This window comes from Harpegnathos saltator, unplaced genomic scaffold, assembly GCF_003227715.2.
Source record: "Harpegnathos saltator strain DR-91 unplaced genomic scaffold, Hsal_v8.6 scaffold15, whole genome shotgun sequence".
NCBI classification, from domain to species: domain Eukaryota; kingdom Metazoa; phylum Arthropoda; class Insecta; order Hymenoptera; family Formicidae; genus Harpegnathos; species Harpegnathos saltator.
In genome coordinates, this window is record NW_020229928.1 from 806,176 (window position 1) to 1,049,968 (window position 243,793).

The window sequence follows — 243,793 nt, forward strand, 5'->3', positions numbered from 1 at the left end:
CGGCAAAACGTCATCCACGTCCGTCGATACTATTTTTAACTACGGAGCTAAAATACACGCAGCCTACATATCTCATCGACGTGCAGCGTCACGCAGCAACGAATATACGTCGACGTGTCTCTCTCTCTCACTCTCTCACTCTCTCTCTCTCTCTCTCTCTCTCTCTCTCTCTCTCTCTCTCTCTCTCTCTCTCTCTCTCTCTCTCTCTCTCTCTCTCTCTCTCTCTCTCTCTCTCTCTCTCTCTCTCTCTCTCTGTCTGTCTGTCTGTCTGTCTCCCCCTTCTCGCTCTCTCGCGAGAGTCAAAGGGTCGGCTGAAAAGGTCTCGAGCGTGAGGCGACAAACGCAAGCGAGACGAGAAAAACGACGACGAGGACGACGATGACAACAACAACGACACAACTATAACTCATTGGCCGCACGAACGAGCGGATAGAATCATTCGGTCACGGCTGTTCGCGCAGTGACACGCAATCCCGCGTGCGGATACGCGGTCCTCCTCCGCGGTCCGCGTCAGCCATGCCCCTCTCTTCTCCGGTTCTCGGGACGTCGAGGAATTACTCTCCGGTGTGTACCGCCCGCGAGAGTCATCGAGGCCTCGCCTACGGCACGCCGCGAAGAAGCAGATAGAGCGGAAGAAGGACGGAGAAGGAAGAGAGGAGGAGGAGGAGGAGGAGGAGGAAAAGAGAGAAATTACGGAGAGCAAGTGAATAAAAGGGAGATAGCGCGCGCGCGAGCGCGATCGAATGCCACCGGGTAGACGTGTGACCAGTACTTTTCCGTGACGGCTCCGATACGGCGAGACGCGCGTCTCTCTATCTTGGAGATCGCTCGGGGAAGAACGCGGCATGCTGGAGCGAGTGAAACGGATCAGAGCCGTAAGATGAAGAGAGGAGGGCGATATGAAAGGAAAGAAGCGTAAGGAGAGAGAGAAAGAGAGAGAGAGAGAGAGGAGGGAGGGGGGAGGGGGGAGAGAGAGAGAGAGAGAGAGAGAGAGAGAGAGAGAGAGAGAGAGAGAGAGAGAGAGAGAGAGAGAGAGAGAGAGAGAGAGACGTGAGGGAAAACGCGTGTGCGCCTCTCCGTAACCGACACATCGCATCACACGTAGGCGGCCCCGGCTTAGTCACACTCAATCAGGGTCGTGCCAAGCTCGCGCGATTTGTTCGGTCGTCACTAGGAGCATAGCTTGCACATTATAACCCGCACCTTGTGTGTCTGTATAACTTGCGTCAGGCTACGTAGATGGTCTCGCTGACCGCGATCATCGTCGTCGTCATCGTCGTTTGGGTCATCGGGTTAGTCGCGGCGCTCGCGAATCGAACCGATTTCGCTACACGAGACAGTCGCGCGATTGGAAGGTCGAGGCGAAAATAATCGATACATGCTTCGGAGAAGCACGCGAGCTGCTTCTTCTTTTTTGGGATTCTTTTTTCTCTCTCGCTCGATAACTGCATCTTTTATAGTCGTTTTCTAGAAGTTGTACGTAATGCTTCGATGATCTCGATGAAATGGACAGACGGATTGTTCCCTCTTCACTTGACGAACTCCCATCCATGCCTGTTTGCCTCAATGCACGAGATAGTCCGTAGTAGATTTAATGTCGCTTCGCTTAGCAATGAAGAGCTCAGCCTTCGGTAAACGATCTAACCGTAGTAATATCAAGTGTCGCTTCGAATCCGAGCGAGGAGATGCGCGCGTAAAACGAGGCAAAATTGCGCATTAAAGGCGCAAAGTCGCGCTGACGAATACGTCAGCCGAGCGTCGTTCACAAAGACGAAAGGAATGCATTGTTTTTGAACGCGAATAAATTTTTATCTATGCGACTTAATGGAGCCACTATAACGCGGTATCGCGCGATTCCCATCAATAGAGGTGCTGCAGGAAATGCATTTCTTACGACATACACGTGTTTACGCTCGACGTCCGTATCACTGAGGTGAACGTAAAATTTTATTTTTACTCCCGCGCCGTGTGTGACTCACTCACGTCTAGGCGACGACTTCAAATGCGCGTCACGCCGTTTCCTTCTCAACTGTCAACGATATAAAATGTAATTCTGTAACATGTGTCAAGATTGAGATCTTCATCGGGAAGAGAAATGAGAAGAAGTCGATCACGATATTATTCGCTCGCGTGAAGCTCAAGCCCTGAGAAGAACCCCTTTAAGATACCCTCGAGTATGCAAATTATTTCATCTCTCCTCGTAGAGAGAGAAAGAGAGAGAGAGTGTGTGTGTGTGTGTGTTATCGCTCTCGCGTGTACACAGGGTGTCCCGAGTTGAAATACGCAAATGAACCCCCGCCTCTGAGTCGTCTAGACTGCAAAAACACGAAAGCACCGTCGTCGTCATTGTCGTCGTTGCGTATTCTAACCTGTGTATTAGAAGAAAAAATCGCGAAGGGATTGAAAGGAAAAATCACCTCATTGCGAATTATCGTCACTTTTGGCGCCAACCATATTTTACCGTTCCAATGAAAAAGTCTCATATCTCATATTATACTACAAAATGTACGTACTCATATCATAAATAATGGATAATAATGGAATGGATAATAATGGAAAATAATGGATAATATGAACTGCACACACAATATAAAGTTATTATCGACAATATTCTATTAACGCTTATCGCAAAGAGGAGGCTTTTCCCGGCGGTATAATTATTTCATCACGCAATTACATTGACAGATATCGCTCTTTCTGCCAGCATAGATTCACCCGACCGATCGACCGGTCACGTCATTTTTCTCTCCATTCATTTTATTTTTAGTAACGATTCTCACGCGAGTACTCGTGCGCCACGTCCCTGGCACGACTTCGCGTATCGCTCTGCCGGCTGCGGCTGCTGATCGGCTCTGTAGTGGCCTTGTTTCGAAAGTACGACCCCTCCAGGCACGTTGTCGTTCGTCGATATGCGCATTTATGCCTGTCGTGTGTACGCGCGCTCTCTCTCTCTCTCTCTCTCTCTCTCTCTCTCTCTCTCTCTCTCTCTCTCTCTCTCTCTCTCTCTCTCTCTCTCTTTCTCTCTCTCTCGGCCGCACGTTGGATACGTACGTGCGTGCGTGCGTGCGTGCGTGCGTGCGTGCGTGCGTGCATGCGTGCATACGTACGCATGTATGTATATGTACGTATATATGTACGTGCATATCACGTACGTGAAACTCGTCCCGATGACGTAGCCAAGAGCGCAAAGTAGCTATCTGTACGCGATCGATCGAGCGTAGTCGAGCCAGCGCGCGATGCGTGTCGGTGATGATTGCGAAACGCGATTCGTCGAGCCGCTATCAATGTATCTCCCCGTCCTTGTCTCTCGCTACTACGCTCTCCACTATCACGGCTCGTAGTAGTGTTTCCAACCGTAGCCTCTCTCTCTCTCTCTCTCTCTCTCTCTCTCTCTCTCTCTCTCTCTCTCTCTCTCTCTCTCTCTCGCCGCGACCGGTCCTTCTCTTTCGGAACCTAAAGACCCTGTGCGTTTCATGGCTCTCACGCCGCGTGAAACGAATCTCGCGGATTCGCCCGAGATTTTGCCAACCGCCATCTCTTGACAAAGCATCATCGTTTCAACGATTCTCCCGAACGCGGGAAAAAGTATCGGTCACCACGACAGATCGAATTCGTCGAATTTGCGCTCCGTTCCGTCTGCTCTGAAATAACGCTGCGACTCGGGTTAGACGTGAAAACAGCTTCCAGCTGTCCTTTAGTTGTTCTTTGAGTCAGTGCACATCACAATTCGTGTATAAAAAATCGTATAAATACTCAATAAAATAATAGTAATAATAATAATAATAATAATAATAATAATAATTCCTAGTGTAGAGAGAGCCTAATGCGACGACCGTGCGTAGCAGCGCGCAGCAGCGCGTTCGGCGTTTTATTATGAATACAAACGACATTCCCGGCAGCTCTCTCGCTCCCGCGCTCATTTCGATTCCCAGTCGCACGTAGCGTACGCGATACGTGAGCGTATTCGCGCGCGCGTTCGGCCAGTCAAACAGTCGACAGACCGTATCTGCTCTTGCCGCATGATTGATCACGGCTGACGTTGCCGCGCGCGGAAACTAACTGACGTAACGTACGTGCTTAACGTTCGCGAAACGAGATTGCTCGCAAACACACACCCGGCCGCGGATCACGTTCGGTTTAATACCGGGCATTTCGCGCAGCGTGGAGCGCACAAAGCCGACCGTTGATTCTCTCGTTCGCCGCGCGTTCGATCCGCGTTAACCGCGTGTGAAAAGTTACGTCGGACGCGCCGCGTCGACGCGGGGAACGCCGTTATCGAAGAAGATCTCGCGCTCAGCCTCCGATGAGTAATCTTCAGAGTGTGTGAGAGAGTATGTGTGCGCGTGCGCGCGAAAAATATTAATCGTTGGGACCAGCACACGTGGGCGGGGTAGTGAGGTTCGTGTTAGCCGGCTCTCCTTCGTGATATTTCGCGCCGCGACGATAGGATCGGCGATGCGAAAGCCCCTTGAATCGAGCTGTGACATTGTCAACTTCCTATCCGACGAGCTTCTGCGAGATTTTCAACAAGAACGTCCAATACACGAGATATTTATTTAGAAGAGTTCGCACACACACACACACACGCGCGCGCGCGCGTACAAACGTCGTTTCAAAGGGAAATCCGACGGTGCACGCGGTGCGCCAACGCGACTGTTCGCGTTGCACCAGTCCGAAAAACGTCATCGTTTGAGAGTTGGGCAAATAACGCTCGACGACGCGATAGCGAGTGCATAATAAATTACCCGTGCACCTCATAAATCGCAGGGAGTTACGCGAGAGGCGTGAATAGGTGTATCACAAGGTTAAACATGAAGAATTCGACTCGGGACTGTACATAATTCACGCGGAAACGCTCTCCCCCTCGTTCTCTTTGGTGAACTCGTAAAATGGGTAACACACGGTAATAATGTCGTTGGCAGCGGCTCAGATGCGAATCGAAGCGGGTGATTTTTCGGGCGAATGTGTCGTAATGTCGTGCGATACGCGACGTGGGATTAAACGGACAAGAAGAAGGATTGCGGTGCGCGTTACAGCCACCTCCATTTGCGAGATTCAGTTTCCATTAAGGAAAATGGTGCTGTCAGCGCGCCCTCGCATGCTCCCCGTTGTAAATCGAGGGAGCCTCGATGATGGACGACGGTCACGGAGTGATGCATGTGATGTTTCGTGCGGGGGCACGAAAATTCAATGCCACGCCGCGGAAAATCAGCGGACCTCGTCACGTCGGGAAAATCAAATCCTCTACGTCGTGATAATTGGCCAAACGATTGTGACGTCGAAAAAATTATCGATTAATTATCCGTATCCTCCGTCCTCCGGAATATCTTCGATTGAAATCTCGCTCGAAACGAGTGAAAACTCACTCAACGGAATAGTGAAAAATCCCACCACTCTCTCGGGACCTCGGGAGAAGAATGAATGTCTCATTCAACCTTAGAATGGATTCCGTGATGTGACTCCGTGACTCAATGAAGGTTTCAATTAATTAGAACAAATTTGCACGAGACGATTTAATTTCCAAGTGAAATTATTTACTCGATGATACAGGGAGAATTCACTCTGCACGAATGAGGACTCAAATCCGATGGTTCTTTTACTTATTCATCGAAATCTCGCTTGAAGCGATCTAACGAAGAGTTGCGCGCGAAGGTAAATTTCGAAATAACTCGCGCAAATTGCAACAACTTGGCGAGAACTCGACGGCGGTTATCTCGCTGGAGATAAACGATATTACGTACTAATATCGTAGAGCCACGTGTGGGGTCGGAAAAATCTAGCGAGCGACTAATCGCGAAAGATCCACAAATCACCAAGACGGCCCGGAATCAAAGATCAGCGTAATTTCTCCGGATCCTCCGAGCCGCTCCGCAGCTCTCACACAATCCGCGTTTATTTCCAGAGATCCCGATCTTTGCCAGCGGTGATCTATTTTTATCGAAACACTCGTACGTAGCCGTGGACACTATCTCTCCAACGGAAGCGGTAACCTCAAGGATAAAAAAAAAGTCTTAACAGGAAAAACAAGCGAATCTCGTTGATGCATCTTTTTCCCCGTTTCTTTCTCGGAGACGCGCACTACATCATCGGGCGGCACTCGCGTATTCGCGACACACGTCGATGTAACCAGAAAGCGGCGTTACGGGCTACCGTAACTAATATTTACGGAAGTCGCACGCGTGTACACGAACGATGGACCCGATACGAACAATTCTTCAAAAATACCTACATGGGATATCTCAGCTCGACACGTTTATCGTCCAAGAGATCGCGCGGCAAAAATACTACGGTGTGCAAAAGTAATGTCGCGACATCTACATGCAGACCCTTCGAAACGATTTATCTAAATGTTCATATTGATATTTCCACAAATAGTGATAATGAGTGAGTGAGTGAGCGAGTGAGCGAGCGAGCGAGAGAGAGAGAGAGAGAGAGAGAGAGAGAGAGAGAGAGAGAGAGAGAGAGAGAGAGAGAGAGAGAGAGAGAGAGAGAGAGAGAGAGAGAGAGGCCTACGATAAAATATCATAAAAAAGTACACAGGTTGACACAATAGTTTCGACATATAAAGATTTATTCTTCTAAATATTAACGTTTTTCTTATACAAAGTTCCAAGGTGCTATCAAGGCCAGTCTGTATACTTCATGTACGAAAGTATGTACAAAGAGCACATAATAAAAAGAAACACTGCTGATAATAAAGTATATTACTGAAATAATATATGTCGATATACGCTCGGAGATATTCGATATATCTAAAAAAAACCCTTTGGGAATACTGAAACCGAGAGAATGTGGAATTTGCAAGAAAATCTAACTGGGAGCAGTCTCTGAAATCGGAGAGAGAGAGAGAGAGAGTAGCCAAGAGCTGCGGCAAGACATCATAGCGATTGAACTTGTCGTGAAGAATTTCATTATAATCTGCAGAGCCATAATCGCGGTATTTCTACAAAAACGTTCTACACGCTCGCTCGAAACGTCGTACACGTCGAATAACAACGCGATAACGCGATAGTTCTCGATCATCAGGCCAACCCACGGCTGTTATCGCGCGAGAAAGAAAGAAGAGAAAAAGAAGAGAGATAAAAACGACCGACATCAGACGGCGCGACAAGATCTCGCATGCCGGCGCTCTGTATACTCAGCTGTTTGGCGTTCTACGTCACTGCACCGGGTGTCGCGAAAACAACGTACGCGCGCGCGCGCTTGTTCGCTCGCTCGCTGTCGAGCTCACGCGCATCCTCCCTTTCTCTCTCTCCCTTTCTCTCTCTCTCTCTCTCTCTCTCTCTCTCTCTCTCTCTCTCTCTCTCTCTCTCTCGACTCGATCCCAGCAAGGTTGTTGCCCTCGAAAATTTATTGCTCACGGACGCGGATCGCGAAACGTCATACTGAACACGCGTCCCCGTTTGATCTATCTCTCCTCGCCGAGCGCGTGAGGTCTTCAAGATCATCTTGAAGAATATGATTCCTGATGAAAAATTTACGGCGAAAAACGCACCGTTATTAACGCGGTAGCCGAAAAGATGCGTGAAAAGTGCTCTAATGTGAGACAGGATTTATGATTCCGCGAGCTAGAGAAGCGGCGAGAGCCCATTACAGCGTCGGGCATCGATGCACGGTTTAAAGTCCGCGCGGAGAGCAGACACGTGGGTGACACGTGCCAAGCAGTCTTCTCGCGTGTCGTTACGCTCTCTAGATTGAAGGCGCGCGCGGGGCATTTGGCCGAGAAAATTGTAAGGATATTGTTTCGGGAAGAATGCGAGGAGTCCGCGTTGGACGTCACAAAGATTGTGTCACCTTTTTTTTCCAACGAGCCCCCCTATATTGCCGTATCTAATACGGGATTTGTTCCTTCAGTAGTTTCTAGAATGGAAATGCAGCTTTTCTACAGTTAAGTACCGGACACATTCTCGAGATAAAGATACTGAGATAAAGATACTTTTTCCTCCCGTTGATGATTAAATCCGACTGAGGTTACTCACGGAACAAGAAAAGGACACAAGAGGCGTGACTACCACCGTTCAGGCACTGCGATTACGGTTCGAAGACGAGCTTGTTTTTTTTCTTTTCTTTTTTTTTTGCGAAGACCGTAGTGACCGGTCCGATAACTGTAGAAAGGCTCGGCGTGTTAAGGTCGAATCAGAAAGTGGCCCCGCAGTGTCGAAATAACGGTCGATGAGCAAGGTCACCGACTCGTAGGTTAGGCTAGGTTAGATTACGCATACACGTCGTCGCCGACGACGACAGTAATGTACCTCTCTTCGTCAATGGGACGCGTATACGGTGAAAAGCAGCGCGCGCGAAGCAAGAAAAGGGGGGCACGCTACAGTTATTCCGGCGCGCGATGTGATGCGAAATGTCACGACGCGCAACGACGGAGGGGGGAAAGGGGAGGAAAGGGGAGAGAGCTAGCGCGAGAGAGACCTCGAACCGGTTTCGTCTCACCGCGGCCTGCATCCGCCACTGATGCAAGTGCGATGCAACGCGAGATGAAGGGAGAGGATGCGCGAGCAAGAGGAGAAGGAGGAGGAGGAGGAGGAGGAGGAGGAGGAGGAGGAGGAGCAGGTGGAGCGGTGGAGGAGGACGCGAGCCAGCAGCATTTGTTACAAAGTGACGGTTACTAACGATCTTGTAAGAACCGAACAACCGTCAACAACTGAACAATCGAACGCGTTAAAATATGCATTCGCTTCGCTTCGCGCTATGATTTAACATGGCGGAGTCGCGTATCGCGATCCAACTGCGAATTACGCGGCTCGCATCATTCGCGCACAGCGTGATTCTCTCTTCTTCTTCCTTGTATCCCTGTTGATTCCGCGCGATTCACCTCCACGGTTTAATAAGTAATGCCTGCACGTGATCGATATCTCTCTTGATATTCCCATTTTCCACGAAGAATTTATTCACAGCCGGTTACCTCTAGCGCGCGCGCGGTCATCGCTAATGAATTTCCCCGAGTCGTCATGCCCTCACGTCGTGCCGCGCTTTGACGTGCAGCAGTCACGCTAGATGTTAATTAATCGCCGCTTTTTCAACGCATCGTTTGCGTACGCCTCTTAGAAAGTTCCTTTCACTGGTTACTCAATTATTTTTCTTGCCGTGCAGCAGCACATCATACACACACGGCCGGGCTATAATCGGACTCTCTTCAACACCACAATCGCGCCCCGTTTTTTTGCAAACGAGTCACTCCGAGCGCGCGTTCGCTTTCTACGATATTATCTTCCTCGTCGGAAAGAAGGCAGACTTTAACTCAATTTGCGAGAGAAAAAGAGCGAGAAGACGTCGTCGTCGTCGTCGTCGTCGTCACAGCGATATCGCCGAGTATCGGTAACATCAGTCGACTTCGACTGATAACCTGTCACCGTCACGAGCTCCTCCTCCCCGCCGAAGCTGACGAGCGGATTCACATTATACACGCGTACTCGCTAGAGCACTCTCCGCGACATGAAAAGAGGCGTCAAAGCGACGAAGCAATTATCGCCGATGTCGCACACTCGCGCGCTACCGCCGCGCCGGTTCAACGCTCGCGGCTTTCGCGACTCATTATGAGAAGCGAGCGAGCAATTATTAATCGCCGCAAGACGCGTATCGCGTGCTCCCGACGCGCGCGGGAAACGAGCGAGATATTGATAATTGTGTCATTGCGACGTGTGGCCCAATTGTTAGCCGAGGCGGGCCGGCGCCGGAGAGGAACGTGTTCTTATCGGCGACGTGCCTTGCGATCGGCGGACCTGTCAAAACTCGCGAATCCTCCCCTCGCGTTATACGCCCCGACGTAAGCGTCTGCGGCCACCAGGACGCTCGCGTGCCGCGAATTCCGCGCGCGCGGAACGGCTGCGTGCTTGTTCAGTAGATGGGCTACCTCCTCTCGCGGACACGAACAGGATTCGTTATTGAGCGGCGGCGGCGGCGGCGGCGGCGGCGGCGGCGGCGGCGGCGATAGCGACAGCGACGACGACAACGACGACGACGATCACGGGCATACAACGGTCTCATTCATCGGGTATAAATACGGCGCGGCGGCCGTGACGTCACCTGATTGGACGTTACGACATGGCAACTGAATGTATCTTTTGGTCGTCCCATCACGTGCTCGACGTACGTCTCTTTTGTACGCGTTCGGACGCCGGTCGAAGGAGAGGGACGAACGTGGACGGATGGATAGCTGGCTGGCAGGCAAGAGAGACGAGGGGAACGAAGGGGGAACGAAGCTCTTGGAGGACGTTAGCTTCCTTTTAACGCGATCTCTCCCAAACACGCGGCGTACGTACGTGTGTGTGTGTGTGTGTGTGCGTGTGTGTGTGTGTGTGTGTGTGTGTGTGTGTGTGCGCGCGTGCGTGTGTGAGTGCATGTACGCGTATGTGTGCAAGGTACCATGTTCGTATAGAGCGTCGTAGCGATACAGGCGTGTGCGCGTGGCGTTGCCTTCTCCGCGCCAGATGGCCACGAACGACGACGCGAGTCGCACACAGACCCCTCTCTTCACTATTTATAGAAGCCAACGATAAAAATGCCAGAACGCCGCCCGCGAAAAAATTACATCGACCCAGCTAGCTGCCGTCCGCCTATGCATGCGTGCGTATGTGCGCGGTCGGCGTCTCGGAACACGAGACGAGAGACGAGACAAGACAAGACAAGACGAGACAAGACAAAGACACACACACACACACACACACACACACACATATAACTGCTGTCTTAGCCGAGCGATTGTGCGCTCCGTGCGAAAAAACTGTCGCGAACGCAGCGCGAGTCGCGCGCGCACAACGTTCGTGATCGATCGCGATAACAAGAGACACGACGGCTCTCGCGAGAAGTTGACGATACACGCGCGCGACGCGCTACGACTTCCCTTTAAATCGGAGAACCGGGAGAAACAGAGAGAGAGAGAGAGAGAGAGAGAGAGAGAGAGAGAGAAACGCGGGTGGATTCTCAAAGAGCTTACGCACGTTCCTATTTGGTCATCTATACGCGCTGCGTACATTCCCGAAAATAGATTCCGTTCGGCGTTCGCTGCTCATCGGAGGTTCTTCATAAACAAAGGCAGCGCATTGCCGCCGCCGCCGCCGATTATAACTCGGATAGCTCCCTTCACCGCGGGAGATCGGCGGCGACCATACTTCGCGTTTGTGTGACTCGACAATGAACATCGGTCACACAGATCGGTATATACAACATCGATGTATATAATATATATAATGTCAGCCCTGTTGAATAAAATTCCGTATCTGTTTCCAAGTTGTACAATTTTTGAAAACATTTGTCGAGAGCCGCCCTCGCAACAGGAGTCTGGCGAGCTCACTTCCTGCTTAAGGATCGTAACTTCAGCTAACGGATTTCTAACTTGTCACAAAAGACTCACCATACCTACTGTGCTTTGTACTTTATTCCCATCGAGTCGCCGAAAAGAGAAAAAATCGCACGTCGACGAAAATTCTTTTCTCAAGCCGTGTTCTTTCTTTTCTTTCTCCGTTGACCATTCACAGTTCGCGTTAGCCGACCAAGAATGCGATTCATTGGGTGCTTTACAGGCCCCGCGATTGCCTCTCTACAGCCAGGGTTGCTAGATGGCCTTGATTTCCAGGATTGTCCCGGAATTTCCGGAAAATCAGAATTTCAAGAAAATTATAATCATAGAATTTATGTTTTTAACTTTATGGTGTACTAGAGAGAAATGTGAGAGCAATCATTGGGATTTATAAGGTCGAAGAAAAATGTGTGTCTAAACTTCTCTCCGCTGGTAGCTAATTCACACAGTTATTCATTGCAAGTAAGCAACGACATCGATCTCTTAACCGTGTCTCTTACTCTTCCATCAGTGAAATTTAATTAAAATTCTCGCGAACAACCTATTTTTCAAGCTAAAAAATGTCCCGGAAATAGTAATTTTGCATCTGGCAACCCTATCCTACGGCACACACGAGAGATCAACAACAACAACGAGACGCGAGGTCGGGACGCCTTCGAAGCGCGTCCAATGAATCGCGCAGCGTTCGCCGAGACGGGACAGACAACACACACCACCGCGCGCGGGGACAGGTTTGATGTCGCCGGTCGATCGCTGCGCGCGCGCGTGTCCGCGAATAAGCAATAGCCAGCGGACCAGAAGTGGAAAGAACAAGAAGTCACTCACCGTTGGCCTTGAAGGTGGTCGCAGTTTCGAAACTGGGCGCGCGCACCGGGTGCTTCTCCTTGTTCCTGTCCTGCACATAGCTGACCGCAAGGCTGACCGCCGGCAAGGAGTCACCGCGCGTCAACGGCGGCCTCACCGGGTGCTGCTCCTCCAGGGAGAGCCTCTTCTCGCCGTGCTCGTCCTCGTCGATCGCCGAGATGCCGCGCTTGAGCTGCGTGATGCCGCGATTGTGGCCAAGGTTCACGTGATGCGCCACCGCGGCCAGATGGGCGCTCGGCAAACGCACATTGTTGCTCCTCATGCCGTTCGCCATCTCGTGACCCTCTTCGTGCTGGCGACTGATCTGCTGCTGGCGGGCGGCCGCCGCCGCCGCCGCCGTGCCCGAGTTGAACTCGGTGATGGAGTTGCGATGGTGCAGCTGCGAGTAGCCGGCCGCGATGTTGTGGTGCCGCGAGTGGCCTTGGCCGGCGGCGGTGTTCTGGATCGGCAGCACGTCGAGATTCGCGCCGCCGTTGTGCTCGCTGTGCGCGGCCGCGGTGCGGTAAGTCTTGGAGGCGGACGGCCGCGCGTCCTGGAAGCCGTGGGCTTTCTTCAGCTGCTTCGCGGACTCGAGCACGAGGTCGATGCGATCAGCGCCTTCGTAATTCACGCAGCCGCGGCACACCGGCTCTGAAAAGTCCATTATCATCGCCCAGGGCATCCTGGGCAGGTCGCACAGGTAGCACTGCGTTCGCTTGCCCATCATCTTGCCGGTTGGTAGCAACGCGCCGCGATCTCGGGGGAGTTGTGTTGCTGCCGCCGCCGCGCGCGCTGATAGCGCGCTGTGCTTGCTGCGATGGCGATTGAGTAGTATAGTAATAGTTAGCGGTAGCGGTAGTACCAGCGGACGTCGTTCACGGTTGCCGTTCTCCGCGCCGCGACTTATCACTCACACATCCACCACCGCGTTGTTCCCGCGCGCGCGCGCGCGCGCGTGTGTGCGTCTCTGATCCCCCAGGCTCCTCTCTCTTATCTCTCCCTCGCGGATAACGATGTATCTGTATCTTCGCGCACCGCACCGTTCGCCGTCGCGTCGTCGTCGCTCGTAAACGTCTCGTCCGCCGTGCACCTTGATCTCGCTCGTTCGCGCTCACGCGCGACCTATCGCGCCGCGTATTCCTACGCCACAGAACGCGCGCACTGAAAGCCGCCGCGACGAGAGACGAGGGACCGCGCGCGCTCTTTACTACTCTCTCTCTCTCTCTCTCTCTCTCTCTCGCTCTCTCTCTCTTTCCTTCTCACTCTGTAACTCTCTCTCTTTCTTTCTTTCTCTCTCTCTCTCTTTCTCTCTTTCTATCTCTCTCCCCTGTTCAGTTCACCTCGCGCGATCACTCCGCGCGACGAAGCGAAGATCGATGCTGACCGCGCGCGCGCGCGCGAACCTCCGCGACACTGCTTGTCCGAGAAACCGCTCGAAATAACGACGACAACGAGCCGAACGACGACGACAACGTCAACTGCCTCCGACCGTCTCGCGCGCACTCAGTCTCGGCTCGCGGGCACATGAGCCGCGAGAGGACGACCGCACGACGCCCGACTCTGCGCGACTTCGCGTCGTACTACGCCGCTACGGTCACTACGCGAACGAATCGTGGAACGGTCTCACGAAAAAGAGAGAAGTAGCGTCGTCGTCGACGTCGTCGCCGTCGCCTTCGGAAGGCGACGAGAAAGTTTGCGTCACTGGCTGGGAAAAATACAGCACGCCCCGAACGAGAGACGTCGCCGTCACGATCTTCCGATGTGTACTCGTATATGGGTGTGGGTGTGTGTATGTGTATATCGCACTATCTCGCGCACGCACTGCAAACTGACAAAAGAAGCAACGACAAATGCGAGGCACCGCGCGCGCACGGACACCGCACCGCGATCGCCGGTGTGGCGTGATGACGTATTGTTTCTCTCTCTCTCTCTCTCTCTCCCTCTCTCTCTCTCGTTCTCTTTCAGCGACACACGAGACACGCGAAATTAACGGATTATGCGCACCGTATATACGCGACACGGTGAACGTACACTTCGTCCGTCTGGCTGCCGTACGAAGAGACGAGCGCTCGAGAATGCGGCGGCAAAACCCGAGCCACGACCGTCGCGTACCCCTCTCCAGCGGCAAATCTAATACCGTCTCACTCGCTCTGCTTCCCCACCCTACACGTCTCTCTCGTTCCCTCTCTCTTTCTCTCCCTATGATCTCACCCTGCCCTCTCTCCCCTCACACGCTCGCGATCTCGCGCTCGCGCTTGTCTCGCAGATGCTTTCGGCTATACTCGGCTCTGTTCGGCTCTCCTCGCTTTTCAATCCATTACTCTCTCTCTCTCTCTCTCTCTCTCTCTCGCTCTCGCTCTTCTTCTCTGTTCCTCTTTCCCTCTCCCTCATGTGCTTATCTTCCTCCTCCCGCGCCAATCCTGCCGGGTGGCATTGCCAGTCGCTCCTCGTCCCCGATCCCCTCGCGACTCAGCTACGACGACGACGACGAGGACGACGACGACGACGACGACGACAACGACGAAGCGACGACGCGCTCCGCCAATCGGGCGTTGTGGCGTCATGTGCATGACGTCATAATCATGAAGCTGCGCATGCGCGCTGCGAAATGCCCTGGGGGACACGTAGGCAGCGACCGGGATCCGGAGTGCGAAACGCGAGGGGTCACTAGAGGGGTACGAAAGGGGGGAAGGAGGCTGCATGCTGTGCGCGCGCGCGCGCGCGCTCTCTCACATCAGCTCGGCGCCCACTCTTCGCAATGAGTGGCCGGTTTTACACCCGTGAAAAATAGATATTGTCGCGATGAGAGGGAACTTTATAGGTTCCTTGTAAAAAATGTCACCTTGCTCACATTGAAAATGAAGTAGATACGATCGATGGTAAAAGGATTGCGCAATGCTCCTTTTTTCGACGAATTTCGCAACGCATTTGCACCCGATAGGAAAATTCATTTCTTCTTTGGCAATCTTCAGGAAATAATGTTTTCCAGCGGATAATCTGAATGCGCTCAAAAGTTCATCATCGAGGTATAACTTTTCTCCCACGGATTGTGCATCTTTGACACTTGATGAAAGAGATTTATGCACACAGACTACTCGGCGCTCCACGGGAGGTTGCGAAGACTACTTACATTTGAAAAAATAGCCAGTACCACAAACATTCGACCTTTGTAGACGAAGGTAGTATGTCTGTCGATGAATGGGGAAAAGGAATATCATTTGTATCTTTCTCTCTCTCTCTCTCTCTCTCTCTCTCTCTCTCTCTCTCTCTCTCAAGAAGATGCAATCTGTATGCATAAATCCATAATAAAAGAAAGAAGAAACAATCAAGCAAGATTGACAGTTGAGAAAATGCAGCTGGAGATAACAAACATTTTATATCAATGCTCCGTACTAACCACGTTGACGACATGTGTTTGTTAATTTCGTCATTAACTCTGAAGCGGACGCGTGCGAATGTGACACGTGTTAACCGACTTGTTTCTTCGATCCTTCACCCCGACGATAAGATTTGCGATTCTAACGATTGGCCAACATCGCCAATGTCATGTGTCATAGCAGAATGGAGCGCACGTGGTACATATATCTGAGAGAACACAATGGCGCACATGATGCGCCAACGCTCGTGCTCGTGCTTCGCCTCGAAGAATCGCAAATCGCAAATTGAGAAAATTCGTCAACGATACTCGAAAGCTTCGGAAAAATGCAACAACAATAAATTGAATAATATAAATTGAATGACTAAAAGATTAATAAATTGGCAAACAATTAACAAATTGAGTAATCATAAAATAAATAAATAATATCGCAAATGCCGTACTTTCCGACGAAAGCTTCGCCGATGCAACGCGGCGCGCGAACATCGGCTACCGAACGAACGAACGAACAGATGAAACGTCGAATAACTCCGGCACCTTATTGCGTTCCGCCAAAGAATCCTCGGCGAGAACGCGCACTCTCTTTGTCTCCCCCCCCCCTCTCTCTTTCTACACCTCTAATCTCCGTGACATAAACAATGATCGTTATTACCGTGGTACCCGCTGAGTCGGCACAGGCGAATGGTGCGCTATTTTATCGGGTTTTCTCAGCGATAAAACGGTCGACGATAACACTTGACAGGAACACACGGCTGGCGTAGATAACCGCACGAATGCATTATCGCCGATGCGTTACTACCTGACCTGACGAAACGACGAAAGCGCTACGCGACACGCCCGCCGTGGCTCGTTCTCATAATCGCGGCTGATAACAATCGATCATTCAGTGTAATCAAGCCGTAGAAGTAGAAAAAAGAGTCGGCTAATCAAGTCGTGCGCGTAGAAAGAAAAAATCGGTACAATCAATCCAGAGGAGAAATAACAAGCTGACTGGCTGATAATAACGCCCGCGTCAAAAAGCCGCGTATACAAATCCGCTTCGAGACGAGAACGATTCGCGACTCCACCGTTTTCTTTTTCTTTCTCTGCTCGCTTCTCTCTCGTCAATAACGCGTTCTATCTCGTCTGGACTGAAGTCTGATAACGGTTTACATAAGCACTGGCGTTCGTGAATTTCGTAATCGCGGCTATATTAAAAACACGAGAGAGAGAGAGAGAGAGAGAGGGGGGAGGGAGATCACGAACATAAGCTGAAATAAACTGCCGCGGCAGCGCGACGCCACACTTGTTTATATCTGCCGCCGATTAAACACATTAACACCGATAACGCGCAGGGATTACATCATATCTGAAATTATTACAAGTTCATTAATGACGAGAAAGCAAGAGAAACAAAAAGGGAGAGAGAGAGAGAGAGAGAGAGAGAGAGAGAGAGAAAAAGAGAGGAGAGTGCTTCGCGTGGGGACGGTTCCATTTGCTTGAGAATTGCGGCAATCGCGCGCGCGCGCGGGGCCGTGCGTGTCTATCATCGTCGTCGACTCACTGAATGCAGCAAGTGAACGCAAAAAAAGTCGACGAAAAAAACGTAACAACAAGAGGACGAGCGTAACATCGCGTGACGTCATGTGCAATTTGGCGAATACAACGTTATCTCGCGCGCCTGTGTGTGTGTGTGTGTGTGTGTACGTTTGTTTCTCTCGATGTGCAATATGCACGTCGCGTAGAAGCCGCGTCGTCGTCGTCGTGAATGACATCAGCCTGACATCATAGTGTTCAACACGAGATCGTAACGTGGACTTTTCTCAGAGAAGGGAGAGAAAGAGAGACAAAGAGACAGATAGGAAGAGGATCCTTCGTCTCGGCTGAAAGAGCGTACGTGTGTGTGCGCGCGCGCGCGTGTGTGTGTGTGTGAGCGAGTATGAGACACATTTGTAGATTAGATAATATTAATATACGCCGTACGACGAACGTGTGTAACTTGGACATCGTCGGCAATGACGACAGCGATGGAGACGACGCGCCGCGCCGTACCGGTGAGGCTATAAAAATAATGCCGACTATCACGTGGTAATTTATTTAAAGTAATCCCACACTTTGCATAAGAACAACGTCGAATTGTGCCGCGGTGCGACGCAAAAGTCTCGGAAACTCTGACACGCGCGACCATCGCGACAATGATGACGAGTAAACTTTTCGCGCACACGTGCGGTCTTAATATTATTTTCTTTCCCGGGTCGACCGATAGGGTCGACTTTGATGACACATTGCAAAACAGCTTCTGGTCGGCCGAGACGATCGGCGGAGTACAAAGAGAAGAAAAGAGGAAAAGAGGGAGAGAGAACAAGAAAAGGAAAACATCTCGCACGACATCGTCATCTCCTTCGACACGCGGTGACTGTAAATCGAAGTTGCCGTCTAGCTTCTAATTTTATTTCGCGATAGACTCCAGACGGGGAGGTGGAACCACCGATATCTTGTCGCAACGAATGGCGCCCTTTTCAGATCGTTAGTAAAATTTTGACGACAACGACGGCGAATTCGTAATTCATCTGTCGCTCGACAGACGAAGTGCATCAGCCTTCCTCCGGTGATGATTCACGAGGAACGTGGATCTCCACGCGATCGACCACCAGCCGTCTGTGCAAACTTATAATGGTTCGGTCAGACGAGCGAGGAATTCCCAAAGAGGCGACACGTTCGAAATATCACACCGTTCGAAAATACCGTGGAAACCGTCAGTGAGCGAGCGAGAGAGATGACAATAATGAATAGCGTTTATCAATCGACCTAAACTTTCTCGAAATATCCTGCAGCTTAAATATTAAACGTCCCGAAAAGCGCCGAGAGAAAGAGAGAAAGCGTTATTTATTTTGCGCTCTGGATCAGAGACCCTCAAGCGCGTTGAAAATCACTCACTGCGGAAAATAACAACCATCCACATCAATAAAGAAATCTAAAATTATAAACAAAAGGTAACAAGTATAAAATGATAAGCAAAAGATAGGATAAGGAGCAAAATAGAGTCTCGCGCGAAATGCCGGCACGTAGAAAGCGACGCGCACGTGAAACGACCGTGGAATTAATCTGTCTCGCGCCCTCGGCCTTATCAAGGCCCCGAAATGTGTTCACCGCGCACGTCAGACCGCGCGATATTCGCATGATATCGCGTTTTTGCGCTATCGCGTCTTCGCGATACGGACGTAATATACATGAGATCGATTATTCTACCTCCAGTCCACGTACGGCCACGGTATGAGCGACGCGAGAGCCCGTATCTCCATCTCAGTCTCCGCCGTTATCTTTCCGCCGGTGCTTCTCGATAACGATCTGCCGAGCCAGCGGAAGATTTCTCGCCGATAAACAGAGGATTCGTTCGCGAGTCGTGCGAGCGAGAGGCAAATCCGCGAGTCGCCGCCGCCGCCGCCGCCGCCGCCGCCGCCGCAGCTGACACGGCGCGTGTCAACCTTGTTGGCCGATCGATTCGCTCGTTCGCGAATCAGACACGCCGCGAAGAATTTCCGCCGACGAGGCGCAAGTCAAGCGTGCGAGCGGGTCGCATCGATTCCGACACCTTGAATTCGCGCGGCTGCAACCGGCGTCCGGTCGCGCGACGCGCGATCGAAAGCGACACGCGATTATTACGCAATACACTCGCTTTTACTTTACCCGCCCCTGAAATGTTAATTTCGCCTTTGCCGTGTTTTTTCCGCGATTACGTTCTGTGCCAGGACGCAGAAACGCTTGACGTTGTTCGTTAGGTCGCTGTGACAACCGCGAATATGACGTTTCCTCTCTTGAAGTCTCCGACGATCTTATCGAACTCGAGAGATGTTACGTTTTTTCGTACATTTTTAATCGAGTAATAAAGCCCGTGAAATTCTTTTTTTCTTTTCCTTTTTTTTCTTTTCTTTCTTTCGTTTCTTTTTTTCTTTCATATCAACGGCAAAGAGGGCAAAAAGAAAGAAAAGGGATAGAGAAAGGAGCAAAATATCAGGATAAAGGATAATGATAGAAGATAAAAAGGTATCCCTCTCTTCCCCTTTTCTCGTTGTCACGCTGCAATAAAAGGTGAGATACACCCGATGGCAAGCATAATCGAGTTAAGAAAACATCGACCGTTATCAGCGAATGGTGACGTAAGGCATATCTCGCGTATCGATTATTTGCGACTAAGCTCTTTAAATCGATAGCAACCGCGACGCAGCGAAATGTGAACGTGTATCGCATGACCGATAAGATTTCAGAAAAATGCTTGTTATTTACAGAGAAAGATGTCTGCTATCATCCAGCAAAATTCGCGATCGTATTCGATGAAAATTGTCATTGTTTAAGGATGCAAGAAAATACAAATGTGTTAATTTAAATACATAGTTCACAAATTAACGTGAGTCGATTGATACTATAAATATGAATTGCAGCAACGAATAAATTGTTAAAAATGACGAATAACGTTGGACTCTGTAATTAAAAATTCGCGCAGGGCGAGCGCGACGTTAATCGACCTAAAAACGATCCTATCCCTAAAATTCCTAAGATCTAACTAAAATGAGAAGGGGGAACCGCTTGTTTTTGCATCGTTCCGCACGATAATAGTACCTGAACCTCGAACTTCGTCCTCTGACAAAGAAAGGAACGCTAATGCTTCATCTTTTTTAACGATTGATAAAAACTAATCAAAATGCAACGATAACGTAAGAGAATCGTTTTCAGGGATGACGCGCTGCGATGCATTTGAAAAGAGTTTCTTTCATATTAACTCGTCGAGAAATACACCGCACTCTTGCTCAGTTCGTCCCACAACAAAGGGATCGTTGTACCTTCTCGGGTGTAAGTCAGGCTTTCGCCGGCTGCCGCCGCTTTACGTGCTCGCCCCAGAGTCGTATGTCTAGTGACGTCACCCGTCGCAGCCTGGCAACATCGCTGGAACAAACGCGACAGCCAGTGTTGCCGATGTGAGAGCCCCGAGCGAGAGCAAGAAAGAAAAGGAGAGAGAGAGAGAGAGAGAGAGAGAGAGAGAGAGAGAAGAGTACGTCGCACTCCCCTCTCTCTCTCTCTCTCTCTCTCTTTCTCTCTCTCCCCCACTCTCTTTCTCTTTCCTTCTGTCTCACTCATTTCACTCGCAGAGCGGAGTTCTTCCTCGCCGGAAATTCGGAACGTCTGCTTTCTTCTGGACCCGCCGCGTCCGTCGTGATTTCCGCTGGCATTCCTTTCGTCACGCACGCACGCATGTACGCATGCAGCACGTACATGGGGCACGCAAGCACGTACGTGGGACACGCACGATGACGAGCGTGACTCCACGCGGCGTACACGCGCGTGAGAGAGACAGAGAGGAAGAGAGAGAAAGAGAGATAAATAGAGAGAGAGAGAGAGAGAGAGAGAGAGAGAGAACTCGACAAGAGCCGCGCCGCCTACGACGACGTTGCAACGTAACGTAACGTAACGTAACGCGGAGGATTTAAGCGCGATTCAGACCACATCGCGGTTTTCCTCCACGCTCGTATTTTTGCGGAAGCGCTTGGCGGCGGCTTTCGCAAGTGTGCGTCACCTCCTGAATATGGAATCCACTACCGTCGCCGCCATTCGCGAGACAGAGAGAGAGAGAGAGAGAGAGAGAGAGAGAGAGAGACATAGATAGTTCGCACCTGATAGTTCGAGTATCATACGCTCAAATCAACTTGAACTGTATTCGTTTAAAAGCCTGCTCCTTCTTCGCCTCAGTTCGGATCCACAATGAACGTAGTAAGCCTTTTGCTCCGAGTCTAAAACTGAATTTCCGGCTAGAAATATTTTTCCGTTGCTACATCACGTTCTTAATCCTCAAGTTTCAAGCAAGCTCGCCAGAGCTCCAGCTGTGAAGCTCGCAGCGTGGCGAGTGTTTTTTTTAAATTATAGGACTTGGAGCAAGCGGCTAAAAACTCTTGCACCTACTGCAGATCGGGCCTTATCGTACTCAGCGTTAAACATTACGACATTGAACGTTGGACGATGCTCTAAATAGAAGCGACATTTAAATCCAATCTATACGGTTGCAGCCGAAAGAGTCGAAGAGGAAACCCTGCGAAAAAATCAATCATCGGTCCCCGACACACGGCCTTGCGGCATGATTGCGGCCCTCGCGCGAAGCGGGTCCAATTATAAACCGGCCGAAACGCGAGTGCGACGATCGTTGTCGATAACCGGAGCAGCGGCCACGGCGCGGTGCAAATACTCCACACAGAGCCGCATCTGATACCTCCGGCCCCGAAGAGAGAGAGAGAGAGAGAGAGCGAGAGAGAGAGAGAGAGAGAGAGAGAGAGAGAGAGAAAAAGAGAGAGGGAGGGAGAGAGAGCGGTATACAACATCAGCCCGACCGGCTGAAGAGAAGCATGAAAAGCCATAAAAAGACTCCGCCGCACTCGTCCCGTCTGAATCGGGCTTTACGCGAACGTAACCGTAAGACCGACACTAGCAGCCTCTTCCGCCGGTTGTGGAAAAGCAATGCGACGCTCTGGCGGCGACGGCGGCGGTGGAGGCGGTGGAGGCGGCGGCTAGCTGGGAGCGGATAATATCGCTCTGTCACGTCACAGAGCGAGCGAGCGAGCCAGCCGGAGAAAATCAATCCGCTCCGCACCGTCCGCTACTAACCGTCCCGTGGAAAAGCGATCGCATCGTACTAACCGGCCGGGAAACGTCGCGCGCGACTTCAAGGGTCCGTTGCGATATTGACCCGAGGTTGCGTTAGGTTATTTCTGTCGGGGGGTTCATGTACCTTTTCAGGCAGCACGCACGGATTTCCGCGGACGCGACGGTGCTCTCTCACTTTCCCGGACTCTCCTTTCCTCCTCCTTTCTCTCTCTCTCTCTCTCTCTCTCTCTCTCGCTCGCTCTCTCTCTCGCTCTCTCTCTCGCTCTCTCTCTCTCTCTCGCTCTCTCTCTCTCTCCTCCCGTGGCTAACGTGACACGCGCGAGTCTACCGACGGCATGTCATTTCGAATATTGGCCTTCGACTGTGTCCTTGGCCCCGTATCGGTCGGCGTAACGATTTCAGCGCGAAGGATATCGCGCGTACGCCATGAGAGTTCGTCCGTTCGTTCGCTCGCTCGCTCGCTCGCTCGCTCGCTCGCTCGTCTTGCGAAATCCGCGGTAGAGTATAACGGCCGCACCGAAATAGAAGGCTTTCTGCGGCCCGCTACGGTCGCATCCTTCTCACCTTCGTTCCTTTCTCGCCTTATTCTCGCGCCAATGCCCGGCCCGCTTCATGCAACCGCGCTACGGCGCGAATCAAAGATCGCACATGTGTGGTGCGTATAATTGTTTTCCCAGGCCCAAATAAGAATCGAGCGGCAGCAATCGGCGTTCCTGAAATCGAGCCGCTGCCGAATCAGTCTTGATTCCTTAATGCTAGCGTGATCGCCGGCGCCGCGATGCGCCGAGATCCGTGATTGAGAAATTTTTTAATGACTCTTCACTCTTACGGAACTGACGGACTTACGGTGACATCGACGATATGAATGAGGAAGAGAAAGAAACTCCGCCGTTCGCGAGCGCTAAGATTATCGCGTGTAACTCGAGCCGATGCAATCGACGGTGCGTTCCGTATTGCGTTTAAACAATTAAACAGTTGTACGGGAAACTTAAAGAGCTTGCTCGGACAGCCGACCAGATTATTTTCGAATGATTTGTTTTAATCGGACAGATACTATATGACACTTATCGGATGACTTTGACAAGTTTTACTACTTTATATCAGTTGATATAAAAATATGCCTATACACACGGCTTTTAAAGCGATTCCGTTTATTAAATGACCTTTCCTCGCGTAGAATGAAAACGATAATGGTGAAGAAAAAGATAGGGAGAAAGGAAAGATAGTATAGGGTTTCAATAGGGTTTGAAAACTGAAGAAAATCGGTCAGCTCTAAACACACAGGTTCAGCGAAAGACTATAATTTTAAAATGCCAAAAAAACTTTCTATGTAAGAAAATCTCACGGTCCCTTTATATATATATATTATATTATATATATATATATTAGAGTTATTTAATATTTATATAAAATATCGTATTATATATATATATATATATAATACGATATTTTATATAAATATTAAATAACTCTAATATTATACAAATAAGTGAAAAAAAATGTTTTAATCATCCCGCTCAGGAACAAAGACACGATTGCAATAATGAAAAAATCGGGAAAAAGTTGAATAAAAGATATTAATCGGCAATTCAAAGCGTCAAGTCAACTTGCTCGAAGAAAACAGAAAAATATAGGAATGCTACTGAATTTTGTTTCACCAACGACTACATATTTCGAGATACGGCCTCTCTCTTCTTCTTGTCGCCCACGCTGCGATTATAAAGAGAAGAGCAGTGGGTCGCTAACTAGGATTAATCAAGCCGCAGACTGCAACGGTGCGATTCGCCCTTTAGCTGTCACCTCGTTAATAGACACGTCGCGCGGCACAAAGGCCGCGCGAATTTGCCGAGCCGAGTCGACCGGCAATTTTCGAATTTGCCGAGCAAAAACGGCGCCGGCGGCGACGCGTATATCCGCTATTGTGATGATAATACCGGCGTGCGTTCGTGCCGATCGGCGTGACGACGTGCGACTGTTCGTCGGGCCCCTCTTCTCGGGCCGTCCTTCCTTTAAAATTTAAATCGACCCACGTTGCCCGAGAATGATGGACCGACCGGCCCCGACCGAACTTCGATGTAGTTCGTTCGTTCGTTCGTTCGTTCGTACGTTACTCGTTCGCTCGTTCGACCTAATTCGACAGCCTGCTGATAACCGTGACGTCACAGCACGCTTTGCTCGTTACTAGTCACGGACTCGTAGTACGTGACGCGCAGTGACGAGCGTGACGATAATAACACCATCGCGTACTGTGTTATGCGTTATGTTAACCCGTTCTTCTCGTGACACGCTTTTCGAACTTGCAGCGCGACACGAGAGAACAAAGAACACGAGAAATTTATACGAGGGAAAAGAGACAGAGAGAGAGAGAGAGAGAGAGAGAGAGAGAGGGGGGGGGGGACAGAGAAGGGTATCATGGCGCACGTGGTGCGCCAACGCGAGCGCTCGTGTCCTTCCTTGAAACGTCAATCATCGAGTACTTGAATTCCACCGTTCATTTGAAACAATGAGTTCTACGTTTCTCTCGTCTAATGGATGACTCACTAGTTTCCTCTTTGACGCATATTTTTTTATGAAATTGGACTGTCAGATCGATGCATCTTAATCGAGCAATCTCGAAGCGGAAGAAGTATCGCGAAATACCCCTCGGCTACCGAGAAGAATGTTTCGACTCTCCTAAACCGGACGAATTTCGCAGGATATTCATTGTCGGCCACGAAGGTGCGCGGAGACGTGAGAAAACGAAAGTACGGAGCCGGGGTCGCTCTCGCGGATCGATAGCAGCCGCGAGAGCGGTTCTCTTTCGTCGTCGTCGTCGTCGCCCTTCTTCCGGCCAACGTTGTGCGAGCTTGCGCGGTGATGTCATATATTCGGCCGAGTTTACGCGTGTTTGTAAACAGGCCGAGAGAAAGAGAGAGAGAGGGGGGGGAGAGAGAGAGAGGGGGGAGAGAGAGAGAGAGAGAGAGAGAGAGAGAGAGAGAGAGAGAGAGAGAGAGAGAGAGAGAGAGAGAGAGAGAGAGAGAGAGAGAGAGAGAGAGTGAGACACGCGGTGCAGAAAGAGGGAGAAAGGGAGAGAAAAGATCGATCCAGGAGAGGGATGCAAAACGAGAGAGGAAACACAAGGAGCAGGGGAGAGACTGAGAAGAACAAAAAGACGTGTCAGGCACCTCTTCAGGGCCGGCTCAGGCGGAGTCTCGTAGAGACCAAACCGCGCACCTGCCTGGAGACGTTAGCAACAATGGAAAATGACCAAGTAGTGATCGGCAATTGTAGCCTGACACGTTCCTTATCATCTTAAGTTTGAACTGTTTAACGAAACTTTTGCCCAGCCGACTAATCCAAAAAATAAGCTTTAGCATGCAAATACTTTGTCCACTGTGTAATGGTCAAATAGTTCGGTTCGATCTTCATTAAATCGTTTATATAATTAATACCGATAATGATTATATCGACAACAGTGATAACGATCGATATGATACCGATAATGTTTTATGGCTGAAACATTGGCGAGAGATCGTAGATAGATAACAGTGATTGTGTGCTTGATTCACGGATAATATGTTCCCATTGAGCGCAATAAAGTCAGAACCGATTGAGAAATCGGAGTCAGCCAAACTCTTTGACCGACTCAATGGATGGAATTTTCTACGCGATTTTATTACACCGACAAAGGGAGTTGCGAGAGCTACTATCGTAAACTCCGCTGAGAAATACCGCTTGCGATATATTATCGTATTATTGTGTTACAGAAAATAAGATTCGTGTACGAGTCGCCCGTTTCAAGAGTGGTACGTGTCCAATTTAGGGAGAAATCGATAATTTGATCGGCGCTCTCACACCGGCCGATGTAAAAATAATAAAGCAGATGGGGAAAGGTGAACAAAAAATCGCGACTCGTGACGCTTCGAAAAGAAGCGGCTTGCACATGTCGATAAGCGTAATCCCGACGATTGGTCGAGTGTTTCGTGTCGAAAGCGGACCCGACATGACTTCGCTGCGCTAAAGAAATATGAATCGCGGTTGGACGAGGGTGGCTTCCCACGTGTCCATCACTGGCTCCGTCGGCTCTCTGCGCAGACATCTCGCGCGCGCGTTTCTCGTATAACCCGGCCTCGTCGGGCCTCGGTTGCGTCGCTCTCTCGTTTTCTCGTACACGCCCGTGACGTCACGTTGTAAGTCGCCTCGAAAGAGAGAGGCCGAGAGGAGAGCGGTAGCTGTGCCGCGAAAGAGGGCGAGAGGAACGAGCGAAAGAGAGATAAAAGAAGAGAGAAACAGAGAGAGAGAGGGAGAGAGAGAGAGAGAGAGAGAGAGAGAGAGAGAGAGAGAGAGAGAGAGAGAGAGAGAGAGAGAGAGAGAGAGCAGAAGGTGCGTCGCGTATCGCGTCGTATACACGACTCTCGTGAATTTTCCTCACGAGACCGATTATTCTCTCGAACGAACTTCCATTTCCTGGCGGCGCGGCCGCCGAAATTCCGGGGATTATTCTTTGCGTGAACGCGTTCGCATGCAGCTGCATGTAAAGTCGCGTAAAAAGGCTTCGGCTAATCCGACGATTTCCCATGTTCTCGCGCGAACGCAAAGATTCCTCCGAAGGAAGTTCCGGAGGACTGCGCTTTGTGAAACGTGCGCTTACAACGTACGCAGCTGCGTGAACCTGCGAGCGGAGGAAGGCTCGGGCCGATCCGCTGACGTTTTTCAAGGTGCACGCGCGCATTAAGCAAGGTGCAACGATGCGGCGCGGCGGCAGGTAGATTCTCGAAAAGCGAAAGCGAGCCGAGAAAGAAAAGCCGAGCGCGCGCGCGCGCGCGCTGTCACGTTGTCGCGTTCGGACGTTGCACCGTTTTCTCCCGCCGCTCTTTTGACTTTCGTTCGAACCGGCCGATCGAGCGGCCAGTTAACCAGCCAGCTAGCGCCTCCAAAAGTGCATATTGCACCGGTCCGCCTTAATGACGGGATGGCGTGACCGCGTGCACGCACGGCGACGACGCCGACGTGGCGAATGAGCGAACGGGACGGAACGAAGCGAAGCGAAATGAAACTACGCGAACGCGATGTCGCGTGTCGCCCAGCGCGTTTCGCGGTCGCGTGTGTCGCGGATATTACACGCGATCTCTGGACCCGCCGGCTAAATGTGCCGCCGCACGAACGAATGAAGGAACGAACGAGCGAGCGAGCGAGCGAACGAACGATCACGCTCCTCGAATGCGCCTTTTTCACTTCCTCACCTCGATACTGCGAGTTTCACGACCGAGATACGTCTGATAATTTGTACTGTACTTTCGTACAAACGATCGAAATTTAATAAACAAATACAAATTTTCGAAAAATATAAGCCTGTAAAATTTTGCTCTCAAAGTCGAATACTTGGTGAGAAAGAAATGAATGAAACGCACGTCTAACACGAAACCTTGGACTAACTTGTCTCTAGAGAAACCTCGCTCATAGTTTACAATGAACGCGCGATCCTGATACACGCTAGCCAGCCTTCTCTCTCGGTATTTTGCCCCGACGATGAAATTTGCGACGCGAACGAATCTCCCGCAAGCTAACGCCGCTATGTCACGCTCGGCGAACGACACGGGAATGCAACACCTGAGAAATTTATCCAAGGAAATGTTACGGGCATCGTTACGAAGGGAACAACAACGGCGCACACGTGGTGCGCTAACTGTTTGTCTCCTTTTCAAAAAGCCTAACGTTCGAAAAATAATAGCAGAGAAATAATCGCGAATTAAATGGGAAGAGTTTCTTCTTGATGTATTTGACGTGCATCATACTATTCTGCAGAAAAATGCTAAAAATAAAATCTATTTATTGTGAAAGAGCTATTTTTGTGTACTCCTTTTGAAACTAATATTTGAAAAATTTGAGACTAATATATATTTTCTTCTTTTTAGAAAGCCGGCGGTCCTACCGATATCGTAAAATGTGCCTCGCACGAACGTCACAACACACGTAGATACGTTGACGTACAGAGCGCATTGTTAAAATTCGGTGAAAATTCGGTGCTCCCGGAAAAGCCGAGTTTCCAGTGTGCACACGCGCGCTCTGGAATAGAAACGCTATTATTATACCGCGCATAGATATTTAGAGATATAGAAAGTACAAAGGTGCGGCTACATGATGACCCGTTCGACCCGTCACAGTTCTTTCGACCGAGGAAATATGATCGCCAAGTGACTGGAATGAGCCGTCATTAAAATAATAGTGGTAGTTTCGGAGCACCTTGTATGATAGATCTTATCGCGCGCTATCCCGGAGATTTCGATCGTACAGCATTCCAGTGCGTTTAGAAGCACGAGGTCCCCCTGTCGTTCGTTTCGAGAGTCCTAAGACGCGTTGTTAAACGCTCGTACGCACTTTCCCCGGCCTTTTCCGTTTCTCTTAAAAACTCTTGCTAATGTGGGTCATGCGGGTCACACGGTAGCATTTCGGATCGCGATATGCACCCCGAAAAGTTGAAGAAAGTTGAAGGCAGAGCATCCTGACGAGAGCGACCGCAGGTTGGCAGGTAGGTAGGTAGGTTCGCATCGCGCGAGTGCGCGCTACCTTGCGCAGTCTCGCGTATCTCCCGTCGGCTGAGAACTTTGATAGCATACGTCGACGTGTTCTCTCGTTGCGTGGGAAAGTGCTGCATAATGACACGGTCATTCTTTGCACGTCGCGGTAAGCCAATAACGGCCGCAGTCGGAAAGCTCGATCGAGACCAAGGCAGGCGAACACGGCTCGCCTGTCTCGGAGATTTTCTCCTTTCCGAGTCGCGCTTTCCCGTTCGATCATCCCTCGTTCCGACTCGTTAACGACTCGTCGTAAAGTTGAAGCCGAAAAACATGTGACGTAGGCGAAAGCTAGACGAGACTGTAGACTGTCAGCGCGTACGGAAAAAAAATATATCTGTTTGTGAAATTGAATTGGGATTGGCGGAAGATTTCTGATGTGAGTCGAAAAAAGTCGAGTGACTTCCACAATCTTCGAAAGTATCCTTCTCAACATTCGGCTGCGGTGAAACACGCGGAAAGTAACCGGTAACAATAGATCGAGTAGAAATCTCCGATTTCGAAATCGGAGATTTCTACTCGGTATTTTGTTTTATTTCTACAACTGCTCTTCCGTTTGTTCCCGCGGTAACGGCAAACATACAGTCACATTAATCGAATTCTTTTCCCGCGTGGTATGTTGCTCGCTTTCTCGTGGAAATTTTCGCGAATTTAGCTCAATTTGATTCAACTCTTAATTTGCACTGCGTGATTATATTTCCGTCGAGATGACGCGATAGAGAGATTCGTAAATAATTTGATTCAACATTTTCCACCCCGGCGAGCTTTTCATTCCGTTCATGCACGTTCTCCCAAAAAATGCGCTTCATCTCTCTCTCTCTCTCTCTGTCTCTCTCCCCCCTCTCTCTCTCTTTCACTCACTCTTCAAGCATTTCCTAAATTATATTCCGCGGCATCCAACTACGGGAGAAACGGTTGACGAAATCGCGTTTCAACACGTGGACCGCGATTGCACGTGATCTGAGGTTGGATGAGGTAAGATGAAGTCTCGAGGTATCCGCGACTCGTAACCGGTAGGCTCTCTCATAACTCTCAGCGAGTATATTTCGCGGCGACGCGAAACGGCGCGCGTCGCTCGTCATTCTTTGTTTCCGAGAGCATGTTGTGCCGTTAAGCGGCTCGAAGAAACACCTGACGTCGCCAGGCGGTCGCCTGGTCAGGCTGCCAGGCGAGCAAGCGAGCAGGCAGCCAGGCAGCCAGCTAGCAGTCAGCCAGCCAGCAGCCAGCCAGCCAACCAGCCAGCCAGCCAGCCAGCCAAGTAAGCAGGCAGGCAGGCAGGCAGGCAGGCAGGCAGGCAGGCAGGCAGGCAGGCAGGCAGGCAGGCAGGCAGGCAGGAAGGCAGGCAGGCAGACAGGCAGCAGGCAGCAGACAGACAGACAGACAGACAGACAGACAGACAGACAGACAGACAGACAGGCAGACAGACAGACAGGCAGACAGGCAGGCAGGCAGGCAGCAGGCAGGCAGGCAGGCAGGCAGGCAGGCAGGCAGGCAGGCAGGCAGGCAGGCAGGCAGGCAGGCAGGCAGGCAGGCAGGCAGGCAGGCAGGCAGGCAGGCAGGCAGGCAGGCAGGCAGGCAGGCAGACAGGCAGGCAGGTAGGTAGACAGACAGGCAGCCCGCGTATACGTAAGTACATACTTGTGGCAGGGGAATCGAGTCAGGTGCTCCAACAGATGGGCGCCTTTACTCGAGAAAGCGTTATAGAAGCGGTCTATCATAAATGTGGGTTACTAGCCATGACTAACGCCCGAGTAGCAGAGCAAGCTTGCGCGCCCTGGCGCCACGTAATTCGCGAATTACTCGCGATCACCTTCCCGCGAAGAAAGAGTCCGAGTGATACGCCGACGAGGGCTCTCTGCCGCGCCTGCGACGTGTGCGAAATATAAATCCCGCCGGAGAAAAGAGAGAACACCGCGGGAGAGAGTGCGTCCGTTCGCCGGGATTTTCTTATTTTTTTCTTTTTTTTTTGCGCCGTCGTTTGTTCGGAGCGATAATTAATTGAAGCGGAGGAACGTTAAGCGGCGTTAAGAAGCCTGAATAATCTCGAGAGAGACCAATCACTAAAGAATTAATGACCGGCAACAGACTGCTAGCAGACCGGTAATAGCGCGATGACGTATTAGTAGATCACACAATAATATGACTAAGGGTTAACGGCAAATACGATCGTTAGAATATCGATTCGCAGATCTGAATCAGGTGCTTCTCGGAAGTACCGAGCAGTACCTGAGTGAATGAAGCGAGTCAGACTGAAGCACGTCACACTTTCACACTTAGCGTCGCCGCCTCGACTGTTTCATTCGCGAACAATGCGCGACTCTCGAGGGGAATCGACGAAGGGCGGCCACGTGGAGACGGTAGAAACGCGCGCATAATGAGGAGAGCGTGCCAAGATTAGAAAGATATGCAGGATTAGAAAATAAGAAAGACGTAACGTAAGTAAGTGAAACACGTAAGAGAAAATTCGAGTAAATAAATACCCACAAGATCAAACCAAAATCAGTCGACCGAACCCTTCCGACTCCCTCCCGCGAGATTCAGTTTCCTTCGATCACGGAACTTTCTGTTCACTTCGATTAGACGAAAGATCCAAAGGCCGAGAAATTACGACCGGTCATGCCGAGGTGCACAGCAGGACGCGACAAGCAGCGAAATCGAACGTCCTTCTCGACCTGTTCCCGTGAGTCGCACAGAAGGAGCGTAACGAGCGCCTTTTCCTCTGTTTCTCTTTTTTTTCTTTCCTTTTTCCTCTCTTTCACGGACACGTGGCGCGGAGCGACGCATGCATGCGTCGTCGGCATATCGCGCGTCGGTGCGACGGTGTGCGCGTGCACATATACAAGAAAAGCGGTAATGTGCGGTCACATGTAAGAATAGGATAGCGAAAACGTGACGTGATTATGCATTCTCGCAACGTCGTCATTTCTGGCATGGCGTACGTGGCAGCGAGTAGACACTCGCGCGACGTAGCGGGTCTAGTCGCTGTGTATGGTAATTTTATTATAAACGCTCCTATTTTTACACACATATATATATATATGTATATGTATAAATCGCACCAAACTAACGGCGGCGTTACTCACGTCGGACTCGCGTCAACGGATTGAGCCGCGTTTTATTAAAGCGCTCCGCTTCTAACGCGTCCGAACGATGCACCGCCGTTGGATTTCACCGTAAATCAAACGAGATCGCTCCTCAACGACATTACGTACATCGTCTATTAACTGACTAGTAGCGCAAAATTCCGCGTCGCTCGAATCGCGGAACGGACGACGAAATGATGTACTGGAGCGATTTCTTCTCGCACGCGTTTGCCGCACGCAATTCGACGAAACGAATTGTTCGAAGAATTATAAGACTCCTGGCTGATATTACGGAGATAATAATATTTCTACCGACACCATTACTTCTATTTCAGGGAACGTTTTTGCAAGAAATGAGAAAAAGAAGACAAACGGCCACGCGTAGAAAACACGGATGTCGTCGTGCGAGCGAAACGACGCAGCAGCGGCGGGCGATTGGAGGGAGCAGCTGCCGGCACTACGTCCACGTCTGATTAGACGAAAGTAAAATATGCCTCCGGACAAGAGATCTTATCGTTTCAAATCATAGCCACTTCCCGTTTCGGCCCTCGCCGAAAAGGCACAGCCGCTTCTCTGCGTATCGCGCTGCACGATCCAGCTGTTCCGCAGAGTCGGATGGACAATGGCATCGTCAGGTGGGCCTTCCACGTGCGCGTGACACGAGCGCGAGAGACCGTCGTCGTCGTCGTTCTACTTTGCGATGCGAAGGAGATCGAGATAAAGATACTTTACTTTCGCACGTACCTCAATCCCCGCGCACCGCTGCACCGCGTGCAATTTGCGGAAACCGCGATTCCCGGTAATAATGATAATCTAAAAAAAAAACTTCTGATTCTCCTCGGGTATTTCGCGTCTGAAATCTCGCCTGGCTACTCGAGGCTCTCGAGTGCCAAAAGGATCATTTCTAGAGAGATTCGATGCGACGGACGCGTGCGCGCGCGCGCGCGCGCGGAATGCGAAGTAACAATCGTAGCGGTTTGCAACATCGTATCTTTCCGCATACTTTGCAAAAAAAAAGAAAGAACAACGGCATTTGACACTGACATTGTCACCGAGCGACCTTGGCGAGTATATTGGGCTTACTTTGCATGCCATCGCAGTGACAAATTAATTGCAACGACATGATAATAAGCGCGACATTTATTAGATGCCACGTGTTCTCGCGTAACACGACTCAAACTATGGACTTTTGCGACGTTTTAACGCACGAAGGTAGCATTCTCTCTCTCTCTCTCCCTCTCTCTCTCTCTCTCTCTCTCTCTCTCTCTCTCTCCCTCTCTCTCTCTCTCTCTCTCTCTCTCTCTCTCTCTCTCTCTCCGTCGCTCGCTCATTGTGCACGCGCACTGATTCTCGTCCTCAGCGCCAACGACGAAAAGGAAGAGCCCAAGGTCAGCTTCTTCTTCTGCACCGCTGCAACTGCGGTGCACTCCTGCACCTCGCATTATGCGTCTCTCCACTACGCGCGTCGAGCCCTATCTTATTACGCATATTATTACGGTGCCCTCTTGGAAACGCGAGAGCGCATTGTTAGCAAAGAATTTAAATATTTTAACTATTTCCTGTCTCCGCGCGCTCTCCACGGGAGTCACCTTTGTGTCTGTAGCTCTGTATGAAAAATTGTCGAATAAAGTAATTACCGGAAATAACTGTCATGGAAATTTCCAAGCAAGCAGGCTCTCTCCTCTTTCTCTCTCCAACTGTCTGTCTTTCCTGCATATTTCTCTCGTATCTCTGTCTTTAGCGCAGTAAATTTCCGTCGCATTACGCGTACAACTGCAGCGCGATGCTCTCCAGGTCAAAAACGAGATGATACACGCGAGCGAATAAATCAAATATCCCACTTTGTTCGGGCGCGCGCGATTATAAGAGCGTTAATAATAACGACAAGTCGCACAGGCGAGTAGGCCTCTGCTGGAAGACGAATTTCAGCTACATAGCAACGGCTGTTATGAATAAGGATGCTCGCGGCTATAAGCGGAAAAGTTATTTGCCAATGCGGCGATATAATATCGCACGTAGTAATACACGGTATATTACGATGACACATCATTGTGCGCGGCGGTTTATCGGCGAGAAACGCCGGCTAACATTTCAGGAAAGAGAGAGAGAGAGAGAGAGAGAGAGAGAGAGAGAGAGAGAGAGAGAGAGAGAAGCACAAAGGCTATTTCGTGCGCGAAATCGCGCGAAACTCCATTATTTATCGCGCGATAAATATTTATGTCATCGCGGACAGAGAACCGATCGTATCGTTTCGCTCTTCCTCTCCTACATTCTCGTCAATATACAAAACGTTCCCCTTATGTATCATTTACGTAGCCCTACACAGAGTCACGAGATCTCCATAAAAAAAAAAACAAAAAGAAAAATAATATCCTCGGAAAAAGTGTGTTTATTATTTTAACACACCGACTGGTACTCGTTTCCGCACGCGTGTCAAAATTCAAGATGTCGGCGGGGTCAAAAGATCTCGCCTCTATGAGCGTTTAGGAGGAATACGAGTAGCAATTTCAAGGTGGAATTACAATTCGAGGCGATATGCTCCCTCGTTGCATGATCAATTGAAATAAGCTGCAAATTTCTTTGTTGGTCAGATAAAAACGCGGAATATCTCTGTATAAACAGACGGAGGATATTTTCATCCGGCTGCCGAGACTATCGAGGTAAATGAGTCGGGGTCGTATAAATTCGCAACTGCACGTTCGTTCGTTCGTCCATCCGTCCGTTCTCGTTTGCTCGCTCGCTCGCTCGCGTGCGAAAACGAACACCACACATGTGTACATGTGTGTGTATGTGCGTGCGAAATGCGTACGCGAAACTTTTCTATCGATCGCGCGGCGGGAGCCCGAGCAAGGCGACGGAGAGTCACGTTGTCCTCGCGTGTCGATACCGATAACACCTTCGCCCTCGGCCTCGCCGTCGCGCGGGCGAGCGAGCGACGCTCCGTCGTAGCCGGTGCGTTGATAAGAAGCTTATCGGCCGGCGCTGCCGAGATACGGAGTCTCGCGTAAGAATCGCCCCGACGAATAAAGACCGCGACAGAGGTCGAGCCCTGTTGCGGTCTACGCGCACGTTGCAATATCGCGCGTCCGATGACGTGTAATCAGCGCGCCACGCGGCTCAGAGCAAGCTGTCTCTGATCGGAGGATCGACGAACGTTCATGTTTGCGTCCATGTCTACCCGCCTGATAAGCGCCACTTGTAATCTCCTCCGCCTCGAGGAGAAGAGATCCTCGACCGAGACTGCGCCGGGCCCTCGAGAATTCATCTACTCGAATCCGAATGAATTTGTCGCGTAACACAACGCGTCGCGACGGTGTTACGTGTGTTACGCGCGCGATTCCTCTAATGTTCCTAAAAGGATCCGCGAGTCCAGTCCTTTGAGCGAGGACTTGGATTACGCAAAGCCCACGGAAGCAGTTCGTAGAATTTTTAAATCAAACGTTGATCAAGTCAATAGTTGTCGAGCACTTGACAAATCTTGACAAGAGCTTCAACAATGATAAATGATAATAATAAAATAGAGGTATAATAAATAATATTCTGTTTGACCGTGAGACGGTCTACCGTCAACTCGAGTACTCGCAGGATTGCACGTGTATAAAAATCTCGTGCATTAATTCTCGCGATTATATAAAATGTGTACGTATAAAATGTATATTTTTACAGGAAAAAAGATATATACATATAGATATTTATATTGCGATTGATTTTTAATAAATCGCGCTCTCCACTGCGTTCATTTTCGCGTTCAAAGTTCGAGGGACCACCCATGCCGAGCGGAAGGCGAACGAAATTGCGGCCGGCTGGCCGAGGTTCTCGTCCGTAGATAGATAGTAACATATACGCGAGCGCGCGCGTGAGCCGGTCGATCTCGTAATTGCGGAATATTTTGCAATTCGTGGATTGGAAGGCGCCTTTCTCGAAAGAGCCACCGCGACGCACCCATGCTGGTCACGTAGGCTCGTAGTTCCGAGGGTGCTCTGAGCACGCCGCGGAATACTAGAATACTGGCGGCGAAAATGCGCGGCGCATACTCGCTGCAGCGCGAATAACCGCGCGAGCGCGAGCGTGAGCGCGAAGAACACGGGAATCGGGGAAATGCGAGAGAGAGAGAGAGAGAGAGAGAGAGAGAGAGAGAGAGAGAGAGAGAGAGAGAAGAAAGGAGAGGGTGCAAGAGAGAAGAGAAGAGAAGAGAAGAGAGAGAGAGGAGAGGAGAAGAGAGAAGAGGAGAGGAGAGGAGAGGAGAGGAGAGGAGAGGAGAGCGATGCAGCGACGGATCCGGAATTTTCGGAACCCGCTGCCGCGACGATACGTACTACTAACGTGGCCGTACGTACCGTGCTCGGCCGCTTCGTGAGCGCTTAGCCGCTGCTAGTATTACAAAGTAACGTTAGCCGTTTGCATACTCAAGTGCGCGCGCGTTTAAATATATGGGGTGTCTGGAAAACCGACGCGCTTGTCGGCGGAGGAAGAAAACGCGGCCGTATGATTTCTTACTTCGAACAGTTGTCTCGCTGCCTTCTTTGGCCTTTTTGCCCAGTAATAAAGCGATCGCGACACGCTAATCAGCTGGCTCTGTATTCTCACGATACACTTTTCACGCGTATCAAAGCGTACGTACGAGGTACAGATGCGATTAACGCGTATTAGTTACACGCGCACGAGCGCGCGTTAGTCACTTTCGACCGATCAGGGCGATCACGCTTCGATGGATATTGCGACACGACCGGCAGCGAACGACGTCGCGACTTGCGACTTGCGCTCATGCTCGCGTATATACCGCGTAATATCGCTAGCGAACTCGCCGAATAGTCCGAAAGAGAGCTCCGCATAAAGCGGCGGACAATCCGACGGAATGCGTGCCGCATCGCGCGGGAGAGGTGGATTTACATTTTTCCTGCGAGATGCTCGGCTGGCTTCAGGGGAGAGCATAAATCTACCGTGCGCGATAAGTGCTAAAGGCTGTTACTCCGTATGCATATTAATGTTCGTTCAGCCGCTCGCGGGGATCTAGCAAAAAAGCGACACGTAACCGCGAGGAAATGAGAGAAAAAGAACGGTTACGTCAGGAGCGCGTATGCAAATCCCGAGCGCATATAATCCACCGAACGTTCGAACGGTTACATGCTTACCAACGACAGCGGGAATGTTTTATCTCAGAATGGTCCTTGATCTTGCAGCTGACGTGGCTCGCATAAATTCGCAAAGAGAATCTCTCTCTCTCTCTCTCTCTCTCTCTCTCTCTCTCTCTCTCGCCCTCTTTCTCTTTATCTCCCGTTGTCGTCTATCGCGAGCGAAATCGCTCGCTTTTACCTCGGTCTTACGTACGTAGCAACGAGCTACCACGGGTTTTCGCCTTCTTCGACGAACCATTACCTCGCCCACGTCGCGAACAATCGCCTAAAGTCCTCCGATCGAGTAAAACCGGTTTGGATCGAGCAGTGCTGTAACTACCTATGCGGCCGGATTTCACGATCGGAGAGTAGCTCAGCTCCCCCTTTATACGAGCCCGGCGAAAGAAGGAGGCCGCGAAAGATATTCCCTGGCGAATTGTACCACTCGAAACGCGATACGAATTCCACGATCGATTCCCCGAGTCCAAGGTGCACCGCCACCTCCGACTCGGTTCCTCCCGCCGGAGAGGGACACGTGAAGAGACCGACGCGTCTCGTGACTACCGACTGCTTAATTAATTATTAATTTATTCCCAAATATCTACCAGAGTAGGTATTTTTAATCTGGCATCCGTCAATTTGGATCATACCTTTTTTTATATCTGCGTATTATCTTTTTTATTACCAAAAAATATGCACTTTTGTCTCGGTTGGCGTCGGAGTGAAATCGTCGGAGTAACATCGGCGAAAATCGTGCAAATGATTCCTTTTTACATTTCAACGAATTTGTATTTCAATCGAATCGGGAATGCACAAACCTCACCTCGTGCCTCGTTTCACGAAAATATCATTACGAGAAGGGAGAGGGGCCTATCCCTCGTCGGACCGACAAAGAGGTCCGCAGTGCGAGAAAGGTTAAGAACCTCCCCCGCGCGGCGGAGGGTAACTCATTTTCCCGCAGCCCTCCTTTCGCACGCGCGCCTTGTCGTACGACAGCTTCTCGCGCGGGTCGACGCGTGATAGAGGAATTTTTTATTCAATAGCTGCGCGATGCACCGGCCAGCGGGTGCACGCGCGCGCTGCTGCTAGTTGTCAGTGTTATAAGATACGAGTGGCCGGTGCAAAGGGTTAACGACACTCACTCTCTCTCTACCTCTCCCCCTCTTCCTCCCCCTCCCCCTCTCTCTCTCTCTCTCTCATTCTCTTCGCGGAGAACAAGTACCGCCGTCGATGCACCGACGACAAACCGCGCGCTGTTAACCCCTAACCAGCGCACACAGAGCACTCGGTCATGCACCCTCGTTGCCTATACGTTGCTAGCCGACCGACGACGACGGCGGCGGCGGCGGCGGCGGCGGCGGCGGCGGCGGCGGCGGCGACAGCGGCAGTGGTGGTGGCGGTGGATCGATCGCCGCTACGTTTCTTCGTCTTCGTCGACGTAAAAATTAGTATTCCGCTCTCGGCCGTCGTCGAGCGGCACACGCTGTGAAAACGGACGACGGTGGGAGGACCAGGCCGCGGGGGACGGGGGGCGGAGGAAGAGGTGGAGGTGGAGACAGGAGAAACGAAAGAACGGGCGGAACGTTCAACCCCCGTCACGATCTCGCTCGTAACCCCCGAACCTACGTTACCTAGCCAGCCAGCTAGCTACCCGCGCACCCCCGACTTCCCGGTCGCTTTCTCGCTTCGCGGACGTTTTACGGAAACGGTACGACTCGGGGTAGCTGCTGAATATCGAGAACCGTGTCCCTTCCCATCCCTTTTCCTGCCTGCCCTCTCTCACCCCCCTCTCCTCTGCTACCGCACATCCCATCGGCTACGTGGGACGCATTCGCGGACACGAACGCGAATGCGGGCTGAATCCCGAATTCGCGTCCCGCGCGCGCCTCTCTCTCGGGACGATTCCTTTTAATTGCCGGCATCCATCTCTCGCGAACGAATCCCCCGTAAATCGCTCCTTTCCATCGCGAACGCGACCGTCGATTCGATACTTGGTTATTCGCCACCTCATCCTCCCCCGAAACACCCTCCGAGAGACATTGCCGACTGACGAGCTTGAATCCGGATTGGAGGGCTGTTAATGTACCAATTGATGAAACATCTTTCGCGTGAATTTGCGAACAAGTCGACTGTAATCCACCCACCGGATTCGCGTGATATTTCATATAAATTTTAATATCGTCAAAGAGAGAGAGAGAGAAAGAGAGAGAGAGAGAGAGAGAGAGAGAGAGAGAGAGAGAGAGAGAGAGAGAGAGAGAGAGAGAGAGGGAAGTGAAAAAGGGAGAGGACCATATTTTTTTCTAATATATTGAGTCTTGACATAGGAAAAAATATCTGCATACAAATAAAACTTTAGATTCTGCAATAATTATAAGAATTCCATCGAACTTGGAAACCAAAGAAGAATCTCGAGATATAATGTTGTGGAAGTTACGTATCCTACTTTAATGATACAATCGATTCGGATTATCTCAATACTCCACACGTCAATAATAAAGTCATAATATAGACATAATAATAACGTTATAATATAGACGTAAAAATCAGCACTTGCGAGATTTGCATTAGATTCTAAGACTGATATTCACAACTATGAATTATTTAGGATCTCCGAGATTGAGAACATAATCAATCATATATTCCTCTTCACGCGACCCGTTATTGGCGGTTGTATGCGGTGCGCAGTTTGATAAATGATTTGACATTCATTTGAGTTTTAGAGCTGTAGTTATTAAGCTATAATTTGTCAAACGATGATAAACTATAAAGTACCGGCCTAGATTTCGACCCGGACATTTTCTTATTTCTTATTCTCGGTAAGTTCATTAAGTGACTTTTAATATCGGAAACCTCCTTATATATGATAAATGATTTCACATACTTGCGAGTATATACGACGCATTGCTCCCAACGTGACTTCTCGTTCTAGCATCCTGACTCCTGGCTACTCTGTTATGGCACTCTGGATATTCGCACGTGGCATTAATACTCGCGTAGATACGTCACTTCAATCGGAAAAAAGTCACATTGATTAACACGAGGTCGTGATGAGAGCTCGAACCGACACTCGCAGAGCCGACGCTCGAATATCGTAATTATCCAATGAATGCAATAATTAAAGTACCGATACATGTACATTACACGCGCTCGCCGGTTCGGAACGAAATGAAAACTTGGAAAAGTGTACGACGCACACGAATATGTTTATCTATCACGAAAACCGCGAATCTACGTTTCGTTTACGTTTTATTTATTGTTTTGATCGCTCGACTCGGTTCAGATCATAGAGGTATAATAACTAGACTGCGCCGAAAGGTCGAAAAGTCGTCAAATATTAGAAAGAGAGAACATGCTTTGGGGTATCATTCTGTCTTTGTCTGATAATGTTTGAAGTGGGAATTATTTATATCATTCCACTCCCCTGTACCTTCCTTTTTCGTCCCCCACCAAAGGCTTCTTCGTCTTACCACGCGTCTTTAGAAAAAGATAGAATGATACTCGTACAGCAACTATCTCTTTCTAATTTCTGACGCGTTCTAGCAAAGGAAGACGTTGAGACCGCGTGGTCTAGATATTATACGTCTATGGTTCAGACGTCGTTTGGTTATCGACGAGCGATTGTTTGGTATTCCCGCAAATCGCGTTTTTTCTTCGTGTTCGTGTATTGCATTATGTCACAAGCTGGTGAATAACATCGGCGCGTTGGTTACAATTCTTATCGGCTGCGATTAAAATATTTTGTCGGCTTTTGAAATGTTCGATCGAGCTCTCACATCGGCATCACATTAATTAACACGCGTTTGTTCCGTTATCGGATCGTGTCTGCGTGAATGTCACGTGCTAATGTTGGAGTGTCACGGCGAAGCAGCGAAGAGAGCAAGTACTGGGTTGGGAAGTCAGAATGCGGCCAAATATTGCGGGTATTTCCATATATGTAAGATATTATTTATTGTGTGCAAAATTTTTTTTTAATTTGTACTTGTACTTTCGATACGTAGTGTTATTCGATACACTGTCATTTTTATTCTTATAATCTTCTTTTTCGTTTTTCTGAAATTTTTGCATTGTAGAAAATTGCAAGGAAATTGTAGAGAAAATGATAACTATATCATCTAGATGAAAATGTTTTAACGTATTAATCCATTGATTATATTTATCCTTTAATCTGTATTGGAATATTCGATATTGTCTTACCTCACATATTTTATTCGCAGCTAAATAATTAGGTAATTAATATATTGAATATTGTAATTAAACATACATATTAAATGCTAAAAAAGATTAAACATGCAAAGAAAAATGGCATTGAAAAAACGGCAGTAACGTTTAAAGCATGAAAAAAGAAAACAATCCTACAGAGAAGAATTTATTGATTCTTCAAGTTTGGCAAACATTGCAAAATTAATTAAAATCAGAATTTCGATTCAACCAGAATAATTTCGAAAATATTTCGAGTTTTCGAGGCAAACATTTATGTTGTTTTATTAAATTATTTTGTGCGAGGAAGCACCGTTTTTGTCGCAAATTTTACAAATTCGATGATCGAAATAAGAACAACCTAAGCATAAATGGTACATATTGGCTATTAGCGGATACTTTCTTACAAAAGGATGGGAAATGTTGAGTAAGTAAAAAAAACTTGCCTCCTGTGAGGTTTGAACTCACGACCCCTGGTTTACGAGACCAGTGCTCTGCCACTGAGCTAAAGAGGCGGATGTTTTTCGTAGTAAACCAGGAGCATATCAAGGCAGATCCTCGTCCTATTTCTAATTATACATGAATCGCGTCAAAAGTATACGAATTACGCTTGGATCAATTCCGTAAACAGCGTATCGTCCTATCAATATCGCCAGAAGCATACTCGACTCGATCGCTTAACGGAATGACAAGAATTGCGCGAATTTCTTTCCGAATCGAGAAATTCGTAACGTTCGTGTCCCGCGGTTATTTAAGAAAGACGTACGCCGCGAAACGTCGCGCCTTTAATAAAGCAGTCACAACAACGATTTTGAGGCTCGCAACGAGCGGAATATAGAACACTTCTCTCCCCCCTCAAAAATAATTCGACCTACAAAATCCCGCGTGACGCAAGGCAGATGTCAGTTGTCACTTCCCGTTTTGCGCACCCCGTACAATGGGGCGCGTTTTCGGAGATCCCTTTCGGGTGGAAGGGGAGAAAAAAGACACGTGCATGCACTACTCTCTTTCCCTACTTCGGCGCGACCAAAAAGGGCAGATGTCGGGGCCGTCTTAAGGATTTCGAAAGGGCGACCCTTTTCGGAGAACGGCGTGCTCTTTGAGACGCAATAAAGGGGGACCCAACGGAACGCACTCGTAAGACCATTGTACTATTAAGCAGATGTTATCCAATGAATGCGCAATGTATAATATGAATCGCGGACAAAGGGCTCGATTTTTTTCCAGGGTGCCTGAGAATTTTTGCATCTTCGCGCCGTACGTTACCGTCGCGCTCTTGGAAAAGAGAGATGCGTGTCTTCCTTCCATCTCTCTCTCTCTCTCTCTCTCTCTCTCTCTCTCTCTCTCTGCGCCTCTATTTCTTTCCTCATTACAACTCACGCGTATATAAAATGTTAGAAAATTGCACTCGTTTACTCGTTTAATAAACAGGCTTTTTAGGCTTATCGACTCGTGCTGTCGTCAAGCGATCGATCGTACGTAAAACATACCGTGTGCTTTGTCTTCAATAGATCAGCTTTCATTCATATCATGAACGCATTTGAAAGAGAAAGAGAGAGAGAGAGAGAGAGAGAGAATAGTATAATATTCTCCTTTTTTTTTGCCGCTTATAAAAATTCAGAGAATCCAATCGAAAGAAACGGATGCCCTTTCAACCGCAACGCGTATGACACACGGAAACGTGTGATACGTCTGCGTCTGAGAATGCGCAATTCTGGGAATCACTATTAGGTCACTTTGTTATCTACATTGTTATAATCATGACGATATATGAACAGGTGTTAAAACTTTTAGAAACGCATACTTGAGAACCAAGTATATGATGATTCAAAGATAAAACAATCATGAGATACGATCAAAACTCGGGGACAAAAATTCTTGGAAATATCAAGGAAATCCGCTCGCGTGAATCAATTCCGAGAAACATCGAAAAAATTTATAATTCAGTCTTATGTATAAATAAGAAAGCCGCGATATCGCGAGACTTAAGGAGCATACCAGAGACGATCGGTTCGATCGAGACGTATCAATATTAAAGCCACGTGACGAATTCGACGCATCTGTCTGTCATAAGAAATACATATTGATTAGAGAGCGCGAACGGGGTGCGCGCGGGGTCGTCTGTATATGCGGATCTCTTTCATTCAGCCATGCCGCTGTTTGCTCGTTTACCGTAATGGCTCGGCCACAAAAATACAAGAGGCAGAGAGAGAGAGAGAGAGAGAGAGAGAGAGAGAGAGAGAGAGAGGAGAGAGAGAGAGAGAGAGAGAGAGAGAGAGAGAGAGAAAGAGAGAGAGAAAGAGAAAGACCGAGAGCACGTTCATGCTGTGTTCCACAGCAGCCTTCGTGCAGCACGATTCTCGCAGACGCGGCAAACGCTGCGCGCGTCTTTCGAGAAGTTTCCCGTTGGATGAAAGCGGACTCGCCGTCGTCGCCGCTCACCACGGCCCGATGTAGCTTGGTCGCGGCGACGGCGACGACGACGACGACGACGACGACGACGACGACGACGAACGGCGAGACGAGCCAACCTAACCTCTGCTCCGTACCCTTGAACCTAGCAGACGCTCGCGACGTTGCCGCCTCGCGCAAGTATGCCGTGCGACGCGCCGTGAAGCAGAGCGAAGTGAGGCGCGGAGTGAAGCGCGGCGTACGACGCGATCGGCCGGCTACATCGGCCGCGTTCGGCCGTGCTCGTGCGTGCTTTCTTCGCAAGAATTCCATCGCCGCCGCCGCTTTGTCGGCGGCGGCCGCGGCTGGCGCGACTCTGAACAGGCTGACGTCACGCGTCAGCGTTACGCGTAGCGTTACGTAAAAAACGTGCGGCTGGCTGGCTGGCTGGCGAACTCTAGCCGGTGAAGCGTGTCGCCGTGTTGCGTTGCGTAGCGTAGCGTAGCGTAGCATAGCGTGGCGTGGCGTAGCGTAGCGTTGCGTTGTGTTGCGTTGCGTTGCGTTGCGTTGCGGCACGTCGCGAGGTGCACATAAACGCCGAGTGCGCTCAACACACGCACCTTGGCACCGATTCTAATTTCCTGTTTTAGAGAGACGATAGATTTTTCTTCGGGTCGTTGCTCGTCGCAGCGCGATTCTTGAATTTGCGATCGACCGAGACGCTCGGAAAGAGAGGACGCACGACTCTCTCTCTCCGTTCGCCTATCGTTTCTCTCTCGGTATTCATTCCGCGTTTTCAAGCATACCCGTCGGCGTTTTCAAGGTTGACGCGTCTCTAAGCAAGACGATCGTGCAACACACAATGTTATCGCGACAATCAGGCGGCCGTTTTTAGCGGTAAACACGAGATACGAATCCGCGCGGCGCGTTCAGGCTCGCCGGTTGTTTCTTTTTCTAGCGAACTTTGTCGAGCGCAAAAAAAAGTCTCGCAGACGAGCGTTCCGCGAGTCTTCTTGATTACGTGGTGTAGAGAGAATTGCACGTAACGTAAACACATGATGAGACGAAGACGATGTGTTCTTAACGGGGCTAAATGCATTTTGCACGACGTAACAGCCTCGATAGAACGTTAACAACCGTAGAAGTATATTCACCGCAACGTTCTCTTTCTCTCCCTCTCTCTCTCTCTCTCTTTCTCTCTCTCTCTCTCTCTCTCTCTCTCTCTCTCTCTCTCTCTCTCTCTCGCTCGCTCTCTCGCTTTTTTGTCCACGCTGCATCTTTTTGTCTTTAACGAATGGCCACGCGCGTGCGACTCCATGACGCAGTCATACTTGGTTTTGTCGATAGACTCTCTTGGATTCCTACTGGAGAAAGCATAGACAAACATAACTCACATCACAGAACGGTCGTGCGAGCGCGACGCCGGGTCAACGTACGATGAAAACCGGAAATTCGTCGTCTGCCTAGGTGAGTAGGACACTTCCCGTGTTGTCTCTAGTCTTTTTTTTTCTTTTCATCGCGTTCGTTATCTCTTTTTTTTTCATTCTTTTTCGTACAACCGACGAACGCGTATGCCGACGCTTTACGTTTTAACGCGAACCGTGTTATCCATCTTATCGGGCCGTAAACCGGGCTAACAGGACAACGCTGTTCAAGCGAAGGAGACTGTGTCGAGGGCGTTATCGGATTATGTTGCGAAGGTTTTTGTATCGATGTTCCTCCGCCTCTCACTCTAGCGGCACGAGAGAAGAATCCGGAGGACTCGTCTGAGACGATCGATCCTGTTCCCCCGCGAATGACTAACACGCATGATTACTTCCGAAAGTTCTCTCCGTCAAGTACGCGAGGAGCCAATAGAGAGATATGGCTGAGGGGAGAAGGAAACAAGTTGGAGTGTTGCAAACATAAAATAAATTCGTTCGATCTAAAGAATGTCCGAAAAGAAATGTGCTTTATCTAATTTTGTGCTAGTTACTTTATACCCGATGTAATTTTCTGCTAATACCGCGAGAATGTAATATAAGATTTTGAATAAATTGCAAAGTATCTCGCGAATAAAGCTGTGGCGAAATATGGCAAGAAAGCAACAAAATGTGGGATCTCTTTCCGTCGTAAATGCGTCTCTCGCGTGCGTCGTGATCGTCACGATAATCGCATTTGATTTACGCGGTTCACGGCCCGAAACCGCAGAAATCCAAGAAAATCCATTTACACAAAGAAACGCGGGATCGAAGTGTCTCTCTTCTCCGGCACTGTGTATCCTTCTTTACTCCCTCCATTTTTCCCCCTCTCTCTCTCTCTCTCTCTCTCTCTCTCTCTCTCTCTCTGTCCATCTCACTCCTTCACCCTCGGCTCTCGTGCTTCTACTCCGCGCGTCCGTGTCTCCCGTTCGCACGCTCGTGTGCCATTTACGAGGCAAACCGGTTTACACTTTTTGCAAACCTCGGCTTCGCGAAGAATGTTGATTTTTGCGATATATACCGCTGGGAACCTAACCTACATCATTATCCGGATGAGCTGACTGTGCCTGAAAACTCGCGCGCGACGCGCGAGTTACACGAGACGCGTCTTTGATCGTTTAACGCTGACACGAATGGAGTTACGTTAGAATTATTCTGGGAAAGGCACATCGTGCCGCTCCGCAGAAATCGCTCGTGGCGCATTTCAAATAGACATTATCTGCAAATTGAATTATTTTGCTCGGTCGTACGAAGTCAACGACGACGAATGTTTGTTGCATGCGAGATCTCGAGTTCTGTACTGAGTATTACGACAGGAAGAAAAATCGATACAAAACTTATTATATGAAATCGAACAGCTCTGAATTTCTCTCTCTCTTCCTCTCTCTCTCTCTCTCTCCCTCTCTCTCTCCCTCTCTCCCTCTTTCACCCTGAGATCCGGGAATAGAATTTTTCGATGCAAGGATCAGGAACTCAATTTCACGGAGCGAATCTCCATCGTGTGTCCTTTTAATCTTCATTCGACTCTCGACTCTATTGATCCGCGTCAATTAAATTAAATTGTTCCCTCGAAACACCCAACCGGTTATCCCATTCGCGTTATCTTCGATATTTTCAAATTCATAAGCAAAAAAAATATTCCCTATACGAAAAAAAAGTTTGATTGCATTAACGAATCAAACATATTTTGACTGTAAGAAACACTATCTTTAGTTGTTATAAATTAAAATCGTTATTCTGATTATCTAACTATGGCTTAGTTTTTATAAATGAAAAAAATACTAAGAAAGACGCATTTGGTGTCTTCATCGTCATGTAAATTTAATTAAAGTCTTGTCTCCATGTATCGATGGAGAAATGAGATTTAAGTTCACGAGAGAAATTAATCGCATTCTTGTGTCGAGGCCGTTTCCAGGCGCGATCTAATTTAGTCGCATGAAGAAGGGGCGGACGACGAGGGTTGATTCGCTCATTTCTCGCGACACGGGGTGACGATCTCGCGAGACGTGCGGCGCACCAGGTGCGTTTAATTTTCGTAAAAGCGCGCGAGCAGGATGGCGGTTGTCAGGGGTCGGAGGGATCGGAGGAGTGACAGAGGGACCTTTAACAGTGCCGTCACGAGTGAAAAATGATAATGAGGTACAGTGCTGTAGGTTAGTGAGAACAATGGCCGGTTTGCGGCTAATCGGTCGAGACGCATGCGGCACGCGTACCGCGTAGTAAAAATATTTTCGGCGCCGCGTCGTGCCTCGAATGACGAATGTGTGGATCCGCTGAATTCGTCCTCGACCGTGGAAGAAGCACGCATTCGTCGTGGTCGTCATCGTCGTTGTCACCGCCGTTGTTGTTTCCCTCACTCATCGACGCTGCATTTTAATTCCATCGCGGCCGCTCGTGCCGGCAATCATTCGCATCGTTTCGTGCACGTGTCGTCTTACAACGATCTTCGTTGTACGTGTTTTTCGCGCCGGATTTGCGAATGTAAATAATCGTGATGTTTTGTTTTTGTTTCTTCTTTTCTTTTCTTTCGACATCAGTCGACACCTCGGCTGTCGGCGCGTTTGTCACGCGATTGAGAGTACAAGCTATCTCCGAAATTATCTTCTTCGCTGTGAACATCACGATCGACGTCAACTTTTCTCGACGGAAATGTCAAGGCGCACCTGCAACTTTGGAAATATTAATTCGATTGAAAACATATACTCTTATACAGAGCTGGTGTAAACTAATCAACTTATAAGAGGGAATTAAAAGGAGGAGAAAGAAACAACTCCCTTCGTCATTCCTGCTAAGGAGAAACCGTCCTCAAATTGGTCGTAGAGGTCTGTTAGCAATTAAAAGGACGTCCGATGTAATTCCGGGACACTCTGTGAACACTCGACGATACTCACAGTGACCTATAATCGGAAATCCAATACAAACAGTCTTGTTTTGTTTAGTTCTCAGCCTTGCACGAGCGAGGAAAAAGTCCGTTTTACGTCGAACATGGCAAGTAAACAATAAAGATGTCGCGGTTTTCGCATGTCGTCAAGCGAAGTTCAGTGATCGCTGCGCGACTCGTAACAACGCGAAACTCAGCTGGATCGCGGAAGATCCAGCTTGCCGAATCGCGGAAGATACCGATCAGGGAACGATCGGCACACCGCTTCCAGTAAACGGTACGCGGTGTGCATCTCCGCGCGCGCGAGTATTATCGGCGAGTCGAACGGGTCTCGGGTCTTCGCGCGCAACCAGAAACCGGTTGGACGAAACTTTCGAAAATTCCAGGATGACGTAGCCGTGTTCTCGGCGGCGCGAACGCGTACCGGCCAAAGACATACACGGGACGCGTTTCTTTCGTATTTCTTTTTTTTTTTTATTTACAGTTACTTACGTAACGAGGCACGCACCCGTCTTTCTCTTTCTTTCTTTCTTTCTCTCTTATTTTTCTCTTCCATTCTTTGTATCTCACGACTTGTCGAGGCGTGACGATCGGTCGCGCCGAATACACGCGCGGTATTGTTGCCCACATAGCAGAGGACGCCACGTTACTGCGAAAATAGTCGCGTATCACGTGCAAGGCTGAAGTCACGTTTCGTAATGAAATAATGTTGCTCGCTCGCACTTACCTTCGAGTCGAATAGTTTTCTCAGGTTGCTTTACCGTGTCAAGCTACTTGGGACACTGACAAGAAGTCACAGTCGCACGCGTTATTGTTATTATTTGTGTAGCTGGGGAGCCGCGTCGGACAAAAAGCGCTGGCTTACTATAAATCGCGACAAGAAAATAGTCGCACTCGATGAATTGTGCTATGCGAGAGTGAAGCTGAAACGTAGCTTTAATCTCTGCAGTAAAAAGGGCATTTGCGCGAAAGAGCGCGGAAAAACGAATGGACGATCAGTCGAATAGAATGGAGTGAATTGCAGGAAAGTGAATAGTATACAAAGATTATCTGGGAGATAATAATTCTCGAAAAGATTCGTCAGCGAATCGAACAATAAACTGAATGCCTTAATTGTAAATTAAACAAGGAAAAATTAGAAATCATAAACAAGGGAAGATCAAATTATTTGCTAAGTAAATTTCAAAAGAGTTCTCTGCTGAATCTGTCTCTATCGAATAGTTGGTTAAGTCGCAAATTATATAAAAAGACGTATATAATATCTCCATTAAATAATTGCTAAAATATATTGGTAATCATACTTCGTTTGTCGTCGCAAACGTATATAATCAATTAAATGTTTAATAAAGCATATGCGATCGTCTCAGTACATGATCTAGCATAATGGCACATTCTCGTGAAATTCACGAGAATTTCATGATTCACGTAAGCGAATAAAAGAGTTCTAATGAATGCGGAAGATCTGCGCATCTGCGATAAGATATTGAGATGTACTCACGTGCGCCATGTTAATCGATTGATAATGATGGAGCTCGGTAATCTGCCAAGAACGTTTAGATCTGGATTCTTCGCGGTAACTTGCTTGTAGTCCGCTGTAAATTAAAAAAAAAAAATAGTAAACGAATTTTTCGAGAAAATAATATAAATATAAAATATTTGTATGAATTCTCTTGCGATGATACAGATATATTTATTGGTTAAAATATTCCATCTGAATTATTTTGTTAAATTTTTTTATTTGTTTTGCCACTTTTGAAACAAATAATGGAGAAATATATTGAATAGGAACAAAAGTCTTGATGGATTTCGTGATAGAAAAATATGTGTGTGTGTGTGTGTGTGTGTGTGTGTGTGAACTAAATAATTTTATTAAAAAGGATTTACTCTGTCTCTCAATCTATTGAGAATCGTTATTGTTTTCTATTGTATTTAGTATATCATACATTCATGTATTTATAAGTACTGCCATAAAACTGGATTAGTTATATCTTTGAAAACCCTTTCACGTCTTTCAAAACTTTTGCATTTATCTAATATATCAGTAGAAAGAATGTAATTAAGATTGCATCGAAAAAGTATAATGTAATTTCGTTCGTAATTAAAATTTTATAACAATTATATTATCCGGTAGCGCGCGTTATGATACATTGTTAAGACGTTATTAACACGTTAGCAATTACAGCAATTAATTATACTTTACCTCGAAGCACGTTCTTCTTTGTTCCATCTTCAGTAATGAGGTGTTCGTGTTCGGATTCGTTTAATTGTCCTGACGCTCTCCAGTCGTGTATTTCCTTCCGCAAATTGTAAATTGGATCATCGTTATCTATGCTGGCGACATCGCTGGCCCCGTCGGTGAACAAACGGCTCTTGTGTCCTGACGCATGTTCGGGTAATTTTGCGTCCTTTCTGTTTTCCTTCCGTGAAGAAAGAAGTCGTTCGCACAGACCTTGCGATCTCATCGCACGGCATTTTACGGAGTTTTCATCCTTCGAAGACCTCCTGTTGACTGTTCCGAGCTTGGCGCGTTGATCGACAGAAGTGTTCCTCGAGGACGCGTTGATGGCCGCGTTCTTTCCTCGGTATTTATTCCCCTGCAACAATGTCGAATCGTTTCGTTTATCGCGGTAACACGAAATACAGTACAGAAATAACGATAAATTAGCATATATTTATATACAACCAGAGTAATTAGTATCAGAGTAATTAGTATGTCATCAATGCGATTGGCAGATAATAGCGCGTTAATCAGTACAGTTAAATTACATTTCGCTCTGACATACTTATCGAAAATTCAAACACAGAGATAACTTGACGCGTATTATAATATGTGATACGTATATATAAAATAAATAAAGCGTAATATGAGAATAAATTGTTGCAACTTACGATCATGTTGATGCCGGTGGATGCAAACAGCAGGGTTATCCAGTACACCAGTTATCAACGTGAATAGTTTTCGCGTGCGATGCCATTCACTCGTACGACGCTTACGAAACGAGGTTATACTCGTAATAAATTGCCAGGAAAAATTTTACTCGCACCAAACCCGCGAAGCACAATTGTACAGACTGACGATTCAACGTGCACGCATTCCAAAGTTTGACAGACGCCTGTACGACCAATAGTACAGCGTGTTTCAAGTTCGTCCAGTAAGAAGCCTCGATAGTCAGCTGTCTTCTTGCTCTGCTACCGTAACGAAGACAAAAACGGAAATAGTGGTGCGTAACGAAAGCGCTACGGGAATTGCGAACGCGGCAGAATGCTGCCCGACATTGGACTTCGGAAAAAATATATATATATATTTTTTTTTTCCCGAAAAAAAAATATATATATAAATATTACAGTTGTAAATATACGAGGAAATTTATAAATATGAACCTTATAAATAAAAAATTTACTGTGCATATTCTCAACTAATATAATGATAAATTGGTACGCAATGTATAAAACTTGCAAAAAATTACAAAACTATAATCTCATTATAGATATATGATATTTGATATATATCTCTCTCTCTACTGTATTATATTATACTGTATATTTTTCTGATCGAGATAATAAATCGAGTTAGAAGTAAAATTCAATTTAAACATGGATATTATTGTTGCAACGTAAAGATAATAAAATGCTACATGATTTCACACGAGTAAAATAATGAGAATTTGAACATTACTGTACGGTCGAGTATTTTAGTATTTATATAATGCGATATAAGATAGTTATATATATATATAATACTCAAACTTTTCAGATCATTTGCAAGATTTGTGTCATTTCTGAAGAGACAAAAAATTATTTTTTGCGTAAATTAGATATAAAAAGACATGTCTCTTTTTTCGAATTATATGCGCGCACTTCGGCGTTGTTGTCGGCCATTTTATGCTCGACTTGAAATTCATGGAATATTCTGGACGGAAGACCGTTACCGGATAAATCGATATCACGATAGACGAAAATGATTGCAAAGGGATAATACTTTACTCGTCGTGCTGAAAACAAAGGCTTGTGTACGACGATCGAGGAACGTGAACCCTTCCTTCGATCCTACAACGATATGAAACATCTGCCGTTAATATCCCATCCTACGCCATAGACGTATAATATCTAGACCGCGCGGTCTCAACGTCTCCCTTTACTAGAACGCGTCAGAAATTAGAAAGAGATAGTTGCTGTACGGGTACTATTCTGTCTTTTTCTAAAGACACGTGGTAGGATGAAAAAGCCTTTGATGGGGGACGAAAAAGGAAGGTAGAGGGGAGCGGAACGATATAAATAATCCCCACTCCAAACATTATCAGACGAAGACAGAATGATACCCCAAAGCATGCTCTCTCTTTCTAATATTTGACGACTTTTCGGCTGAATGCGCGGTCTAGTTACTATACGTCTATGACCCTACACGCTTAAGGAGGCATATACACCTAGCAGAGTTCAAAAAATCGATTTTTCGTTTTTTTATATTTTCTTAAAGCTTCATATGTAGAGAATATTTTCTCCAAATTTTAAGTCAATGTTGCAACAAATGACAAAATTGTAGGCCTGAGAGTACATTGGAAATTTGCACAGGCGGACGCCACTCAGATAGCATGGCCTGACTGCCCGTCCTGTGTATTATTTTTCTTGAATTTATTGTGTTTCTCGCTGTTGCATATTTGCCTGTTTTAGCCACATATTTTGAACATAACGGCTATCTAAATACATATATTTAATTCGTTTAATGTACAAAGTTTAATTCGTCAGTAGTTTGTTTGTGCAGCTGACAATTAGAGCCGAGATCGAAATCTTCATTTCGCAGTATTCTAAATGGAAATGAAAGAAAAGAAGAATCGAGACAAGATTACATTTTTGGAAGATTCAGGAAAGATGTAAAACGAAAAAGAATGCCACCTAGAAATCAATACGTAACCGAAAGAACCGAAGCAAGTACTAGTATCAGTGCGAAAAAATTAAAAAGTGTAAACGACATTCTAATTCTAATTCCGGAAACGCCTAATACGGGATATCAAATTTTGAACTTTTGAAGTGTTTTCTGCTGTATCGGAATGTGACGCATTATTGACTATGCATAAAATAGTGACAAGAGCTTGAATAATCTAATTTGGAAAGTAGCTTCAAAAACAATGCACAGCGGAGTAATTATTGTTGAAATTGCCTGCATATACAGCTACTTGCATGTTTAATAATAGTGCAGCTTCATTATTACAAATAATGCATGCAATGAACATAATTGTCGGGTCAAACGCACATCAATATGTTGCACGGGAAAACGGCCGCCACATCGCGCAGAGGCACGCGCGTTTGAAAGTATTAAAAAAGCGCGAATACGTCATCGCTAACAAAATATTGAAGATCTGGCTATACCATCCGTCGCGGAAGATCTGCATTATGGCCCTGGCATCGATGATTCAATGTAAGTTTAACAAATTTCATGTTTTACCAACGACTAAATATTCAAACGCGTTTCTCTCAAAAAGATTTATATTATTATTATTATTATTATTATTATTTATTATTATTATTTTTATTTATATTCATGCGAGTCGCCCTCTCAGTGATCAGTCTCACGACACTTTAAAATAGTAGCCAACTGTAGAAATCAAAACGAACTGTCGGATAAATTTGGGAACGCTGCGACAAACGCGAAACATAATTCAAGCTGTTTCTGTTCCGAATGGAATAAAATGTAACATGAACATAATTTTTTAAATTAATGGTACAAGTGAAATAATGGAAATAATTTACGTGATCAAAAATAATCAGAACTCTCTTTTCTTTTAAAACTTATAAAAACACTTATTTTATTAGAGTGTAAATAGTGTCATATGGTGTAGGTAAAAAGAACAGATTGATATATTGGGGCATTCAGTACTACAACCGCTCACTGAGCGCTAAGTGAGCTCTTGCATCTGATTGGTGTATATTTTAAAATCTAAAGGAATATACCAATCAAATGTAAAAGCTCATTGAGCGATGTAGTACTGAATGCACCCATTGCGTGCACGTATGTTGATCACATCTTTCGAACTTTGAGAACATTCGACAGAATTGAATTCTAGACTATATGTTTACAAATGTAATAGAAATTAATTAAATTAAGACATTTTACAGAAAGCATTGAGTTACGAGAATGGCGATGCAACCTCCAACTGAAATGGATGCTGACCAAGTGAAAGTCGTACGTATTGTTCGTATGTTACATATTTTAAGGTTATATTTACGTATAAACATTTTACATATTTTAAGGTTATGAACAATTTCATTTTTGCGATTTATCTATATTTATATATTACAAGTGAAATAGTGTGAATAAATTACGTGGGCACATGCAATATAACATATTTTTACGAAGAGAAAAAGATTAACAGTAACTCTTTGGGAGATGTTAGTTTAGTATAACATTAAATATTTATATTTACCTTGCATTTAAATTCTTGCTTTTTCTTGTAATTTTGATAAAATTTGTTAACATTTATATGTTTAATTTCTATATATTTCAGTTTCGTGACTTCTTGGCATCCTACAATAAAGTCTCTGAAATTTGTTTTGTCGACTGTATACATGACTTTACTACACGAGATGTTGGGTCCAAAGAAGAGAAATGTGCTCTTAATTGCATGGAAAAATACCTGAAGATGAATCAGAGGGTATCTCAGCGGTTTCAAGAATTTCAAATAATGGCTAATGAGAATGCTCTGGCAGCTGCTAAAAAATTAGGTCAGATGTAATTCTACAATGTAATTCTATCAATGTAATGTAAATATAAATAAAATAATTTCCCTTATTGTAATATTAAAATTAAAAAGAACATCACTTGCTATGATATTAATTATTTAACTTAATATTTTTATACAATAGATCAATGTATTCCTATAGATGATCATTAGTTGATAAAAAGTAAAAAAACACTGAGCACATGATAAAAAATATAGTCTGTAACATGTTATGTGTATGTCACAATCAAGACTGCATACTTTTTCATGTGGATTATACCATGTTGCAAGACAAAAAAAATGAATTATGTAAGTTACAAGAACAAATTCACTTATATATATATATATATATATATATATAATGCAATATATAGGTGTAGAGAAACAAATTTGATTTATCTATCTGTGAATCTTATTTTTACTTATTCTATTTGTAATATGAATATGAAAACCAAGATCTCATCATTAGTTTATTATGTTACAATTGTTTTAAAATCTTTCTAATATTCTTACATATAAATATTAGTCCTCAATGTGTATAATATATCATACATAATTCAAATAATTGTAAATATATCTCAATTTTAAAGTTGCTATACAATTTTCATATCAGAAACTTCCTTTCTTATACAGTACGTTATTACAGATAGTAACGCATGATCAATTTTTACAAATCTATACAAACGAAGATAACTATATATATGTGTATGACACAATAGGAATATGATGGGATTAATAACACGATTAACAGAATACGAATTACCTCTTGTATCAAAAATAAGTCAAAAAATGCGCGTTATAGAACGTTTTATACGAGGTACTTAATCTTGATGAAGATCTATTACAGTAAATCATCATTTTCTTTTTTCTCTGTCGCACTACTGATCCCGTCACACTTTGCGTATAAATAATTTATTACGAAAAAAAACCGTATAACAATGAATATATCAATGCATCTAACTGGACTTGGAGTGTCCGAAGTCGAGAAACTTTGGTTTTCCGTGTATCTCGACGTCCATGCTTTCAGTTTCCCATTCGAACGATGAGAACGGCATCTGTATAGCCTGCTGTTGCACAGGCGCCGTGCTCTGCGTCTGATTCATGGTCTGAGGTTCGAAGCTTGCGCTGCCGACTTCGGGTTCCTGAGTTTCCATCGTAGAGTCTGGATTTGGCGAATTTGGTGGTGTTTTGCGTAGTCTCTTGTAGTCTGAGAATCTGTTCAATGACACCTGATCTACGCACACCGCTTGCGTAGTATGTCGCGTTTTGTACAAAATCGGGCAACCCAGGTCGCCTTTTAGGCTCAGACTGTACAGATTAGCGAGTCGACGCAGCTTCTCGCGTTCTGGTTGTCGCATGGGATGCAACTTTAACTCGCTCTGAGTAGGATCTTGCAGAAATCGCGACACCTTCTCATTAGCGGATGTTATGATGGAGTAACCGGGTTTGTTGTCGACGTGACGTCGTCCGGCGCGGATTTCTCTGCCACTGAGACCTTCGCGAATACGCTGTATTCTCTGTCTATAGTTCCTTCTAGCCTCGGCTACCGAATGCTCGTACCCGTGCAATATCACTTGAAAAGTCGAATCTGACGTGATCTTGTCGTCGCTTGTGCTCTCCCCATCCTCTCGCCAACTCGATTCTCCGATCCAATCCGACTGTTCGTCATCTCCTGTGAATTATTAATAATAACATGAGTATATCTTTTCTAATGTGTGTAAGTTAATAGTGTGTATATTAAGCTATATATTTTTGTAGCTTTTCTTCATACGAATCTCGCATACCTTCTCTATCCTCGTCATTAGTGATTAGACCTGCTTCCGAATCGCTGGACGAGATACTTGAGCTTGATATACGTGAACAATCAACAGTGTCCTCATCATGCATCTTACCTCGATTTTTTGATTTCGCATTTCTCGTCGGCTTAGATACTCTCATCTCGCAATCTATCGAACGCTCTCTACATGACCTCTTCCTCTTGCCACACCTGGGAGAATTGGAGATACACTTATATATACTGCTGTTCATCAGTAGACAAACAGATATCAAGTGCGCATGCAAGCATGATTTTACTTCTCTTACCATATGGCGCTGTATCTGTTTTTACCATCGCTTCGAAAAATACGTTTCTTTCCGCCAAACGTAGTCGACATAATAGTGACCGCCTGAGAAGTAGATGCGTTGGAGTCGGAATCAACTGACATTCTCTTGAATTTCCTCTTGCGTCTCGTGTTTGCCCTTGGCACGAAATTTTCATTCACCGAGTCGCTCTCGATGTTGCTGGCGTTATTTAAATTTGAGAAACGCGCAAAACGCTTCGTTTGATTCGTGTCGTCGCTGTCGGACTGGTATTTCGAAACATTAGCAGTTTTTGGAATGCGAATGTCACAGATGGAAGATGAGCTGTCGTCTGAATGTTTGTTCATGCTCAAGGCCGCTAAAAAGATATGTTAACGTATTCCGCAATAGGTATAATAACATGTTGCACATTATCAGCAGGTTTTCAAAGATTACATGTATGTGTCAAGATTATTAGCCAGTTTTATGATATTAGTTTTCTACAAAATAACCTTAGCAATAATTCATATTTTACCTCATAGAGATAAACTCAAGATAATATGTGAAGATTATTAAAATATGTGAAGCATTTTTATCCTAATATTCAACATGAAGCTTTATCTGCAGCAAGAATCTCTTTTTATGTTTTATCAGTTTTTATTCTCTTATATACTTACGAATATTCCCTGTGGATCGTGCTCTTCTTCTGATGCCCCATCTACGTCTGAGATTTGCACTATTGCTGCTCTCCTCTAGTGCCAAAGTCAAATCGTGCACAAGAGCCTCCATTTTTACTCTTAAATCCGCCGGTACAGCCTTCAAAACACGCTCCATTTGAAGGACGCGTTTTTTGCTGAAAGCATTATGAAAATTTTATGTAATTGACTATTTACACTTGTTGATTTTCTAACGAGCATATTATTAATATGCGATTGATTTGCACAGACGTACACGTCTCATTAATTCCTTTTACAATTATCTCATAATTAACTATTTTTAATATAGCACACCAGGGTCATTCGTGTATCGTCAACCGATATCTCAAAAATCATAAGCGTGTTGGAAAAATAAAAAAAGGATTATTTCGATTCCAAAATCTCGTAGTCTTCCTAGTTTCTTTCTCAGGAACATCATTCGAAAACAACTCGTAGTTAATCTCGTCAGCGAGTAAACGTTAGAATGAGAGAGTCGTGAATGTCGTAGCGCGCCGCCCAAGCAAATCAGCATGACGAGTCGTCGATTTCTCAATCACACCTCCAACTGCTACGTCGCTACATCCTACGCCTGGTGTGCATTTCTTACGCAGCCACAATATCGACTCGACTTTGCGCGAGAGATGCGAGCGTTCGTTTTCAATCGCATTCCCATTCGCATCCACCTGGCGGCGGTGACTTCGTCAACGGACTGTTAATTTGCGAACCATTATCGAAGATGGGATAACGCGCGCCGATGTGCGATCGTTAAGTACGTCCGAACAATAGGGGAAGGCGCATATGGTGCGACCGAAAAGACGTCGATGGCACGTCGATCGTCGAGGAGGGGGTCAAAACAAATCGCGAATGCGTCGACTTGGACTTGGGGGATAACAACGTAACATCCTGCGGCGCTTACCTCGTACGAGTTATGTCCATGAGCCTCGCCTCAGAAGCGTTTCATCTCGCTAACAATCGCTACAATCCGCCCGCCTGACGCCTTGACGACTTGACAACGGTAATATTACAGGTGTCGAGTCGTGCGTCCGTGAGAGACCGTTTGCCAAATCCAAATCAGTTTCACCGTAATGTAAAAGGCCTATATACGTCACCGCCTGTAGTATCGCGGGTCAGTCGTAATGCGAGCGCTACGCATATGGAGAATCGACTTCGCGCATTCACCTGACGCCTGGTCCTGCCGAGTGCCGTCCCACGACGTTACGCGACGTCCCGATATTCAATGGGAGAACCCGTTTCGGAGATAAGAATGTCGCTGACCGGGGCCCCTAGGAAGCGGATTCCTCTGGGACGCTTCGCGTCTCGCGTCTAGCTATTCGCGTGCATCGCGACTGTTCCTTGCCTCGATTGTTCAACTGCGTGGTCGACTTTCGTATCGTCCTGTTCGATTCTCGATCCTCCTATCGTTAAAATATAACAGCAGACAGGCAGGGCCTGCCTGCTGTTATACATAACAACAGTTTATGCCCATTCCTACCAACTGTGTTATCAAATATGGTTAATTTAACACGCTGGTTATTTCGTCGGAATTGACTGAGCGCGTTTGTCAAATTTTCTAATCAACGCGAAAAAAAATGCGATTGGTAAATTTCGTTGGAATAACAACCGGTTAAATTAATCATGGTTGGTAAAAATCAATGGCATATCATTTTAATGAATATTGTAAACCCTCTCGCTAAAATAACGGGTCAATGTTTCTTATACTTCTTATTTGAGCGAGTTTGTCCAATGTGGATCGAGTCTCGGTTAAACTTTATGAAATCGGTAAAGTCCACTACCAAAAAAGTTCAAATTAATCCACCACTATTGACGATTTTTATCGATTTTTTTTATCAGTTCATAAAAAATTTATACATTTCTCAATGGATTTTTTGGAAGCCAATTATATTTTCTTCAACATCGCCCATTCCTAGCCTCAACTATATATCCGTGTCTTTTCAGGTTCTGAGGATGTACATTTTAGTTCAAAAGAGAACAAGCCGAGCTGGTCACTCGAAAGGGACAATCGTGTTTGTTTGTCTCGATATGCCGCTTTACGTTTGGTCGTGAAGAAGATCCATTACCATAAACCGATCGCGCTCAGTGAGAGAAATTCAGCCGATTATCAGCTGACGACGTGCTGGTGCGCCCAGCCCAGCACTCCCTCGTCGCGACGCATCATCACACGGAGTCACATCGCAATCGCGCGGCGTGTTAACCCAAGTCGCGAGTGCTCCGCCTGCCGTGCTTGTGCGCGCGCGACATTCATCATCGTCGTAGTCGGGCGCCAGACGCGGTGGTCGACACTTTTCCTGAATATCTCTGATAAGGAGTGCGTGCGCGACGTCGTCCCGTCAGTGCCATATGTGCTTCGCCGACGACTTTGGTCGATATGTGGGTGAAGCCACAAGAAGTGCTGCTCGCCAACGCTTTTTGGTAAGACGTTCAGTCTCTCAGGCTCGTTTCCGCGTTTCCGCGTTGCGTCGTGTCGACTTCTTCCCTGGTGACCGAGCGCGATCCAATCGTCGCGGTCCTGTACCTTCGAAACGGCCGATCTCACCCGTAGACGCAGCCACGAGAGAGGTTGTCGGTAAATGTTTACATTGTGTCAAAGACAGCTGACGGGAAGTCACCTCCTTCTCCAGCGTAATCCGCTACGCACACCGCGGAAATTATCGCTTTCTTTTTATCACGACACCGATTCAGCAACGTACTAATTGTTTGTTGTTTATTAACGCGCACAAATATCACGTCTGCTTTGATAAGAGGTAAATGTCGGTCACATCGTCGTAACACGATGTCGTAACACGACGAAATTCCGTTTGTAATGTCGGGAGCGTTAGATAACGGCCGCGAAAATCGGTTATATATATGTTATAAATCGCACGTAGTCCGGCCAAGTGTCTGTCGTGAGTTCGATAAGCGGCAATCACGATGTCGAAATCAACGTGACGAATTCCGCGTTGAAATAATCTCCTCTCATTGATGTATTTCTAAATATAATTTAATAATGGTTGATACGTTCCCTTTTGCAATTATTACGATACTTATGACAGATTTCTTTGTCTTAATTGTAATTCTTGAGAAAAAAAGGACATCATATTTTATATTTATTTTTGAGGATTGCATTTCAATGAAACGTGCAGTTAATAATAACTTTCATTGTCATCAGTTTATATTTTGTTTTTTGATGTAGGATTACTGAGCAAGCGACTGTATACTTTGTTTTGCAACGTCGCAAGGGACATGGGAAGACAAAGGGACTCACCTCCATATTGGTGGGCACCTTGGACAGTGTTTTTGATACTAAACCACCACCATTTAGGATCCTTCATCAAACACCATCATCGGAAGTTTATTGGGGTAATATATCACAAGCAATATTTCAGTTTGTACTTTGAAATAAAATATACAAAACATTTTTTTTTCTGTAGATAACTTATCTATGTCTCTATATAATTTCAATTGTATCTACAATAAGTATAACTGTTATTAGATATCAGCTTTTGTGCATATATCCATGTTGAAAAACCACCAAGGGAAACATATATATATGTAATTATTGCCTTAATAGCACTGATAATAGCACAGTAACTGATAGTGGCGTAAGTTGGCATAAACAAATGTCAATTGTATGTAACACATGCTGAAGGAGAGCATGGAGAATTCAATGTTTTATTCTGAACTCCTTTAGAATTTAGATATTTTGATATTTATGCAGAATAAAAATCTAGATAAATTACAATATGCTCAATTTATTTATTTATTTATTTTTAGTTGGATTAGTTTACATTCGAATATCTATATCTGCAGTTGGACTCTTTTTTAGCTCTTAGTTTCTCATTGATTGATCACTTTGAACTGTTCAAGCCTCTAACACATTTATTTTATATTGAATGTTTGTAGAAGTGGCGTGCTCCTTGACTCGCGAAGAGATTCTACAAGATTGGGAATGGCTCCACTCAAATTTAATGACAACCCTCACATCATTTGATACCGAGGAGGAGATAACAGAGTTTGTCTGCTGCAAAATTCAATCCATAATAGCAAATAGCATCCCAGACTCTCAGTTTGCAGATGGTAGAATCATTAATCGTTATTTAAATTACAGGAGTGATTGGTCAACATTGATTAAATCGAGCATTAATATTATTTACAGAAGAAGATCCTGAGTCTTTTAAAACTGTGTCTTTTAAATTCCATCAGTTGTTCAGTGTACCAAAAGAAGACAAATTGGTCAATTATTATTCGTGCAGGTCTTTAAATTTTTAATATATTTGCAGTTTATTTGAGACTATCATACCGAATGTACATGTAATAAGTCATAATTATCTCTTCCAGTTACTGGAAATCTCGATTACCTAGACAAGGATGGCTTTATTTGTCAGTCAATCATATGTGTTTTTATGCTTATATACTGGCAAGAGAGACAAAGTTGACTGTAAGATGGACCGACATTACTGAATTGAACAAAACCAGTTCTCTCATAGTTCCGGACAGTATACGTGTTGTAACACGTGACAATAAAGAAGTATGCATCGACGTTTTTTTATTCTATATTGCTTTATCGATATGTATCATGATATTCATGTGATGTTCGATTAATTTTTAATGTTGAATTCTCTTTTGCAGCATTATTTTTCTATGTTTTTACATAAATCAGAAACGTATTCCTTGATGGAACAACTGACCAATATTGCTATGAAAAGGTACTTTAATATTATATTTGAAATACGCACATAAAATTTGCAGGATAATTTATATTTTTACATTTCATATTTTATTAATATCGATTTTTATTCTTTTTAAGGCTTATTGATGAGAAAAGTGGATTTAATGAGGATAGAGACTTACTGAATAAATTAAGGTAATTAAGGCACGATTTATATCATTGGATCATCGTACGTTAGATAAATCTATACATGTATATAACCCATTAATTTTTAATTTAGCAAAAATGTGCCTAAGAAGCCATCTTTCTTGAAGAGAGATCTCGATGCGAGAGCACACTCGGAAGCGTATAGACTTCAATTCAGGTTGCCGGGAGTTGAAAAGTTAGACGGCAGTGTCGATGCAACCTTATGGACACCATATAATAAAAGATATGTTTGGGGAAAGATATATTTGTCCCAGAATTATCTCTGTTTCGAAAGTAGGGTAAGTACTTGGTTGAAACCAATAAATGTTAAATATAATATGATCATACATATATATTTATATAAACTCGGTATCGCGGCAATAAAATGATTATTATTTTTTTTCTTCTTGAGTTATATAGCTCTAGCTATAGCTAGAAGTGTATAAGAAGTTTTTTTTAGTTGGAAAAGTTGTAAACACTCCAAGGTCTAAAAATGGAATATAAATTTTTCTTCAATCGTTTTAATGACTAAACCTTTAATGATTAAAATATTAGTTGATCAATTTAATTGATATAATATGTCATTTTGAAACGTTTATATAAATTCTAAAATTATTTTATAACTGGAAATTGAAGAAATCAACGTTGACATATTGCCTTTCAAAGTACAAATAAGTACTTATTATTTCTTCTAGGTCAGAAGAGTAGTCAGTCTAGTTATACCTTTGAGGGAAGTGACGCTCGTCGAATCAGCGGAGAATCAATCCAGCACAGGAGCAGATAAGTCGATATTGGTCACAACGGCGCGTTCGTCGTTTTTGTTTGCCCAAATACACGATCGGGATTTCGTGGTGCAGAAAATCTCCGAACTTCTAGCAAAGTCTAAACTTAATTATGTGTAAGTTTGCACATTACAATGATATTTCTTCATACTTAAATAGGGACTGCACGAGGTCATTTTTGTATGTATTCTGCTATATAGATCTAAAGACAGCTTATGTTCGCCGAACTCTTCGAATAGCAACATTAGCAACTGCGAGGAAGCGAAGCCTACAGAACATTGGAAACCTCAGCCGCCTCTAATGATTCTGTTTAAAACTCCGCTCACTAGCGAAGCTGCATTGAAGCAAGAGGCTAAGGAAAAACAGTGGGAGCTTCACTTCGCAGAATATGGGAGAGGTATTACAATGTACAGAACAACTGAAACAGCGAAGCTCGTTATTCAGGGAATCCCGCAGTCTTTGAGAGGAGAAGCCTGGCTCACTTTTTCTGGTATGATGCATAAACGATTCAACACGCACGATGTGCAACATATACATACGTATTTCAGCTTTCAAACACGTTTGCTACAGGTGCCTTAAACGAAAAGGCAATGAATCCAGATTTGTACAAATCGCTGGTTGAGCAATCACTTGGCAAATCATGTCAAGCGAACGAAGAGATCGAAAGGGATCTGCACAGGTCGTTACCGGAACATCCGGCTTTCCAATCTGATACTGGAATCAATGCGCTGAGAAGGGTACTGTCCGCTTATGCGTGGCGAAATCCTCAGATTGGTAAGGTCGATGTTTTTCTTTGATTGATACTCTTAGTTTTTAAATAATTGATTCTTAATCGATTATAACAGAAAAAAATTACATTATGTAATTTTGTTAAACAAATTAAATAATTTTCGCGCATGTTTTATATTTTCCCAGGTTATTGTCAGGCGATGAACATCGTAGCTTCGGTTTTGCTGATCTACTGTTCTGAGGAATCAGCTTTCTGGCAGTTGTGTAATGTCTGCGAGTCATTATTGCCTGATTACTATGATCGCAGAGTAGTTGGTGCTCTCGTTGATCAAGGTCTCTTAGAAGAACTGGCTGCTGAGCATTTGCCAATTTTGCATGCTAAATTGCAAGAGTTGGGCTTAATTAAAGTTATCTCGCTATCTTGGTTTCTAACTATATTCCTAAGTGTCATGCCAACCAGTAGCGCTGTAAACATCATGGACTGTTTCTTCTATGATGGAGCTAAAGTGATTTTTCAGGTAAGAAATTAAACGTTAATACTTAAGTGCTAAAATGACGAAAATTATTTCTTACAGAAATAACTCTCTAGTTATAAACTTGGTTGAAATTCACATTCTGTTACTATATACTTATATAGAAGATTACTTTATTACGATATTAAGATTTATTAAGATTGCTTTATTAAGATATATTCGTTTAAACAGGAATTTTGATAAATTTGTTCTATTTGAAGTTATTAATTTAGATGTCGAGATTTCGTCGGAAGATGTCAGAATAATTTTGCTATTTTATGCTGACGATTTTACGCAGAATAAAATATGTACAGAAGACATCGGAGACATGTAAACGAGTTTTTTGCTGTATTAGATAGCATTGACAGTGCTGGAATGGAATCAAGACAAGTTACTTAATTGCCGCGATGATGGGGAGGCTATGCAATTGCTAACTGACTATCTCGGTGGCGTCTACAACGACGAAGGGCCAATATTTCCCCGACCAGTCGACAGTACATCTCCTAATAAGGTAAAAAAATGGGTCTTAATTGTAGCGAATGTATGTATAATTCTTCACTTTATATATAATATACTGTATATATATATATACTTATATATAATATACTGTAATTAGCTCATTATCGAAACATGTTTTTATTACAGAGTGTATCTGTTCAGACGTTAATTTATGAAGCGTATTCGAGATATGGCTCGTTAACTATCGGCTGGATAGAAAGATTGCGACTAAAGCACAGGCTCAGGGTAGTTCAGAGTCTAGAAGATGGAATTGAAAAGAATGTAATTAGGAGCGTTATTGTTGATAAGTACATGACGATTGAAGAATTGCAGGTAATGCAGAGTAACTTCGTATGAACTAGTTGTAGAATGTAAAAGATTTACGCTACGCGCGTGTCTACAGGAATTGTTAAGTCTAGTAAGGGAGGAACTAATGAGTCAACGAAAATCTGAGCCCGATCGTTATGATCCAACTCAACCGCCGTACGAGGCATACAAAGTGGACTTTGACTTGTTCAGAATTTTATTCGGTGGTCTGTCTCCATGGGGAAAGTGCACTCAGGCTGAGTCTCTTTCCGCGCGACTGTTCCGCGTAAATTTTATTCATCAAATTCTCTTTTTTATCAAGTTGTTTTCGATTCTGTTAATGTCAACATAAATGAAATACTATGAAATTTGGAATCGCCATTATGTCTTACAAAAATTAATTCTAAGCGGTAAGATAGTAATCATTCACTTGAAAATGTATTTCTAGCTGATGGATCGTAATCGCGACGGTTTGTTGAACTTCCGAGAATTGGTGCAGGCTATAGGAATGACAGCGACAGCCGATTTGACACAGAGATTGAAGCTTCTGTATACGTTGCACCTGCCGCCACTTCTTACACCTGCCGACTTTGAGTCGCCGACGCATTCTGGTAAATGTTCATTATTATATATACGAAAATTTTGTCGATATCTAGAAAGAAAAAGGTCCACTATTTATTCCTTCAATTGTGGATGACCAATAGACATTAACTCTTTCTCTTTCAAGGTACCGAATGTATCTTCGAATGATATCTTGTAATTGACATACATATTGTCTTGTATTTTATATATATATATATCTCTTTTACACGTATTACTTGTATATGTTAATGTATATTTATTAAATTCAGCAGATGGTGCCGAGGTAGCAGCGGAAGCTACAGACTTCTTCGACAGTATGGAGCAGAGCGTAGCTTCTTTAGAGATGCCAGTCAGTGTGGCGGAGGAACCAACAGTGGGAACTTTATCGCGATCGACGAGTCTTAACAGTCAACAAGGAGATCAGTCATGGGAGATTCAAAGTATGGGTAGCTTACGCTCGATGATTGCGTCCAAGGATAGTCCATTGGATCTTAAAACTGTGCCAAAAATGTCCCAGGGGCATTTTATAGCGTTATGGAAAACTCTTTATGACATGTTTCCTGCACAACCCGAAGAACAAGAAACGTACCATTGCATCGCTTCCATAGGTGAGATATTTATCTTTTGCGGTTGTTTGCAAAATAACTTGTGTGTAGAGATCTTTTTTGTTCAGTTTGGCCCAATCTACATGTACACAAACATTATCGTTAGACATCCTGTATAAATGAAACATTCGCAGGTACCCTTCTGCTCCAATTGGGAGATGTTGGGAAGAAATTCTATGTAGAAAGAGACGAATCCGAAGATAGTTTACTTATGGCCGCTTCTGCTGCTCAGCAAGCTTCTACCTCCGTTATTGAAAGGGTATATCACTTGTTAATTGCGCTGACAATATCTATTCACGCGTAATTGCCGCTATAAACTCGTATCTATTTGATACTTTTCAGTCACCGGATCGTAACGGAAATCCATCGAGTATAGCGTCGTCCGCAGATCCCGATTGGTCGATAACTGTCGAACAGTTTTTAGCGTCTGCCTTAACCGGACAAGCGATAGTAGATTTTTTCAGCAAACGAGCCAACTTGGTGGAATCTATGACGGCATTGAAAAACCGTAGATTTAATCGTGTACATTCATTATCAGATACGCCAACTCTGAATGGATGACATACGGTGATCAACATATAAGAGAATGCTGCATAATAACCGCTTCTTATGATTTGAAAAGCTTCAACAAATTAGCGAAAACAACATAGTAAAGACTCGAATCGAGTCGAGAAATCGGAGCTGAATATATTGGTACGAATTTGATGAATTTTAATTTGGAGGGAAACGCATTTGTGCATGAATGGTGATATGTGCAATAGAACGATAGTTGTAAGCGTTATTCGAAAATTCGTAATAAGTTGACTTATTACGATACCTAAGAGCCGTGTAATATTTGCGTAAAGAATATTTTTTGATTTTGTGTTATACCTGATGATTATGTTCTTTGCCTGCTAAGTTGGATCATTTATTTTTCAATGTGGTTTACTGTGGTCTTTTATGCGATAAACACGTTTACTTGTTTCACGATATATTATACAGCAAAGAGCATAATTGCAAATACTTTTAAGATAAGATTTATTAATCAATATATCGACAATGGTAGTTATATGTCATTAATTCACGAAGATTTTTCGATGACAGAGACATATGTTTTTAATATGTTGGCCTACCTTATTAGTCGTATGTCTGGTGAATATATCGAAACCGTTAAAACACACGAATGTGTCAATAGTGAACACTCAGGGTAAAGATTGTAAAACAGTTCCATTATATTTAGATCAACTATGTTTATTATTATATGTAAGCAATGCAAGGAAATTTCCAGATAACTAATATTGACGCGATATATATAAATTCTAAGGAAAAGGAAGACGTTTGTATTTGGAAAGAAAAAAGACCAATGTATGTCTATTTTATTAGTTTATAGAAACCTGTAATTACAATAACCTTCTATTTCCTAAACATTTCAAAATCTAAAAATTCGACTAAATCGTAAATTTTATTCTTTAATTACTAAAATGTTATACATTTGGTTGTTAAATAATAGTTAAATAATAGTCTTTAGTCATTAATATGTAATTGATATGTGACATGTGTTACTTAAAAAATTTCTACAAATTCTGCAAGATTTTTTAATTGAAACTTGAAGAAAACCGATATTGGTCTTTTTTCATTACAGGAGATACAAAAATATACATAATAGAATTTGCCAGACATGTTACAAACGGTTTACCAGAGATATGAGGAATATAACGTATGCGATAATAGATATCGAATATAGTCATTTACTTTAACGTTATGTCATTTTAATTTCGTTTTATGACGAACATATAAACAGCGAAACATAGAGGATATATACATTTAAATGTAATCTTTCTTTCAACTGTAGATGTGCTATAATCTACAGCGGAAAGAGTGCGACTCGTACGACATTCGATATATTCCTCAAGTATTACTTGCATAGCCATTACATAAGAGATAAATGATGCATCATGAGTAAGGAACTGAAGATCAAAAAACTTCACCATTATCCATCTTTCTGTATATAAACAACAGATTATTGTAAGCATTACGCGTCTTTGCTTAGACGGACTTTTCTTTCTTTTTACAATTTGTTCAATCGCAACTATGCCAGAATTTATACTAATTTTTTTAAGTATAAGTCAAAAGAAAATCGTACATCTTAAAAAATTATTTCACCTATAAAGATATATACGTATAAATGTTACACAAACTAATTCGCCTGCTCAAACGAGAGCTATCATAACGTAATTTTGATATGCAGTATTATTTGACAACTAATCGTTAACTTCCACTAATACAGATCTCTGTGATTAGCTCTATGGTCCGGTTTAAAAAAAGTTCCGAAATATTGAGATTGATCATTTTTCACACAATCGCGTCCACAATGAGAAGGGTAAGAAAGAACAATGCGTGTATATAAAGGAAAATTTATCATGTAAGGAGAAAAGGACAAATAGGAAAAAGAACAAAAAGAATCAGATAACAATTTCTCTAAATATGAAATTCTTGATACAGTCGACATTTCTTCGGTCTATTCAACTTTCAAATTATATATATACAAGATAATAATATAAATTCAGTTGGCATGAAAAGCTTTAGATGGTAACATTATAAATCGATATTGCATTGTACACAACGTTGCCTAAATATATTGAGTCACCTTGGTTTCTTAAAACGTTTTTCTGATATCCGTAATCAACAAAAGGAAAAAAAGAGTAACGTTTGTTAATTTTGTCCTGTTCTAGATAAAAATGGATTTTAATATGATATACGAATTTGATCGATTGCAATTTATTAAAGACAACCAATTTCAATTGTAAATGGCACAATCTAATTATACACATATACATACACACACTTTAGTGATAATTTTTATTTTTATATAACCAAGTACTCACGAGCATAATTTTATGAACGTGATTAACAAGCGGTACTACGATATTCGAGACATGCGAGTCTTATTATATTAATGTATTATATGTGTATATAAAGATATTTCATACCTTTGTGTGTATGTATAAAATATATAATAAATATGTCATATACATTATGAAAATCATTTGCTATTTAAAATTATTATAAGGATCTCAGAAAGAATACCGAAATATATTTTTAATTTATTGAAAATATGAACTGGTTACATATATTAAAAGTTTTTAGGTAAAATGCCATCCTTCTTCGTCAGCCGTACTAAACAATCGTCAGATTCACCCTGCAATATAAATTTAATATGATTTCTTAAAGTATAAAAGATTCAATTGATACAGAATCATTTTAAAGCAGATATTTTGTTTTGTAATATTATAATGTAAAAATATGATACTAAACAAATAATCAAGCTCTATAAAATATTCACATATATAAAAGGTAATTGAAGATATACCATGCGACGGATGGCTCCACAAATTGCATACATTTTGTGGGAGTCGGTCATGCGACCAGTTTCTGGGTCAACATCTGCTAGAGTCAACTGTATGGATGCATGATCCTTGGCATGTATAATTCTGTTGCTTGCAGAACTGTGAAAGAAATATGTTTAGATTTAAATTCATTTAAATTGTATTTTTTATATTTAATAGACGTTTTAACTGTATTTTCTATACTTTTTCTTTTGATTTTTTTCATAAAATTCAGAAATATGTATTATATCTTAAATGTAGAGAATATAAAGTATGTTTAAAACAAACAGGTTTGTTTTGTGAGTTGACTCTTAACTTTTTTGCAATTCTCAATTCGGGCAATTTCTTGCTCAATTTTTTGCAATTTCTCAATAAACATTTATTATATTTTAAATGCAGATTTTAAATTCGCACATTTTATAAGAAAAAAGTTAATTTTTTTCGGAGTCATGTGTACAAATAGCTTGATTTAATATAACCTAACAATAGTCTTCCAAGTATTTATCAACCACGCCAAAATTAATTAAAAAATGTTCTGGTAAGAACATTTGTATTAAGTTACGTCTTTAGCACAAATGGTATGTCTTATCTGAATTCGTTTTAATATTTATTATAATTACTCATAACCCACGTGTACGTCTTACCATTTACGTGGAATATACAAGTCGACTAAGGTGCCTGTGTCGTTCTCCATTCTTTTACGGCTGTGATTCTAATAAAAAAAATTGACTTGATTAATATATATTCTAGGTGAGAAAACTATAGTCTTGTTGATTATTTGGTAAATCCTTCTTATTTAACATAATCAATACGCACCTCTTGCTAGCAAACCGCTCAAAAGGGAGGTTGAAAGGTTAGATCAGGAGGAAGCTCTCATTGAATAAAGAATATAGGTCTGTTCTTTTTAGCTACACTGTGCTGAACTGTGCAATAAGTTAGAATGAGAAAAAATATAGTTGTCTCACTCTAACTTATTGCGGTTATTCAGCAGTGCAGCTAAAAAGAACAGACCATTTATCGATTACTCCAAAAACTACAAAAAGCCATTAGTTATAAAATGTAAGTAAACTGATCAATCACGATCAATTAACTTACATTTTATAACTATTGGCTTTTTGTAGAAAGCCACTAAAGCAAAATCTACAAGAGAAGTCATAAAATCTTAAGTCATAAGAAAATTGCCCAATCGCAGTCGATTATTTTTCTTGTCCAAAAGTATGTCCAAAGCGATCATCGATACCTATCGAACCAAGTTTTATAAGTTTGATTCAATTTTTGAAAGATCGATCGTTCGTTCAACGTTTGAGATTCGATAATTTTATTTATTAGAAGAATCTTTATATCTAAAGCCAACGGCACACGGTGCTTGTTTTCGTGCTGGATTGCTTGCTGGATGAAAATACTGCGTTCTGATTGGTATATTTTCGAAGATGGATGGAAATGCACCAATCAGAATGCAATATTTTCATCCAGCAAGCAATCTAGCACGAAAACAATTACTTATTAAGAGGCTTTATTAAGAGCATAGATAAAAGTATATATTTAACTTGTTGTTACTGAAAAATAAAAATAATTTATGCGAAATCTTTCTGATGAATTTACTTTCTGATTTATTAAAAGAGAAAGAAGAAAATTATAAGTAAGTACAGAAGGTGCAATTAAAAAGGACATATCTCTGAAGTTTCAACAAAATGGCTGCGTTCAGCAGAAAAAGCAGCGAAATATAAAGTATGCGAAAAGTTATGTTTCTGTAAAAATAGTATTAATAATACATGCAAAATGCTTACTGGTGGGAGAATTATACTTGGTTATACAAATCTTGTAACAAAATGTAAAGTAAACGTAAGTTCAATTATCTTATAGAATAATTCTTATGCCAGTATTTTTCTTACTATTTGATATATTTACATTATTTTATTTTAACATGAAATATAAAATATCATTTATATAATTTTGCTTTTTTTAAAGAATTTTATAAAAAACCAAGTTCGAGTATTGGCAGTCTCTATACATAATTTAGTTGCAAGCAAACCACCACTTTCTTTAAAAGAAAATGTTTCACCAGTGAATAGGTATGTTGCTAGAACGCATACATGTGGTGAATTAACACTTACAAATATCGGAGAACAGGTGAAATTAAGTGGCTGGATGGAGTTTAAGAGAATGGGCAAATTTATAATATTACGAGATTCTTATGGTTCAACACAGTTACTTATACCAGAAGATGTATGTGTGAATATTTGTTACATGTTGATCTTTTGTAGATCATGTATGCACCACAGAAAACAAATTGCATTAAAAATGCTTAATAATTGCAGAGAAAGGATTTAATGGAGACTATGCGAGATATTCCTTATGAAAGTGTTTTAAGCATAACAGGCAAGGTTGCATCAAGACCTGAAGGTCTAGAGAACAAGAAAATGAAAACTGGTGATATAGAAGTACATATAGAATCTTTGGTAATTTTAAATGTAGCTTCTCGTAATCTGCCAATATTCATCAGAGATTATAATAAAGCAACAGAAGTGCAGCAAATGAAATACAGATATCTTTCATTGAGATATTCAGAATTACAAAGAAATTTGAGGATGCGTTCTCAATTTATAATGAAGATGAGAGAGTTTTTGATCAATGAATGCAATTTTGTGGATATTGAGACACCAACACTTTTCAAATATACCCCAGGGGTATGTCTTGATAGAAAAAACATTAATTTGTTAAAGATATGTAAAATTAATTTTGTTATATTTAGGGTGCTCAAGAATTTATAGTACCAACAAGACAACCAGGTAAATTCTATTCATTAGTACAGAGTCCTCAACAATTTAAACAGCTCCTTATGGTAGGTAGTTTTGATAGATACTTCCAAGTTGCTCGATGTTATAGAGATGAAACTGCTAGACACGACAGACAGCCAGAATTCACACAGGTAATTGTGTTCATATATATATATAAACAGTGTTTCATATTTTATTATCAGTTATATTGTAGCTAGATATCGAGATGTCATTTGTCGATCAAAATGGAGTGATAAATTTAGTTGAAAATTTGCTGGTATATTCGTGGCCGGAGGAATTAGGTTCTATAGAAATTCCTTTCAAGCATATAACATACAAAGATGCAATGGAATTGTATGGTACTGAACAACCAGATTTGAGAATACCATATCAGGTATAAGATATATACATATATACATGATTTTTTATCTTTTCCGACAGGATCATAATGTAATACTTGAACTTTTTTAGATACGAAATCTCACACATTTGGTTGATTCAACAATATTGCAGGAGACCATGAGACTACAGGATGTTGAACAAAAAGTGTTTGCATTAGTTTTCTCAAATAAATCGGTAAACAATTACGAAAACTCTAATAGAATCTATATACTTATGATACATTATTAATACGCTTTCTTATGTCCTAGAAATGGTTGACAAAATCCGTCAGAGACAAACTCTCGAAAATTCGTGATGACTATTTTACTACTACAAAATTAGTTGCATTAAAAATTGAAAACAATTCAGGGAGAGCTCAATTAGAAAAAATATTTTCCAAAAATATAACGGAAAATATAGTACAGTTTTGCAAATTGCAAGAAGAAGATGTAATATTATTAGCAGTTGGTCATTATGATGATGCAGTGAGTATATAAGTTTTCCTGATAATAATACATTTTATTCTCTTCATTTTATCGAGGCAATTGTTATACATTTTAGTTAAAGCTGTTAGGAAAGTTACGTGTTGAATTTACAAATTTATTAGAAGCACAGGGCGAACAAATACGTTCGTCCAAAACTAAGTTTCTGTGGGTCACGGATTTTCCGTTATTCACATTTAAGGAAAAATTAGAATCAACGCATCATCCGTTTACGCAACCTCATCTAGATGACATCGGATATCTGGCAAACGATCCTCTAAAAGTAAGGTCAAAAGTTCGAGTTTAAAATGAGTCGTTTGCACATCTCTGTATTGTAGGTTCGAGGTTTGCACTATGATTTAGTTATGAACGGATCGGAAATCGCGGGTGGTTCCATACGTATCCACGATGCAAATCTTCAACGTCAGATATTGAACTTATTGAATATCGATGAAACGAACTTGTCGCACATGCTAGAGGCTCTAACATATGGAGCTCCACCTCACGGTGGAATAGCTTTAGGTATTTATTTTCTTCGATAAACATTTACGTCCGCGAATCTCGAAATAGTATTTTCATGATTATTATGTGTATTTTTTAAGGACTGGATCGTCTAGTTTGCATGCTTTGCAATGCGAAAAATATAAAGAGCGTCATAGCTTTCCCAAAATCAATAGAAGGACAAGATCTCATGGCCGGAGCACCGGATGTTATATCGGACGATTTGAAAACATTGTATCACATACAAACTGTAGAAAAATGTGATGTTGCAAAATAACATGATTTTTATGTCATTATCAGACACAGAGCAAGTAGCATGGAGCCGAGAATGACTGTATTTCGTATTTCTGTGTATCATAAAGGTAATTCGATTTTTTTTTAATGAAATTTAACTTACGCATCACACAGTGGACGTTGGGAGGATATGATAATAAACAAAGTAAATGGAAAGACGAGGATTCGATGTACAAAAAAAGTGTTTTATTGTTTCGAGTAAACTCGTGCGTTCAATCGAAATAGTTCTACAGAAAAATAAAAATACAATTTTGCTTGCGCGTTAAGCTATCGAGATGACATCCACTTTTCAAGAAGAATCTCAAAAAAGTGTCCACCTTTTTTGTACACTCCTTGAGGATCTTTGTTAAGTGAAACCGTCAACCTAACAAATTTCTTAACAAATACGCTGATATGTTGTGACTATCAACTGTCGGCGGACGAAAATTCATTACATCGCTCTCTTTATTTATTCATACACACACACACACACACACACACGCGCACACATGCACACGTACATATATTTATCCAATTTAAAAGTCCATTGAATCAGAATGTTGTTCACATTTATCCGTCAACAAAATATGATTAATGCGTTCAAATTTGCTAGTCAAAGTAATTAAAACTCGCCAGTTATCGACAGAATAATGTAATTACAACAAGAAAAGTCTGTTCAATCGCTCTTGCGATTCTTATCACAAAAACAAATCGTGGATCGACGGTTCGCGCCAGTCTTTCGAAACGATAACAAAAGTATTCGGACAGAAGCGTCATTTTCTTCGTGCAGTCATCGTCGAATGTATAGAAATCGCGTTTTCCTTTTTCTCAAAACCGAAACAGCGCGTCCGATTGTGTTGCCAGATAATTCTGATTATTCCTGTTACCTTACAAATTAGGTATGATTCGTAGTAGATCACAAAACCCTTTAGTGACAAAACAAAAGTCACTCGATGTCCCTTTTAACTTCGCGTACACTTTCAACAGACAGAGATACACATATATTATTTCCATTATGTTATGCAGCGTGCGGATTATTCGCATTGCTCCGATTACAGCGCGATGTTTCTACACCATCGTGTGTTCCTAACAGAAATTGCGATCGATTTGATTTCAGTGAGTTCGGTGTTTTCGACGTTGCACACTTTACACGATTACGACGAGAGAAAAGACTGCAGTCACGTTCTTACGTTTTAGTTATTAACGCATATAATTTGATTATTATCGCATTTATATGCTTATACTCCAACGCAGAACTCAATGAAATCAATAACGGTGTCAATTTCTGATTTCTAGTACCCTATAGAGCGCATGCAGTTTACAGCGATCGGGATGCGAGGCCCCGACGATTCGTTACCGATCGCGTGACGAATCTTCTCAGGAATCAGAATCAACAACAACGAGCGTTCGCGTGTTTCTGTCTCTATTTGGCTATCAAAAAACGATTTGTACGAAGACTTGATGCAGGAACTTAGAAGAAAAATCACAAGAATCTGCCGTCAAAATTCGGATGTTTCTTTTCCTTTTCTTTTTTGTTTGTAGAAGGTACAACGTATTCTTCGAAAGCAAGCGATTATTAACAGCAAGACGAGTGTAGTGTTCATGAACCATCATCACATTCAAGATCTTTTCGAAATCGCATTTTACTCTCTATACGCTCTTTCTCTCTCTCTCTTTCTCTTTCAAGTTTAAGTCTCTCGTATATTCTTTTGTACCGTGTGTATATATATATATATATAGATGTATATATATATATATATATATATGTATACACACACATCTATTTTAAATTAAATTCGAATTCTAAAATCTCTAATACATTAGATGGCTTGATGAACCAACGATCTTGCGTTCAGAGGGACGTAATCGCGCCGCCACGTGATGATAATTTGAAAGATACGCTGAGATATTCTCACTTTGTTCCGAATCTCTGAAAACATTGCGATTTTTGTTTGGGAGCGATGCGTGTATTGCACGAACGTGCGCGTTTCCACGTGGTACGATTCTCGCCACGAGTCACGAATCGTCGAATATCTCTGAGATCGGTCGCGAATTTATATACGATAGAAAAGAACGACCTATCATCAGAGCACATAATGCGTGACATGCGAGAACAAGGTTGACTTCGACGTATGTACAAATCTGTCACGGATTCTTCGTGTACAAAAAGGTTTTCGTCATGACTCGTAACGCGAGATCCAAGGCGCCTTTACGTCTCTGGCCGACCCCACCGGTGTTTCCTACTTTTTTATTTCCCTTTGATACGATGAAAGAACGTTCGGGCGATCGTTCGATAAGTATAGTAATAATAATAATAATAATTATAATCGCCTATTTTCATATTTCTGTTCGCGGAAGTCCTAGTCCCGTTGGGTAGTTTTAAAACATGTACCGTCGACCGCGACTCGTCGGGATATATACAATTTTAATCATTATACGCATGTCTCTATTAACTTATCCTGGGATAAGGGAACACAGTGTTTCGTATTTTTTTCTTTTTTTTTTGTTTTCCTCGCTCGCTTTTTCGTTTGGCTGGCAGTATAACACGTGTCACAGATGTTTTAATCTAAATATCAGATCGCTCGTAGTCGCTCGAGATGGTTCGACCTCGCCCTTCGACCCTTTCGCGGCGCAACGACCACGTGAAAGAGTGTGCGAGGTGAGAAAAATAACAACGACGGCGAATGACAATAACAACGCGTCGTCGAACGACGGAACTCGTCCGGTGTAATGTTTAATGTGAGCTAAATCGATCGCCGCTCGTCGAAGCGGTCGTGCCGCAGCGAATAACAATGAGAGCCGCACAATTATACGCGCGGCGGTGAATTCTTAACTTCGACGCTCAAGGCCTCGCGCGACGAGACTCAAATCGCGTGGTTACGAAACGCACGCGCACTTCACCTTGTAAATTAAAACAGCGATTACATAATAAGCATTTGGTCACTCCGAGCTCACGCGCTCGTGCGCGCTTTCCGGAAATGAAGACGGACGAAGGTGGTCGTTCGTTACAAGGAGACATAATTTCTCGGCGCAATCACGCCACGTGAAAGAGAGAGAGATTGAAGATATTGAATTCGAGAGGCAGCACTCGTAGCCTGAACACAGTGGGGCTTGAAAGTTCCATTGGTCGGGAAGCTACACGAGCAGCCGAAAGGGTCGAGGTCCTCGGCGTGATATTCCTCTCGTATGACCGACCGATTATCCGTCGGCGTTGTCTCCTCCTGGAGCGCGCAAACACGCACTGCGAAATTCATCCCGAGCGCTCGAGTTCGAATACACATATATGTCGATTTTTCCCCCGTTTCTACGTACACTGTGTCGCCGTTATAAAAAATACTATTTTACAGCGCAGGTGAGACAAGCTCGTACAGTTCACGCTTTCACTCATTCTCTCTCTCTCTCACACATACATACACACACACACACACACGTGCGCACGTACGTGGAATAGACACATGAGATACGTGCATACAAACATACATGTTTTAACAGTCATTCGTGGAATCACACTGTCATCGCCGTTGCGCGGTGAGTCGCATATTCATTCACGCACGCACGCACGCATACCGTTCGAATAAAATATCATTGACCACGCGCGCGCTCTTACGAAATATGTTTACGGGGAGAAGTCTAGAAACTCTACAGGAAATAATAGATACTATCGTATATGTACATGCACGAAAGGATGGAGGGACAGGGAGCGAGCGTTCGAATAGACAGAGCGATGGTCGCTGTGTTAACATCACGACCGGCGGATTCGCGAGCTCCAGACCGACAGATGATGATGCCTAGTGCTTGGTGAATTGCTCTTTTTTTACGCATTTTTTTTTTCAAGTAAAACAAAATTCGAGTGACGGTGACGCTGATGACGCTCGTCTATTCGCCCGCGCCGTGGTATACTCGGCGTTTAGCGGAGAGACGGAATACTACGTCGCCGAACTAGACATAAACGTCGTCGATTAACATTACTGTACTATCGTGAGAGATACAATTATATAACACCTCTATAGAGACCGTTCTTCCTACGAACATCGAATCGTGTCTTCTCGGCCGGCCTGCCGGTTTGGTTCTACGCGTATATACTCGATAAAAACGATATCGTGTGTCTCTTTGTATCGTAGTAAAGTCATGGGAGAGTCCGTCGCCAACGATCGCAATGTGCATCGCACAATGCGAGTCGCAGCCTTGATACTCTCGACGCGGTGCGATGGAAACTAGCGCTGTCAATTTCCAGAGTACCCGAATCTTTCGGATATCGCTCGAATACACGGGTAAATGTTTTACCTCAAACGTTACAAATTATGAATTATTTTAACGGTAACAAATAACAAACGAATGCGTCAACTATTTGCTAATTTCTGGTTATGCAGGTAACCGAGTGGTATCTATGAATGTACACCTGGGTAACCGGGTACAGGAATACAGGTATGATATTGACAGCACTAGCAGAAATACGCGATATTTTCCTTACGTCGAGGGGATACGTATCTGATGAATCTTCGATGATAGCGACGGTATAGCACGATTGTCACAGTCATCTGAGTCGAGGATGTCGCGGAGAAGCACCTCTGATCTTCCTCGAGATGATCGTCGCAAGTTCTGCTGCCAGTGAAAATATCCATGCATAATCACGGCTGCTTCCTTCGAGCTTCGACCTCTTCGAGATTATATCGATGTTGGAAATTCGTTATCGGTTTACAAAACGCTTTTGGCCGGTATCTGCTATGTACACGTCGCTTTATATGTCGCGTGTATTTATGTGTATACGGGGCGTATTTAGACTGCTGACAGTCAATATGCACGACGTTGCATGACCGCATGCAGGAGCAAGGAGGGTGATCCTCGGAGGCGTTACCGAGTGCTCTTCTCCAATCTTTTACACGCGAACTGCAAAAGATTATATTTTATAATCTACATATTTGAGACTGATGGATCCTTCGTTTCGTTTTTATTTACAATGAACGTGTATCGTCTTGCGTATCACATTTGGTATCACGAGCGTAGAACGCACGGTGAGAGTAAATATCAAAGACCGGTGACTAAAGAGTTTACGATCAAATTTCTGCGTTACTTACGTCATAACGAACAAAATCACCGACGTCATAGTCAAAGGGTAATTACCGACGAATTTCAATTTCATCCTGATCCGCTTGATTCTGATTTCTTCGCGGTTCTGATCAGCTTAGGATTCTTTCCTGCATGCGGCCATGCGATACATCGGGTTAATCATAATGGTACTGTGGTCAAGTACTTAACGCTACATATTTCCAAAGGTGTTAACGAGACTCGAATCCCATAGACTATCCGAGACTCATTCGTACACGTGTGGCTTTATGTTTCGCATTTAACATCTTAATGACTTGCCCTAGACGCGCGAGACCAGCTGTAAAAAAGTATAAAGCGTTAGACGCTCCGGTCAGAACGACAACAGGTGTTCTCGCAGTCATCTCGAACTGCGGAATAGAAAAGTTACCGCGATCACATCGAGATCTGTGTATATCGATTCGTCGCGAGGACGAATCGTCGAAACGGTCAACAATCTGATTTCATCAATGCAAAAATTCGTCTTCTTACGATACAGCGCTTGACGCACGAGAGGATAAAGTAATTAGTACATGTATGCAAAGACATCGTTGCGCTATACGCTAGATCATGTCCCTTCAACCGTTTGAAAAATTGTTTTACGCTAATCTCGCGATACGTACAATTTTCTCGTATAAATACGGAGATCTCCCGGAAGGCGGCGTTATCCCCGGTATAACGTTTACCGCCGCAGTCGTAGTTTTCGGGCAACAAATCTAATACGAGAGATTCACTCTACGCGGTGAGCTTCTCGTATCCAATCGGGCGAGGTGATCTCGATTGCCCAGAACGCATGGACGATACGCGTGAAAATCTAATGGAAAGAACTGTCTGCTAGGACAGATGTGTGCTCATCCGATGTATTAGTAGTAGCAGTAGTAGTAGTAGTAATAGTAGTAGTAATAGTAATAATAGTAATAGTAGTAGTAGTGGTGGTGGTGGTGATGATAGTAATAGTAGTGTAATAATGGTAATAGTAGTAGACTTCACATTCTTCGTATCGTTAAACGCTACACACACACACACACAGGTACACAGGAATAGAACTATGTACACGAGACACACTCGAAACGACGTTTACCGATGTTTAGTATGAGACGTGGATATTTCTTTTCATTTTCTTTCAGCGAACGTTGCCCTACGTCGCTATCCTCGCGAGGTATGACAAGGTGTATCGTTAGGTACGAAGACGATGATGATACAGATGAAAAGGATATATGACATCTTCCCTACGGATCCTTCTGAAGCGTGAACGAGCGAGGAGGATCAAGTTGTTGAATTGGCCTACTCAATTTGTCCACCACCCCAAACTGATCCGTCCCGGAACCGGCGTGTCATACGACGGCTTTCATTTTTGTACATAAATGTAAATGCAATATTCGCTTGACCGAAGTAACATCATTACTTCTTCTCTCTTTCTCTTCCTGCCTCCCTCCCTCTCTTTCTCTATTTTCATCAATCAGCTGTTATTCTGCGTTTTGTCATTCCTCTTACAAGTCCCCTCCTCTCTCTATACATATATATACATATATGTATATATATATAGATATATATCTCCTGTGTGAATTATAATCCAGCAGACAATTGTTGTTTTTTAAGTTTGTTTATAAATTAGTCTTATGCACTTTCCTCAATGGTAGGCAGCCAAAAAGCCATATTGGTACATGCTGATGCCAGCATCATATATTTAGGGTTGAACTGGATACACTGCACCGGTGCTGGATGATCACCATTCAGTACGCAAACTTTGTAACCGCTTTCCGCGTTCCACACGTGTACCCTACCATCTGTAGATCCACTGAACACGAATTGCGAATCTGGACTGAAACTAGCCTCGATGGCAATGCCCTTGTTGTTCAAGTATCCCGCAAAAGTCTGTAAAGGTGTACCGTGAAAAGCGTCAATCAAACGAATTGTACTACCATTAGTAGAAATCAAGATGGTTTTGCCATCCCTGCTAAACTTGAGTCCTGTCCAATCGCATTCCTTCTCTTGCGAGACCTTGAAGGTAACAAAGGGCCCTTTGTCAAAGCTGCGCAGGTCGTAGAGTTTGATGCTCTCTGAATTGACGCCTGCTGCAAAAATCAAACCTTCGGGATCGTATGCTGCGACTGGTCGCCCTGAGACGTTCATGACCCCGTGACAATTCGGCGAACGCAAATCCCATAGTCTGAGAGACTTGTCTAAAGAACCCGAGAGAAAAGTATCTTCGATTGGGCTAATGCATAACGATACTACCTTCTTAGTGTGACCAGGAAAATATCGTATGTACTTGTTGTCATGTAGACTGAGGTATCGAATAGTGTCATCGATCTTGGTGCTGCTGTGTATCGCGGTGTTCTTCGCGTGAGTAAAGTGTATGAGGTCGACCCCGTACTTCTTCGAGTTCACCGTCCGCACCTGCGTGCCTTTCTCGCAGTCATAGATCACGATCTGATCATCCTCCGAGCACGAGATCAGAGTGTCGCCGTTCGGCGAGAAGTCGATGCTGTTTATCCGATCCGAGTTCTCGCGGAATATTTTGGCCACCTTGAAGCTCCGCACCACGTGGTCGACCAGCTTCATGGTGATGGACGGCGCGTCCTCCCGTTCGTGCCGTCCCCTTAACCTCTTCGCCTCCGCAATGTCTGCGTTAGCGTTGTGGCCGGGAGCGTACGCGGGCGCCGTGTCGCGCCTCGCAGCAGCTAGGGAAGGGCTCGCGCAGCTGAGCTGCGAGAGGCGGTCCGAGCGGTATTCGCGCGAAACGAAATCCGTCGAGGTCCTCTGGGACGCGACGTCGAGAACGTAAACGTGGACTCCTTCTCCTCCTCCTCCTCCGCAGGGAGGCTTTCTTACGTTGTTTCTTACTAAGCTGCTCGCTAAATACGACAAGGCTGTAGCCCGCTCTCGTTGACTCCACTTCTTCTCCGTCCACTATTCCAGTCTCGTCGCCAGAACGGACGCCGTCGGCGAACTTACCACACACCGCACGTACAAATTCTACCAACTGGAAATCACTCATACTCGTGAGTTGAACGTTTGCGAAACTCTTCTCGCGATAAGTTTCGGAACGGATGAGTTCGCGCGATCTTTGGATATTAAAGCCAGCGGTACACAGTGCTTGTTTTTGTGCTGGATTGCTTGCTGGATGAAAATATTGCATTCTGATTGGTGCATTTCCATCCATCTTCGGAAATGTACCAATCCGAAATGTACATTTTCGAAGATGGATAGAAATGCACCAATCAGAACGCAGTATTTTCATCCAGCAAGCAATCCAGCACGAAAACAAGCACCGTATGCCGCTCCGGCTTTAATGAATCTAGTGGATAAATACTAAACGTGAATTTCCTATAGTTTTAGGGAGCTTCACCGTGCTCTCGATTAATGTTGGTCATACTGCACCTTTACGAAATTTTCGAATATTTCAAGCGCGCTTTCGCGCCCAACATCCATTGCTGATTGCTCTCGAGAATTGAGATTTTTGCGCGATAAAACATCCTTAGCATATCCTTGGCAAGAGGATCTTTAGGAAGAGGAAAGATTCTTTGGAGAAATTGCACGATGCGAAAGATATAGGGAGAAGAAAACATGTAATATTTTATTTAACCATTCATTCTTTCGGTGGTATTAGGTGGTATTTTATAATATTTTTGTATTCAAGGAGGAACGAAAAATATGCAATAAGAGATACACACGAGAGATATGCGGCAAGAAATACAAATTATGTGTATGTCTGCGATGGAATCGTTGCTGAATCGGATTGTGATAATCGTAATGAATGGATTTTCATCATTTTATCGCACAACAACGAAGTATTACATGCAGTGATAACGAATAGCTAGAGTAAATCCTGTTTTCTTCCTTTTTATTGTATAACAGCTATAACAGCTTACACACGATCTGCTATGCAGATCATCGTTTTTGTTATCGTTTCGACAATATAACAAAGGCGTTCTGGTGAATTATTAAGATGATTTTATCGTTATTTTTATTTGGTTATTAGTATTTTATGTTAAAAATTTCATGTTGGATAATTTTACAGAAACATACATTATTCGTTTATGATGTAGTTCTCAGTCCATTGTCTCCATCATTCAACGTGTATTTGTTTCTTATGCGACACTATTCTTTTTACTTTGTTGCTATTATGACTACTTCAAATATTAAGTATTATATAACAATACATTTCATAAAAAAGTACTTATATGGCAATGAATATGATTTGCTTTAATTTTATGCCTCTTTGTTAGATTTGCTTTCTTGGTTGGTGTTTCAACTTAGATTAATTGCTAGAACAAATATAGAAACAACATGATCTGTTTGACTGATAAAAATAAAAAGTTCAAAATTACTTCTTGATCACTTCTAAAAAGATACACACATAGGTAACATATGCAAATACGTGTTGTATGAATACAAAATATGTTGCAATATGCATACAGGCTAGAAGCGATGGCTTGTCTTTTATTCTCTTTGTACTTTCAGCAGCTGCAGATGCGTTGATTGTTTCATATAATTTGTTTCTTATTATTTACATAATTGTGCTGAGATTCAACCGATATGAGCTACATGATTTGAAAACTGCTAAAAAGATACAAATAAAATGTAGCATTCTGTGAGATTATAGCAATGTTCAATCAACTCATTGAATAAGAAATATTCTAAATTCTCTCTTTTTCTTTTTTATTAGGGTAGACGCATTTTAGATTGAGGTAACGGAAAATTTTTCGACACAATAAGTGGACAAAGAAAAGTATTCGAGACGGTTTAGACCACAGTACAATACGATCATATGATTAACGAGCGCAATTATGTTTGTATGAAAATAGCGATAGTAGAGCATTTCTTGGCATTTTCTTCTTTTCCCGTTATCTTCTACATATGCGTTGTACCATACGATAACATATAAATAGATCGGATATATAAAATATTCAGAATACATATATAAATTTGCATCTATCTCTTCTTCGTTTTGTAGCAATTTGCATTTCGTATTTTTATCCCTACAAATTTAACTTAAAAATCAGATGCGTTCGCATCCACGTTAGATATTACCATCAGCACGACTGTTTAGTTAGAACTATAGGCGAATTCCTTACATCACATATATATGATTCTTTCACTCGGCGCATATTTCTAATTATTTCTTATTCTTAGAACCATTATTATGAGAGTCATATCTTAAACAAAACACTATTTGCCCGTCGTGAAATTTAAGACAGGAACAGAAGCATATCACATGTCGTACTTGCAGTTGCAATGCGTGGATAAATAAATAAGTAAATTTGACTCTTCATGTCTTTAAGGTTTCACAATAAAGTTAAACAATAATTTACTTCTCGTAAATGATAATGCAAAAGCTTTGAATTTGGTGTTACCTGACGACTTTTGTTTAAAATTTATATTCTGTCTCTAATAACAATAACAACAACAATAACAATGATTACAGTAATTACAGTTACAATAACTGCGGATTCTTACAATTATTATTTCGTTTAAAAGACGTATTATTACTGACTTGCGTGTGAGGAACTTAGATTACAGTAGCCTTGTACGAAGCATACTGAATATGCGCGATGCAGTTGAACATTCATATATTATAAATTGAGAAAGAGAAAAAAGCATTTACAGTTGTGCGAAAACATCATTGAAATTGACAGTTCGTCGTTGCATGTACGATGAATCGCGTCAGTATATTTCAATCTAAATCACATGAAGCATTTAACCAACTTACATACAGCAATAAGTCTTTTTCTTTGGTCCCTGAACCTACGACTTGTACTTGTTACGTTTAGCACCTTCTGACTTTTATTCCGATTAATTAAATTGAGATTAGTAATGCTAGTATATGCACGAAAAACGTTTTGATTGATCTCAAACATTTCGGAAGGTTCAGGGAATTTAGTTTAGCTCGTGAGAGATGCAATTGGAGCACTTGCATTAACAGGATGTTACAATTATACCCAATCGCAAAATTAAAAGAAAAATTATCTTATCCTGTTTCCTTGTATGTTTCCTTGTCAATGATTCATAATATTTTGTATAGACGACTTTATGTAAAAAATAGATCGATTCGATCCATTATTAATTTTTGAATACGTTTAGGGCACGTAATTATATATTGTATATGTTGTATATGCACGCACATATATATATATCTAAAAGTACATATATATACAAGATATATATATTTACTTATATATATATATATATATATACACACGTGTATGTATATATGCAAAAATCACATGTATACAAATATGCGTCACATGTATACAAATCTGCATTTATCGTAAAAGTTATGTTATTATTTATATTTGCGCGTTGTATTCATTTAGCTATGCATTTAATATTTTCAAAGTATCAGATTCCGGATTCTTTGTCCGAGCTTGGATATTACAATATCTTTTTTCTCAATTGGTACCGCGTATACGCGCGCGCGTTCATCGTCGCATATTAAAATGTGACTTCATATTTGTGCAATCGATGCGATGATTTGTGCGGTATACATAAAGACATCAGTTATCAACATAGCGTGTCGATAATATCATCGGGTTGTGACTTCGCAAGCGTGATCCTAGATTTACATTTGTCCCCTTATTCGTAGTATATGTATATATACATGTATTATTGCACGTACGTATTAAAAACGTGTAAACTTTAAAAGCATGTCGAATAATGCTTATCTTTATACATGCTACCTGTCTTCACAAAAGGCCTCGTAGTAAAGTTTGAGAAAGAAAGTATATAATATATGTATATATGTACGCAATCTCGCGACATCTCTCTTTTTCCTCGAAACATCATGAATCCCGCGTTACAAACCTTTTACTATTGCCCATACAAATTTTTTCACCTTAATATCTACCTCGTCGTAGTTCGTGTTCTTTTGTTTTAACATTTGGCTATATGTTAAATATTTCGATTGTACAGCAAAATGTACAACGAAAGCAAGACGATTATTAATTCTCAAGAGCGTTTTTGCGCCCATTTCAGATCGTCGGCCCTGGGTTTGCAACCGGTGATACTCTCAATGATCACTTCCATGATGTACCAGAAGTGCAGCTTCTCTAAAGGCCAATTTAACCATCCTGTAGTGATGCAGAAATAAGTCTCGTGAGGCGCGACATGATGCACTCGATGATGCTTTCTTGGCAAGATGATCCGATGCTCTTGAAGCCAAATCACCCAGGCAGGCAGTCCGAAGTACGTATGCGACCACTTGTGTATCTGTAAAGTATATCGTCCAACATTCTTCAATCACACGAGAATAGACATCGGAAAGCGGGCGATCTCGTAGATGCCTACTATTCAATTAAAGCTGGAACGTATCATCGACTTTAGAAAATAATTCTATCAGAATCGAAATATTTGCCCATGCAAGGAATAGTGAATATTTCCATAATACCTCGATTCTTCTAATTAACTTAATTTTTAATATTTACGACTTATATTTCAGACGCTCACCTGATTAGTCATTGCCACAAAGATTGCAAGTAGAAACCAATAGCATGTCCAAAGAAACTTTTGTTGCATGTCCGCTTCGGGTAATGTTAGAAAATCCCACGTGAGTTTCGATAGAACCGGTATCGTGACCATGAAATTATCGCCATTGGTCTCGATGAAATCGTGTCGCGTTATACTAGTCGGATCTATATGATGCTCGCGGAACGGTCTCAAGAAATTCTATGAAATGAAAATGACACTTTTGTACAAATGACAGTTTTAGGGGATTTGTACTAACAACTTGTCTCTGTTACCAGTACACCTCACCTTCCCGAGAATTGGCAGTTCAACCGAGCCCCAAGTGTCGGCAGCCCAATGAACCAAGCCGGAGCCAAAATCAGCAGTAATGATGCCGCACAATGCTGCCATTGCTATAGAACTCAAATTTTCCAGCCGTAACCTGATGAGCACGAAGATGGAGTTTACAGCTATAAGGGTGATGCAAATCCCCACACAGATGCACTCTTGTGTTCTCTTGCCTATAAGAGAGTGATGTATCAATGTTGTTTATCATAATCACTATTCGTTGTTGAATTAAAAACTTAGCGCAGTCTCTTTGATACATCAAGACCTTTGCAATATTGAGAGTTTTGCGTCATTTTGAAACATGTGCGCGAAAAGAATTTGAATTTACACGTCCGCTTTTTGATTGACGAACTCATCAATCGGTGAAGCGAGTAGATTTTACTAAATACTAAGTTAATCGCTCAGTCAACTAATTTTTCATTTAACTGAAATTAATTTCTTCCAGAATAGAAAGAAGTGAACGTACCAGTGCTATAGAGATTCGCAAGTTCCTGAGCACCTTTATGATTTGGGCCCCACCTAGGCACAGTCCTGTCCTCTTGAGAGGTCGATACTACCGAGTTGGCATTGGGATCGTCCTCGAGCATCGAATTTTCGTAGATTTGGCGCTCAGTCTTCACCGGTGCCAAAAAATTAGACGCCATGGAGCACGCGGCTGAAGCGGCCTGACCTAAGTTCGGCACCTTTATGTCCTCCATATTTGATCAAGGAACTGTCCGCGCGATTCTATGAGCGATGAGCAATGTTCTCACGCGTTCCTCTCTTTCAAGATTCGATTGCGCTTCGCGGGGATCGCTCGACCGTCGGCATCGAGATGGAGCAGCGTGTCGCAGTTTTCGACCGCTCGAAAGAAAACGAAGAACGCTGAATTGTGCCGAAGTAATTATCACATCACAGCATTCCTCCGCCGTGTTCCTCTCTTCTCACGTGCATGAGAAGTGGCTCGTCCCGCGCGCGACGAAAGCACGAACTGTCACTTCGTGCATTATCCTGACACGGACTTAGGATCGTTCACCATTTGTTTCGGACCTCCCGCGTTTCCGAGACGTTGGACGTTGCGACGAACACCTGCAATCGAATGATACCCGAATGTGTTAAGAGGAAGATAAATTTTTCGAAACGGCCGTGGGTCTGTCGACGCAACTAAACGCTCCGTATCCGACGCCGCGAGTCCTGAGTGAGTTTTCTGATTTCGAATTTTGAAATTGTGCACACACGCGAATGATTTGCATGATCGTCCATCAAATGGGAACCGTACAACGTGTTATCGTCGTTGCAATGCACAATATCTCGGTATCTCCTGGGCTATCGGAAATTGATATCGGCCCGTTTACACGTCATTCCCGCGTAATTATGCGCGAAATATTGCGCATCGCTCGCGGATGGGAATGCGATAGCGGATGATTTACGCGTTGCGATTGGTCGCGTAATATCATATTGAATGAAACGAGCTTGGCGCATGTAATACGCGCGCGGGACTGCGATTCCAGATTGCTTGGGCGTTGCGCGATCATATAAAGTGGGTTAATTTTGTACTTGCACGAAACTGCAAAACACATAATGTCTCCGCTTCGCGAGTATCGCGTGCGGTTCTCACAGCGCCGCGGACCGACGACATCCATGAGCGCGCTTCCCACATGTTAACGCACTCGGGAGTATTCTGCTTATTAGCGATTCGAGCGCGAAGCAAAAAAGTTTGCGAATGTTAATGTATCTGCACGCGGCGTACGCAAGGATTATTGTTTCCACCCTCTTAGAGCTGCCCGTTCGTTACTCAACAAAGTGTTTCGTGGAAGAGTCTTTCCTCAACACGTTGACTGTTGTCGCCTTCATTTCCATTATTCGTATCCAGTGGTGCGATTCTATAACTCGTTATTGGCGTTAACGACACTTTTGTTAACTCCAATAACGAGTTAAAGAATCGCACCACAGGAGCTTAACTAAAAATTGGATTACCATTATAATGGTAATTGGCCGTAAGTCCGATTTTTCAAATGCAGTTATACTTGATGTCCGTAATTATAATTTAATTTTATATTAACTTAATATGTGAGACATGATAGAATTATAGCGCCGATTGTTTCTGAGCGTTACGGCATTCAATGTGTTGCCACGATCAAAACATCCCAGAAAACAATAGGAAATTCTCGTAGATACTTATTTTATTTACTATACGTGTTCCATTGCAGACAGAACGGCGTCGTGATAGGTGAAACCGTTGGGGCGAAATGATTCACGACACAGGGAAAAAACGATTGTCGTGCAGCGCGAAAGAAGCAAAACGTATTATTACGGACTAACGGACTGAGCGATGTTCGAATTATCCATACTGGTGCGATTCTTTAACTCGTTATTAGAGTTAACGACAGTTTCGTTATCGTTGCGTAGCTTTTCTACGGTATACAAAAAGAGTATCACACCACTGGAGAGGAACTGAACATGCACCGGCCTCGGTGGAAATTGCGGCCAAATGGATTTTCGAATTAGATTGGCGCTTTTTAATGCGCCGCTCGGCAGACGATCGCGTGCCGGTAATTAAACGAAGGCGAAGGGATTAAAGGCTCTCGCACGACAACGTAACCGATCAACTCTCTACGCCACACGACGACGACGATGACGATGACGATGACGACGACGACTACAACTACAACTACAACATATCGCCCGACGTTATCACCCGCACGCGAAATTCATTGTCGCGCCGTATAAGTGCTCGTTTGCTTGCCTGCCTCGCAACTCGCTCTTTTCGCGACGCTTAGTTTATCGCTGTTGTGCTTAATCGCTCAAACGACATCGGTTTTATATGACATGCGCGTCGCACGGAAGATTCGAGAGAATTTTTACATCTAGTTTAGATAGTGTTAGACATATAGTGTTAAATTCTCCCGGTGGTAATGCGGCGGCTCGTTCATTTTCCTTTATCTATCCTTCCGTTCCTTTCACTTCCTTTTTCCTTTTTTCAGCATGACCGCATGAGTGATGATACGTCGATACGTAGCACGGGAGAAATAAAGCAAACGGTGGAAGAAAAGAAACCAAGGCGATGCAACAGTTCCAAGCGAACGATCGACATTAGAGTTTCATGCGCGGCTTATAAGAAGTAAGATCAAAGCGCATGAAGAGGAGACGAATTAGAGAGATCTTGCTCAGCACGGACTGCAATCTCCGCGGTATTGTACGCGCCACGAATACGCTCATTTTTAATTCCCGCGGTTCAAAGGCACGTGTACGTGCGTATTCGCGCATTTTTCGCCGCTCATTGATATGCGAATGGCATGCGTCTCGCGTGTAAAAAATCATTTCTCGCCGTGTGACGGCTCTCGTGCGGGACGAATGCATGATTCTCTCGTTGAGATTCAATTCAAATACGTTGTAGGCGCACGTGCGCGCGCGCATACACGTGCGTGTACGCCTTTTGCTAATACCGTTTCCTTCTAAGACGTGCGTATGTGTGTTGTGTGCGTGTACATAGCATTCATATGCACTCATCGCGAGTTGTTTATATGTATGACTCGCCCGATTCCTGAGACATCGCCGTACGTGGAAGAGACGCGTGATACCCTAGTATTTTATAATGGAGACAATGAGAATTGACATATCGATGCGAGATAATAATTGTCTCTGATAACTAATGACAATACGATCTTAAGCTCGCCAATTGGTTCGCGAAGCAGACTTTAATGAGATACACGATTACTCCCGAAAGGCGTAAAACTTTCAATCGTGTTACAGAAAATGGAGCATTTCGAAAGCTCAGAATATTCTATCGGTGCTTAAATGATGCAACAGTCACGCTATAAAAGCGGCAGCTTAATTTCATTCGCCTCTAATTCTATTTCTTCCTACAGAATTTTTTAAAAGCCTTCACCACATAGGCACGCACCTATCTACCCACGCACGCGACCAGCCACCGCTGTGAATTCGTGTTTGCGCTGTCTCACACGTGAGTGATGAGCGTATTCGGCATACAATTGAAGAGGCGTACCTGCAACGATGAGAATCTATCGCTAAGAAACGCAGTAATAACAGTATAAAGGTGGTAGTCGCATTCTCATACATGCACACAGTCTCAGTCACTGGCAGCAGTAGCAAACACACACATACACATGAAATTCGAGCGCTCACTCTCACTCATTGCAGGGTTGAAACCGTGGCGATGCAGCAGCGTTGCGACGTCGTATCTCTTTGCAGCCGGCTCCGAAGTGTCCCCGCGGCTGTCAGCACTCGACGCAGCAGCCATACGAAGGATTCCCGGTGTGCCGTAACTTCAGCCAGTGTCACCGACAGCGGCGGGGTGCGAAGTCAAAACGGAGCGGCGGCCAGCAGCGAATAGCACCGTGCCTCGTACCGGCGCGGTGTCGCGCACACACACGCACCGAAGCACCGACGCGACCGAAGCATCGCGATTACACACGCACACACATATTTGCGCGCAACACAAGACGCCGTACGTGCACGCGCGCTCGTTCTTCTCGTACGCCGGCTGCTCCCCAGGTTGGATTCCTCTGGCTATCAGCAGTAGAGCTGTCGCTTATCGCTTCGCGGAAAGCTAGGCACGCGTGTAGTCGCGACTGACAGTACGATAACCACTGCTGTCGTAGAAAGGAGGACGAAAATCTCGAGGAGAGGATGCGAATAGTCGGAGAGGAAGAAAGTGATGCGAAAACGAGAGCGAAAGAGAGAGAACGCGAAAAAGTATGAATGGCAGAGAAAGAGACGATGTAGAGGAGAGAGAACAGGGGAGAGAAACGAAATGGGGATCGACGAGAGCCGCGGAAGGAGGTGCGAGCGCGTAGGTGCTCGGGCTCGCCTTTAAAGAGAACCCCGAGGAGTCGCGAGAACGGCGGCCGAGAGTGAACGTACGCGCCGGCGACTGAAGGGGCCCGACAGAGGAGCGACTCCGACGAAGGAGGCGCTGCTGCGTTTCGTCAGTGTCGTGCTTGCTCGCTCGCGCCCACTCGTTGTCGTAACCCCGCCTTGTTTCGCCGTGACCGACCGGCGCCGCCTGACGACAGCGTCGCGACGCCGTTTCTCGTGGCGCCGTCATGCGGTACTCGCTCTTCGACGCGGTATCGCGCACGAGCTGGCTGGGGTGCACGCTGTCCGACGCCGTTGCGTGCTGACGATACGTGTTTCTCTGTGTGCGTAAGGCGCGTCGCGATGCCGCATAACTCGATATGAGCGTATGAGCACCGCGTCGAGTTTTCCGCGAAGCCCGCAATAACGATTTCTCGATCATTATTAGATTGACTTCTCTCTTTCCATCTCTCTCTTTCTCGTTGAGAAAATGTCCTTTGTTCTACCTATTTAGACACACCGTGCACGTTTTTCTCTGTGCGAGCGAAATTGCGGACGTCGGTAATCGTGTGCGCGGCTAATATTCTTTAAGAGTCTCCTTTTCATCAGTTCATATGAAACCTAATTCGTCTAATTTATCAGTTCATGTGAGCAGAGGCACTAGAACCTTTGACCTTGCGCACATGCTTTCACATACTTAGGAGAATTACAAGATTAAAGCGATATCACGAGAGTCATTAAGTGAAGCCTCTCGTGTAGTTGAAAGGACAATATGTCTCATAGGTATCGGAAATCGTTGACGATACAACATATGTCTATCAATCAATTTCACAATTAAGACTATTCTTTTTCCTTCATTAATATCAGTCTTTTCCTTAAACGAAGACGTACATTGATTGAAAAAACTGCGCTCATTTTTAATAGATTTGAAAAATTGAAAAGGATGCTCATTCTTAAAATTGCAATTAGATCCGAGTAAACATACAGATTTCTTTCTCGTTCGTTATGTGCTCCTAATGTTTCTAATTTCCTACTTCATATCATTCATAGATTCGCGTTTTAGCGGGAAATGGTATCAGATTTATTGTACACATACGTGTGTGTAAAAAGTGAAGGAGAAGGAGAGAGAGAGAGAGAGAGAGAGAGAGAGAGAAAGAAAGAGAGAGAGAGAATACGAGTATATGAGTTGGCCTTGAACCAAGGTGGCTAAATGGCTAAGGTAAAGAACCCTTCGCGAATCGGGTGCTCCACAATTGTACGTACTCGATTGTCGTGGTCGCACAACGAAGTTCTTTATAGAACTGCGACACGTGGTGGTTCGCAGAACGTTCATACTTTATGTACGATCGAATTGTGACCTCTTAGTTTTATGGTCGAGCCCGACTTGTGAGACCTCGGAAGCGATAAAGAAGTGAAATTACAAACTGTGACAACAAAGTTGATCAGAGACGCAAGGCTGTGTTGCACATAGAGCAATCCGATAATTTTCTATCGGAGCCGATCGATTTCCAATTTATATTATAGCAGTTTGCGGCAATCACACAGGGACAGATACTCGGTTCGACGATGATCCGTCAATATTTGCGAATACCAATGCGAATTAATCAGCGTGGCAATGCTTCCTGCAACGAGCGGAGATTGATTTCGCTCCACGTGCATGTCTGCGCTCGTATATATGAATCGTTAATTATTCATGTATAAGGAAGCAATGTGTCGCACTTGGAAACTACAGTTTCATCTTATGACGTGTACACATATACATTGCAAATTGGAACTGTACATTTTCAAACTATATGTATTCTCCTGTATGTATTTTCCTTAGTAATGAATAAGAGTCGCTTTGTCGTGCTTCGAAGTGGACGAGAAACTATCTATCGACTTTGCGACGCGACTTTAAGACAATACCGAGCACAGTCTGCTTCCAGGCAGTAAAAGTCGATACTTCGGGAAACGTGATGTATGTAAACTTCGACCCGAGCGAGCGAGCGAGTTTCGAATGCTTTTGTCATCGGCGAAATACCGCGCAAAGTCCATATTCGCAATTCGGCTTGCGCATGGTGAGTTGCGAGACCGTGGGTTTTGTAGCGTTCTATAAAGATTTCTCCTACTAAATTTTCGCATGCATATTTTCGCTCTTATGCTCGTCGTGTAACGTGCCTGTTATTACATCACCGATCATAATCTCATCGGCATCACGCGATACGTCTATCTCATCACTTCAATCTTCATTTGGGCTCGCGACCACATTTTTTTTTTAATTTTCTCATTATTATTAAAATTATTATTGCCATTGTTTGGTTTGGTTACAACATTTGTTGCAAGATCCTTTCGATTAAAAGAATTAGTTGCAGAACTCTTTCAGTTACAAAGTAAATTCTACAATAGCAGTGCTGACGACAGATTGGTATAAACGGTTATCGAAAATAAATTATCACTGAAATATAGAAGTTCGAGAAGATCTTTTGCTGAATCTCGCAACAACATTGCAAATAATTTATGATAATGCCTGCGATAAATAACGACCGCGAAAAATGATTTATGCTTATCAGTATGTCATATGCCACATGTATTAAATATATCACATCGGCTGATAGTACTATTTAGTCGGCGAGATAACGCTCTGCGTACATTTACGAAGGTGACATCGTTTATAAAACAATTCTTTCCTTCGTTTTCATAATATTAAAAGGCAAGCGTTAACGAATATATCGAAATTTATCCATAAATTTGTGTTCGTTTATCGCATTAAAGAGAATATACATTGATCGAATATGACTGAGACGTTTTGTTCTGATCCGTTAAGGCATACATAATTTTTTTCATAAATCAAAATAAAATTTTACATTCACTGTTCGGTGTTTATTCGCTTATAATGTTACAATCAGTTTTAAGTGCTCTTTCAGTATCGATAATATAATAACAACCGGTAATTGTAGAACATTATTTAAGCGAATATACGTTGTTGAAATCTTATTAGTAATTTCTTTTTGGTCGATTTTGTATTACTGCGATTGCAATTTATGAAGTGTCGGCGTGGTCAGAATATCGCGTATCATCGTTTATCTTTCATATTTTTTGGCGTTCCTTATATCAAATTAATATTAAATGATTTCTTTTATTGGAAATGTTGCGAATATGCAGCCTTGAACTGTTCTTGTAACATGTTTGTGCGCACATTGATGATAATATTTACCAGTTATATGAAAATAGTAATTTTTTATGACTTGTGATATGACATCTACTTCCGTTATTCATTTGCTCAGATATGCATATAAAGGGTGTCCAAAAATTCACGCAAGAAGTAATTTTGATAGAAAACACAGTTTTATAATTAAAAATTGTAAATTTTTTATTGATTCATAAAGTATACAGTATAGGGTTATGTATGGAATAGCATATCGGGTAAATGGCCTCCACGGCTTTGCTGGCACATATGCACTTTTCTGTTGAAATTTTCCATAACCGTTTTGCATAAATGTGGTTGAATTTCGTTGATACAGCGCTCAATTTCCTCCTTCAAGGCGTGGATGGTCGTGGGCTTGTTGGCATAAACCTTAGACTTCAAAAAACCCCAAAGAAAAAAGTCCAACGGCGTTAAATCGCATGATCTGGGCGGCCAAATCTTATCCCCAAAACGGGAAATTACACGACCAGAAAATGACTCATGTAGTAATTAAATTGTTTCTCGGGCTGTATGGCATGTGGCACCGTCTTGTTGAAACCACATGTCCACATCCATATCTTGCAATTTAGGCACAAAAAACTGGTTTATCATGTCGCGATAGCGAGCACCATTAACTATTATTGCCTGACCAGCTGCATTTTCTTCCGAAGAATGGTCCGATGATGCCTCCAGCCCAAAATCCGCACCAAACAGTGACATGTTGTGGATGCATTTGTTTCTCAACAATTACTCGTGGATTTTCTGAACCCCAAATGCGATTTTGTCGATTAACCAAGCCATCAAGAAATGAAAATGAGCCTCATCGCTGAAGATAATTTTGTTCGAAAAATCAGCATCCACTTGTTGCTGTTCCATAATCCATTCAACGAACTCTCTTCGCTGTGGCCGTTTACCCAATATGCTATTCCATACATAACCCTATACTGTATACTTTATGAATCAATAAAAAATTTACAATTTTTAATTATAAACCTGTATTTTCTATCAAAATTACTTCTTGCGTGAATTTTGGGACACCCTTTACAAGTAACAGTCCACAGTCACAGAAAGAATTTTGAATGAGAATTCTGTATTGAATGGGAATTTCAGTGAAATAATTATTACCATTATAATGTCATATGTATGATTTAATAGAAAAACGCAGATTTAACTCCGAATTCCGATCTGAGCATCTCATAAAATACAATCTAGATAACTTTTAAGCTTGTAGCCTTAAAGACCTAAAGATGTCTTATCCTTTGAAATGAACTTTTCAAACGTCCTTCAGATAGATTTCTTGAAAGTTTATTCTGTTTGAGAAGTTTCTCAAATGAAACGATAACAAGTACACAAGCCACATTTCTTCATTATACGAAACTTACTTGAATCTCTCATATATTTCATGGAATCACCGATCCATTCGAATCTTTATCTTCTATAAGTTTTCTCGGTTCGTTCAGTGCCTGATTATCACGACTTTATGTTTTTATGTCTTCTTCTCACTTTTATAGAGGATGCGTTACCGTTCGGCACATGGACGTGAAGATAAATTCGCACAATAAGAGACGTCAAGGCTTTTTTGTTCATACAGCTACATTGGAGTCGTCGAACACATTGGAACGTATTAGGATTCTTTCTTTAAAGTTCCGAAGCGATCGCGGTTGGTCGGTCGTGCCGACTGAGTAACTCGCGAATAAATGGCGCGGTGCTGCGCGCAACAGTGACGAGTTGTCGCGAATTGTTTTTCGTTACAATTTAGTTCACGTAGTGGATGTCCATCCCCCCACGGGCTTGCGTGCTGTAAGGAAATCCGCCGGTCATACACGATGTCCTCGCCAGTGGAAGTCTTCGTTGTCTGTTGGAGCTACGACGTACCGCTTCCGATGTAAACATTATGAGGAACAATAGGAACAATAGACGATAGGGTGACTTTGATTGCAAAATACGAATGATTGTTTTCGAAGATATCGACGAAGCACATCCCGCTCGTTTGTATCTTTCAATTTCAAGTGTGCGTCCGATATACAACTGGAAGATGTTCTTTCCCTTGCTGAAGAAACTCATGAACATCAACAAACAGCAACAACATGCCGCATAAATCGCCGATATTGCGATATCCAGAGACGAATCCACAAGCGAGATCGCGTTATTCAATCGTCGAGATCACGTCGAAGATTGAGCGATGCAACGAGTGTCGAACGGCGATACACCAATCGTGACTTCTTGAGAGATGCTTTCATTCATGAAACTGCTCTATTTGTACAACTACGAGCGGATTGAACAATTGGGGTTGCAGCTGCAACGTAATACGTTGAACTAGGAAGCCGAGCAATTTCTTCTAACCGAAATCGAAATTACTTGTGATTTATTATCGATAGTCATGCAGGTCGACCTGTAGACGGTAGATCGCTGCATAATCAATGTCGACGAATGAACAGATTTGTATTTAAATTTATGTTAATGTATTTGATATTATATTTTGAGAGAACACTTTTTTATGTGGGATTAACGTGATGGGATGATCGTTGTTGGTCTTAGAAAAACGTTGATTCATTCTCGATCTGTACTATCCGTTGACAATTAAATTGATGTAGTTAATTTAATTACAAATCTCACATTCCGTAATAAGTTTCTCACAAATACAACCATATGTCTATAATTTATTAGTGCAAAGAATGTTCAGAATCAAGCGATTAAATTAAATTTCTACCACTTTTGTGAAAAATCGAAAGTTAATAATACAGTTTCTGGACTTCATTGCGTTTAATTTTTAATATTTAGGATAAAATAAACACAACGATATTTATTATATTTAGCGAGAAGTAAAAATGTGGAAAAAAATTTAAAAGAAAGCACAGAAAATACAATTAGAAAGAATAAATCAAATGGAATATTCTACAACTTGCAAGATTTCATAATAATCCTGTAAACCCCTTATTGGCTCGTTAAAATAACAGACTAATGAATATCATAGATCCCTTATTACCCATTATTTAAATGAACTTATCCAATGTGGTTCGAATCTCGACTAAATTTATGAAGGTCGATAATTGCGGTTTGAATCTCGGTTAAAAAGCAGATTTTAGTCGAAACTCAAACCATAATTTTAAATCACCAAAAATATTTTCGAATCATAAAATTTAGTCATTACTAAACTGACGACTAGATGTTTTCCATAAACTTTTAAAATTGCATTCAATAGTACTCTTTGAGTTAGGGCTAAAATGGCACTTCCGAATTTTTCTTTTCATTGGAAATATTTAAAAAACCGCATCTTACAAATTCTCGTATCGTGATAAGTGGTCTGTTCTTTTCAGCTGCACTGCGGAACTAGTGCAATAAGTTAGAATGAGACAACTATATTTTTTCTCACTTTAACTTATTGCACCAGTTCAGTAGTGCAGCTGAAAAGAACAGACCAATCGATTGATGTGAGAATATCGAGAAATGTTTATGAGTAGAAACGAGATTTAAATTACTCCTAAACTCCCCAAGTCACATATTGAGTGAAAAAGAGAGAGAGAGAGTGAGAGAGAGAGAGTTAGAGAGTGACAGAGTGAGAGAAAGAAAGAGAAAGAGAACGAGGTTTGATAAAGTGTAAACAATGGTGAGTTTATTATTCTCATTAAAGTTCTACAAATTGTTTTTTTCGCCCATTTAATACTATTTAATATTTTAGTTACCCTTATCTTTATTAAGGACTGCGCAAAACCACCCTATGGTAAGTTCTGGATTATTCTTGTAATATCTAACCTTACTTAACCTTAATCTTAAAAATATTTGTAGTCTTCTACGTTTAATAATCAAACCAAATGTTTCATTTCATAGTTGGTGGAACTAAAAAATGGAGAAACGTACAACGGACATTTGGTTAGCTGCGATAACTGGATGAACGTCAATCTCAGAGAAGTCATATGTACTTCAAGGGTAAGATTATTAGATATTTTAAAATATAGGTTTACATTTAGATTTTTTGCTCACTGTTTGATGTTTGTATCAGGACGGTGATAAGTTCTGGAGGATGCCAGAATGTTATATAAGAGGCAGTACAATAAAATATTTGAGGATCCCTGATGAAGTAATAGATATGGTAAAGGAAGATGTACAGATGAAATCCAGAGGACGTGGTGAGATCAAAGGTAGAGGCCAGAGTCAGAGAGGACGTGGTGGTGGAAGAGGTAAGTGTCAATTTTTACTTTTATAAGCTTTTTATATAAAAAGAGTATAAAAAATTGTTATACTTTAAGATGAGTTTTTGGAGAAAAATCATTCATGATTCTATTATAGGTACTTTTGGTAGAGGTGGAAGAGGACCAGCTCCATTGGGTCGTGGAGGAGGGACACAACTGGGAAATAAATCACAAAATAAACCAAGACCAAAATAAAACAATATTGTTTATTCAATTATAGTTCAGTTTGTGAAAAACTTTTGTGCTACAAGTAATCTTATAAAATCCAACTGACAAATTACTTGTTGCTGCTCTTGTATGTGAAATAATAGCTAATGATTCATTCTTTCTCCTATATAAATTATATATTTTCATTATATATAAAAATTGTATACTTTGCTTACAAAAGTGAGTTTTTATTGTGATGGTTTACATTTACGTGCGACTGAAATTCATGATCCACATCTATGATCGTAATACTTATTTTCTAATTATGGAATAAGACAATTTACACTCTTACAGATTATTTATTGTTGAAATTGAAGATTAAGTAACTATGATTATAATACGATCATAAAAATCAGCATCTAATAGTCAATAAAAATATTTGCAAAAACGTATCTTGTAATGGATGCGTTTATAGGTTACTTTTGGTTTACACATATTTCTATAATTATCATTTCACATCAAACTTTTATATTTGAGGTGGAATTGACAGCTTTAGAAGAAACACTGCAAGTAGAAAAAAATGGTATTTGAATGTATTTTAAATAAAAAAAATCATTTTATATATAAGTTTATTAAACATACTTTATGTGCTTTAAGATCTTATTGTAAAATAAAACTGTGCAGGTTCAATTCATCGTCCTTCAACTAGAAAAAATAAAAATATTATTAATATACAAAACATATGTATATGTGATATATATATATATATATGTGTGTGTGTGTGTGTGTGTGTGTGTGTGTGTGTATCAGATATAATAAAATGCAAACGAAATTGTTACTATATGTATAAACTTACTATAAGAAGCGAGATCAATTTCGTCCGGCAATTCTGTGATATTTACGTCAAACCTTTCTTGAACGTCGTTCAATATCTTGGCATCACTCTCGTCGCTGACTAACGTGATAGCAAGGCCCTAAACAGAGAAGCATTTCTAACTAGTTATTTGTTGGATACACTTGTTATTTTGGCATATAAAAATCAATATTCATACCTTTGTGCCGAAACGACCAGCACGTGCAACTCTATGCAAGTACGTGTCGGAATCTTCCGGCATATCGTAATTAAACACGATATTGACGCGTTCTATATCCATACCACGTCCAAACAGGTTCGTTGCTACCAAAATACGCTGAAAACAAACGATTTTGTTTATAGCACACACATGTATCTTATCTGCCAGTTATCTAATTTGTACTATTCACGCATCCTCCAAGCTTTCTACACTACATCATCAACAGATGCAAATTGCATACCTTTTGAAAATCTTTGAATTGCTGATATCTGGATAATCGTTCCTCTTGCGTCATGCCTCGGTGAATTCCAATTGCAGGGAAATTCTGCTCTGTCAGAAGTTGCGCTAAAGCCATACATCTTTGTACTGACTTCACGAATATAACAACCTATGAAGCAACACCAGTAGAAATACATGCTTATCGATAAATTCATACATATCCACGAATTAAAAAAATATTTCGAAATAAATATTCAAAGTATCCTCATTGATTGTGCAATTATTCATAGAATTATTCTATGATGAGAGAATTTTTTTTTAGATGAACAAACCTGATTAAATTCGAGTACATCCAGAAGTTCAAATAACTTCTTGTTCTTCTCGTTCTCCTTCAATTTAACATAATGTTGTTGTAGACCGTTCAAGGTGAGCTTCGCCTCGTCATCGACATAGACTTCCATGGGCTGCACAAAGAATGTTATTACATCAAATGAACAAATCCACCGAGTCGATCATAGTGCCTGTATAATTTTCAAAGAAAGGCTGCGAGATCCTGTGACTCTTTGAGACCTCGTCATATACCGTCATTTCGCCATCTAAAAATCATATTCAACTTGAAACGTTGAATGTGTGATGGAAAAGAACTGTTACAAAATAAAAAAGAAAAAATATTAAATAAAAAAAAAACACGCAAAATAAAGATGTATTATTCCGTTCCAGCCGTATGTGTATGTATATGTATGCATACATATGTATGTATACACACATATATATATATATATATATATACGTACATATATGTGTATACACATATGTATATAAATATATAATACGACTGAAATTTTTACACGCACGTTTGTCAAAATAAAAGTAAAAACGCGTATGTTCGTACTTTTAAGATCGACTATTGGAATTACAATATAGAAATGACAAAGCTGAAAGTAATCTTTAAATGCACCTTGCCTTCTCAAGGCAATATTAGACATGATCGAGTTACCTATGTAGTCATAAATAAAAAATACGTCTTCGCGAATTTGCGAGAAATGCGAACATTTCGTGTTCTCGTCTCTCGTAAAATGGGAAACTGTTCGTACGAATTTCATCAAGGTTGCAATACGTGTAGTTCGACTTGTCGATCGGATTAGTCATCATACAGATTACATACGGTCCGGCGACTTCCACCTCTGGGTAGTGCTAACAACGAAAACTCGGCAGTCACCCCAACTGAACTTAAGGCGCACTCATCATCAACGTTCGGTCACATCCGCTGGCCACTCGATGCCAAACCTCTCCTCCAAAATTTCTGGCACATTGAGAAGATGGCCAGAATCGACTTGCGAATTATTGTTGGTATTTTCTCTCGCTTTTTACTTTTTTTTTTTTTTGCGAATCACTTCCGGTATCCGTTAAATCATCGCGTAACCCATTCAGAACGTCTCGCGAAAGCTCAATTGTCGCTCGTACGAAATAGGCCGTACAATAGCCGTAATTGCAAAATCGAAATCTTTACATGAAATAAGAAAGCTCTAATGTATATGGCTTTAATATGCCATTAATATAATGGCCGGATGAAAACGACCGGATAATGTTATATTTACGCTACGCTTTCCCGTTTCCTTGTATTTTTCTTTTTCCCTAACTAATCTTAATTATTTCCCTTGGGTATCCTCTTGTATCTTCTTTCTTGCATTCTTCTGTCTTGAAATTGTCTTGAGGTCTTCTTGGCCCCCCAACCCAATTGTGAATCAATCACATAGATCCAGTATTGTACCCTAATTCTATCCTATCAACCGTTGCAACGATTACCCACAAAATAGCAATTTTTCGTATGCTCTATACCCTTTCCCATCATCATTGTATTCGTTTCACTCGACTATCTCTACACTTATATACTGCGTTGCTCCACGAATGCGTAGCGATAAATGAAAAGATTGAATTTCCAGATCTAAACTAATTTGAATCTGCATCGACAGCATCGTTTTGAGCGACTGATATATCAATTTCAAACGATTACTCCTCCCTTCCGTAAGATCACAGATGACACACGTTCGAAAACAGAAACTAGATACTTGGAGGAGGTTGCGAGACATTTACGTTCGAGTGTTGGGCATGTGGCAACTGTGGCCGCTATGAAAGACACTCGAACGTTTCCGAACTTTCGTTCGTGTATCGTTTCTTCGAAGTGCCGTGTCATAATGTTGCCTAACCCGCGGATGCGCCGGACAAAGTTATTTTAGTGTGGGCTGAGCTTTGTCCTGGATATGAATACGGGGCCAACGAAGTAGTAGTAGGAGCGATTGTAGATCGCAGTGAAGAGGAAGATTGTGTAATTACATCTTGCATGAACTTTTTGCAGACAGGACGTATCTCCTTGGACAACGTAGCGCTGAACATCATAACTTGCTTGCTATGTGGCGTGCTTCTAAATATTTCCTGTACGTCCCGGCGCATGTCTAAAAACAAAAACATCGCGGATGGTTACTAGTCATTCCAAATGATATGGCAAGAATAAGAAATAAATCTTGCAGAATCACATCAGTATTGGTGAGTGGTATAGGAGTGTCATCACAATATGCTAAGAGCAATTATCACATCATGTGAAGATTCTATTCGACGATAAAAATGCAAAATATTTTGATATTACTATTGACATACCTAGTAATTCAAGCATCTTGTCACATTCATCTAATATGAAATGTTTCAGATGTTTCAGGTTCAATTTCTTATTCCGCACAAGAGCGAGGATACGTCCAGGGGTACCGACGACAATATGAGGGCATACAGTCTTCAAGACATCTTCATCTTTCTGAATAGGTAAGCCACCAAAAAATACACCAACCTGTAGTAAAACAAATTTTGTTATAATAAAAGTTACATTTCTATGACATTCGCATACAGTTCAAACAAAAAAAAATTCGAAACTTACTTTTACATGCGGCATGTATTTGCTGAATCTTTCATACTCCTTACTGATTTGGAATGCTAATTCTCGAGTATGGCACATTACCAGGACATAGACTTGATTCTCTGTCAATTCCAATTGCTGTAGAGTGGCTAATACAAATACAGCAGTTTTTCCCATACCAGATTTTGCTTGACATAATATATCCATTCCAAGTACCGCTTGAGGAATGCATTCATGTTGTACTGTAAATAGTGGACATTCCTTCTTATATATATACATATTGTATAAAAAAGACACAATCATGAATATATATTTTTTCAGATAACAATATTTCACCTAATCATAGAAATTCATTTGTCCCTATCTAATTTTTAGATTCATCATTGTATTTTTGTATAAAATGTATAAAAATTATATATTATAAAAAATAAAAAATATTAACCTTCAGATGGATGTTCAAAACCGCAATCAACAATAGCACGTAGAATCTCTGGTTTCAAAAGAAAATCTCTGAATCCACTGCTGTGGATAGAGACGTACGTGCCCTTTACTTCCTTCTTGGCAGGAACATCTCCACTTCCATCAGGCTGTTCATTCTGCTCCTCATCTTCATAATCCAGAAGATCATCATTATCTGCCATTTTACTTCAAAGTGACTTCAGTAAGATCACTAAAATATAAATGAAGATAAATAATTAACAGTTAACAATAATAATTAATGTTAGTAAAATTCTCAAAAATGTGAAAATGTATGCAGAGGTGAGATATAGTTTCCAATTATATGATAACTATGGTAAAAGCAAAATTGTACTGCATTAACGTTATATTTGCGAGTATAAGTATAAATGCGTTTATTTTCTGCGAATAACCTATTCTCAAGCGAACAAAGTTACCTGTACGAAAATATAAAGGTGCTTCTACCACGATATATATAACCGCGAAAATAACGATTTTGCCGAAAAAGCGTTCATGTAATGGCCGTCGCCACGATACTATGCTGTCGGGAAGAACGCCGTTACTCGCAAGTATAATGGTATTGTTTTGCATATGTTACGAAGGGAAATTATTTACGTAATAATAAACGATGAAGTAACAATGAAATAATTTTATCCGCGATATAATACATAATTCGATGGCCTATGATTAACCGGTGAAGAACGATGCATTGACGCGTTATAAAATTAGTTTTATAGATGCGTATATAATCGTAAGCGGAGAATTAGAGAATGTAACTGAAAGCCAATAAAATACGAAACATTATTTTATATATTTCGTGTACGGATCGCTTTCTCGTAAATAATGTAATTCGGATTATATTTCTAACTTACCGTATGATATTCGATTATTCTTTGGATGATTCCAACAACGAATGCACGCCAGCGGAGCAGTTTCGTAACTACGCTTATAACATGAAATACAAAGTACGTAGAATAGCGCATGACAGATTTAGTAGGACCAGTGGCGACACATGCCGGTTAACTGCGCAAGAAATTCCGTGATGTTTTACTTCAATATGATCGATTGGCTATCTTGAGTGAACCAATCGTTTTAAAGTTAATCTGATTTTAAATCTGAGAGATTCGGAATAATTTTATCGATTATATTTATATATAGAGCATGCACTATTTATATATTTTTCTGTTAGATATTTTGAATATTTCGAGCAATTTATAACAACTATAAAATTTAATTGAACTCTAAACGAACAATTTTTTATGTGCTGTGAAGTTGTATATAATTATAAATGCGTATAATTTTTCGAAAACGAAAACATAAACAAGACACGTGTAAAAACATTTATGTATTTTTATTAACATTTTTTACATTTTTTAATAGTTACATTATGATCTGTGCTTCGCATTTATTTTATACAAAGATAGATATAATAGGTAGACAGTAATGCGTACGACTCTTTGCGTTCAATTACGTCATGAGACGTACTTCCTTCGAAATATTTCAATTTCGTAAACGATAATTTTTTTCTTTCCCTCTCTCTCTTGTATGTCCATCGTTTAATATAATATATAAATATCGATATTTCCGTATATCACTTTAATTTCAATTGGGAATACTTTATCTAAAGGTTTTCATCGTCTTCTCTTCGTCGGACTTTGTGTTTTTTATTTTCTATCAAACTGCCGTTCACACTGACAAAATCGTACACTTGATGCAACATCAGACGACAGCTGTCTACAATACGCGATACAGCAGTTTCTTTTTTTTTAATACGTTATCACGATTTTATATAAATTATTTCACATTGAGATTACGGAAGCGAATAAATTAAAATGTTAGATGCGAGCAACAAATCTATAAATTTCTCCACTCAATCTCGTTTTTATTATACATATAACGATTTTTCCTGGATATAAAATTTTCACACAATCGAATCACAATTTTTAGTAACATAATACCGACGTAAGATGTATGATTGCGCGAGTCAATTATAATGTAAGGAATTATAATATATACATTGCTTCAAGATGTGCACTTCATCAATGTGAGATGCAGCAAACATTGATTATTTTTCAGTACACTTTTCACAGTCTCGATTTTGTCACTCTTCCTATATCACCTCTTAGTTTTATATTTTCAAGCTGCAATTGAAATCTATCTCTTTCACTGACATTAATATCAAAGGAACTGCAGCGAATTTATAACAAAATAACTAACAATCAGTTAGGCACTATTAACAAATTATACAATATCTTTATCTATACATATATTAAAATTCTGATTTTAGTAGATGTACTGTCAGTAGGCTGTGTTAGAACAGATTTTTATTTATAGATAAAAGAGATAAAGAAATTCGTCGTAAGAAATTATCTGTAACAGTAAGTTTAGTTATTTTCCTGTTGCAATATAAAGTTGTTTATTTGATTGCAACAATTGAATAAATTAAGGGATTAGATAAACTTTGACAAAATTTGTTTATTAAATTTTTGAAAAGTAGATCGCACAGTATGCAACTGAGAACACGTTTGTGCGTGTGGAAATATTTATAATCTCTTTGACATTAATGTCATATACTTTTTCTGTCTGACATGGTAGAGCATAGATGTTATATCTCTACAACATTGTAATTATTTAAATACCTATTGACATAAGCACGCAGATGAATTTCACCTGAGCCATAATTTCAGTCGTAATGCATCCACACCATTTAAGTAATACCGAAATAACCGTTTATCTCGTACGAATCCAAGATTTTCGTATAAACGTAGAGCTGGTCTGTTGGTGATCTCAGTCTCCAAGACTACTTCATCCGCATCATCCTCCACCATCGCCTGGATAGCTCGCCTTACAAGATTCGAGCCAATCTTCCGTTTTCGATATTTCACATCAACAGCTAACATTGCAATGTAACCACGTTTTATTACCTTCCTATGGATATCCAGTTTGCAGACAATGGCACCAACACATTCATCACCATGCATTGCCTTGACAAGAAAAAGGAAAAGCTTTCTATAAATATAAATCTAGCTAAATCCTTCTTGTAGTTTCTGACATTTCCTGAGCTTATTGTCAACATTTTATGAATATTTTATCATGAATTATAAGTTTATTATTAGCATAGAAAAACATGTAATATTGCATTACTCAAATAAAATAAAACCAAAGAATTTCAGAGTATACGTACCAGGAAGCACAATTTCGGCCAATTATGAATAAAATATCTATATGTGTAAATAGAATATGGTTCACTTAGGTCCTTCTGTATTAATTTCATAATATCAGGCATTTGCAGTTCACTTGTATAGCTAACATATTGGATATCGTTGTCTTTACTTTCCAAAGCTAATGTTTCTGCTTGTTCTGTAACATAGTAGTAAACAATAAATGTCATAGTTGTATCATTCAATGTCATCACACTACAGGAATATATAAGCAATAATACTACAATGTCAATAAAATTTATCCGATTATCTCTAAACTAATAAAAGAAATCATTTAGATCGCAATAGAAGCTTAGCAAGAAAATAGATTGTGATATAATAAAAAGAAATAATAAGATAAATAATAAGAAATAATAGGATATTTTCAATAATTGCTTGTCAAGTATATTCTTATATTACAACAGCAACATAAACAAGTAGATATATATGAATTAAATCTATATGTTATATACACATTGTGTACAATGAATAAGCTTGTTAGCATTATGTACCGTGTTGGTTTAAATGACTAGTTCCCATTGTTCCAGATTGTAGGGAAAGATCGGCGATATCGGCAGTTCTTTGTGGAGAGTCGCAGATACCATTTACTTGAGCTATCCCGTTGACGTGAGGCTCGCTACGAGTCTCGGTTGTCGTCTCCAAACTAAGACGTGACTTTATATCTAACGTCGTGACATCCGCTATCGAGTTCTGCTTCGTCTCTTTAATTTTTATCGCCGCCACCTCAGGATCACTCACTTCCGCGCAAACTTCTACCTTGTCAGTTTCCATTTTCGAATTTTCAGTATTTTTCTATTTCGCAAAATTTCAACACACCAAAAGACAGGGGGTCTCACCACTGTCTTCGAGGCACTGATCTCTTTCTTACAGTTACTGATCGTACGCGAAGCGCAGTGGCATGAGAACTTTTACATGCGGCGCGACGGTTTCAATCGAATTTTCATAATTACCGCTAACTCCGCGTTCGCCGGATAACGATTTTACTTCAAAATACGGGCATCGGACGTAAACCGCTGAAAAACGGACACCATATTGGATTTTCTGTGACTGCTGAGCTTAGACCACGGTATATACGATCTTCTTGAGATTCAACCGCAACTGGAGTATGGGCGATGTGCAGTCGAGATCGTAGTACGACCCAACGATAGATCAGACCTTTATTTTACATACACAATTCACTTTTTTCCTTTCTTAACAACACAAGTCTGTAAACATTATTAAATATCATTCATTGACGACCATTTATTGATAATAATTTATCGGATATTAAATAGTCGTAAAGGGACTGAAAATTAATTGATTATCAAAAACATCGATTAAAGGATCGATTATTAGTTCATTACTAGTTCATTATCTGAAATCGATAACGGATTAGTAATTTTATTTTTATAAATATAACGCTAATTTTTTCATGCGATACTTCGTTTCTACTAATTAGATTGAACAGATCTATGGTGATGTCTTTGATCGAAACGTATTCTGCAGAAGAGGTTAGCAATCTGCGCTAACCGTAATGGCCGTTTAGAACACGTTGGGTGACGTGTCGCATATCTTTCTGCTTCACGAGATCACACTTGAGAAAATATGATTGCGTTTAAGCGCGACAAGAAAGAGGAGGAAGATGGTAACTATTAATTGATATCGTTATCATTCTTCGTGCGAGTGTTAATTATACGTATGTGATTAAAAGTTTTATGCAGATTGTAGACTAATTTGACAGCTACGAGTAGATACGTTACTATTAATATCATATGATGCAATTATGAAAATGCGAAATTTATAGCAATTTTTGTCAGAAATATATGCTTCTTTATGATGATTTTGTTGCACGGTACTACAGGCTTTTATAGTCACATCAACAATGCGCCATATATTAACGTGTATTTCTTTCGTTCGCTCAGGCGGTGGGAACCCTTTCCAAAACCTCGAGAAGACAACAGTTTTGCAAGAAGCGCGAACATTTAACAACACACCTGTAAACCCGCGAAAATGTGCACATATCCTCACCAAGATCCTGTACCTGCTCAATCAAGGCGAACAATTGGGCACTACAGAAGCTACAGAGGCCTTCTTTGCTATGACCAAATTATTTCAGTCCCGCGATGTTATCCTGAGACGACTGGTTTATCTAGGCATCAAAGAACTGAGTTCTTTGGCCGAGGATGTAATCATAGTAACCTCTAGTCTCACCAAGGATATGACAGGGAAAGAAGATTTGTATCGGGCCGCAGCTATCAGAGCACTTTGCACCATCACTGACAGTAGCATGTTAGCAGCTATTGAACGATACATGAAACAGGCCATAGTCGATCGTTCACCAGCTGTGTCCAGTGCTGCACTGGTCTCTTCTTTGCACTTGACCAGTGTATCTGGTGATGTCGCAAGGAGATGGGCAAATGAGGCACAGGAAGCATTGAATTCCAACAATGTAATGGTTCAGTATCACGCACTAGGTGTCCTGTATCAGGCGCGGAAGGCAGATAAGCACGCGGTGATTAAGCTGGTTGCCAAACTCATGAAGACAAGCCCAAAGAGTCCATATGCAGCCTGTATGTTGATTAGAATGGCATACAAACTGCTGGACGAGGTGGACGAGGGCGAGGAATTGATAGGATTCATCGAATCATGCCTACGTCACAAATCTGAGATGGTGGTGTACGAAGCGGCACACGCTCTGGTCAATCTTGGACGAAGCGGCGCTCGAGAGATTGGACCTGCGATCAGTGTGCTGCAGCTGTTCTGCGGGTCACCGAAACCGGCGCTCCGATTCGCCGCTGTCAGAACTCTGAACAAGGTGGCGATGTCGCACCCAGCTGCAGTCACAGCCTGCAATCTGGACCTGGAAAATCTTATTACTGACTCGAACAGATCGATCGCCACTTTGGCGATCACTACTCTGTTGAAAACCGGGGCGGAAAGTTCAGTGGATCGCCTGATGAAGCAGATCGCTACCTTTGTGTCAGAGATCTCGGATGAATTCAAAGTAGTAGTTGTACAAGCTATCAGGTGAATTTTTTACCTTGCCAGCTGATAACTTTAAAATATAATTGTGTCATTTCATTGCTCTTCTGAAACTTTCTCTCTAGAGCTCTATGCCAAAAGTTCCCGCGTAAACACTCTGTACTGATGAACTTCCTCTCCGCCATGCTGAGGGACGAAGGGGGACTTGAGTATAAAGCGGCGATCGCGGACACCATCATCGCCGTGATGGAGGGGAATGCGGAGGCGAAGGAAGCTGGTCTTGCGCATCTCTGCGAGTTTATCGAGGACTGCGAACATATCTCCCTAGCGGTTCGCATTTTACACCTGCTTGGTCAAGAAGGTCCGACATCGAAGCATCCGTCGAGGTACATCCGCTTCATTTACAACCGCGTGATTCTCGAGAGCGCCAGCGTGCGCGCCGCAGCCGTCACTGCTTTGGCGCGTTTTGCCGCCGCTTGTCCGCTTTTACTGCCGAACGTGTTGGTGCTGTTGTCGCGTTGTCAGCTGGACTCGGACGATGAGGTTCGCGATCGAGCAGCTTACTACTGCACGATTCTGCAGCAGCGAAGCGATCCGACCATATTGCCTCTGGTACAACCACCCTCGTTGTCCGTGCCGTCTTTAGAAAGAGCCTTGCGGAATTATATGCAGACACCTATGGAGGAATCGTTCGACATTTCTCAGGTATTGCTCTTTAGCTTCGGATTAGCCGTGAAGAAAAGAAGAAGAAAATTGATGTGTCTACGTTTAGCTTCTACGTTCTCCCGCTCACGTGTTATTACTTTCTTCAGATACCACCGGCTCAGACAGTGGAGGAGCCGGCTCAAGTGGAAGTACACACCACTATTAAGCAGCCACGTTTGACTAGGGAAGAAAGTTTCATGGAGAAATTGTCGCAGATCCCGCATCTGGCCGCGATCATTCGTGATTCGTCGCTGCTCAAATCCTCACCGGTGTTCGAACTGACCGAATCCGAGACGGAGTATAACGTTAAATGTATCAAGCACACATTCCCCGAGTATCTTATTTTGCAGTTTGATTGCGTCAACACTTTGTCCGATCAGCTTCTCGAAGACGTGGTGGTAGCTGTTGAACCGTCTGAAGGGTGAGCGCATTTAACAATCATTGATCGTGTCATTTCTTTATAACGTACGCTGCAACGAATCATTTCATAGATACTCGGTCATATGCGTGGTGTCGTGTCCGCGATTACCTTACAATGAGCCGGGCACTACTTACACGGTATTAAAGTACCCGGAAGATGTGCATGCGAGTGTTGTTACCATTCCCACGACTCTCAGATTCATGGCAAGGGATTGCGATCCAACGACGGGTATACCAGATGCGGATCAAGGATACCACGACGAATATATGGTAGATTAGTCTTAATATCGTTATGAAGTAAAATTTTATTGATGCTTATTGTAAAAAAGCGCATTGAAAGATTTGCAAAATTGCAAATTTTTTAATCAGAAACTTTAGTTCTAGAGTTTAGAAGAGTATTATTTCGAAATGATTATTTACATATGTTTATTGTATCTTTCAGTTAGAAGATTTAGAAGTAACTTTAGCCGACCAAGTACGCGGCGTTGGTAACAGAGGTTTGGATTTCAATACTGCTTGGGAGACGTACGCCGCGAAGGGATTCGCTAAATTAGAAGAAACGTTCGCTTTGGGAGCTTCGGTGACCTCTTTAGAAGGAGCGATACAAAGTCTCACGGGATTTCTTGGATTGGAAGCTGTGGAACGCAGTAACAAAGTACAAAGTGGCTCGACCGCACACAATCTGCTCTTGAGCGGTGTCTTCCGAGGGGGGAAAGAAGTATTGGCACGCGCACGATTGGCATTGAACGGGACGCTAGTTACAATGCAATTGTCCGTTCTATGTCCAGATCCAGATGTCGCCGATTTGATAGTTTCGTCCGTAGGATAGATTACAGTAGCATCATTTTCATATTATAAAAGTATGTTTAGAATATATATTAATCATTGTAAAATAATTTTTATAATATAATTATTACACGAAAATTATCAGAGAGAATATAGTTAGTTATATTCCTCTGTTTTTCCATAATTAATATATCACGTGATTTTTCTTTAAGATAGATGATTAATGAAAAACCTTTTGATATACATGAAGTAACCTAACACTTGTGATTGGGTGCTGAATTAAGGGCAAGGTAACTCTATCAAGTTCGCACGATATAATTCTGCTTGTAAGTTTTTTAAATAATTTTTAGTAAATTGTTTCATTTTCTTTAACATTTGTTTTCCGGTAGATTTAAAATGTTTACTAAGTACTAAAATGGAAGGAAAATGACAATGATATCAAATTTTCACACATTCACATATACATATATCTATATATTTCTTATCTATATATATTTCTTACTACCATTATAAATTTGTTCGTGCATTGAGAATTATAAAAGTGTTAAATAGTGTATAAATATATTATTATCAGGTATTTACAGAGTATTTTAATGCACGATGCGACTGCGCTGCGCTGTACTGTCAATGTCATCTGATTATTTACAACCCTGTAGTGGTTCAGTTATAAAAGAATAATCTCACACTATACGTGAAAATTCCTCGAGCATATGGACATTTTCTTTCGGTCATTCGTTAAACATTATGCCGAACCGAATAATATTGTGTCGTATTCAGGTGAATTATTGTAGTAATAGATCATCGTTTAGCTGCATAGCAATCACAACAGATGGCAAATGCTTATAAAAATCTAGTACTACCGTTACATCAGTTCTTTGTACATTTCACGTAATCGATCAGTTGTACATTTGATCTACTGCCTCATGCCTGACTGTTAATATTTGCTGACCTTGCTGTTCCGTTCGGATATTCAGTCAATGTTTATTTTCAGAACGTAATAATTAATTTCGATTGATCTCTTTTCTCACCTGAAGAAAAGTAATGCTATGTTATTTTGTTAACTTTTCATATCCAAACAGATACACGACACAAAAAGGACATTTCATTAAAATCACGTTACAATATGTATACATGTTTACTTGAATTCGAATGCACTAATATGTATACGAAGAGTGAACGGAACGGCAGAGTTAAAGCTATAATATTATTTCGCTTTAGATGCATTGCACGAGTTAAATAAATTCAATTGGACTAGTTGTTTGCGCGATTGACATTATTAAAAAACGAAGTAAAAACAGTAGCTACCTGCGAAGATTGCTGTAAGCTTATCACTCTCCGAAATATTATGTTAAATATTAAGCATTAGCGTATGTTTGTAATTTCCTTTCGTTAGTGAGAATGGTACTTCACAAGATATGTCCACTAATGTGTAAATCGCATAGTTCTGAAACGTCTAATCAATATTAACATATTGACCCGTGACTGTGGCGGTTTGATGATATCTTCTTCTTCCCGAAAAATCCTCATTCTCTTCATTCAACTGAGCCGAACACGTTTCGACGCCCGGATGTACCGGTGTTACAACGATCTGCTCGTAATCGTAAACTTTTCTCCTACGATAAAAAGCATAAATTGTTTATCTTTATCAAGGAAATCTTAATCGTGACAAAAAAGTTTGTCTCACAATTCCATAATTTAGAATAAAATAATTTGTATTTTTCGATCCTCGACAACTTATCACTTGAAAGGAACTGTTTGTAACGTGTAATAATGAAGAGTATACCCCATAAGACGAAGTAGCGCGGTTCGAAGCCATTTGAAGAACTGGAATTCTGCTGAGACGCCTGGTTTGACGGCGGGATTAGCGTGACCGACGTAACTCCAGACAATAAACACAACGACGATATTCGCAATAGCATATCCCCAATGCACGAGAAACATTATAAGCAGCTTCACGAGGCACTGGAATAAAAATGCAGTTATAGATATAGATTTCTTTATACGTAATTTCTTTAAACGCAGACACTAATTACTTTAGGATGAATTTATAGTATGAAGGAATGAAATTCTGCAATGTTTTCTTCCTTTCATTCAGATACGAAGATACTTACACCCAACAACGAAAACCATCTATTGCACAACGGACTGTACCAGTTCCCCAATTTATTGTGTATGTGAACTTTGCGTTCCACACTAGCCACGCTAACGTTATCCTCGATGCTTGGCGACGAGTCCACATAGACATTATTGTCAGAGACACTGTTATTTCTCTGCAAATAATTATCATGCGTTAATTATTCTCTCGTGTCTTTTAAATTTGTATAATAATGCATGTGTGAACGAAATGTAAACCTCACCGTGAGGTTCTTATGCCTTATTCTTTCCGGAAACAAACTGTCCAAATCGTTGTCCGTATCGGTAATGGAATTGTTCCTGCTGGCAGAACCATAGTTGCGGTCGAATGTTGGCGATTGAGTGCGAAATCTTTGCTCACGCGTATGACGGATATCGAACGTTTGCGCGAGGGCGAAGTATGCATAGTCCAGGCACGCGTACGTTAACAGAAAAGGCATCGTCACGATCGGTGCGAGTGTGTTAATCTGCCCAGTGATGATGAAGGTCAACGTCACTACAGCGACGACTAACATAGCATAAATAGGTACTTTGTTTGGCCCTCTCTACAAGCAGAATATATTTTATTACCGTTATTATTACAAATAATCTTCAATCTTACGTATTAATTTAAGTTTGAGAACAGTTTATCTTAAACAAATCTAAACGGAAAATAGATAAAAGAATAATATCGAGAAGAGAATTATTACCCCTCTTTGCAGGCAACTCATTCCTGGTATAACGTTTTGACTGGCGATAGATTGGAGGACACGAGGTGTGCCATACATAGCTCCCAAACAGCTGCTGAACGACGATACATAGAGACCAGCTAGCAGCAGTACCGAGATTGCTGACACTGTCGATGCTATCATAAAGTTTGTGAGCAAAGCACTTCTGATACAAGTGGCCGCCAAAGTAAGTGAGAAACACAGGTATAAAAATGTTCTGCAAAGATAATTACAATACAGAAAATCCATTAAAAAAGTTTGTATTAATATTAAGTTTTTTTTACCCAGTTCCTAACGCTGCCAAAGTACCATTGGGGATATCACTTGATGGATGTTTCAAATCTCCACTCATGTTAATTCCAGCTAAAACACCAGTGACTGTCGGAAAGAATACACCGAACACGGTAAACCAACTGTATCCGTCCTGATAATCAGGGAAGGTGTTGTTTTTCAGGTTTCCTGACAACCATCCTTCAAAACCAGCATCTGTGATATAAGTAATATTATAACTTCATTAATTTTAATTTTGTGATATTACGATATTTTTATTGCATGTGCAAGAAATATTTTGATTTTTTATTGCAAAATGTATGTTATCTTTATAACTTTTTTAATCAACTCACCAATATTGGTATGGGTGAAACTTCCAACAAAGAAATCAACTCCAGCGAGAAGCAAGAGCAAAAGGAGAATAAATTGTAATTTTATGACCCACTTAACACCAGCTACGTTAATTACAGACAATAATATAACTGCTGCACAAGCAAAACCACGTTGGGCCCAAGTAGATTCCAAACCTACAAGATCAGCCATTGATTCTCCAAAACCTAAAACGTTTAGAGCACAACCCACGGCCTGAAATAAAATCCATAAACCGATTCTTTGAACATTGGTAAATCAAGAGAATAAGTTTATTTGTTCATACCTGTCCAAAACAATAAAGCAATCCAATAGAACCACCAAATCTGGAACCTAATACATGTGACAATAGGAAGTAAACTCCACCACTTTCAACTCTACATCGTTCACATATTCCTACAGCTGACAATACTGTCACCAATGCAATACATACTGAAATAAATATATGATTATTATTATAAGTAATCAAGTGGTTATATATATTCTAATTGTATGTATTTTCATCTGACATTATATATTACCTGTACATAAAATTATTAATACTGCATTTAAAACACCTGCTTGGCCAACTATCCATCCAGATCTCAAAAATACAATCACTCCAAATATATTGATGAGACAAGATGTAAAAACTCCATCCCAGGTACCAAACAGTACAGGTTGGGAAATAAAAAAGTTTGATTTCCACCAAGGATCTGAACTCTAAGAAAAATACAAAAACAGATGTACTATTTGACACATGTAAAATCAATATTAACTTAAAAGTGCTTACATATTCTTGTGCAAACAACTCATTTGCACCAGCTTGATACATTTCAGGACCAAGTGCATTGTAACCTTCATTATCTCTCCTTACATTCCTTTGTGCTTCTGGATCATGTAAACCATATCTGGACCAGTCAACATCTCTATGTACCCGGATATCACCGTTTGGAAGTCTATTCTCCTCGTTTGATCCCATTTCTTCCTGTATGTAACACTCTATGATCAAAATCAATCACTCCTCATTGATACCAGTTTCTTTCACATACAAATTATTATCAGACCTCTTATAGATGTATTATACTACACATTCGTGTGAATAATGCGATAAATTTCGTATTTATACATAATTCTCAATGTAGCTCTATTCTGACACTTTCACTCCGTGTCGATATGCCTAGGTTAGAATATGAAATAGACGATATGATAAATAATTTTTATCATCGCACAAGTATTTGATAGCGTTTCACACGGGTCAATTACTCTTTCGTATATCAGTGCAATAAATCTACATTTTTATGCGAAGATATCAACCAATGGTGACGTGTGCCTGCGCACACAAAGCCACCATTTTGATTTTTCTAACGTTAATCTACAGTTCGAATCATTTCACCTGTGAACGCATACCATAGCCAATAACAAGATCTGCGAACATTTATTATCGACATTATTACCGATATTTTGATATTAGTATTCTTGTAATTACAATTTTGACTGGGCAGCTAAGTGAAATTAAATTACAATTTTTCTCATACAGCCTCAAGCGATTTTCCTTGGAGTAAAAATATTTTCTTAAAAGATTTCCACGTTAAAATATACATTTATTTATATATCAATGATATTATAAACAAATTATGCTCACAGAAACATATTAAACTAGAAACAGATTTATTCGCCGCATTCGTCTTTGAGTTATATTACGATACAAAATTTAAAATTGCCTTATAACTTATAGAGTCAGTGTTATGAGAAAAGATATTTGCATTCATGCTTGGACAATTTCACCGTTCCTGCTATCACACAGACATTCTCACCATTCTCACAACATAAAGTGCATTGTATACCAGTTTATAAACCAGTCTTCATAATATAATCTGAATAATGTGTGTAAGGCTCTTAGATGTACAGTCGGAAAGTTAAAATCAGCAAAGGCCTGAAATATTGCAGTACCTGCAATGTTGTAGTATTACAGTACATATTGTAAAACAATATAATCAAAACAAAAATTACACTTGTATTATAGTGTTTTCAATACTTTGATGCAGTTCCGCATAAATACATCAATATTTCAAGCTTCTACTGATTCATTTTTATTTTCCGATTAATAATAATATATCGCGATTCTACTTCACAAAGGTTACAATTTCTAATTTATGTACAACGCCTACTTAAGCTCCTCGTCTCCATTTCTCCCCGTTACTAAACTTGGTCATCTCGCGACCACTGACACCGCAAGTGCCAATTCCCACACGACCATTCACATTCTCCGGTGTTGCGAAGATGCTCTTCTTAATAACGCCTTTCTTCGAAGACTACAAAGAATAATTAGTCAATTATAAAGATGAAATTTCATGTATGTCCATACATACATACACATAATGAAATATTACAAATACTTCATACATACCTTATTAGTAAAAGCTAACCACTTATTTTTTTCCAACTCACGTTCTTCTTCTAGTTCTTTAAATCGCTGCAGTTTTCTCTGCTTCTTTTTCTTAAGATATTCCCTTTGTTTGTTAGGATCTGAGCCCGCAACTGCAGCTGCTTGCATCTTCCTATAAATAAACAAATTATAAAAAATTAAATGTTCCCATAATGACACATTGCAAACACCTTGATAAGTATATAATATTACTATAATTTCAATGAGAAATAGAAGAAAAGTGAGGAAAAAGTTGGATATGTGTGTATGTGTGTGTGAGAGTGAGTGAGTGAGAGAGAGAGAGAGAGAGAGAGACTAATATGCCATAAAAATTCCCAATTTTGTGCTATATATTATTTCTTTATCATTTTCTCTGACTTGAAGTAGTTCAATATGTAGTTCAATATGTTTTGCAACAATATTATATAATACTGTACCAATATTTACATTATTCAACGTTAATAAAATATATCTATCATCATAAAATCATAAAATAAGATATTAATAATACTAATAATTTTATATAAATTATTACATTATTACATATTAAACATAATTTATCAATTATTTTTATACAACTAATAAGTATAAACAAATAAGTTTATATTTTTTCAATTTTATTCTATATATTATATAATTATATTTCAAAATCATTTTGTAGTACACACATGGTACCGTGTAAATCAGATAATTCTTGTTACCTCTTCCTGAAGCCCAACAATGCGCACAGACAATATGACATCAAAGGGTAAATGAATAATAATGGAATTTCAGACCAAATACCATACCAATGATGGAGTATAGTTGCCAATTTAGAAGAGGAACAAGAAGAAAAGTATATTAGTTTCTATTTTATCATTTTTACATTTCTTGTAAAGATAAAGGTGTGCAAAAATATAGGAGTTAATGTAAATTTTACACATACATAACTCCAATATTATATGGATAACTTACTTTGACTTTTGATCTGCCCAGTCTGATGCTGGCCTCTTTGCAACAGATTTTAATTGGCTCAGCATAGTAACATCAGTATTCTTATATTCATTAAATGTTACATTTACAACTCCATCTTCACTTATTGCATCTATAGTTGCTTCGTAATATCTGGAAGAAAAGAACTCAATATACTATTGTATAAAGTATATTTTAAGATTAGGTATCTCTAAAAATTATATTTCTAATATATTAATTTTTAATATAAATAGCAAGTAAGTAGTCAATTCATGATTGAATTGCTCTTAGCTTTGGTTTTCTTTGTACATCTAGCATTTAGCGTTAAAACTTTTGACTATTTAAATTAAGGGGTATAATTTTCTTAAGATAAAATTTTATCATATATATCAATAGAAAAATACTTACTTGCCATCCTCACTCCAAGGTGCCATACATTGATCACCGACTTTCCATTTATTGGCCAGAACTGCAAGTAAAATAGGATCTTTAGCATCCATGCCATTGGCTTGTCTTTTTTCTTGCTGTTGTGATTTAATTAAATCATGTGTCAGCTCTATTACTTCCTCAAGGTCGATTTTCAGCTTAATTAATTCTTCATTATTTGGGTCTGTCGTGAGAGCTGCTTCCACCTGAAACATCAATAAGTATGAGTGACAGCTTCTTACAAGAATATAAACAACCAAGATTATTGCATCTGATTAGTCGTTACGAAAATGGAGGTTAGTAAAAATAGTAAAAGAAGACTTACCTGTTGGAGCTGTAACTTGTAATTTTGTAAATCATCCATGATGCTACAGTTTAGTTTAAAGATGAATGATTTGAAATTACAGAAAGACTCGTTTATTTTTTTCTATTTCTCGCCACTCAATACTATCAAAAGGGTATCTTCCCGTAATATCTTTACCAACAAGCAGAGGTAAGTAAATATGGGCGATGACAGCCTCTCTCTCTCTCTCCCTTACACTCTCTTTCTCTTTCTTTCTTTCTTTCTTTTTCTCTCTCTCTCTCTCTCTCTCTCTCTCACTCTCACTCAATCTTGGTTCCAGCTGTTTGATAAGTCGATGTTCGATTTTTTTCTAAATAAAGGATTGATTATCCCCTCAAACACTAGTTCGATTTATTCCTGTGTTGATAGTTTTCACGATTCAATATTATTAATAGCATTTTTGAATACAGTTTTGAGCAGGGTAGTAATTAGATTAGTTCATCGATGAGATGCTAACAAAGACCGTTGGTCTTACGGGATTTAACGTATCAGAGAAATTCTGCTATGCTCTAACGCCATCTTAGTAAGATCAGAGAGAAACCTGAAAGCGGCCAACACGGCGTTTTCGGCGACACTGACTTTCCGCACTGGGAAAGGGCGCCATCTGCATCCATTTTGAGAGGGGAATTACGATGCTATATCCACTTTCAGGTCTTGGCGGTAAAATCTGCATGTGGTGGAAGACCGTGCTACATCCACTTGCAGGCGGTTTATATCCGTGCTACAACCATAATAGTGTACTTGACAAGCACGGTCTCGCACATTGTTATGCGTTTGTAACATGAATTAACATGTTAACATGCGCAAAAGAAAAGAAGAATTGAGATCGTGTATGATTAATATCATTTTTAATTTGGGCGTTAACAGGTTTATAATGCCGTGTTGGCCGCTTTCAAGTTCCTCTCTGGTAATATTATGACTGGGATATGAAGCTGTATCTCGAAATAAGCATAAAAGTCTAAAGGTTCATATTCAGAACACGCTTGTAACTATGTGGCGCGCTGTTAACCAATGAAAAGCCACGCATTATGGCTTCTGTACCGCGATTCTGTAACTCGTTATTGGAGTTAACGACACTTTCGTTATCGTTGCGCAGCTTTTGTATACCGTAGAAAAGCTGCGCAACGATAACGAAACTGTCGTTATTGTTGCGCAGCTTTTCTACGGTATACAAAAGCTGCGCAACGATAACGAAAGTGTCGTTAACTCCAATAACGAGTTACAGAATCGCGGTACTGATTAGTTAACAGCGCACTAACATAGTTATAAGCATGTTCTGAATATGGGTCTATATTTTCTTTAGTATCTTGTTGGTGCCTAAAGGCTCAATATTGGTAAATTGTGGTTTGAGTCTTCACTAAAATCTGATTTTTCTACTGACTCCAGACTGGAACCACAATTTTGGCATTCTATTAGACAAGGATAGACATGTGTATATAGTTACAGGTAAAGCACTGGTCGTTCCGTAACGACATTTTTTTATGTATTTAATAATAATGTTTCAATAAGTAGTTCAACACTTGAAGTTTGTATACTGTCAGGTCCGTAAACTTCGCATGCAACTGTCTGCAACCTAACCTAATCTTAAGTTTCAAACTCAGAAGCTTTTTAATTAACGGATACCTCGATAAATATTGTGCAAGTCTTGTATTTTCAGTGATTATTAAATGGTAAAAGATTATCAATAAATATCAGGAAATTGCTATTGTGAGTAGAAATTATAAAGAAGCTATAGGTTCCATGGCATTTCCACTAAATGATCAGGTCTACACGAAATCCTTCACTCCCAGGGAGTACCAAGTAAGTAATTTTAATATAGTTAAACATTTGAGGGGGATAAGGAAAATATAAGAGTAATCATAAAAATTATATATAGACTGTTATGACAATTATCTCATGAATGATTTGCTATTAATTTGTTAACAATTATTTATAGGTAGAACTTCTTTATGCGGCCAAAGAAAAGAACATAATTATCTGTTTGGGAAAGAATTTTGAGCAAACCTTCATTGTTATAAAACTGATTCAAGAGTTTGCTACTAATAATAGAAGGTAATAAAGATTTCTCTATTTGTTTTTCAGTATATTGATTTTTTACAGTTACATTTGAGAAGTATTTATGAAGGGATTTATTAATACACTTATAATTTATTTGTACATAGGTTAATAAGTAAAGGTGGGAAACGGGCAATATATATATTAAACAATGAAGATAAATGTGTAATAAAAGCAACTTATATAAAGCAATTAACAGATCTGAAAGTATTAGTATGTGATTCTGTACCTGAGGACTTTGCTGAAAGTTTTGAAAGTTCTCATGTAAGAAAATAATTATTTATTAATTATATTACTAATTAAGATTAAAATTGTAAAAATTCTTGAATTATAAGTCTGATTTCACATATAGGTATTGGTTGGAACTCCAAAAGTCTACACACAGTTGATATCAGAAAAAAAACTTTTACCATGTCATATAAATCTAGTCATAGTGGATGAGTGCCATAAGTCTAATGAAGACAGCAATCTAAAGTTTATTCTTCAAACTTTTTTATTATGCAACAATGTTCCTAGAATCATTGGATTAGCAGTACCTTTGTTTAATTTAACGGAGGCACCTGGAAGATTGGGCCTAGAAATAGAGAAAGTAGAGGCTACTTTCCAGTGTGGTGTAGAAACCACAAATGATATCCTTTCAATAATACGGTAAGTTATTTATTTATCAGTCCAATAACTGGTTTGATTTAATAATATAGAAATTGTTTGCAGTTATAGTCCAAAACCAAGAGAATATGTGGTGGAATACTCTAAAGGAGAGAAGGGGGATTTATACAATACGCTTGAAAATTTGGTGCTAGATGCCACTGAATTTTTACGTGATCATCGCTATGATCCTACTGAGATTTACAATGATGAATTTTTTGAGGATATTCAAAAAATTCCTGATCCAAGAGAGAAGCCTTTGGAGATGATGCAGGACTTTTTGTATATACTGGAAACTCTTGGACCATGGTGTGCGGATCGTGCTGCCTTGGCATTGTTAATTTTAACAGAAAAATTAAAAATCAAAACTCCTTATGAAAGACATTATCTCCTATTAAATATGGTGGCATCTGTTTTCATAAAGATTCGGTAAGAATATTTTGTAATGTATATATATTTTTTTCTCTCATGTTTTAAAAAGTTAATTAAATGAATATATTTTAGTGCTGTTTGTGATAATACTTTTCAATGTATATCTGAGAAAGAAAAGATATATCAGTATAGTACTCCAAAAGTTCATAGATTGTTACAAATCTTAAAAACTTATACTCCTTTTTATACTAAAGAGAATAATACCCCAGAGAAGAAAATAAATGCTGGTAAGAATCTTTCACTGCTCCAACATTTACAAATTATATATTTTAAATATATTATAAATTATATATTTTAAGTATAATTTAGATTATATCATATTTCTAGATGTTAATTCAAAAAATTGTCTCGTGAGAAATGACAAGGATGTTATTAATTCGAGAACTCAGGATAAATCAGTGCAGCCAAAAAAATTTGGGGGTAATTGGAAATTAAATGATGATAATTATAAAAAAAACTCCAAATCACGTTACCTGTATGGTAGTACAGACCCAGATTTACTTTGTGGAATAATTTTTGTGGATAAAGGGTTCACAGCTAAAATTTTATTTTATTTGTTAAATGTATGTTAACATCTCATTAGAAAATCATGAAATGTATTATGGATTTGAGTATTAACTTTAACATTAATTGCAGGAAATATATAAACATGATGAAGATTTGCAATTTTTATCACCTCTTTATACAATTGAAAGGACTACTGATGACGTTGGTTATTCAAGAGATTTAGAAATGGAACATAGGAAACAAGAAGAAGTTTTAAAGCGATTCAGAATTCATGAATGTAATTTATTGATTGCAACCTCGATCTTGGAGGAAGGTTTGTAGAAATATATTTTTATCATGTTATTTATATAGGATGTTTTAAAAAATGGGACATGCTTCAGGAACAGATTCAAAATCTTCGAACAAGCAAGATAATTTGCAAGTTTGTACTTAAACATATGTAATGATCGTTTTGTACTTTCCATAAAAGCATTTTTCGTAAAGATAAGCATAAGATTGTTCAAATACCCAAGTGACATAATTCGAAAGGTATATAAAATTAGTGACATGTGTTACAGAAGCATTTCTGCTTGTATTTAGATCTTCGTTCTTATATAATGTCAGTCCCACTTGTTAGGATGTACATGTATCATAAACTTGTTATATTGCTAAGATTAGCAATGATGTATTTCCATTACGTTTTCCTCAGGAATCGACATCCCGAAGTGTAATTTTGTTATGAGATACGACTTCCCTAAAAATTATCAGTCGTATGTACAATGTAAGAGCAGAGCAAGAGCTATAGATGCCTTGCATGTATTATTAGTACCTCAGAAAATATCTAAAGAATTGATATGGCAATTAGCACAATATCAATATATAGAAAAGGTACAATTATATAGAATTCAATCTTGCAATCTTGTAAAATGTTAGTTGTCATATTATAAAGATTTAATTACTAATTTCAATTCGGGTTTATCTTTATATGTTACGATATTATGTAAATTTTATTTCACTCATTTATGCACATCTCTGATTTTTTTATATCAATTCTCAATATGGTTCTTTATTCTTGCCAATCTCAGTCATGAAATGTTAATGGAAGGGCGCTGATCTATTTTGTAGACTTTATTACTCAAGTGTTCTAATAAAGAGCTAACTGAGAAAGAGGAGACTGGAGCGGACATGTACGCTGCGATGATACCACATTACAAACCGCTCGATGGCGACGATGCTCCTAAAGTCACTTTTAACTCTGCTATCTCGTTAGTGAACAGGTAATATTTCTTTCTTATGGTCTTAACAAATTAAACGTTTAAATATACTCTCTAATAACTATCCTAAGATACATGCACTCATTATTCTATAAATTACGCAGGTACTGTGCGAAGCTACCTAGCGACACATTCACGAGATTAACACCAGAATGGTCTATTGAAACAGTTAATATCAACGAAGTTACGATGTATACTTGTTCTCTGCGACTTCCTATAAACTCACCAATGAAATATGTAGTTACGGTAAGTGACTGCATACTTATGAAAATGCAAATTATTTTTTCTGCTGTGTGCCTTCATAGTCATAGTTTCATTGATCAATTTAGTGGAGAGAATGCGTTATGAATTAACTCTTTTGTAACCCTTTATATATTTTGCAATATTACGGTTTATTTTTTCTACCATATTTCAGTCGTACCCAATGCCAAACAGAGCGATGGCCAGACGTATGGCTGCCTTGCAATTATGCATCGACCTACATCGAGGAAATGAGATAGACGATAACTTGTTACCTATTGGAAAGGAGAACTTCAAAGCAAAGCCTGAAGATGCTGAAGTGCCTGCTCTACCGGACGAGAGCAGGGCTGACTTTTCGGAAGCTAGACCTGGTACAACAAAACGTAGACAATATTATTACAAAAAGGTGACTATTATTTTTTCTCTAAAGAAAAAAGTAAAAGAAAATATCTGATATCCTGATTTTTGTTATTATCTTGCAAGCAGTCATTCAAAATGTGTACCATTCTATCCAGACAGCTGAAGCATTGACAGATTGTAGGCCAATAGTCGGAGTACCGTCTTATCTATATCATATTAATATGGTATTAAGTTGTCCTCTACCAGAGGAACAAAATACACGCGGCAGACGTATTTATCCTCCTGAAGAATCAGCCATTGGATTTGGCATACTTACGTTGAAAGAGATACCAAAGGTAATAAGCCACTATAGATATTCCTTTTCAATTGCAGCATGTTATACCTTTAAGAAATTCATAATTTCCTTGAGATATGTTTAATGCAAATTTATATTTTCTTTTTACAGCTGTGTCCATTTCCTATTTATACTAGATCCGGAGAAGTTCACGTGCAATTGAAACTTAGCAAGCAGACTGTGATTCTGGACGACGTTCAGATTGAAAGAGTCGCCACTTTCCTTAACTATACCTTCACGAATGTCTTGAGACTGCAGAAATATTTAATGCTCTTTGATCCGAATGCTTCGGAAAACTCGTATATAATTGTACCGGTTAAAATAGGTAAGTACATTTATTTCTGTTTAATCAAGATCAATTTCTACTTGATGAATTTCTGTTTTTTCACACAGAGTTTCTTATCTGTCTAAAATCTTCCTAAAATGTAGTACGATGTTTGATTTTTCAGTTACAACAAATGAAGGATCAGATATTAGTGTAGATTGGGATTTTCTGGAATGTATTTACCAGAATCGAAATGCGGTACCGACTAAGGTACCGGAAGAAGTTAGGAAAAATTTTAAGTTCGATCCATCGAAATATTACGATGCTGTGATCATGCCATGGTACAGAAGCCAGGACCAACCACAGGTATATGTATCCAAATGCATTATATTCTGAAATTTGACAGAAAGTAGATTGATAGAAAGTATAAAACATTGAATCCTGATCATGTAGATCTATTATATATTTTTTCACAAACGCTTTTCTTTCTTTTACAGTATTTTTATGTAGCGGAAATATGTACAAATTTGAATCCAAAGTCTTCTTTTCCCGGAGACGATTATAGCACTTTCGAGGAATATTACTTGAAGAAATACGATATACAAATACAAAATCTCGAACAATCGTTATTGGACGTGGATCATACATCAGCTAGGTTAAACTTTTTAACTCCTAGGTAAGATCCATAATGTAGCTAATTATCAAAAGTGTCTATCAAAGTGTCTATTTTTTAGACTAAATTCTTATTTGATATATATTTTAGATATGTTAATCGTAAAGGTGTCGCATTGCCTACGAGTAGCGAAGAGACGAAGCGCGCGAAAAGAGAAAATTTAGAGCAGAAACAGATTCTCGTTGCTGAGTTATGTGCCATTCATCCCTTCCCAGCTTCTCTATGGAGACAAGCTGTCTGCTTACCCTGTATATTATATAGAATTAATGCTTTGTTGCTTGCCAACCAGATACGGTGCCAAGTTGCACAAATGATAAACTTAGGGCAACAAAATTTAAGTTCAGGTATATATGTGTACAATCAGGAGATATTTTAATAACAAAATTGATGACCAGATTATAATGGTCTTAATAAGTATAATGTAAAGTATATTTATAATTAAAGGAAATATACATATATATATATATATGTATATATGTGCGTATGTATGTATGTATCTTTTAGATTTCGAATGGTCAGCATTAGATTTCGGATGGAGTTTGGCAGAAGTGTTGAAAAAGTCAAAGGAAGCGGAGAAAGCGAAGCAGGCAAAAAATGAAAGCACACTAAACAATTGCAACATGGTCTCTGATATGTGCCAAAATTCGTCAAATCAAGATCATGTGTCGTGTTATGAGACCGGGAAGCAATTGGAATTATTTGATAATACGAGAATTGAGGAGGAAGAGAATGCTGACGAGAAGAATGACGAACTAGAGATCGGTACATGGTCAAACGATATGGCGATGAACTCGATGGATTTTGATACGGACAATCTTAAGCCATTTCCCCTGAATTTGACTGTCTTGCCGCAGAACTTTGAGTGGAATGACATTCGATACGGCTCACCGGCGTATGAATCTGATTTCGACGGTTACGAGTCTGACGACACGTACAGCGATGGATATGCAGACATGTCCGACGAGAGCGAAGATGAGAGTAGAGGTCTGAAGATCTCTTACATGGGCGAGAATGTCGCCGAAGCTGTGGAGGACGAGAGAGAGATATGCAAGCAGGAAATCAACAAGAAAATCTTGGATCTCCTGGAGACTGAGAAGAATTCTGACAATAATCTCTGGGTATATGCGGAGAAAGATGAGAAGTTGTTGCTGGCGAAACACGAGCAGGCGCACTACGAATTCGCCAAGCAAAAGGAGCACGATATAATAAACGACGGTACCTTTATATCTTGTGATTCTGAAATTGTGATCAAGAGGAAGGACTCGCTGAGTTGCCCGATCTCTGAGGAACGACCAGATTACAAGCATAAGGATTATATCGGGACAGTTGTAGAGAGATTCACTGACGAAGTATTGAATAAAAATTCTTTCGAGTCCACTGAAATAGTGAAGAAAAGGATCCATAAGCTGGATGAGACGAATTACTTACATAGCGATCTTTTTAGTTTCGATTACCAGCCAGAATTGAGAGGCCATCCAGGGCCGAGTCCTAGTTTAATTCTGCAAGCTTTAACGATGTCTAACGCGAATGACGGCATTAATTTAGAACGCTTGGAGACGATCGGTGATTCTTTTCTCAAATACGCTATAACTACATATTTGTATTGTACGTATGACAATATCCATGAGGGAAAACTTAGTCATTTAAGATCAAAACAGGTACGTTGATATATATATCTTCTTTTTCTATCGAAATCAGTGGTTATTTTTACATGTATACGAGACCGATTTATGAAATGACAATTTTTGTCCCAGGTTAGCAATTTAAATCTATACAGACTCGGGAGGCAAAAGATGCTTGGTGAGAGTATGATAGCAACTAAATTTGAGCCACACGACAATTGGCTGCCTCCTTGTTACTACGTTCCCAAAGAGCTTGAGCAAGCACTCATCGAGTCGGGCGTCCCGTTCGCCCTGTGGAATCAAGCCGACATTCCGACTTTGCAAGCTGTGAATCCCACCGAGATTAATCAACTCGTTAAAGAGACTGAAGAGAAACTTGTGATCATGAAAAGCGAATTAGATAAGAATGAGAGTAAACTGTCGTGCAATTTAGACAATATGCGGTGTTTCATACCGTACAATCTGATCACGCAGCACAGTATCCCGGATAAGAGTATCGCGGACTGCGTGGAAGCTTTAATAGGAGCATATTTAATTGCATGCGGACCACGTGGAGCGCTTCTTTTCATGGCCTGGTTAGGAATTCACGTTCTGCCTACCGAGGAAGTTCAAATAGTAAGCGAAGACGAACCAGAAGAGAGGATACCCGGTAGCATACCGTACGTGAAGGAAACCAGCGAACACGGCGAAATCGTGTGGACGCAAGTGAATGGCTCATATGATTTTATACCACATAATTTTGTACCATGATATTTTATATGATTTTATATAAAAAATAATTTCTTTTTCAGATTCGTTACGGAAAGTTGGAAGAGCCGCAAAATCCATTGCTTCGATACATTCCTGATCCAGAAGGCGAGTTGTGTATGATGCTCGATGGATATGAGGAATTAGAAAAAAGTATAGGATACAAATTTCGTGATAGTAGTTATCTCCTGCAGGCTTTTACGCACGCCTCCTATCAACCGAACAGACTAACGGATTGTTATCAGCGTTTGGAATTTCTCGGCGATGCTGTGCTAGGTAAATATTTTTTATTCACTCTCCAAACACGGTCGTCAGATCTGCCACGCAATTTGTCACGTTGAAATTATAGAGGTATACACTTTATATTTCAGATTATTTGATAACTAGACATTTGTATGAAGATTCTCGACAACATTCGCCAGGTGCTTTAACAGATCTAAGGTCTGCTTTAGTTAATAATACAATATTCGCTTCTCTGGCCGTGAGATGTGGCTTTCATAAGTATTTCCGTCATCTATCTCCTGGATTGAGCGTGGTGATAAATCGCTTTGTCAGAATACAAGAGGAGAATGGACATTCCATTAGCGAAGAAGTAAGAGGTTGCGAGGAATAATTATTATAAACATGACACGATAAACATAACACGTTAACGAATGCGTCACGTTCTTTAGTATTACCTGATCGGCAAGGAAGAATGCGAGGAAGCCGAGGATGTAGAAGTACCGAAGGCCTTGGGTGACGTATTCGAGTCGTTAGCCGGTGCTATCTACTTGGATAGCGGAATGTCTCTCGATGCGGTGTGGAGTGTTTATTACACGATAATGAAGTCAGAAATTGGTTGGTCAAAAATATATTTTGTTCGATTTCTGAAAGAAAGTTTAAACAATGTCTAAAAATCGATTCATTATCAAATAATTTATTGTACACGATATATTGCAGAACAATTTAGCACGAATGTTCCCAAGTCACCAATCCGTGAACTATTGGAATTGGAGCCTGAAACGGCAAAGTTTGGAAAGCCTGAGAAATTAGCCGACGGCCGCAGAGTCCGAGTGACGGTGGATGTATTTGGCAAAGGCTCGTTTAAAGGAATCGGACGGAACTATAGGATCGCGAAGTGTACAGCAGCCAAGTGCGCCTTGAAGAAATTGAAAAGGATACAGATCTATCCGAGAGAGAAACTGTGACGTTTAATGTAGCTTTAACAAAATGAAAGGAACACGGGATATACGAAACTTTTATTCTTCAAAAAACTGTTGGCGTATATATATATATATTTCGAGATTATTGTGTTCATCAGCGTACTTATAAATTTACAATGTTAAAAAGTAGCCTCTTTATTTGAGTATACAACATTGTATCAGTACAAAATTATGATTTAGATAGACGTGAGTCTTAACAAAAAGAGTTGCTCTTTATCTGAGCTTGAGTTTAATTGCGCTGACAGTTGACGAAATATACTGAATGCAATATGATGCATGCATGAGTGAATGGATATGATAATTGAGACGCGCGCGCGAATATCTTAAAACATTTTTATTACAGAATACACAATGGACTTGTGTATACATATTTTCGGCAATCGATTGACTGTCAGTATTAGATTGTAACTTATTTTTTTAACTTATTCTTTTTCAAAGGCTCGCGTTTACAACATTAATATGCTGCAATATAAGAATACATCATTTTATTGTTTATATTTTAATTATAATCTATCAATTTATTGATGTGTTTGATATAGTTGTATCAGAAAAGTCTAGTCATGCTAGTGCTGTTGATCGTTTTTGATATATATCTGTAACTTCTGGGTATATATTCGGGAAGAAAGGTGAGCAGAGAATATACAAAGATAACGCACACAAATGTAGCCACAAATTCAGGACCATTTTATTAGTCTTTTATGTTAAAAATTACATAAAAAAGCAATTACGGCAGCTCAAGGTTCGATGTACCTAAATTATATCACAAAATATGAAGTAATGTAAAAGCGCGAGCAATATTTACAAAGTGACATCAGGAATTGTAGCATCCTAGTCCTTCCTTCTATCATAATGCAGATTATCGCCCGCAAAATAAAAAAGCTCATTAAGAATCCCCTGTAACTTTTATCGCAAGTTTTATAAGAGAATTGCGAAAGATAAATAAAATTTTTTGTAACGCACAAGTTTTTAATTTGAACGGAGATGTGAGAATCGACTGGTGCAACAATTTATTTATAACAATTATATGAAAACAGTAATAATGGATATACTGTACTGTGTTAAAATTAAGAACCGAGTGGACTGTAGAAAAGAGCGATGGCCGGGTCCTCGCATTCGGAAGTGATCAAGACATCTCGAAATTTGTCAAGAATTTGTAACAACTGCGACCTGCGAATATTTTCTAGATACATAATCTCTTCTAGATGATGGCCACCATTAAAATAGCCAAGGCGACACAATCTATCGAGTAGCTTTCTATCATCAGAAGGAATATCGTAATCTTCCGATTGATAATCGTACAGCCCATCCTCCTTATCCGTCAGCGACAATTCCTCTTTGATTTCGGTAGGTGTGCCTTTTGGCGTATCATTTAAACTCCATGTGCTTTCGCTCTTCTCTATTGCGTCCGTATCGTGTGTGTCTTGATCTTTTATATCCTAAAATCGAGAAATATTGGGAGAATGTTAAATATCAAATTTAAAAACATATTTTGCAATATATATTGTAATTAGAAATGATTTCTAAATTGAAGGATACTTTTTGAAGAATTCTTTTCCTTAAATTTCTTACATAGAACATAAAGAATAAATTTCCATTAATTTTTCATATAGTATCTTTTATGCTCTCAGAGATATTAATAAAAAATCATAATTGTGACTTACCACTGATAAACGTCCATGCACTGTTGGCATATATTGCACGTATGTATGTAATTGTAAAAGTAAGTGATTCCTCAATAGCCATATAATTATTTTTACTAATTGCGTCTGCTGCTGTGGTTGGCTCAGAGGATTTAGTTTTTGGCTAATGGAAGTTGGTAAAGAGAAATCACTAATCACCTGAAGAAGAATATATTCACGTAAGAGTCTTAGAAATCGTTTATGAAAGTTTTTTATAATTAATACAAATATCGGCTTTAATATAATCATAAGATTAATATTTATATTATGAACATAAATATATTGGTAATATTATATATATTTTTAATTATTTCACATATACATAAGATATATAATGGAAAAAATTATACATACTTGAAGTAAGCACACTCCTGGAAATTGTTCAGAGAAAGAGTCTAACAATTGGTTGGTCAAAATAGCATCAGGAGAAACAACATAAACATTGCTTTCACAAAGTGGGTATATTATCGTTGCTTTTGCCCAATAAACTAAATGGCCAGTTAGCTGGAATACTTGTGCAAGTGTTAGATCCGAATCTGCCGCTAATGTCTGTAAACTTTTCAGTGGATTGTAAATCTGAATCAAACGTTTGAGTGCTGGTGAACAGTCTATTTGCAGAGAATCCAATAAGTCCAATGGCTCGATTAATAAAAGTATGCCATGGTAAGGTCTTAAGCTGTTCAAGCATCTATAAAATATAGACTTGTAAGACTTGGTCAAGACTTGAATCTCTGTTGGTCAAGACATAAATCTTTTTTAGTCAAGACTCAAACTTTACAAAACTTTACTAAACATTCAACTTTATAAACATGTTTATATGAATACAAAGTGTAATTAAATAAAGTAATTAAATACTTGAGATTGAATAGACGATAAAGCCTTTTATAAGTTAAAAGTAAATTTTACTTGTTTAAATAAATTCTATATATTCCGTTTCAGAATTTCATAATTATCAATACTGTTGTATGACAAACCTGTCTATAATTTCAGGATCAATCAGCAAGCCTTTTTTGTGAGATTGGTGAACCTTTTGAGGAAGACAGAAGCGCACTTGGATCCATTTGTTAATCATAATATTGACTATGCCTGAAGTGCTGAGATTACTGAATACAAACTTCAAACCACGTGCAAGTGAACTTCTTTGAAGTATTAATTCATATGGTGATTCATCACAATCACTTTCACCTTCAGATCTAAAAATATAATGTTTTCTTATAATATCATAAGAACTCTTCAGTAAGAGGATATCATTTTATTTACCTTCCAGCAACTTCATCATGGGTAGATACCATCATCTTTATTTCTTCTGTTAGAAAACCACATCTCTTCTCTTCATGTCTCAATGCTATGCCTAATCTAAATATGTAATACTATTTTTATGCCTCAAAAGCAATTTCTATCTGTAGAAATTATATTACCTTTTGCTTAAATCATAGTAGCATCTTACTATGGAATGACTGGCTTGTGCTTGCAATGCAAACACTATATTGAATAGCATAGAGGAATTGACTTCTTTTAAACCACGAGATGGAACCAAAGTTGGATGTCCAACAAAGCGAACATCATTTACTTTCAATTCAAATTTTTGCTCACATAATTCTGGTTTAACAGCAAATAAAGTAGATAATACTCCATCTGTTAGGCCTGTCAAATTTCCATTGCTTATGTTTGATGTCGGGAAGGGTAAAGACTGTTGAGTAAAAGAGAATTATTTGGATTGCATTAGAATTTACCAAATTATTAATGTATAAACAATAAAATATCATATTCACAAGTAAATAATATTGGTCTTAGACAGTTAAAATACTATCTAAGCAAGTGTTTGTTATATAAATTTTTCAAAGTGTTTGTTATATAAATTTTTTACAAATAAGTGTAATTATAATTTGTATAAAATTAAATCTTATAACATTTAAAATATATTTTAAACAAAGATCACCTGCAACAAGTCCTCAGTATTAGTTAGAGAATAAGGATTTTTTCGTCTAGTATATTGGCTCGGGTCTCTTACATGATTTGTCATGTGCGGGTACCGAAATAACAGCCTGTCACCCTTGCTATCACTTTTTACCAAAATTATACTTAGTGGATTGATCTCCATGTTTATTTAGTAATTGTCATCTGATTTCTAATTCTTAGGTTAGATTTGTTCGTTTTTGTTGCACTTTGCACTATCTGCACTTTTCGCGAAATATCTTTTACGCATGCACGTCAAAAACTACATGTTTTGGCGCTTTATTCAAATCATGCATTTAGTATTAAAAACATCTATTGATATTAAATATATATATTCACTCAATAATTGATATTTCAAATATGAAGGTATATTAAAAGAAACGCTCAAATATGTCGACCTATTTTCGATGTAAATCGAGCACAGTAAAGCTGCAAAATTTGATAAATGATCTCTTTGTATGAAATAGAACATTGTATTACATTAAAACATTTATATTTATTTTATTATATTTTTAGTCATTATATAACAAAAATTGTCTTATTAATATTAAATTTGTCATACTAAAATTAAGTACATATATGAGAATAGATCAGGTTCTAATTTCAAGATAATTCGAATATAATACTAATATTATAATTTTAATATAACATTTATTTGTTTCGCAAGATCTTTCTAAACATTTCTGGATGCATGAATTGTCTGCAATGTATTTAAGTACTATTTTTGAAAGTGACTAATGGTACTCGAACAATTATGTTTAAAAAATAAACGCTTGTATCTCTAGTTTACGAATCAATTTGTTGATTTTAACATATAAATTAAAAGACTTTTTTACGAAATTTGTTAACATTTGCTATTTTCTCTAATTGCATGCAGTTAGATAAAAATAAGTGTTATTAATATTTTCGCTCTAATTAGAAAATGATAAATGATTTTCTTAAGACTATCCACGATATTTAGAACGTGCAGTCTCCCATCGGTGTTTAGCCTTTTAAAGATTTGATAAATCTGTGGTGGTCATTGGAAGCAAAAATCCAATTCTATTTTTACAGGGCGTTTAAAGATTTAGGAATATACCAAAAAGGATATACATACATGTATTATTGACAATCGAGAATTTAAGAAGAAACTATAAAACATAGATTAGAAGTTGATTGTACTATATATATAAGTGCAATGAAAACTTTGACAAAAAATTTACTACATTTACAACGAGGTAGTTAACTGTTCAAATATATTGAAATATATATTACATACTTTGTAAATCTTAGCTATTATTATATATATATAATAATTTTTATGTATTCTTTTTTTTTAGGCAATTATAAATTTATCTATTTTTCTGCTGGTTTGAAATATCAATTGTATTCAGTTACATTGTCATTACATATAACATCGTAATATATTTAATATTTTCTTTCTTTACTAAGAAGGAATAAGACTCAATTATTTCTTCTTTTGTATCGTTATTGGTAATTTTATAAATTGATTCTTCATAAATTTCAGAGAAATCATCATTTAATAAAAGGATTTCGCATAACAACGATATAATCTTCTCTCTTTTTTAAGAATAAATGAAGAAATTAATACAACTAATATTCTTCACTTTAAGATCCATTTTCCAAAGTTACGAAAAATGCGTTATTAAATCGCTGTCGTACTTTAAGTAGTAAGGTCACGTCTTAATACTTAACATCACCTTGCTATTTAGGACTCAGCTCACCGATTACGTATTATCGTTGTATATTGTATTTATCGTACAATATTTCGTAAAATATCATACAATTTACAATATTTCTAATAAAAAAATCTTCGAGCCTGTAGGGATAAACCCTCGCGATGTTAATACTGATATTAACCTGCCGCTGAAAGCATTTCAATTTCTATCGAGGCTGGATGGCACCGACGCCGCTTGTATCGTGCTAATGTTCATGCCGGGTGGCCAGGCACTCTTATCCTTCATTTTGCTGTCTGTACTGCTGCCGCTCTTCGGGGTAACCTTTGTGACTTCGAGTTTACCAGAGTCACGATTCTTGTAATACAATATGCCAGCCGCGCCGCCCATTCCTATTCCGCCGAGTATCATTAGCCACTTTATAAAGCTACAAATCAATATACAATGTTAAAATTTATTCGTTATAGCTTAATCTTAACGAAGTAATCGATCGATTTGCAATTAGCGAATCAATATCATTTGATTGATCGATTCATCTGTATTAGTAATAAGCTAATAACAAACATTTGATTTGATTAATTTGATTTGATCACTCACTTGACAGCCATTATTGCCTTGAACACCACCTTCACTTTATTGACGAATTGGTCATCGAGAAGTATCCCTTCTTCTACCCAGAACAGAGGCAGTAACGCTTCCGGGAAGTTCTTCATCAGCTTGAATTTCGGCACTGGGTGTATGAACATATTGAACTGCAGCCTCTTGTGTGCGCTTATCGGGGTAGCTGTCATCGGCTCGAAATCCATATCGATCTCATGATCTTTCTGCAAAAATCAAAACAGTTTATTTAAAATAATAATCATACTTCTTGTTATATTTATTTAATTGTAATTATATATTATATTTATTTCATATAATAAATTCGATAAGAATGATGCAATTGTTATATTTCTGATATTCTTTTATAACATATATATATTTTAAAAAATTTTTTACGTTACCTGGTTAGGATGCAAGCCATCTACCATCTGCAACCACTTCTCCTCAGAATCGTAAAAGTGCGGTAGAGAACCAATAATGGGAACCCCTAGGCACTTCGTCATGTCGTAGAGATTCCTTGTTAGACAGGTTTCCGGTGTCGGACAGAAACACTTCTCCATCTCGTTTTTACTCGTATCACCAAGATTCGCAGTATAACGAAGAGTGTTGACACCTACGAATTTGAAAATTTCATAAAATATGTAACATAAGAAAACTGAGTGACAATAAATATGTTTTTACATAATTGCATAATTATTCTGCATACAAATAATATCAAAAAGTAGAAAAACACTAGTAAGAACGATACAAATTTATTTAAAAAGTGTTATATTCAATATGATTTGCTTTAATTTTATTCTATACATAAGTATATTTTAAATCTCAAAATATACTATTAAAAACAGTGAGAATAGTGTTAAGTTTGATCATTCGCTCTAATTATAATTGTTATAGATATATTTAGAGAGATGTATCTTATATAATTATATAGAATATATATTTTACATAATTTCGCTTTGAATTTTTCAAGATATATGTACCTTTGACTTTAGTGCGATGACTGTAATGCGCGCTAAGACTCCGACAGATTTCATAGCCGAATGAGACGATGTCGTCGTCCGGTCCAAATAGAGGTGGGAAGATCGTCGAGTCGGTACCGTTGAAAGCGTTGCAGTGATCCTCTGGCCAGATGTCTAGCGCGGGCTTACCGTTAAACTCCAAGACACGACCGACGTCTTTGAAATTCTTGATGCCGCGCAGGACTCGCATACGTTCTGGCACGATGGTGCCGTTTTTCTGCAGAAATAATCGATTTAATTCATGCTACAAGGCGAGCCATTCCATTCTTTCTTCTCGCGTTACTTCGTGCTGCATTTTTCGTACGCGTAATGCAAAGAAGAAATCGTGCAGTCTTCTCTCGTTTGCGGCAAAATTGCGTTTATATGCAGCGTAATTATAGCTTGTGATTAATTCTATGCGTGATACGTTGCTTCTTTGACATGTACGATAAGCAACATATTAACTCGAATGTATAATTTTTAAAGATTCACGGAATACTTAAAAGTGCGTATTAGAATACTTGAAAAATAATTAATCAACTATAGAATCAATGGTCGGAAATAGTTATCGGGATTTGAATCTGCTTGGCATTGTGAAGACACACACCCCACCGAAGAGGGAAAACTTGTAGCGATTTTCACCGTCCGGCATCAAGTCCTTCGCCTCCGTCTTCAATACGTTGCACACCGCCGTGCCGGCGAAGTCCGTCACCGTGCAGTCGACCGGCAAACCGTCAAAGAGTATATCCTTCGCCTTGGCCTTCACGAATATCGAATCCGGGTTATGGAAGATGCTGTTTACTGCCTTTCCTGAGAGCATCATATGCGTTAAGGCGAAATTTTCGCCCTGAGTCGTGAGGATGATGAATTTAACTTTCGTCGTGATTAAAAACTAATCGTCAAACTTTGTCGAACGAACACAGTGTCGATGAAGGCGATCCCTCGATCGTGAGGCGTCATGAGTAATTCACACCATCGTCCGAGATGCACCCCTACACATGCCTACGCTACAGGGAAAATCATATCTCGCGTTCTACTTTAAAGGTTCCATCATGTGTTATAGTCCGCGCCGTGACCCTGTGAGATACGACTGATACGATTGCGGCCATAATCGATATGTGACATTGAACGAAATAATGAAATCGAATAAATATGGATAGCTGAAGCCAGACGGGGCCAATGAATAAATCTGATTGAATGTTTGATTGAGGAGGATTAATCGAATTAATGTGGAAATGACGCGACTAAGTGCATTTTGCTTGAAGGAAAAGGAATTCTAATTCTTAAGAACCACTAATTTCACTTTTAAAATTTTGTTGATCGAAGGAAGGAGAATTTCTGGTTTTAAATAATTGAATTTGGCCTTTAAAATTCTTCTAAGTCTTATTCTAAGATCCTCTTCGGTTCTCTTCGCTCTTCAGCTAAAATGACAAGGACACTGCACCGTGAGTTTTGTACATACCGACCACCCCGACAGCAGCGGGCTTGTCCCTGAGAGTAGCCATCACCATGCCGAGGATCATAAGATGAGGGAACACCATGTCCTCGTCTCCTGTCAGACCGTTACTCTTCTTCTTGTTAAAATACCACTCCGATTTCAAGCTATATTCTACGCTGTCATCGTCTTCCCGATCTATGAGGTCCACCTTCATTTTGTATTCACTGAAAGGGACACGGAATATTTCAGATTCGATATCGGAAACCAAGACAGATTTGAACAATTCATATTAGATGGAAATCAAGACCAAGAGGAATCAGAGCGACACTTTCAGAGAAGTAATGGATAATCGAGTATATAATAAAAAAAAAATATTTCTTCTCCAACGGAAAGAAATTTAATTTCGAATTATTTTTCTAGAATCTTTGATTGCAAATTTTCTGATAATTCCTTAGAGCGTTTAAAAAATTCTCTATGTTTCATATATGTTATTGAATTGACATCGCAGTATATCGAATTGAGCTTTAACATTCGTCCTGATTGTGAAAGCAACTCACTCATAAAAGAACGGCCCTATTTCGTTCAGTTTCGGCTTGCCACCTTGCATGATTTCATCGGCGTTGGTTACATTAAATAGGTAGACCTTGAAGTCCAACGGTAGCGGGAAACTCGTCCACATCCCGCGAATTTCGCTGCCCGGCTTTAACGCGATTGCCTGCAAACATCGAATTTTGTTAATTCAACATTTCAGCGTGATGGGAGGAATTCAATTTATGATAAATTATCAATCGCGATAAATAGAATTTCATTTACATATGAGAAAGTCATGGAAAAATTTCGTGTAATCTGCATTTCGTAAAAGTATAGTTTAAAATGGTTTGAAGATGACTTTTACAGCTTCACGACTGAAAAAAGAATCTCGTGACGTGAAACTTGTAGTTTAGCAGTTAAAATAAATCTCTTGCAATTGCCCGAAAATTTTGCAAATTCGATGTGATGTTCTCGTTAATTTTACTCCGTGAAGACGAATTAAACGAATATCTGCTGGTAGTCTCGCTGACCGTCGCTGTTTTCGTTATTCTGTCCGTTGAACAATGAGAAAGAGAGAGAGAGAGATTACATTAATTACTTGCTGTTTTTCCCTTGCGTGTCGCAGATATCGGGGTCTAAATTAGAAACAGCCAAAACAATATATTATAACGTATAGTTCACAATAAAGTTCAAGGCTTTCGCGGTATAGTTTTGCAGAATGACTCGAATGTTTCACGATATTCAGCTATAACAACCAATTACATCAGGCGCGTGTGCAGGATTATTTCCTAGAAGCGACATACTGAGATTTCCCCCCTGTGACGAAGAGTTCAATTGCGTCGAAGCTTATTAAAATTACATCTTGCTTATTAAAATTACATCTTGCGTTCCAAGAAGTTCAAAGCTATCTCGCCGGATTTTATAAAAGTATCAACAGTATGACAGGTAAAAATGTAATAACCAACAGGAAAGCTGCACAGAGTCGCAATTAGACGGATCGTCAGTCCGTCGATGCACATATAATTTTTATAAAATTCATACATATATTTTTATCTAAAGTCACGTTAATTGAGTCTGTCATTTAAAAAATCTCTCTTGATACAATACTGATTTAATTACGCGGCACTCAAGAATAAAGGAGAACGAGGTGGCCTATATGCGGACATTCTCATCGCAATTAAGTAATTATAGCGATGTACATATTCATGTAACAACATGTACGTATTCATGTAACAATAATATGAGATATTTCAGATTACAGACAGCTACACGAATGGAGAGAAAATAGCGTAACGTTTTACCTTCTTGATTTGCGAGCGGAGCAGCGCAGGGAACCCTACGAAACCGAAGAGAATGCCAACGACGAACATAACGCCACCACCGATTCCGAGTTTCTTTATATTCACCATCTTCACGCTCTGCGAAAACATGTAAGCACTCGGTTACGTTCGGATCATAAACGCACGATCAAGGTGGATAAGACGAGTGTCCCTAATAAACAGACAATCGCGAGGATTCACACGGTCAAATTACTAGAGACCGAATTAGTGCGCATTGCATTTTTCCCCGTGTTATAATTAACATCGGAAAACAAAACTCGGCCGATTGTGACTTACACAAAGCTTTAACAAAGTGAAACACTGTTCGATTAAAACTGAGTTGAATTGGGTTCAGCGGAATTCCGGACAAACGAGAACGACGAGTCCACTGAAAACTGCGGATTTTTACGTATTTCTGGAGAACTGAATGTATTTCGCACTATGCGGTGATCACGAATGATCAGAACCTTGTTATATCCTTCGAGGACACGAATTGCTTTGTCCAGCACTCTACCGAAGGGGACAAAGTTCAACAGCTTTGTACGCTTCATGACGTCGTGCGTGCGTCGAAATGTGTGAACAACGACGTCGAATCGCTTCGTGATTCGCGCTGTTTGCACGTCCGTCTTTGCTTCTCGATTTCGCGGCATTTCAATTCGCAACAAATTATTGCAACAATGCAAAGAAAGCCCGTGGGCGCCATGTGACATTTTTCTTGCTGATTCGTCACTCGTATAAAGAGTTTACAAGATGTCACGGTAGATATGAAAGTGTCGTTGAGAAAAAATATCGTTGATAAAATAAAACGCAGCACGAGGAGAATACGCAGATATTCGTCTACATCGAGAGCAAAGTACACAAAGCCGTTGTATGTTTTAACATCAAAATAAATAAATTTAATTACAAAAGTAAATAAATACGACGAAAATAATTTCCATTAAAATTGATCTCTTTGAATGAGATGGATTGTGGGAATTCGCGCTCTAAATATAGTTACGATAAAAATATCAAGTTATCCGAAATAATTTGCTTTATGCAATTACTCGTTTTTGTCTGTTGCGTCGGTCTCTCTATTTCTGTTCTGTGTTTATCTAAACGAGTAAATCGAGCGCGTAATCTTTTCGCTATAGTATCCACTCGGTATCGGTACTCGGTATGCGATATCTTATGCCAGCGTTCCTCATTGCGTGATTTTTTCCTTTCTCGTCGTCGTTTCTCTCTCGTCGTGGTTTTCGTAGGTGAAAAATTCCGTCGATGGAAATTAATATTTTCTCTCCGTTAAATTCACGAGAAGGAGGAGGTCACAGAGGCGATCGCGTTCAAATTTCGACTACTTAGTCGCTTCCTCACTCGTATTCCTTCACCGTATCAGCTTGCTCTCATTTCTTTCTTCCGTCGAGAAGCAAAGCGCAGAACGCGCGAAAATATTACGGATAACTCGGGTTGTCGTCAAAAGTCGCGTAAGGGAATAAGTTCGCGATTCGCGAGACAGCCGGACAGTGATCGACCTTCGCTATGTTCTACCGTCTTCGCACCTGTGTGCTCTCCTGGCCAATTTTCGCGCCACCCTCGTCGCCGTTGATCGTGCGCGGCTCGTCGCGAACGGACTGTCCATGCGATAATAACACCGATGTTTTACATCGGCTCGGCGTCGGCGTACTCCTGGCTTGCTCGGCCCCATCGTGGACTTCTGTCTTCCCTAGCTGGCCTGGCGTGGCATCTTCAGCATTGATACATGGATGCACCAATGACAAAGTGATCGAAAACGCGTAATTTACGCCAGCTCGCAAGCTACGTGACTCAGTTAAGTAATGATGTTTCTCTAACAGTGCTCGACGAAAGTCACGAAATAACGTCCAATTTTGGCCGTACGATTTTGTTGTTTTTTTGGTATGAGAGGAAGTCAATATATACATCGATAATGAAAATATAAATTAACTTTCCGAGAAGCGCAATGATGAAGCGCGATGAATACAGACTCATCTTGAAAATTTTCAAGATTTTCACAACATTCAGAACCGAATGTGGAAATATTATATGTACATTAAACATTATAGAGCACCTTAATGCATCGGTTATACGTGCACTTTCATGTTCTACATTGATTGTGAAATTTCATGAGACAATTTTTTATATGAAACTGTTAAAATTACCTAATCTCTTGTATTAAAAATCTCTTGTATTAAAATTGCGGCGGAATTAATTGGACGTTACATACATTATATACGTATTCACGAGAGCTAATAGCAAATAGCATTGATAAGTTATTGATTAGTTGATAAGTCGCGTGGATGGTTATTCAGTTTATCATAGGATCAACCATTTACAACAGCATATCGGTCGACACATTTTAATGCGTGCGCAATTGTACAGTTTACTATAGTAAACTGTAGCAGCGGAAGAAAGCCGTCGCGATTACTGAAATTTATCGCTTCTACGCGTGATGTTATTAAAACAGGCTCTTTCGGTGAATATATCGTGTCTTTAGAAAATATATATGATTTGCAATAGCTATATCTTTACGATGATTACGTTATAAGTACAATCTGCACACCCTAAATTCAATAATATAGATTACAATTACGGCAATTATTCACTGGTACACATTACTACGGTCGACTCACAAGTGCATTAATTGATCGAGGAACTGACATCAAAGTAATTAACATTGTTGTTGAAATAACGTCTAATAATAACGCATTCGCCTCGGAAAATGAGCTATCTCTACAAATATAAATTAGTCTTTAAGTTTTAGTATTTAATGTAAAAATTAATTGAAGCAAATGTGTTAGTCATATATGAGATATCCTGTATGACAAAGACAAGCCTGTCGTCCGTCATGCACACTGCATGACTGCTATATATATTTCACATTTATATCATATAATTGAAATTCTTAATTAGAAAAAAAATTCGAGACATATATATGACTTATTTATCAGGAAATTGAACAAACAAAAAACTTGAGCAAAGTTTTGTTATTTTATATATTTATGTATCTCGATGGGGCAAGTTTATTTTTCTTTCGAGTTTTAAATGTTAATATCTTTTTTAGAAAAAAATTTGACAGGCTCAATCTTGTCGTACGTAACGTCATATATACAGTCCGTATTTATAAGACTATATGTATTATTTATAAAATTTTTTTTTTTATAAAATACTATTGCAATTTGAATAAACCTATATATCGTGATACAATCGTGCTACCGAAATAAATACATTATTAAAATATCAGCCAAGGTTAATAACAATATCTTGTAAAATATTTATCCATAACATACTGTAATCAGCATCATATTATCAATGTCAGTTCTCGACAGTTCTCCAGTTCCAACGATGAACTGACAATACACCGATTGTCTTAATCGATGTTAGGTGGTACCGCACCAGGTGTGATGCTGACAGACATCTTTGGGATCGTTGAAGCACTGTTTCTTTTCTGCTTTTCACTCGGAACCGCTTGTAGCGATATGTTTGAGTTCTTGTTATTGTTCTCTTGATAGTATCTTACCCCGGCGACGGCCATCATGCCTATTCCACTCAGCATTATGAACCATATCACTATTCTATAAACACGAAAAATGCGTTAATTTGCGATTTTATTTATTAATACGAGCGTTTATATGAGAATTTTTTGTGATAAATTCTTTTTTATAAAATCGTTAGTTATTTTCATATTGTTAGTTATTATTTTTTTATAAAATTGTTAGTTTCATTTTCTTTTAAACATAAGACATCTGAATTCTTTATTTATTTATCTCAATGACAATATTTTTCGATATAAATTTTGCCTTGGCAAAACTCATTTGAATATATTGGTGATGTGTTTTTACGCAAATATTAACTTGATAATGTCGCTTACTTTGCGATTAAAATTTGCATGTACGCGACTTTCAACGGCTTTATAAGAATAGGTCCGAGTTCAAGTCCGTCTTCTACCCAGAATATCGGGAATAACACGGTTGGAAAAGACTTTATTAACTTGAGTTTCGATATGGGTTCGATCATCACGTTAAATTGAATTTTCTTATATGCTCTCAATGGAGTGCCTGTCAATGGATCGAAGTCAAAAGTCATCATATGCTTCTCCTGTGAAAGTAGCATATATGTAATTAAAACATTTTCTTAAATATAATTTTTTCATTTACTGAAAAACTAGGAAATGATGTAAATACGATATAAGTAACCAAATGTTTCGGTCTTGGCTTTGGATTTTTTTCAATAATGAACACTTTCAATATTCACAGAACACACACAAATAGCGTATGTTGCAAAACAATAAATTATAACAAATGAAAAAATGTTAATAATTGTTATAATAAATAAAAGATGTATAACAGTGTAGAATATGCATATTTTATAGCCACATAATTATGAAGACTCACCGGATCAGGTTGCAGTCCATCAATCATCTCGTAGTAAAGTGGATCGGAATTAAGTAGATGAGGTAGACTTATTTTTATAGGTACATGCATACAAGGACCCGCATCAAATATATTTTTCGGCATGCATTCGTCGGGCTTGAGACACAGGCATCTTACATCCTCATTTATGGATGGATCTCCCATATCTGCCGTGTAATGTAACGTTTTGAATCCTAAAAATTAATGAAACTTTAAACTAATTGCCTAATGAAACCGTCATATTTTATCGTGGAAGAACTTTTATTTCTAAGTATAAAAAATTAATATACATAACTTTATTTCTATTAAAATCTAAGGTACCTTTTTATTACTGAAATACTGAGTTAAAATTTAAAGTTACTAGTAACTGAATTCATTAAATATCCGATAAGACTAAATAGTAGAGTTAACTAATTATTAAATAAAATAATATTTTTTTATAATATATATTAATAATTCCGTTGATATGTTGCCGAGCATTATGCTATTGTATACTTGTATTGAAAAATGCTTTTCACACATTTGTTCGGTCACTGATACCTTTAACTTCCCCTGGTTCGACGTAGTAGGCACCTATACTTCGACAGATATCTGGAAAGTGTGCCCAAACTTGTCTATCTTTGGTAAGAAAAGGTGGGAAGATGGTCCCATCCGAACCGCGAAAATTGTTGCAAGGACTACCTGACCAAATGCTCATATCCGTCTGGTTTCCTAAGGACAAGACGCGGCCTACGTCTTTGTAATTCTTAATTCCGCGTAATACTTTTATACGATCCGCCATGTGAGTTCCGTTGCGCTGAATCGCGAGTAACAAATCCAAATTACCAAACAGATCAAAGGATATATTTAGAATATATAGACTATATTGAGATATTTTACATCTTTTTGCTGAATAAATATGCACAATATAAGAAGTAAAGAATAATTCACTTATATATATTTTTATTTTTCTATTTTAGTCGTTTTTAATTATTCAGACTTGATTTAAATGTTGTTCTTACAATGATGAAGAAATGCTCAGTTGCGCGCGAAGAAGATATATTTCAACATATCACTTACCGTAGAGAAATAACCGTATCTGTATATTAAGTCCTCTTCTCGCACTAATATATGCTCCCTTTCTCGCAGTTCGCCACAAATTGCAGATCCAGCGAAATCGGTTACATCCTTACATTCAAAACGTATACCACTGAAGAACAATTCTTTTACGCTGGTTTTGATGAATACTGATTCAGGTTTCTTGAAAACACTGTCTAATGCTTTGTCTATCAGTAACATAAGAACAGATAATTATAAATAAACGAACAAATACAAATTTTCTATTTTCACAATTTACAAAATCTTGATGGATTCTCATAACTAGTAAATTCTTTCGTTTTAAAAATTTATAAGGTATTTTAAAGCTTTTAGGTTTTTAATCAAAGTGAATTACACAATTATTAAGATTTATAGGATCTCTATTTTCCATTATCGGGCTCAAAAGCCAATCTTCAAACTTGTCAAAACTCATGGTCGCGGGAAACATTTAGATAGCAAGAATACAGATATTTCTAATGAATATCAACTAACAGTAACAGTTACTGATACAAGTACGACTTTTGACTCTTTTATTTGCAAATACACTTTCTTAGAGTTTCATATTGTACTTACTGACAATTCCCATCGCAGCTGGTTTCTCTCTTTGGGCAATGAGAATTAACGCTAACATGATAGGATGAAACGAGTAGATATCCACGGTGTCTGGCATGGCGCTCTTCTCCAGATTGAAATACCAGACTTGCTTGAGGCTATATTCGACGGTATCCTCTTCTTCTTGATCAACGATGTTCTCCTTGTCTCGATATAAGCTGGAAATGAAATTGATGTTGTGATTAATCTCTCTCGCTGATAAATTTGTGTCCGAGTGTTACTTAAAATACGATTTTCCTTTGTATTGGGAAATTCAAACTGCGTTGTCTTTAAAATGATTACGTGTCTATAAATTACTTTTGTTGCTTTTAATTTTAATTGCTTATTATTCTAATTGCTCATTAAATGAGTTATATTATCATGAGACACATCACTTACTCGTAGTGAAAAGGCCCGAGTTCTTGGATGATAGGTTTTGCTCCTGATTTGATCTCGTTGGGATTCGTTATATTAAACACATAGATATTGAAGTCCATTGGTTGTGGAAGCTTTTCCCAAAAATCGCGCATTTCTGTGCCTTTTTTCAGACTAATTTGCTGTAAATTTGAGCAATGTGTTGTTATAACGTTGAAAGAACTGTTATCTATTTCAGATTTTGAAAAATTCAAGATATTCATTTACCGATTTCACTTGCGATTTCAGTATTGCAGGAAAGCCCAAGATGTAAATAAAAAGTCCAATGGAGAACGTACAGGATCCGGCGAGTCCCAGATTCTTTATGGACACCATGTTATTAATCTGAAAAAAGCACCGAGAATAGAAATTATATTAAGTTTTTCGTTTTGAAATGTCGGAAATCGCGAAGAAAGAAAACGCAGATTTTTATAGAATCTGGCATTAAATTTCGAAAGAATTGATTCTTCTCGCCGAAACTAATCATTTTGACATTAAATCACTGACACCTTATTTTTATCAATAGCGCGTAGCACAATGTTGAGAATTTTGCCAATTGTGCGAAAGGACAGCAGTCGCCTCAAATTCGGACTATGCATCGTTTTGTTAACTCGATGCAGCATACGACGCGTGATGTTATTCTCCAGTTGTTTGGAGAGGATTTCTTGAAAACTGCCTATCCTGTGCCCGATAAAAGCCCCAGTTCCTAAAATCTACGAAGTTCTCGGTTTGAAAATTTGCCGAGTCCTCATCGCTTAAGATTGGACAAAATTTCAATTTCAAAGGTCGAGAAGATTTTCAATTTTCAGACTCCACAAAATCCTCAACTTCCGGAGAAAATGAAAGTTCTCGTTGTCCGAAATTAACAAAAGTTTGATCTAAAAAACAGATAAGATCGTCATCTCTCAAATTTGAAAAAATTTGAAAATCTTTAATTTAGGAAGTAGACATTTTCGGTGTTCTAAAATCGACCAAACTTTTAATTTTTTCTTTCTTTCTGCAACAAGCCCTCACTTTCCTTGATCTCTTCCTTTTCCTTTTTCTTTTTTATTATATTCTTCTATTTCTTCTTCTAATTCTTTTTTATTGTATGCTTCTATGAAGTATCTTTGGCACACCTGAGAAAATTCTTCCTCGAAAAGGATTATTTAATAACTGAAGGACTTGTTCCTGCGCAGACGTCTCGCTCGTCGATCTCTTCGTCGTCGGTCCTCAGCAGCCCTCACCAACTAACTATCTATTTCTCTGAGCCTGTTTTCATATTCACATGTTCTCACACACATACGCGTATCATTGTTTGTCCAATACTCGTGAATACTCGACGACATCTGTGTCTTGCGACTGCGCGATCAGAAGCTTTTGGATAGATTTATTAGACATGCGACGAAGGCATAGGTGTCTTTCTTTCCAGAAAAAGTCTTCAACCAGGTGCTGTGCAATTTCTACGTGCATCGTCTGTTCAAAATAATGTGTAGAAAACGCAAATTTGACGTAAATTTAACAAACTCTTTACTTAATTAACTAAATTCAAAGTGACGGTTGCTTAAACCTATTATAAATTTAAAAAAGCCTAGAGATATTAAGTTGAGGACGTTCAAAATTAAAAATGAAATTAAAACTGTAATATATACAAGTTAATTTTACAAGAAACTTGGTTTGTAAGCAACTTTTTTACGAATCGAGTTAGAAGCATTTTGGTAGATTTGGCAAATATTTAAATAAAATATATTAAATTTTATCATAAAAATATTGAAATTCCTTTTTCATTCTTTTTCTTATTCCATTTCTCAATATTCTTTTTCCAAGAAAAATTTAGGAGTAATATTTTTTATTACTAAAGTTTAAAAATAAAATTAAACTTTTGAAAATTCTGGACGACCTCAATCAGTTTATATCTTATGAATATTTATCAAAATTTCTTTTTTATCACGCAAACTTTTTTTTATATAATATATATTTTACATCTTATTCGCCTATCACTAATTTCATTAGATAGAAATATATAACCTATCCATCCCTATCTGACGATGTGTAATTTCATATTAATATATAGTTCAATGCATGGAGTATACAAATCCTGCTTGCAGTTTTATACTTGAAACATTTTAAACGTAACTGAATACAAAGTATTTTTTATAATTTTGAAATTATGAGAAAGTTAACAGATTGGTATTGAAGTTGAATAGAATTTGAAGAGCCAATTGAAGACGGACGCTCCAAAGCACTTCTCAAGTAAATTAGAATAACAAACAATTATAGTTACATTTAAATTTAAATTACTGTGTATACAAAAATATATAATTTTACAAAATATACAATTTTCTAAAATTAGGATAGCGTGCCTTTTAACTATAATTGAACCAATATCATATCGCAATTCGATATAAAAAATATCGGCAAGTTCGTTCGATTGAGAATGGTGGAAGTCTATTCGTACATTCGTTAGTTTGGTGTATAAAATGTGTTTTATCACTTCAACTCTGTGGCATCAGAGTGCATTTCTTTCGATCGTCACAATGTTTGTCGCCCTTAAGTCGGCGTTATAGATCCGCGCCTTTGGTGTCAAGTGTAACGCCTATCGAACGCAAAAGGCGCCGAATAATTCATTAAATATGAGCTTGCTATAGATACGCTATCCGCCCTACCCGCTACGAGCAACCCTTGCATTATTACTGGCATCTATCGTAGACGTAGTTATCATAATTGTGATTCCATTAAAACAAGTCTCTATGCACAAAGAAAACTCGCGTGTGTTCAAAGGAGAAGGTAGGAAAGCAGCCAGATAGGTAGGCAGACAAGAAGGAAGGAGAGTCGCGATCAAAGTTTCATTTGTAATTAAAAGCGCAAGAGATAATCTTAACGACCGTTGGAAATCACATACTTGTAATTGTGCGCGTGTAATTTTCAAAATATTTAATTTAATGAGTTTAGTTACATCGCACAAGAAAGATGTGTAAAAAATATATATATATAAAAATATATATATATAAATAAAAAAATATATATATATAAATAAAAATATATATATATATAAAAATATATATATATATAAATAAAAAAATATATATATAAATAAAAAATATATATATATAAATAAAAAAATGAATCTCATAAAAAAATATTGCAGCGTATAAAGAGAAAAATCAGAAAGAAAGTTATTTTTTGTAAAAATTATGTTGTGCTTTAATCAGTGGAAATCATGGAAATTGAGATTGGCTTGTGCGATGAGCTGAGAATCACTACTATGTTGGATTTAGTCATTAGAGTTCTCTAGAGAACTTCTCTGAAGAAATATCTGATGCGCACTGTCTTTCATCGGCTTCAAGATAACGCGTACAGTAATCAGATTGGAAAACGGCGAGTACTGTCCACTAAATCGACTCTAATTGAGAGAATAATTTTTCCGTAATAATTTCTTAACTCACATCAAATATGCGTCAAATATACAAGTACGCGAATTATGTAGCTTCAACATCGCACATCATATTGTAAACCCGGGGAAATTCTTCTAGATTAAACGAGCTGTTTTGACCGACGAGTAACAAAAATAGCGCATGCTCTAGATGCTCGCGTCGAATTTTCGCGCTAGCGAATAAATCGCGAATCGCAAATTAGGAAAACTTCATCTTCACAGAGAAGAAACGGTTGCGGTCCCGTGTTTTCGAGAGAAAGAAAAAATCCACGTATCTACGTCGCTAAACGTATGGATACTGAGAGCTATGATGGCGAAGAGATAGCGACTCGCCACCTGATACCGTAACGGGGTTAACGTTTCTTCCAGAGCATGCCGATTTGACAGATGACATGAACATTTTCGCGGATGACAGATGGCGAGAACGTCCACGTGTTTTCGCGTTTTATTTACGGAACGAAGCACGGAGCGAATGATGGTCGATAGCCAACGGTGGCATCACGTTCGGATTCGCACGATATGTATAGTTAACCCTTTTAGCTAACCAGGTTGCTTGTTTTCCTTGAAAACCCGTAAATTTCAATCACTAAATTACCATTAAATATATCGCAATGGCGATCGCGTTATTACAGCTGAACGCTAGAACTATTAATACCAAGCGGTGACAAATGATCGGTTTGTAATTCTTTATAAAAATTACTTAATTAATTTATGAATTTTATATAAAGATGCATTTTTATGTTTTTTATGAACGTTGAATATATAGAATTAAAAAGGATAAGGACATCTTTGTCCTCTTGCGTAACTTATTTTTTCAAAAAACCTGTCATATCAACCGCATTTCGGTGTTAAGTCGCTTCATGTACGTGTACGAATCTAACATGAAAAATGATTATCTTCGCGGATGTATCGGTGCATCAATGATCTTTAAATGAACTACGGGGATACATAGGGATCAATTAAATTTCCCATGATTCAATATTGTTCAACCGGAAGTAATGGGAAATTAGCAGTTGTTAATCCTGCTCGTTGTTAATTGAAAAAAGCTGCAACTCGCAAGCTTATAGACGAAAGTAGAATTATATACGTTTTCTAACACCCATGATACAGACGGCGATATAAAGCGCAATCCTTTGGCTAACAATAAGCATTCTCTCGTCAACAATGCATGAGAAAGCCGCTACGTGGAAAGCGCGACCTTTCTCTGTCGCCTCCATCGGTACACTTTTCTGTAGGTGCGACATTTTCCATGCTCTACCGCGTCGCTCGATGGTGCGCAAGAGCAGGGAGGAGATCCGAGGACACGCGAAAGATTCTTATTGGCCGACGATATCTCCCTCCGGAGTGATAGCAGTTATCGGATGGCTCGATAGGTGAAATTTCTCGCGCCTGCCGTTTTCTCCCGTTCTGGGTGATTGTTTTGTCCATTCGATGCAATACTTTATCGGTTTTACAGGTTTATCACTGGAACAATTATTCGAGCAATGAGGTAACGAAATATCTAAGTGTTGAACGTTGGTGGATCGCGAAACTTCATGTTACGTATGACGCATAAAATATTGTATCATAAGAATGATAAAATATCTCCAGAAGTATCGCAATATGCTGTTAAAAGCTTGATATAGAAAATATAATTAAAAGACAAGGACGTTAACGACGTCGTAAGGAACTTTGAAGCTCATAAACTTTGTCATTGAGCATAAGTGATTCGGTTCTCACCTTGTAACTACCTCACGTGCTGCGACCGTAACGCTGTTGGCTGCATTAACCATGATTACAATATTAATAGTACAAGTTCATGTAACGTTGTATTTCCTTCCCTGGTAATAATGTGATTTGTCGAGAATCTTGAGATTTTAGGAGCTTCCAGTGCGTCTATAGGAATAGCAATAAAATTCTTAATAAAATTGTTTATTTAAAAAAAAAGAAAGTACAAAATTTCGTCGACGCAACGTCAATCCTTAACATACGTTTCATCTTATTAGGCAAGATTAATTATAATCCATGTAAGTGCACGATAATCGTATTTACATGTCGTTATGAAAGTTACGTCGCGGACATTTTAACAACTAGAACTACCAAGCAGTGAAAAATCATCGGTTTGTAATTCTTTATAAAAAATATTTCAATTTTTATATAATAATGCAACTTTTTATTTTCAAGGAATGTTGAGTAAAACTGAAAGAAATAAATAAATATATTGCCCTGACATAACATATTTCTTAAAAAATCTATCACTTCTACCGCTCCAATAAAAATAAGTCGCGTCGATCGTCAGTAGTTCTAGTTTCAAGTGACGACTTATGAGATATATATATATATATATTAATATTATTATTATTATCATCGAAGAGCCAAGAGACGAGTATATGATGCGAAACGAGCAAATTACCAGCCGTGCGACTTATAGTGCGCGTGTATGCTGATCGGTACTGGATACGGCTTCGGTACGTGTACTGGCACGGCTACATGTACCGGATACGGCCGGTCCACGTGCACGATCTTCTCGAAGGTGATAGGGTACGGCTTCGGTACTGGGACCGGCACATGCACAGGACGGTCTACGGGGATGTGCACCGGCTTTTCAATCGGCACTGGGACAGGCCGGTCCACGGGAACGATTTTTTCTACGGTGACTGGATACGGTTTGGGAACGGGCACTGCTACCGGTACGGCGCGATCAATGTGGATCGGTACAGGTATGGCGATTGGCACGTGCTTAGTGACTGGCACTGCCACAGGCACCGCCACGGGTTGTGGTACCGGATGCGGTATCGGTTGCGGAATAGGAACCGGTACTGCTGCTGAAAAAAATGATAATTCAAGTACAATAACATTCTCATTGGTTTTTTCGACTTATAGAAAAGAATTATGAGTTACAGATGCAACGATATTGTAATGTAGGTTTATATAAGACGTTTTATCGGTGACAAGAATGTCGCCACATTTCTTATAAAAAAAATATTACATATTTATGAAAGATATTAAGAAATATACATCAGCAATGATATAAATATAAATGACAGGCTCGCTTTTGTTAATTATAAATTTAATAAAATTATAAGGAAATTAAAGTAATCGAATTATATGTGGGATCCATAAATAATAAGGATCTTTTATAAAATATATAAAAGTAAAGCGTGTTTACTAACCAACTGGGTGTCCAACGGCGACCGGCGGTGACGGCTCTGGGATATGTTCTGGTACCGGATGACCGACGTCCGCGGTTGGAACTTCGTAAACCGGAGGTGAATGCACTGGTGGTCCATATATATGTTCTAGATGTTCATGTTGTAAACTGTATCCCAAGTTATCCAGTCCTCTTTTGCCATGTTTCTTTTCTTTTAGGGGAGCGTTATTTCTTTGACGCAAATTGTTTTCAACAGTAACTGCTACACTGCTGGCTGCCACGAGTGACATTAACTGCATAAAGATCAAAGTATGACTAATTAAGAAATTAGTTTAGATTAATTTAGACAATCTATATAATGCAATGTAATTCACAACAGAGAGAGAATTCATAGCAGAATTCAATTTGCGAGGAAATGTTCGACAGATTAAAATTGCATTCATAAATAAATGTATCTTTAAATGTTTCCCGTATAACACGGTACTAATTAAGTATAATTCGCAATTTTATATTGCGCAATAATAATTATATATAATACATAAAATTATACATGTCTAAATATAGTATTTATATATAATTTTGTTTCATATTACAAATTTTAATTTGAATATAGTCAAATGCAGCACAATCAATTGTCGCGATTCACAAGCGACACATAAATCACTGAATTAACGCGTCGCGTTCTCCATCCCACTTGTCTTGAACTATATGAATTATGCTGGGTGCGATTTCGATGATGATAAGAAAAGCACGAGGACTTGTACCAGAAGAAGCTTCATGACCAGTCGCTCCTGAGTTCTAGTTGTTGGTCGCGATGCCGACGAAAAACTGAGTTCGTTCGAGAATCGTGACCCCCGTAAGTATTTATAGGGTATCAGAGACGTCGGCGACACATCAGTCGGACGAAGAAGAGGAGCAATCGTCACGAGTGATTCTATGAGTGATACACTTTCGCTGCTGCCGAATCTGGGTGGCAGCCAAATAACGGTCGAGGCCGCTTTTCTCTCCTACGAAGTCTACGAAGGTGACAAGGAAGACACATATACCGAAGCACCCTAGAGCATACATTAGTGGCGCGGTGAGACCGCGACGACGATTCCGGTCTTCCAGATCGCCCAGATAGCTGCGATTGCTCTTGATACGTGAGCGCTCACTTCAATATCGTGTGCGTCACCGGAATCGATTCGAGTACATTGTATGTATCAACGATACTACCGCAACGCATGCGTTATGAGATAATGTGCTCTATCAACATTAATTTTGATAATATTGATCATCATTGACTGTACGAAAATTTAACTGACGATCGAATTATTCAAAATACAATAGATAAATGTAATTCTAAACGTATATATCTCTTGTTTCATTGCTTTTTGTTGATTTTATAACCGATCTTTCAAATGCAATTAATTGTATTAGAATAATTAAATACTTTATATAAGTAACTTAATAAGATATGATAGAGATAGATCACAGTCCCGTATTAATTATTTATAAATAAAAAATATGAGTCAAACAAGATATTTAGTTTTAGAATTTTTTACTTCCCATATAATATCCAAACTTTCTCTCTCTACGAGAATTTAGAATTTAGAAAAATGACAAATTTTTTTCGTCAACTTTATATCACACATATCATACGATTCAACTGAAAAACTTAAATCTAACTTATTTTCAAATCTAACAATATATGCGTGATGTGAGACAGTTTCAAGTAACGACTATTAACACGAACTATAATGCTGTGACCGTCATGACATTCATCAGTATTAATGGACTAAAGTATCGTCGGTGATTCCTTAGTCTTGCGTAAAAAGAAGCACGTTCGATACAATGCTCATTTGGAACAGGACGTAAGTATTATTCCAGCGACAGAGATCGCACGAGGTTCCTTCCGTCGTGGTCTTTCTTTATTCGGTCAACGAGATCAAGACTGGTGCCTGCGCGCGTGCGCGTTTTCTTCGTTGCTTCCGCGTTACCCACGAAGACTTTCCTAACTTTCATTTTCTAACGCGGCGGTCGTTCCTAACGGCCGCGACACTGCTCGTTATTCATTATTCATTGACGATCGTTTACTGGCAAACACATAACAGTATACACATCCAATGACGCTGACCAAACTTCGCGCCACGTATTGCGAATTAGTAAAACTTACGTATGCGATGCGGCGTAACAAGCGAACGTGAAGACGCCGTTTGTATCGAAAAGAAATCAGGAAAACGTTTGCAACGGTTGCAGTGAAGCCTCGTGCGACCGAATTTTTCTTCCTTCTTCTTTTCACTTTACACGTTGCCTCGGCATTGCTCTCTCGCTTTATGCATCTATGCAGATGATTTGGTTTTTGGTCTTCGTTCTTACTTTCTATTTTTGCATATATGCATATCAGCGTTCTTGCCTTTGTTACATTTCGACGTCATTTCTTATAAGTAGAAATACCGGTAACATCGGTGTTAATATTGATCCACGTCGAATGCATTCTCATAAGGAAAAATGACAAATTTCTCTAATGCGAAGCTATTAGCGTATATAAATCGTTCGTGTGAATGACGATTGTCGAATAGCCTGTGGCGAATTCTTGAGCGCTTCCTCGCAGACGTACGTGCTTGGAAGCGCGGCTCGGATGTAACGAAAACGAATATAGGTAAGTGGTACGGAGTGTTCGTTTATCAGACGCAATTACGCTATCGGAAATGACGGGCACATGAGCTTGCGATCGAACGGGAAACCAGTGTTGCTCTCGATAAGTCGAGATATTAATTTCGTTTATCTCATTACAATTCCTGTGTAATTAATTTATCGTACGTGCCTCTATTACTTTATACGTCATTAGAATGCGCATATTATCGCGAAATGCCGGCGTAAAGCTGGACCCGGTGCGATCAACTTTCCTTACCGGAAGCACGAAGGTCGTGTTGATCGACAAGAGCGAGTTCCCGATTTGATCATAGATGGGAATCCGGCCTGCTCCTCGTTATGGATTTGACTGTCTCGGCTTCGTAAATATAAAAGGTTTCCGTTCTAACGATCTTACGAACAGTTCAATCGCGACGAGAGAGCAATGTCGAAGATTCCTGTAAGTCTCTGTAACTAATCTCCAGGAGAATAAATTTCCCCGAGAAATCTTTCGTTGGACAAGTATTGTATCGATTGTAGTTGAGATTCTACTGATCTTTTATAAGCTCGCAACTGTCTTTGTGAAATTTCGATTTTATCCGTGGATTCGCTCACGCTATTTTAATATTGTTAAAAATATTATGATTTTTACGAGCGTTGAGTGAATATCTTCGTCGACGCGACATTTCAGCTGTTCCTCACATTGCTGTGCACTGGCGCGTTCGCGTCAGCTTCGGAAGATACGAAACAACAGAAACGAGGTATCATCGGCAACGATGGATGGGTCGGTCTGCCAAGTCCTTACGGATACGGACATGGACATCCGTGGACGATCGATCACACGCCTTGGAAAGGCATAAAATTGCCAGAAGTCAACCTACATTCCGGGTAAAATACCGAATTAATGCAAATATTTGTCACGCTAATGGATTTGAGAAAAAATAAGCGCCGAAATGCAATGTCAAGTAATTTAATATATCTTGCACTATATATATATCACAAAATATGTATCTTGCAGAGAGAATTTAATCTCTTAAAATAATTCTAATTAAATAATTAATTCTCTTACTATCAGTTGAAATATTTGCTCAAATGTTTTGGAGAGCTTAGATGTTAATATTTTTTTCGATAATTAATTTTCATAAGTTAAAAATTTTCTAATTGCCTTGTTTATGTTAGTGTAAGAATTAGAAATAAAATGAAATTTTTTATCGATCTAATGCTTCCAAAAAAATAATATGACAAAAACAATGAGAAGTTGGTAAATAATAGTGTTCGTTCGACAGGTTGCATTTAGCAAGTGCACTTCCTGCTTACGGTAGAGGTAGCATCACCCTGACGCCTGGAATCGTGAAGACTCTCCCAGTGTACATAACGAAGCATGTGGTGTTGGAAAAGCCGGTACCAGTTCCTGAACCGGTGATCATAGAGAAACCGTATCACGTACCGGTGGAAAAGGTGATACCGATACCGATTGAGAAGATTATTCACAAACCGGTCCCTGTGCCGGTACCGGTGCCTCAGGTGATATATCGTTCAGTCTTACTTTCATTCGCATGCGAAATTGTCGTATTAATTATGGCAGACATTCATCTTAAGCTATTTTATCATCCATTTTTCTTAAGGCTAGACTTTGCAAAGAGTTTTCGTCTCACTTCAAGCAAGAGAATCTTTCGTGAATTATTTACTCGAGTTGAAGAGTTTATATTTCCGAATCTATTTAACAATAATTCTCTTACAAACTGAAAATTACCCATTAAGGAACCATAGAGAGTTCATAATAAACTCGCAAAATCGCACGCAATCCCAAATTCGAAAGATTCGAAAATTTCGATTACCTCAATATGGCGACTTGTGTTTGCCTCGTCAAAGTCGCAAATTCCTCGCTAAACGCGGATCAAACAGAAGCAGACATTGGCGGATCAAAGGCTTCAATCTACCTCGTCCGTTTATGTGCAGGCGGTGCCGATTCCTGTGGAACATCCCGTACCGATTCCGGTGAAGCATCCCGTTGCCGTACCAGTGCAACAGCCATATCCAGTCGCGGTGAAGCATCCGGTGCCGGTGCCGATAGCAGTCCCAGTTCCGGTTCCGGTGCATTCACCCCATCTATTGGCCGCCGGAAACTTGGCTGGCGCCATCTACAGTCGTGGCTATGTACCCGGTCAACTCTTCGCGCCTTTACACCTTCATCCGTTTATGCACTTGCACGGTCACGGCTTCGCGCCTTTCTCCCATGGCTTCGACCATAAGGTTGGTCATGTGTTGTCGCACGGTTACGGCCATGGCTATGGGTACAGTCCGTATCATGACGCCCACGTCGACGACCATCTTGTTCACGCACACGACCACAAGAAGCGGAAAACTGATAAGAATTAGACATCAGGGACGATGAGCGCGTATGGAATAATGAAATTCTTTAAACTTGTATGATTGTACGTAACTATAATTTTTTAGGGGAGGAAGAAGAATGTTAGAGAGATTGCAACAGAAAGGGCGAGACCAGACATTTTTTTAAGAGTTTTTTGGGACTGTGTCGAGAGAAAATCGTTGTGGAGAAAGGAGCACTGTCGGCATAGTAGTGTAGACTTCGAATAATGGAAAGATATGAAACATCATAAAAAGGCATCCATGAGAGATTTAGGAGAGACATTCGAGTGATTTTTGGGTAATTGGAGGCTTAAGGAATTTCGTAAATTCGCAAGTTGTCGCATCTTGTAAATTTGAAATTATATAGGTTGAATTCACATGATATATATATATAGCGAGTTTTCAAAAGGCACAGGCGATGTGAATCGTTAAGTAATACTATACATGAGAATATTTTATATTTGCGTTAAATATAAATATAAATTGCTGCGTAAGAATTTAGAAAGATTGTTAAAATATTTTTATATCATGATTATTGATCTTTTAAGTTAAACACGAATAAAATTATTTGCTTAATATTGAAAGAGCACTACTTTAAAAATCTCTCACATTCCTTAACTAAAAATTCCTTCGTTCAAAATTCCTCACCTGAAGTGCTGAAAAGTCTATGAACAAAATTTGATGAAATAGAACAGTACATTCAGAAATATGTATAAAGTTTTTCTCTGAGAGGAAAATTCAATATTTCTTTCTCTGAGCAATACAATTTTTTTTTCAATTTTCTTTCAACATTTTTTCAACAGTAGTATAATCAAGACATTACTAGTAGATTAATAGAATGTCATTTTGATTAGTGGAATGTTACTTTGAGGATATTCAAGTTTTGTGATAATTTTCGACGATCTCGAAGTGCCCAATCCATAAAGAACAGTTTTTCATGAAATAAAAAAACTTTTTGGGTTGTCTGGAATATTCAAAAAATGCTAAATTTTGTACGTTTCAATGGAATTTTTTAACGATTTTCAAGTAACCAATTAATTTTTTAACGATTTTGGAAATACCCAATTTTGGTGGTCTACTAGTAACACATCTTGACTACTACTAACATATTAAACACGATTATACTGTGTCCTCGTTTCAGCATTCAAGAGGGGGATACATTCGTGTTAGCTGCACTTTTCATGAACTTTCCGCGCTCGCAACAAGATAGATATTCCGGATTACATCGAATTATATTTAAAATTTATCATATACTTAAGAGAGAAAGAGAGAAAAGTAAGAAACAAAAAGAGAGAGAGAATATGAGTTAACACAGCGTGGCTGATACGAGCGGAGCCGAGGCATTCGTCGAGTCCTTTCTATCTACTTTCGGCGAACGAACGAACGGACGGACGAAGGAAAGGCGGTGCAGTAGTAAGCGACTATCCAAGTACGGCTGCTCCAGCGAGGGTCAGATATCTGTCAGCTTCTGGCTTGGTTCGTATCTCGAGGAACAGCTGATCCAGCCTCGGAGAAATGCCAGTTTGCCTGAATCTTGCAAAACAAACGCACGATGAGTGTTAGCGAAGTGTCACGGCAGCCGCCAGGACGGTAAATAAAGAGCCACGCATGTGGAAAAATCAATGAGGGTGCAACGTGAGAACGCATCGCGCGAAATTGACGAAATTGTCGACACGCGGCCGACGATTACGGTACGTGAGTACACGTCGCTTTTACGTTAATACCCTCGAATTGTCTTTTTAATTAGATCGAATGTTAACAGAATACGTGAGAGAGCATCGCCGCCAGGTTATGTTGCGACGTCTGTGCGGTCGTAACGTCACACGCACGCCACGACCGTAGGCGCGTGTGGGACAAAAGAATAGAGAGACGACGTGGGGGCCACCGAGATGTTGACATTAGATGAGACCGAGTACGAAAATATGCCGAAGAAATCCGGAAAGAGTCGGGAGGAGAAGAAGGGTAAAGGTAAAGGTAAAGGTGGCAAGCGGCACAGGCGCACCACTGGCAGTAGCCGCAAGCTACGGAGCAGTTTGGCGCCTGTTCCGCACAAAGTCAAGTCCCAAGAGGAGGAGGCGACGATGGAACTTTCGTATCATGAGAAGGACCCCATAGTGTCTGGTGTCTCCAAGGAGATCAAAGTAGAAACCTCTGTATCCAACGAGGATGAATACATAATATTATCTCATTTGGAGTCCATCAAAGATGAACCTGGACTGAACGCAGAAGAACCGTTGGAGCAATGCGTGCAGAAGATCTCCAAGAGTCGGCATAGGCAGAAACGTTACAACAAGATGATACTGTTGCGGAAGTGTACAGCTAATCGCAATAAACTGTCGACAGAGGAGACTGAGGACGAGTCCCATGAAAATACCTCCTTCGAAGAGGATGGACGTGTCCCTAATATCGAGAATCATATATATGAGAATTCTGAGGAGCAACAGAAAAATGACAAGGGTAAACGGGAAAAGATCAAATGGTCAAAGAAGTTGCATCCATTGTCTCTTTATTATACAGACAGGAGCAAGCCCTACCTGAAGTGTCCCGCATGTGGGGCGATGTTCTTCTGCTCGAACACGTATCAAAGGCACTTGCACTCGCACATGCAGAAGACTGTAGAGAGTTATGTGTGCAATTTCTGCGATTATTCTCACACAGAGCCTGGCATGTTGTTCGCTCATCTCGCCAAGCATCAGAACCAGTGTGAGTCCTGTAATGAAAGTCTGCTACGTAAAGACAATTTCGAGAAGCATTGGTACCAGTGCTCCTTGGCGTTCAGTCTGAAGCGTGATCACCATGGCAAATTCGTCTGCACGATATGCGAACTGGTGTTCGATCTCTTGGCCCAGTTGGAAAAACACTGGTTCAAGCATACCTGTAAGAAGCAGAAGTCCTACCAGTGCAATGAATGCAGCGGTCTCTACGAGAACTTGGAGACCCTGAAGAATCACAAGTGTCTCAAGTGTCCAGTCTGCGGCGAGGTCTATGAGAGTCTACATCGGCTGAAAATACACACGATGTGGATGAAGCATTACTTGAAGTGTCCCATTTGCTCTTACGAGTTTATTCTCTCGACGGATCACGAGAAGCATCTGTCCCTGCACAGAAAAGTGTATCAACCGATGAAGGATTACATGCACTGTTTGCGAGCGGCTGACGGCAAGACGTTTCAATGTAATCTCTGCGACAAGATATTTTACGCCTTACCGACCCTCTTGTCGCACCTCACCGAAGAGCACGATGTGAAGAGCGTGAAGACGGAGGAGACTGACACGGAAGATAATTTCGAGCTAAAGGGAGACATTATCGACATAGTAGTGGTTCCTGACTTCAAGGATTCTGTCAGCTATTCTGACAGCTGTAGCGACACGAACCCGTTGCAACAAGACACCGATCCGGAAGATCAAGTCGACTACGAGCTCAAATCGTGAAAATGAAGAACAACAACTCTCATCGTGAACCGTTGTTAGCAGCTTTTATCGTCACAACTATCGGCGTACTCTCATACAATATTGATACTAAAAAAAGAAAAGAAAACTGAACTACCAAATATGAGGACAGTTGCAAGTGCCGTCGTTGTGAAGCAGTAGACGAGAAGCAATTTTATCTGGAAACGCTATTTTTCAAGGTGCATCATTTTGCTTCGGGACTTTTGATATCGATTTATATAAACCGGAGACGATCGTGTTGATTTTAAACATAGAACGTGCTGTATTCTCCTTTTATCTTTTCCGTTAAGCAAAATATATATATCGAGACAAGAGGATAACGATAATTAAACGCTATATTAGCAATCCTAAAGTAGATATTAATGAAACAGATAGCTTTGAGGCGATCGGAATAGCAGATATTTTCGGATGAACCTAAGTCTCTCTCTCTCTCTCTCTTTACATTCGTCTGACACGCGCTGGCGAGCGACCATCTCTCGCTTCGCGTTCTCTTTTCTCTTGCAGGGGGAGGAGACACGCACGCTTGACGCGACATCGTCGCTCGCGGGCGCACGTTATACATCGTTTTAGACAGCTCCGTTCTACAGATTCTACCGTACAGAATAAATACAAGTTATATTTGTAACATAAATACATTCCGCCATCATGCGCGACTCGCTCTTCAAGCGGATTTTACCCGTTCGAAAAATTCTTGCATCACAGATGTATAAATAATTTCTCTGTAAAGATATACACAGATCATTATAGGTTTAAACCTCGTACAATATGTATATATTATCTATGTATCGCGTATGACGTATACGTTTTTATATAACGTTTCTTTTTCTTTCATTTTTATAATTATTCCTACTTTGGAATATTATAAAAAGTGATATACATATATACAGGTTGTATATGTATGCAATATATACATATATGTGTATTCCGAGCTATCAATCCTGCTGTAGCCTGATCATGACATCTCGCTACGTTAATTAGCTTCATTGATTTTATAATAAATTTAAATCGCGCGCGGAATCTGCTATTTCCTAGAATCTAAATCGCGTATTACGTGCGCGCTTCCGACGAACTTACCGTTCTCGTCGTGGTCGCGTGAGATTATTAGTCTGGTAGCAACATGAGAAATACCGGGGCTTAACACGATGCATTTATAACGCATGGTTAAATATCGGAAACACCTCGCAGGTTATACATTATTATGATTATATCCAGCCGGATCTCTTGTTCGCATCCGCTCGTGTGTCGGAGGGGAGGGGATATTTTGCAGCGTACGTTCGTATGTATAAGACTAATGTCGTAGGCCTACGGTACTATACTTTACATCAAGAGAGTCAGCTCTGTTATGTATTCGTTTTGAAAAATAAATGTTCATTAGCAATAATATTCTCCTTTGTACACGTACTCACAATAAATAGACAGACAGACAAACACACGCATATACATACGCGCGCGAATGGAGAGAGACACCACTTTAATCGCATATATATCGAAAGCAGCGAGAAAAGTAGTACACCCTCGAGTCTTTTATATAGTCCAGAGATTAGAACTCGCGTGAACCGGCGTTTGATTCGTATATATAAATATTCATCAAATCAGAAAGAATGGATGCGGAGAAGCTGCGTATGAAAGCTTCCACGCCACGATAACGAGAATTACGATATTTACTGAGCACGCAATTATTGTACAATTACATTGTATAGCTCTCTTGTGCATCCCTATATGTATAATCGCCGGCGCGTCCGAAACTCCTTATTTCCCTTAGCATTTTCCAATATGCCTTTTGCCAAGAAACATCACTCCGAGTACGTTACGCGCGAGTAACGAGGCCGAATGTTGCAGCTACCGGTCTTACTCGAGAGAGAATGCTAAAAACAGATCGTATCTTTCTCTCTCTCTCTCTCTCTCTCTCTCTCTCTCTCTCTCTCTCTCTCTCTCTCTCTCTCTCTCTCTCTCTCTCTCTCTCTCTCTCTCTCTCTCTCTCTCTCCTCCCTCCCTCCCTCCCTCCCTCCCTCCCTCCCTCCCTCGATAATGCGTCTCGACCGATTGTAGTACCTAACCGATGATTCAGCCAATAGCCATGGAACCCATTGTATAAGGAAGATGTTGTTATTTTCTAACTCATATGCGCGCATGTCGAGCATAGAGAGTTGCGTATTTAGTAGGCAATAGATATATATACGCTTTATTGTATAATTCGTCCGCTTCTATATTTACTTTTATACTCGAAATCGTCTTTCAGAGGATATTGTAAAAATAAAATTGGTTTTTCTCTGGAGATTCCTTTTCAGTCAGTAGGATGATGTATATACGCTTGACCCCTCGCCGAAACGTAGCTGCAAATCACCTCCTCAGGCTTTAATCCACTGCTCCACGTATTCGAGGGCGCCCAGAAGAATCTTCTTCTCCGTGACCCTCAATTGAACGGTCATCTTCTTCACCTGCGGCAACGTGGTCTCCAATAGCTCCAGATCCTCCTGCGAAGAAAGAGAGAAAGAGACTCATTAAAAGCGTGCTATTCGGCAGGGCGAGCTGACCACGTGGTTTCACTTTCACCTTCAGCGTGGTCGGGTAATTAGCGATCAGTAGTTGCAGCCTGGTCAGCAGAAATTTCCTGACATTCTCCTCGACGACAGTCTCCAACGCGCAGTCCATGTGCTTCAGGTCGAATACCTTGTCTGAGCGCAGCCAATGCGCCAGCTCAGCTTTGCGCATGCTGAACACTCGCAAGAAGGCCAGCAGCATATCAGAGATAGGCTCCGTGCCCGGTTTCAGCAAGAACTCCCCCACTGATGGTAAATCCAGTTTGCCCAAGAGTTCCGTTCGCTCCTTCTGCAGGGAATCCGCTTTGCTAATACCAAGACGAAGCTTGAAACCATCCTGCAAATTATAATGTCTTTATGACAATCTCTACAGCTGCCGCAAAATCCATGTACTCGCTCTCGGTTGTTGATTGCTCGACCGAGGCTGATCTCTTCGCGATGAAAATACAATCGGAGGATTCACCGCGGCGGTGGATCAATTCATTCTTTAAGATTTTAAAAAACTTAGAAACTTATGAGAACTATAAAAAAAGTACTTAAAAAAATTGTAAAAATAATTCGTCGAGCGCACACCTGTTCGTTATCCATGTAGACGAAACCCGAGTGCACGAAGAAATCGGAATTCGTCCTCGGGCCATAGCTAATGAATATTTGCTCGCCCTTCTGGAAGTTTCTCAGGGCATAGCACTCGCAGCGATCCGAGGTTGCATTGAAGTCTGTTGTGATCTGCGAATTGAAAACAAGAGCGCACATTGATCGTTCGCACGTTCGTCCGTTTCATTATCCTGTGCGAGATGAGACTCACCCTGCCATTCTCATGGTTGCACATATCCCACATCGGGATTAAAGCGTGGATCATGCGCGAACCGTCCGGACTCGGCACCAGGTTCTGCCTCGTCATCACTGTGGAAACTGCCCAACTGGAAAATTCATTGAACATTATTAGCTACGACTTACACAGCTGGCGCATTGTTCGGCTTCTTTGTTCTCCCCCCGTCTCGTCGATCATATAATTAACTTTCAGCGAGTCGTCAGCGAAAATTTTTAAATTCCTCAGCGTCACTTTGGATATTTCGCCATTAAGATTTCCTTTGATGAAATGAGAACTGAAGAAAAGCGTCACAAAAGACAGCCGGTTTTATATCGCATAATTTTGTTGAATAAGTTTTTCTCCTACTCTTATATTTCAAAGATATTCAAGGCGGTAATAGAGTTATTGTCTCTCACTTTTTATACCCACAAACAAAACTTGGAGTGGGAAAAACTTGTTTCTCTCACAAGCTATCCTTCGAATTTTTACTTCAAGACACTCAATTTTTAATTTTGTATTTACGAATAGTACAACCGATAGTCGATAACGTTGACTAACGCCGCATCCAAATTTGGTGAGCTCGAGCCGAGGATCCGATGCAAAACAGCCGTGAGACGGAATCTCGGCTCACGGTGAAATCCGGCGGCTATCAAAAGACCGTTACGACAAACGCGTGTGCATTCGCATCAATCTGCAGAGCGTGAAGTCGACTTTCGCCTTCGGGGAGATCCAGGAAGAACATTGTTAGCTCGCTGCGGGCGAGCCTGCTTTTCGGACACAAGAACTTGACCCAGAATTTCGAAAATAAATGCGCGAGAGGATTCATTGCCGCGGCAACGGCGACGTCGTCATCGTCGTCATCGTCGTTGTTGTATCGGAGATAGACTTTCTCTCTCTCTATCCGGAGAAACGCGCGCTTCTCACCGCTACCACATACTCCCGTCCGCGCGAGAGGATCGCGTGTTACTCTCGTTCACCGAGATTTCATCGCTCACATATACGAGCAGGCGAGCGAGACCTACGCTGTCGCGTACGCTATCGTACCGTTGTATGGCCCGGTTGTTGCGTGATCGAGAGCTCTTCCTCTTAAAACTAATTAATTCCAGTAAACTGTGCCGAGCTAATAACACGTGATCGCTTGTCATCGGTTGAACGAGTACGGCACGTTTCTCTTTCTTTCTCTCTGCAGTCTTCACTGTTAAATCTAGATTAGACAATTTGTGATTTGAAATAACAGAGAACTAACCGAATATCACGACAATTCCATCACGCGAAACTTTCCACACAGATACACATGTATACAAATCTGTGTGTGATAACAATCTCTCTCACATAGAAAATCGAGAATATTGTCTTTTAAGAGATTGGTCTCAGATGGCTTGTAAAACTTCGTTTCCGACTTGGGAAACTATGCGGTAAAATCGCCAATTTCGCTTTTGACACTTTTTTTCTATTCAGTGTTGCAACAAAATCACCAAATTTTACAGAGAACCGTTCGCGTTATTTTCTTCCTTATAGCATAGAATCGTAATTGACGCTAATATAATAATTACAAGGGGAGAGACAATGAGCAGACGCGCGGTTTCACCTCGGGGAAGCTGAACCACTTTTAGAATCGTCGCATAGCAATCGATAATCTGATTATTAATGTAAAACGTCGGGGCAATCGTCACGAAGCTCGCTTGTATATCCTCAATATTTCGGGCTAATCGATGTAGAAGCAAGCACCGACGAGGATTTCCGACCGCGCGAGAGGACCTCTCTCGCGAATTTATTACAATCGCATGAAAGTTTCGGGCTCGTGTGAAAGTATGACGATGGCGACGGTGGCGGCTGCGGCGGAGGCGCGTCGTCTCTCATTTGCAAAACGCGACGTAACTCGTAAAGAGCTCTTTACGAGCTTCCCAGCTCACGAGCGAGATACGAGAAACGAGGAGTATCGTCGAGAACGATGAGAAACGCGCCTTCTCCTCCTGGTGTTCTCGTCCGAGAATACGAGAGCCGGCCGTTTTCCTCGATTATGCCGTGGCTACGCATCTGCATGCGCCCGTGCATATGCGTCGTCGCATGCTGCGAGAGCGATCATGCGTGTCTTTTTGCGCGGCTCCCGCTCGCTCTGCTCAGCAATGTAACACATAGCACGGTGATTAACGACGATCAGACACCGGTAACAACGTGATCTCTGTGCGCGATATTTCTAACATATTCAACATTTTCCTTTCGATCTCCTCTTCACGCCGAGGGAAAATTAAAAAATGCGATTGTATTTTTCCCACCTCTCTTGCGGTTTTTCCCTCGGATTTTTTCTGCCTCGCGTGACGGCGCACAGTGCTGTTTTTAACGTGTATAATTTACAAAAAATTCGTCGGCAGAGAGAGACCAAGTAAACGTTTTGCAAAGTGCCCAGAGAACGCGATACCGCGCGGCGGCAATACGATTATAATAATTCCTACTGATGTACAGATTGCGCGTGCTTAAGTTTTCATAACTCATGAGAAATCTTTTAACGGGCATCTAAGCATACGTATTTCTCATAACATAACATAACAAAGTCTCTATTATGGCGTGTAATATAGTTAACCGGGACAGAAGCATTATACAGAGGCTAGAAATCTTGAATCACCGACGCAGCATCTCACAATTATCATTAATCATTGTAAGTATAGCACGCACGTATGACACCGCGTGTCATTTATATACTACTAACGAACGTGATCATAGAATATAAAACAGAAAAGAGAAAAAAGAAAAGAAAATCGCCCACCGAAAGGTAAACTAAGAGTAGTATTGACATAGTCAGACCTTATATTTAAGATTACTCTAAGTTCACTTTCAGATGTTGTACAGATCGTTTTATTAGGCGTCTAAAGATAAGACAATCTTAAATATAAGATCTGACTTAGCGCCTTAAATCCGATCGAAACGCAACGAGACTCGATTAAAGAGTAATGAAAATACACACAAGAAATAATATCAAACTTTGTATCATATAAAGTTAGGTTGTTTATATAAAATATAGTGTCTTTTGCAAACAGATGTGTTTGAATAGAGGAATAACGATGAGGTGAAGATATCGTAGTGAAATCTGGTAAAAAAAGAGGATGAAGAGAGAGAGAGAGAGAGAGAGAGGTTTCGACTTTCGACATCGCGCAACAGTAGAAAATGCGGGAACGAGTCGTCGATTGAAATGTAATAAGAAATCCCTCGATAAAAGAGAGTTTCGTCATCTGGCACATCATTACAGTTCCTCCGCGAAGACGCGGATTGGAAAGTATCGCTCGGCCGGTCGGGTGCTCGCTCGCTTGCTCGCTCGCGCGAGCTAATATCATCCTTGTGGGTTAAGAGAACACGGGGTTTCATTAGAGGCACGCGGTAACTAAGGCGATCGCTATTATCTTCAGCATGAAACGAGCAGAGCTCGGGCTATGTGTCCGAGGTCGGTTGCGAGGACCCTTCGCCGCGGCACGGCACGGCAAGGCACGCTCTTCTTATCGCATAGAAAGTGCGCGCAGAGAGGAGATCTCTCACGATCTTCGGATTCATCGCGCGACCTTCCCACGTGTGCTCGACTATGCTACCTATCTCTGTGCATGCGGCGTATAACAAAGCTCATTCTGCGATTCGCGAGAAATTGACACCAAAGTTCGACCGCGCAATTAACCGAAGAAGGCAAGGAGAACGAGATTCCAGAAAATCGGAGATCATTTCATAGAAAAAAAAAAAAAAAAAAAAAAAAAAAAATCTACTTCCAAAAAGACAACAGATTCTTTAAGAGAAGTGCAAGGCTGAGTCTCAAAATGCGCAAGGAAAAGAAAACTCAATTCGTGATTTTCTATTGTTCAGGAGTTGCGTTAAAACGCGGTTGTAGGAACAGAAAGATTCCTCCGTAAGAAATTTTTATTCGATCCATTGTTCCCGATTATTTTAATCAAGCTTTAACACAGCGTAAAATGCTCGTATAGATTCTTTTCTGTCGTGACAACGGAGCTGTCGCCCCCCAAGTTTCCTTCTAATCCCCAAGGAAGTTACATGAACCGAGATCCTTTTTCCATGCCGAGAGACCGCCTGGGACAGGCTTAACGAGCAACGCAACCGGCTCTCGATGCCTATCTGTAGCCCGGCGAATTGCAGAAGAATCGCATCGTCATTATCGTCGCCCCTCATCATCATCGTCGTCGTCGTTTTCCCGTCGCTCATTAGCGGCGAATTCGCGACACTCTGCCGCGACGAGACGCGCGTCTCTCTCTCACGCTGATTTCATTCGGCCGCGGTGACGTGCGAATTCTCCGCGATGTTACGAATAACCGTGTTATAATCCGCGTAATGCGGTATAATCGATACGAAAGAGCGTAGTTTCCGACGAGAAACAACGGATTCACATGCGAGTTCCTCGCGGAAGAGGCGGCGGATCCCCGTTGTCGACCGGTCAAATAAACTGTCTCTGTGATTGAACTCTGGTGTTTCTCTGCATGTTTTTCCGTTACGATGCACCGAAGCGTCGCTTCGGGTGAAACACATCGGCGCTTCTCAATCTGGAGACATTAATTACAGTAATAGGCGCCGATAGCTTCCGCAAAAAAGAGACTCGCGTCGGCCGACGGAGTCGATGATTTGTGCACGGTCCGCGGTTTACCGGATTCGTCCTCCCCACTGGCTCTGGAGAGAACATCTCGTCGAGAGGAGCAGCGGCTACGACGAGATTAATAGTGGTAGTGATAGCGGCGATACAGTGGTAGTAGTAGAAGACTCGCGCGCTGGAAGAGACCATATTCCTCTCGCGAGTTTCACCGACTTACTTAGGAGCGCGCGCAGAGAAAAGCAGCGTCAGTCGGCGCAGGACTGATTTGCCGTGAGCGCAGGAGCGCGTTTCGTCGCCGTTCTCGTGATCGCGCGCGAAAGTTCATATTGCCGTCGAGCGACGAGACGAGACGCGGCTGCTCTTTCACTAGATCGAAAATGGGATACGACGTGTCCGCATCCGATCGGGACGCGAGTCTCACGCGGTAACCGAGAGGAAAAACGAGCGGAAGAGGGTGCGTTGAGGATCGCGAACAGGACAATTCTTCGATCGCGAAGGATTCCAATTCGTTGCATTTAACCCGGTGAAAGTGATACACACAGCTGATTGAAAGAGATCGCAGCACGCACTTGACATGATGAATTAAACTCATGAAGAGCAGTTCATCGGGTTAACTTCGGATTACCCGAGTGATTATAAACCAATTAAGAATGATCTATACAGATACAGTGCGAAGATAGAAAAATCGATAGATAGGGAAATCGACCGAAAGATAAGGAAAATCGCGAGATCGCTCGCACGTATTGACAATTTTCCGGTGTAATTCGGCAGTCCATATAGTTGGACGCATCGATTCCACGAGTTTGGCGACCAACGCTCGCTAGCCTATGGTTCTTGAGGAAATTCTGCATCTGTGCAACAGGAAGAACGCGATCTTCGTTATTCTGTGCGCCGCGGTGATCTACGTGCACCTGCTCGGCGTGGACGAGGAAGTAAAGTGTCGTGGACGAGGAGTGCGGTGTCGTGAGGACGAGGAGGCATCGAGGTTCCTGATCGCGCTGCAACTATGCGGAAGACGATCTCCGTGCTCGCGCTGATCGCATTCGCGTGTGACTTCTTCTCGCACGACGTTCTGGTCCACGGCGATCTCGCCGGAAAGCCGGAAGCTGCGGGACGAAGCGACGGTTATGAACATCATCAGGTGAGGAGCGCGACAAGAGTGGCTTTTTGCTCCGGCGATCACGAGCGAAGCTATGCGGGCGCTGGGAAATTCTCGGATGCCCCGAGTCGACGATAAATACAAATCACGCGCGTGCGTTTTGCTCGGAATCGCGGAATTGGAAAATATATCGTAAAAAAAAGAAAAATTGGCAGAGATTGATGTCTGAAAGAAAAAGTGCAAAAAAAAGAAAAAGAGAAAACAGGAAAAAAAATACAGAGAAAAAAGATTGAAAAACGGGAATAAGGATGGAAAAGCAAAGTGAGGACAAATTTCCAAATTTTTCTTCCAGAAATCGATCTCTGCTGAAGAAATTCGCGATAATTGACGTTGCCGTGTTTTTATCTCTAATTAACCACTATCGCAAGAATTTGTTAGTTATTCCGAGTTTCATTTCACGGCTGCTACGTGATAAGGTTAATGACCATATTAGTGAACCGAAAGCAGTTCCCCTCGGCTCTTTTAACCGGTCGTAATAATTCTTTCGTTGCGTGAAAACCGGTAGGTTGCAAAATACTATAACATTTCTACGAATATAACGCGAGCATATTCGTCACACGCGGTGCCTCCGAAAGATACTGGATCGGCCGCATGATCGTGCGCGGGGAACCGATATCCCGACCTCTCTTGCTTGCGAAATGATCGTGACGTTCGCGGGTGACAGGTCCAACCAAGTTACGCCGTAATTGCTTTCATCAGGCGTCATTAAACTCAAGTAGATTCAACTTGAGCGCAGGATATTAAGAATTTCTCTCGATTCAGCCTTCCTCAGTGTCGCGGCTAAGCCAAAATTCGGCGAAGCCGACACGTCTCTCCGCGGAGATGCGATTCGTCGCATCGTAGTCTTTTCATTAAGTTTTCAACCTAATTGCCCTGATTAAAATTCACTTCTCATCTCTCGCAAGCCGAAGTGAACTTGACATTGAAATTTCTCTCTCTCTCTCTCTCTCTCTTTCTCTCCACTCTCCATTTACTTCCATCGTTTATAATTCGGAATAACTGCGCAATTCTTGAACACCTCGGTGTACGCATTCCTGTGTTTTTTCTGACACCGTGTTGTTTCTGAACATATACACACAGGGTGTGTCGCAGTTGGCATATCGGCTGAAGCCGTTCTGTCGGAACGCTTTTCCTGTCGGAATTTTTCGTCGATGCGCCTGGCCGCGGGATCGACGCACCGCCGATGAGAAAACTCGTGCGACGACGTGGCGCGTAAACTACGAGAGAAAGAGAAAGCTGGTACCGCTCGCGGAAAGTTCAAGACTTTACGAATGTTTTGTTGCGTATTTCGTCCACGTTAATATCGTGAGCCACGAGAAAAACAGTTTCGCGCGAAAGCGAACGGACGACGAACGAAAAGAGAAAGAGAAAGAGAGAGAGAGAGAGAGAGAGAGAGAGAGAGAGAGAGAGAGAGAGAGAGAGTGCAAGGTAAGAATGATAACGGCCGTAGAAATAAAGAAAAAATACAGGACACCTATTGCCAAGCTAAATCCAGCAGCTTACAAGCAGCGATCCATATCACGACGAATAGCTATCAATGGTAATGAGGATGAAAAGTGAATTCGCGCGCTTCGGATGCGGTGAATTCTCGTTTGAGCGCGGCACGATCGAGTCGAGTTGCGGTTCACGTGGGAACAATCGCGGATAATTTCCCACGTGGGTCGCGAATACGCGGGAGAGAATCGTAGAAAATAGGATCGTGAAACGCGCGCGAGTGTGAGCGAGCGGGTGGAGAAGCGCGAGCGCAGGCGAGCGCGATCTTTTCGCGACGAGAAAGCGAGGAGAAAATCATCCGCGAAAGCACGGAACACCAGAGGGTTCTGCCGCGGCTTTGTTTTATTAATGAAGTTACGAAATGCCTTAGTAACGATAACAAGCCAATCGGCCACCGAATGTTCTTTACGAAACGCCGCGATGGTTCTTCGCTTCTACGTCGTTCGCGTGATTGTCCGATGCGCCGTGTTACTTTAACAACGTGTTACTACAGGTGCGTTCCAATATTCATTGAAAATCTATAGCATATGTAACATAAACTATATATTTTCAGTGCTGGCAGTGACTATCGGAACGCAGCCGAAGTATTTTTTAGTGCAACGAAAGCTCCTCCGTAGCCACGAAGTCGAATAATTATCAGGGAGAAGAAAATTGAAGGCCAACTTCGGCCACACAAAAGCGGCGATGCGGCAAAAACGGGAAGATCGACTCGAACCGCGAAGACTGCGCGATTCGCGAAATCGGTGAATTTCGCCTGCCACGAAAGAGACGACGCTGCTAGCGTAACTGAATTTTCTGTTGCTGACAATCAGATGAAAACTTGGCTACAAGGGCAGAAAGATTACCGTAGGAGATTTCTACTCGATCAAACGAGTTTTTAATAAGCTGAGTGCTCAAACGAATGCTTTCGCTCGCGGTAACAGAGATACGCCATTTTTCATCATCGAGTTTTTGTTCGTTTCCTATTTCGTTCGTTTCGGTTGTACAAATTGAGATTTCTCCCGTTTGCAACGGGATTCCCTCGTTTGTGCCTAGCAAATTTTACTATGCAAGAGTTCGTGAAATAACTGAAATGAGTACAAAATGAGAAAGGATAAAAGGAGTCGACGGGGAAAACTTGGACGGCGAATTAGGGATGGAATTGTGCGTTCACAAAGAAGAGAATGGAAAAAATCCTCGCGTCGAAGAATCGCTCGCTCGTCCGTTCGTTCTCACACACACGTGCGCGCGTCCGGTTTGCGAAAGTAAAAGCGAGAAATCGCCGAATCTCCTCGCCTTCAGCGCACCGTGCGTTGAGGAAGATCCGCCAGCGAATAATCAAGAGATAGCCGTGCGAGAGAAAGAAAGATCCGAGAGTGCTCGTAATGTATATTTCCGCGACGCGTATCTCGCGACCCGTGAAAATCCGCGCCGATGGACGCGAATTTTCTCGGCGGCAAGACATCGCAGGGGCACCGTGCGATTTACGCGAACATCCCGCGACAGCGTTCGCAGACTACGCGATCATCTCCGTACTTTCTATCGTCACGGTCGTCGGCCTCTCGCGATTATTATTCGCGAAGCGCACGCCTCGTTTAACAGCGATTCGCCGCGTGACTTGTGACGAATCGGGATTTGCCGAAGTTTAAGCTTCATATCCTCGCGAACGATTTCAATAAGTGGCGAACGTCGCGTTTGATTTACCGCCGTAAGATCCGTGGAGTAACGGATTCATTAATTTCATGAACATAAGCATGAAGTATCGCTTGCGTAATTGATCGAGCACATTGTACCATAATATAAGAAATATTGATCTTACATAAATCTCTTATCTGTCTTACATAAATATTATTCCATAAAGTGACTTATGCCATGAAAATTAATAAGATTACGTTTAATTACATGCATCATACATGTATAATTATAATTATTACGCGACTACAGGAAAAATAATTTGTTTTGTTTTGATGTAACAAAATGTAAATTATATTGGAACATATTTTTATATAAATGACGGAGGAATATTATATCGTGCTGCATAATGTAAAAAATATTTTATATAAAAATATATCTTTCAGTAAAATATGCTTTTCCGTCTATATCGACGATAATGTCTTCGTAAATATAAAAGCGAATTACCGGTTTCGAAGATCATGATACACATTTACACAGTGCACACATCGCTTACAAGAGTAAACTAAACGCAGCTGATTCTTCCAGAAGGACCCGCACGGCCAGCTCGATGATGCTGAAGTGCCACGAAGAGCCGCGGAGGATCGAGCGGACGAAAGAGGGTCAAATGAGCCTGTAGGGAAATGGAGGAGCAACGGTGAGGCACTCGAGCCCAAGTGGCGCGACGGTGACTCCGTCCCTCTGCTACCCTTCTCTCACTACCGGTCGTACTCGAGGGACGACGAAGTTGACGACGTCGAACAGGAGGACTTGCCTGAGGCGGCGCGTCGACCGTTCAAGTATCGCTACACCGTCAACCAGAATCGTCCCCAGGGCAGACGACTTCCGCTTCCGGATGACGATTACGAGCCGATGTACCACGGTCGCGACTACAACCCTAATGAGGACTACTCTCGCATTAGACGTCGTCCGCCGAAGAACCCGCACGATCCGACACTCTTTTACGAGGAGACGATCAAGAACATGGCGAGCAATGATGGGAAACGCGGCCGTAACATCGTCGGCGACTTGTCTAAGGACGACGAGAAGGAAGTCACCTCAGCGAGGTACCGTGAGGCTTTCCAAGCTCGTCCGAACGAATACGAACAAGAATTCAACGACGAGGAGTACCTGAGACCTCGGCCAAGAAAGAGGCGGCCGCCGCAGAACTACGAGTTCGCTCTTGCGAACGAGGCGTCTTCCGAGGTGAACGAAGAGGCCACAGGTACTACGCGACCTCCATCGCAGTTGAAGAACACTGAAGATCAGCCGATTACGCAACCGTCGGACAACGTACGTCGCTCGGAGAATGCACTCCAGCTCAAGTCGCTGCTGAAGATGCAGCAAGAAGAGGGTTCCAGCCTATCGGAGATCCTCCAGCGCAGGAATCTGACTCTGAACGACCTGCTGAAGGGCAAGGTCGACGTGATTAATGCCCTGAAGTCGAGGATCGGTGAGGAGTCCGACGAGTACATCGAGGAAATGTCGAGGGTGATGTCCAACTCGCTGATAAAATTAGCCGCCACGGTGTCGCCGCCCTGGAGATCCACACAGGCGTCCATGTCGACGTCCGAAGCTACTATGACGAAGTCTGCAACTTCAAGTATCTCGAATGACTCGGTAATCAGAGTAACGGTTATCACAGATAACATATCGATGAAGAATTACGACGAAATGTCTTTGAATGAAACGAGGAGTCGTGCGACGGAAGAGGAATCGCAGGGCGTTGAGAAGGTGACGCAACGTCAATATGCACACGACTCTTCGTGGCCGAAGGCAACCATTCCTCCAAGCATCTCAATCACTACATCAACGCCGTTGCCTACGATTAACTCCATGGAATATTACCTGAATGACGACGGGAACGTGGAACCGACGAGTGATCGTGGCACGAGGCTTGAGAACCTCGACGAGGATGAGATTATGGAGTTCTCGGATTTCACGGATTTCAAGAAAGCGAAGAGCCCGATGACACCAACCTGGCCGAGTTCGTCGAACGAGGAAAACGCATCACAACAGTCGTCAGCGACAGGAGTCGGAAAAGCCCGCAATGTTGAGTCCACCTTGAGTATCGAGCAAATCCTCAATCCCACGGAGCAGCACATCGAGTTGACGAAGGATTGTGGCGATCAAGACGACGACACTGACGACAAAGAGGTGAATCGAGATGCCGTTCAAACGATTCCTATGAGCGAGTCTTTCGCGGAGGACTATAACGCGTTCCTCGAGGCAGAGTATCAAAATGACGCTGCGATCGATTTCGGTGAAAACGACGGCAGACGAAACACAGTGAAAGCTGATGGTGATGCGAACAAGAGCACTGCGAGTCCGGAACCGGAGAAGAAACAAGTCGTGAGTTCGACTAGTGAGAAGAGTGAGTCACATGACAAAGACTACTCGAGCGAACGGCGTGCGAATCAATTGGAAAAGAGCGACGATCGCATGATACAGAATCACCAAGGCGCGATCTCGAACAACAGGCGCTACGAGGAGGTCGTCTCTGAGATCGAGCCGGAGGCACGAGCAGAGATCTTCGAGCTGTTTGCTTCAGGATCTGCTGGCAAGCGGCTGGAACGACTCCTCAAGTCGCGGAACATGAGCATAGAGGAACTGATTGCGCTGCGTCAGCGAGGTTCCAGTAGAGTTCACCTAACGGAGGTGTCGCGATTGCGAGTACCTAAACCGAAGAATTTTCAGACCTCGAGCACCGACGACGGGGAGATTGTCATATCGCTGTCGCCGACGAGCGGCCCCAACGAGCAGAGTCTCAGCCTTGCGGAAACCATGAAGGAAATAGACGCAAACAGGAAAAACGCGGAGGTTTCGACGAGTAGAATAAAGCAGGACATCGTGAGCTATCTGCACGACCCACTCCTCGATAAGGATGCGGCAAATACGTCGATGTCGAGATTGCTAGATCTTGTGGAACGTGACAAGAATGCGTCGAGGAAGGCAACGTTCGCGGGCGAGAAGCAGGCGAGGAATATCGATGAATACGGCAACCTGGAGGATTCTCGTCGAACGGTGCAGATTGTCGATCTGTTAACCACCTTCGGTACCATGCCCTTCACGAAGGAAATACGACAGTTCAAGCCTGAAGTTGTTAGTGACGAAGAGCGTATATCGGAGGTGAGACCTACCACGAGCCACGATCATGCGAATATAGTACTGATCAACAAGAAAGAAGAGAGAATCGTCCGGTCGAACGACACTGCGAACGAATTTCGCGCTGGATACGTCGAGGAGATTACAAGAGAGGAAAATCCGGACACGGTTGACATCAGGACTGTTTACGATGATGAGATAGGTAATAGTATGAACGACAGGAGCGTCGTTGTTGGCGAGGAAAAGAAGACTCTATCGAAGATGAAGCCGAGCATAATCGCGAGCGGTGCGATTCTAGGAGTGACGATCGTTGTGTTCCTGGCGATCTTCATCGTCTGCCGGATACGACAGAAGCAGAAGTATACCTACCGAAACACCTTCTCGCGAGCAGTATTTCAGGGCCCAATGTTAGCTGCGAGAAAGCTCTCTAACTCCAGTAGTCTCAGCACTGTGATGGTCAACGTCGTGGCTACGTCGACGACTAAGAGGCCGACAGAGCGGATGGAGACACAGGAGGCCGCGGAGGAGTTCGATGGCATGGACAGGAGCGATATGGACAACGACTCGTTGGATGCGAACGACAGTTGGGAGACGATACCGGATTACGCAAAGTGACACTTTGGTTCGATACGTACTTGTATCGAATTTACGTGATTTTAAATCTATGATTATAGGTACGTCATGAAATGCTGGCAGAACAAACTACTGCATTCCCGATGTATAAAAGAGATAGGCTATATTTATTTATATAAATATATATATGTGTATGTTTATATTATAAGCGCTGTATTTTATATAAAATTATAAATTTTATACTCTTGAGATAGTTTCGTGATTGTCTAGTTTTATTTGGACAATTTAACGATTTGTGATTACTCACCAATATCTCTCGTAAGTGAAGACATCCCTGAGTACCGCAGAAACGGCATTGTTGTTGGTTTGAAACACTCTGCTGAAGTAAGAATATTGCCTCGCGATGTTCCGGCATTGTTTCAACGCAGCCTCTGCACAAATACAATAAATTTATTAGTACGAAAGTCACAGCTTCATTCCTGCGTGTTTGATTCGATGGAATGCTAGCGAATGGAACTGAATTAAATACCATTACTTTCAGATTCAGATTCAAGCTAACGATCATCTTTCGCTCATGTACCTGTAAAATGATGCACGAACAAGCAAGTACAAATTCGTCTCTTTGAGTTAAAAAAGAATGAAGTAAAATTCACTGATGATCCTTTTGCTTACCTAGTGTAGGGCTGCCTTTAAGTTCGATCATGTCAGTAGCCTTCATATATAAAACTGTAGTGTAACTGGTGGGAAGCATGTCCAAGTAAGGTTTCCACTTGGAGTTCTCCTTATGCCTCTCTATAAGGAGTGCTATTGCTAATGCCACCTGTGGCATATGCTGCACCAATGGGTCATTCTGCAGAATGACCAACTCTGGAGCAGCATTGTATGTGCTGAAGATAAGTGCTCTTGGTATCTCTAAGATAAGTTGGTTCTCCGTAAAGTCAGCTTCTGCCTTGAGTCCCAAATCATAACCTGGGAACTCAGCAATGCTCACACCATCCACACGTGCTCCGTTCTCCGTGAGCCAGTTCATGAAATGGCCAATCCCCTGGGATCGTTCGGATGATTCCGTCTTCATTTCCTCCAGACGTCTAACCTTCAGCAGAACTTCCGATATATCCAAGTAGTTGTTCCATAATTGTGTCACGTATGCTAGATTACTGCTTACTGTAAACACAATGAAAGAAACACAGTATGTTGGAATAAATAATTCTCACAAACAAAGAATAGATCTTATCGGAGAATAGTCAAGACATGCTGCAGAATATATCAAATCCTTGACACACATTCCTCCTGTTATTTCAGTACCCTAGACAGTACTTCGAAATCTTAAGAGACTTTTTGAAAGCGTTTAAAAGTTCTTAGACGTTTCTAAGTTATTCACAAGTTTGTACCGTCTAGATTCTATTTCTAAAATGGACTCAGGAATCTTATCAATCACTCGTCCCTCATCAACATTGCTAAATATCGTTCGTTTCTAACACATCAGACAGAGTTCCGCGAGGAGGTGCGAGGTTTTTCGAGCTGCATGGTGAAAGCACACAATGTAGAAAGAAATCTGAAGGTACTCACGATGAAAGAGTTTCTCGCACAGGGCATTGAGCTCGTTTCTCTTCGCCGCGGATACGTGCTTCTGTTGCGTTGTGCCGTGTTGTTTACCTTTGGACGATGCATGAGCCTTCTTCCTGCCCATTTTTGTCTACTATCTCACGGCGCTCTCGTGGCTCGCCTTCGCATTCAGATGCATTATAATGCGTAACGCGCGCCTACGTTCGGCAAGAATAAACACCGCTTTTCACCGCAACGAAAATAGCACACACAGAGGCCGGCCGTCGTTGGGAAGCGGGAGACATAACCTTAAAACCGCTGGCGAGCCAAGGTGGCCTATATCGCGCGTATTCGTACATCGCAGACTCGTCAGCCTTCTGCCGCCCGTACCTTATTGATTTTCAATTTCAGTCAGGGGTCACCTACTTTCGCGATTACGTCCAACTTTGCTGCTGGATCATATTCAATCATTCTTTTTCTCATCATCATATCCATATTCTCTCTTTGTGCGAAATTGAAATTTGTCCGATATGAATTTCAAACCTTTGAGAATTAGTCATTATGTAAAAAAAAAAAATGTTTGATGATAAGATATTCATCTGGATGATAATTATATATTACAATATATAATAGAATTGTTAAAAAATGTTCTTACCTTCACAAATATATTTAACTTCCGTTGTATTACACTCGATCATTCTCTTTCTTTTTCCGAATTATACTTGTTTCATGGACAACTTGGAATCTAAGCTCTGCGAAGTTTGACATCTTCGTGAGCTAGTACGTTTGGTCAAAAAAATTCATAACGATGCAACAATATGGCTTAATTAAATGTACAGGTATATACGAGGCAGATCACTCATTCGGTTTTGTAATTTCGTAAAATGCTTTTTGCATTTTTCCCACGTTATTTAGTCTCATACAACATGTGTTTTGCTACTGTAAAGAAGAATCATAAATATCGTCGATCTTAGTTTCATATATATTGCGATTTAAGCATTTCATTCATGCATTTGTGAGTTATATAATTTAGGTACACAGTTATACAGTTTGCAAATTTATATCAAATTAAATAATAATTAAATTAAATAATAATATTGCAACAGTCTCTTTTTGTATGACTTAAAGTTATATTAAGAATAATGTATGTAATATCAAGAACATGTAAAAGATAATTCTTGAACGTCATTAACTTTATATATATAATATATAATTTAAAAATATATTTAATCATAATGTAACATAGAAATAATTAGAAACGTATAAACGTTTGCTCATTGGAAATATAAATTGTACATTTTTTTGAATTGTTAATTCCTCTAAAAATTGACCAAAGATATGGTTAATATTTATAACCATAACTATAACTGCAACCATGAAACAATTGAATTTAATCTTATATAATATTCACTACAATATTCGCAAATTATAATAATGTAAATTGCATATAATGAAACAAAATGAATGATAAAATAACAATCACACAAATTTTTGTGCTGCAAAGCAAATTATAAATTGATCGCACAAACTGTTTATATCTCACGTAAAAATGATATTATCATTGAATATGTTAAAATGTATTTATTATAGAATGCAGAGAAAAAGATTGCTATGCAGAAAACACGTGGTTGTTTATGCGCATAAATCAACCTATACAAATAAATTGTGATAAATGTTATTTAACGACGACACTTTAATGCATTCAAATTGCATGTTGTTTAAAACGACTCGACAATTCGGCGTGTTTTTGATGTTCCTTCCTTACAGTATTATTTGTATAAAATATACGTCTTTATTATATTCTAACATTAATTCTAATATACTAATTACAAAAGAAGAGATAACGGCAGGAACAGAGAAGTGATGAAATTAGTTGTGCTTTGTTAAAAGAAATATAGTCATTATTGAAAACTTATAGTTATTACGCAGTTTTGTACTCAGTACATATCAATCAATGAACCTTTGTAACAATTATCTAATTATGCATTGTGCAACCAAGTAATAAGTATATTACACATTCTACAAATTTAACCCCAAAAATGTCGTAGTTTTAAGACCTTTGCAGCGAAAACTCTCGTATTTTAAATTAGATACAGATACAGTCACAATATCAATATGTATATATCATTCTTTTTTTACATTCTAATTTCTCTCTATATAGAACCTTATTATAAATTCGATACTTTCTGCTACTCCAACAGAAACTCTATGTCACATATACTATAAAATAATAAGCACAATTTTCCTCTCTTGATTCTCGATATTCTCTATTTTGCAGGTATTTTTCCAAAGAAATATCCAACGCGTTTAACGAGTAACCGAGATAGCGAGAATCTGATATTCAAATATTTACATATTTGCTACTTAATCTTATTATATACGTTGGATTACTTTTAAAACAGGTACACATCATAATAGCCTCGATAAAATACAAATGTGTGTGTATTTCTCTTTTGTTTTCTCTTATTGTGAGAGAATTGAATTGTGGTGTACAAATAGAATTTTCTGCTATTAAATTAGTGGCCACAGGAGAATATCAAGCTATTGTACCATTCAGTCAGATAAAATGTGACACACACACACACTCACACACACACACATATATATGTATATATATGTGGCCCTATACTCATAATAAAAATAGTAAATATGGATATACATGTATATATATATATATATATATTTAGTCATTATATGGTGTGTACCTGTCTATTGTAAAGGGTTACGCTTAAAAAATGTCTAACTTTCATGATGTACATGAATATATAAATTATTTTTACTGCCCAAGAGAGTCATAAGTTGGAGTATATTTGCAGACGTTATATAGAATATAGTCGATCTTACAAAAATTTCTATTCTTAATGTTAATTTTTTATCTTTTTGCCTTGTCTGAGTTATATCACTCGGAGCACTCTTATTGTGTTGTTGTATCTGAAATGCTTTGTCGCCATGTAGCATGAAAAGGAATCTTTAAGATTTTAACTCTTGTTTTCGGTAATGCAGTTAAAAGAAGTTTCTGTAATTGGGGCAACGGTAAGATGTCGACCTGTGGACTCGTCAGATGCGGTTGTTGCTTATCGTCACCTATAATATTAATAAGTGGTATGTTATTACTCGAGTATAACTGTTCAAGTTTTAGAAATATAAATCAAGGATCAATGATAAAAACCGTATAACAAAATTAGTAAATATATATCTGTAATAGATAAATTGCACAATCTATCATTTGTTCGATAATAATCTTTATTTATACAATATTTATTTCCTATTATAGTTCATATTTGCTCAGTTATCTCACTGATAGAAATAATATAAACATGATCAATAATATAAACAATTACAATAATACAAACAAATATATATCTGTAATAGATAAATTGCACAATCTATCATTTGTTCGACAATAATCTTTATTTATACAATATTTATTTCCTATTATAGTTCATATTTGCTCAGTTACCTCACTGATAGAAATAATATAAACATGATCAATAATAATTGAAGTGTGAAACGTACCTCTTTGGTTTTCGTTCTCATCTTCCGCATCGTCAATCAGTTTTAAGCAAGGAACCGGTTTTAGAACAGGTATGGAATCACCAGTTACTTGTTTGCTCATAAGATTACATTGGTCGACGAATAGTTCTGTGACTCTGAGTAATTCGAGCGTGACGCCCCATACGAAGTGAGTCAGATTATTCGACAATTCGGTCACTCCCCCAAGAACCATATTATTTGATGTTGCCGACTGCGATATATAAGTAGGTATGATCAATAACCTTTTGATGTTTTTGCAATTGGCGAGACACTTATCGAAACCGTTCTTCACGTCGAAATTGACAAGCTCCATCTGATTTAGACTTTCCAATTTCGATACGCCTTCAAGTATATCGAATGTACAACAAGATCCTTGACCTTTTTCAAGTCTGAGGCGTTCCAGTTTATTTAATTTTATTAGAACAGTCGTTCCAAATTTGTCCGGGAAATCAGAACATTCGCCTAGTTCTAGCGCTTCCAGGTTTATCAATGCTTGTATAACGTCAATTTTCTTTTTCCCGAGGTCTTTGACCGATGTCAGACTCTGTAAAAGTAACGAGAAAATGTTACAAACGTAATTAACACATTGAGCGCCGGCCCTGCGAAAATGCGGGATTTCGAGTCTGTCGCTTGAGCGCCGGCCCCGCGAAAACGCGGGATTCTGAGTCTATCGCTTGTACTTGTTCCTACACCTCGCACACCAAAATTTGATCACCCCCAGAGACTTTCGGGTAATATGAAAAAACATAAAGTTACCAGAATTGTTGGATCAGGGAAAACAAACCGATATGTACGACGTCCGTATAAAGTTTGCTCTGCTAGTAAAAAAAGAAGCGAGAGTAGCTTTATGTGTGCTGAATGCTTAGTACCCTTGCATCTTGACCAATGTTTCGAGAAATACCATACTTGCCTTAAATATTAATATTTTTGTTTTCTGTTTATGTTATATATATGTAATAATCCACCATGAGATAAAAAACTGTATTTTTTTCTATAATTATAAATTAAAAATTTCGATTTTGTTTCTATTTTTCATTTCCGTTAAATTGTATATGACGAATATGCAATTAAAATGTATTATTTTACGAAAATGTATAATGTTTTAAATATTTTTTTTTGGCTACTCATTGATCAGAAACAGCGAATGAGGCCGGCGTTTGGGCTTTAAGTGGCCGATACGTTGCCGGCGCTCAGGCTTTAAATGTCTCTTAGGTCGCCGGCGCTCAATGTATTAATAGAGAATCTTGAGTAAAATAAAAAATAGATAACAAAAAAAAAAAAAAAAAAAAAAAAGTCCCTTACCAACTGCGTCAATTGCGTTAATTCTTGTAAAGGAGTAAGATCTTGTTGCAATGACATGCCACTAATTGCTTTAAGTCTGAGTTCTTGACATCGTTTCAGGTTGCCGACTGATTCTAGAGTAAGCGAATCACATTTAATCGACATCGCACTTAGCACCTCTAATTGCGGACAGCTTTTGATAACTTCTTCCACTACCATCACTGGACATCGACAGAGTTCCAATTTTAATAAGCTAGTTACTCGTGGTATGACCAACAGAAACTTTTTCCATATCCCATCGGATTCTCCAGATACCAGCATCTTTCTAAGATCCAAATGTTGTGTGCCCCGTCTTTGTAACGTATCGGCTAACCCATCCCAATCTGTCACCTGACTATTCTTCATTCGTACTGTTTTCCAAAGAGACGGGTGGGCTGCAAGATCGCGCCACATTTTACAAACACGAGCTGCGCGTAACAGCTCTTGGACCTTTAGATATTGAAAAATACGGAGAAGTGCATGATAGCCGGCGCAGACAGAACCCATGAAATTTTGTTGTTGCTCGATTTCTTGTTGGTTTTGTTTCCTTCTGTAAATATTTGAAGATTGTATATTTTAATAAGAGTTGTGCTCAGTTTCTCTCGAAATTATTATTATATTTACGATAACGTTCTTATCAATATTGCCTATTGTTTTGAGAAGCAGAATTTAATATTCGATTACTCGAACTCTTACTCGAGAAGAATCGAATTTATAAAATACAAATACCACAAAAATATAAATTCGAGAAGTTAATTGTTAATCGACAATATTCGTTTTTTACGAAGAAAATGAGAGATTTTAAAAGCAAACAAATGAATATAGAAGTGGATATAGGTTTAGGGGATGAGGAGAGGAATTTTATGGGAAAACGCACTAACAGGTTTTTGTGTTTCAGCTCGCACATGTCATTATATCTGCAAATATAAAAAGTAAAAATGAATTAGATTTTTCCATTGAAGCACTTATCAATTATGTAACTTGTATTTGTAGCATGAATGTAAAACACATTATGACTATAACACGAGATATGTGCATTTTTTTAAATATTTTATTTAAATTATCGATTTCAGAAAACCTGAAATTTCATAAGTTACCTTGATACTACAATTACAAGATACTTGGACACTTGAATATTTGAAAGAAGTAATAATTAATGTGCACGTATTACTTATTTTTCATATTCGTTGAGAATTTGGCCGCATTTCTAAGAAGCTAAGGCAGTGTGCTTCTATCACGAGATAAAATCAAATTCATTTTTTACAATTGATTTTTATATTTTCACATATAATAAGCATGAGTATATATTGCGTTTATAAGTGCTCATATACAACTGCTTATGTATAATTATTTTTGCATGACTGAAACATAAAATCAATACGAGGATACCTTCTTGTCGTCGCATAATGTAAGATCTATTTCAATATACTTAAGTTTTGTATGGTAACAAAAAAACCAAAGGATACATATAAAATTACATTCTCTCTTTTCTACAAATCTTAAATATCGATTGAATATCGAAGAAAGCGTGGATTATACGAAACGAATATTTATAAACTTTGCAAATACAATATGTACAAAGCAACTGCCAAAACCTCAACAGAGTTGCCGTAACTCAATAAAAAAATCACTTGGATAAAACAAGGGAGAAAATAAGAGTTGCGCCTATGTGTTTCCGAGAGCGTTACTTACATGCGACTCTGAAATGTTATTGTACTCGCATTACTCAACAACGACTGTTGGAAATGTGTGTCATTCGTTTCCGTGCTCGTAGCTTCAAGAGCGTTCGGTGTGCTTGCTATATGCACCGGCGTTACGGGTTCATTCTCGGGCGATTTACAACTCGCATGCACACTTTCATTCTCTGGCGTGTGATCTACGATGGCAGTGGTGGACTCATTGTCTGATGTACTGTCGATCAATCTGTCTACTTCATCCTTGGCAGTGTCTTTATTTTCGAGCGCTTCGTTCGTCTCATCGGCGTCGATGGCAGACGCGAGATCCGCTAAACGCATCTCCGCATCGTCTCTCGTGCTTATCGTCTCTTTATCGGGTGTGATGTTCGTTTTCTCGAATTCGACCGTAGGTTCGAGCTCGGTGTCCGGATGTTTGGCTGTTTGAAGTGCGCGCAATTTCGCGACTGAATTATCCACCGTATTCGAGATATCGATAAGCGAGCCGTCTTGAAGAGTCGGCGGCTTATCGCCAATCATATCCGGCTTCACAGTGATAGCCGGTTGGACCGCCATCGCGTTATTCTTCGGTACCACAATGTACCTTTTGCCGCCCATCACCGCGATATTCTGAGCCGGCTTCGGCACAGTGCCATCATGACTCTGCAGGAAATCATTCTCTGTCTGAGGGAACCACCCGATATCTTTTTTGTCTACGCCTGAGGGTAAGTTCGACGTTGCAGACGGTACTTTGGCGATTCTCGAAGGACTCCTCGTTTGCGCATCCGTACCGTCGGATTTTGGTATTCTTTGTAATTTCGGAGGGATCAAATTAGCCGGATGCTTCGGTTTCGCATTCTGCACACCTAACATACTAATTGGGATCAACGGAGGTGGTGTCAAAGATGGATTGTTTGACGTGTGAGATTCTTTAGTGTCCTGCTGACAATTCTACAACACACATTAAATTTCACATAAGTATCATAAATCTCATAAATTGAAGATATCGTCGTTTAAATATCTGCCTATAACTAACTAGTTGTAATCTCTCACATTTTCAATATACAAACGTGTGTATATATATATATATTCTTACGTTCTTGATCCTCATCTGAATTATATAAATATAATTTTAACATTACAAAAATTTATTTCTATGAAAACCTACCTAGCAAAAAGAAAAGCACCAAACAAACTTGATGTCTCGTTAAAATAATGAAATTCCTTTCCTTGATAACATATTGCACTTCTTCAAATCATGAAATCAATGTGGTTTAATAAAAATTGGGAAGAGAATTTCATGGTTTCTCTTCCGAATCTGTGTACCACTATATACTTCTGACATGTAGGAAAGGATCAGGAAATCGGCATATGTCGCGGAATCAGATTTATCTTCGTGTCACATTTTGAAGACTAATCTGATATGTGGTATATTTGATGTCCAAAAAATTCAAGCAACCTCCTTCCCTCACTTCCATCATAAATTTCAACCTTTCATGTGAATTGAAAGTGTTAATAAACGAAACATGAAGACGGAGCCGCCAAAGCTATGTCATCAATATATCCTATATAAAAAGGAGGACTAAAGGAAATTTTTCTTAACGCTTCTTTCTTCAAATCACATATTACCGCATAAGTTCGCAAATGGTGAGGGCCAAATACAGGGCCGAATCTTTTTTCTGCATTGGACAAGTTTTTATGGAGATAAATTTTTGTAATGTTAAAGTCATACTTATATTGTATGCAGGCTTATATTAGCCATTTTAGATATTCTGATTGTATTTGAAAGAGCCTTGAGGTATCTTTTTTATTATAATATTATGTATCTAACAACTCCAACTGATAAATTTTTAAAAAGAATACGACATTTTGAATACTTGATACATTTAAGAACTCGTTCTCGAAGTCCCTCAAATTGTAGTACAATATATAACACACGTACCTTGCAGATGTATTCATCACTGCCTGCAAAATCCACGCCTTCAACACATTCAGGATGATATAAACAGAGACAGACACGACACTGCAAACTCGGTATCAATCCCATACTTGTCGAACATCTTATGCTGCACGGTTCTTGTACTTTCGGTCTGTAAGATGTGCGTTTCGATAGGGGAAAAGGATTTAGGAGAAAAAAAGATTTTCATTAAGGAATGTACGAAATAGGATTGAAGGAACAAATTACGAAACTTATAGATGGAATAAATTCTCTTCCTAAATATTAAGTCCTATGTAATTTAAAGTTGAACATACTCATGTATAATTGCAATGAAGTTCACAAATACGTATAAATCTTGCACTTTAGATAAAATAATGAAAAGTTTTGCGCATTTTGATTTAGTCATATACAGGGTGTCTCAGAACTTTGGAACACGGGCTCCGTAGGGACATAGAGCTAAGTGAGAAGAACAAAAAAGTCCTGTACCATAATGTGAAAATCGTAATAGTTTTTTTTAGTAATAACCGCGTAAAGTTTGGCGTTTTCCACGCCCATCGCGACCTATAGACGCTCCGCGGCAAGCTGTGTGCGTAAGGGCTGAGCGATAACGCGTCTCACGCTGACTGTCACGATGACGTCTTAGCGCTTTGACGTCGCGCGACGGTCAGCGCGAGCTGCCGCGCTGGGCGTGGAAAACGCCTAACTTTGCGCTGTTATAATTAAAAAACTATTATGATTTTCACATTATGGCAGAGGACTTTTTTGTTCCTCTCACTTAGCTCTATATCCCTACGGAGTCCGTGTCCCAAAGTTCTGAGACACCCTGTATAATTCTATATATAGATTCTCGTAAAAAGTCCTTTATATTATGTAATAAAATTATATTGTTTAAATGTTATTTAAATATTATAACATTTAAACATCTAATTTTTTTCTTATTTCTTTTATATACATTGAAAAATATATTCTTGCCTCCTCATTTACATTTACTTTATCTTTCTGATGAGATAGGATCAGTAGATCGTTATGTTCGAGATAGAATCAATAGATCAAACATAACACGTTGTATACTTTGCAATAGAAATATCGCAGATCTGAGATCGAATAATCAAAGTACTCACGTTAATACTCTTTTGGATTTAACGGCGGTCACCTTTTCCACAGCTGCTTGTTGATTTCGTCTTGTACTTGTCGCACCACGTTGAGGTGGTAACATATCGGTTTCCTCAACTGCTGGTTTTGTTTCTGGTGGTTTCATCTCTGCAAATATAAATTAGTCAAAATCCTACATAGAATAAACAATATAAAATATAGTATATTATAATATACAGAATGTCTCGAGAATTGTAATATAACTGAAAAGGTGATTCCTAAATAAAATATATAAAATAGTTTTATAAAAAAATAAAATGTATCAATATAACAATTATTTTATATTTTTTCTATAATATAAAATATATAAGATATAATAAACAATAAATCAAGTTATCAAATTAAATGCAAAATTAATTTTGAATTATATTGAATTTAATTGTAATTATTAATTTTAATTATAGTTATTTCAATTATTGAATTTCATATAAGAATATTAGAACGTACTTATTTGAGGTGTTTTCTTTGCTGCCCCTTTCGTTTTATATCCTGGAGATGTTGCTGCTTTTGTGGCTGACTTGGCAGCAGTTTTTGCAAACACTGGCGCAGGTGCAGGTGCTGGTGTTGATGCAGGTGTAGTTACAGGAGCAGGAGTAGGAGCAGGAGCAGGAGAAGGAGCAGAAGCGGGAGCAGGAGCAGGAGCAGGAGGTTCCTGTACTGGTGGTTTTTTCACTGGTCCCTTTTTCTTACCAAAATATTTCCTTCCTCCTGAACCGAACCCAGATCCCTGCAATATCCAATATAAGTATTGAGTCTCCAGATAAATTAGATTAATATGTATTCAATTCTCTGTAACACAATGTAACTTTAAAGTTACATAAGGTTTTTTATTTATTTATTTAGCTAAACTAATGTTGCTAGAACTTCATTATTTTTCCCCTCAAGGGGAAACTAGGATATATATGATTCGTTCTATAGGCTAAAATTGCAAAACTTCAATTGAAAAGAATAAATTTATATTCATACCTATGTATATTTTCTAAATCTCATTTTCATTTGTTTACTATTGTATAACCGTTACGACTTATAAAGCAATAGTGATTCAACAGTCTGTTTACAACAGTTATTTGTCTGTTTTTCATATCTAAGCATAATTAAAAAATAAAATAATCCCAACTCAATTAAAATGTAACTATTAATTTATATTACGATTATTGTTTATTATTGTCCTTTTATATAATTTTTCTTAAAAAACAAGATTGATTTATAAAGAACCAAATAACCATATTTTGTATATAATCCGAATATAAATAGCTAAAACCATACCCGCCATTTCTTTGCATCTCTAATGATCTCCTTCTCTGGATCATCAAGCCCAATTGGTTCTTTGAAGAATGTAAAATTTTCAATTGACAACTCCTTGGAGTGAACTGTAAGAAACATTAAAATTAGTCTTGATATTTTAATATGTGTGTGTGTGTGTGTGTGTAAAAATATCAAAACTAACATATGCATATATAAATTGTGCGATAACGTCTATTTCTATTCATAAAATGTATTACTTACGAGATTCTGCAACCTCCCTGAAACTTCGGACTTTTTTTCCCTTTGGTGTATAATAATATATATCCGCCATTCTCTTAAGAGCAGAATCGCTGCTTGCCCTAAATACCAATTCACGTTTCCAACCATATTTAAATGGCTCTTTGTACAGTGGATTTGACATATCGATAACAGCCTTTTGTTTAGTGGTATGATGTGGACTATTACTGCGTGAAATGAAACCACGCCCAACTTTCACTTTTGGTGATATTGTAGATGGACTACTTGTAAGAGATGAATTTGCCGACTTAATGGAGATTATTTCTGTCTTGCTTGGTTCAGTTTCCGAATCTATGCTATTTGGTACATCGATAGAATCTGTTTCAGACTTGTCAGACTCTTTTTCCTTTTTGATCTTGCCTAAATTTAGATGATGCTCTGCACCATAATTATCCCTGTCCTTAGCTCTGTTTAGTGTTTTGCCTAAATTGTCTGTGGCATAAATAAAGGCTTTCATATCATCAAGATCATGGTCGTCCTCTTTCTTTTCTATACTTTCATATTTCCTCTTTGAATATCTTGTACGTTTCACTTGTTGGGCTTCTGCTATTTCTGCTTCAGCTGTAATGAACAATATTAATAAGTTTATGAATTTTCAATATTTTTAGTGTGAAAATAAAAATATCCAACATGTAGATAATCATGTAAAATAAATAAAATAATTATATAAAGAATAAAATACAAATTATATAAAATTCTAATCTCTCTTAACACAAAGTGATTCTACTTATTATATATTAATACATGCTACATCATGTCATTTGTATATACCTTAAATTGTGTTGTTCTCTGTTCATGCAGTTAAATATTTTTATCATGAAACGTCATAAAATTTCTTATGTTATTAATTTATGCTCAACATGTATAATCCATAATTATATAAAAAATATGTAATCAATATAATATATAAATAGAAATTTATATAAAACCACAAATTTACCTTGCATATTTCACTGTCATCTATTACATCATCTATTATATATATTTAAATATATTAACATGACAGTTTATGTTATTTGATATTATTAAGAAATTTTATAGTATAAAAAAGAACATAGCTCTAAATCAGTTTCCAAAGAATTTGTTTATTACCTTCGCAAGGTTATGAACACAATGTTTCTAAAATTGAATCATCCTTTAAATAAATCATCTTTTAGAATACATACTTTTCATTAGTTTAATTATTTATAACAATTACCATTTATAATGATTGTTATTTGTAAAGCTTAATGATTATTACATATACAATAGTAAAAGAAGTTACTGTGGAATATATTGTACAAAAGCTTTTAGAAGTTATCAACTCATTCTCATAACACAATATAAAATTTACCTTAACATTTACATATAAATGTATAATGTTTCTATATTGAGTATTGAGTTGAGTATGTTTTTTAATATTTTATATGATAAAAAATGGTATATATATACATTATGTTTTCAATATACATACTTAATATATGTCAGGCTATAAATTTTACTTTTGTCCCGAACTAAATTTATCATAAAATTTCTTTATATTATTAATCTATGCTTAAACTTTATGTATAACATATAATTCCAGGAATTTTGAAGATACGTAAGCTACATAGTGTGAATGAAAAATTATAGAAAAATAATGACCAATTTTCTGGCTGGGAACATGCTAGTAATTGCAGTTACCTCCCGATAGCTACCAGAAAGTATAACAAAAAGCTAATAAGTAAATATTACCAATAAGTTTTTTCAGAATACTACTGCCTCGTATCTCGCTGAGAACCTGAAGGTCAAAGCCGTTAAATCCCGCCGACTCATCGGAGCTGGTTTCATCCACATCTACGAGTTTACGTTTATGCAACCTCGTCTCCATTATTTCTGCATCGCTCTCCAATGTGCTATCGGAATTGGCCTTGAACTTCAACTGCTTCTTGCGCGAAGACGGCGTAGCAGGACGTTTCTTGAAGGAGCTATTGAAATCACCATTAACTTCTTGTGCGTCAGTGTTACCGCTTTCCGCCGATATTTTATCGGGTAAATGCTGCGTTTCGACTGGTATCGCTGCAGGTGTATCGCCTGGTAAGACGACGCTCTCGCCGCTGGCACTACCTACGCTTTCATTGAGGTTAGAATCCTCGCGCGGAACCTCGGCATTCCCGCCATTCACATTCGTGCTTTCCATTGCACGATCTGGTCAAAACAAGTGTTAATTACGTTCCGCGAACGTGAGCCGACCGATCTCCGCGCGGAACTGTGTAATCAAGTATTACGTTGCCGTTGTCGCCGTACCTTATCGTCAATTGAAACTTTAAGCGGACCCAACGTAAGTTCCGTCGAACAGACACGGCGGCTAACCAGGAACACCGCGATCAGTTTCTCTCTCTCCCTTGCTTGTTCGTGCTCTTTCTCTTTCTCATTCGCATTACACAGTCTTCTTGCTTCTTCTACGATCCCCTCTCGCGTCCTTTCGTTGTGATCCCGCGCTCATCTGACCGCGTATGCGCACTGAGCGTGCGCAAACGTCACTACGTGCTATTTACACAACCGCGTTCTTCGTTGGGATTAACGTAACACACACTTGTAAGGGATTGACTGTTATGTTACCCGACCACGTACCATTACGTATTAATCCGAAATACAGGTTGCACGGTACGTACAATGGTACTCGGATTCTGCAGAAAAGATTAGAACTTTGGATGACGGACCCCCGCAAAGCGTCTTTGTGCAATGAAGTAACGGAAATGGCCGTCCAAATATGCTTATGCCTGGTTTTAAACTCTATCGTACAGCTCGGTTAGCGGATTCGACTGCGTTCGGTCATGAATTCAATCTTATCGAAGACCGGCGATCCTGACAGTGTTGAAGTGTCGTCTTTAAACCTGTATCAGACTATGGATTGGGATTGAGATTGGATTGAAATTTGACCAATTGGAAAAAAGAAAATAATCTCAAATATAATAAACTTAGCCCTGATTGGTTAAATTTCAATCCAATACTCAATCCCAATTCGTAGTCTGAGACGGGCATTACGTTTACTCTTTTCAGGTGCAACCAGTGCTGCACTAGAATTTGCAGATGCAGATCTTTTCATTGGCTACGGACATCCAAAAAATGAATTGTGAGATGGAACTATAGGCACAGGTCATAGACTAAATATTATTGAAGACTGGCGAATCCAGCGATGCAAACTCGATACCACTGATGATCCGGCAATTTCATAGTAGTTGGCACATCGAGCGAAATGTCCTTGTAGATTCTTGAGAAAAGATGGTACCCTAGAAGAGTAAATTAGATTCTTGTAGCAATAAAGTACCGAGGAGAAAGAGAGATTCTTTTAGAAATTATGATCTGAAAAAGAAAATTTAAACGTTTCAGCGAGTGTTCTGTTACGATGATATTGTTATTGCGATGATTATTGTGTATTCAATTATCTCTAGTCAATAATATAAAAATATAAACTGGTTAGTATAGATTGTTAGATGTGACAACTATTGGATGCTCTCAGTAAAAATTATTTCCAGAATTTTTTCAAAATATTCATTGTTTAATAATTATTTCTATGTTATTAGGTGTTGGCATCAATAGCTATACTTGTATATTACATGGCAATAAATTTATATTACATTGAATATATCATTGAGACAGTACAACTAAATCTCATTGTGAATTTTATGACTGCCTAGGTGATTATTTTAACAAGATTATTTAAAACAAGAATAAGGTGTACAAAGTACTGAAAACTTAAGTATCTCTATATTGGATTATAAAATGGAAGCTAAAGAATTGAATGTGCCAGCAAACATAAGAGATAAATATCTGAAAGTTCGAAAAATATTAGATGAACAAGGAGTGAATAATTCAAATGAACTTTATGAAGCTACAAAGATTTTAAAGGAGATTATAGAAGAACTCAACATTAAGCTGACTGGTTCAATAGAACCAAAGAATGAGATAATTATGCTCGCAATAACTCATTTAAATTTAGGCATAATACATTTAGACTCTGAAGAGACAAAATCTGCTGAGGAACAATTTATAATGTGTACTGATTTATTGGAAGACAGAGAACTAGAACCTGGAAGCATCTTACCAATGATAAGTGCCCTCAATCAACTGGGTATACTATATGCACAGTGGAGTGAGCCAATGAAAGCTAAGGTTGCTTTGGAAAAGGCTGAGAAACTGTATATTGAATTCACAGAAAATATTCGACTCGCTCCAGTTAATGTGGCAGTTGCGATGGGCATGAATACAGGAGGATTGAGCGCTGAGAATTTCCTGGAGAAACTTCATACCTTAAGTTTGTATTATCTTGCACAAGTGTATAATACACTGGACGACAAGGACAGGTTTGCAGCATACTGTCACAAGACATTGAACATGCAGCTCAGTCAGGAAGATGTGGATTATATAGACTGGGCTTTAAATGCTGCAACATTATCTCAATATTTCATAGGGCATGATAATTTTTCTCAAGCAAGGTATCATCTAGCTGCAGCATCCCACATATTACAGAAACATCAGAATATATTAGAGGCAAAGGGCCAAAAGGAGAGCAGCGAGAGCATCGCTGCGGAATATGAAACTTATTATCATAGATCTGCGGACGTTGCTAGGTGTTGGGTAAAGTATGGTATAACTCTACTGAGCGCGTCCAAAGAACGACTGCTGAGAAGAGTTGATCAGGAAGATCAATGCTCGTCGGACGATTTGAACTCTGGGGCAACGGAATCTACAAAACCTACAGTGGAACTTATGAGATTCGTGGACATAGAGCCAGAGTTGGAGACCATCACTGGCCAGGTTACGGATCAGTACCTGCTCGACTTCGAGGACGCCAGACCGGTGTTCCTGAACGTGCAAAAGTGGTTGGACAAGGCGAAGGCGTACTATACTTTGGAGAATCATGCGTCCGACTATGCGCGCATCATACAAGACATCTCGCAGCTGTACAGGTACCTGTCGTTCTATGAATTGCACGAGGACAGGCAAGCAAAGATGCACAAGCGACGGATCGACGTTCTCGAAGGTGTGATCAAGGAACTGAATCCCCAGTATTACCGCGCTGTCTGCCGAGAGATTTGGATCGAGCTGGGTGAGACATATTCGGAGATTCTGAACATTAAGATGGATCGTTTGCAGGCGTCTGACGAAAAGCCTACCCTTCACATGATAACGAAGATCAATCATCTGTCGAAGGGCAGCATAAGCCACTTCCGCTCATATCTAGATTCACTGGAGACCGGCAAATCCGATGATGGAGTTCCAAAGTATTCGGACGACCAGCTATATCAAGCATTGTATACTCATTTTCTCATAGGCAGGCTGTACAACAAGACTATCACTTCCGATTTGGGGCTGAGGATAGAGAACATGCAAAAGAGTCTCGACGCTTATCAGTTTATCGTGAATTATTGTGACAAGTATCCGGAGAAGGCGGAGGAGCTGAAGAAACACGAGTTCATAAGTCTGTGCAGAGAGTTCGTCGGTCTGCTGCCGCTTACGCTACACAGATTAAAACAACAACTGATAGATTAATAGATGGATATCTTTTTTACGATTGTATATTTATTTCAAGAATGTAAAGAAACATTTCATTCTGTTTCTTTTCGAGAATGTAAAAAGACATTTTGTTGAGGTTTTTTTTTTTTAATGAAAGAAAGCGGAAAATGTCTTTCAGCAAGATTCTGTGGTAAACATGTCTCGCGTGTATTTTAGATATTCATTTTCATTGATGTATTCGAGGTTTGTTATCGACGAAGTGTAACAGAAATTAGAGATCATTATGTTTGTAATGAAATATTGTCATATATTGAAAAAAAATATATACTGCAAACGAATCGATGTGTTCATGTATATTTTTAATAGATATGAGTATTCATCAATATATTGATGAAGCGATTGATGAATTATATAATAATAATGACAGATAGAGTTACTCGTAGCTTTTCGTAATATTTTTCTATTAATATTTTATGCAAGATGAGACTAACTAAAAATAAACAATTTCTAATTTTATAATATTTTTTGTTATATGTTAAGTTTCGTTGTCAAGCTGTTTGCTCTTTAGTTTCGTTTGGAAATGGGATTATATCTTCAAATTTGATTATATTGATATAACAAGGTTTATCTAATTTGTTGATCAGTTACATTGCTAAACAATAAATAAAATTTTTACATCATGGAGTTGTACTACTTGAAAATAAAAGGTCCGTCCGATTTGTCATTGAGTTATACTATGATCTCCATTTTTCATTAAAGACGTAAAAAAGTTATTACATTATTTGAAGGTTAATTTTTATTTTCGACATCATTTTTACTTTTATTATATACAAAAAAAGGGTTTTTAAGGTAACTGCTAGCGATTCTCATGAATGAAAAATCAGTACATACTGCGCAATGTCGATCAGCGTTCCATTTGATAAGTGTGATAAGATTTGCCGCGCGTAGATGTCAGCATGTGCTGTGGCTTTCGTAATCCACAAAGTGTCCGAATAGTCTCGCGAAGAATCGCCGTCGTTGTCGTGGGTGCTTCTTATTTCTCTTATTACGAGTGAAAATGGCGTCCTTGGTGGCAAGTGGTGTTCGTTTGTTGGCCAGGAGAAATGCCGGTTTCAGAAACTCGCTCAATCGGCTATGTTCTGTCCGTGTCACGCTCGCCGTACGGCCGGAATGCGAGCAGCGAATGCTGCATTGCGCTGCACGAATTACTCTTGTAAATGCACCGCAGGTAAACCAATGTTGTCGTCGTCGTTGTGCTCTTTTTCTCGAATTACTTCGTCGCACGAGCGACCACCGTGTGGTTTGTAAAATGTGTATTATGTAACTGATGAAAAGATCCAAATCCGTGTTCGTCGAGAGACTCGCGAGTCTGAAGAATCCCCACGACGTGCAACCCGGTCTCGTCGTTGATCGACGACCTCGATGCTCTTATTTTGAATTGAATTTAATGTTTTGAATTTCGTCACGTTCGTGACAAATTACCGGCTCTTCTGTGTCCTCTGATTGCGTTCTTTTACATTTTTCGTATTTGCAATGAGATATAGAAAATATTTGGGATAAGATGGTTTGTTGTCTCTCATGTGGTTTTGAACAGAATCCATCTTAGTTCCTGTTTATTGCAATTTCATATATTAATGTTGTAACTACTATCCAGAATTGCAAGTCGTAGAATATTAAAGGCGTTTGTATGATAAAAAGAAACATTAAATTAATACTTGACTAATGTACATACATTGCTATTCTAATTAAGGATGACTAGATTGTGATAATGTAATGATTACTTGTTATTTTGTATAATCAGGTTTTGCACATGCAATTAATAATGTTTTCTGAGTATTAAAACATAAATATTAATATATAAAAATTGGTTAATGAATACAGGTAAAATACAATCGTGGATATTGCACTAGAGCAAAACCAGAATCAATTAAGGCTATTCAAGAACGTGTATTAAAAGTTGTGGGTGCTTATAATGAAGTCACTGCAGAAAAGGTTACACACATATATATATATATATATATTTTATGGGAAATATTTTACAGGGCTTAAGGGACACACGCATCAAGCAGGTGCGCCACTACAGTCATAAGACCCCGCTAACTCTTGACCTTATCGGTCAGCGAGTCCTGTTGTTATTAAAACTTTATGATAAAGTTGATGTTTCAAAGGTATCTATCAAATATATTCTTGAAATTACTTGCTAAGATGTTTTTGTAAATAATATGTGCAAAATATATTCAAGAAAACAAAATAAAGTCAATATAAAGATTAATATGGTCCTTCATTTGGACTATATTACTTTTTATATTTACTGAAACATTTTGAGAGATAGTTTTTAAAAGAAAAAATAGTCAACACCTTGCTTGATCGTGGCGTCTGTATACATACTGACATGCAAATATGAGCTTTATTTTAAATGGTAAATATTGATTATTGCATATGATAATCATCAATGTTTAATCATGTCAAAAGTATAAATATTTATATCTATTTAAAATTCAATATACATGTTTTGTAATTTTTTATTTAATTTAAAAAACATATTTAGTTTGACTTATTCCTTTTATTGACTGGTTCTAAGAGTTCTAAGTGTCAGTTGTGTAAGAAGTCTATATGTACCTGTACTGTATCTGAATTGTAATCTAACAATATATTAAATGTTCTTAGCTAACTTTGGAGTCGCATTTTATGAATGACCTGGGCCTTGATTCTTTGGACCATGTAGAGATTATCATGGCAGTAGAAGATGAGTTTGGCTTTGAGATTCCAGATATGGATGCAGAAAGATTACTAAGACCTACAGACATAGTACGTTACATAGCCGATAAAGAAGACGTGTACGACTAATATGTCGTGTACATATATTATTTATATGTATACGTTTAGTCAACATTCACCATTGCTCTAACATGGAGTAATGAGTCACAGCATCTTACTTTGCTGTCATTGTTTTTTCTGTATATAAATTAATCATCATTATATGAATAAAGTAAGCGAATTGTTAGATGGAACTTCTATTATACAACCACCCAAAGAATTGTAAAATGAAAGAAAGCAGTTTACGTATATATATCATATATGAGTCAATTTTTTGCATGTTATATAAATTGACATAAAAGTTTGTATTACAAACTGGAAATTGCGATTGCCCCATATTTGTGATTATAATAATATTTTATCTACATTATATAATATTTTATTTTGTATTTTTTTATTTTCCTATATATTTTAAACTCTAGATATTTTTATTTCGCAGACACGTGATATCTAAAAAATAGATAGGTAATTATCGATATTTTATCACATCGATAGTTTGTAATGTGATTATCGAAACTATAATATCGATCGATTGTGTTATCGATGGTTCTATTAAAAATTACAAGTGTGTATCGATGGTTCTATTAAAAATTACAAGTGTTCCTTTTTGAAGAACTTCAGAACAAATGCAATTAGTTAGAGTAAAAGAAAATATATATATTTCATTCTAACTTATTACATTAGTTTAGAAAAAAGAACAAACCTAAAGCCAGCGGCACACGGTGCTTGTTTCCGTGCTGGATTGCTTGCTGGATGAAAATACTGCGTTCTGATTGGTACATTTCCGAAGATGGATGGAAATGCACCAATCAAAACGCAGTTTTGTGTGCCGCTGGCTTTACAACCGAAAATAGCACTTTGTAACTAATAGTTGCTATCTTTCGTAACTCGCAACGGGTTCGATTCCTGACGTCGTGCGAATGAGATGCGCATGCGAAAATCTATATTATATGTGACGTGAACTATACATTTTCGCATACGCATCTCATTCGTACGCCGTCAGGAATCGAGCCCTTGGGTGTTTGCAACCTATTCTGGACCGGGCTTTGGCTTACGGGATTGACACTTGTATTCATAGTCAGGCCTTATTTAAGGCTTCCTTAAGTTTATCTTCAGATGGTCTGTAGCCAATGAAATAATCCATGCAGCATCTAAAGATAGATATAAGGAAGCCTCAAATATAAGGCCTGAATATGGGTATTTCCTAGAGAAACCTGTAGCCAATTATTAAAATCTGAATTTGAATCTAGTGTTGCGCATGCGGATGAAATGTCACATTGCACTGGAGTGGAAAAGAATTTGACGATCTTCTTTGGAAAAAAAAACATCCTTATTTTATTCAGTTTGATTTTATCCACAGAATAAGTCATGGCAAATAACTCAATAAATACAGCAAAGTTGAGGAACAGGGATTATGCGAATAAAATCAGACACGGATCGCCCAAGTTACAAGAGACGCTGCGAGAGGTTGGAAAGTCAATATTTACTTGACGTTTAATAATAAATTTTTTTGAACTTTTGTTACCATGCACACATTCTCTTCCTCTCTTTCTCTCTCTCACATAAATGTTTAAAATTTATAAATCTTTTAAAATAATATGTTATTTTAATATCATTGATTAATTGATATTTTGACTGAAAAGTGAAATTTATAGTTAAATTTAGAAATTTAGAAAATTTGAAATGTTTACAAATTCAAAATTTTCGCAATTAAGAACTAAAGAAATTTATATTATCCTCTTTCTCCCAAAGTATAGATTTGTGAGAATATTTTTTTACACTATAAAATTTAAAGATCCCATTGGGAAAGATTTTGTGATATTGCACAAATGTTAATTTAACGCTTGTCTCTTTATATAAATTAATATTATTTTTACAATTGATAAAAGATAGAATCAATGAACTTTATAGGTCTGTTTTAGTTTTGCTTTTTGCATGTAATTTCAATATAGTTTATTTTCTCCATAATAGTATATATAAATGTATATTTTTTTCAAGTAGAGTTTTGAATCAGTGCTCTATAAGATTAGTTCTATGTTTTTTAAATTGTATATAATATATGGAAATAATACTGGAAAGGTTATTTTAGAAATGTCGTCAGAGAATGCGGGAGAAAAGAAATCAACTGTTCAACAGACATAGGTTTGATTTAGAATTTAATTCAAAACATGTGCAAGATACATTGATGGAAGTAATACGCGAAGAAATAAAAAATCTAAAAACATCGGATGTGAATGAAGGAAATATATTTAACGAGATAGATGAGCTAACTGAGGAACAAGCGCTAGAGTTAGAAAATCAAATTATTCAAGAGCAAGGTTTGATCATTACTAAAAAGTTCTAAAATAATTTACTGCTTTTTATTAATGGAAGATTTACTGCTTGCAAGCACACATATAGGTTAGACAAACATTATTTTATATATTTTGATTTAATGCAGAGCAATGGATATTACAAGAATACGACAGAATCTCGCAAGAGGAAACCGAATATCTAGCAATGTACTGTGATCAAAAGAATGATGATGTGATTTGTCCAATATGTCAGAAAGCTATATTAACTGAAGAGAACAATAGTCTAACTTGTGCAACCTGTGGATTGATGTTGGTTAGTCGTACTGCTCAAGAAGCAAAATGTTTAATCAATGATTGTTTGCTTAAACATGCAATACAATGCTCCACAACGCCAACATTCACAGTAATATCTGAGAGTAACAATATCAACTTGTACATGGTATGTCACGATTGTTCTACTTTAGCATTAATTTTTTGATCATTTACAATTAACTCGACTAGATTTGTGAAACAAGAACAAAATTGTTAAGCAAAAACTGCAAAATATTGATATACCAATGTGTCTTAGAACGTGAACATATTCATCATTATATAATTTATATTAAAAAGCAATTTCAATATTTTTTGAAATTTGTTGATATAGTCGATTGTCAAGAAAAAATATCATGAGTATATTCAATTTCATTATAGCATCTTGTTATTTTATCTGTTGATTCATTAAATTTAAACACAAAAATTGTTAGACCATGTTGAAGTAATATTCATCAGAGAGATATTCATTGATTCATCTTTTGTCTCAATGCAAATGAATCCAAGTATATTTTGATGATTACAAAAGACTAGTATTCATAAGATTGTATATATACATATGTGTGTGTGTGTGTGTTTATATTCCGATTTAATTTATTTGCCCTGGTTGTACCACAAGTAATTTCTCAATAATCAATCATTCATTCATCAATAACAGTTATCAAAAATAACAAATGTGGTACGGGTATAAATAAAATACATTATTTCAGATTTCTTCATGTTGTAACATTGAAGTAATAACAATATATATGAGTCTTTATGATTATATGATACATATTGTACAAAAGAACATCCCTTTCGCGCTGAGTTCGTTTATATTATCTATCATTTACACATGTATATACACGTGTAAGTTAAGTGAGGGCATCTGTATATCGTATCGTGTGTAAAGTCTTTTGAATAACGAATCACCTTAAAGTATAGATGAAAAGAACAAAACAAAGTATCGAGAACGTTTCTGTTTTCCTTAATTTGAGTGTGTACAACAAATTAACTTTACATTAATAAGAACGTTGCAATATGCAGAAGCCCTTTGTAGCTTAAGCTCTATTCGGTAGTCAAACCTTTTTAATAATAATTTGTAAATAATTTGTACATTATCACATATATATTAAAGATCTTATATTGCATAACGTTGTGAACATAAATGTTATATGTTTGAGCAACCCTCTTTTTATCGTCCATACAATTATCGACATATATGTAATTCCTTTTGCTGGCGCAACCATGCAGAACAATTCGATGGCAACGCAAAATTTATCAAATACTACCAATATAACCAATATTGATAATTTACATATTGAAAAGTTACTTATATCTTTATACCTCTAGTCATATCACTCAAAAATGATCCCTTTACAATTATCTTTGATTGCAATCTGTTAGAATGATAATGACTTATGGCACTGACTCATATCTTTAATATGATATAATTGGAGACATATTAAAGAAATGTTTTAATATCACGTAACTTTTAGTCATACTTATATAAATAAGTACGGTATTTTACAACAAAAGTAATTTAATGTTTGAGATATCTTTCATTTTTGTTTGATGTAATTTGTTTACAAAAAGAAAAAAAAAGAAAAAAAAAGAAAAAAACTATAGGCATCTGTGCAAAACTTCTTTGTTCTCATTTTGCAATTAATAATTACGATAGCTATAAATTATAAACTTTCTATTATTTAAACGAGACGCTTCTCAAATGTTGGAATGAATCATATTACGAAATTTCACAAACGCGTTAACCCTTCATCGCGAGTACTAAATGTTATACAATTCATTGTAGAGGTAATTATAAAATATTCTCTGACTTTTGATATAGTTTTAAGATAACACATACATGATTGCGCGAAATAAATGTGAAACTATGCATGTAATTATTTTATTGCAAAATAATTACCTGCAAATGATTGTGCGCGGCCACATCGATGGCTACATTAGTATATATTTGATGTGCATATATTATGATGATGGTGGTGGTGGTTGCGGTGGTGGTGATGGATAATATACACGTGTATATTTTATTTTCAAATACGTTATATAAAACGTGTCTTATATAATCCGTCACGATAAATTTTCACAGCTTCAAATGTTTTCTTGCAAACGTGACGTTTTGCAATAAAAAGAGGAATTGCACTTAAATTCTGATTCTTTCGCCCCCGTCATCGTACTTAGCGATGCTCCGTAAATCTGCCGCAACAAAACCGGTCTTAATTTCCTATCTTTTTTTTGCATAGGTTGACTTAAGCTATACGGTAACTATCTTTTCCGTTTTCATACGTATCTAAATCTTGAACTTTTTTATACAACACGCGAACAACGTTGCAACAAAATCCGTGCACTTGGTCACTGTGTGGAGGACCGGCGTTCCGTTTGATTAATCGCTTCGAGCGCTTCCTCGGGGAGACGAGCTGGGTTTGATAAAATATCAGTTTGAGTAGACAAATGCCTCAGGCAATCCAGAACGGCTGAAAACAATTTCTTGGTTAACAAAACCAGGATGTTTGCAATGTATGTGTTTATCGATTATCTGTTACATTTTTCTCTCAATTTTTTGAATACTAGTTCTTTATAGTTAACATTCAAGAATTCAAGATAATTTCGATGAATATTGAAAATATATAATAATCGCGATCTAATTCTTTTTCTCGCAGTTAGAATTTTCTTTCCAGTTGCAAAATATTAATTGTCATATTTTCAACGGAGACATTAAAATACTTTCTTTTAATTGCTTCACATTTTCTACCAACCTGGCCTGAGGCGGGTGAGTGAACACTGCTGCTCAACCCATAATATTGTACTCGTCTCCAAGTCGTTTACACTCGCAGTCGAGACAGAAGCATCGAAGGACAACATCAGCGGTTCTAACAATGTACTAAACTGATTACTTCGTTAAGGAAGATCTTTCGGAAATATTATGTTGTGCAATCTGTTGCCTTGAGAAATGGAGAAAACAAAAAGGATACAATCCAGAATTTCCAGTTCTCTCGCGTGCGCTTACGCACATATTCGTTGAACATCTCTTTCATCTTGCTTGTTCTATGGCTAGAAACTGGAGCACCCGTTGCAGGAAGCATAGATTGACAATTACTACAAGAGTATTGTATCATGAAGTATTTGAGACTAGCGTATAATTATATGTATTTGCTCTTATATACTACTTCGCTTAATATGTACATATCTTATCTGTATGTAATATATTATTCATAATACTCTTTATGATTGAAGAGCTTATACTTTTTAAATTGTCTTGAATTCATCCTGAACTCACTATTCAAAAATAAGATCCGTCCGAGATTTTTCACAAGTGCAAAGTTACAAATATATGAAAAATTTTATAACAGATAATACATATTTTTTCAATAAATTCTAATTTACTAATTCTTTTAAATTTTAATTTTCTAATCCTCTAATTACTTAAAGATATAAATTTAAGACAGATATGAAAACAGACCTCTTCAATGTTGAGTGCACGAACATACCTAATAGACGTATTAAGGCACTCGATTTGTTGTTTCAAGTTATCCATCTCTTCTTTCATCTGATTCCTTTCTGCTCTCAATTGCCGAATGTAGTCTGCCCCCTTTTGCAGCATCGCAGCTTTGCTCAGCTTCGTGTTAGGATTTTGATTGAGCTGCGGTATTAGACTGTGCAGCATATCGAATCCATTCTTAATGTTATATCGACGTTTCTGTTCCGCGTGAATGTGGCCGACTCTCCTCTGCTCCTTATATTGTCCCCTTTCCGATTCACCCTTTATGTATCCGCGATTAGGTGACAATGGGCTGCCTATATTCATAGGGCTGTGCAGAGGACTGAGACTCAATGTTTGCGGACTGTGAGCGTTTGAACTGTCCTTCGGCGAACTAGGACTATTTTGGGATTGGTGCGTTTGGCTGTTTGTATTTAAAAGAATCTGTTGATTGCAGGTGGACGATTGCATCACCTATAAAAAAGATACAAGAGGAATAATTAGTTTTTTGGTATAAAAGTATAAGTAAATATAGAAAGGCTCCAAATCAGGAAAGGAATTCAAAATCAGAATTAGAATTTATAGAAGCATAAAGGAGATTTAAATATGCATAAATTTCTATCGAAATATATTGTCATCGAATTATGGTTGCATCATATAAATTGCCAATTGTAATACCTGCTGTTGCGGTTGCGCCTGTTGTATGTTGGAAGTCTGCATAGTTTGAACCGTCACTGGAGTCGTAATGTGTTGCGTAGTCGTCACTTGCGTAGACGAGGCTGAAGAAACAATGAATCAATTGGGAAACAATATAATATGACGAACACTCTGACTGTTTATTAGATCCAAGGTTTTTAAGTATATTTTCCTGTGTAGTTAGGCACTTTTTCAGAGGTGGAGAGGCGTGATAAGAATATACGTACTGTTTGTGAGCAAGTGCGCAAGCAAGACATTGTTATTCAGATTCAGAGCTGGATCGCTCACTGCAGATACCAACGGTGGATGTATCCTGGGTGCTGTTAGGGACGAGCTGCTGCGTGATCTATTTCTTCCCTTTATTTGGTACTAAGAAATGAAGAAAGATTTTAATATTTCGAGTAATATGATAAAATGTTAAGTGGGAAAATTACGGATATACAATTGGGACTAAAATTGGAATTAAAACAGAAACCAAGATTTATGGAGCACTAAAATTCATCGCGAGATAAATAATCCTACACACAGTGCAGAGTTAAAAAAAAAATATATATATATATATAAAAATCTTTCTCTGCTAGAGATCAAAAGTTTTCTTATCTTATATTGTCTTAAAAGCCAATGTCTTAAAGCCATTGTCTTAAAAGCCATACTGACCTTAGGTACGGCGAAGATCTCCTCCGTCTCCACGCTGGATATAGTAGGTTGAGGTAGTAGTTTGGTAGGATGCAGAGCAGGCGCGGTGAGGTCTAGTCCAGAGGGCCTACACTGCAGCAATATCTGTGACTGCGATGGCTGCTCCGCCGACACTGATATCACTTGTTGCGTAGGATGCGTCTGGAAATATATACAATTAGCATTCGTTCGATGATGTGCGGCTCTAAAGCAATCGCCGCCATTGTCGCGTTATCGATATCTTACCTTGAAATTATTGACATTAAATTTACACTGTTGAGCGTTGAAATTCTGAGTGAGGTTTGAGAACTTGTAGCACTGCTGCGGTTGCACGATCTTGTACGGTTTCGTGGACATTGGCGGCGTGGGCGGTAAAGGTCTTATTGCTCGTTGCTGCGTTTGCAGCGGCGAGTTGGCCGCCTGCGTGAAATTATGTTGCACCGCCACCAGATTCGACACATGGCTGCTTGCAGCAGCTGCCGCGGCGACGATCGACGATATCTGATTAACCGACTGATCGTTCAGCGCCGCGATCTGCACCGGTTGTTGATTCTGCACAGGCGTTAATTGTATTTCCATCGCGTAAGATGACTGCGCCGGCGACGGTTGGAACCCGGAATTCTGCGTCTGCTGCCCGCTTGTCGCTTGGTACGTACTCTGCTGTTGGGCTTGCTGTATCACGCGGCTACTTCTCGACGACGTCGCCCTGCTACTGCTGCTATTACTACTACTCCGATTTTTCTCTCGCGTCGATTGACTCGTGACGGATGTCTCGAAGTTTTGCTGAATAGCGTTGTAGTTCTCAGTCATAGCTCTAAATGAAAGCGGATGAAGTATTCATGAATCAGCGTTTCAATCGATCATATTTTTATCATCATGTGCTTTTTTTATTCTATATTATTTATAAAGATGACTATATGGCGTCGATGTAATATATGTAATGAATATGAAGAAAAATTATGAAAAGAAAATGGGAAATTTAGTGTGCACTCACATGCTATTTCTATAAACACTTGATGATTCAGGCTGGGGCTGAGTATATATTTTGGCGGTATAATGGAGATTCTGCATGTTAGCATCTTGTACTTCCTGAGCCAACGTCTGCTGCTGCTGCTGCTGTTGTTGTGGACTCTGTTCACTCTTTATCGTCGGATCCTCATTTATTTCGTTCATCTGAGTAATCGGGGTCATAAGGTCTAGGTCGGAATAATTAGCATTTAGGCTGTTATTCCGAAACATGTCGTCCTCCTCAGGGACTGGAGGCAATTTCGAATTTAGGAATTCTTAAATCGAGAAAAAACAAAATATTATGTCACGCGAGCGACACTTTTATGTACTTTTGTAATCGATCGATTAACGTCACACGATCACATTGTGATACCTTGTAGTGGCTCCAGCGTGTCCATGAAATCGTCGAGATTGGGCTGTAGAGGACCCAGACTAGGTTGAATGAAGTCTGCTAAACTGGCACCTCGGGCTGTCGAGTCACATTTCATGCATGTGAATTTGCGTTACGTACAATATTTGCGCAACGAAAAAACGCGCGATAAATGTAATTCGATTTTAATGTCGATGCTGATACGAATTTTATCGGTGACGAAGGAATAACAAATACGTGTTATATATTCGTGGTAGCGCGAGTCGCTGGAAATACAAGTTTACGATATGAGAGAACGGTCTTTCAACACGTTAGGTTCTTTTCTTCGTTCGTACGAATAGCTTTTATTGCGCGTTGAACATCTCGATCGAGGGGAATTACCGATTTCTCTAGGATCAGGAAAGTATATCGGTTGATTGGAACTGATGGTCGAAAAGAGGGTGTCGGTCATCAGCTCCATATAGTCCTCATCAACCATCATGCTCTCTCCGCCTGGAGCTCCACTGATACTTCCGGATGCACTGCCTATACCCATCCCGTAGTTCTCGGTGGTTATGCTTCCACTGTCCCAGTCTAGCATGTCCATTGATTCCATCTGAAAAGCGTATTATATATTATATATTACCTTTCACTGTATTATTGAACAGTAATTAAAATTGACGCGAATAATTAAATTAATAAGAAAATTAATAAACATTACTATAAGAATAAAAGAATTATACTTTTTCTCTGCGCAAACGTTATAGTTCAATCGTAAGAAAGGTCACATATACATATTTTATTATGTGTAACGTTACGTACCATCTCGGTGCCATCTTTGTTCGTCCAGCCGAGGATCTTGTTCCGATAGAACATACGCCATTTCTTGTACTCCGCTGTGACGGCCGCGAGCTTTCGCTTCCAGTATTTTCCCTCTAAGACCACCGCCTGATAAGAGATACGCCGTTGATTCACGCTTAAGCGCAATTATACGAGCCTTACTGCCGAGCGTAGAAAAACGCTTTGCAACTTTATTAGCTTATACGGGTTTTTGTCTTTAACTTAATGTCGCACGAATGTATATATGCGTCGTTTTCGAGGAATTACAACTGCAACGAATTATCTAATCAAACGAGCGACCGTCGATTTGCGATAAAGACACTTTCCAATTATGTAAGAGGACAAAACCAGATAATACAATAACAGATAGATTGATGTTTCTCGTCTTCATTAATAATGTGACGCGTGACGCCTCGTCAGTCGCCGTCACGATCGAGTACACAGAATATTTAATTGAATTTTAGAGAATTTGTGCGAAAGACGTACCTCGGGTTTGTTGTGAGTATCGACGTCAAGTGGCGACGCGAACTGGCACACCAACGTACTTTGTTTCAATATAACTAAAAAAGAAAAATAAAACCGTCCCATTAGACACACATTATTCGATTAAATCGATGAATCGCATCGCGGAAAAACTGCACGATCAAGTGATCTCCCTCTCCTGTGTCATCGCGGATGACTTGAATCTAATTTCGAAACTCATGTTTCCGCAAATTAATAATTAATGGCGAATGATAAAGTCGATAGACATGCTAGTCACTTTCAAGCACTTGCCGTGTTTAACGCTACCGATGCGCTATATTTATCAACAACGAGTAATGGTAAATGGAAGCTTAAAAAAGCGGCACAAGATACAATTGCAGACAGCAGTTTACAATGAACGCCACTTTTACTATCGTTGTCTCACTTAACGAGTACAGGCGGACTGATTCAAGGAATTATACGGCGATTATACTCAGCTACCGGGCTAAAATCTAAGCAACTCAATACTACTCAATTACACCATACGTGTCTGGCCTGTGATTTATGATAGTGTCGATCGTCACTAAGCGCTTTATTAGAATGCTGGAGAACCTTCATTATCTCCGAATCTCCATTGTCTGAATGTTCCACTAACAGAATAATCGTTCGAACAATAGAATAATAATTGCAGGCGCAACGGATCGTTCCGTTGAAATCTCATAAAAATCTTATCGACATCGACGTCGAGATCGAGTTGTTGTTTTTTTCCCTTATGAGCTATTCTATTTGTTTTTCTCCTCTTTTAATCGTACAAGCGAGGGGAAAGGGGAAAGCATCAGCGCGTGTCGGGTTCTCTCACCATTTTTTCGCTCGATGCGAATGCATGTACTCTCTTTTATCTTGATATTTCAAATACCACCTGTTTTTCGCGCTCGCCGAACAAATTCGCTGATCAGATTCCACGAATGTAAGTACACCGTAGAACGACTCCCTGACTCATAATGATAAGTTGGGCATGCGCCAGGTGAATGTGGAACACTATTGGTGTGAATGTAGCGCGGGGATGGAGCTCTTTAAATAGACGAGTGGTAATTACTTATCCGGTTATTCGATGGCAAAACAGCTAGCAGCTGTCTGAATCCGACAGGCGGCACTCTGTATATATCATGGTAATCGAAGTGTCAATGAACCATGGCGAAGCAGGTCGAAATGATTTCGTCTAATCGTAATGGGGGCTTTTTCTGGGGTTCGATTCATAATCAAAGAGATTTTTTCCAAAACGTTTCAAATTTGTGTTAAATAAGGAAAATGAGAAGAAAAAACAAAACAAAACAGAAGCAGGAATAAGAAAATCGAGGCAATGCATAATTAAGAATAATAAATAGATGAATACACATAATTTATAAAGTACAATTTTGATATGGACTTTGTACGTTTGGAACATACATGGTCTGTTCGTTTCAACTGAGCTAGTGCTGCTCTAAAACCTCGGTTCTTTTCCTTTCAACACTGGATCATACGTTTGCTTCGAGCTCAAACACTGCATTCTAGCTCAGCTGAAAAGAACAGGCTTCATGGACTTATCGCATTCTTGCACCGGGAGTCTCGCTAACTGAAACGTTAAATATAGAAACACTTCTGTGGATTGGTGCAATTCTTTGATTGAGCATCGGGTATCCCGATCGAGGACGTCAATGAAGATAGATTAGGATTCGAGAGATCTCTTACGCGGGATGTGACGATATATTGCGGGAGAGATAAGTTCCGATAATTATTGAGATCATGCTCCGTTGTCTCATAGAAACAATCTCGATAAGACAAAGACGGATACGCCCAAAAGATTAACACTTATGCGAGGATTAGATGATATCCCGAGGGTCTGTTCTCGAGGTTGACGCGTAGAAAAAACGAGAGAGACGAGAAAGAGCGAGAGAAAGCCGGGGACGTAAGTTTCTCTTACACTGCATGTGCCAGCATCTCCAGATGACGTTGTTCAGTCTGATCTTGTCCTTCCATCGCAACCTGATTCCTTTAAAGCGATTCCACTTGGGCGATGTCAGCTTCTGTCTGGAACAAATTCAAATGCCCATATGTCATACCCACTGCGATATTAAACGTCAGCCTTTATGGCGATACAAGTTGAGTGTGCTTCGCCGCCTCGCTCGCGTTTCACATGTCATTTGTGACGCTTCGTACTTATAATTGCATTGTACGGTTCATTGCGCGTACACGTGTATTTTTCTATTACGTACGGCGGAATGGCAAAAGATGCAAGTCAGTGAACCAGCAGCAGCTAGCACGATGTGCATCGTGCGCTTCTCGGAGGATATAACTCAGTCAATGAAACACGTTAGTTTATCCTCCTGCCTCGAAAACATTTCAATCAGGCGGATCAGGCAGCCATAACGGTATTAAATAGTCGTGGCAAATAATTTCGACCCGTCAGTACTGTGGGTGCTTGTTACTTCGCCTTGGGCGCACTGTCATGGGGAGAGGGGGAGAGAGAGAGAGAGAGAGAGAGAGCACGTTGCTCCGCCTTGTGAAATCACAAAATTTTCCGAGAGAACGCGATCAAAGGCGTCTAGGGAGTTTCCATTCGCGCAAGTTCAATAAACGTCGCGCGAAAGACGTTTACACACGCGCGTTTCTGCTTTGCTTCCTTTTTTCAGACGACGAATTCGGTTCGTTCGAACGAATTAAAATTTGTCTCATCGGGGAAGGTTTCTTTTCGAGTTAAAGACCGGTCCTTGATATCGCTCGAATGTGTTTCTTTCATTACATGCGTTATCGCGCTGTTATCGTAACTGGCACAAATTTGTGATAATTTTGTGACAATGTCTGAGAAAATCATCGAATTAGGCTGACGCTTATATATTGATGATTTCCATAATTTTCCACACAGATAATCGAGACAACATTGAATATGTTAACGAGATAGAATCACGAATTAAAGTTGTATATTTACCATGTTTTTGTTGTGTACCTTTCCAAATGTCCTAACCAATGTATATTTCCATGCTTTTCTCAGCGACAGATCAATTTCCGATGATCCGATTAATGACGACATTAGCGCGTTAACAAATCGTTTGTCTTATTTCGCTGCAAGGTGAAACTGTCAATTTCAGTCAATTTCAAAGATGCACAGCCGGAATCTTAGCGACGGACACGTTTTGTTATCGTCTCGCCGGCGAACAGTCAACAGCGAGAAAATATCTTGCAGTCGGGAGATTTCCACTTGCTCGTATCGCGAACGCGGATACGACGAGGGTTCTTCTCCTTGGCATTAGACCCTGGTCTGTCGTCCGAGTGTTCCTTCACACTGCCATTTTCATTTTTCTGGTAGCATGATTAGATAACTCGGCTGGTTATTGAAAGGAAGAGAGATAGAGAAAGGAGAAACTCGTATCTGGGAAAGAGGAAATCTCTTTCAGACGACGAGATCAAACGGAGCCGTTTCCGTCCGAAATTCCGTTCAAAGTTCAACTCGAGGAGCGTCGAATGAAAATAATGAAAGCGCAAAACGATCGCCAAGGTATATCCATCGATCTAATTTTCAATTAGTCGTGCAGATTCTCGTCGAGGATGCTTGCTTCTGCAAGACATCTTTGTGAATTTGAGATTAGCGCGGCACACATTTCCTCGTGGCAATTTGAGTTCCGTTTGTGCGACAATACGCGCAAGTCATCGGGTGCGAGCCCTCATTTTAGCGTCTAACGAGACACATCGAGAGATTTCATTATCAGATAACGAGCTATTTGTTCGTTGCACGATGCACCATTTCTCGTGATCTACTGTTGAGCAACGGATTCGATTGTTATCGTATTGTCGCGTATCGTATTTGCAAAACTCAACGCGGCAATGAAGAAAAATAGATAGCGACAGACTCGTCGTCGTCGTCATCGTCTATGAGAAGCTAAAACAAAAACTATCGATAAGTGAATTGTAAATGTCGAAGCGAGGTGAGGAATTTCAATCGCTACTTCGATAAGCGCCACGAAACCGCGATATCATTTTTTATTTTAAGAGTCTCGCGGCTTTAATTATCAGACTTATAAGCGAGGAGCAAAGATCACCGTGGAAACTAAGCTAAATTTGTCGATCACAGTACTCCCGCGACGGGCGCCGCCGCTCGAATCATTCGCCACACGAAATATCCCGAAAAATCTGTAAATTTTACGGATTTCATCTCACGTGACCTCCTCATGCTCTCGACTAATTCAATTTCTAAATCTTAAATCCCTCACAAATCTCACTATCATTCGTCAAAAGAGATTCCTCATATGAAATTTCTCCAAAAGAAATTTTGCAAGATCGAGAACTCGACATGAAACTTTCCTGAGAAAAAGAATCATCGAGGTTACGATTGAACCTGACGAAAAAAATTCCCTCGAGTGGATTGCAATTTCGAACTGTGCATGAGAGAGGCTCACATGGCATCGTATGAGTGCGACGAAATGCGACGGCGCTTCGGTAGAATGCAAATTACAGCGTTCTCTCAAATATAAGTTGGGCGATCAATTGCTTCCGCGCGCGAAAGCATCGACTGCCATACGCGAAAGCACATGGGGAAATAACCGAGGAACGGAAATAGCTGACCACACCGATCGGCGAGCCTCCTTTCCCGAGCTCTCCGAGGTCGAAGAGAGGGATTCGCGCGTCCCACGCTGCGCACGTTGTTCGCGATGCGTTCTCGTACGGAAGTACGTGTTACGTTGGCGCGTACGTACGGTGTACGCGCCACGAACGCAGCGGCCACGATGACGCAGTGGCCTTGGTCGATAAAAGACACGTTGTGCGACACGTACAGGAGGAGAGGCCTTTACGGTAATTTAGCGCGATTCACTTTTTCGCGACGCGCGAAAGCGGTCGTGCGCGCGTGCTGCACCGCGCGCTGCAGCTGCAGCGGAGATCGACACGGTACAAACCCGCGCCGTCGCAACACGCGTGTGTGTACAAGTTCAATTGCCAATGCCACAGCATTGCGGAAACGGGTATATATCCGTGCATCTTCCGGTTATCGCGTTTCAACAGTCGCGAGTATAGACACAGGGGTCGTTTTCGTGCTTCCCCGTGACCATTGGAATCCGAACGCGGCAAAATCGCAGCGATTGCGCCTCTCGATCGAGCGGCGATGTTCCGATTTAGGATGTTACCTATATGAGACTTCTATAAATATCGGCATAACATCGTGTTAGATCAGAATAGGCAGTCGGATTCAAGAGGACGCGTTTCCTCAAGACAAGAAAGTGAAAAGGAAGAAAAATAACGCCAAGCTGATTGAGAATTTTTACTCGTATTGCAATTTTTAGCATGCGAGTTTGATAAAATAAAACCAAAACAACCTACTCTCATTTCGAATATCTTCGTTTGTAAATCGTTTTCGATCGATAAGTAAACAAAAAAATAAATAAGTAAATAGATAAATGTACGATCGTAAAACGGGTAAGTTTTTACTAAAGTCTGTGAGCGGTCTTGAAGAATTCCGCGATAAGATTTCCGTATCTCCTAGCGATAACGGTGCACGATGCACGAGTTTAAAATATATCGTATTTTGTAAAAAAATTCGCTAAAATTTCGTATCGTAAACCGTCACGAGGCCGTGAATCCGGGGCGAGCGAGAGATCTGCATCATGCAAGTTTCGCTTTCCTGCGGTGCGACATCGGCGAAGGCCGTCGAGCGTTTGTGTGTGCTCCTGCTTCATATCATACTATCGGCGATAATCTCACAATTAATTCAGTGAAGTTCGCGTTATGCGCATTATGCAACGCAGACGCAAGCGAACGTGAATGTGCAAGCAACACGTGGTGTGAATGCAATTTGTTGATTTCCTGAACGTTGAATTAACGATAACGCGACACAGGACACCCAATGGTCCATTCACGTTTGCTTACGTGGGCTACGAGCCCATCGCAAATTTGACATCACGACAAACGCGATAATGAACACGAAGTCGGCAAATTACTTTCGCTTCGTCGACCCATGACGCATTTGTAAAATCCACTTTCTGCGAATTCGTGAATTTTGGTAAGCTTTATACAAAAAAAAAAAAGATTGACAGAAATTTAAATACTTAATAAATTAAAAAATCTTGTACGCTCGAGACATTTGACAAACAACTACAAGTTTAACTAATCTGCCTTGTAATTTAATAATTTCAACGCTTTAATACATATAATTTGCTGTATTTTTATAATATACTTTTGTTGTTAATTTTCACTTTTTCCTTTCAACGTTTTATATAAACGCGACGTTTCGATGTAGTTCCCATGGTAGATTTCTCGAACAATAACTCAACGATCAGAAGAAAGAGAGAGAGAGAGAGAGAGAGAGAGAGAGAGAGAGAAAAAAATTGTGCGTTTACGTACTGAATTAATTTTACACGGCACGACGTTTCCGGAGAAGACGTCGCTCGAAGATTGCCAAACAACAACGCGAGCCGATTTCATTGTTTTCCACTACCGTAGAAAATAATCAACATGCAAGACACCATAATCGCACTGAATCGCACGTGAATCGTTTTCCTAACTTCAGCGCGGTCTCCGTATTTAACATTGTCTCCGAGAACGAGTCCGACAAATACGTTTCGAGCAACAATCATTACTGTGTCAGCCGATCATTATTCGCTCCATTTATCCTTTTTCCCGCGATGCAACACCCAATGAACGAGTTTCGATCACATCTTGTTATTCAAATTTGCAGACGCGCGCGTGAGAGTTCAAACTATTGGCATTGCAAAACTGCTTCGCTTACGACTGCGAACATCGTTGTTTTTCCTCTCTGGAAAAAATCTCCTTCTGTACTTTGTATAGTCGCTTATTGTCGCGTCTTTAGAATTATCCGAGATTATTATTCGCGCCGTATACGTGACAACAGCAGATTTTACTAATAACTCGGTACTGCGTAACATCAGCCGATTTTCTATTTGGAATTTCGTTCGTAGGAAGATATGAGAGATAACAAGATCGGTCAAGCGTGGGTTAACTCGAACCAAAGTGAGTTTACGGGGCGCACTGAAGTGCGCGTAAAAGGAGACGTTGGCGGCCAAGGGGAAAACGGAAATTGTCCAGCCAGAAGCCGTGTTTCGCCGCGACTTTAGCGAGGCCGCGCTTAATTGCGGTGTTGTCGTTTGGTTCTATGGCCTCTCTTTCATTAATTCAATTGTCTTTTATCAGCGGGAATGCTGTCAGCCCGGCAACCAGCATTTGTCCGATTGCCGGACTCGAGCGAAACGCATCATGGCGCTTTTTTACGCGGATATCGGTTGAATGATACTTTCTTTTCGAATCATTTCGCGAAACAATTCGCAGAGAAGTGTTCTGATATTCGAGATCTGTGTTCGTTCTGGCCGCGGTTCCTCGCTTCTTCCGCATCTCAAGTGATGCAGGTGTACGGTTCAAGGTAGCAGAAGAAAGGAGAAGAAGAGGAAATCTAGTCGCAGGAAGACGTGACTATAACGAATGCGGACTCACAACCAGCGTTTATCTCACACAAAATATTATCTTATTTAATCGGGCGGGTGAATCAACGATTATCGACTCGTACGTGCCTCTTAAGATAGCGCCGTTCTCCACACCGACCTTAGACCTCACATGATACAACGACCGAAAGAGCTACTGTTGAAAAATATCACGCGACGATTCAATCCTCGTTCAGTTCCGATCTTTTCGTTGCATTATTATTTCATCGTGTTGTATTTATATATTTAATGTCTTTATATATTTAGTGACAGATGTAACATTGTGCTCCAAGATCGCTCAAGATTGGTTACTCGGCAACAATATTGTCAATTTAGAGTATCCGGGTAACCGGATATTCAATTATTTAATTTGATTATTATTTCTATATTTATTCATTTTCTTCAAGTTATTTTATACGTAAAAATATTTAAGACAAAAACAACAAAATGTAAATACTTTATATATGAGATATTTAGTTTTTATATTAAAATATAGTAAAATAAAATGAGATTTAAGTATTCACTGTTTCAGGTTATCTCGATATCCTTACATCGATAAGGAAAATATTTATGTAAAGAAAAACGAGAAGATTTATGCGTAAAGTAAAACATATAATTGAAATAAAAAAAAAAAAAAAATAAAAAAAAACTTTTATTCCATGATATCAGCAGGCTTAGATGTTCGAGTTTAAAAATACTCGGTTTTTATATTGATAGCACTACTTGCTATGCATCTACGTAATGAACAGAACATCGGACTTGCCGGAGAAAAGGAAGAACTCACCTGTAGGCAAGGGACATGCACTGGAAGAGCTTGTTCAAGGATGTCTCGATGCTCAGCGAACTCTTGTCATTCGACGAGTTGGCGACGAATCGTTCGACGGTGAAACCGGGCTGGGCGATAATCGACAACCTGGCGGTGACTTCCTCGTCAGGCACCGGTACAGCCAGCTCGTCCTCATCGTCCTGGGCCTCGGCTTCGAAGTCCGACACCATGAAGTGGCCGGAGTGTATGGTCTCTCGGGAGTCCCGGCTGCTGCTCTCTCGATTACCGTTTCCGGCACGATGAAAACCACTCTGACTAGATGAGCTCGTCATCGTCGCAGGTTTTCGATATATCAACTCGGCCTGCATTCCGTGACTCTGTTCCGTAAGAACACAATTTGCCGCTTTAATAAACTTTTTTTTTATTAAGTTGTTAGAGGCAATTAACGATTTTTAAACAAACACACACACACACACACACACACACACACACACACAGAGAGAGAGAGAGAGAGAGAGAGAGAGAGAGAGAGAGAGAGAAAGAGAGAGCTTTTGACTGTACGTGAGTTGAGTATTTTTCTCTTTTTTTGTAATTGAATACGTATCCTCCGATTGTGAGTTTTGGATTATTATGGAAATACTTGGGTTACTAATTAATTGTTAGAATTATAAATTGAATTTTGGATACATATACACACATATAATTATGTGTAGTATGTTTCATCATAGCTTAATTTATTAATATATTACGCGGATAATTAAATAATTTACGTGGTTAGTTAATTTTTGAAACGATCATAGTGGAGAGTTCGAAAAATTCAACCGAATACTTTAAGCACACATCTGATCTGCGTTTTTTGATCTAAAATAGAGCCAGCTAAGTAGAATGCAACAAGATTAGAAGACGACCTCGTTTCAATTCGTGCGAAATCTATGCGCGCTTGCGAAAAGGGAGACTCAACAGACACAACAAACCCCAGTTATCAAACTTCTGATAAGTTTAGCCCGATGCATCCTTTATTTCAAAGCATACTATATTCAATGTTGCGAAAAACTGAGAAGAAAAAGAAAAGAAGAAGAGTGTATGCATAAATGTATGATGTAACTTATAAAACTTTAACGCGTCTCGAGCATTATGTTAACTAATACTATGAAAAATGAACGAGTTTTGTTTCCGCATGCTCAAAATATACACGACACATGCGTGAGCGTCATACCCGGATAGTTTAAATTTACACGGAAATAAAAGTGTGTGGTGCTGCATTTTTATAAAATTGTCGGTAAAAAGGTCGACAATTACGGGTCGAGATACTTAGCGCATGAATTTCTGTGAATGATAACATGTGACGGTGATGATTAAGCATTTTGTAAATTTATGAAATGAATGATGTAGGGTACTTAATGTATGAAAGCGTACACAATAAATAATACACAAGCGAGACATTAAAGAAAAATAAACAAATGTGAAAATATTTAGACGCGGTATTATTTATAGAGGTATCCTTTTCGGAAGTAGTGCACGCGACAACCGAGTAGAAACTCGTCATGGTGAACGCTTCCGGAAAAACGTGCGTTGAGTAACTTACAATCTTGTTCTCATACAATGCTCGCCGTAAGCGAGAACCCGAGGCCGCGATGGCGCCAGGCTTCCTGTCCGTTCGCAATTAACAAGTTAATGTTGCGACAGCGCGTGTGACAAGCGATCAGGTTAAATGACCTTATCTCCGAAAATGCACGGTGCGTTGCATAGTCGCACCGTGGTGTTTCTTTCCCGGAACGATGGTAAATCCAACGGAATTCTCAGTGGTCAGTGACTCCTCTGGGCGCTTAGTGTATGACGGCTAAAATTAAACACAGTCGGGACAATTCGCTGCGAACGTGTCCCACGTACTCTCCGGCACGCGATCAAACGTTGATCTGCTCAATCACGCGCGACGAATTTCTCTACTACGTGCGACTTATCCGAGAGACCTGCACGTTCCTCTCCTATTCGCGTTGACATTCTTACACTTCGACGTGGATTCGCGTACGACACCGACAGTACAAACACCATGGTCGATATTCCCGGACACATTATTATTATTATTTTTATTATTATCGTAAAACTTTCTCCCTCGAAGATGCTTTTGCAAATAACACGAATGAAAAACATCTTTTTTTAAATCTCGCTCGATGTTTATTAACAAATCGGTCATGATAAAATGAGAAAATTTTTTTATTTAATATATGACGTTCAATTATTTTTTTTCTCATCATTCTAGCGGATGCCGCGAGAAACCTTCTAGAGAAGCAAATGACAAACTTAAAATTATGTCCGTCTCGATTTACTCATTCGATTTTCAGTGTCAAACTGGCATGAACTGTGGAGAATCGTTTATGTATTTTACATCGTTTATGTATTTTACAACCACTTTCGATATTGTATTTCGTATTAGCGTAGACTTGACATTCATCTTAACACAAGAACACACGGTTGTGCGCGAGACTTTACAGTCTCTACAAATCTCTTCCGTCGAAAAATAGAGGAACGGTATTCATAGAGGAAAACAATCTTTGTCGGTATTTCGCTCCACGTGGCGACGAAATTCCGAACGGAGGTAATTCGACGACCTGCTGACCCGTTTATCCGAGGAACGCAAGCTCGCCTGTTCCGGGCTTTTTCCCGTTACAACCGGTTCCGAATAGAACCCATGGATTTTCCATGGGCGTTATCAGCCGGCAAAATTAAAAGGCCTCAGATGCCTATAACGGCGCTCTCTCTCTCTCTCTCTCTCTCTCTCTCTCTCTCTATGAGCAGTATCTATCTGTTGCAACGCGTGTCTTTCTTTCGCTCTTGAGTGCGCGATCGGACGATTCGAGTGCCGATTGTCGTAAGCTCACGCTTACGTATTATCGGGCTCTAAGGTCGTGTGCTTTTTTTTTTAGCAACCTTACGCAAGTGCTCGCTACGACGCAAGTCGCTTTTCCAGCGGACTTTCGGTATGTTCGTTGTATGTCGCGAGGGCGCGAAAAGTGCATTTCGCATTTTGGTATCACGAGTTTCGGATAAACGTCGTCAGTACACGATCAAGAGTAATTGAACAAAGAGTAAAGAATAATAGCGTGTAATATAGTATATGTATCTCTTCATATACGTGTTCATCAAGAATAAGCCTCGGATCTATTCGTTAGCCGCGAAGTTTACTTTGCTCGCTAGAAACGTCCGCAATGTCTTCTCTCGTAAATTTTTATTACTTTCCGGGATTGTCATGATAAGTTTACGCCGCAACGTGGAAAATGAATTCAGGAGTTTATGCAAGATACAAGTTTCATTAGAAATCTGTTGAATTACATTACGAAACAAGTAACCGTTTTTCCAAATTTATCTTTTCGTAATAGAACAAGCAATACCATTATCAGCATCTCTACGGTCTCACTGACAGAGTACATATATATATAAAAAAAAAAACCTTAGGGGCAATAAATTTCTTCTAGAGTACTAGGGGCAACCACATGTAAAAGCAATGGTAACAGAGTATTACCATTCATATACACCATTCATATACACTTGTTCTGTTTGTTAATACACTAGAAGAATTTTATTTTTAAGATTTTTTATGTAACCTGCTAGTGACGTTGGGGACGCCAGTGATTGTATCGCATACCCTACACACACCGGTTGGTATTTCTCTGCTATCTATGAAATGCTCTTTGACCCTCTCTCGAGCTGACCGTATCCAACTTGGCGTCGGCCAAGTTAAATGCCTTATCCGTTTGTTCATCAACGATCACCGCTCACGCGCCGTTTGGATTTCGGATTTTTCCTAATAACAACAAAAGAGAGTTTATCCGTTTTGAACACACAGCGACATAACGTTTGCGAGACCGCATTATATGTTACTTGGTGGAGTTTTTGTCTTGTCTTTTCGCCGACGTGTTAAAACAGCTAACGTGATGAAAGTGATATCAAAGCCGAGAGAGAGAGTAACATTACTGTGTTTATCTTTTACGTTAGAATTTACGAAAGAGACTTGGGAAAGAAAAAGCAAACACAACTATCTGTTCAGGCTATTTTGCCGATGTTTACATTCCTTCGCGCCCTGTGTGCTTTTCCTCGAACTTGAAAACGATCTTACGAAACATTTACGATGGTACAACTAGTATACCTCTACGTATCGATAACATTTGTAGGAAATGCAAGTGCAATTTAATGCTGAGAGTTTACGCGCGTATGTCGAAAAGCTGACTCTCACGATATCGATTACGATCGACGCACGTTTCGGGCGCACCTCCTGATTCCGCCTGATTCGTCGGAAAAACCGACGTTGCTATTTCTGACTTGAGTCAAACAGCGGAAAATCTCGCCGTGCGTGTTACGTGGGGTAGAAATTAAACGTGATCTTACGTTTACGGGCGATCTCTTCGCGGATTTAGAAATGTCTGATTTTGCGTTTCCGTAGAATTTGAGAAAACGACTGAACGTATTTTTCCTTTTTTATCGTTTTTATCGTGAATGACAGAGAGATCGGAAAGAGAAGCCCGTTAACTCGTCTAACACGTAATGCCTGTAGCTTTTCGATACATTAACCTCCGATTACGACATACGAACGACTTGAGACTTGCGCGACTCGAACAACAAAAGCATTCGAATAACGAACTTTTCTCTTTCAAAATTTGCCATCGCACAAGCCAAGTTTATATCCGCGAACAATGCAGATATCCTTATTTCTATCAGTTCCACACAGCGTATTATATAATTATATATAACATAAATGAAACAACACAATGTTTGCAATAAGGAGAATGGTTAGATCAGGTTAGATCAAATGAGGTTAGGTTAGATTGGAGGATAAAGTTCAGACACATTCAGCAGCAACTTGTGACTCTCGAACGAAATAACGTGGAAATGTTAGGTTATAATGCAAAATTGACAACTGTCAATATACAGACCTCATTTTGACGCCACCTACAGATAATGCGCACGATGAAAGAAACTCGTTCGCGTTTTAATTACATCTCCCTCGCGGTGGGGCGAAGCAAACAGCACGGAATACAAGGAAACAAAGTGCAGAATGTGTGTGGATAAACGGACATTTATGTACGCACGAGCTCCCTCTCGCTCACATTCTATCATGTTGTCGTTCTCCTCTCCATTTGCGCTACTTCCTATCTCTTTCCTCCCCGCTCAAGGAGCAAAACAATTTACCGACTCATTAGAAATTATAGTTAATCGAATATATGTCAACGGCTCTTCTCATCCTGACGCTACGTAGCTTCGATTTTTATTTCGCGTTCCATGGAAATCACCCGCGCGTTCATCTAACGTCGTCTCCGCCTCTAACTCACTCTTTCTCTCTTTCCCGCACACACACACACACACTCCTTCTTCCTCCCACTCTTTTGTGTCGCCGTTTCTCTCTCTCTCTCTCTCGCTCGCTCTTTCATAAAACAAAAACGGAGCAGTCCTCGCGTCCGCGACGAGTCCACCGTTTCACGATTTACGTATTCGCGGCTGTAAATTCTCGCGTAATCGAAAAAACACGCTCGATCAACGACACCGCGCACCAGATGTTGCAACGATCGACATGCTATGATCGCGCTACGATCGTACTCGTTCCAAGAATGCGCAGCCGAACGTGTGCGCGCGACTACATATTCGCGCGTTTCACGATACACGCGCAAGAACGAAAGCTTTGTTACCGTTTGTCACTCACCTTATGGACCTATTCTCACTTCCTTGTCACCAGCCTTCTCTCGTTGCCCCTGTCGTCGATTGTGGCTGCGCGATGAGAAAGATGATGATGATGATGATGTTGATGATGACGACGATAACGACGACACGACGATGACCAGGACGGCGGCGATGGCGACGTCGATTATGCCACTCTTTGTTCAATTATGGAATCGTCACTGCGCTCACTCTCGTCGTCAAGCTGGGCCGCGGAACGCCCAGGACGAGGCTGGTACGCGTTATTGCACGGCACACTCTCGTTCATTATGATACGACGACGCCATTTGCGCATACCCGCGTTTTCCGCGACGGACGAATGGCGACTGCTGACTGTGCGCGCCCTTATGCACAGCTGACTGAACGCGGCGCCAAGCGATGGAAAACCGCAGCAACCAATGGCAGCGTGGAGCTGGGTGAATCGTGAACCTACCGTTGGCGCTACTTTCAAAAGTGCTTATTTGCTGTAAGTAGTGATATCTTTTATAAATAGTGACATACTATGTCAGTGATATATTATTGAAAACTGGCTGCTTCATCAAAACTCTCGCGATTACTGATACTTGGACGATAGGAATGTAACAAAGTATCGGTTTAACGATTTATTACTATTTACACGAAGACAAAAAATTGATTGAATTAATGCGACAATTAACGAATTAAATGTTCTTAGTCGAAGGGGATAAGACTTTTAGTTCTTAGAACCTAATTTAATTCGTAAGAGTCATAAGAGTTTAGAAGAGAATATGTTCCTAAAAGTATCGAGTGAAGTTGCGCGCGCTCGAACTTTCGAGAAACTTAATCGTTGCAACGTTCATTTTTCAAGAGGATCGGGACGCGACGGTACAGAATCGAGATGCTGCTCCGTATTTTTGGCGATTTCGACTGGTCGTAGATGAATGTCACATCTGAATCATTGTCAGGAGCTTTGGAAGTATGTAAGTACCCCATGTATATATAAAGTATTATCGAATAGCTACCGAAAATGAACATTTCGCGAAATAGTCAGTCGGCAGTGTCGAACAGAGACAAAATATATAGTTTGTGTCACCTATAGATAGATTTCAGTGCTAGGGTTGTATATTCCGTACCCGCGTACCGATAGTTGTCGGTGTCGTTAGCAGTATTTTGTTATATGAGAAACTTGCGCAATGAAAAACCGCTAACGACACCGACAACTGTCGATATGCGGGTAACGGAATACAGCCTCTGTGGCAGTGAATATCGGAACGCAGCCAGAATATCGAGCGTTAGAGCGTAATGGCGGCTCAAAGACCGTTTGCATTTTTGCGATGTCGACACGTTGAAAGAGAAGCTCGTGTGTGTGAGATATTATTGGGAGCGCTAAGCGAACATTGTTTTCTGCGTTTTTTTGGCCATATAAGGAAAAATCAGTAAATGTTAACAAAGCAGAAGAGATTTGTCGCCAAACGACACGCCTGCGATTTTTGCGTATCGTATGGACACTTCATGAATTTTAATCCATATAAAACGGTTCTGCAAAAATTTTCTTGTGTATAGAAAAAAAGGGCGTTCGAAATAATAGTCGATGTAAAGAGTCGTGTGCACATAAAATGTGTGGAAACACATAAGCGCAAAAGTTGTTTGGCGGCAGTTTGGTGCGCAATTCTTACACGGTAAGTTGTCATAAGTGTCCGTTAGATGGTAGCACAATGGTATTAATATCATCGATGCCTCATCAATGCTGCAATATAATCGTAATACTAATGCGTAACGAAAATCATCGTAATTGCGTATTATTATTATTTAAATATGTTGATGCACATGCATGATAAATACAAAATGCAAAAAAATATATAGCAGCTATGAGATAGTATGAAACATAAAATATAAGATTTGTTTACAATCATAGCAAAATCAACTTGCGGATTATTGAAAAAATACACATTTAACACATTCAGCGCTAGATACTAAGAATTTAAATTTTCAAGTTGAAATAACATTAAATTTACATATAATATACGAGCTTTGAATGAAAATCCCAAGCAACTGCACTTGGCTCTGAATGTGTAGTCAGAAAATAGGGATTAATATTTTTTACAGATACTTAACATAATTGTAAATATACTACATTTTAAATATATTACATTTTAAAGCACCAGGCTTCCATTAGGCTTATTCTATTAATATATATTCAATTTTTTATGATTAAAAGTTAGTATCCCAGTCAGAAAAATCATTCAATACAGGTTCACGGTCTGGAGGATATCTATCAAAATTCTTTATATCCAGATGATTTTTTATCTGAAAAGTTAACAAAATATACACAATTTAGTTTTTTTCGCATCAGAACATACAATCTTATTGATTATAAATGATATAATATATATACAATATATCGTCTCTATATGTAGATATACAAATAAATTCCATTTTTTACCACTTGTTGGAATTATTAAGAAACAATAGTTTCATATATAGGATACTCACCGATCATTTAAATTTCTTAAAATCTTTTTTAAGTTTTATGAGAAAAGCTATATGTTTTTTTCTTTAATAAGAGACGAATATGATGTTGTTTTAAACAAAAATGAGTTAATTTAGCTAAAATATCTTTAGATTTTTTTTATAGAAACATATATTTCCTAGTAAAATTTATCGATATTTATCTATTAATATTAGTATTAACTATTACGATGAGTATACTGTACAACTTGACAATTATAGATAAAATAAACTTACTCACCGATGGCACTATAGCAGCAGACATTGTCTGATTTTGCAGTGCTTGCCAGTCAAAATTGCTGAACCATCTGAAAAAGCAATTATCATAATAGTGATTAATTTATTAGGAATTGTTAAGATTGCAATAGAAATTTGAAAGATCTACTCTCAGCAATGCAAATTTCATCAAAATAATAAAATGAGTAAAGTCGATAAAAATCGCGATTTTACATGTGATTGTGATAGGGTCCCAAACTTTTATTGATTTTTGCATGTTTGTCTTGTAAAAACAATACTTACTTGTGATTTCGCACATCCATGGCACCGTTTCGCAAATAACCGAGTCTCTTTGTGGGGTCGAATTGTAGAAGACGTTGGATGAAATTTTTTGCAGTGCTTTTTACTACACTTGGTAAACGAATATCGTCGAAGCCTTTTAGAATTTTCTCACATATTTCTAAGTCGTTCGCGTCTTGGAAGGGCGTTCTGCCAAGAAGTAGTTCGTATACCAAAACTCCCAAGGCCCAATAATCTACAGCTCTTTGAAAGTGAAAGTAAAAAAATGTTAATTATGATATGTAAATCATTTCGAATCATTTTATCGATATATGATAAAAATAGATTTTAAAGGTTTACCTGTTATATCCCTTAACTTGAATAATTTCCGGCGCTAGATATTCAGGAGTTCCCACGAAAGTCGTTGTCTTGTAAACACCTATTATCTTGCTGGAGCCAAGATCAGTCTGCCATAAAAGTTGTGTCATTTTTAATCTCATTGTACATATTGTACACATTTGCAACATATTATTATAAAACACATTTCTTACTTCTAATACAATTATTTGAATCGCATATTGTTAGTACTAAAATTAGTAATTGCACGGGCGATCAATGAGCTCAAGAGAATTAATTATGTTACGATTAACATCAACATTTTCATATAACATACATTTGAACGTACTAGTTTAATGTAGCCGTTATTAGCAATCAAGATGTTCTCGGGTTTCAAATCTCTATAAACGATACCAAGTGTGTGAAGGTGGTCAAGCGCTTCTACAACGCAAGCGACGATAAACTGAGCGGTGGAATTGTCGAATCGACCTTTTCTATACAGAGCTGTTCGTAAATCACCGCCCAGACATGCTTCCATTAGGAAATAGAGATATCTGTTGTCCTTGAACGTCCTATGTAATCTGTAAAGCAAAAGTTAAGGGCGAATGAAATATTCCTTTGTTTAAACATTTTAAAATGTTAAAAAATTAGTGGAACGATTTCGAGTAAAATGTTATTAGAATCAAGGTGGAATGAAACTAGAACAGAAATTAGTATTAGAGAATTAAACATCAGAGCATATCAGCAAATGCACAGAGAGAACGATTTAATTGAATTTAACAAATGCTTATTTGGAATAGTTCAAATAAATTTTTTGATTGATCGAACGAAGTTTTGTTTGACGCAACAAAAATATTTTGTTGCAGCTTAGTTCCGACGAAATGTTTTTGTTGCGTCAAACAAAACTTTGTTCGATCAATCAAAAAATTTATTTGGACTATTCCAAATAAGCATTTGATAGATTCAACTAAATCGTTCTCTCTGTGTAGATACCAGAAATTAGCAATGTATCAAATTACCAAAATCTAGGTAGAATAATTTTTAATATTTTTAATATTTGAAATTAATAAATATAATCGTGAATTAAACTGCAAATTAACACGCAACATAATTTGCCAGATGATTCTATGAAAGAAATGGAAGGAAAAGTAATAGAGCTAATGTGGTGTAGAAGATAAATTCTACTCACTTGCAGATAAAAGGCGAGGTACACAGTCTTAGATTTTGCTTCTCGTTGTAAATTAGTTTCTGGTATCCTCTGATTGTTATCATGTTCTTTCGCACTTTTTTTCTGGCGTAGCTGATGTTGGGTATTGAGTTGACAGTGACCAATTCGACTCTGCCGTAACCACCGGCGCCTATAGTCCCGATGACCTCTAAATCCGATAACGACAAATCGCGAAACATAATGTCCCAGACATCGGCGATCGTTGGTCGTCGATAGACTTGCCAGTTCTTGTTGCGAATTGATTCCAATCCGCCGAGGTAGTCCAGAAAAGACCTCGAATCAATCGAGTGACAAAATGCATTTCTTCATAATTTCTTTTCTATCTTCTTTGATTGACAATTGATTGAAGATTGAATTAGATTGATTAAAATCATGAAGTAATTAAACTCATTAATCATTAAATTTATTAAAATGAATCGTAGGTAGAAAATCGCCGTATAGCATTCGGAAGTAAAGCGTAAGAATTGAGATATGAGTGTGATGTGACGTACTGTCTGTCGATCGTGTAACATTCGGTACCAGGTGGTAAAGCGATAGCATTCGCTTGTCGTTTAGTATCGCCATTGTCATACAATGCTTTCTCACCGAAGTAATCTCCCTTATCCAGCACCGTCATTTCCTCCTCTATGCCGTATGAGTTGGTCTTCGTGATCCTAACGTTGCCGCCGTTTATTATGAAGAACTTATCTCCCGGATCTCCTTCACGTATGATGTACGAATGAGAGGAATAAAATTCCTGACGTAATAACATTCATCGATCTTTTTTATTCGAAAAGAATAATGTGGTTGCGTCGTAACGTCTTTGTTAGGGAAACGTTCGAAAAATCGTAACTAAAGGAAGGACAAATTGCATACGATGTGTATACAGCATACGTACCACAACTATTAAATCGGACATCTTCGCGAGAACTTCCTCGGGTAGCGTTCGTAGCACGGAGATACGGCGGAGAACTTGTAGATTGTACTGCGTACACTCTTCATCGGTCCGCTGCATTATAGCAAGGAAGATTTTCCGGTCTAAGACCCAGACCTTGCCATCCGTTTGCACTGCAATCAAATATTGTCCATGTAAAGTGCCGTAATAGCGTTCGCGAGAGAGTAATATGTTAGATGTTATAATTATATACAGTTTCATCCTTGAATCTCTGAAAACATGAGAAAGCGTGGATCGGTTGCTTAACGAAAATTACGGTGATTGAAGAAGATGATTAATTAACTTATCACTTAATAATGCCATTACCGTCGATGGAGCTCAATCTTTTCGTGTTGTATAACAACGCCAGCTCCCCGAAAGCAACTCCGGGTCCGAAGTTTCCATAGAATGTATTGTCTACGTATATTTCGAAGTTTCCTTTCTCCGAGACGTACAAATGAGATCCTGAAAATATCGTCGAAGTATATAGCTTAGTTGTTTTATTAGTTGCTCAGTGATTAGTCATGTTCGTCGTGAATAAATACTCATATCAAGTATCAATATCACACGTAATACAATACATCGACTCTATCGTAATCTCTTTGGATTAGTTATCGCTTGCCTATTTCATCCTGATGAATGAGTCGCGTCTGCCCTTTGACAGATTTTGGATACATGGCTGAAATGATCTCCTCGATACGGGACTCGTCGAGGTCTCCTAGAAATTTGTTGTCTCGAATAGCGGCTTTGATTCGGTCTCGCGTTCTACAAAGTTCATAGTAGAAAATGAGAGTTTTATTCAAAGAGTTCAACGGCGATATAATCCTCTTTTTACAAGACTTGAGAAAATTAAGATAAATTGAATTTTTCAAATCATGTAAATGTATGAAAAGTCTGAAAATGATTATGTTTACATTTATTAGTATTTTTTGTATTCTCAGATTAAATTTTGTGCCAAATTCCCAACAGACAAAAATTCTTACAAAAATATCTTTAGAGTTTAGAAAAATTAGTTTAACTTGATAAAAATTTTTTAAATTACAGAGTTAACCGTCTCAAGTTCTTGTAGCGGTAAGCGGTAAAGTGGTAAATTGGGTAAATACTCTGGGTCCTTTGCGAAGCGCGGGATTTCGTTTAGCGAGACATTGATCTCACCCAGAACACCTCGTTTGCGCTGGTGAGTCAACATTCGATAAAATTGATCGCTGTCATGGCGAGAAATTTGATTCCTCTTAAATCGCGCGAAATTGGCTGTGGCACGAAAGGTCTTTCGCAGACAGAGAATATGCATTTTGCATAATACAGTCGTCTGCAATAAGAATTTCATTTTTATTACTTTCTTATATATTCGAACTTTAAATTACGTTATTACGTAAATAGTTAAGTTTTAGAAATCGTGAAAATTCACCTGGCTTCTCTTGGCTCGGCTCGATGAGGTTTCTACGTTGTGCTATACGCGATATCAGTAGTTGACTGATTGATCGATGCAATTGCAGTGCTGGCAGATCTTATCTTTTCGCTGGATAGCGACAGAAATTTATGAAGGCTAGTGTTTCCGTCATTGTCATTGTATACCATCATCTGATAAGATCGATAATATTGCAATATGACTCAATAAAACGTGCGATAAATCGTATGACATATTGTTAAATGTCCATTTCCATACAATTAATTAAATTGTTAGCAACAGTTTCGCAAGATAACATCCGTTTTTGATAAAAGAACAATCAATAGTGAACACTAAAATGAAAGTTGAGATTCAAAGGAAATATTGTTATATGCGTAATTTTACGCAAATTGAAAAAAATGATAGTGCAGTTTTGTAGTATTTCGAACAAAAATATTCTCGTCAAAAATTTAACATGTCATTTTTAATAATTTTATGATAGATAAGAAAGATAAGAAAAACAAGTGCCGAGTTATAAATAAATATAAGAGATATAAAAATTATATAGAGAAATTACAGTGGACAAGAGAATTTATGTTGTCTTAAGGTTAACGAGAGGGAGAGAGGGGGAGAGAGAGAGAGAGAAAATGTTTCATACGATACGCTGCTGGTAGTTAACAAATTATTTATTTGAAAATGCGTGACGTTATTTTCTTATTCAGCTACGTGTATGTGTATCGATACTTCATGCAATGAAACCATTGTAATGAGGAATTTAAGTCTAGATTACGGAGGCTTAAATCCTTTTTACGATCGGGAGAGATATAATACATAATGTAATATCGACGTAAGATCGGTTTTTTTTACACAAAGACAATGAAGTATCGCGTTAGAAGAAGTACGTATATCTTCTAATCAAGGTACACCGAAATCTCAGAGTGATTGCTTATAAAGAAATAATAATTTCTCATACCTTAGCAAATTATTTCTTACAAGTTAGTCGGTCATTAAAAATACAGCCGATCGCACGAGAAAATTAGCGTATCGCTTATTAGTGGGAGTAAGCGCGATGCCATCTTAAATAATAACAATAATAATTATAATTCGCGATGGTTATGTTATCTTTAAAGCGGTTTTATAAAAGAAGAATAACACAAAAGTTTTTGTAATCAAAGCCAGTCAAGCGAGAATTCTTTGCGAGATAATTAGCAATCACGAATTGCTACCAAACGTGTTAATCTATAACTCACACAGATAATTAAATCTATTCATTCTTATATCTCGAAATTGTATTGGTGCAATTGTCACTTGATAGTTAGCAAACATATTTCTTAACAACAATTGCTTTAAGATCGCATTGTTCTTACATCTATCATTTAGACGACATTTGTTGGGAAGTCCGTTACGTTCATGTTTTATCTTCAGAAGTTGATATCCCAGCCGGAAAATTCATCAGGTGGTATATCACGATCAGGAGGGTATCTTTCGAAGTTTCGCGTGTCGAGTTGATTTCGTACCTAAAAAAATTAGAATAAGAGGAATCTTCGATAGAAAAAGGGGAATTTATCATTGTAACAATTATTTCGTAAGATAGCATTGCTCGAGCAATTAGCTTTAGTTTGAGATTTCGTCAAGTTGTAATATAAAATGTGAACTTACAGTAGGTACAATGGGAGCTGGTAGAGCTAATCTTTGAAGAGCTTGCCAGTTAAAACTGGAAAACCATCTGTCAATAGGAAAAACAAAAATTATATTTATATTATTCCACATTATGTTTTACTGCTAAAAATTTTCACGTTTTACACGCCGAATAATACCTTCCGGAATATTATGTTATATTATAGAGTGTTCTCGTAAAAAATATTTTTCTAGTATTTACGAATTTACGGAATATTTTTTGATTATATTAATTAATTACGTATCATCTGTGTCATAAGTTTCCGAGGACTTACTTGTGATCGCGAATGTCCTGTATCCCGTTTCGTTGGTAACCCAATCGTTCTGAAGGACTCAAACGAAGTAGCTTCTTGATGAGATTATTAGCATTCTTGTTGACGATGCTCGGTATGCCGACCATCTCGATACCTTTCAGGATCTTGTTGTAAGTGGTCATGTGATCAGAACCCCGGAAAGGTGGTTTGCCGACGAGTAATTCATGAGTTAGGATGCCGAGGGCCCAGTAATCCACCGCCCTGTTATAAAGTCACGGAATAAATGCAACGTAAAAATTTATGGAAATAAATTAGGTAGACGCAATGAGAGTATAAGAAAGAACGAGTTAGGATCTCATACCTGTCGTGTCCTTTGTTCAAAATAATTTCCGGTGCTACGTACTCCGGCGTGCCGGCGAACGTCCACGTTTTGGCTGGTCCGATCTTCTTACTGAAGCCAAAGTCCACCTGTTGTAGAGAATCGTTTTTTATAAATCTTCAATCGTTAGTTCTTTGTGCATTCTTGATCTAATCAGCTTTGCTGTAGTTGTCTTATAATTGGCGACCGAACTGATTGTTGACGCGTGTTACCACTCACTAGCTTTAAGTATCCGCGAGTGTCGAGCATAAGGTTCTCCGGTTTAAGATCTCGATAGACGATATTTAGCGAGTGAAGATGATCAAGAGCCTCCACCACGCATCCCACCATGAATTGCGCGGTGACGTCGTCGAAATGTCGCCTCCTTTGAAGGGTTGTCCACACGTCTCCTCCGAGGCACACTTCCATCAGGAAATAGACATATTTGTTGTCCTTGTAAGTCTGATAAAGTCTGCGAAACAGATAAGTGAAGAAGGCGAGCTCTGATTTCGGAGAGCTGATCTCTCCAGCTTCGTCGTGAAACGTTTCCATGACGACTTACTTGCATACGAACGCCGAATCACATGCTTGCATAATGTGCTTCTCGTTCAGCACATGTTCCTGTTGCTGTTGCTCGACCATGACCTTCTTCTTGAGTTTCTTCAGTGCGAAGCTCTTCTCGGGATCGGATCTCAGCGTGACCAGCTCGACTCGGCCGAAACCACCCACTCCCAAGGTTCCTCTTGTTTCGAGATCAGCCAATGTCAAGTTCGCGTACTCGTTGGTCCACTTCTTTGGAGTCAACGAACGTTTTTGTTTCTCGTATTCCGCCAGCCAGTCCTTGTTGCGGATTTCATCCAAACTGCCTAGGTAGTTGAGGAACGACCTGGCATTTGCATTTCTCAAATTATAACATTGCATTTCAATAGGATAAGAAAGTATTTCAAAATTATCATTTGCCGATTAATTTTGTTAATCGATGAGTTGAATTATGAGATACAATAAATGAAACGAATGAATATCCTCTTTGCCAACAAGAAAAGATGGATTTTGAAACGAACTTGGATATACTAAAAGAAATTCTCGACTTTGCAAGCCGTTTAAATTTAAGTCAAGATTTAAGATAGATTTTAGACTTTCAGAAATATTTTTAAGGAATATAAATTTATAAAATACACACACGCACATTTTCACCGTGGCGTTTTACGCAAACTATAAGTAATTTAAGCACTTCAAGTCTATATAAGACAGTCTTTTCAGAATTATGCTCTTCAGATCTTCCGTTTCAGTTTTACTTTCTAATTAAAAAACAAAAAGAATCTTGACAAATCCAAACTCTAGTGATCATAGAAGTGATTATAGAAATTAAACTCACGATCTATCCAATGTCAGACATTCGACACCAGGTGCGAGTGCGATTGCGTTCGCATGCCGACGGTTCTCTCCTTCGTCATCGTAGAGAGCCTTTTCACCAAAATATCGTCCCTTGCCGAGAACCACCAGTTCCTCTTCACCTCCATACTCGGTGTCCTTCGTGATGCGTACGTTGCCGCCGCTGATTATATAAAACTTATCACCCTTCTCGCCTTGCCGTACTATTCTGGCGCTAGCCGGGAAAAATTCCTGTGAATACACGTCATTTTATTATGGTACACCATAAAATAAAAAGCGAAATTTTTCCATGTTTTACGTGAACGTAATTGGGAGAGATTGACGTTTCTTCTTTTCGCTCTTACCACTCTTATGAGGTCGGATATCTTCGCAAGGACGTGGTCCTTTGGTTCGGGCAGTTTTTGGAGAACAGAAACTCGCTTGAGGAAGCGGATGTTGCCTTCCAGCTGTTCTTGAGCTGTCCTCATCATTACTGTTAGAAATACTGATCTGTCGAGCACCCATACCTTTCCACCTTTTTTCACTGAAATGTAATATCGTACAAATAGTTCAACAAGCAATGTCTATTAGTAATTACAATCAATATCGTGAAAAGTTATAATTAGTCGATTAATTAATACCGTAAATTGCTCTTCAGAAGCATTAACTTAACAATTCTTCTCATTATATTGCATCTCTGTTCATCGAATAGATATTCTTGATCTTTAGTCTCTGATCATTTTCTTGCTTACCACTGATGGATCGAAGCCTCTTTGTGTTGTACAACAGAGCGATCTCTCCGAATGCCACTCCTGGTCCGAAGCTCCTCTGGAACTTGTTGCCTTCATAAATGTCAAATTCTCCCTCTGCCGATACATATAAATGTGAACCTGTAAATGTAAATCAACGACATGAGTGTAAGTCATCATGAAATGTATCAATCATCACTTATCTATGATATTACATAACGTCTGTGTTGCTTAATGATTGATAAAACACACCTATGTCTCCTTCTCGGATGACTAGAGTACTAATGGGAATTTGTTTGGGGTACATGGCAGAGACGAGAGCCTCCACTTGATTTTCTTCCAAGTTACCCAGAAATTCATTTTCTAGAATGGCTCGTTTGATTTGCCTTGCGCTCCTGCGAATGGAAAGGGAAAACAGTAAATATGATACATACAACTCCTTTATGATACTTATTAGTATTTTGATCATACACACATACCTGGCATCTTTCTCGTACACGGGGGTGGGTGCTGAAGGTGGCGTCGGTGTCCTTCCAATAACGCCACCCCTCGGATTGCTCACGAGTTGTTCACCATTTTCTGTTCTGACTGCGTCTTCTAGTTCTGATTGTACTGGATGTATATGGAGGTTATTAACGTGATTATCTGGAGGCGGTAGAGGTGCTCTGGGCTTTGAAGAAGTGAATAATAGTGGTCCGATGCCATTTTGAATCGTTGTACCAGGCAAAGGACGTATCTATTAACAGAAACCGAAATAGAAACACCGTGAAAAATATTTCAAGCTAGAACATCTACAGATGTCTATAATTATTTTAAAATCAACACTTTAAAGTGCTACAAATGTTCTGATAAAATGGCAATCGTTCAAGATTAAAAACATCTAGCAATATAAAATGTAAATCAATATACTTTTGGTTCCGTGAATAAGATCTTTTATTTCTTGGTAAATCTTCTTTTTAACTTTTCAAAAATTAGACAAATTTTTTTCTTTTCAGCTTATAAAAAATTTAATCTCGATCAAATTTTATTTCAGTATTATAGCCCTTTTAATACTTAGCGTTTATAGAGAACACTTCTAGAAACTTACAACACCGTGCGTCAAGTCTGGTTCGCCGGATTGCTTATAGCTAGCGATAATCGCATTCCTTGTGCTTCCATTCTGCAACAAGAGAAGACGCAGAGAAAAGTTAGTTTCTGCTCGAACGCGATCGTAGAATCAGGACTTACTACGCTTAAATTGCCGATGCTGTTGGACTCGTCGTTACCCGGAAGAGGGGTAAGATTAATGCTACCCTTCTTCCCGAGGATGTTGGCAGCCCTCGGGAAGCACGAGAACCTCATGTTATCTTCATCCAACGCATGCCCAAAACAAATTCTTTTGACACCTGCAAAGAATACAGAATTTTCAATATTCGTTTTTAGCAAAGTAGAAACCAAGAATTAGAAAATCCGCAGCCGATGCCATTAACTGCGAAGTTTCTACATAACTTTTCTTTTATTTCTACATTTTAAATGTTACTCATTAAGGTACAAAAGTTTCTTACATAATACCTAACAAGGTTTGAGCAGAAACTTATCAATCGACGTGTTCCATTTATGCCTTAATTACCGAGAATAATAACCGAGAACAAATTCTTTTTTTATTATTTTTAATTGAAAATCTGAGCTTTATCATCGAGCGATCTTTACGGAGCAAATGATTTAATCTCGCGCGATATTTGATGTGTCACGCACGGCATTATTCACAGCGGGGATTCTTAGTATATCTTACAAATAACGATCTCGTATCTTAAAAGAATTTTTAATTAGGTCGGGTGAGACACGATCTGGTCGATCACTTTCGCTCACTCACTGGTCGCGTCGCGTTTTCTTCCTCATGGCGGTACTTTCAACCGATAATCTCGACTAAGATTCGCACGAAGATCATTTACGACTTCGACTTCGACGTCGACTACGTCAATTTAGTCGTCTTACTTCGCGACTCTTCGTCTTAAGCTAGACTGTGTCATTTTTCGTGGCACACAACTTGCACGTGATCGCTCGGTCGCGGTGCAAGCAGCCGCAAGATCGCTTCCACACCAGTCACATGCTTATGCTAATGGTGTTTGGTGCACGAGATATATTGCGTCTTGACGTCACAATACATTAGCACATGCTCACGATGAGAATATTCTCGACTCTCCGACCATCCTTTCCTCTTTGTCAAGATTTCCATTTCAAGCGGCTACACGTTCGTTTTCTTCTAAGGTCGCACTCAAATGATGCGCCGAAGGCTTTATAATGTTTCAAGAATATTACAAACAAGCTGATACATCTTATTTTTATGATATATATATTCTTTTTCTATATTTATTTTATATTCATGCTACACTTTTGCCGATTTTTGTGATGTTTTTGATTTTTGACTCTGACTTCTCAGTGTTTCGCAACAGTCATTCTGCGAATGAAATTATTTTATTAGCTTTAATTTCCAAATATATTTACTTTCAACATGTAAAAAACAGTTCACCTTGTATATGTGTACGAAACAATTGTGAGCTGTTGTTCTCTTCCAGAAAAAATACGCGACAAGGTCTGCGTATCTTGAAGCACGTCGATAATCCAGACCACGCGCCATGCCGTCACGTTATTGTTGATTTTGTCACGATGCAGCGGTTTACTCGTTTTATTGGAATCTCTTTTCACAAGATACACGTGTGTGTATGTGTGTGTGTGTGTATGTATGTGTACACATAGTATCTATTTTTCCTCTAATTTTCTCTCGAGTATTGTGCTCGACCAAGATTAAGCATCGATATGTTTATTGGCAATTATTTATAACGCAAAATCCTTATGACAATATTTTTTAGATACGCCTAAAGTAAAATTGCGTCACGTTTTGAGAAAGAATGTGAGAAGGAATTTTTCGGTATATTAACATCAAAATATTATTACAAAAATATTGTCACGAATTTTTCAGTTATGAAAGTGTCTGGCGACGCGTATCTCAATGCAAAGCATCGCTTCAAATGATGCATGGCCTCGTTATGAGACGCAAGGTCGGCTCGTATCGGATTGTACGCACTATATCGGGACGATGATAATGATATTTGATTAAACCTGCAGGTAGACGATTGCCCAAACGTTAATTATAGCGTGTTCGCCAAGTATATGCATTCGTTACATGAGTATAAACTTCGTGCGCTCTAATTAACAGACAATTACTTTCCACGAGAAAGTTTTTACGATGTCATTTTAGAAGAATTCGCAAACATTTATTACAATTTGATAATTTTATCACTTTTCCGTTTCAGCAAGACTGACAATAAGGTTTGAAACCGCTACGAGAGAGAAGTCCATATTGTGCATACTGCGCATTACATAAATTATATAACTATGGTTAACAAAATGATATAATAATGTTGTTAATTACTTGCGCGGGAAACATCATATTTCCTGTCGTATTTAGACATAATAGCTTGATGTTTCCGATATTGCGTCTCAATTACACAATTTTTACGTAATATAATGTGAGATGTAAAATATCAAAAAGTAACATTTTTATAGAGAAGAAAGTGGTAGAAAGAGAGAAAAAGAGAAAGAGAAAATGAGAGAGAGAGAGAGAGAGAGAGAGAGAGAGAGAGAGAGAGAGAGACAGAGAGAAAAAGAACTTTAGGAATTTAGTATTAAATATTTTGTGCGATAATTTTCAACGTATCAAATAGCGGTGTAGCCAACAGAAGGTTTGTTAGAACATGATCAACAAGTATATTAGAGTCTTCACGCACTTGTGCGTTACGGTGAAATTGTATTCCACCGTCATGCTATGCGTACGAGGAAAATGCGCGAGAAGTCGAGGAAAACGAAAATGTGCGTCGACGATTACACGCATCCGCATCCATACGCTCTGTGTCCTCGCAAAATGACATTTCCGGTTCCTGAACGCGATGACGATGACTCATTAGCGGGCCGTAATTAAAATGAGTCTCGGGCAATAATAGCAGGCGGTTCAATGCGTGTGTCTCGATGTGAAACACGATCCAACGACACAATACGTTGTGTGACACAATGATAAGCAACATATCGCGACACTCGCCGCTTTGCCGTTTGACTCGGCTCTGCTCAACTTGACTGCCTTTTTTCGTTCGTTTTTTTTTACATAATTTCGAGATCGCGTGGCGTGGAAATGAGAAGCGAGAGAACGTAATAATAATAACGTAATTTCTGTTGCACAATGCTCTCGGTGTCGATTTACAGACAGAAAACTGGGTTACCAGCCGCCGCGGTTGGATAAATGATAATGATTTTCATGGGCTTTGCTGAACATTAAAATATTGTCGAGCGATGATTATGCCTCTTCAAGACGCTCGACGGTACTGTTTGCGGACGATAATGGTCCCGATTGTGAGATACTAATCGTTGAAGAGATTTATATGCGGTGTCTTAGTGTCTCGAGCACTTGCTCTTGACTTCGTACTTTTTGACAAGCTTTAGTTCGACTCGTTTTTCCGGAAAATGTCTCCTTCTCTTCGCAACGATCCGATCTTTTCGATGTGTCTCGATTGACACTTCAACACTACCCCAGATAAACATTACGATTATGTCTCGAGATCTTTCTTCACAGTTCATACTTGGAACAAATATTATAATAAATATTTAACTCTCATTTGCATTATTTAATAATCATATGTAAGCGATAATTGTTTATGCACCTAATAGTTGTATTCATTCAGCATGTCTTTAAATATCTTCACTTTCACACCTTTAAATGTGCGAATACTCAAAAATTTATTTGCCGCTTGATTGAAATTGATTATATCGCTTATTAGTTGCATTTATTAGATTGATGTTAAATATACTTTGGTCGCCTTATCGTAATGATCGTACATCTGTACAGCGTGTTCAAGATCGATATTTCAGATTAACTATTTATCTTATGGTGAAATAATTACTTATCATATATTCCGATTGCCGATATATCTATCATTCCATCTTATATAATTTCGAGTTATTGATTTTTCGGAAAGTACAAGAATTTTATCTGTTCTCCTTCACTTTTGTGTAAGAACTTTTCTATAATTTTATCGGTTGTGTTGACATGTCAGAACGTTCACAAATGGATATTAATAGTATTTGTGTAATTATAAATAACCTTTGTATTTCGGCTAATGAGTATTCCGCATACGTGAGTTCTTTTTTCATGGGACGTTACTGGATTGAAAAAATTTACTTTCGCTTGTTTTTAAATATGATCTTCTTGCTTCTTTCTGATTGTTTTATTTTTTCTTGTTTTCCCTGCTTCTTTTAGGCTCTTCGTTTTTTCTCTCATTTCCTCTATTTATCATATTCTGTCGTTTGCAATGCCAATATCGAATTAATGTTGTAAATGTTGGGATAATTTCTCGTTGAATAAACACACATCCATAGTTTGACGTGTTTCTTGATTAAGACGTCGAGTGAGTTCTCAGCAAGATTAATTACGCTTCTCGATCATGTATTCAGCCTCGTCACCGCGCATCACATAGTGATATCTTTCCTACATTGTCGCACACATTTCGTAACGTTACGCAATAATAATATCGACCTATATATAAGTGCTTAATGCAGCGGCCAATTAACGCTGCGCGTTAAGCGCTGTCCGACGTTTTATCGATATTTGCGGAGAGGTCTGCGCATACATTCGGAGCCGCGAACAATTAAGGCAATATTGTTTTGTAACGCCGGTCACATAGGCGCCTCTTTAATACAGGCGCAAGTTTAATCAACTGTATCGACAACCGCGCGCAGGTTAATTAACTCCTCTCATCCGTATACGTATACGCGGCTGTAATTAATTCTCTTGAGGTGACACGATTTTCGCGTCGTACGTTCTCTCCCGAAGGATAGCTAATTCTTCATGTTGTATTTTAGCTGTTCGAACTTTCAGCTACTTTGTCGTATCGTCTTATTTTCCATCTGCCTCTAGCTCTATCATATTATTTGCGTGCAGAAGTGCGAGCAAAACGAGACGATAAAATTACAATTAAGTTCCATGTCAAGCTCGAAGAAAAATGAATAAGCGTCAACAGCGAATAAATTTGTATGAAGACTGTCACACAGAAAGAACAAAATCCAGAATTCATTTAGCAAGTACTTTGTTAATAATGATACAAAATGTATATATTTCTGCAGGAGAGCCTCGTGTTATATCGCGTGTAATTGTACAATTGTATTACTTAATAGTCAAGTATTTACAATTTTGCAATGACGCCGATCGCGAAACGAAAAGAACCTTATCGCCTCGGTCGCCTGCCCATTATCGGCATCGGAATGCAAGCGATTATGGAATTTATCAGCACCAGTATCTGGCTACGAATCGCAGTTTCCACGGATCGATTAGATAATCAATCGCATGGAGCCGAAAGAAACATGCCGAGCATCGCTCGCCAAGTATCACGCTCAACTCGTTGAAGATCGACGCAACTCGGTCGCTTCGTTCTCGCCGGGACTCACCCTTCAGGTTGAAGTCTGAAAAGCTTCAGGGTGGATACGAAATCCCGCGCCGAATGACGGTGGATATGAAAATACGGGCGACACGGAGTTTCTCCAGGAATGTCTCTCTCGCGGCGTATTTTTCGTTCGCGATGGACGATGAAAAATGCGAAATCGCGGATCTCAGTTTCTCTCTCTCTCTTTCTCTCTCTCTCTCTCTCTCTCTCTCTCTCCTCTTTCTCTTTCTCTTTCTTTTTGTCCGACCACAGCGAAAAACGGAGCTGCACCGCACGAATTCGCGCATTCGACTGATGCCTCAAGTTCGACAAAGACGCAGAAATCTTATCTAGCCGATAACAGGACGACGCAGTGTCAACAGGCAGGTATATGTACGGCGGGCATCTTATCTAATGAGTCTATTCTCTTTCCATTAATAAGGCCACCTTCGTGTTCCTCGTCGGACACACGTGCTACAATTCCCGGGAAAATATACCGCGTTTTTTCCTCATCCCTTTTGCCTTTACAATATTAATATCTGTTTATTTGGCTGTTTATTGCTGTTTATTCGGCTATTTATTTTGTGTTGTACAATACGTGGTAAAAGTAAAACAAGAAAAGACAAAGAGAAATGACAAACGACCGTTTTATCTTGGTTTCTACTTTTCTTTACTTGTCTCTCCTTATCTTCAAAATAAGCATATTCATCGCGAATAAATATGCCAGGGTTAAAATCAAGAATTATCGAATTTTTGTTTAAAAAATATATATATATTCGTATGTGAAATATTTTTTTTTCTTCGCGTTGATTTATAATCGGTATTGTTAATTTTATGTGAGAATTTATCAAAATTTTTGAATATTTACTTCTACCTTTCTCTCTCTCTCTCTCTCTCTCTCTCTCTCTCTCTCTCTCTTTCCCTTTTATTCTTTCTTGCTTTACTGCTGTAAAAAGATTTTGCTAATTCAGCAGGGTGTCTAATTCGCAAACGAATGAAGTCGTGATCAAACTCCTAAATGACTCAACCTCCGCTCCAATGATGCTTCGACATGCAAAAGAGAGTGAAATTACAGTAATAGTGTAATATTGCAAATTATTCGTTCGTTAGGCGTGTATAAGAACATCTTTCAATCTTTGTTCCCGTCTTTTCTGATCTTATGCGAAATTTTTCCGCAATTTTTAATACCGTCAAATACTCGAGAATATTTCGTTTCTTGGAACGGCTTGCGGAGAGTCAAACATAGATTAATTCTTGTTGGTCTTAGAAGGAATTTTCTGAGTCTATTAGCTTGTGTGGATTATCGACGGCTGTCTGATCTTTATAACGACATTTGTCGATTTCTTATCTTTGAAACGATAAACTTGCATTATGGGCCCGATGTCTTGATATCGTGTTCTTCGTTCATATGTAATTTGATTTTTGTTAGACAATTGCCGGTTGCTCGACAATGATCAATTGAGACAGTCAAATCTCAAGCGCGGCTTGAGATCTCCATCGTCCCCGCGACACTAGATCTGATATTCTTTTTGCACTGACGATGATTTATCCGACTGTGTACCTAATTTTCCTGATTATATCGTTAATTAATTTGAAAAATTCTGCTCGTTAGCTGCCCACGTGCTTTGACTCAATGAAGCGAGCGCTACCATATGTCCTTCCTTTCTTATCATTGGACATCTTTTTTACCAGTGTCATTAGGTAACACAACCGCCTAGTGACTCACTTCGATTTGAATATGTACTACTTACGACCATGTGAGTCTCACGTACGCGATATCTAATCGGATAAAGAGCGATTATCATACTCGCTGCGGTGTCTCTTTGATCGTCTGGAAAACAGCGGGTTAAAATTTCCGCTTTCAGGAATTTGAAATCTGTATTACTTGCCTTTAATATGTGAATTTGTGACAATTGGCTAATGATAATAACGGTTGATAATGGCGAACTATGATAAATGAAAAGATATGACACGTCCTCACTCAACAATGTCAATGTGAAACTCCTACATGTGCGCTTTATTATTTTTCGTATCCAATTTGTAGAGAATATTATTTTTTAGAGGAATAATTTCTCTTTTTGTAAATTGCACCGGAATAATTGCTTGTAAAAATAGTATATCATAGTTTGTATTCCTTAAATTTTGATAATAACTTGAAAATTGTAAAATAATTTATGGATATTGAAGTTCTCTCGAAATGTCTTAGTTCTTTAAAAAAAAAAATTTGATCTCTCAATTGTCAAGTCCTGATAATCGGAAAACACAGGAGTTATTAACATTTTAAAGTACCGCAGCGTTTCACAGCGAGCCCCGTATAATATGGAAATTGCCAAGATATCGCGATATCGATCCGATCGAGCCTTTTATACCCCCGATGGCATTCTCGAAATCGCACTTCCTGTAAAAACTCCACTTTCCATGTAAAAACTTGCTCGCGCGAACTAAGCCAAGTCTTTCGAGTGCGAGCGCGAGCGTGATAACACGCGCGCCTAGTTAATTCATTGGAAACACTCACCTCTCGAACTTTACGATCTCGAGGCACCTCGTTCACAATTTGTTACGCCGCGAATTATCGCCGCGATCTCGCGCTGACGTTTCGCTCCGGAAACGCGTTCGCAAAACACGTTTACAAACACATCTGTGTCATTAACGCTCTTGTTCCGAGGTGTTCCAAAAATATGATTTCCTTCGAATTTGGCTCGTCGTTGATTCACCGAAATGTCGAAACAGATTGTCGGACAGATCGAGTTTACCACTGCGTTGAAATCTCACTAATAATTATCGCGATTTTGCTTATTCACCGTATCGCCAACTTATCTCCTTTGTCGTTTTTTTTTCCTTTTCTTTTTCCTTCACGAATTTACATCGTATCGGTAGCCTTCATTGTCATCGGTTCACCGTGTCTGTCCGTCGACGAGAGCAGTAATTTTCCTGCGCGACGAAAAAAGTCGACGTGACGATCGTGTCAATAAGAACTTTAATGCGTGCTCCCACTTTCGACGTTGAATTCCACGTGTATCAGCAGGCTTATCGTCTCGGCCACACTGATCTCCGATCCGACGTCGAAAATGACTGATAACCGGCCCAGACGGTGCTATCGACAGGTCGGTCCCTGTGCCACTAACAGAAAGTACGCTTGCGTTTTCCACGGTAGTAGACGCGGCCGACGATGTGGGGGTATTGTTAATTATTATCGTTTGGCACTTGCTTATCCGCGCGATATAACTTCGGGCGGCGTGGTGTGTTTACGGTAACGGCTGGACTATACGCTTCTTCAGACTGGATGCGCGCGTGCGCGAACGCGTAGGATTAATTTAATTTAATATGTGATTCAAATTAACTCATGATTTGATTTTATCTTCGTCTGCGTTGATATTTCATCGCAATTGTTCATTGCACTTACATACTTAATAGTGCTTAATTTTATTCGTTTTCTTTATTTTCTTTGTACTTGATTATTTCTCATTCGATTCCACGTGGTCTTTTGTATATAACTTACACATAATTTTCTTAATGTCATGCTGCATTTTTTACTAATTATTATAAAGAGGCTAAACAAGCGATATGTAGAAAATTATTATCAAGAAATTATTGCCAGCTACGTCATATCTTTCAGAAAGATATGTCAATTTTTATATTATCATATTAATCGAATGCAAAGAAAGCTGAAAAAGAGTTTCAAAAAAAGTTTAGCTGCAGATACA

The 243,793-nt window shown here is 40.1% G+C and overlaps 30 protein-coding genes, 1 long non-coding RNA gene and 1 other non-coding gene across 65 annotated transcripts in view; 13 read left to right on the forward strand and 19 right to left on the reverse strand.

Annotated features, from left to right (window-relative positions):
• Pits (Protein interacting with Ttk69 and Sin3A) overlaps nucleotides 1–14,299 on the reverse strand; it is a 20,166-nt gene extending 5,867 nt beyond the window's left edge. Inside the window, exon 1 of the mRNA XM_011151523.3 lies at nucleotides 12,134–14,299. Coding sequence (XP_011149825.1) covers nucleotides 12,134–12,878 — 745 coding nt within the window. The 5' untranslated portion in view covers nucleotides 12,879–14,299. The remainder of the gene's footprint in view (nucleotides 1–12,133) is intronic.
• Nucleotides 14,300–41,545: 27,246 nt separating this feature from the next.
• Nucleotides 41,546–41,617, reverse strand: TRNAT-CGU (transfer RNA threonine (anticodon CGU)). The gene has a single exon. It is a non-coding gene; the product is annotated as a tRNA-Thr (tRNA).
• Nucleotides 41,618–53,817: 12,200 nt separating this feature from the next.
• Tim9a (translocase of inner membrane 9) lies at nucleotides 53,818–54,856 on the forward strand. The gene is made up of 3 exons (XM_011151524.3): nucleotides 53,818–54,012; nucleotides 54,335–54,551; nucleotides 54,693–54,856. Exons 1-3 carry the CDS (start codon nucleotides 53,965–53,967, stop codon nucleotides 54,719–54,721), a joined length of 294 nt encoding a protein of 97 aa, XP_011149826.1. The 5' UTR covers nucleotides 53,818–53,964; the 3' UTR covers nucleotides 54,722–54,856.
• Nucleotides 54,857–55,004: 148 nt separating this feature from the next.
• On the reverse strand, nucleotides 55,005–58,236 carry LOC105189440 (G patch domain-containing protein 2-like). 4 transcript variants are annotated; one of them, XM_011151527.3, is made up of 5 exons: nucleotides 58,217–58,236; nucleotides 57,283–57,458; nucleotides 56,630–56,984; nucleotides 56,332–56,534; nucleotides 55,005–56,219 (listed from the first exon to the last, which is right to left on the reverse strand). In XM_011151527.3, exons 1-5 carry the CDS (start codon nucleotides 58,234–58,236, stop codon nucleotides 55,504–55,506), a joined length of 1,470 nt encoding a protein of 489 aa, XP_011149829.1. In that variant the 3' UTR covers nucleotides 55,005–55,503. The 4 variants fall into 4 exon arrangements, with proteins under 4 accessions (XP_011149829.1, XP_011149830.1, XP_011149832.1 ...); XM_011151528.3 differs by lacking the exon at nucleotides 58,217–58,236 and adding an exon at nucleotides 57,860–58,091 and having other exon boundaries at nucleotides 55,504–56,219; XM_011151530.3 differs by lacking the exon at nucleotides 58,217–58,236 and adding an exon at nucleotides 57,616–57,840 and having other exon boundaries at nucleotides 55,504–56,219.
• Nucleotides 58,237–59,050: 814 nt separating this feature from the next.
• Nucleotides 59,051–69,055, forward strand: Tbc1d8-9 (TBC1 domain family member 8/9). 6 transcript variants are annotated; one of them, XM_025296602.1, is made up of 20 exons: nucleotides 59,051–59,079; nucleotides 59,257–59,730; nucleotides 60,491–60,657; nucleotides 61,201–61,374; nucleotides 61,454–61,550; nucleotides 61,636–61,825; nucleotides 61,927–62,003; nucleotides 62,105–62,161; nucleotides 62,247–62,451; nucleotides 62,848–63,050; nucleotides 63,135–63,424; nucleotides 63,505–63,708; nucleotides 63,850–64,181; nucleotides 64,531–64,686; nucleotides 64,821–65,006; nucleotides 65,077–65,265; nucleotides 65,428–65,590; nucleotides 65,831–66,169; nucleotides 66,301–66,425; nucleotides 66,509–66,727. In XM_025296602.1, the coding sequence occupies exons 2-20, from the start codon at nucleotides 59,687–59,689 to the stop codon at nucleotides 66,725–66,727; spliced, it is 3,417 nt and encodes a 1,138-aa protein (XP_025152387.1). In that variant the 5' UTR covers nucleotides 59,051–59,079; nucleotides 59,257–59,686. The 6 variants fall into 6 exon arrangements, with proteins under 6 accessions (XP_025152387.1, XP_011149834.1, XP_011149833.1 ...); XM_011151532.3 differs by lacking the exon at nucleotides 59,051–59,079 and having other exon boundaries at nucleotides 59,179–59,730; nucleotides 65,834–66,169; nucleotides 66,509–69,055; XM_011151531.3 differs by lacking the exon at nucleotides 59,051–59,079 and having other exon boundaries at nucleotides 59,180–59,730; nucleotides 66,509–69,055.
• Nucleotides 69,056–69,237: 182 nt separating this feature from the next.
• Nucleotides 69,238–70,555, reverse strand: RpS21 (ribosomal protein S21). The gene is made up of 4 exons (XM_011151535.3): nucleotides 70,348–70,555; nucleotides 70,176–70,243; nucleotides 69,516–69,651; nucleotides 69,238–69,344 (listed from the first exon to the last, which is right to left on the reverse strand). Exons 2-4 carry the CDS (start codon nucleotides 70,223–70,225, stop codon nucleotides 69,279–69,281), a joined length of 252 nt encoding a protein of 83 aa, XP_011149837.1. The 5' UTR covers nucleotides 70,226–70,243; nucleotides 70,348–70,555; the 3' UTR covers nucleotides 69,238–69,278.
• Nucleotides 70,556–71,193: 638 nt separating this feature from the next.
• AspRS-m (aspartyl-tRNA synthetase, mitochondrial) lies at nucleotides 71,194–74,427 on the forward strand. 3 transcript variants are annotated; one of them, XM_025296581.1, is made up of 10 exons: nucleotides 71,194–71,373; nucleotides 71,500–71,757; nucleotides 71,850–72,218; nucleotides 72,284–72,460; nucleotides 72,523–72,702; nucleotides 72,780–72,884; nucleotides 72,959–73,174; nucleotides 73,251–73,454; nucleotides 73,510–73,693; nucleotides 73,774–74,427. In XM_025296581.1, exons 1-10 carry the CDS (start codon nucleotides 71,311–71,313, stop codon nucleotides 73,947–73,949), a joined length of 1,932 nt encoding a protein of 643 aa, XP_025152366.1. In that variant the 5' UTR covers nucleotides 71,194–71,310; the 3' UTR covers nucleotides 73,950–74,427. The 3 variants fall into 3 exon arrangements, with proteins under 3 accessions (XP_025152366.1, XP_025152367.1, XP_011149840.1); XM_025296582.1 differs by having other exon boundaries at nucleotides 73,374–73,454; XM_011151538.3 differs by having other exon boundaries at nucleotides 71,224–71,373; nucleotides 71,597–71,757; nucleotides 73,774–74,049.
• A 1,488-nt stretch (nucleotides 74,428–75,915) lies between these two features.
• Wdr82 (WD repeat domain 82) lies at nucleotides 75,916–82,038 on the reverse strand. The gene has a single exon (XM_011151536.3). The coding sequence runs from the start codon at nucleotides 81,590–81,592 to the stop codon at nucleotides 80,645–80,647; it is 948 nt and encodes a 315-aa protein (XP_011149838.1). The 5' UTR covers nucleotides 81,593–82,038; the 3' UTR covers nucleotides 75,916–80,644.
• Nucleotides 82,039–85,534: 3,496 nt separating this feature from the next.
• On the reverse strand, nucleotides 85,535–96,598 carry Kua (Plasmanylethanolamine desaturase Kua). 2 transcript variants are annotated; one of them, XM_011151540.3, is made up of 5 exons: nucleotides 96,164–96,598; nucleotides 87,288–87,889; nucleotides 86,783–86,994; nucleotides 86,477–86,695; nucleotides 85,979–86,239 (listed from the first exon to the last, which is right to left on the reverse strand). In XM_011151540.3, the coding sequence occupies exons 2-5, from the start codon at nucleotides 87,517–87,519 to the stop codon at nucleotides 85,979–85,981; spliced, it is 924 nt and encodes a 307-aa protein (XP_011149842.1). In that variant the 5' UTR covers nucleotides 87,520–87,889; nucleotides 96,164–96,598. The 2 variants fall into 2 exon arrangements, with proteins under 2 accessions (XP_019699897.1, XP_011149842.1); XM_019844338.1 differs by lacking the exon at nucleotides 96,164–96,598 and having other exon boundaries at nucleotides 85,535–86,239; nucleotides 87,288–87,519.
• Nucleotides 87,883–94,388, forward strand: LOC112588096 (uncharacterized). 3 transcript variants are annotated; one of them, XR_003112548.1, is made up of 3 exons: nucleotides 87,883–89,996; nucleotides 90,670–90,857; nucleotides 90,962–94,388. It is a non-coding gene; the product is annotated as an uncharacterized LOC112588096 (long non-coding RNA). The 3 variants fall into 3 exon arrangements; XR_003112546.1 differs by having other exon boundaries at nucleotides 87,883–89,991; XR_003112547.1 differs by having other exon boundaries at nucleotides 87,883–87,998.
• Nucleotides 96,599–98,193: 1,595 nt separating the features above from the next.
• LOC105189448 (U6 snRNA-associated Sm-like protein LSm4) lies at nucleotides 98,194–99,185 on the forward strand. The gene is made up of 5 exons (XM_011151543.3): nucleotides 98,194–98,388; nucleotides 98,461–98,502; nucleotides 98,610–98,708; nucleotides 98,782–98,959; nucleotides 99,069–99,185. Exons 1-5 carry the CDS (start codon nucleotides 98,386–98,388, stop codon nucleotides 99,164–99,166), a joined length of 420 nt encoding a protein of 139 aa, XP_011149845.1. The 5' UTR covers nucleotides 98,194–98,385; the 3' UTR covers nucleotides 99,167–99,185.
• A 160-nt stretch (nucleotides 99,186–99,345) lies between these two features.
• On the reverse strand, nucleotides 99,346–104,731 carry Hel25E (ATP-dependent RNA helicase 25E). The gene is made up of 11 exons (XM_011151544.3): nucleotides 104,644–104,731; nucleotides 103,758–103,985; nucleotides 103,337–103,557; nucleotides 103,066–103,249; nucleotides 102,745–102,863; nucleotides 100,743–100,874; nucleotides 100,433–100,579; nucleotides 100,171–100,308; nucleotides 99,975–100,092; nucleotides 99,761–99,823; nucleotides 99,346–99,682 (listed from the first exon to the last, which is right to left on the reverse strand). Exons 2-10 carry the CDS (start codon nucleotides 103,954–103,956, stop codon nucleotides 99,810–99,812), a joined length of 1,272 nt encoding a protein of 423 aa, XP_011149846.1. The 5' UTR covers nucleotides 103,957–103,985; nucleotides 104,644–104,731; the 3' UTR covers nucleotides 99,346–99,682; nucleotides 99,761–99,809.
• A 1,576-nt stretch (nucleotides 104,732–106,307) lies between these two features.
• LOC105189450 (N-alpha-acetyltransferase 30) lies at nucleotides 106,308–108,057 on the reverse strand. Its single transcript, XM_011151545.3, has 3 exons — nucleotides 107,484–108,057; nucleotides 106,956–107,131; nucleotides 106,308–106,755 (listed from the first exon to the last, which is right to left on the reverse strand). The coding sequence occupies exons 1-3, from the start codon at nucleotides 107,761–107,763 to the stop codon at nucleotides 106,438–106,440; spliced, it is 774 nt and encodes a 257-aa protein (XP_011149847.1). The 5' UTR covers nucleotides 107,764–108,057; the 3' UTR covers nucleotides 106,308–106,437.
• A 370-nt stretch (nucleotides 108,058–108,427) lies between these two features.
• Nucleotides 108,428–113,346, forward strand: gammaCOP (coat protein (coatomer) gamma). 3 transcript variants are annotated; one of them, XM_011151548.3, is made up of 7 exons: nucleotides 108,428–108,616; nucleotides 108,894–109,998; nucleotides 110,079–110,658; nucleotides 110,766–111,079; nucleotides 111,150–111,348; nucleotides 111,521–111,938; nucleotides 112,077–113,346. In XM_011151548.3, the coding sequence occupies exons 1-6, from the start codon at nucleotides 108,577–108,579 to the stop codon at nucleotides 111,905–111,907; spliced, it is 2,625 nt and encodes an 874-aa protein (XP_011149850.1). In that variant the 5' UTR covers nucleotides 108,428–108,576; the 3' UTR covers nucleotides 111,908–111,938; nucleotides 112,077–113,346. The 3 variants fall into 3 exon arrangements, with proteins under 3 accessions (XP_011149850.1, XP_025152368.1, XP_011149849.1); XM_025296583.1 differs by having other exon boundaries at nucleotides 112,081–113,346; XM_011151547.3 differs by having other exon boundaries at nucleotides 111,521–113,346.
• LOC105189451 (solute carrier family 12 member 8) lies at nucleotides 113,288–116,687 on the reverse strand. 2 transcript variants are annotated; one of them, XM_019844334.2, is made up of 11 exons: nucleotides 116,390–116,687; nucleotides 116,116–116,310; nucleotides 115,865–116,045; nucleotides 115,630–115,775; nucleotides 115,328–115,559; nucleotides 114,989–115,190; nucleotides 114,687–114,921; nucleotides 114,222–114,542; nucleotides 113,976–114,134; nucleotides 113,648–113,826; nucleotides 113,288–113,477 (listed from the first exon to the last, which is right to left on the reverse strand). In XM_019844334.2, the coding sequence occupies exons 2-11, from the start codon at nucleotides 116,302–116,304 to the stop codon at nucleotides 113,318–113,320; spliced, it is 2,004 nt and encodes a 667-aa protein (XP_019699893.1). In that variant the 5' UTR covers nucleotides 116,305–116,310; nucleotides 116,390–116,687; the 3' UTR covers nucleotides 113,288–113,317. The 2 variants fall into 2 exon arrangements, with proteins under 2 accessions (XP_019699893.1, XP_019699894.1); XM_019844335.2 differs by lacking the exon at nucleotides 116,390–116,687 and having other exon boundaries at nucleotides 116,116–116,336.
• Nucleotides 116,688–116,970: 283 nt separating this feature from the next.
• Spf30 (Splicing factor 30) lies at nucleotides 116,971–119,934 on the reverse strand. The gene is made up of 5 exons (XM_011151550.3): nucleotides 119,453–119,934; nucleotides 119,110–119,333; nucleotides 118,705–118,854; nucleotides 117,733–117,883; nucleotides 116,971–117,637 (listed from the first exon to the last, which is right to left on the reverse strand). Exons 1-5 carry the CDS (start codon nucleotides 119,489–119,491, stop codon nucleotides 117,494–117,496), a joined length of 708 nt encoding a protein of 235 aa, XP_011149852.1. The 5' UTR covers nucleotides 119,492–119,934; the 3' UTR covers nucleotides 116,971–117,493.
• A 778-nt stretch (nucleotides 119,935–120,712) lies between these two features.
• Dcr-1 (Endoribonuclease Dcr-1) lies at nucleotides 120,713–130,278 on the forward strand. 2 transcript variants are annotated; one of them, XM_011151553.3, is made up of 24 exons: nucleotides 120,713–120,916; nucleotides 121,128–121,270; nucleotides 121,407–121,522; nucleotides 121,633–121,789; nucleotides 121,878–122,173; nucleotides 122,237–122,599; nucleotides 122,675–122,829; nucleotides 122,930–123,165; nucleotides 123,239–123,422; nucleotides 123,798–123,976; nucleotides 124,214–124,365; nucleotides 124,467–124,608; nucleotides 124,778–125,008; nucleotides 125,118–125,297; nucleotides 125,408–125,621; nucleotides 125,746–125,927; nucleotides 126,059–126,237; nucleotides 126,325–126,578; nucleotides 126,739–127,892; nucleotides 127,989–128,561; nucleotides 128,648–128,879; nucleotides 128,975–129,195; nucleotides 129,275–129,440; nucleotides 129,543–130,278. In XM_011151553.3, the coding sequence occupies exons 2-24, from the start codon at nucleotides 121,211–121,213 to the stop codon at nucleotides 129,788–129,790; spliced, it is 5,874 nt and encodes a 1,957-aa protein (XP_011149855.1). In that variant the 5' UTR covers nucleotides 120,713–120,916; nucleotides 121,128–121,210; the 3' UTR covers nucleotides 129,791–130,278. The 2 variants fall into 2 exon arrangements, with proteins under 2 accessions (XP_011149855.1, XP_019699895.1); XM_019844336.2 differs by lacking the exon at nucleotides 120,713–120,916 and having other exon boundaries at nucleotides 120,938–121,270.
• A 190-nt stretch (nucleotides 130,279–130,468) lies between these two features.
• Nucleotides 130,469–133,628, reverse strand: Nprl3 (GATOR complex protein Nprl3). The gene is made up of 7 exons (XM_011151552.3): nucleotides 133,424–133,628; nucleotides 132,903–133,174; nucleotides 132,745–132,840; nucleotides 132,459–132,677; nucleotides 131,839–132,172; nucleotides 131,467–131,643; nucleotides 130,469–131,241 (listed from the first exon to the last, which is right to left on the reverse strand). The coding sequence occupies exons 1-7, from the start codon at nucleotides 133,583–133,585 to the stop codon at nucleotides 130,870–130,872; spliced, it is 1,632 nt and encodes a 543-aa protein (XP_011149854.1). The 5' UTR covers nucleotides 133,586–133,628; the 3' UTR covers nucleotides 130,469–130,869.
• A 1,122-nt stretch (nucleotides 133,629–134,750) lies between these two features.
• LOC105189457 (sensory neuron membrane protein 1) lies at nucleotides 134,751–142,754 on the reverse strand. 3 transcript variants are annotated; one of them, XM_019844339.2, is made up of 9 exons: nucleotides 141,538–142,754; nucleotides 139,985–140,101; nucleotides 138,710–138,867; nucleotides 138,177–138,376; nucleotides 137,322–137,524; nucleotides 136,697–136,952; nucleotides 136,118–136,329; nucleotides 135,714–135,940; nucleotides 134,751–135,543 (listed from the first exon to the last, which is right to left on the reverse strand). In XM_019844339.2, exons 1-9 carry the CDS (start codon nucleotides 141,916–141,918, stop codon nucleotides 135,318–135,320), a joined length of 1,980 nt encoding a protein of 659 aa, XP_019699898.1. In that variant the 5' UTR covers nucleotides 141,919–142,754; the 3' UTR covers nucleotides 134,751–135,317. The 3 variants fall into 3 exon arrangements, with proteins under 3 accessions (XP_019699898.1, XP_019699899.1, XP_011149856.2); XM_019844340.2 differs by lacking the exon at nucleotides 141,538–142,754 and adding an exon at nucleotides 141,046–141,520; XM_011151554.3 differs by lacking the exon at nucleotides 141,538–142,754 and adding an exon at nucleotides 140,470–141,030.
• Nucleotides 142,755–143,246: 492 nt separating this feature from the next.
• LOC105189477 (sensory neuron membrane protein 1-like) lies at nucleotides 143,247–147,862 on the reverse strand. Its single transcript, XM_011151585.3, has 9 exons — nucleotides 147,606–147,862; nucleotides 146,716–146,832; nucleotides 146,473–146,630; nucleotides 146,056–146,252; nucleotides 145,465–145,670; nucleotides 144,946–145,201; nucleotides 144,388–144,599; nucleotides 143,865–144,091; nucleotides 143,247–143,568 (listed from the first exon to the last, which is right to left on the reverse strand). The coding sequence occupies exons 2-9, from the start codon at nucleotides 146,821–146,823 to the stop codon at nucleotides 143,364–143,366; spliced, it is 1,569 nt and encodes a 522-aa protein (XP_011149887.1). The 5' UTR covers nucleotides 146,824–146,832; nucleotides 147,606–147,862; the 3' UTR covers nucleotides 143,247–143,363.
• Nucleotides 147,863–151,633: 3,771 nt separating this feature from the next.
• On the reverse strand, nucleotides 151,634–154,003 carry LOC105189478 (zinc finger protein 512B). 3 transcript variants are annotated; one of them, XM_019844317.2, is made up of 4 exons: nucleotides 153,794–154,003; nucleotides 153,052–153,322; nucleotides 152,292–152,703; nucleotides 151,634–151,774 (listed from the first exon to the last, which is right to left on the reverse strand). In XM_019844317.2, coding segments are annotated over exons 1-4 (699 nt in total). In that variant the 5' UTR covers nucleotides 153,809–154,003; the 3' UTR covers nucleotides 151,634–151,773. The 3 variants fall into 3 exon arrangements, with proteins under 3 accessions (XP_019699876.2, XP_025152428.1, XP_025152429.1); XM_025296643.1 differs by lacking the exon at nucleotides 151,634–151,774 and having other exon boundaries at nucleotides 152,109–152,703; nucleotides 153,794–154,001; XM_025296644.1 differs by lacking the exon at nucleotides 151,634–151,774 and having other exon boundaries at nucleotides 152,109–152,700; nucleotides 153,794–153,996.
• On the forward strand, nucleotides 153,966–158,475 carry LOC109504440 (uncharacterized). The gene is made up of 4 exons (XM_025296592.1): nucleotides 153,966–154,053; nucleotides 156,305–156,530; nucleotides 156,929–157,166; nucleotides 157,602–158,475. The coding sequence occupies exons 1-4, from the start codon at nucleotides 153,966–153,968 to the stop codon at nucleotides 158,019–158,021; spliced, it is 972 nt and encodes a 323-aa protein (XP_025152377.1). The 3' UTR covers nucleotides 158,022–158,475.
• A 479-nt stretch (nucleotides 158,476–158,954) lies between these two features.
• Nucleotides 158,955–163,386, forward strand: LOC105189458 (zinc finger protein 58). Its single transcript, XM_025296608.1, has 2 exons — nucleotides 158,955–159,703; nucleotides 159,775–163,386. Exon 2 carries the CDS (start codon nucleotides 159,902–159,904, stop codon nucleotides 161,441–161,443), a length of 1,542 nt encoding a protein of 513 aa, XP_025152393.1. The 5' UTR covers nucleotides 158,955–159,703; nucleotides 159,775–159,901; the 3' UTR covers nucleotides 161,444–163,386.
• Nucleotides 163,387–163,460: 74 nt separating this feature from the next.
• Nucleotides 163,461–179,412, reverse strand: Setd3 (SET domain containing 3). The gene is made up of 7 exons (XM_011151557.3): nucleotides 178,942–179,412; nucleotides 178,045–178,536; nucleotides 177,680–177,803; nucleotides 164,807–164,921; nucleotides 164,575–164,727; nucleotides 164,015–164,338; nucleotides 163,461–163,935 (listed from the first exon to the last, which is right to left on the reverse strand). The coding sequence occupies exons 1-7, from the start codon at nucleotides 179,060–179,062 to the stop codon at nucleotides 163,810–163,812; spliced, it is 1,455 nt and encodes a 484-aa protein (XP_011149859.1). The 5' UTR covers nucleotides 179,063–179,412; the 3' UTR covers nucleotides 163,461–163,809.
• Nucleotides 168,935–177,669, forward strand: LOC105189459 (uncharacterized). Of its 2 annotated transcripts, none has more exons than XM_011151556.3 (2): nucleotides 168,935–170,532; nucleotides 174,244–177,669. In XM_011151556.3, exons 1-2 carry the CDS (start codon nucleotides 170,398–170,400, stop codon nucleotides 177,412–177,414), a joined length of 3,306 nt encoding a protein of 1,101 aa, XP_011149858.1. In that variant the 5' UTR covers nucleotides 168,935–170,397; the 3' UTR covers nucleotides 177,415–177,669. The 2 variants fall into 2 exon arrangements, with proteins under 2 accessions (XP_011149858.1, XP_025152385.1); XM_025296600.1 differs by having other exon boundaries at nucleotides 174,247–177,669.
• A 1,178-nt stretch (nucleotides 179,413–180,590) lies between the features above and the next one.
• Nucleotides 180,591–192,902, reverse strand: LOC105189461 (uncharacterized). 2 transcript variants are annotated; one of them, XM_011151560.3, is made up of 10 exons: nucleotides 191,791–192,902; nucleotides 190,042–190,638; nucleotides 189,802–189,905; nucleotides 188,983–189,262; nucleotides 188,505–188,643; nucleotides 187,387–187,534; nucleotides 185,464–186,395; nucleotides 183,754–184,321; nucleotides 182,434–182,995; nucleotides 180,591–182,001 (listed from the first exon to the last, which is right to left on the reverse strand). In XM_011151560.3, exons 1-10 carry the CDS (start codon nucleotides 192,233–192,235, stop codon nucleotides 181,832–181,834), a joined length of 3,945 nt encoding a protein of 1,314 aa, XP_011149862.1. In that variant the 5' UTR covers nucleotides 192,236–192,902; the 3' UTR covers nucleotides 180,591–181,831. The 2 variants fall into 2 exon arrangements, with proteins under 2 accessions (XP_011149862.1, XP_019699884.1); XM_019844325.2 differs by lacking the exon at nucleotides 191,791–192,902 and adding an exon at nucleotides 191,018–191,039.
• Nucleotides 192,903–193,806: 904 nt separating this feature from the next.
• LOC105189462 (KIF1-binding protein homolog) lies at nucleotides 193,807–195,627 on the forward strand. The gene has a single exon (XM_025296606.1). The coding sequence runs from the start codon at nucleotides 193,822–193,824 to the stop codon at nucleotides 195,589–195,591; it is 1,770 nt and encodes a 589-aa protein (XP_025152391.1). The 5' UTR covers nucleotides 193,807–193,821; the 3' UTR covers nucleotides 195,592–195,627.
• An 852-nt stretch (nucleotides 195,628–196,479) lies between these two features.
• ND-ACP (NADH dehydrogenase (ubiquinone) acyl carrier protein) lies at nucleotides 196,480–198,559 on the forward strand. Of its 2 annotated transcripts, none has more exons than XM_011151564.3 (3): nucleotides 196,480–196,783; nucleotides 197,437–197,547; nucleotides 198,223–198,559. In XM_011151564.3, exons 1-3 carry the CDS (start codon nucleotides 196,613–196,615, stop codon nucleotides 198,400–198,402), a joined length of 462 nt encoding a protein of 153 aa, XP_011149866.1. In that variant the 5' UTR covers nucleotides 196,480–196,612; the 3' UTR covers nucleotides 198,403–198,559. The 2 variants fall into 2 exon arrangements, with proteins under 2 accessions (XP_011149866.1, XP_011149865.1); XM_011151563.3 differs by lacking the exon at nucleotides 197,437–197,547 and adding an exon at nucleotides 197,598–197,723 and having other exon boundaries at nucleotides 196,489–196,783.
• A 1,061-nt stretch (nucleotides 198,560–199,620) lies between these two features.
• LOC105189465 (RPA-interacting protein) lies at nucleotides 199,621–202,269 on the forward strand. Of its 2 annotated transcripts, XM_019844332.2 has the most exons (4): nucleotides 199,621–199,839; nucleotides 200,462–200,690; nucleotides 200,813–201,105; nucleotides 201,686–202,269. In XM_019844332.2, exons 1-4 carry the CDS (start codon nucleotides 199,741–199,743, stop codon nucleotides 201,863–201,865), a joined length of 801 nt encoding a protein of 266 aa, XP_019699891.1. In that variant the 5' UTR covers nucleotides 199,621–199,740; the 3' UTR covers nucleotides 201,866–202,269. The 2 variants fall into 2 exon arrangements, with proteins under 2 accessions (XP_019699891.1, XP_019699892.1); XM_019844333.2 differs by lacking the exon at nucleotides 201,686–202,269 and having other exon boundaries at nucleotides 200,813–201,272.
• Mondo (MLX interacting protein mondo) lies at nucleotides 201,440–222,744 on the reverse strand. Of its 5 annotated transcripts, none has more exons than XM_019844326.2 (16): nucleotides 222,396–222,744; nucleotides 216,722–217,080; nucleotides 210,441–210,547; nucleotides 208,505–208,578; nucleotides 208,001–208,126; nucleotides 207,581–207,794; nucleotides 207,203–207,298; nucleotides 206,816–207,104; nucleotides 206,068–206,635; nucleotides 205,804–205,983; nucleotides 205,374–205,515; nucleotides 205,129–205,229; nucleotides 204,461–204,924; nucleotides 203,945–204,068; nucleotides 203,729–203,858; nucleotides 201,440–203,446 (listed from the first exon to the last, which is right to left on the reverse strand). In XM_019844326.2, the coding sequence occupies exons 2-16, from the start codon at nucleotides 217,069–217,071 to the stop codon at nucleotides 203,325–203,327; spliced, it is 3,087 nt and encodes a 1,028-aa protein (XP_019699885.1). In that variant the 5' UTR covers nucleotides 217,072–217,080; nucleotides 222,396–222,744; the 3' UTR covers nucleotides 201,440–203,324. The 5 variants fall into 5 exon arrangements, with proteins under 5 accessions (XP_019699885.1, XP_019699886.1, XP_019699887.1 ...); XM_019844327.2 differs by lacking the exon at nucleotides 222,396–222,744 and adding an exon at nucleotides 221,632–222,036; XM_019844328.2 differs by lacking the exon at nucleotides 222,396–222,744 and adding an exon at nucleotides 220,306–220,323.
• A 1,691-nt stretch (nucleotides 222,745–224,435) lies between these two features.
• LOC105189467 (cGMP-dependent protein kinase, isozyme 1) lies at nucleotides 224,436–229,314 on the reverse strand. Its single transcript, XM_011151568.2, has 12 exons — nucleotides 229,256–229,314; nucleotides 228,951–229,156; nucleotides 228,470–228,612; nucleotides 228,175–228,312; nucleotides 227,812–227,981; nucleotides 227,426–227,670; nucleotides 226,896–227,207; nucleotides 226,056–226,287; nucleotides 225,731–225,837; nucleotides 225,395–225,634; nucleotides 225,117–225,183; nucleotides 224,436–224,674 (listed from the first exon to the last, which is right to left on the reverse strand). Exons 2-12 carry the CDS (start codon nucleotides 229,136–229,138, stop codon nucleotides 224,579–224,581), a joined length of 1,938 nt encoding a protein of 645 aa, XP_011149870.1. The 5' UTR covers nucleotides 229,139–229,156; nucleotides 229,256–229,314; the 3' UTR covers nucleotides 224,436–224,578.
• A 591-nt stretch (nucleotides 229,315–229,905) lies between these two features.
• LOC105189468 (cGMP-dependent protein kinase 1) lies at nucleotides 229,906–243,319 on the reverse strand. Of its 5 annotated transcripts, none has more exons than XM_025296630.1 (14): nucleotides 242,605–243,319; nucleotides 234,874–235,028; nucleotides 234,731–234,802; nucleotides 234,123–234,379; nucleotides 233,896–234,038; nucleotides 233,647–233,784; nucleotides 233,260–233,438; nucleotides 232,899–233,146; nucleotides 232,086–232,409; nucleotides 231,764–231,995; nucleotides 231,527–231,633; nucleotides 231,187–231,426; nucleotides 230,894–230,960; nucleotides 229,906–230,751 (listed from the first exon to the last, which is right to left on the reverse strand). In XM_025296630.1, the coding sequence occupies exons 2-14, from the start codon at nucleotides 234,982–234,984 to the stop codon at nucleotides 230,656–230,658; spliced, it is 2,214 nt and encodes a 737-aa protein (XP_025152415.1). In that variant the 5' UTR covers nucleotides 234,985–235,028; nucleotides 242,605–243,319; the 3' UTR covers nucleotides 229,906–230,655. The 5 variants fall into 5 exon arrangements, with proteins under 5 accessions (XP_025152415.1, XP_011149873.1, XP_011149876.1 ...); XM_011151571.3 differs by having other exon boundaries at nucleotides 234,871–235,028; nucleotides 242,605–243,318; XM_011151574.3 differs by lacking the exon at nucleotides 242,605–243,319 and adding an exon at nucleotides 240,115–240,713 and having other exon boundaries at nucleotides 234,871–235,028.
• Nucleotides 243,320–243,793: the final 474 nt, after the last annotated feature.

What these genes read in the sequence shown, in the direction of transcription:
- LOC109504440 (XM_025296592.1), top strand. Translation starts at nt 153,966, where the DNA reads ATGAGTGATACACTTTCGCTGCTGCCGAATCTGGGTGGCAGCCAAATA. An exon ending in CTCCTACGAAGTCTACGAAG is followed by an intron (nt 154,054 to 156,304) that starts GTGACAAGGAAG and finishes ACGAGCGTTGAG; the next exon opens with TGAATATCTTCGTCGACGCG. An exon ending in TGCCGGTACCGGTGCCTCAG is followed by an intron (nt 157,167 to 157,601) that starts GTGATATATCGT and finishes GTTTATGTGCAG; the next exon opens with GCGGTGCCGATTCCTGTGGA.
- Tim9a (XM_011151524.3), top strand. Translation starts at nt 53,965, where the DNA reads ATGGCGATGCAACCTCCAACTGAAATGGATGCTGACCAAGTGAAAGTC. An exon ending in ATGCTGACCAAGTGAAAGTC is followed by an intron (nt 54,013 to 54,334) that starts GTACGTATTGTT and finishes TATATATTTCAG; the next exon opens with TTTCGTGACTTCTTGGCATC. An exon ending in GGCAGCTGCTAAAAAATTAG is followed by an intron (nt 54,552 to 54,692) that starts GTCAGATGTAAT and finishes TTTATACAATAG; the next exon opens with ATCAATGTATTCCTATAGAT.
- ND-ACP (XM_011151563.3), top strand. Translation starts at nt 196,613, where the DNA reads ATGGCGTCCTTGGTGGCAAGTGGTGTTCGTTTGTTGGCCAGGAGAAAT. An exon ending in CTCTTGTAAATGCACCGCAG is followed by an intron (nt 196,784 to 197,597) that starts GTAAACCAATGT and finishes AATATTTTACAG; the next exon opens with GGCTTAAGGGACACACGCAT. An exon ending in ATAAAGTTGATGTTTCAAAG is followed by an intron (nt 197,724 to 198,222) that starts GTATCTATCAAA and finishes AAATGTTCTTAG; the next exon opens with CTAACTTTGGAGTCGCATTT.
- LOC105189468 (XM_011151571.3), bottom strand. Translation starts at nt 234,984, where the DNA reads ATGAGGTTCTCGTGCTTCCCGAGGGCTGCCAACATCCTCGGGAAGAAG. An exon ending in CTCGCGGATACTTAAAGCTA is followed by an intron (nt 231,634 to 231,763) that starts GTGAGTGGTAAC and finishes TCTCTACAACAG; the next exon opens with GTGGACTTTGGCTTCAGTAA. An exon ending in CAGGACATTCGCGATCACAA is followed by an intron (nt 230,961 to 231,186) that starts GTAAGTCCTCGG and finishes TCCTATTGACAG; the next exon opens with ATGGTTTTCCAGTTTTAACT.
- LOC105189478 (XM_025296643.1), bottom strand. An exon ending in CGCCGTTGGACACCCAGTTG is followed by an intron (nt 152,704 to 153,051) that starts GTTAGTAAACAC and finishes CATTTTTTTCAG; the next exon opens with CAGCAGTACCGGTTCCTATT.
- RpS21 (XM_011151535.3), bottom strand. Translation starts at nt 70,225, where the DNA reads ATGGAGAACGACACAGGCACCTTAGTCGACTTGTATATTCCACGTAAA. An exon ending in TTGTATATTCCACGTAAATG is followed by an intron (nt 69,652 to 70,175) that starts GTAAGACGTACA and finishes TTTCTTTCACAG; the next exon opens with TTCTGCAAGCAACAGAATTA. An exon ending in GTGGAGCCATCCGTCGCATG is followed by an intron (nt 69,345 to 69,515) that starts GTATATCTTCAA and finishes TTTATATTGCAG; the next exon opens with GGTGAATCTGACGATTGTTT.
- LOC105189440 (XM_011151527.3), bottom strand. Translation starts at nt 58,236, where the DNA reads ATGGACATAACTCGTACGAG. An exon ending in ATGGACATAACTCGTACGAG is followed by an intron (nt 57,459 to 58,216) that starts GTAAGCGCCGCA and finishes TAATGCTTTCAG; the next exon opens with CAAAAAACGCGTCCTTCAAA. An exon ending in AACAGATACAGCGCCATATG is followed by an intron (nt 56,535 to 56,629) that starts GTAAGAGAAGTA and finishes CAATTCTCCCAG; the next exon opens with GTGTGGCAAGAGGAAGAGGT.
- Wdr82 (XM_011151536.3), bottom strand. Translation starts at nt 81,592, where the DNA reads ATGAAGCTGGTCGACCACGTGGTGCGGAGCTTCAAGGTGGCCAAAATA.
- Kua (XM_019844338.1), bottom strand. Translation starts at nt 87,519, where the DNA reads ATGGAGGACATAAAGGTGCCGAACTTAGGTCAGGCCGCTTCAGCCGCG. An exon ending in TGCGAATCTCTATAGCACTG is followed by an intron (nt 86,995 to 87,287) that starts GTACGTTCACTT and finishes ACTCTCTTATAG; the next exon opens with GCAAGAGAACACAAGAGTGC. An exon ending in TTGTGGCAATGACTAATCAG is followed by an intron (nt 86,240 to 86,476) that starts GTGAGCGTCTGA and finishes TATACTTTACAG; the next exon opens with ATACACAAGTGGTCGCATAC.
- LOC105189467 (XM_011151568.2), bottom strand. Translation starts at nt 229,138, where the DNA reads ATGCATATTCTCTGTCTGCGAAAGACCTTTCGTGCCACAGCCAATTTC. An exon ending in TGTTACACGATCGACAGACA is followed by an intron (nt 227,208 to 227,425) that starts GTACGTCACATC and finishes GATTGATTCGAG; the next exon opens with GTCTTTTCTGGACTACCTCG. An exon ending in ACCTCGCCTTTTATCTGCAA is followed by an intron (nt 226,288 to 226,895) that starts GTGAGTAGAATT and finishes TTTGCTTTACAG; the next exon opens with ATTACATAGGACGTTCAAGG.
- Dcr-1 (XM_011151553.3), top strand. Translation starts at nt 121,211, where the DNA reads ATGGCATTTCCACTAAATGATCAGGTCTACACGAAATCCTTCACTCCC. An exon ending in TTTGCTACTAATAATAGAAG is followed by an intron (nt 121,523 to 121,632) that starts GTAATAAAGATT and finishes ATTTGTACATAG; the next exon opens with GTTAATAAGTAAAGGTGGGA. An exon ending in GCAACAAAATTTAAGTTCAG is followed by an intron (nt 126,579 to 126,738) that starts GTATATATGTGT and finishes TGTATCTTTTAG; the next exon opens with ATTTCGAATGGTCAGCATTA.
- LOC105189448 (XM_011151543.3), top strand. An exon ending in CTGCGCAAAACCACCCTATG is followed by an intron (nt 98,503 to 98,609) that starts GTAAGTTCTGGA and finishes TTCATTTCATAG; the next exon opens with TTGGTGGAACTAAAAAATGG. An exon ending in AAGTCATATGTACTTCAAGG is followed by an intron (nt 98,709 to 98,781) that starts GTAAGATTATTA and finishes TGTTTGTATCAG; the next exon opens with GACGGTGATAAGTTCTGGAG.
- LOC105189450 (XM_011151545.3), bottom strand. Translation starts at nt 107,763, where the DNA reads ATGGAAACTGACAAGGTAGAAGTTTGCGCGGAAGTGAGTGATCCTGAG. An exon ending in TAGTCATTTAAACCAACACG is followed by an intron (nt 107,132 to 107,483) that starts GTACATAATGCT and finishes ACTATGTTACAG; the next exon opens with AACAAGCAGAAACATTAGCT. An exon ending in GGCCGAAATTGTGCTTCCTG is followed by an intron (nt 106,756 to 106,955) that starts GTACGTATACTC and finishes TTTCTTGTCAAG; the next exon opens with GCAATGCATGGTGATGAATG.
- gammaCOP (XM_011151547.3), top strand. Translation starts at nt 108,577, where the DNA reads ATGATTGCGTTTAAGCGCGACAAGAAAGAGGAGGAAGATG. An exon ending in GTAGTTGTACAAGCTATCAG is followed by an intron (nt 109,999 to 110,078) that starts GTGAATTTTTTA and finishes CTTTCTCTCTAG; the next exon opens with AGCTCTATGCCAAAAGTTCC. An exon ending in GATACCACGACGAATATATG is followed by an intron (nt 111,349 to 111,520) that starts GTAGATTAGTCT and finishes TGTATCTTTCAG; the next exon opens with TTAGAAGATTTAGAAGTAAC.
- LOC105189461 (XM_011151560.3), bottom strand. Translation starts at nt 192,235, where the DNA reads ATGGAAAGCACGAATGTGAATGGCGGGAATGCCGAGGTTCCGCGCGAG. An exon ending in TATTCTGAAAAAACTTATTG is followed by an intron (nt 190,639 to 191,790) that starts GTAATATTTACT and finishes TGTTCATTACAG; the next exon opens with CTGAAGCAGAAATAGCAGAA. An exon ending in GTGATGAATACATCTGCAAG is followed by an intron (nt 186,396 to 187,386) that starts GTACGTGTGTTA and finishes TGTGTGTTGTAG; the next exon opens with AATTGTCAGCAGGACACTAA.
- LOC105189465 (XM_019844332.2), top strand. Translation starts at nt 199,741, where the DNA reads ATGGCAAATAACTCAATAAATACAGCAAAGTTGAGGAACAGGGATTAT. An exon ending in TACAAGAGACGCTGCGAGAG is followed by an intron (nt 199,840 to 200,461) that starts GTTGGAAAGTCA and finishes AGGTTATTTTAG; the next exon opens with AAATGTCGTCAGAGAATGCG. An exon ending in TCAAATTATTCAAGAGCAAG is followed by an intron (nt 200,691 to 200,812) that starts GTTTGATCATTA and finishes GATTTAATGCAG; the next exon opens with AGCAATGGATATTACAAGAA.
- LOC105189457 (XM_019844339.2), bottom strand. Translation starts at nt 141,918, where the DNA reads ATGTATATATTGACTTCCTCTCATACCAAAAAAACAACAAAATCGTAC. An exon ending in CGCTGCTGTCGGGGTGGTCG is followed by an intron (nt 137,525 to 138,176) that starts GTATGTACAAAA and finishes TGATGCTCTCAG; the next exon opens with GAAAGGCAGTAAACAGCATC. An exon ending in TCATCGCACTAAAGTCAAAG is followed by an intron (nt 136,330 to 136,696) that starts GTACATATATCT and finishes TCAAATTCGTAG; the next exon opens with GTGTCAACACTCTTCGTTAT.
- LOC105189462 (XM_025296606.1), top strand. Translation starts at nt 193,822, where the DNA reads ATGGAAGCTAAAGAATTGAATGTGCCAGCAAACATAAGAGATAAATAT.
- Tbc1d8-9 (XM_025296602.1), top strand. Translation starts at nt 59,687, where the DNA reads ATGTGGGTGAAGCCACAAGAAGTGCTGCTCGCCAACGCTTTTTG. An exon ending in AGCCTGGCTCACTTTTTCTG is followed by an intron (nt 63,425 to 63,504) that starts GTATGATGCATA and finishes CGTTTGCTACAG; the next exon opens with GTGCCTTAAACGAAAAGGCA. An exon ending in ACAGTACATCTCCTAATAAG is followed by an intron (nt 64,687 to 64,820) that starts GTAAAAAAATGG and finishes TTTTTATTACAG; the next exon opens with AGTGTATCTGTTCAGACGTT.
- AspRS-m (XM_025296581.1), top strand. Translation starts at nt 71,311, where the DNA reads ATGCTTACTGGTGGGAGAATTATACTTGGTTATACAAATCTTGTAACA. An exon ending in TTGGTCATTATGATGATGCA is followed by an intron (nt 73,175 to 73,250) that starts GTGAGTATATAA and finishes TATACATTTTAG; the next exon opens with TTAAAGCTGTTAGGAAAGTT. An exon ending in TGGCAAACGATCCTCTAAAA is followed by an intron (nt 73,455 to 73,509) that starts GTAAGGTCAAAA and finishes TCTGTATTGTAG; the next exon opens with GTTCGAGGTTTGCACTATGA.
- LOC105189458 (XM_025296608.1), top strand. Translation starts at nt 159,902, where the DNA reads ATGTTGACATTAGATGAGACCGAGTACGAAAATATGCCGAAGAAATCC.
- LOC105189459 (XM_011151556.3), top strand. Translation starts at nt 170,398, where the DNA reads ATGCGGAAGACGATCTCCGTGCTCGCGCTGATCGCATTCGCGTGTGAC. An exon ending in ACGGTTATGAACATCATCAG is followed by an intron (nt 170,533 to 174,243) that starts GTGAGGAGCGCG and finishes TGATTCTTCCAG; the next exon opens with AAGGACCCGCACGGCCAGCT.
- LOC105189477 (XM_011151585.3), bottom strand. Translation starts at nt 146,823, where the DNA reads ATGGTGTCCATAAAGAATCTGGGACTCGCCGGATCCTGTACGTTCTCC. An exon ending in TGAAATCGCAAGTGAAATCG is followed by an intron (nt 146,631 to 146,715) that starts GTAAATGAATAT and finishes TCAAATTTACAG; the next exon opens with CAAATTAGTCTGAAAAAAGG. An exon ending in ATGCAAATTTTAATCGCAAA is followed by an intron (nt 143,569 to 143,864) that starts GTAAGCGACATT and finishes TCGTGTTTATAG; the next exon opens with AATAGTGATATGGTTCATAA.
- Spf30 (XM_011151550.3), bottom strand. Translation starts at nt 119,491, where the DNA reads ATGGATGATTTACAAAATTACAAGTTACAGCTCCAACAG. An exon ending in TGGGCAGATCAAAAGTCAAA is followed by an intron (nt 117,884 to 118,704) that starts GTAAGTTATCCA and finishes GTTTATTTATAG; the next exon opens with GAAGATGCAAGCAGCTGCAG. An exon ending in GGTTAGCTTTTACTAATAAG is followed by an intron (nt 117,638 to 117,732) that starts GTATGTATGAAG and finishes TATTCTTTGTAG; the next exon opens with TCTTCGAAGAAAGGCGTTAT.
- LOC105189451 (XM_019844334.2), bottom strand. Translation starts at nt 116,304, where the DNA reads ATGGGATCAAACGAGGAGAATAGACTTCCAAACGGTGATATCCGGGTA. An exon ending in TTGGCAGCGTTAGGAACTGG is followed by an intron (nt 114,922 to 114,988) that starts GTAAAAAAAACT and finishes TTATCTTTGCAG; the next exon opens with AACATTTTTATACCTGTGTT. An exon ending in TAAGGCATAAGAACCTCACG is followed by an intron (nt 114,135 to 114,221) that starts GTGAGGTTTACA and finishes AATTATTTGCAG; the next exon opens with AGAAATAACAGTGTCTCTGA.
- Hel25E (XM_011151544.3), bottom strand. Translation starts at nt 103,956, where the DNA reads ATGGCAGATAATGATGATCTTCTGGATTATGAAGATGAGGAGCAGAAT. An exon ending in ATGTACTCGAATTTAATCAG is followed by an intron (nt 100,580 to 100,742) that starts GTTTGTTCATCT and finishes GTTGCTTCATAG; the next exon opens with GTTGTTATATTCGTGAAGTC. An exon ending in AATTCAAAGATTTTCAAAAG is followed by an intron (nt 100,309 to 100,432) that starts GTATGCAATTTG and finishes GTTTGTTTTCAG; the next exon opens with CGTATTTTGGTAGCAACGAA.
- Setd3 (XM_011151557.3), bottom strand. Translation starts at nt 179,062, where the DNA reads ATGGGCAGGAAGAAGGCTCATGCATCGTCCAAAGGTAAACAACACGGC. An exon ending in TTCACTTACGAGAGATATTG is followed by an intron (nt 164,922 to 177,679) that starts GTGAGTAATCAC and finishes TGAATTTTCCAG; the next exon opens with TTGGGCAGTTTCCACAGTGA. An exon ending in ATTACCCGACCACGCTGAAG is followed by an intron (nt 163,936 to 164,014) that starts GTGAAAGTGAAA and finishes CTTTCTTCGCAG; the next exon opens with GAGGATCTGGAGCTATTGGA.
- Nprl3 (XM_011151552.3), bottom strand. Translation starts at nt 133,585, where the DNA reads ATGGAGATCAATCCACTAAGTATAATTTTGGTAAAAAGTGATAGCAAG. An exon ending in CATGATGAAGTTGCTGGAAG is followed by an intron (nt 132,678 to 132,744) that starts GTAAATAAAATG and finishes TTATATTTTTAG; the next exon opens with ATCTGAAGGTGAAAGTGATT. An exon ending in CAGGAGTGTGCTTACTTCAA is followed by an intron (nt 131,644 to 131,838) that starts GTATGTATAATT and finishes ATTCTTCTTCAG; the next exon opens with GTGATTAGTGATTTCTCTTT.
- Mondo (XM_019844326.2), bottom strand. Translation starts at nt 217,071, where the DNA reads ATGCAGGCCGAGTTGATATATCGAAAACCTGCGACGATGACGAGCTCA. An exon ending in TCCTGATCCTAGAGAAATCG is followed by an intron (nt 207,299 to 207,580) that starts GTAATTCCCCTC and finishes GTGACTCGACAG; the next exon opens with CCCGAGGTGCCAGTTTAGCA. An exon ending in AGTGTTTATAGAAATAGCAT is followed by an intron (nt 206,636 to 206,815) that starts GTGAGTGCACAC and finishes GCTTTCATTTAG; the next exon opens with AGCTATGACTGAGAACTACA.